The 288,358-nt window shown below is 38.8% G+C and overlaps 6 protein-coding genes across 23 annotated transcripts; 3 read left to right on the top strand and 3 right to left on the bottom strand.

Annotated features, from left to right (window-relative positions):
- Positions 1–31,681: 31,681 nt before the first annotated feature.
- On the bottom strand, positions 31,682–42,425 carry MSANTD3 (Myb/SANT DNA binding domain containing 3). 2 transcript variants are annotated; one of them, XM_021528701.3, is made up of 4 exons: positions 42,238–42,425; positions 41,003–41,121; positions 36,261–36,706; positions 31,682–34,949 (listed from the first exon to the last, which is right to left on the bottom strand). In XM_021528701.3, exons 3-4 carry the CDS (start codon positions 36,673–36,675, stop codon positions 34,540–34,542), a joined length of 825 nt encoding a protein of 274 aa, XP_021384376.1. In that variant the 5' UTR covers positions 36,676–36,706; positions 41,003–41,121; positions 42,238–42,425; the 3' UTR covers positions 31,682–34,539. The 2 variants fall into 2 exon arrangements, with proteins under 2 accessions (XP_021384376.1, XP_021384375.1); XM_021528700.3 differs by lacking the exon at positions 41,003–41,121.
- Positions 42,426–42,666: 241 nt separating this feature from the next.
- On the top strand, positions 42,667–62,334 carry LOC110469695 (uncharacterized). Of its 3 annotated transcripts, none has more exons than XM_021528698.3 (18): positions 42,667–42,755; positions 43,970–44,046; positions 44,900–44,968; positions 45,418–45,448; positions 46,551–46,610; positions 47,146–47,205; positions 47,507–47,587; positions 48,416–48,552; positions 51,303–51,425; positions 52,733–52,775; positions 53,671–53,784; positions 54,133–54,247; positions 56,268–56,313; positions 56,593–56,652; positions 58,701–58,808; positions 59,868–59,964; positions 60,977–61,165; positions 61,971–62,334. In XM_021528698.3, exons 2-18 carry the CDS (start codon positions 43,996–43,998, stop codon positions 62,048–62,050), a joined length of 1,464 nt encoding a protein of 487 aa, XP_021384373.2. In that variant the 5' UTR covers positions 42,667–42,755; positions 43,970–43,995; the 3' UTR covers positions 62,051–62,334. The 3 variants fall into 3 exon arrangements, with proteins under 3 accessions (XP_021384373.2, XP_021384372.2, XP_021384374.2); XM_021528697.3 differs by lacking the exon at positions 42,667–42,755 and adding an exon at positions 43,251–43,367; XM_021528699.3 differs by lacking the exons at positions 42,667–42,755; positions 51,303–51,425 and adding an exon at positions 43,251–43,367.
- A 3,632-nt stretch (positions 62,335–65,966) lies between these two features.
- On the top strand, positions 65,967–120,534 carry TEX10 (testis expressed 10). Of its 5 annotated transcripts, none has more exons than XM_077784717.1 (16): positions 65,967–66,047; positions 66,458–66,580; positions 69,327–69,515; positions 70,029–70,729; positions 76,136–76,379; positions 78,247–78,359; positions 79,120–79,358; positions 83,736–83,871; positions 86,857–87,032; positions 87,781–87,958; positions 103,172–103,260; positions 104,427–104,560; positions 115,742–115,822; positions 118,246–118,427; positions 119,410–119,620; positions 120,306–120,534. In XM_077784717.1, the coding sequence occupies exons 3-16, from the start codon at positions 69,336–69,338 to the stop codon at positions 120,417–120,419; spliced, it is 2,778 nt and encodes a 925-aa protein (XP_077640843.1). In that variant the 5' UTR covers positions 65,967–66,047; positions 66,458–66,580; positions 69,327–69,335; the 3' UTR covers positions 120,420–120,534. The 5 variants fall into 5 exon arrangements, with proteins under 5 accessions (XP_077640843.1, XP_077640849.1, XP_077640846.1 ...); XM_077784723.1 differs by having other exon boundaries at positions 66,458–66,668; positions 83,739–83,871; XM_077784720.1 differs by having other exon boundaries at positions 66,458–66,668; positions 86,860–87,032.
- A 228-nt stretch (positions 120,535–120,762) lies between these two features.
- Positions 120,763–211,369, bottom strand: INVS (inversin). Of its 3 annotated transcripts, XM_021528681.3 has the most exons (17): positions 211,178–211,369; positions 207,478–207,647; positions 201,590–201,756; positions 175,004–175,177; positions 172,697–172,864; positions 163,438–163,618; positions 159,737–159,846; positions 155,125–155,296; positions 150,881–151,036; positions 149,185–149,414; positions 148,073–148,179; positions 144,678–144,890; positions 137,677–137,978; positions 135,553–136,360; positions 124,660–124,892; positions 123,786–123,866; positions 120,763–121,670 (listed from the first exon to the last, which is right to left on the bottom strand). In XM_021528681.3, exons 2-17 carry the CDS (start codon positions 207,581–207,583, stop codon positions 121,555–121,557), a joined length of 3,324 nt encoding a protein of 1,107 aa, XP_021384356.2. In that variant the 5' UTR covers positions 207,584–207,647; positions 211,178–211,369; the 3' UTR covers positions 120,763–121,554. The 3 variants fall into 3 exon arrangements, with proteins under 3 accessions (XP_021384356.2, XP_021384357.2, XP_021384358.2); XM_021528682.2 differs by lacking the exon at positions 211,178–211,369 and having other exon boundaries at positions 201,590–201,683; positions 207,478–207,516; XM_021528683.2 differs by lacking the exons at positions 172,697–172,864; positions 175,004–175,177; positions 201,590–201,756; positions 207,478–207,647; positions 211,178–211,369 and adding an exon at positions 166,522–166,580.
- ERP44 (endoplasmic reticulum protein 44) lies at positions 211,303–258,579 on the top strand. Its single transcript, XM_021528688.3, has 12 exons — positions 211,303–211,527; positions 230,543–230,615; positions 232,407–232,446; positions 233,864–233,979; positions 242,751–242,935; positions 243,336–243,451; positions 247,148–247,205; positions 248,513–248,629; positions 252,199–252,310; positions 252,765–252,906; positions 255,821–255,923; positions 257,996–258,579. Exons 1-12 carry the CDS (start codon positions 211,471–211,473, stop codon positions 258,095–258,097), a joined length of 1,221 nt encoding a protein of 406 aa, XP_021384363.1. The 5' UTR covers positions 211,303–211,470; the 3' UTR covers positions 258,098–258,579.
- A 2,094-nt stretch (positions 258,580–260,673) lies between these two features.
- Positions 260,674–287,500, bottom strand: STX17 (syntaxin 17). 9 transcript variants are annotated; one of them, XM_077784736.1, is made up of 9 exons: positions 286,973–286,981; positions 286,881–286,924; positions 281,314–281,495; positions 277,286–277,351; positions 271,068–271,287; positions 265,887–266,005; positions 265,747–265,797; positions 264,134–264,220; positions 260,674–263,454 (listed from the first exon to the last, which is right to left on the bottom strand). In XM_077784736.1, exons 3-9 carry the CDS (start codon positions 281,434–281,436, stop codon positions 263,215–263,217), a joined length of 906 nt encoding a protein of 301 aa, XP_077640862.1. In that variant the 5' UTR covers positions 281,437–281,495; positions 286,881–286,924; positions 286,973–286,981; the 3' UTR covers positions 260,674–263,214. The 9 variants fall into 9 exon arrangements, with proteins under 9 accessions (XP_077640862.1, XP_021384369.1, XP_021384368.1 ...); XM_021528694.2 differs by lacking the exon at positions 286,973–286,981 and adding an exon at positions 284,246–284,331 and having other exon boundaries at positions 286,881–286,921; XM_021528693.2 differs by lacking the exons at positions 286,881–286,924; positions 286,973–286,981 and adding exons at positions 286,379–286,422; positions 286,744–286,799.
- Positions 287,501–288,358: the final 858 nt, after the last annotated feature.

Raw genomic sequence — 288,358 nt, 5'->3', positions numbered from 1 at the left:
TTGGTAAGGCTGCTGTTTGCTTGAGGGCTTCTGAATGCTGCAGAGAGAAAAAGAGAACTTTGGTTTCTGTGCAGCTGCTGCCTTAATGCAAGGACCACTTCTTGCTTGCTTGCTAAGCGACAAACCTGTCTGGGATCCTTGGGGGAAAAAAGGCTGAAACTGCTGCTCTCTGGTGCCTGGAGCAGCACTAGAGCTGAGGTCTCAGCATCACTCTGGAAGTGACCTTGGAATTGAAACTTTTGTCTTCACTTCTCCACCAGGGAGAATGTTGACTTTAGTGGGGGTAAGACTGGGTGTCTAGCACAGAAAGTGTTAAGTGGGAGCACAAAAGCACCTTTACAAGCCAAAAGAAAAAAAGGAGATGAAAAGCAAAGTGTCTTAAAAGCAGAGAGCTCAAAAGAAGAATGAGTGCTTATAACAAGATACTTCTTGCATCCTTCTCTGGCTTTTGTCTGCTCCAGTTCTGTTCCACCAATTCCCCTGACCTATCTTGTATAGAAGTCCAAATGAAGCTGTGAATTGCAGTAAAATGCAAGGAGAAACATTTAATTCAATCATGTAGAGACTGGAGAAAAATTTTAAAAATTTATAGAAATCTAAACTCTATTTTCCTAATGGAAATAAGCAGAAAGGAAATTATTAGAAAATATTTATAACAACAAATTATGATATATCCAGTATGCTTTGTCATATTATTCATTTATTGTAAGAAATCATACAGCCAGCTAAACAAACTTGATTTCCTGAAGTATTAAAAGAGAATGCTAAAACAACAGGCAGAGCAAAGCCCTTACAAGTCATTATTGCTTATAAAATATCAATAAATGACTGCATCATGTCAGTGGATTTTTAAGTCAGTTCATTCCACATGGTCCATCTTCCCTCAGACAAGTCAACTGCTAAAAACAAGCAGTAAGTCATCCCCATCCTTTTATTTTAATACTGTTAAAAGTATTTGTTTTTATAACCAAATTGATTTAAGACTCAGCCTGGCCACAAAACATTCTAAACAGATGTCTAACTTGAAAGACACTAATATGCTTTCATTCCACACTGTTACAGAAATTTGGGGTGCATGCAATCTGAAACCTAGACTTTAAAGCTCAAAGGAAAACATATTTATAAAATATATATATTATTATAAATAAGTGTTTTAATAACGTATTCCAGTGAATATAAAACATGCTACACAGTTCCGTGACTGAATTAAAATCCATGCTGTCAGAAAAGTTGTTTTGAAACATTGGATTTAGGTACAGAGGAAATATCACTGTATTAGTACAGTGGATTTTGTTTATAGCTATAGAGGGCTCAGAGTTGAGAACATTTTTATTCACACATATATGAAGAATATGATGTGTTGCACAGCCCATGAGCTTTCATGACTGTGTGTAGCACTTCCTCTGGTATGCATCCAAAATGTTTCATCCTGAGAGATGCAATAACAGAGGAGCACCAAATGCTTCTTCCTTTGACCTTGGGCTCTGAGTTATGACAGTATGGTAACCATATTCTCTTCAGAAAATTGCCTGCTGCCTTGCTCTGTCTGGTGCATTGACTGATAAAGTGGGAATTGCACATTCATCAGACTCTTCTGGAGCTTTTCCAGTAGAGGATTAGGACTGCTAAAGAGGCTAAGCTCAAATCAAAGGGAGCAAAACCAACCACATTGAAGAGGGGAATCATCTTGATATTTTTCTGAGTCCTGCATAAGATAGAGGGTATTTTTTCTATGAGGTAAAAGCTCATGGATCTGATATGAAGCTACACCAGTGTGCTTCATCCCTGCACACAATTCACTTGGACAGTGCAGGCATAAGGAGCGAGTGTGGCTGACAAGAACCGACCCCACAGTGCTCCACCACTGTGTCTCCTAGCCTGCTCCTTCTCTACAGCCCTCTACAAGAGGCTACCTGAGCAGGGCAAATGAAGCTGTTTCCTAAAGGAGCCTCCGTCATATGAAGCCGAGTGATATGGGAACAAGTGCCAGGCTGTGATGTGGATGAGCAAAAAGGTGGTGCTGGTAAGGGATGTCCTTAGCTCAGTTCTCAGTTCTTCTGTGGAGAGCTTCCTGACAAACTTGGAGCAGCCTTAAACTGCCCCCTCCCAAAGGGGAGCAGCAGCCTGGAAACTGAGGATAGGGCACAGCTGACATGCTGAGGAAGACAGAGATGTAGATGAATTGTTTGCTCATGCTCTGAATGTCCTTATGAATTTCAAACTGTCAGAGCAGCACATATAAATTTTGTATGCTTGTGTACATGCATATAGTGATGAAGGGGAAGGTAGATGTGGGGACATTTTTGTGTTTTCATTGAATTTGAAATATTGACTACTGTAAACTGTAATTTGATGCCCAGTTTGAGCACCTGGACCTATGAGGTTCCTCATGGAGGATTTAGAGAAATAGAGGGATTGTACAACTGAATGAGAGCTCTGTATAAGCAACAGCTTCTTGCCTATCCTACCATAAATCTTGGTGGGGAATACCATACAGTCTCATTTTCCCCCAGATGATAGTTTGGCTGTTTCATGGGCATGACTTTGTTCCTAAAATATAAGTGTTACCAAAAGTGCAGATATAATGCACTGTGCTAAAAGTTCAAGTTAGGGAAAAGGCAGGGAAAAAAGGCAGTTGAGATAATTTTACAAACAAAATGAAGTTACTGGAGTAGACTGCATTCCTCAGGATCATTGTAAGAGGACAGCAACCGAATTTTTAGATCTAAAAGCACTTTGCTCCCTCAAAAAGGGGAGAATTGAGACAGGTGCTTGTCAATTCTTGTAATTCTTGTCTTTCTTGTTGTTTTTGTTTTTTTTTTCTCTCTCCCATTATTTGTATTATTACTATAATCATCAGTAGTATTATTATTTTTTCTGGGTTTTTGTTTCCATTATCAAACTGTTCTTAACACAAAAGTTTTATGCTTTTTTCTCATTGTCTTCCCATCCTCCTGGGGACAGGGCGTGAGTGAGAAGCTGTGTGGGATTCAGCTGCCAGCTGGGGTTAAACCACAACAACCTGGCAGTGGTGTAAACACGTATATGCTGATAGAAATTGGCTTTGGGAATAGTGTAGCTTAGAAGATAGGAAGTGAATAGGAAGGCCAATGGGTATTTAAGGCTGAACATGAGGTAATCAGACATCTTGACCCTACCTCCTCTTGGAATTTCTATCTGAACACTGCTGGAATCCAGGAGCTGGTAGCTGTAGGTGTGCTTTTCTGTATCTTTTTTGTCTTTCTTTCTCTTTCTCACTCTTCTAATTCCCTCTCCTTTGGAACTTTTGAGCAACTTAAAATTAAATGGGCTCAGAGTTCTTTAATTTGCATGGACCAAATTAAGTCTTTGAGAGGTGTTGTATGTTAATTGAATGTTGCACTAAACCTTTTGCCAAGGCTTCTCAATTTTCTAAAGTTGTCAATGAAGTCTTTTAGGTTGCTTTGATCTCTTGAGGATATCTTGTTGGTATTTCTCCCGTGTGTCTAAGACTATGTGAACAACCATAAGCCCTGTCAAGGACTCACCAAGCGAGTTCTTTGGGGCCTTACACCTGTTCTCATGGGGTTTGCCTGCTCAGTTTTGCTATATGCCATGTTACCTCTGTATCAACTGGCATTTTTAACTGCTAAACACCATTCAATCATCTCAAGTCCCTCTTCTGCCAGGTCATCTGGCAAGATAAATGCTTTCATCTTCCTCTGCTGTCATCCTTGGCCTTTCATTCTGTCTCCTCCTTTACCTTTTCCTTACTTCAGAGACACCTTTGAAATTCCTACAGGTTGTCCCAAAGGCCTCCCTTTCCTAATTCGAACCAGAAGTTTGGTCTTTCACTATCTCAGCAGGTCAGTACATTTCAGGAACAGGTGAAAAGCTTGTGTTTGGCAGTACAAGGTTCCATGGAAAAAATACAGCCAAAACTTGGTTTCAGTGTCTCTTTTCCATCTTCTTCACTGTGATTTATAGGAGACTTGAGAGAGTGGTTGATAACTGTACTATCAAAGAATGATACATATTGAAAACTCTGAAACTTTTTGTGAGGTGATTTCCTTTGTGATCCAAAATGTATTTTGGAGAAAACAAATCCTTACCCTGTGCAGTGCTCTGGTCTTGAGTATTTCTGTGATGGGGTTCATGGTGTGTTGGGATGGCTCATGAAATCCAGGTATGCAGCCCTGCAGGAGAACCAATGGCTAGGTTAGAAAGCTAATGCAGGGGAGATGTTGGGACTGGTTTGACTTCAGAGAGTGAAGGGGGAATAAGGTAAGGTTTCCCCTTTGATATTAAATACTTCTAGATTTTATGGTTAATTATAAAACACACTTAATACAATTAATTATGGAATTGCCTTAGCTCCTTGGTGGATACTTTAGATATTGGGGACAATTTTGGCATTCTTTGTAAATACAGGATGCACAGTACTAACAGGTCTCATGTTGAGTATCCTGAAATTATCTCAAAGGCATTGAAGTGTTAGAGTTTTGGTGTGGCAGGTCAGCTGAACTGGATGGCACTAGACCTTTACACTTACTTCTCCAGCTCTGGCTGTGCTAGCTTTGTCCCTTGCTTTCCCAGATTCTCACCACTAGAGCTGGGGGAGGATTGCTATCTTTTTTCTAAGCTTGCAAGAAGCAGACTTTTACTCTCTAGAAATAAAGGAGACAAACCAGAAGTAAACCAGACTGCAATGGCACACATAGAAGAATGTGCAAGTGCTCACATTCAGTCATTTTCACTTGGCTGCTAATTGTGATATTCTAGTAATAAAACAGAATTAAATAAGGAGCATATAGCCTTTTCCTCAGGGAATCCTAAGGAAATTCTGGCACATTTGAGTTTTGAAATCATCATACAAACCCCAGGCAGAGAGCAGTTTTTACTATCTTCCTGAAATGTTGCCGACAGGACAAGTGTTCTCAGGGGAAAGAAGCTGGCTGATATTGGGGCAGGAGGATAGTGTGCCATCTCCCATTTCTGCAAAGTCTTGTCAGGCGTCAGCTATCTGGTGCACTCTTTCAGGAGAAATCATCAATCTTGTTTCTTGGCACTTGTTGTCTGTCATCAACATCTCTTCTGTTGGCCATGCCTAAAAATGTGGATCTGAATGAGTGTACCATGCCAGCAATCCAATTTGAGAGCTGGGAGACATGACAGGAGTCTTGCCAAGAGTGCTGTTTGCCTCAAGTGGTATTGTTGGCCACTTTCAAATCCTTGATCATCATTCTATGCTGTAACATCACATCTGCAGCCTTAAACAAGCATTACAGTGTCAATACCACCAGGGTGCCAGTTTATCTGTCCATACAGGATTGTCTGCAACATCACTTTATCCCAGGGGCAGGCATCTGTTTTGTGTGATGACCAGGACCAGCTGATAAACTCCAGAAGGATTTTCCAGTGTGTGGCTTTTGACTTCTAGATTTTGCAACTTAGCCATACCACAACGCTATGGTGGAACTATACCATTGGTTCACTCTGACCCCAAGAGTGGTAACATGCTTCACATTTCTCCCTCCACCCCTCTCATTCTTCCCGTGAAGCAGCAGGTGATGTCATGCCTAGAAGCAAGAGGCAGCTGCAGAACAGCAGGTCTTTACAAATGGCTAGCCAGTCCTTGACTCCCCTCCTGTGATTGCCCCTGTGGATGGAGCAGGTTTACATACCCTTCTGAGACAAGAGATCACCTTGGGCAGCAGTGGGATTTAGTGCTGGATTCTTAGACAGGGGCATAATAGGACAAGAGGTTGTATCTGGTTCCCTCTGTCTTTTATAGGAGTTGGACTACAGTCCCACATCAGGACTATTGCCAGAGTCACTGTGGTGTGGGAAGCTCATCTACCATTGTCCTGGGTTGTAAGATAAACTTGTATTCTATTTGCCATCTGTTGGAGGTTGGGCAGGTTTGTTATCTTTTCCAAGAACAATGGTTTGCTATGAAGAGGTAATGGTTTGTTAATGGGCCATTGACTGACTCACTGCAGGCCTGGTAACGTAACATCATCCCATTGTGAGATGCTCCACCCAGAGGGGGAAGCCAAGCACTCTTTTATTGTATAAAGTGGTACCTTTTGGGGGACAGAGCAGCTCTCTCTTTGCGGGATTTCCTAGAGAAGCGGCTCCTTCGGCGGGATTCCCAGAGAAGCGGCTGGAGCGCGGTGAGGCGGCGGCGGCGGAGCTCAGAGGCAGCCCCGGCACAGAGGAAGACCAGCCCCACTGCCACCAGATCTTCAGAGGAAACTATACCCTTCTAAAGATCACCACTGCAGCTGCAATTCATCAGCCACTGCAAGAGGAGCAGCTGTCATTTCAACCGGACTGCTACCAACACCCCGAATCCTCAGGTTGTGGACTTTATCACTAGTTTTGTTTGTACCGATTGCATTTGCCTTTTTTTAAAATTGTTATCTAGTTTTCTCCTAGTAAAGAATTGTTACTCCCATTCCCATATCTTTGCCTGAGAGCCTTTTAATTTAAAAATCCTAGTAATTTGGAGGGAGGGGGTTTACCTTCTCCATTGCACAGGAAGCTTTTGCCCTCCTTCACAGACTCCTGTCTTGTCAAACCAAGACAACCATTCACCAGGATTCTGATAGTGTTCTTGCACTGTCTTTCCTCAAGAACGCTCTTTAAATCTCCTCAATATGCCACTTTTTGTAAATGGAAAGCCTTTGCTTGCTTTTGAGTGTCCAGATGTGCAGATTAGTTTTCCTAGTTTGGGAGTAAGAGGTTCAAGACGTCTTAAGCATTTTGGTATGTAGGTCTGGAAGCTGAATTGACTTTCTTTTACAGTTAACTATCGCTTGGAAAAAAGGCATACAAATATAAATTTGTTGGTGAACATAATACTATGGTCACAGATTTATACTAGTGGTGAGAAGCACATAATAATGCTCTTTTTGCAAATACGTTGATAGTTTTGAACTTTCAGAAATTTTGCTTATTTTGTTCGTCACCTCTGCCCTTGAGAGGCTCATCCTGTATATTTAAGGACAGAAAGTCACATGCAAACTCTGGTTTTGTTTTAGGTTCTTAGTGAAAGAAGCTAATACTAGAAAAAAATCGTGGTGAGTTATAGTATTGTCACAGCAATTTGTGCTTTTCATGTGTTCTAAGTAACTGAATTAAGAGAAATAGATTTCTGACCAATAGGTAAAATGTCAGGGTGCATCCCATTTCCCTCTTCCTCTCCTGCTCAGCAGGATCTGCTAATGTTATTCACATTCTTGTAACTTTTAAGGACAGATGTAGTTAGTGAGGGACAGTGAACAATGTTGGCTTAAATCTTTGTTCTAGTTGTAATGCTATTCTGTGGAACCTTCGGAGGAAACCTTCTAGGAAATTCCTAGAAATTTCAGTACAGTAATTAGTGCAATTCCATGTGAGATTTCTATTTTTTGATTGATAATTATTTATAATTATTTTACATTGTGTCATGTCACCAGTTATTTGAACAGGAAATATGCCATCTGATAGTTTGTTGTGATTCCAAGATTTGGCTGAATTGAACTAGAAAGTGGAATACTACTTATGCTGTTGTGTCTGAATTGCAGTTTCTTGCTTTCTTTCCTCTTTTCATTTGATCATTGGTATCTGGGAATGCTTAAACCTTTTTCTGCCTACTCTTTTACAAAAAGGGTGTTGTGGTACAAGCAAGTCAACTTAAAAGCCAGGAGGTTTCAGAAAGAATAATCCTTCTTAACTGTGCATTCTTGAATCTTACCTTTGTCCTTATGTACAGTATGGATTTCATAACTTGCCTTGAAAGTTTTAAATTTTGAAAGCAGCTCTTGAGAGAAAGGTGGTAGAAAATCAATGGTTTTCCCCCTCACCCCCATATTTGAGAGTATTACTTCCCTTTAGGATTGAGGGAAATAGTTTTAGGTAGGAGTTTATCTAATAGTTGGGTTTGTTCAGTCATTAGATGATTGAAGTTTTCAACCAAATGTAATTAAAGCACAGTTTTTGTATGGTCAAGTGCAGCTCTTTATGCTCTGCCAGAGCATCAGTTGTGATGACTGCTGTGGAGTGTATGTCTTCTTTTGGTGCAAATTCAAGTGACCAGAGATGTGCATTAAAATGGGGTGTTCTCTAAAATGCTGTTGCAGCTGTAGTCTTGTAGCCAGCTGGTGTCTACTAACAAGCTCTAACCTGAGGTTTTTAGTGTGCTGTTCCCAATAGAAATGCTTTAGTATTCTTGAAAAGAACTGAAATGAAATCTAGCAGGGTATTTGTAGGACTTAGATTTGTATTCCAGTTTTGAAGGTGGTATCACAGAGGATGCTGATGCAAAACCTGTCCCTCCTCAAATGTGATAAAATGCTAAGCATGGTTTAAAATGGTAACCTCCTTTTTAGCTTGCTTTGATTTGAAGCAGAAGACCCCAAAGGGATGTTGAATAGTTCTAAGTTTGGCTAAGAAAAATAGAGAAGGCACAAGTGGTTTAGGTTAGTAGTTTAGGTAAGTCTCCCTCTTGAGGTTTTACTGCAGGCAAATTGCTGGTACCAAGGGTGGCAGTGCTGTACCACAGCGCAGTACTTGATGTCAAGTGTGCTCAAATGACTAAGCTAGACATGCTAAAATGTCTCCTATTTCCAGAGTATATGCCCTATTTTGAGATGAGTGGCTACTGGTGAATATGAAGAAGGAAAAACAGTCAGTTATGTTAGCTTTTGTGATGTTTTTTTGTTTTGTTTTGGAGTTTGGGGGTTTTTGCTTTGTTTGTTTGTTTGGGGTTTTTTGGGGTTTTTTAGCTTCCTGCAATTCTGTGAAAACAGGATGAGAGGAAAAATGTTGAATTTTTTATTGGGTATGCTGCAAGTTAAGCGAGTTGTTTTGCCTTTTTTCTCACACTTGTTCTTAAAGCTTTCATTTGAAAAACAGGACACATAGATTTTTCAAGATAAACTGGATACACTGTGTGACCTCGCTGATGACAGAATAGAGGGGAGAAATTGAAGAGCTCTCTAGACAAAATGTATAGGTGTGTCTTTTATGGAGTAACTCTAGCTTTTGTTGTCTAGCCTTAGGCTGACTCTAGGTACTCTAAACTGAGGGAGGTTGAAGTAGTCTGTGTGATGGGGTAGCAGATGGCTTAGCAGGTACAGAAAGCTCATCCATTTGGCCAAAGTTACTGGGCTGGCTCTTGCCTGCAGGGAACTAACTGTCTGGGGAGGTCTTGGAAATAAGAACACCACATTTCTTGAGGAAACCATTGTTGCATGGCTCCAGGGGTTATAGAGGTGCCATAAGTGTCTTTGTGGATCCTGTTTGCTTCTTGATGCTGTTTTTCAAAAGATTGATTTCTTCTTTCTCCTCCTTGGCTGGTTTTTTGTAAGTAAATTTCCCTATTCATCATGATGTTGTCCAGACCATGCAAAATGAAACTTAGTAAACTTCAGCTTAGTTTACCTGGCCTACTGCAAATGTCCTATTTGATGTGGACTTAACTTGTATTGGAGGAAAAAGTAGGTGTTGATTAGTCATTGAACTTACCTTGTTTTAGAGAAATACCATGTTATGTTCTGTTAAGAAGAGTCATCATGGTGATCAAAGTTCCATGGACATCATGTAGAGTCAGAAGGGGAAAATGAGTAGAGAAGAAGGTAAGGAGGCCTCTATTCAGCACAGACAACCAGTCTGAGTAATTTAAAATTGATTGGATAACAAGGGTGGTTATACTGTGTTACTGAACTTCCATTCTTTTATTTGGGGAAATAATTTCAGGTAGGAGTTCATCTAATAGTTGGGTTTGTAATGGAAAGTAATGGAATTACATTGGAAGGAACTCCAGCTTCCTCAGCAACTTTTTACCTGCTATTGACTGTAGAATCTGGTCCACCTTCTACCCATCTACCACCAGTTGTTCCTCTACAGGTACTCCAGCTAGGAGGGGGAGGTAGTCCTTTTCTCCTTTTCTTTCAGTATTAACTGACCAAGGAAAGAAAACTAGCCATGTCCTCTTTCCTGTGCATTCCTTTTGCTGGAAAATCATAATCTGTGGTGGGAGACAGATATAGTTGGCACATAACTACCAAGGCCTCAAACAGAGAAGCAGGAATATCCTACAGAGCTGAGAAGAGCAATCAGTGATTGTGTCGTTTCATGTGTCGTGGTGCTTTGCTCAGCTGTGAACGTCGGCGAGGAGACAGCTTCATTTCACACTCGAACCTCCTCTGCTGCAGACGAAAGTGTGCAGCTGCCTCCTAAAGTACTGTCCTTAGCATGCATTACTTCTGCCTGCAGAGATACCTGCCATTTTTACAATTCATCATCCATCTTCTTCTCTGGGTGGGCAGGGAAGAGAAGGATTAAAGCAGTGAAAGCCTGGAGAAGAGTAGGGGAGAATGGTTTGGGAAGAAAGTGATCAAAGCTGTTTGGGGGACAAGTGAGTACTGCTATTTTCTGTAAGGCCATCCTTAATCACTGCATCTGCTGTGGAAGGGCCCATCACCTCTATACAGGTGAGGTGCACAGTTTTAATGAGATTGCCCTCTCTAGGTGAAATCCCTGCACCGAGACACTGCCAGTTGTATGCAGACCATGGGCAGGTGACAGAGTGACTGCGAGGTTTCAGAAATTCCTTTTTCATCCTGTTTAAGTGCTTCAATAACCTATTAAAAGCTTTCCTATTATTGTTTTCTGCAAAGCAAGTCCATTTATTCTAGTCCTTTTCTCAGTAAAGAGAAGTAATAAGTAATCACCATTCTATTCTAAATCCTAATGTAGGACTTAATTTCTTCTAGAAAACAGAAAAAAATAAGTCTCCTATCATAGGTCAAAATAACCTATGGTTTTTGGTTTTTTTTGTTGTTTTTTTTTTTTTTTTTTCATAAAAAGACTCTTCAAGGTAAGATACAACTTCTTTAGAATTAAACAGCCCCAAGCTGTTCATTGCTTTCTGTTAATTCCTGTTTATTCCTTATATGAGGAGCTAATACACCAAAGAGTGACAAGATTAATTAAAACAGTCTGCCAAAGCTGTTTAGGATAGGGGACCTACATTAGAATACCCTTAGCCATATTTGAATTAAGAGCTTTTCAGATTGTGTCACTGGTGGCAGTCATGATGGGGAAGTTTTCTAGGATTAGCAGTGCCAGCCTTGTGCAATGGCATTCCCCATAGCTTTAAGGATGACAAGTCTCAGCAGGAAAAAAATTAAGCAATGGTGATTTTTGGTGGTGTTCTGCAGCAATTTGGAAGCTTTCCACCTTCAAGGCTCCATTTCCCAGTATGGAGAAACTGTGCCTAGAACTGGTACTTCTCAATGCTGCCACTTGTAATCTTAGCTTCACTAATGATGTTGGGAGGGGGAAGCAGGAGTGGGAGATATTCGCTGGGTGTTGCAGAAGGCAGACCTGTAAGACTTCTACTACATTCTTACCACCTGTTTTCAAAATGTAGCTACAGCATGAGATCTGTCCTGAGCAGATATTGTAGAGACACATGTTAACCATTGAAACCTGCAGGCTGCTACCAGCATCTCTAAGTTGTCTCACTCTTCAACTGACCTCTGTGTTCTGGTGTTTTTTCTCTATGACACATGCCATCTTTCCTAAACTCTTCACAAAAACCTGTGCCATGTAGAAACTGAAATCATTGATAGAAAAGAGCTCTTCCAGTAGCTGACTTGTTTCTTGTGATCATCTGTGGAGAAAGGACAGATGGCTCAGATCTTTGCATAGGAAAATAAGTGGACTCTTCCTTTGCTAGTCCCAAGGTCTCCTCCTACTGCAGTGAGACAAAGAAAAGAGCAAGCATCCTGAGCAGTCCCTCTTGCATGCCAACTGGAATGCTGTCCTTTCTGAGTCACCCACCACTAAGGCTTTGAGTGCTCTCTTCACATCCCTCTTATCTTCTAGTCCAGCCCTGACAGACAGTGTGGAAAGAATGTAAGTGGTGTCTTTCCAGAAGTCATCCCCCACTGTCCTCATAGCCAGCAGAGAGGGTTTGAGGCACAGACTGTGCTGCTTTTCATCTCTACTGGACCTCCTTCATCCTGGGCTTCAGGCTTGTCTCATAGGGATTAGAGTATTCCTGCTATGCACGAAGAACAAGGCAACTGCTACAAGCCACTTGCCAGCAGAATTTCTATGCACTGAAGATTCATTTTCTGAATCTGTTCTTTACTCTTTTCCAGACTACCATTTGGGTTAAAACCAAGTGTTTTTAAAGCACCCATGGGTCATCATCACACCATTTTTATCATCACTAATGACCATTCATATATGCTATTAGTGGACTTAGTGCTGAAGTTAGTTTTGCCAACTTTTTAATTTGGTTTATTTGGTTATATTTGGATAATAAAGAGTTTATTACAAAGGAAACAAATGAAGATACATATGAAAAAGGGAGAATCTTATCAATGTAATTACCTGAAGGGAGGCTGCAAAGAATAACCAGGCTCCCTTTATTGGTATCCAGTGGCAGGACCAGAGGCAACGGGCACCACCTGAAACACAAGAGGTTCCCTTCGGACACTTTTTAACTGTAAAGGTGACTGAGCATTGTCACAGGTTGCTCAGAGAAGCTGTGGCATGTACCTCCTTAGAGATATTCAGGAGCCATCTGAAAATAGTCCTAGGTAAAAGTGTCAGGGTGACCCTGGTTGAGCAGGGGACTTGGTTCAGATAATCTCCAGAGGTCATTTTCCCTCCTCAACCTCTCTGTGAGCTGCTGTGATTTATGATTATGTGAAAAAGACACAATAAAACTTGTTCAAAATTTAGAATACTCAGTCAAAGTCAATTTTTTCATTCTGTCAGTGCAATAAATTATTGGCAGAATCATAGTTTAAAAGTGCCTTTTTATTTTGGTTAAGTATACATTGTATATTGGCAGAATCATGGTTTAAAAGTGTCTTTTTATTTCAGTTAAGTATAACTTGTATATTCTCTAAGGAATACTTGGCTAAGGAGGAAGTAGATAGTAATCAACATCATGTCAGAATGCAGCATTTCTACCTATTTTCTACCCATTTTGTCTGGATCACCTTTGGTCCCACAGAACTACTACACAAGAAAGGACAAACCAATTTTTTGATGAGTCATGCTGCTTATTTTTCTATCCAAGTTCAAAGTCAATGAATCCTGGCTTTCTTACTACTCAGAAGGAATGGAAATACAGGGACAGAGATATGTGGAGTATTTCTAACAAGTGCGTCAGTCTTTCCCTTAGTACATTTCTCCTGTGGTTTTTGTGGTATCCAATATGATACACACCATTCTCACTTTTGAGTGCATTCAGTTCATCTGGTGCCTGATCTCTGTCTCTTGTTTATTAGTTGCACTGTTGACACACTCTGTAAACCTTAAGGCAAGGAATTTATCATGAAAACATAGGTATTATCAACACCACAACAGTAATTCTGTTTACAGTGGTAGAAGAATCAGATATCCTTGGTGGTTTTGTTTGCAATAGCTTTGCTGATGTATCAATGTCGAAAAGAGGGTGAAGCCTGGTGCTACTCTGGACATGAGTCCCCCACAATCCTTCCCCCAGGAATCACTCCAAGTCCCCAGGACAGAGAAGGAACCCTTTAACTGTGTCTGTAGATTTGACACCTCTGTGTATCTGACAGACCTCTCAGGTGCAGACATTGCTATCAGGCTTCCAGGACAGACAAAAATAGTGCTCGGAAAGAAAGTACAGAGTCAATAATTTCAGAACCATGCATTGGAGATGCCAATGGGGCAGTGAAGCTACAGTGATATCTGATGGAAAGGAGGAGAACTGGGGTAATTCTGTGAGGTATATAGTCTATGTAGATTTTGGAAAACCTGACCACAGTTTTCTTGGTGGCATGGGAGGTGTCCTCATACTTCCTGCTTAGACAAGTGGTGTGTTGGCGTTTTGGATATGCACAAAGCCAAAAACCAGCAGTGGTGCAGTCTTTGGGTAAGGGTACTGATACATGCCAAGAGAAGGAAGAAAGAGCAGAGCTCATTTGGACCCTCTTCTAGTGCTTATGACTACAACACTTTTAGGAAAGAGCTATTATTAGCATTAGCACTTTAATAAAGCACAGAGCTCAGACTCACAGATCCTGCAGGATCTGACTCTTTGCATCAACTGTGTTTCCAACAGCTGTGGGTCTCAGGAAGCCTTATCAGCTTGGGCACAATTTCAGAATCCAAACACCTCTAAGTACTTATGAGGACACATTGACAAGCAAACTTCGAGGACAGTGAGCGACTTCAGAGCAGGAGGGAGAACCTAAGGAGTTCTCTTTGTGCCAGCATGGGTCTGGTGGACTGGCACAGATCCAGAGCTAATGGGCCCCTGCTGAACTGACCTAGCTCTGCCACTGGGCATCTGCGTCCCATATACTCACCACTGAGGAATGTTCCAGTGGTAGAACACTTCCTGAAGCTACTAAATATTGTGGCACAAAAGCTGACACAGGTTCTCTCCCCATGTCTTACCTTCTTTATCTCCTCCGCTGATCACTGTGCTGCCCACAGTTCCTTTATCCTGCCATGAACACTAACCCTGAAGGTTCACATCCAGGAGATGCTGCTACCTGGTTGAGCAGTGAGCTAATAAGCTTTCCTGGATTTAGATAAGCACTAGGTAATGACATAAGATGCTCAGGAAATATTGGGATTTTTGCCAAAGGTAACGAGCCCAATGGATTCAAACTAATAGATGTTCATGTAACAATGTAGCCCAGAAACCACTTGGCTATTCTGCTGACAAGGAGAGTATAAATTTGTGGACAGCAGTAAACTGGCTAACAGGACCACTCCAGACTTACCCAGACAGACAGGGGTCTTGAGTTACTTGTTTACATTCTCTTTCTTCAGTAATACAATAAATATCAAGTTTCCACTCTTCTGGAACTTGAGATAGAGATCTGTCACATTTTTTCAGTCTTGGCACAAATACTCTTTATTAAAAACAAAAATTGGGGGAGGAGGGGGATTTGAAACCAGAAAACTTGTCATAGTTCTGCTGAAAAGAAGGAAACCGATAATATCTGTAGATTTGACTTCACATAGTTTGTGTAAGTGCCTGGACAGCAGGAGTCCACAGGTTCCTCTTTACTGTCCATTGCAGTCTTACGTTTTTCCTTGAAGAGGCTGGAAGCAGAGAACAGTTTGTTATTCATTCAGTTTACTCTGCTTACATAGCTGACTATTTACTCCTTGAAGTCTCACTCATTTATAGAAAACACTTTGATATTTTTGTATATTATAAATATATTGGAACATAAAATATATTTCTGTGTTTAATAAAATAAAATAAAATAAAATAAAATAAAATAAATAAAATAAATAAAATAAATAAAATAAATAAAATAAAATAATTAAATCAAGTAGTATGTCTTTCTTTTGCTTATGGGCATTAGATGTGGACCCTGTTTGTCATTCATTTACCTTCTAAAAAATAAACTTGTGGCACCCTTGGATGCAGAACCTAGATGAGATCGACTTCTCGGTGCTGCAGGATCCTGCAGGAATCTTTGAATTAGTGGAGCTTGTTGACAATGGTACCTATAGGCAGCAGTTTTTCTTCTAGTCAGAGGAAAGGAGGAAGTGAGGACATGTGAGGGATAACAACGTGGCGGCACCAAGGTCAGTGAGAAAAAGAGGGAGAGGAGGTGCTCCAAGTGTCAGAGCCAAGATTCCTCTGCATGCCACAGTGAGGACTATGGTAAACCAAGTCCCCTTGTAAAGCATGAAATCTATGGGGATGCAGAGATCCACTCACAGCCCATGGGAAAAGTGCTCATATCGGAGTGGGTGGATGCCAGAGAAAGTTGGGATCCAGTGGCAGACCCAAATAGAGAGAAAGGGTCCCCTGCTTCCAGAGATAAAGAGAGAGGGCCCTTGCTTCCAAACTAGAGCAGCCTATCCCTAGTGGACTGCATCCTGTGGACAAATGACCCACGTCACGGCAGTTTTGGGAAGACTGTTGGCCCATGTGAGGGACACACAGCACAGCAGAGAGAAGACTCCTCTTCCTGAGTGAACAGAAGAAGATGTCAAGTGACAAACTGACCAAAACCCCTAAGCCTTGTCTCCCTGCACTGTTCGTGGGAAGGAGGGAGGGACTGGAAGGAAAAAAGGTGTTTTAAAGGCTTATTTTACTTCTCATTATCCTCCTCTGACTCTGTTGATAATAAATTTACTTTATGCCTTTAAATTTTTACCTGTTTTGCCCTTAGACAGTTTTCTCCCAGTCCTCCACTCATGAGACCTTCATTAATTTTTCTTTCTATCCTCTGCCCAGCTGAGAGCAAGAGAGGGGTGAGCAAATGACTTTCATGGGTGCCTGGTGCTGGCCAGTGTCAAACCACGACAGCTGCCAGGACTTCAGTGGCTGGCGTGGGCAGTGGAGCCATGACATGCAGGTAGCAGTGGCAGTGGCTGCTCTGGTGGCCAGTGCTGAGGCTGCTGCCTAGAGAAAGAACACTACTGGTGCCTGAAATACTAACCCCCAGGTCACCAGGACACATCCAAGCCAAAATGATAAGCTGGGAGCAGGGTGCAGCTACTAGCTGGGGCAGCTGCTAGTAGCTGTCTTACCAACCATGCAGTGCTGAAAGTTAGGTTGGGTCAGGATGATTGTTGGGATGTCTTTTTTTTCCTATTAGTCAAGCAGATTTTCCAAGTGTATATGTTGTTGCAATTTTTATTTTTCCGGGGCCTCTTTTCTTGAGTCAAAAAATGTGTAGTCTAGAGACCTTTTGTTTAGCTCTCAGCTTGAGAATGGGAAAAAGTTACTCATGGCTGAGTTCTCTGTATATAATTTAATTTCCTAGGTCTGTGAACAGTGATTGAAACTAGTTCTATTTAGGACATTTGTAGCAAGAGCACCTAGGAGTTGAGCTGGCAGGTACAGGTATGCTTTCTCTGAAAACCCAACCCAAATAGGAATGCTACCAAGAACTGGGGAGTAATTATTTTGTGTGTACTTTAGTGTTATCTGTGCTGATCAGCCTCCTCAGTGTTTGGTTGTCTTTGTTTTCATTTTCACATGAGCACAATGATGGTGCTTTTAGACTGAGGTATTTCAGGCACAGTCTTACGCAATTTGCTCTTATACAGCTGAGACATGGGAGCCTATCTGTCTATGACAAGGATTAGTTTATTGCTTATTTAAAAGAGATCTTGAAAACTTGTTTATAACTGTTTACATACAATTTTTTCAACAATTCAGATTGCCTAAGGCTACGACATGTTCCCTATGCTTATGTGCAGTGTGTAACCCCCATATGGCCTCAGGCAAATGGAGTGGTTAAAAGATTTATGCACTATGTGGATAAACAAAATCTGGGAGAATTTCCCTGAGGCTTTGCCTGGATTGGCAAAATGGTGTGATTTTAAAATATGATAGCTAATACCTGGTATTTCTCATATACGCTGGCCTGACGAGGAAAAACCTGTATGAAAGAACCAGAGTTTTTTAATAAGCCTGCTTTGGCATAGCAGATGCTCACAACTTGTCCTAACTAATGTTTTATAGGACAGCAACTACCATCACTGAAATAAAACATTTTTTCTTAGAGTAGACATAACCTGGTTCAAAACAAATACTTTGAAGACTTTCAAGAATTTCCCTGACTGGGCCATGCAAAGAACACACCAGACAGATGGGAAATTAGGGAATTTCTCTTTCTGAGTAGGAAAAAGAGTATGCTTCCAAAATCTCCTGTGGGTTAGGATCTTTCCCTGACCCTTGTGGAGGATTTCCTGGAGTCCAGTATCAATGGGAATAATTCCACAGACTGAAAAATTGGAGGATTTCACCTGCCATATGTTTCCCTTGTTCTGGTTTTGTATTAAACCCACAAAAGCCTAGAATTTAGTGGAGTGGAAGTAGCCAAAGGATGTGGAAATCCTTGCTCGTTCTTACTCGGCTTGCAAACTAAGTACAGCGGGCTATATATAGGCAGCGTGCAATACTGATTTCTCTAGGGAAGTGATTGATCTTCTCTCAGTGTAAACCACTCCCTCACCGGCTTAGGCCGAAACGAGATAGAGATGCTGCCTTGGCTTCCAACACCGACGAGGAAATAAGTTTTAAAACAGCCCCGTCCGCGTCAGCGGCACCGCCGACCCTTGCGCAGCATCCTTGCGCCGTTTTGGAGCCTCTCTCCGGGAAGAGCTCGGTGGGTGCCGGGGTGCCGGGGGTGCCGCCGCTCCTCGGGGAGCAGCCGCCTTCCCGGTGGGAGCAGCCGCCTTCCCGGTGGGAACAGCCGCCTTCCCGCTGGGAGCAGCCGCCTTCCCGCTGGGAGCTCCGCGGCCCCGGTGGGAGCTCCGCGGCCCCGGTGGGAGCTCCGCGGCCCCGGTGGGAGCTCCGCGGCCCCGGCCCGCGGCTGCCGCCCGCCGGAGGGAGCGGGCAGGGCCGGCAGTCCGGACTCTGCGCGGCCCCGGGCCTCTGGCGTTTCGTCCTCTGCCCCCCGCTGCCTCTGGATCGAGTCCATCCCCGAGGATGGAAATCCCGCATCCCCTGGAAAGGCAGCTGATCTCAGCGGGACGGCATCGGGACGAGGAGCAGCCCCAGTTACCTGCGAGGTGCATCTCACAGCGGGTTGGCTGCCCATCACTTTTCACTCTCAGGATTACTCTCCCAGAGTGCCTCTTATTTTTTTCTAATTAAAAAGTCGTTCAGCAATCTTTTTTATTCCGGAGGGGATTCATTATGTGTTCAGCTCATACTGCTTCACCAAATTCCAATTTACAACCCCAAACGAAGTCTCCCATTAAGATGGCTGGTACAAGACATCCTCTCTCACCTATCGCTTTGAGACCTCCCATCAGCACCCTCACCTGTTCTGTTTCAACATCACTGTGAAGTGTAGATGTGAGGTCCAGCAATATTTTGTTGTTGCACTCACCGGGGCTATGTGAGAAGGTAACACTTTTATTTCTTACCACCATCCTGCCTTTATGTCTCCTTTTAATCCTTTTTGCTGCTGCAAGCCCTCAGAAGCCCCTGTCAGATGCCTGCCCCAGTGATCCAGTAACACTACTGGCTATGCGTAGGTTTTTCCCTCTAGCCTCTGCTTGCCAGTTCCAAATTCATAGTTTTGTCTTTGCTTTGAGATGCCTTTGTAAACCAGCCCACATCACAGAACAAGCCAGGCTGTATCATGTGTCTGCCCTGCCCTGTCAAAGTTGGTGCCAGCTGCAAATGACAGGGATGACTTGCACATTTCCTCCAATATTATTCCTGCTACTAATGCCTGTGGAACATCTCTAGAGAAATCTTTGACCAACAACTGCTTTTCAAGTGTTTTTATGCCTGTCAGCTAAGTAGATTAAAGGCCATTTAATTTGGACTGTTTCTTTTTCATAAGTCATGTCAGACTGAAGCAAGGAGTTTATCGATGCTCATGTGATTTTTATCAGTGCAGTTACCTTTTTTTTATCATAATTCTGATTTTGCCTAAGAACAAAACCAGACTTATCTGATAAGGTTGTGGAGGCTTTTCTGTAGAAGGGACACTAATTACACACAGCTTTCCCTCATGACCCTTTTCTCAACTAACAGCCACCAATGGGCCTCAGGGTTTCAGAATTTTCCCAGTCTTCCAAGGTAAGTCTAAGTTGAGCACTAATGGTCAGCCATTATTCCTTGGACTTTTGGTACAAGTGTCCTGCACATTTTAATGAAAAACCCCAACCGTCCAAATTTGTTCTTTCCCTCTAGAAGATACCCAGTGTTCTCTTTTTTGTAGAAAGGACTATGGGATTCTTAGCCATTCTCATACAACAAGTAAGCCATCACCCATAAAACAGTATCTCACTGCTTTCTAAATACATAAGGTACTAACAATTTCAATATTTTCCTTTATTGTATCAATAAAAATTTACCACTGGCATATACTAATAGGAACATATAGTTTAAAATTTTAAGTGGTTTTGGTCTCTTCTTGTACACCTCAGAAACTCTCTTTTTGTATTTAGGTCTGCTAGTCAAGACTTCTTTTCCTACCATTTATTTATTACTGATGAACCTCATTAGCTTCTTCCTATATTTATTACTATCGATTTCCATTTCTTTCTGTTTGATAAACGATGCTCTTTGCAAACAGGTTTATTTATTTCCACTTTGAAGTGGACTCTGCTTGTGTTGTTCTCTTCACTTTGTCACCAAGCATATGAAGTGTGAAACCTCCCAACTCAGCTGGTTTAGAAATTAAAGGCATATGGTGGCAGTGTGGTAGTGAGCCACTTCAGGGAACCAGCTAGGCTTATAACTATTTGTCATATGAGGTCCTTCAGTTCATGGTTTTACCTTTGTCATGGAACATTCAAATTATCTGGAAATAAAAAAAAAAAAATCCTGATTATGGCCTACTGTACTGAATCTTGTAGATTTGGTTACAAGGAAAAACTGCTGAGTTTGATGGTTTCACCAGCCACAAACCTGGGGGGTACTTCTGTTCAGGAATCCAGAGTGGTAAGATAAAGGTTGTAGACAGAAACCTTAAAACCTGTCTTTTGCTGTCCTGTGGTCACATTCTGGAAATCCTCAGTAAGATTAAATGTTTTGAGGAGCACTCTGCTGGCCAAAAGCAATCATCTAGCATGAAGGCTTTTTTAATTCAGTGGAACTACTCCTCCTCGTACTGCAAATGAGTTAGCAAAGAAAAAGAGCAAACAGTTTCAAGTGAAGGCTGTCTGCTTGAAAACTGTCAAAATGAAGTTCTGTCCTTACTTCTCTGTATAACTATTCTACTCTTGCTCTTTTCTTTCATATCTCATTAATATATTTGTGGTCTTCTGATCAAATGCACTGGAAGAGAATTGCTGTTTTTTTTTTGGTGTCAATTAAAAACCAACCTTGTGTTTCTGTAAGAGAAAAAGACTAAATGAGGTATTCATATTATTAGCCCTTATCTTATTTTAACCATATTTAAGATCTATGAGTTCCTAACTCAAGGTTATATATGGAGAGAGAGGGCAGCAAGATAAACTGGCAGCAATTGGCTTTAGAGCTGATCAAGAAAGGTATTTCTTGACTCTGCTTATATTTGGAACACATTGCTACTTAGAGTTTACACAGGTTCAGAAATATCTTGCACAGATTTCTGCAAAAAAAATCCAGTGAAGATCATTATATACAAAGATTCCACTAAGGACTCACAGACACTGTGCCTCACGGAGGCATGCTGTAAAATACTGTACACACATTTATTTTGACTATCTACAGGGCAGAAGCTACAGACTCCTTTTGTAGGTAGGACACTGGATTAGATGGAGCTGTGGCCTGATCCAGAACATCTTTTACAAGGTCTTATGTACATGAATCCAGTTGTCCCTGCAGCTGCATCCCAGCTCCTCTGGGATGGACATTGGAATACTCAGTATCAGGTTCTACATGTGGCATAGACAAGACACCATTGGAAAACTGTCCCAAACCCACATATAACCTGTGCAGAAAATCTAGAGAATCAGGGAGAAAGGTTAGGTTATCCTTACCACTTACTACTCTTGTTCTCCTCTCCTTTCTTCTAAGCACTCAGCTTTGTGTGCTTTTAAACCCCACTGCTCATCTTGCTGCTCATGAGTGGCAGAGATTTTGGCTTTCTTGGAGGTGTCACAGCATGGTTTAGTTTCCTGGATTTCTACATAGTCTTTGAACTGAGATTATGAAAGTGCTTTTAGTAGGAACCAATTATTTTTATTGCCAAGCTACTCTGTCCAGAAGCAAACTGCTGCGGGATGTGTAATTTTCTCTTCTTCCTCCCCCATTCCTCTCCCCCATTCCTGCGTGTTCCCCCTTTGTCTTGTGACCCAGCCTGCCCCTACCCCGCGGTCCTTTGTCCTGATCCTGCATTCCCTTATCACTCCCCATCGCCATGCGGTCTGTCCCTGCCCCCCCCTCCTCCCCGCCTTTCCCATTGCGGTCCCCGGGGTCTCCAGGGTTTCCCTGCCCCTGCCTCCCATCCTATCCCCATTGTCCGTGGCTCAGGTTCCCCCCGCTCCCGGCACGGGATATAACCGACCCGTGGGTCGGTGCCCCGGTGGTCCCGGGAACACGCTCCCACAATAAACACGTGTCTGCACCCGAACCCCGTGTCGCCATTTCGTCTGTTCCTGTGTTAGAACTGAGCCTCGCAGAGCTGAAGGGGAAAAGCAACCGCTGGCTCTCCCCTCGTCCCACCGTGCTCCTGCAGGCTCTTCCCTGGGGCCGGTCTCGCATGGCAACAAATGGTAGCAGAAGATGGCTATTTCCATCGATTTGTGAAAGGGAGAGAGAAAGGAATTCTGCCGCCGTAAGAGCTCTGCAGATGCTAAGGGGTGTGGATTCGCTGGGCGGAAAACAAACCCAAAACTCCGGGGACCCTCTTCCATCCTCACCGGTGTGCTCTCTACCCCACCTGGGAGCAGCCGCGCTGCGGGGGCAGCTGGACTGCAGGGGCCGGGAGCCGGGTGGACTTACCCGACGAACAAAGAGGAGAGTTTGGCAGTGGCTCACTGGACTGAGCTAGAAGAGTGGCCCATCAGGGGATGGCATCTGAATGGAGACCAGAGGCTGACAGTGGCCGAACCCAGGGTTTCAGGGGCGAGCCCTGGTTAACGGGAACACCCAGGCTTCTGGGAGAGCCAAACCATGAAAGAATACGTCCTCAGTTCAGCACAATTTTTCACCACCGAGGAGAGAGATAGAAATTTCATCACCCGAGCCCGGAGGGTAAGTTGGGTCAGAGCAGGGTGTGGGACCCTGGTGGGCGGCTGGGCTACCTTTTTTTCTTTTCTGAGTTTTAACCACCGTCCGCACCCAGACGGGGGTTGTAGCCTTGCATGTCCCTGGTGGCCAGGAGGCTTTTTCTTTTCTGAGGAGGATGCAACCTCACTCGGTCTTTTTGGGGTAACTCATACTGGAAAGCTCCTTCTCTTTCTCAGAAAGCTGCCTTTTCTACCCTCTCCTCCCTGTTTTGGGCTATGGGGGCAGGGGGGGTCAAAAGGACACCAATGGGACAGAATTGTAAATGGCAACACATCAGCTATGGGAGAATTGTTAAAATCCTAAGAGAGGCCCTTCACATCCATGCATTTCATTGGCTTCCAGCTGTATCAGGCTCCTCTCCTATAGATTTCCCCCTCGGCTTCTGTGAAGCTTCCCCTTCCCTTTTCCCCACGGACTTCCCCAGACCTCCTCCCTTGGGGATGGCAGCAGCCGAGCCGCCCCAAGCACCCTGCCGGACACTGTTATCCTCCCTTAGGGGTGGCATTGGCCGTGCCTCCCCGGGCAAGATGCAGTGCACCTGGCACCCCCTCCCAGGATGGCGCTGGCCATGCTACAGGGATCCGATTTTCCTGCCTTAACCCTTCTCTTCCACCCATGTTTTCCCGCCAGCCCCACCCCTTCCCCAATGGCCCTTCACCATCCCGCAGCGAGGCCAGCCCCTATTAGGGGGGAGGTGAGGTTGGATTAATCCCTCAGGCCTTCTTCTGGCCCCCCCTCTGATGGGAGGGGTCGCCGGAGGGGCCCCTCCATTAAAGGACCTTCCTTTGTAAGAGAGCTTTCCCCTTTGCTGTGGGGGGGCCCCCTTTGAAGGCAGTGGAGCTGGAAACCCGGACCAGGGCTCCACTGTTTTTTTTCCCATGAAACAGTGACACCCAGGTTCACCCTCTATCCCATCTCCTAAATGTACCTTGCCCAAAGTTCCCTTACTATTTCAATACAACTCTTCCCAATTGCTTGTGATAATTTGGAAATAACTTCTTGGATTGAGTTATATCTTATAGAAGGAAAGATCATCCTCTCTAATTACTGCCCACAATGCTATGCCAACTTCGCAATCAAATAATCGAACCACGTTGCCGTTCGCTGCCTGCTTCTGCTCTGCTAGAATTAGAAAAACCACAAGCATCGTGTCATGAATCCTGCTTTCATCCTCGATACAGAATGTGTTTATGATAATTTTGTACCCTTTATCTTAAATTGTAATGTGGAAAAGATTTTTGCCCCATTCATTGTAACTATGATTAGTGTATCACTTTCTGATGTCTCTTGACTTACGCTTTCTCAGTAATTTGTAACGTTGCTAATTTGTTTTTACCTCAGAACTCCCTTTCCTTTATGTAAATTCAAAAGACTGAGTTGCGGGATTTGTAATTTTCTCTTCTTCCCCCCCATTCCTCTCCCCCCTTCCCATGCATTCCCCCTTTGTCCTGCGACCCAGCCCGCCCCTTCCCCCTCCCCCTGTGGTCCTTTGTCCTGATCCTGTGTTCCCTTATCACTCCCCCTTGCCATGCGGTTGGTTCCTGCCCCCACCCCGCCTTTCTTATTGCGGTCCCCGGGGTCTCCCGGGGCTTAACCTGCCTCCCGTCCTATCCCCATTGGCCATGGCTTATGTTTCCCCCCCGTCCCCAGCACAGGGTATAATCGGCCCCGGGTTGGTGCCCCGGTATCTCGGGAACACGCACCCACAATAAACACGTGTCTGCACCCAAGCCCCGTGTCGCTATTTTGTCTGTTCCCGCGCTAGAACGGAGCCTCGCAGAGCCGAAGGGGAAAAGTGGCCCTGCCTCTCCCCTCATCCCACCGTGCTCCTGCAGGCGCTCGCCTAGAGCCGGTCTCGCACGGCAACAAACTGCTGCTGCTTAAGTCAAATTGAAACCTGGTCTGCCAATAGGTCTGCAGTGAGAACATCTGACAGGAACCTATGACTGTATCAGCACTTAAACCAAATATAAAGTTCTGTGGTGAATATGTACAACAGGCCTCACAAGCAGCACTTTCTCCCACAAAATCTGGCAGGGCAACTAAAAAAGTTGCTCTTTTCCATTCTGTATAGTAAAGTTTAGTTTAAGAGACAGAAATAGCACAGTTGTGTGTAAATTAAATGACATTATTTGAAAACAACTCTGAAGGAATGGAGACTAAAAATCATCTAATTAATGTGTAACAATAGATGATGATTTATTGACTCCTCTGTGAATATACAGTTTCTATTGGCAGTATTTAGATATGTTTTCTCAGAAATCCATAATTATTTATGTTTAGTAATTTATGATTAAACATTTTACAAGAAACAAGGCACTAAAATGTACAGTAAGTCATCCTTATTACATATGCTGTGAGTGTCAAACATATTGTACATTCCCCTGGCTTAAACAATTATTAAATTTCTTCCCCCAATGGTACTTCTTGTTGAAGCCATAAGAATATATATATTTTAGGGTCTTACTTTTTCTCCTTTTACTCACTGTTTCTGTAGAAAAAACAAAGAATTTGCTATAATATTAGCTACACAATAAAGATAATGAAAATTACATTCATCACATTTCTAAGGACTCAGACATATTATGAGATCCTTAGAGATTCAAACTATAATATGGTTAATTTTTTATTAATTAAAAAAAAAAAACAAAAAACAACAGTAAAACCAATTTTGTTTAAAGGTACAATTCCAGAAGCCACTTCCATGCACACCAGAACCAGCTCTGGTGGTGTCTGAGGCACTAAAATACTAAAACAACACTTTACAACAGGTGAAATGACTGGGCTGACACCATGATAGGAAATTCAGATCAACCTAGTGGCTACCACTTGGCTAAAAAGAAGATCTTAATAGTGTATAGTTTTTAGTACAATTTAAAAAGCAAGCCCCAGAAAAAACTGTTGCTATTAAAAGGCAAAGACCACAAGAGATACCATCTAATACTCCATTAAAATACTTAGAAGGAGAGATACAAGTTCAAGTATCTTGTGACAAACAGCCCAGTACTTAAGTCCTCATTCTGTTTCTGGTTCTTGCTGACCATAAGCACAAACATGACAAAATGTAATTCTACATATTGCTAAAATACAACAGAATCTAATGTCACATACAATGCCATGTAAAGAAACAGTGGTTTCCTAATTATTTGCCTATTTATACAAAAAGACAATGAGGAGTGCCTAGATTCAGATTTCTCCTTGATATTCTCAAGCTCCTGTGATGACAGTATTTTAGAGATCCAATTTTTAATGCCTCTGCATTTGGACTGCAGTGATCCTGAGCCTCCTGAATGCACATGGAAAGATTGCCACTTTCAGAGGTTTTCAGAGAATCCTTGCAGTCTCCTTAATCAAACAAATTCAGGTGCAAATTCAGCACTGGTGGAATATACATGCAAAATAGGGGAAGATTCTGCTGGATAAGAAAAAGTGATGGTGGAGAAAGAACCACATGGGACGACGTCAAATAATACCCTTGGTCACTGCCAAATTAAAGAGAAAGTTTCTTTTTCACCTTGGAGAGATAAAACTTCTCAAAATATGGCCACTATTAATGTATCATCACAAGATGGTAGTACTAGCAGAGACGGCCATAACACATATGTAAACATATTTTCTCTTAAAGCATTTCCACTTCTTGGGTAAAAATAATGCTGTTAAACTGTATGATTTTTTGGAAGCAAGAGGTTCTTCCTCAGCAATGCAAATCAGTCAAAAACCTAGCAGGTCAGCACCTCTGAAGAACAAGCCCTGTAACTATATGAGTGCTGCTGGATGGTAGCTGGTGGTAGAACAGCTTGTGCATCTTGTGACTGGAGGTTCAGAAGCGCAACCACAAAAAGAAGGGCACGTTAGAGCTATGCCTTTAGGTCTGTGGGAAGCAGGACAGACTGGAATATTACTGTATTTGCATTTGCTAATTACCAGAACTTTTTCTTTGGCTACTGTTGTAAAATGTCATAGCTTCTGCATCTCAAGAAGGTGAAGATCAGATCTCTCATTATTTAACCTTAAACTTTTGAGAAAAAGAAAAAGTGCAAAGTATAAACACACACAAAAGTCCACATGTAGCTGAGAATACAAAATATTACAAAAAATATAATTGGTGTATATGTAATATGTTTATTTTGTTGAATTTATGTATATATTTAAGTGGGCATTGATTAACACAATTGGCTTAAATTTTTTTGTAGTATTTAAGAATGCTGACAGAAAACTGCACCTGTCAGACTGAAGCTGTGTTAAATTATTGCTCTTGGTAATTGAACACTGACAAGGCATAATTTTAAGTTGCCCCATGATTTGGAACATGTTAATGTACAACAATTTAAAAATCCAATTGTTTACCACCCAAAGCCAGTTTTATGCATCACTAAAGTTGCCCACGGCTGTCACTATATCCTTACTTGTGTTTGAAGCTGTGGCAGGATTTGGGATTAAATTTGCTGTGCTGTGGAGCTTCAGCCACTTGTGTCTATGCTGCATATAAGAGAGGGGCCTAAATTTAAGCCAATCTTGTCCCACATCAGGTGTTCTCAGCCTGGCTCCCTCACAGCACAGAATTACCCTGGATTTCCAGAAGCAGAGTTGATGGCATTTGGGCCAGATTGAGATTAGAGATCAACACTTATCTACTGAGGCCATGGGACGGTGTGGAGAAATTTGCTGTCTTCAGTGGGATTGTAGAAATGTAAACTGGAAGTATGCAACTTATTTATCAGTCTACTAGAGGAGTAAAAGCAAGATTTACCCCATAAGACAGTGTTTTAACTGGCTGAGACAAAGCACCACTGTGATTATTTATTTTTTATACCTCTAAACTTGCTGCCTTATCAATTTTAGAAGGCACCTCAGCAATACAGTTAGCAATGACGGTTGTCTTTGCTGGCTAAAACCTCTTATTTTTTTATTCAGATACATCCACCACCGCTGATTTGATAACTGGAGAAGATGCCAGACGAGTTGAGAATGTGAGCACCTTACCATGGTTGAACTGGCACCATCGTGTGGCTAAGTATATCCCAGCAGGAGTATTGCCTTTGAGGTAAACAGGATCAAATCAGCAGGGGAAGACTTCTCATGCTCTCAGCCACCAACAGAGTGCAACTTAACGCCCATTCCAGCCTCAGAGCCCTCCTGCAGGCCAGCAATTGAAAGCAAATTAAGTGCATTTTGGAAACCAGTGTTGCTTTATTTGGCAAGGACTTCACATTATGCTTCATTTGAGACAGAAAGTTGGAGGTAAGGCAATATTTGTATTGGATATTATTGTTCCCAAAGCAGAGGCTGAACCTCTCTATTAGGTCAGCAGTGATAACTCCCAGCCTGCCAAAATTTCTGCCCTGGTTTAAATACCAAATTCATCACATCACTGCTCTGATCTGCACTTTTCAGAATCTCAGTATTTATAAAATATTTTTCAAATAAATGGAATTTATGTTGTGTGTGCCAATTCAGACAGTCCATGGGATTAGAATTCAAATAGTTACAAAGCCAAGCAACTCACTGGGCTGAAGGAGTGAACAGTGGGACTATGTAGGTGTCTAACAGAACAAAACAATTTTTTGGTAAAAGCTTTGGTGAGAGTAAAAGATCAAATTGCAAAACTCCACAATTTAACAGAAACAGCATTCCTCCCTGTTCCCACGTTATAGTGTGACACAGAATGAGTGGCAGGAGCTATATGGGCAATTCAGCTGGTCCATTTGTGGCCTAGTACATAATTTCAGGGCATAATTTAAAGAAAATAAAAGGGATCTGTACATGACCAAATAATGGGCAGAGCTTGAGCAGCTCATATGGCTTATATGGCAACCTCTAAGTGCCATATAAAAAATAAATTACCACTAAATAGGCATATAATTTCAGATTCAGGTTCATGTCTCTCCAAGAACAGCCTCTTACAGCTGAGAAGGAATATCTGAAGATTTGTGGAATACAATTAATCTCAAGTTGTGCTGAATACAAACCCATTTCAACTCTCTTGCCAAAAAAATTTGATTAATGAGGTGCTCTAACAGTTGGTTAGAGACTGAAGCACACAACTGTTCTAAAGCTGGACTGCACAGCAGAAGAAAAACAAACAATCAAAAATTTAAAAACTCACCTAAATAAAATAAGGACAATCTACAAATCTATCTTGCCTAATTTCTGTTAAAACAGAGAGTTGTTTCCCTAAATACATATATGTCTAGTGTAGATTTTGTATCTAGCCAGCCCCTCATCAAGAAGGGAACAGATTGCTTCTGGCAAATTGAGTGCTTAATTTTTAATTTTTTTATTCCTTTTATATTTTTTGTGTGGCTGTTTTGACAGACTACAATATTTGGCAAAAATACTTCTTGATTCTTAGAGCAGTTGGCCATCTGGTAAGATTAACCCACACTCTCCTGAATATAACAGTGTTACAACTCACAGCCATGGAGTGGACAACCTTTTCCTTTTCCTTGCTGTATAACCCATGCCATTTGGGAGACTTACGTGCTGGACAGATTTCACATGGCTTTCCACAGTGTGTGTGCACATGTGTATGGATAATGTAGTGCTGGAAAACTGTCCAACTTCAATTTTACAAAAGTGAGGTCTAATAACTCTGGTGGGATTCCTACTTGAAAGTACCTACTTTGCTTATTGTCAGGCACTTGTGAATGCTATGATAGAGGTGTCCAGAGCCTTAAAGGAAAGAGAAGTGAAGACCATGAGGGGAAATTGTTTGACATGTGTGATAATCTTACCTCTTGGGACAGCTAAAAGCTGTCTTCACTTTGACTCATTCTGAAAACCAGCCTTTTTTTTTTTTTTTCTTTTTGACTTTGCAAGTTTTTAATTTGTTTTTAACATGACTGATGGTGTTGTCAGATGCCTAATCCCTTCAACATCAGAACAGCAAAATTTTCAGAGCCTCAGATAGTACATTTTAGGTCCAGCAATCTGCTCACATTTTTATGTGTACCTTATTTAGATATCAGAGAAACAAGCTAATCATCAGCACAGAAGTCAGTCTGTGATACCAGAAACAGAAGCCACTGCTTGCTTTCACTGGAAAACATATTATCCTATTCTTATAGATGGCAACGAATGGTCATCTTTCTTTTTATCAAATGTACAAAATTCAGGGAGAATGATGATGTGTGAATATACACTCAGGAGTCTTGAGAAGAAACAGAAAAATAATGTGTATAGATAGGTAATTATCTTATGAAAAAACTAAGGTACATCAGACTTTCAAAAAAAGAAAGCTAACTCAAAATATGAAATCACAGGACTACCTTTGAGGTGCTTGTCTGAAAAAAAAAATTCAATTAGATGTTATTTTAAGATTTACATGTAATTCCTCTACCCACAGAGTAGCAAAATACAAATGTGTAGCAGTTTATTATTTCAATGTCATAAGGAGAAAAATACCTGAAAACATGATGCTACATGATACTACATGAATGTGTGGTTGTACAGACTGTAACCACAGAGATTCAGAACAAAACTGGAACATTGTAATGCAAGTGGGGAAGAAGGAAAAGGACACATAAAAGCCACTGTAATTAAAACCAGGAAAAAAAAAAAAGTCTGCAAAAATAATAGAAAATGCCTATGCAATCATATAAACACTTGGGACACTGCTAAAATTTGGTATTGGAAGCACGCAGAGATGAATGCTCATTAAACACAATTCAGCACAACATCCTCAGCTGCACTATATGCTCAGGAAAAGGCAGCCCTGAGCCATCCCTCTTTCTCTGGGACAGGGCTGCAATGGGAATATTGTAACCCTGAGTAGCAATAGTTCAAATTCTGAGGGCTGAACCCAAAATCTGAGGGCTGAGCTCAGCCACACGAGGTGCACCTGCTCTGTAAGGATCACTTCTCTGAGCAGTGCCTGAGGAGGGCTGTGTTTCAGCCCTGCCTAAACACATCTCTGCAGCATAGGAAGGAACTTCAGAGAGAGGATTATGGCAAGCAGCAAACTCCCTTGCTCTGGTGATAAAGCAGCCTGGGCATTGAAAGAAGTAGAATAGATGTCAGGCTAGGTTGTTTGTCAGTGTAAGAAATTTCTTTTGAGGAAGCTGTGAAAGGATTCCACTGAGACTCCTCAACTACCATAATAGAAGGAAGTTTTTTACCCCAAGGATTTAGGAAGAATCAAAATCAATTACATAGCTTCAACCCCCCTGCATTAGGGGGTTTGTCCCCCTGACAAAGGACATTGTGGTCACAGACTGTCCTCCCAAATTACATGGAGCTGGAATGGAGGAAGGTCTCTTTTCCATTTCTCAATACTAACCTCTCCTCAAAATCCTCTAATATGTTTCTCAGCCTGAGAGCAGAATCCAGAATGTACTGGCAGTGTAGCAAAGGTAACTAGCCATGCCTTCTGTGGAAAGGAAAGGTGGTGGTAGAGGAGCACCCATTACATGTTCAAATCCTGTGATATGGGCAGTCTGGGCAAGGGGAAGGAAAAGGAAAAACACATGTCTCAGGGTGAAACCCTCTGCTCATACTGCTGATTAAAAAACTACGGGTGAACAGAGACTTAAGGAAAAAATGCAGAATAAAAAAAAAATCAAGACATGAAAAAATTTATACTAGGCAAGAAATTAGATTACCTCCAAGGAAAGACAGCACCTGGAGCTAGGTTCATGTTAATTTGGGCAGTATAAAGGAATTCATCACACCTTGTCTAGAAGGCCATTGTTTTCTTTCATCAGAATACAGAGGCTAAGAACAATGGCCACTATGTATCTGGTACACATGCTCTTGTATAGAGTTAAGTAGGGATCATTTTGCCCTGTGTATCTTTTAAGTTCATTCCTGACAAAAATTTTATAGCAAATCCAAAAAAGAACAGGCATGTTCTTCTTTAAATACTGCTGTATTCTATCTGTGGAAAAACCTGGAGAATATGCATATATTCCTTGGCCAAATAGTTAACAGGAAAACACAACATGTGAAAGTATTTGAATTATGTAAATTGGAAAAAAAAGGGAGATAAACAAATGGACATATTGTCTGAGATAGATATATTACATATATAAGAAAAGTCAAACACAAGAAAAGGTAAACTCTACTACCAGAAGGAGTAATTGCAAAACAACAAAGGCAAAAGTAATTTCTCAAGTAATTTCAATTCCATCACATTGATCACTTTAAAAAGCCAAAGCATGGCAAGGAGATACATCATTTTCTCCTGTTGATCTTTTACATTTTTCTGTGTTTATCACCCAGTTTTACATCAACCAACACTCAACTACAAATGGGAAAGCAAGAGTCTGTGTCACCTGTGAATGATCTATTCTCTTTACCACAAAACCTACTTGTATAATTTATGTTAGGTGTAAAATTCCCACTCTTCCCCTATGCATCTAATGATCATTCTTTGTTTCATACCTTCATCTTGGCTATTTTTCTTTCTCTTATGGTCTTCTTTCTTTTAAATAGAACTTGAATTAAAAGGGCCTATTGTTCAGCATAAGAACTGTAAATTTTGGTCTCAGAATAAGAAAATACACCAAGAAGCAAGGTATTGTCCACTTGAAAACATGCTTATTTTAAAGGATTTTTAAATATAAAAATACAATGATCTTTCATGAGCAATCATATAACTTCCAGAAGTTCAAGCTACCCTTACTCACATTTTGCGAATGTCTATTTCATCATTTTCACAGGGCTATCTATTCTTGCCCCCTTCACAGTGCTGAAATTGTCTCCATTCATTACCTTCTAACACCTAGTTTTCATTTATTTTCACTTAGAAGTCAAATAACTGACTCATCTTTCAGACCACAGAATGCAATCTCAGAACAAGGTCCTAATTTCTGTTTACTTTTCTTTTGCCTCTATTATACCTTCCAAAAGTGTTTTCATTCAGCAGAAAAATAAAAGTGCCCATAACATCCTTCTTTGGAATCCCTGTACTTTCTTCACACAGCCAATTTATAAGAATATTGAGTTTGTGGTCAAAAAGATCTGTCTTCAGATTTTACACAGGCCCTCTTTTTTTTTTTATCTTGCACCAGCCCAGCATATTTTTTTTCCTCTGTCATATAAAATGAGCTGTAATAAATAGCTCCCATTGTGATTGCTGGTTTTAGCACATTTAAGGAAGTAGCACAGGTACCACACTGTTAACCACAGCTAGTCCTGTGGTTGATAATGGCAGTGCTCACAAAGATGAATCACCAGCAGTGAAACCAGGTCAAAAAAACCACATACACACACACACACACACACACACACACACACACAGAGTGAACCCTACTCAATCAAAAACAAAACCAAAAGGAAGTCACTCCACCAGAAAGGATATCCAGGGAAAGAGATAGGAGTGTAGCTGGGAATGTATGCCTTGTAACATACTCTGCTTTGAATACATTGTTCACAGTATGGACTCACCCTCAGGAGTAATGATCTGAAAATACTTTATTGAATTATGTGATACTCTGATTTTTCAATGAAAATTTATGGTTTTGTTCATTTTTCTCACTGCTTCAAATGACAGTTGTACACCTTCCTGTAAAACAGGTTTTCACACACCAGAAGTTCTTATGAATCCTTGCAGGGTTCTGCATTTCACATTTTCTTAACTCTTGCCCCACTAGAATAAATGATTGCCAGGGTAAAGATTATCTATCTTTATTTGTGCTTTCCTACTATCTACCATTCTGGACATCCAAAATCTGTGGGGACTTTCATGTGAATGCCTTCATATAAATCATGTCCATCACCCCTCACTGACAGCAAAGGCAAGAAACACACCACCATAATGCACAGGACAGAACAAAACAAAACAAAACAGAACAATGCTTCAAGACAGGAATGATTCCTTTGAACCGCTTCCCACCCTATGAGAAGGAAAAGAGGGTGAGTCTTAGTCTTTTCTTCTAGCTAAGGAGAAATAATCAAGTTAGTTGCTACACCATCAAGTATTGCATAGCAAAATAGAGGGAGACTTTGCCAATGGACTGGCTGGCTCACTGCATTTTAAGAGCTTTATGAATTCTTAAAAAGCTCTTCCCCTCAGAATGACTTCAGGTGAACAGCGCACAGTGCTGGCAGCAGCATTTGACCCTCCTGTTTGGGTACTCTATTTCAATACAAGATGGGCCTGAAAATTAAAGAATAAGCACAGTGGCTTTTGAGGAAGAAGTTGCCTTCTTTTTAATTTCTCAAGTGTCAAGGCTCAAACAACTGGAGGGCCATTCCACAACCATCCTCTCAGTCAGCCAGACAGCTGGAAAATAAACATTACTGTTCTTCAGAAGGAGAGGGCTGTCACTACAGTGTCCTTCTTGCTACATCCTTCATTTTCACATCTTTTATGAAGAATAAGTTATGGACTGTATTAACTAGTTTATTTTCCCTAAGCTTCAGCATAATGATCCAGCTAATAGCTGTATATCACCTTTTGTCTCAATAGCAGAGAGCAACTCCAACCCTTGCCTTCATTTGGGAAATGGTAGATAGGAAGAGATAGAAATCAAAACAAACACTACAGCCCAATATTTAAAGATGTTAAGTTTTCTTAAGAACTCCCAATGTAAGAATACCTTACTCTTACCAATGTAAGGGTACCTTAAACTTCACAAGGATCAAGGGTGTTCTGCAAGGAGAAAATATGTTCACATTGTAGAACACTGTGCATGTCTGCGAGTTAAACAAATCAGAACTACCTACAAACAAACAATAGAGTTTTCCTCTTGGTGAACTATACCACTGTTTCCCTAAACATTAAGAGTCATAGTGTGTTCACTATCAGCCAGGCACCTATCCTGTCACTGTACATTCACAGTAGAAAACCCTCTTTCCAGTGCGTGTTACTCATAAATGTGCTAAACCAGACTGACTCTCTGCCCTTCTATGTTCTAAGGTGAATTAGGAAAGGGTCTGTTATAGGAGGATACAGGCCATTCTTTTGTAATGGTCTGCAGTTTTCTCTCCCAATACATTTTCTTTTTATTTAGAACTTCCATTTTTATCCTGTGTTCTTCTTCAGCCATCTCACACTCTCTTTCTATTTGCTGTATCTTTGCCACATGAACTTCATTCATTTGGATTAACTGCAGTTGCAAAATCGACATTTGCTGATGATGTTCTTCCTCATGCATCTTTTTCAGAGCACTTTCCTGAGATGCTTTACTTCTGTAGTTCTTATCTGCTGCTATTCTGACATCAGAACATGAAGGCTCAGGCTGGGAGGTACCTTCGCATACTGGAAAATGTACCAGCTCTTTGTCTTCATCACAAAGTTCTCTGTTTGACACAACAAATGACTCTGCAAACAAAAGAAGAAAAAGTGTTACATTATTCTCTTCCCTTCCTTCAAGAAACAGAAATGTGATATATAAGTGACTTACATGTGCATATGAAACTTGTGCTCCAGTAGCAAAGCACAGGAGCCACTACATAATGCAGTTCTGCTGCAGAATACTAAGGGCATAATGGGCTGAACAAAACCACTTGGGGCTCTGTTGAAAGACCTGCAAGGCTATAGTGGGAATTCAGAAGACTAAACTGAATGCAGACACTTGTAAGTGGACACCTAAATTTAGGTGGCTGAGCCTGGAGCTAAACCTTAATGCAGCCACTTAAGCTAAATCCTATGTGACTTGCAATATTTTATGAAAGATCTGAGTGTCAGGTGAAGCTGTGTCAACATGAATATCAAATCACTGAGGGAATAGTAGGAAGAACACTTCTTATTCTTTCCTTATTTCTGCTGCAGATGTTGTAAATACAGTAGTGACAATTTTTAGGTAAAAATCACATTATTCTAACATTATTCTAACTGAGAAGGCTCTACCAATTTTTCTGAAAGAGACCACGCAGGGAACAGAACAGTTACCACTGCAAATGAGGGTCTCAAAATACATTTCTATCCAAAACAAAATAACTAATTATGGTAAATAGAATTATGAAAGAGGCATTCTAAGAATGTTATCTAACAATGTAGCTGCTGTTGTCTTTTGAACAAGGACAATCTTCTGTGTGAGATCCCGCCATAATAAAATTTGCAATAAACTGTTGCAGCCACGCTCCCTCCTGGTATTGAATTATTCCTTCTGGGTATGCTTGCCAAACAAAGAAGAATGTAGTGGTGAACTTTTTCAGAAAGGCGATTCTCCAGTGTGGACTGCAGTGTGAAACATGGCTCCACATACTCTTTTTAGTCCTTGAAAACAAAGGAGGAAAGACCACAGGGAACTCTTGCAGCAGGCAATTGTGTATCAATTTGCTGCTTGTAGCTTTCTTTTTTTTTTTTTTTAAACCAGCAAAATGATACTTTAAAAATGATAAAGATATCCTTGGGACTATTCTTTGGAAAGCCAGCATGATAGCAACAGTGATGCTTGCCACAAAGCAGCAGATATGTCTGTTGATGAAAACAGATGAAAAAAATCTGCAAAAACCTCACACCTGTTTAACTCCTGAAGGCCTCAGGAAATACACACAGCCTTGTAATATCATAGCTCTGAAATTACTGTTCTATATCCAGCAGTCACAGCTAAGTGGAGAGATTTGAAAAAGAATCACTGGCAAAATCACATACAAAACACTACTTGCATCATTACAGCAACATTTATACCTTGACTAGAAGCATCAGGCTGATATTCAGAGTCTTCTTCTGGTGGGCTCTGCAAAAAGTACATTTGCTCAGGCATTATGCTTCCAATCTTCTCTTTCCCTACGATGTGAGTATTTATAAGTGGACTAATACTTCTTTTTACCTTCTCCCGCCTTTCATGTGCCATTATCTTTTTTGTCCGTGCCTTGATATTTTCCCAGCATTTCTTTAACTGTTTGAAGTCTCGCAGTGATACACTGGGCTGTGAATTATATTCATGAGCTAGTGCTTGCCAGGTGCGCTGTTTCAGAGCAATAGTTCTTGCATCACTTTTTTTACATTCAAGCACGTATTTGTATTTTTCAACTAATGCAAGCAGCACACTCTTCTCCACTTCTGAGAAGTATTTAGCAGGCTTTATTATTTCGTTTTGCATTTTCTCCCGTTTCTCCAAGAAGCCAAAATTCCTATGAAAACAGTGATGGAAGAAAAAAAGAAAAAAGAAAACCAAACACAAATTAGAACTGGTTGCAATATGGGGTAACTGTCTTTCAGAAAAAAAAACAAAACCCACCAGAAAAAAACAAAAAAAACCCACCCTACTTCATTTTCTAGAATACCTTGTGAATAGTTCTAGACCACATAATGAAATGATCAGGTAAGATAAAACAGAATTACATGCTGGTTTGTGTTGCCTCATTAGTGGATACAGTGACAGAAGTCGACAACAATGAATAGTTGTCTTTGTTACAATTTATCTGGATACAAAATACTCAGTATTTACTTAGTATCTTGCTTTTAATATCATGTTTTCCTGTTCATTGCACTTTTTCACTTCCATAAAGTTTTCCAAGCACTGAAGTCAGGAACAAATTCCAAAACCCAGCCTTCACTAGCTTCACATTTATGTCTAAAGCCACCTTCAGCATGGTTTGGTTTCTTTTGATTTAAAAAATACCCTCCTCTGTCCTTGCTAATTGTGTATAATTAATTTCCCCCATCTCTCTCCAACATTTGAAAGCTCATTTGTATGAGCAATGATAGTAAGAAGTTGTTTTTTCAAAGACCTGTCAGCTTTGTACTCCCCCATGCTCCATCCTCCCCCTGAATGATACCCAGTAGGCAGCAGGATCCTGACCTGTATTACAATATTGAGAAGCAGCAAGAGTTGCAAGAAGACAAGAAATACAACAGAAGCAAACCACGTGGAAGGTACAGGTCCTTTGCCCTTGACTGCTGGCCCTGCATGTGTGGCACTTCCTTGCACTTGTGCTGTTGGTCACTCAGGAGCCAACAACCAGGCTAAAAAGAGTTCTGGCTTTAACACAGCCACTGCTATACACTTACACCATGTCAGCAACACCTCTCTTCTCAAGTCCACCACTTATGTAGTCAATAGGAAAAAGGTAGCTGATAACAGGGAATTAGTGGCCATTTGAAAAACAAAAGCAGTGTTGCCTTCAGTTAACAATATATGACTGTGAAACAAAATATCCCTTTGCTTCTTCTATCTTTTCTTACTTTTCTCCCCCTTCCTTTCTGCTGTAACTATACAGTCCAAATTACTTTCAGATTTTGGGCAAAAATGCAGCTCTCATTTCTTTTATTTTTAGTCATTAAACCCAGTGATACATTTATAAGATAACTGGTTCATATTCCTAGCAGTCTAGGACTCTCCCAAAATGAATTTTCTAGTCTTTTGCCTATTGTTTCTACTTTTCTTATAACATTCCTTGACGATGCATTAGATAGCACTATCAGGTTTCCTCTTCTCAATATATTTTTCATTAACTCCACTGCACTAGGACTTTCTTTGTGCCATCTTTGTAGTTCCTTTCCTCCAAACATCTTAGTACTTACAGTTATTCCCATCTCTTTCAGTAAAGGTAACTACTTCTGTTTATAAAGAAAGCTAACAGACAAGCTAATAAAGAAATGAAAGCCCAAGCTTGATATTAAAACAGTGGCTCTCTTGAGGAGCCCATAAAATATGACAAAGCCCAGCTGTCCTGGTTTCAGCGGGGACAGAGTTCATTTTCTCCCTGGAGGCTGGTACAGTGCTGTATTTTGGGTTTAGAGAGAATAATGCTGATAACACATGGATGTTTTAGTTGATGCTCAGTGGTGCTTATTCCAAGTCAAGGATTTTCAGTTCCCCATGCTCTGCCAGAAAGCAGGTGCACAAGCAGCTATGAAGGAGCACAGCCAAGACAGCTGATACAAACTGGCCAAAGGGATGTTCCATACCATGAAATATCACGTTCAGTGTATAAATGAAGAGGGATCTGGCCGAGACCTGCAGGTGATGAGCAATCATATTGTGCATCATTTGTTTATCTTGAGTTTTCTTCCTCTCTCTCTCCCCCACTACTTTCTCTTTTTCACTACAACTATTATTAGTGCTACTAAATTTTGTTTCAGTTATTAAGCTGTTCTTATCACAATCCACAGGTTTTACTTTTTTTTTTGATTCTCCTCCCCACCCCACTGGGGGCAAGGGGCGAACAAGCAGCTGCACAGTACTTGGTTGCTGGCTGGGGTTAAACCATGATGCTAGCAAAATAAAGAAGTCAAAGAACAGGGGACATAGTGGAAAAAAGCCTGGAATAGCAAAACTGAAGCAAAGTTAGTAAGTAGAAATAAGTAACAGTCTAGGTCAAGTTAGTAGCTAAGTTGTACCCCTACTGAAAAAAGAGCAAACACTTGGTTTGCACATTCTGTCATTGCTTAACTGGGTTATTTCCAGTCACCTGTGTGGGTCCTACATAGTCACAGTTCTGCTCTCTCTTACCAAATCCTGGTGTCACAAGGACATGGGAGAGCTGAAGTTTTTGCAGCAGACAGGATCAAGGGGACTAAGGGAAAGGTCCATAGCAAAACAAAATGTAATAGTGCTACTGGTAATAGAAGAACTAGTTTATTTTACATTGAAGCAAAAGGAGGAAGAAGGAAGAGAGTTGGGTGGCTGAGTTTAAGGAAAACAGTTTCTTGGTTCAATATTTCCTCTGTCACACTGTATCAAGTTTGGTTTCTTTTTTTTTTTTTTTTGGTCTGTGAAAACTTAAGTCACCCCCCCATATTGGTGACAGGAATTCTTAAACAGCTATAAACTGACAGCACAAACTAGGTGTAAGCAAAGAAACTGCTTTAATGCATACCAGTTATTACAATGTCTAGGCCTAATAGAAGTGTACAGCTGCTTCAGGAGTTCCTTAAATAAAACAAACTAGGAAAAAAAAAAAAAAGGCAGTAACAAAATTGACATCCTAGCAAAGATACTTAAAACTGGCAAATTTGCTCCATGAAGCCGCTCTATAAACACACAAAATAAAAGAGATCTGGAATGGAATAGAATGTATCTACTAATCTATTTTACTTACATACTTGTTGCACTATTCCAAACCATTAAGTTGCTTTAGAGAGATGCTGAAATAAAATTCTTGGGACTAAATATTGGTTCTATATCTTAATCTCAATTCCACCAAGAAATGGGATGAAATGCAGTCTCACCGGAAGTTGTGAAGCCCAGTAGCTTTTGACCCTGAAAAACCAGGATTACTCCATGCGATCAGAAAGGACTGATTCTACCTTCTACTGATACATGTAAATCTTACTTCTAGTTTTGAAAAGGTGAGAGAATCTCAGACAAAAAAAATCATTACATGTTTATTTTTAGAAAATCCCTTTATTTAGAAAAACTGGATTTTCAGAAGTTTGGAGACTATATTCAAAAAGTTAAACATTACTAGGACTTCTGGATTCTAGATGCTAAATATCTAGCTCCACAGACTGGCCAAGAGCAGCTGATGTCAGTAAATATCTAAAACATTTTTAAATATGACATCTCATATATTAAGAAATTATGAACTAGAATAAAAAGCTCATCTTTCATAGATGGAGCAAATTTAAGTATCACTTTCATACCACACTATCATTTACTTCTATTATTTTTACTGTTGTAGTTTCTGAGATCCCCAGTTGTAAGTTAAGTTCAAATACTAAACATTAAAGAACGGAAATATAAGTCCTACTCTGAGAAGAATATATTGGTCTTTTCTTGCACTAATAACATTCCTAGTATTTGTTTCCTAAACATACACATTATATTTGTGCCCTTCCTGTGAAGAAGCAAGGATTATGATCTAGGATGCATAAAGGAACTCAAGAACTTGTGTGGGCAGTTTAATACATAGAAGAAAAGAGTTTTGGAAGACTCTCCTCAAGCTCTTACATGCTTAACCTACTTTCTTCAATGTATTAAAGCCCAAGGTGTCAAGAAAGCACTCTGAGATGGCAGGAGAAGTTAGAATACAGAGAAGTTGAATCAGAACACCATGATGTATTTATATTCACCTCTTTTTTCTTTATGCATATTATTCACCTTCTTGCAGCCCACTGGCTCCTCTGCAGAATATGAGAAAGGATTCACAAGCCCAGAATTTCCATTTTGAGGCTAAACAGTCCTGCCAGGACATATGCCTGGGATATAATTTAGCAGGAATCTGTGCTGAAATCAAAGCAGTTTACTGTGCATAGCTCATTCTGTAAACTGGATTGATTTGTGTGGGCACATGAGGACAGTTGCAGAGTAAATTCTAAGAAACAAAGACTGGAAAGCTTCTCCCACTCTTACAGGTGCCTATGCTCCAAGACACAAGCAGTAAGAAAGCATTTTATCCTAAATATTTTCTCCTGGCATGACTCAATTCACAAAGTGCCTTAAAACAAAGCAGTGTCCTAAGTATTTGTCCTCTCACACAAACCTCTATAGCTTCAAGATAACAGAGGTATCTCTCAGCTCCTCATCTTTACTGTGAAATGTTGTGCAGAGTTCTTCTTTTAAAGACTATAAGGCATGTGATGTGATCTGCTGGGAGAATAGCTTGAAAAAAGAATTACACAAGTTAGGAAATGCACATATGACCATAAATATTTCACACACATGCATTATTTTGCTTGCACACATCTAAACAGACACCCAAGCTCCACTCAGTTGCATAGAAACCCAGTAAAAGGTAAAAAATTAGGTTTAAGTTGGCAAGTATGAGCATTTTTAGTCCATGAAATGTTTTTTTAGGCAGAAGAAAATACAGAGAGAAAGTTATGGTCAAAGACTTATCCCAAATGTTAAACCAAATGTTAACCAAACCCAAAGAAAAGAGTTTATTAGCGAACTGTGGTCACTTATGGGGTGAAAATGAAGTTCACTGACCAGTGCCAACAGAATTACTACCAGAAATATTCAAAGATTGATAAAAATAAAATTTATGTCTCTAACTTAAATTCCAGGTGAAGCTCTAAACATAGCCAGTAATTAACAACATTGGAAATCAATCATAATTCTGTCCTTTTTATCCAGTGCTCGAGGAGGGAAGAAAGACATGGAAATGCAATGACCCAAACTAGTCACAACAGGTTTATATTTTGTTTGAATGACAGAAGCAGCAGTAAACAGTGTTCTTGTTCCTCAGATGTTTCCCTGGTTTTCCTCACCAAGCTTCCATCAGTGTGCCAGGCCTGACCCTGCCTACCTTGAAACTTGAAATCACTAGGTAATCAAGAGCACATTGCAAATATGAATGAGCTCTATACAGGAAATGTGCTTTAATCAGATTTTTTTAAAATCCCACCTCCTTGGGTGCTTTCCCCCCATGCTTTAATACAAATTAACAGTTATCGTGGATCATCCAGCAAAAATACAAGCTCATCTACTAGTAAAATTCACAGTACTTTACCGAAATTTCTCCTGTCAGATTTTATATAGCTATACCTGGAAATGTATTTATATGTGTGTGTGTGTGTGTGTGTGTGTGTGTGTATATATATATATATAATCATATCACACTATAGATATACACAGATGGATTTTAAGCGGGTCATCCCGCTGCCTATGGAGGACATCCAAAGCACTTCCCGCAAGCAAGGTAATGGACGCAGGTTGTTATTCCGAACGACTGCCTGAAATCCACCAAAAATAGGCATAATATAGGAATCCTACCAGACTCTCCCGCACCCGAACTTCTCAAACATTAACTCGAGCTTGGTGGGGTTTTTGTAATCTCCTCGCTAGCTCCTCTTCTGCTTGAAGGAGAAAGCAGGACAGGTCCCGGCTCCACAAAGGCGGCCGCTCCCCGTCGGGCGGGCGCGGAGGCTGCGGCGCGGTGCGGGCGCATCCGCGGCGGCGGCGGGCGGGCTCGGCGGGCGGGCGGCCGCTGTCACCCGGCGCCCGCGGGGACCAGCGCCGGCGGCGGGGACAACCCCACCCTGCGGCCCCGCCGGCTCCCCGTAACAAAGCGCCTCTCGGCTCCCTCCCTCCCTCGTTCCCCGCCTCCCTCACCTCCCCGCCCGCAGGCCGCCGCCACCGCTCCCTCCAGCTCCCCGCAAACCCCGCGCTGGATTCCCGCCCGCCGCAGCACGGGCGGCGCGGCGCCGGCCTCTCCCGCGGGGACACCGCCGTGCCGCGGGGACACCGCCGTGCCGCGGGGACACCGCCGTGCCGCCCGCCCGGGCCTGCAGGTGCGGCGGCGCTGCGGGGAGGCGGCGCGGGGAGACGCGCGCGTGTCTCTGTGCGTGTTTATATGTGCGCGTGTGTTGTGGGGAGCGGCGTGCGAACACCCAGCGCCCGCCAGGAAGGGGGTGGGCAGCCCCGCCTGCACCGGGCGCGGGCGGAGTTCCCGGGACGCACGACCCTAGCGCGGCGTGCCCATCCGCATCCCGGTCCCGGGGCCCTGGGGCGGAGCGGGATGGGGAATTCCCGCCCCGGTGCGGCGGCCGCGGACCCAGCTCGGGCTTTACCTCCGACAGCGCCCGGCGGCCCCGCGCGCCTGCGCGCCAGCGCCCCCAGCGGCGGCTGCGGGAAGGGCCGGGGCTGCTGCGGCCGCCCCGTTCCCGTTCCGTTCCCGTTCCGTTCCGCGCCCGTCCCTGTCCCCGCCCGCCGGCGCCGAGCTCCCGGCCCGCGGCGCCGCCGGTGCCGTGCCCGGCCCGGCCGGGCTCCCGCCGCCCCGCCGTGCCTCCCCGCGCCCGCCGTGGCGCGGCTCCGTCCCGCCGGCGGGCCGGTGGCAGGTGCCGGAGCGGCAGCGGGGAGCGCCCTCGGCTCCTCCGGGCTCTGGACGCTGCCCGCCCGCCGGGGTGAGTGCGTGCGGCGGCGGCCCGGCGGGAGCGGGGCTGGGGTGCCGGGAAGGAAGGGCGCTCTGCCGCCTGGCGCCGCTCTTGGCGGGCGGTTTGGAGCTTCGGGGCCTCCCTGCTTCCCTTCCTCCGCTCCTTTCCCTCCCTCCTTTACTTCCTCCCCCGGCCCTTGGCCGCCGCGGGCCGGGTGGGACGTGTCCTTCTTCGCGAAGCCCGCCGTGTGCCTCCTGTTCCCAGGCGCTGCGTGCTGGCTGTGCCCATGTGTGTGTCAGCTGTCCCAGCCCCTGCGCGCAGTTCTGTCCCAGGAAAGAAGGGGGGAGCTTGAAATGGTCCGGATTAGTTTTCGTTTCGTTAGTTTTTGTTCTGCGTAGTCTTCTAGTGACGTTAATGTTTCCCGAGGGAAGCTCGCGGAGAACAATTGTTTCTTTCCATGCTGTAGTTTTGCTCGCGAGTTGAAAATAGGATCATTAGGCTGGACATTCAAAGGTTGAATGTAACTCAAAATAAAGCTGGAATGTGCCCAAACCTCATATAGGCGGAACAAAAATGTAAATAATTTTGTGGAACCTAAACAACAGCTTGCAATCTTTCTGTAATTTTCCTAGAATTTTTTATCATCTAAAGACTGAATATGGACCCTGAAAGTGAGATAAAGAAGCAAATAAACCCCTTTTACTGCAATGTAAGTATTCACTTACAAAGTTGTACTAAACCAAGTGTGAACATTCATTTTTTCTCTTGAGCAAGCTTGATAAACAGCACTGGAGCTGAACTTATTTTGGTTTCTTTGTCATGTTTGACTTGGATGTGTGTTAAGATTATTATTATAGTAAATAATAATATGTTTCTAAATAAAGGCATTCTTTTTAAAAGTGGATGATTAAGCGTAACTCCTGTTCAGACAAAAAATCCTGATTTCCCTGGTTGTCAGGTTTACTGCTGTTTTTTTAAAGCATCCTGGGATTTTTAGAAGAGAAGAAAATTTGGGCTGCTGCTGTTCATTCACGTGAATTTAAACCTAATCTGCTCCCGTTCCAAACTGGCCCAGGCGTAAACCAGCTGTGATAGGGAAGTTTTCCAAAGGGAGCGAGGCAGGCCCTGAACTGATCAGAGTAAGCGTGTTAGTGTGGATGCAGCACTTAAGGCTCACCTCATGCAGGTGTCATAGCTTGTCACAATTATGCCGTGGCTGTGGCTTAGCCTTCCTGTAGAGTGTGTGAGGAAGGTCTTGGATCTGTCTTCACGTATCCACACATGCCCACACAGAAAGTGTTATGAGATAGCTGCAGAGTTCTGCAGCATCTGAAATTCTTACATGGTGTGGAAACTCTGGTTCATTCCACTGTGTTTTTGGTGGTCTTGGAGCCTTATAAAATTCAGTTTTAGGAGGCTGCTCTAGTTTGTCTTTGAAGTAGTAGTACTTTTGTAGAACTTAAGCTATCCCAACAATTTGGTAGTAGATATGTTTTAATATCAGTGATATTTTATTTCTCTTGGTGTGTGTGTAATGCTAGAAACACTTCTCTTTAACCTAGATTTGCAAAATCTGGTGTTCTTCTGCATTAAACTTGCAGACTCATTTCCTTGGAGCAAAACACAGGATGGTAAGATCAGTTTTTGAATGCACCTTTTGTCAAATTTTACCAATTTATTTAGCAACAGATTATGGGATTTGAAGTATAGTTTTGGTGTGGTGGTGAAACATACAATTTCAGACATTTAACTACTTTTGCTAATTTACTGTCTTCTCTACAATGATAAAATAGAATGTGGTTTTGTGCAATCGTCCTATCAGAACATGTTACATCTTTCTGTCTAATAAATACAGTACATGAAACTACATGGCTGTTAATAAAGGGAGAATGGAATTACATAAATCATAGACAATCTCCAGAAGAAAAAGGGATGTTTTTATTTTTAAATTTTCATGTAATTATTCACTTGAGATAGTCTATGCTGTTGGTATTAATCTAACACATATAAGAAAAGCTTTTAATTATTATGTTTTGACTCTTAAGTGTCTTCTTTTTTGGTTGATAACTTGGTAATTTAGGTTGAAGAAGCATTGAAAACTCATGGCATGCGTAAGTACAAGATTTTTTTGCTTCCTGCTGTGTTCTGTACCCACATTTTTCTCCCTGCCCCAGTGTAGGTTTTTATGAAGCAATGAGAAAAATACTTTCTCAAGACTTGTGTTTTAAGACCTGTCCTGTGTTTTTTAATAATATAACTACCTAATCAATCAGTAATGTGAGCAAGAGGTACGCAAAGTTGATTAACAAGCACTAGCTAGAATACTAAAAATCAACTACATTAAATTTTTGAGAAACCCTAAAGAATTCAAGACATGAGAGACCTTCAAAGTTTAAAATATAATCTAAAAACCTATGCTTTTTAAAGCATGTAGAAATATTGTATATACTTTATATTTGTTTTTGAAAAGGGGTAGATTTGCTTCAGCTAATTAAGATATTTTTAATACTTTTAATAGGTTTAATAAATTGTTAAACCTCCTCTGGGTCTTGATGAACTGGTCTAGTTCCAGAAGGAGTGAAGGCCTAACTACACTCACGATTGTTTTCCTAATTTGGTTTCATGATACACCAAAATGTCTTTTCAGTTTTTTACAGTTCATTGCTCCTAGAATTTGGTTTGATTGTTGTTCAAGTCAGACATAGTCATTGGACCTACCTGATCTGAGAATTTTTGTTTGGAATGTAGTGGAAATGTAAGTGATGAAATATTTAGCAGCCGTATGCTGCTGAAATAAATGTACTGAAATTCCTGATGCCCTCAAATATTTAGAGACATTGAACTTGATTGATCTTCCTCTCTGTCTGCTTCATTGAATTCCCTGACATGCAATAACTTTGTTGTTGTTTGGTGTGAATTTTTTTTGTCCATCCTTTGGAGCGTGGTGCTGATGACACCAGGGTCATGAGTTCATGGGTTCAGTCCTTGTACGGGACTCAATGATCCTTGTGGGTCCTTCCAATGCAGAACAGTCTGTGAATCTGTGAAAAAAATCTCTTAGCATGTTCAAAACTTAACTTAAACATTGCTTTGTTTTCTTTGTCAACAGAAGCTCAAAGAGTTTTTTTCAAGTAGTTAGTCAATTATTTTACCAAATTATTTTTTATACTAACAATTTTTTTTTTTTTTTTTTTTTTTTTTTTTTTTTTTTAGTTAAAACAGAAAGTTGCTTGGGGAAGAAACTGAAAACATCTGTGAAACTTCCTGATTTTGGTAAGAATGTTTAATGTTTCCCCCACACCTCCCCCCCCCAAAAAAAAAAAAAAACCAAAATGGAAGAAATAAAAATTTTTGAGGTATAATATTACAAGTAATATCTGGATCTTAGCAGGTCATTGGGAATTCATTTTTGTTCATTGTATTTTCAGTCTGCAGTAATATTTTCTGATAATACTTAATTTGTACAACTTAAATGCTTTAAAAAGAGAGGAAATAAGATTGGGGGGGCATAATGTTTTATAATGACTGATTTAATTTGTGATATGGGACCATGTATGAGCAAGGATTTGTACAGGAGTCAATGATCCTTGTGGGTCTCTTCCAACTCAAAATCATCTGTGAAAAAAAAATCTCTTAGCACATTTAAAACTAAATACAGTTTCATTTTCTCGTATCAGCAAAAGCTCAAACAGTTTTCTCCTAAAGTAGTCAGTTATTTTGCTAAATTGTTCTTTCAATTGTACTAACAATTTTATTTCCACTTCTTTCAGGTTCTTACTTTTGGTTTCTTCTTTGTTTTTTTTTTTAGTTAAAACAGAAAGTTGCGTAGGGAAGAAAGTGAAAACACCTGGGAAACTTCCTGACTTTGGTAAGAATGTTTAATGTCTTTCCCCACGCCTTCCTGGAAAAAAATTTTAAAATGGAAGAAATAGAAAATTTTGAGGTACAACATTACAAGTGGTGTCTAGATTTTAGCAGGTCATTGGGAATTCATTTCTGATCACTGTACTTTCAATCTGCAATAATATTTTGTGATAATACTTAATTTTTGCAACCCAAATGCTTTAAAAAGAGTGGAAATAAGATTGGGGGGCATAATGTTTTATAATAACTGACTTAATTTGTGATGCGTATGAGCAGGGATTCACTTGTATGTGAATTTCTTACAGTGCCACTTGAGCCAGAGAAGTTTAATGGACAGACATTGGAAGACCAGCTTAATACATGTAAAGATACAGAACCTGCACTTGGTGAGAGCTTTTAATACTGTAATTGTTTGGTTTTGGGATATTTACCTTTAAAGAGTACAGGTCTGTTTTTTAAAATGTAAAATTAGGTAATGTCTAACAAAGTCTTTTTATGGTTGCACTGAGTACCCAATAGAATGCTATGGAAGTGACAGTTCATAGTGATAAAATCATTGGCTTTGGCCTGGAACATAATTGGTTAGATACCTCATGTTGACAGTAGTCTCTAGAAACAAACTAAAGTGCTAGAACAGAAATGAATGTTAACTTTGAAGGTTAGTGTGGCTCTTTGCAATTTAACTACCCAATTTAAATTAATTTAATTTAATTTTTGTATAATGTAAAAGACCAATAGCAATGAAGAAACTATTCCGTATTTCAGAAGCTTTAAAAGGAATGTATTTATAAGTAATACATATTAGATAATGTAATACATATTAGATTATTAAATACTATGGGGAGGGGAGATAGGAGTTGACAGAAAAAACAACTAAGGACACATATTAAAATACATTCCCTTCTAATTAGTCAAAAAATAATTGTTGCTATTAATTTTTAGGATTTAGGATTAAAAAATCGTTGAGTCCTATATGGTAAGCATAAGACATCCTAAAAACATCAGTTTTATACCTTTGGTGTTCAAAAAGTCTACAGACCCAAAAGATAAAAATCTGATGGTTCTAAAAGTCTTCACTGATGTATTTGACATGCAGTAGTAATCTTTTCTTTATATGTCAGTGCTTTAAGATCAGTTCTTTTGCAACCAGCACTGATGATTTGTTCCAGCAAACATAAAATTTCCTAAGTTGTTTGGTTTTTTTTTCAATACAGGACTTAATTACATAATAGAATACCGAACAAAAGACAATGTTCCTTTCGTCTATGAATGTCAACTATGCTACTGTAAAACAGGACTGAGTAACATGTTCATGCATGTTTGTGGTTCCAAGCACAGACTGGCATACTTGGTAAGTTGTTTTTTTTTGATTTTTGTTTGTTTTAATGTAATGATTAAAGGCAAGAATTTTTTAGTCATATTTTGATTTAAAAAAAGATCAAATTTAAGGTTTTACATAAGCTTCTGTGAAAATCTTGGTATTGCAATTGTGCAACTGTTATGAATAGACTTAAAATTCTTATCAGTAATGTGTATGTCTGTCCATTGCTTGACACTGAGTTTAGTTTATTCTGTTTTGGTCAACCAATAATGAAATCTATAGTTAAAATGGACTAGAAATAGATATTTGACTGATTTTTGTATAATTTAAAAGAGCAGTAGCAATGAAGAAACTATTCCATCTTTCAGATGCTTTAAAAGGAATGAGTTTATAAATGATATATATTAGATAATGTGATACATATTAGATTATAAATACTGTGACTTGGAATCAGTGGGGGGGAAAACCCAACTCCTATTCTGTTTTGAGGCTGGACAAGACATGTCTGTTCTGTTGCTTGTTTTATGACAAAGCTCTTGAGGTTCATGTCAGCTCACAAACATTCAAACACATTATCATTTTCAATATGTTTAGACAAATGAGGCTCTCCAGTCTCTGAAAGTTTACTTGAGTATATTGACTTAGGATGGGCTTTAACAAAACTGAGAAAGCAATATTCTGAAAAGTATTTTGATATTTTCTGTAAAAGTCTCTGAAAATTGGTATTAGGTTCAACACATCTTAAAGTTACAGACAGCTGAGTTCACACAGTATTTTGGGGCAGCTTAAGGCCTAATGTTGGGTGTGCTGCTATGAATCTGCAGCGATGTCCTTCATAAACACCATACTGTTTCTAGTCATTAATTCAGATGTACATGCTGAGTTTTGATGTTCTCAGCTATTGCATTTCTGCTTACTTGGAACTGTTTCCTGCAATTCTGGATCTTACACTTGTTAACTGCATCTCTGCTAAATTCTTAAGTGCTATAAAAATATAATAAGTCATGAAGGATAACTTTTAAGTTGTGCACCTGAGCTGGATTACCCTTAGTAGTGGAAAAGTCGGGAGAGTAAATGACTGGAATTAGCTCTGCTGAAAAAGGAGCCTCGGGGTCCTGGTGGATAACAAACTCAAGATAAGTAGTGTAGCTTGGTGTCAATGGAGGCTAGCAGCAAGCTGAGCTCTACTAACAAGGGAGATCAAAGGAAGTGATTATTCCCCTGTTCTTGATCCTTGCTAGGCTGTATTCAGGGTATTGTATTCAGTTTTGTACTATTGCAGAAAGGAGGTTATTTATGAAATTGAACTAGTCCAGAGGAGAGCTGCCAAGATAGTCAGGCAGCTGAAGCACACTTGTACTATGAAGAGAAATTAAGGTAGTTGGGTTTTTTTTCTGGCTGGAGAAGAAAAAGTGTCAGAGGGATCTAACAGTAACCCTCCAGTACCTCAGAGAAGGTTATTAAGGCAGAACCAGACCCTTTTTGGTGCTTCTTGGCAGGAACATAAATTCAAGCAGGGGATTTTTATACATGACATATAGAAGATGTCCCTCAGGGTTCTATGCTGGGACCAGTTCTGTTTAATATCTTTATTGATGACATGGATGAGGGGATTGAGTCTTTCATTAGTAAATTTGCAGATGACACTAAGCTGGGAGTGTGTGTCGATCTGTTTGAAGTTAGGAGGGCTTTGCAGAGACACCTGGAGCAGTTGGATGGATGGGTGGAATCCAATAAGATGGAGTTTAAGAAGTCCAAGTGCTGAGTCCTGCGTTTTGGTCACAATAACCCCCTGCAGCGTTATAGGCTGGGGACGGTGTGGCTGGACAGTGCCCAGGCAGAAATGACCTGGGGGTGCTGGTGACAGCAGCTGAACATGAGCCAGCAGTGTGCCCTGGTGGCCAAGAAGGCCAGTGGCATCCTGGCCTGGATCAGGAATGGTGTGGCCAGCAGGAGCAGGGAGGTCATCCTTCCCCTGTACTCAGCACTGGTGAGGCCCCACCTTGAGTGCTGTGTCCAGTTCTGGCCCCTCAGTTTGGGAAGGATGCTTGAGCACATCCAGAGGGGGCAACAAGGCTGGTGAGGGGCTTGGAGCACAAACCCTGTGAGGAACAGCTGAGGGAGCTGGGGGTGTTTAGCCTGGAGAAAGGAGACTCAGAGGCGACCTCATCACTCTCTACAACTCCCTGAAGGGTGGTTGTGGTCAGGTGGGGATTGGTCTCCTTCACCAGGCAGCAACCGACAGAATGAGAGGGCAGTCTCAAGCTGTGTAAAGAGTTGAGATAGGTTGGATATTAGGAAAAAGTTTTTCACACAAAGGATGACAAAGTTCTGGAATGGCCAGTGGAGTCACCATCCCTGGATGTGTTTAAAAAAAGACTGGATGTGGCACTCGGTGCCATGGTTTAGTTGAGGTGTTAGGGCATGTGTTGGACTTGATGATCTTTAAGGTCTCTTACCTAGTCATTCTGTGAATTCTGTCAATTTTTTGCTGTGAGGGCAGTCAAGCATTGGAGCAGGTTGTCTGGAGAAAAGGGGATATCTCTCTCTCCAGAGGTTTTAGATCCAAGCAGGCAAAGCCCAGTGCAACCAGTACAGCATTCATTGTCAACCCTGTTTTGAGGTGAAGATTTGGCTTCAATTCCCTAAATTACTCTGTGCATAACCATTTTAATAATTTCTGCCATGTATCTGTAGAAGTTGATTTATCTCCCATGATTATTAACTGTGTTAGATCTGAAAGGAATTGTGTGACTTAAGGACATGCATTTATTTTCTAGAGACAACATTATCCAGAGATAGCACAATCTGATGAAGTTAAGGGTAAAGGCTCTGAACTAAACAAAAGAGTTAGGCAAATTGGATTAACAATTGAGAAGAAAGAAGGAAGAAAACAAATACAGGTACATTTCTCTTAAGAATTCTAGAAGCTTTATATTTAATAAAATAAAAAAATGTAATTTCCATTATGGTGGGCAGATATGCTTTGGAAGGTAAGAAAAATCTTGCTTTTTAAACCCTTTTTACAGGTTCTTTTTGTCATTTTAGTAATTCTTCCAGGGTTATTCTGGACTAAATTTCTCTATATGCAAAATATATATACTGATATTTAATGAATTCTCAGCTCTATGTGTGTGTAAAATAAGTTGTTCTTTGTTACTAGGAAACTGCCTTTATAACTTTTCTGAATAGGTTCTGCTTTATAAACACTTGTGGCAATTCTCAGGGAAGCCAGGTAAAATTTCTGATAGTACAGGTGGAAGTGTGAGAATTTGCAGGTTGACATGAGATAATCAGCAGTGCTGTGGGATCACAGAGGCACTATAATCTTAAATTCTTAGAGAGCTGCACCCTTAGAAACATATTCATGTGGAGATAACGTCATATTGCTCTTGGTTGATACTTGCACTGCAGTAAGACAGGATAGGATATTTATTTTATTTTATTTATTTTATGTGGACAGGATATTAGTGACGTTTCTTCTTGAGGCGCACCTCACCACCAGCTGGTTCATGACAAGCTTATTGAGGTGCTCACAGTTCTTTGTGGTACATGTAAAATTTGTTTTCTTCATCAACTTCAATTTCTGTCAGCATCCTGCTCGTTAAGCCGTGTTTCTTGACAGGATCCCTAGCTAATGCTACATAATGTGCATTTGGAAGGATGTCTCCTTCCAAGGTGGAGCTCCCAAGGTTCCTATTTTAAAGCTGGTGGTGTCCTGCCCATCTGAAGAGAGACTTGTTTTTCTTTCTGTGTGATACTATCACACTTAAGTTCAAGGATTAGAACCTGCTCTGATCCTACCCATTTCTGATAAAAAACAAATACTGGAAGATCAAGTCAAGAATGATTGCTGTAGAAGGGAGAGATTTCAGATTATCAAATCCATTCTGTCTGTCCTTCATTTTTAACCTCTACTTAAAAAGAAAAGCAGCTGACTGTTGGCAGCAACGTTTTCATTTGACTTGAGACTGTTTATTTTACTGTTTAATTTTATTTTTTTCTAAGTTCTAGAAGAAATTTATTTATGGTAAATAAATGTCCAGGTAAACTAACTTATTGACTTTTTGAATATCCATTGAGGGATTTACACACACTTGTTTTACATTACTAGTCATATATTCTTAAAAAATAAAAATTAATGCTGATGAAATATCTATGAAATAATTTTATCCACAAAATAACTAACATAAATGGGTTTTATTTTTAGGTTGTTACAGGTGTTCGAACAATGAGAAGGAAATGGCAAGAATGTAAGTGTGCTCAGAGGGGTGCAAATTGTCCATTATGTATTTGGTCCTCCTTTGATATAAATCAGACCAGGGTAGTCTGCAGTGCCAGCTACTCACCAGCATTTTGGTGAACTGGACAAAAGGAGCAGACTGGGACTCTATGCTAGTAGTTAATTTGCAGTACAGAAATCCAGAGAGAATTCTTAAAGGTCTTATCTCTGAAAGAAAAATTTTCTGTTTTACTAGCCATTGATACTCACAAAATTGTAGGAATGTAGTGTGAGATCTCCCCACTCAGTTTAATGTTTTAAAACTCATTGTAGTACACTGTTGTCCAGGTGGACAGACAATATGACTGAATGCCACTTGAGGAAATGGCTAAACTTTTCTATGATTCACATTGCCTGAAAAATAAAGATTTGAATTAAAACTCATGTACTTAATTTTGATGTATATTAGCATGCAAATAGTACCTTAAAATAGCTCAATAGAAATAATGAGATAATCTAGATTAGCAGTGTTGTACTCTGAAAAGAAAAAATAGCCATTTTGAATCTAAAAATTGTCTGAAATAAATTGAGTCCTATTCAAATTGGATTTCATGACTGTAACCTGTTGGTTAATGTGTCTTATTTCGCATGTGTCTTTGTAGCATTTTGCTACATTTAAAGTATTTGCATATTTTAGGAAATGCAAGCATGTCATTATAACCAGGCTATAAAATACTTTAAACTTTGTTGCTAATTTGTAGTTCGTATTTAATATGGTGTCACATAATAATGCTTATAAAATTGTTCTTGGTGTTTGTAAATACTGTTGCATGGAAACAGAGCTAGGTGAAATTGAAGTGCAGTAGGAGAACCACCCTCTATCAAGATAATGTCCATTGTGCTACATTTCATACATGTTTGTTTAGCTCTCAGTGCAGAGGACAGCCCTTCAAAAGCCAAAGTTCAGCATGTCGATGCGCCCCTTAGTAATGCAGAAAAAACAGATAATCAAGAGGAGAAACTGACAGACCCTATGCAAGGTAAGAGGAAAAATTATTTATTTATTTATTTATTTTACTTTCACTGGTGTATGAGTTATTTACTACTATATGTGCCTGTTCATGGCTTCCACAGCTGAGTTATAAAGGTGAATTTGCAAAGTTGTGTGGATGGCCTTAGGGTCTGTGGCAAAGGAAGGAATAATCCCAGTGTTTGTGAAGAAAACATTCTACTTCTACTGTTTTTTTATGTTCGATTTTTACTTCTTCATAAGATACCTTACTGCAACCTTTAGTTTATATTGATGTTGTCTTTATTCTTTGTTTGGAATATTTTTAAATTTAAAACACTAGGAAAACATTACTTAATATACTTTCTTATTGTTTTAGATGAAAATAATGTTCAGGATGAGAATGAAGAAAGCCAGAAAGAACAGACAAAACCAGATGAAAAAGTTGAACCTAGTAATGCTATTGAAAGCAGCAAAGGCAACAGCTCAGAATGGTAAAAGAAAAAAATCACCACCTTCAAACCCATTTAAATTAACTTAAAGGAAAATGTTTTGCGTGACCATTGTCTATTGGATTTGCATAATAAAATCCATGTCTTCTGAAATTGTGCTCAGCTGTAAACTTCTGTAATTGACAGAAAACCTGGTGTATGTAAAGTGGCCTCAGACGTTGCTCTGGATGCAGCTGGCTTTTGTATTTAACTATTATCCTTAAGGCATACTTGTCATGTGCTGTTCAAATGTTCCAAAAGAATGTTTCCTCATGGTTTAAAACTGTCTCTGTTACAGGTTCATGTCAGATAGTTAAAGTGGTGTATGAACTGATTTTGGAAGGGAAAAACAATCAGTAATAGTTAAAACAGTTGAGGTTTCTGCTTTACAAATGATTTTGTGGAGGAACAACAAGTGTTTCAAAGGAGCAGCCGTGTTCTAAAATGGTGAAGCTGCGCTTGCTGATTGTGAGCATCTTATTAGTAACAGAGTTGTGAGTTGAGTAACTGTCAGCCTTTGTGTGAGGAGGACATCTCCAGCATTGGTCATCTTTGTGCACCAGGAGCCAAAGGAGGGCATTCAGTAAGGGATATACAGGCATCAACCCAAACACCCAAACACAAGACTTTTGTTCCAATGATTTAGTTGTTTTTTTCGTAATAACGTTCCTTTGGAATGTGTTCTGACTTTAAACCAGTAATATGTCTCCCAGACATGGAGGGCTAACACCTTTTGCTTGTTTACTGGTAAAGAAGAAATTTTCATGTTCCTGAAGTACATTTTTTCAGACTTGCCTCTCTGTGGAACAACTATTATGGAAAACAATGAATTGAAACCAGATTCAAGTCCAGGTTTATGAATCTTTGTGTTTACTTACTGGCTTTCAGATAACTAACAGTTCTGAATTGGAACCAGTTTGTGAAAACATGAAGAATAGGAAATGGATAAAAGCTCAGCTATCCACATGTGGAGATGCTGAGGTTTATTTCTGCCTGGTACTGATCTTCATTGTACAGTCTTGTACTTTTAAATTTTAAGAACAGCTTCCTTTGGAGTATCACTTAATGGTTTTCTTTTAATCTGGCTCAGATAGATTCTGGGTGACTATTAGCAGCCGGGTGTTTCAGTAAGAGACTGACTTGGAAGTTAGTTACTAAATTAGGGCTTCAGCTTGTTCCTTTAATATTTATTTATTTATGCGAGACTAGTGAGAAGATATGAACTCAATATATAGTATCTTAAAAGAATTAAGATCAGATCCTCATTGACAACTTGTTTCCACTTAAAGTTTCTGCAATGCCTGTCTGAGAATTTCTGACTCCTCATTTCTTTGTAGTTGTTTCTGAACAAACTGTCATCTGAAGATGTAAATCTTTTTATCATCATCTGCTTTTACTAAACTTTTGATTCCTAAGAAACAGTTCAAGGCAGGAGAGAGCCTAGGCTTGGCAGTCATATGGATTTGGTTAATTTAGGAAACACACAGCTACTCTCAGCCCTGGTTCCTGGGCTTGCAAAAGGATGGAATGCATCTGTAGTAGCTTTAATGGCAGAACAGCACAAATATGGCACAGGAATGTTTATCCATATGGGCATTTTATGCCCATTATTTGCGTGACTGCATTGTAAAACACTAATTTTTAATAGCTGAATTTTTTAGAGGCAAGTTTGTGAAGTGCTGATAAAAATCCAGCTGTAATTAGGAGCCTTGTCTTGCTGCAATGTCTACAAAAATCTTACAGCAATTACCACCAATGTCAAGCTTTTTTATTAACTCTGGGTTTTAGAGCTTATGTGCTAGATAATCACACTAAAACAAACCCAAACCACATAAATAATTTTTATGATGATCTGGGATGACTGGGATTTCTCTGAGGAAATAATATGTGACCTTTCTTTCAGAGTGTGTCAGAACTAATGTAGTAGTAGTGTATCAGGAATTTAAACTGATTATCAGTTATTGGATGGCTGCACATTTTTGCTGGATCAGCCAACTGAATGTATTATTTATTCTATTTTAAGGTGTGAGACTCATAAACAATCAGAGGAAGAAAACCAGGAAGCTCAGGTGAATATTTTTCTGTTAATGAGTTACTCCATTTTCCAAATAGTTGGGGGAATTAATTAATATATGATTGGCAATGGTGTTTGCTTACTCAATATTATTCCAAATAAATTAGATACAAAGTTACTATTAACAGGGTTTTCTCCTACTTTGTTATGGAAACCTATGTACACATTTCATAACAGCACAAACAATTTGAATTGTAGAGTAACCATAATTATGATTGTTTATAGGTGCTGCATATAATAGATCTAAGGATCTCTTTCTTTTTATGTTAAACAGAAAGAATTTACAGCAGATCCTCAAGAATTCACTAGTCAAGAAGAACTGTTGGGTTATTTGGTGAGTGTTAAATCTTACCTTACAATATAATTTTTGGGAAAAAAAATTAAAAACTTAAAAAAGAAATCACTGGTTTGCTGAGTCTAAAATGTAGCAAGTAATGAAAGGCAGAATGTAGGCAATCTGGTAATCTAACAGATTACCATTTTGCCAGAAGGCAGGATTCAGAATAAAATAAATGTCACTGAATTTATAATGTGTCTATTAATTTTCAAGCTTCTGGAAATTGTTTTTGCCAAAATAATGGTTTACTGTCAGAGAAATTACTTGCATTGAAAATTCTTTTTTTAAAACTATATCTTAGCTTCACTCCTTAACTACATGTTGAGGTAATATGACCTTTTCAAACTTTATTTATTCTTTGTTTCTATAACTGGTGTATACTTTTCAAATGAGGAAATTGGAAAGATGTAATTCAGTAACAGACAAAGCAGAATGAAGACAACTATCTGAGACATGTAGAAAGGAAAGAAGGATTTTTAAGAAATAAAATGCAAGTTGTGTATTTAAAATGCGGCGGTCCCACCACCCTGGCCCAGAGTGCCATAACTGCAAAATCTGCCTCTCTAAAAAAGTGTCAGAACACTAGAATACTGTTCAGTTGTTGAAAATGTATATTATGTACACATGCACAGCAGTAATACAATCAATAAAAGTGGAAAACTGTCATTTTCCAGTTTTTAGATGTATCAACGACAGTCATGATCTTGCATATAGAAATGGTTATTTCCATAAAATCACTGACAGACTCTATGGAAATCTTTACTGATAATTGCTTAAATTACTGCATGTAATTTAAGCACTATTGCCTATCATAAAATGGTTTTGTCCTCTTTTTTTATAGGGAATTATTAGGTATAGAGCTTACACCTTGCTAATAAAACTTGAATTTGTTTTGAGGAATCATCTTTCTTAGTATGATTGTCCTCTGAGAAGAAAAGAGGACTGTTGGGAATGTGATTGGAACAATGTCCTGTTTTTGAAAGTGTGAAAATTGTTTATTTTTGCATCTACAGTAATTTTTTCAAAAGCTGCATTGTGTTTGTATTGTTGGATTCAAAGGTTTGTTATGTGGTGAAAAGTAATTTTACAGGTATCTTTTTTGCACTTGCTGTTCATATTTTGTAAAGCTGTCCAATAATTATCCATACTATATTTTTTTTATTACCTCATAGCAAAAATATCCTTGCCATAATTTACTCTTCTTACTCCAGTTAGCTTTTGACAAGATCTTCATTAAATGTAACTTGTGCAAACCAGGAGACAGAAATACTGTTAGTGTTAAAAATGTAATACAGTCCCTGTTACACTGTCTCTGATGAACTTAATGTTAAGTTTCAATTACTTATTTTCCATCGTCTAGTGTTGTTTAAAGGTGTTTGTTGAGCTGTTAGGACACACCTAGAGTTCTGTTGCTTTGTCCCCAGGAAAGAGTTTTCAGCAGAGCTTTCTTGGTGTAGACAAGAGGATGACACATGTTGACCTCTCTGTGAGTGATGTTGGTACTAGAACTTACTTCCCTAGTACAGCTTCAAGCTTCACAACTTCAAAACTGCTTTTTCCTCAGACTTTTAGGGGAAAAGAAGGTTAATGAAAGGAAAGGCAGCATGTACTTTTAAATTCAGTAGCATTCTGGCTTTTTGCTACAATCTAGAGAAATGGGTTATGACTATATTGCCTCAGGGAAGGTGTACACATTCATTTGTATGCAGGCATCTTGGCAAGAGATCAAAATACTTCAAGGAAAAGCATTATCTTCTATATATTTCCAGGCATATTTTTTTGTTATTCCTTTTCAAATTATTGTGTTGGGTAGCTGCATCTTCCTTCTCTTAGGTTTCTCTTTCATTCTACCTTCCTCCTCCCAGTTTATGGGATTAAAAATAAAAACTGTATTTGCTTTGTAATTTCATCCAAGTCTGACAGAAGGGTAGAGACAGAGAAAATGAGGTGCCTGCAGGTTTGTTTATAAATTTTGATACTTCAGTTTTTCTGAGGAAAAATGTTTTATGGTGCGTTCTTTTGTTTCTTTTTTTTTTTTTCCCTAGCAATGTTTTGAGATACTGAATGAAGATGATGCTTCATTTATCCTGAAAGTTACACAGACTCTCACAAATGCACTGGTGGAATATCGGCAGCAGGCTGCAGCAAACAAAGTAATGCGGATTTTGTTTTGGTTTTATTCTACAAATCTGTATATTCCTGTGATTGTGCATTTTTGTTATTATAGATAATACAATAAAACAAAAAATGCGGTGGAGACTGTATTGTAAGTTTTGCTCGTTAAATACATAAATTTTGGTAGTGATGATAGGGTAAAATTTTATCTTTTCTGTTGATGAGTCTTAATTTCTGTTCAACAGTGCTTGCTTTTTTTTATTGTTGATAGAAACTAAAAAGTCATCTTGTCACTTATTTCCCATACTTTTCCTTACATCTACGTTTTTCTGCTACTTTTGCCCATTTTTAATTCTGACTGAAGCTTTTCTCACCTCTACTGACTTGCATAACGCTCCTGTTTTGTATTCCTTTTCTGTTCTCAGGCTTCACTTTATTCACCATGTTATCACACATCAGTGACATTAATGTTTTTTCTTATACAACTTCTGGTCGTAGTCTTTGGACTGTTCTTTCTGAGGTCTCTCAGAAAGAGATTCTTCTTCCATTATTAGAAACCCAGTTTTTCCCCTCTCTGCTATTACTTGTGACTGACTTATCTTTACATAGGCAGTACATATGGAGATGTTTTGAGCACTTTTCTGAGGCTGCTGACATGTTACAAAACAATGAAGTTCTAATTGAAATAATTTATAACCTACAAGGTGTGAATGACCAAATTGTTTTCCTACATTAGGCCTTGTTAGTATTCTAAACTGTGATCTTTCAGCTGGTAATTTTTTAGATAAATCTTCTCTTTTGAGTGTAAAATGCTTCCTTTTTAGATCTGACAAGTTGAGAATTAGCCTCAATGAGTATGACTTCATTGCCTAATATAGAGTTTTTTTGGACATAGAGGTACGATGGGCAGTGTATACATAGAAATTATTAGCCATTTGATTTGCAAACAAATACCTGCTTTTTCAGATTTTGTAGCAGAAATACTGGTCTTTTATTGGTTTGTGATCATTAAACATGTAGTAGTTCATTGTTCCAAGAGGTTGTCCTGATGAGATTTTAAACTTTTTTTTTTTTTTTTTTTTTTTTTTTTAACTCAGGACCACTTAGGTGCTGGATATAATAGGGAAGCAGCACTGGAATATTCCACAGAACAGCCTATCCCAACTTCAGTAGATATTAATGACTCTGACACTGGTAATGTTGGCTTTGAAGTCTTTAATGTGGTTTAATCTTAACACCTAACCTTGCATAAATGATAGTAAGCCTTTCTTCCTGCTTTTCTAAAAGCAGTGCTTAAGAACAGACTAAAGCCAGAGTCAAGTAGCTTAAATGAATAGTTTTGGGTTTTTTTCCCCATCCTCTACTAATATTAGAAAGAGGAGACTATTAAAACACATTGATCCTACTTAACTGTAGGATCTGGGGAAAAATTGAGTTAGTACCAACTCTGACTTTTCTGTGTTCAAAGGCATCTGTTTCTAAGGAGACTTTCAAAGTTTCTTTGGCTTCTTTTTTTTTTCCCCAATATTTTTTCCCCTTCTTGATGGAGGAGATGTTTCCTGCAGGCCTAGTCAAAACAAGATGTTAGTAGAAAGTTATGTGGAATAAGGTGGATAATTCTCTTTAATACCTGAATAATCCAGCTACTTGGCCTCAGTATTTCTGATCAATTTTTTCAAAGAATCCCGTATTTCTTGGAGGTATTTTTCTTCTGATAGAAACAAATGGCTGCTTTTCTTAAACATAGGAAGTACATTCCTATGCTTGGAAAGGCAAGATACTCAGAATACTAGTGGCACTATTTGTGGGATCTTTTTTTTTTTTTTTTTCCTGTACTGTGTCAATTTTCTAGTTTTTTCTAGGAAGGTTAGCTTTTGAAAACCTTAATTTTTACAATAGTAGTAGCAAAAATTGCAATGACTTTGAATATATGATATTTGAGACTTTTATTCTGTTTTTGTAAGTGTAATGGAAATACCTTTCACCTACCTTCCCACCCTTGTTTCTCCAGGATTTTCTGTAAGTGGACAGCATTCCTGACTCCTGGTGGTTTGAAAATGTAGTAAAGTCAGATGTGAGCTATACTAGCAATACTGTTGTGCGAGACTGGAAATGCTTGCTTTGAAAAGCCCTATTTAGAGAAATAAGTAGTGAAGGCTCTTCAGAATCCTCTCTTACTGAAAAAAAAAATATTTCCCTTCTTTAGACTACTCATCAGCTAAGCTGTTCTTACCAGCTAATGAAGATGAACCCCAGAACTTTTCAAGTGGCTCTTTGGAAACAGCATACGAGAACAACATCACGACTGAATTCTTGAAAAGTGTAAGAAACATGAATGCTGAGGAAGTTACTGACACCTTACACAAAATAGTAGCATCAAATCCAGCTTTCAGAGGTAACTGGCGCACACATGTACACACACATATATAAAAAAATATACATAACATAATTTATTAGCTCTGTGAAATATTAAGGACTTACATGGGTTGAAGAACTTTGAGGTAGTAAGGAGAGTTGAAAGAATTCTTTTTTCCCACCCTCTAACTTTTGCAGGATACAGTTTAGGAATGGTAATTCAGAATAGCTGCCTTCCCATAAAGGCATTAAGAATTGCTGATTTTTTCTTAAATTCTCTCATTTTTGCATAGTAATATTTTTTGCATGGTGAGAGACAGCAAAATAAAATCAAACATACTGCTATTAGAAAATTAGAATCTTCTCTGTGCTATAAGTGGAGAAATGCTAGTTTTGTGAATACCAATAGTGAAGATTGTTTTATTTACCAGCTCCTGAAAGAAGTGTATTTGAACAGTAACATAGGAATAATAATGAATCAGAGACAAGTAGTCTCCGTTTTGCTTACAACTTTCTAATAAATGTCAGCTATTAAACCTTCCCACGTGTTCAGTCAACTACTCCTCTCTCTTCAGTAGCTTCCCGTGTATGTTTCTAACCTTCTCTGAGTGTGTAACCTCATAAAGGTTAAAAAAAGAACACTAAAGATGAGTACATTGTAGGAAAGCTTACAGTTTGCAGGCGCATACTGATTGCTCTCCGTTAGGATATTTTTCTTTTAATAAGGAAAGATCCAAAACTCATCTCAGCATCTGAATGTTTCAGTATAACATGTATTTTTAAATGAATTTTGTCATAAAATTGCTTGGTTTTTGATTTTGTGTGCTTCTTTGCCTTTAACTAAGGAATCGATATCCCAAATGTTATAAGGATCCTGACGGAAAGTGGAACTCTGAGGGGACCAAGCAATGGCAGCACACAGTGACATGGTACTTAATAGAGATAATATAGCAACATTTATTTTCTGTAAGTTTGTTGTTTTATTTCATTTGACTTCACTGGAGTTATTTTATAACATTTAAGTTTTGTAAAGTGTTTTTTAAATTAAATTAATAACTTGGTTTTTATATTCTTGTTGTTTATTTTTCCGTTTAGCTGAAGGTTCTGTATTGTGGTAAGGTTGTAAAGCTCATTCTTTTCTGTGTTAAAACAGCTTTTTAAAACAGGTAACTTGCTTTCTTCAGTATTATTAAATACTCTACATTGACAGTCTGAAGTTTTCTTATTGTTGGTTCTTTTACAAAGAATTATCAGCAGAATGAACTATTGGACTCAGCAGTACAAACTCATCCTACAATAAACGCTTGGAAGTTATTCCCTATGGCTGCTGGGACTGACTAAAAAGCCTTTCTAATCAAAAACCCTTTCCCATAAGTGTTATGAACAGGTCTCCACATTTTTTCTTAATAAGATTAAAAATAATAACAAAAGGTCAGTGCTGTCAGTTTCATGCTGAGATGAGAAGTGCCTGGATTATAGCTGATTTAGGGAGCATAGAAGCTCAGCAAAGTTAGTAGAAGTTAGGTATTTTTGCAAATTTAGAGATAGATCCCAACAGGTGTACCCAGGCACTGGCCAAGAGGCACTGATGTGGTGGCAAAAGTATCTTTTGTCCTTTATCCTGCCAGTATGAGAATGAAATGAAAGGTGGCTTACACTGTCATTCGGGCTCTTTTAACATGAACTTTTTTCCAGCTAAAGTAGTACTGGGTCTGAATGAATGTACATGTCTATATATTAATGACTTCTACTTTTGTGGGAAGGTGAAAAAACATTCTAAATGGTTATAAATTAGTTTGCTTGGGAAAAAATATATTTTTAAAGTGATTAAAATTCACTTCAGTTGTGATGCTGGGTAGCATTCAGTAGTTCTAGTTAAAGCTCTTCAGCTTTGCAGCCAAATACTGCTGTAATTTAGACATGCTGGGGCCAGATGGTAAATGAACTTTTTAGTGTTAACTTACTCTTTTTTTGAGATCTGGATGGAATTTGAGAATCTTCATCCTGTTGGTTTCACATCTTCATACCATGGAATGAAAGATGCAGTAAAACTAAGGTAACAAAGAAAGCAGGAACAAAATTTATGAGTTTTATTACATGAACAGACCCAGGAAGGAAAACAGTTCACAGAAAAATTAAACCACTGTGTTTTAAAGAAACTGAGGAATTTCTGGAATGCATCTAAATCTGTTCTTATCAGAGGCAGAGATGGAACCAGAGTTCTTACAGTTCATTTACTCGGTATAGGAACAATTTTAATGCCTGCTTAATGGAGGTGAAATTAATCAGTAAAAATTCTGAATTCTGAAAATAAAAACAGAAACATCTTTTTCCTGTTTGTTTCAAGATGGAGAACAATCTTAGTATTAAAATAACAAAACTAGAATATTTAGCTGTTATAAATGGCCATCTCTGAGACAGCTTCTTTTTCCTCTTACTGTGGAATCATTCCAAGTGAAAATAAAGTTACAATAAAGTTGAAATAACTTGGATTTGAGGTGGATTTTTTGCTTGGGTACAGGAGGAATATGCTGAAAAAGGAGAGACCCCTAAATCTGTAGTACATTGACATAAAATGGTTGAATGGTGTGCTGCAGAGTGCTGCTGTACCTCTCAAAGACAGCTGAGAAACCTGAACTGGGTAACAGTTAGCAAGTGTATGCTTCTGGAAATGTTTTCAAAGACCACAGTCAGTCTAACTTAGTCCATTCAGCTGCACAATTAGTTTTATTTTTATTTTTTCCTTTCTTACCTGGCGCAAATAGAGGCTGAAAAAGCATTGTATTATTTTATTTTTGTATCTGCCTCTGTTTTGTGATGGCTTGGTGTATTCCTATAGTAATGGAAAATGTATATTTGTGTTATATGTATATTTGTTCCAAAACACATTTCAATGTTTTACTTGTGCCAGTATTACACAGTAAGGGAAGAAAAGACATTATCTTTATTGATAATACTTAAACAATGCTGTTGGCTATATTTAATAGTATACATTTTTGGTTTCTCACAATAATAGCAAGGCAGACTTCTGAGGTAACTAGAGAATTAATAACATTAAAAGCTAAGCACTAACAAGAATTAAACCAAGAGAAAATTAATTTGCTGTAAAGCTTCATCTAGGTTTTACATATTTTACTGAGACCAGAGAGCTTTGAGGAAATGATTTTTAACAAAAAGCAGCAGGGAGAAGGTGTTCACATGTTAATTGGCAAGAAATGAAAAGTTTAGAACTTGCAACTGCAGAGTTGGTCTTGTGTGACTTGAGACGTTGTAGACAGGTGTGGAAACATCTTATTTGTTGTTTCCTGGATCTCCCAGGGTTTTGCACTCTCTTTCTGATATGGGAATTCATTACCCCTTTGGAGCAGCAAGCTTTATCTGGGTATGGCGTAAGCTTTATCTGGTGAAGCATGCCACATGGTTTATATGGGAAATAATAACCTTGTGTATGTGAAATAATAACAATAACCTCAAATGCCAATGCAGTGCCTTCACTGGAAGAATCACAGAATCAAATAGGTTGGAAAAGGCCTCAGATCAAGCCTAACCTATGACCCAACACCATCATGTGTACTAAACAGTGGCACTTCTGTCTTTCTTTAAATGCCTGCAGGGATGGTGACTCCATCACCTTCCTGAGCAGTCCATTCCAATGTCCTACCCTTTTCAGTAGAGAAATTCGTCCCAATGTCCTACCTCAACTACACCTGATACATATTAAGAGTCTGGCCTCTCACCCTGTTGCTGATTGCCTGGGAGAAGAGGCCAACCCACACCTGGCTACACTCTCAGGTGGTTGTAGAGAGTGATAAGGTTCCCCTTCAGCCTCTTCTTCTGCAGATTAAATAACCCCAGCTCCCTCAGCTGCTCCTCACAGGACTTGTGCTTATTTGGGTATTGGTTATTATTAATGTGTTCTTCTTTCCGCTGTGGTGCCAGAGCAGCCATGCTTCAGGGGCAGGGTGTACATCTTCACAGCACCACAGAGTAAGCCAAGGTGTGGAAGGGACCCGCAGCAATCATCCAGTTCAGCTCCTGGCCAGGGGTGTCTCCCGCACAGGATACCCCAAGATCACACCATGTGCTTGAGAGCCTTGCACAGTCACACCTTGAACTCAGGTTTGGCGCTGTGATCACTCCCGTGGGGAGCCTGTTGCAGTGCCCAGGTGTTGTGGACAGGCTTACAAAGGAACTTTAAAATAACAAAAAAAGAGGCCAGTTAAGTAAAAACAAGTAAGCCTGTTTATTACAAACCGAACAACTGGAAGCAAAAGCCTCTAAGTGTAACCTAGAGGTATTTCCAAAGAAACCGGCTCCAAGGACAGACCCGGTGTCAGACACCCCAGGCCTTTTAAAGTCTCTCTCTTGTCTTCTGGTTGGGATGCTCAGGATCCGTGCTGTGACAGGTTGTTAACTACATTTCTAATCACAATTTGTTACTTGTACCAACAACATTTAACCTTGTATATACATTGCAAACTACATTCCCCAAAAGTTTAAATTGTATGTTTTTGTTCGTAACACAAGCACCCTCCGGGTGAGGAACCTTTCCCTGATACCCAGCCTGAACCTCCCGTGACACAACTTCAGGCCATTCCCTCGGGTCCTGTCACTGGTCATCTCGGAGAAGGGATCAGTGCCTGCCCGCCCCTTTCCCTCTGGAGGCAGATGTGCGCAAGCGCGGCCCTATCCCAGACGGAGCCGGAGCCTCGGCGCCGCATTCCCGCCGGGCAGGGGACGCCGGCGAGACCCCTGGGTCCGCCCGGCCGGCAGGGGGCGCCGGCGCGTGCGGCCGCGGCGGAAGCGCGCGTGGCGCTGGCGGGCGGGGCGGGCGCTGGCGGCGCCGCTCACGTGGGCGGCCGCTTCCGGGCAGGCGCTCGGCGGGGGCGGAAGCGGGGCCGGCGCTGCCGCGCGCGTGGTTGGTGAGTGAGCGGGCGGCCGCGCGCGGGCGGCGCGGGAGGAGGCGGGCGGAGGCGGGTCGGGGTCCCGGGCCCGGCGCGGCCCCTCTCCGTCCGTCCCTGCTCGCGGGGCCGCCGCGCTCGCCCGGCCCCTGCGCCAAGGGCCGCCCGCCTTTTGTGCGACCCGCCCTCCCCTCGCGTCCCTGCGCCGGGGAGGCGGCGGGAAAAGCGGGAGCCGCCGCGCCGCGGGCCGGGTGCCGCTCCCGGGGAAACCGGAGGCATCGGCTCCGCCGCGCGCCGCCGCCCCTGCTGCACGTCCCCCGGCGGCTTCTCCCCGCCGCCGCTCCCGCCTCGCCCGGCGCTCCCGGGGCCGAACTTGCGGCCTCCCCGGCGCCGGGCCGGCACTGACGCGCCTTTATTTGAACGCCTCGTAGAGCGACTGGAGCGGGGCGGAGGGACGCGGCGCTCGGGCAGCGAGCCGAAGGATGTCCCGGGACGGCGAGGGAGGCAGCGTGACGGCCTAGACCCGCGGGAGGAGCGGCCGCTCCGGCGCTCGGGTACGGCGTGCGCGGCGCGGCGGGCGGTGCAGGTGGCGGCGGCGGGGGATGCGCTGCCGGCGCGGGAGCCGCGCGGAGGTGATCGCCTGTAAGTATCGCTGTGCTGTGCCGGGAGAGAGCTCGCCCGGGGGGAAATCCTTATCAGATCGGAGGAGTCAGGGCGTGTGCCTTGCCTTCGGGTTTCTCAGGATTTTCCTGACTGAGCAAGGTAATGAGGTTCTCTAAGGATGCCACTTGGGAGCTGCGAGGGAGTGAAGGCAGAATCATTTAGTTGGAAAAGAGCTCCAAGAGTTCCGAGGTCCCACCTGTAACCGAATATTTTCTGCGAGCCTGAGTGACGTCTGAAATGGTGTCTGAAAAGCACTGCATTCGGCTTTATGTTTAACGATTGGACGTTGCTTTAATGTTTCCGATTGTAAAACCGTGTTAGCGCTTAACTGTTAGGTGTTCAGTCTTGTTGGAGGAGGGCCTGGTGAAAGTACACAGAATCACAGGTTAGTTAGGGTTGGAAGGGACCTCTGGAGATCATTTAGTCCTGTCTGCCTGCCAAGGCACTATAACCTAGAGCAGGTGACATAGGAATGCATCCAGGTGGGTTGGATTTTCTCCAGAGACCTTATTGGGCAGCATGTTCCTCTGCTCTTATACCCTTAAAGTAAAGAATTTCTTCTTCATGTTGAGGTGGAATTTCATGTGTTTCAGTGTACAGCCATTGCTCCTCATCCTGTTGCTGGGCTCCCCTGAAAACACTCTGGCACCATCTTCTTGGCACCCATCTTGGAGAAATTTAAATGCAATAATGGAATTCCCTTTCCGTCTTCTGCAGACTAAACAGGCCCAGCTCCCACAGTCTCTCCTTGTAAAATGCAATTTGTGTCAGAGGCAGTTGTTTCTGCAAGAAGTTTCATTGAAATGGTTACATACTTTCATCAGCTGTATACAGTTTTACCTGATGTCTTATTATGTAGCCATTGTGGTGTTTGACCATGGTTTTGGTTTTATAAGGATTTTATCTTCTGGTGTAGCATGGTACGTATGAATTGGAAATGGGTAGGCCTAGATTACCAATTATTCCCAGAATATTTTTGTGAGGTATTTTTTGTGCTGCTTTCAGTAGGAGAAAGGATATTTTACAAGCCTCCTCCTTTAAAAGAACTTAATTGACCTTGTTCATTTTTGTGCACACCTGTATTGTGAAGTTTTTATGCTGATTGGAAGCCAGATATCTACTCTTGTAAAAGCAAGCCTTGTAAATGGAAATAACTTCTACATCAAAAGCTTCTAGCTATTTCTATATATCATGTAGTGAAATTCTTGTAGTTCTTTCCTAAAACAATGCATATGGTAAAAATCAAACATTTATAAAACCATGGTTGTTATAGTTGGACACTAAAGGACCTTTTTCTTTCAGCACCAGGTTCCAAGTTTTTTGAAAGCTTTTGGAGTTGATAGATTACTTACGCCAAATTTGTACTTCAGTTAAAGTGGTCTTGCATATAATTTTTTAACATAGTATGGTATGTGAAAAAGAGAAATTAAATTGTAGTCAAATGTTGGTGTAATCAGTTGTTTATATTGTTTTAAAATAATAGAAAATGACAGCTTGTTTTAAAACATTCTTTAATGATTATTCTGTTGATGTGTATATGAAATACTCTAGTACAGCACAAATTTCAGCTTGAAATCCATTGGGAAAATCAGCTCTAGGAATGATGATCACATCCACCAGAAGAGAATCATTGTTTGAATATATTATTTAGAAATTTCTGGGTTTAGTCAGTTGTATTGTTGGGAGTTTTGGCTTGGGTTTTTCTTGATTCAGTTTTTTGTTGTTTAGGGTTTTTTTGTGGGGAAAGTGGAGGGTGGTTTGTTTGGGGTTTTTTTGAGAGGATTAAATAAAACAATCTGTGGTGTAGTGTGTGTTGGGGCTTTGTCAGTGTGGTTTTTTTTTTTTAACCTGATAGAAGTAAGAGTGCCTCAGTATCAAAACAGCTAGAACAAAGCCAAAAAGCTATTTAGAAGCTTATGGCAGTTTTAATTTGGTTATTGTGCCTCTATTCCAGTATGTTTGTACAGCTTACAAGTATAATGGCTCAGATACCTCATTTCTTAGGCCTTATTAAAAATGTATTTTTCTTCTTTTTTTTTTTTTAGTCTGTAGTTACTCATTTGACCTCTTCTTTTCCCCTACTTCTGGTTATATTAAAATGCTCAGACTGGTATTTTCAGTGTAAGTTTTCCTAGATTTTTTTGTGTCCTTTTGTGGTGAAGGCCTATTTAAACCTACGATTGCACATGTGCAGGCTGTGTGCTGTTAGCAATGGACTTGGTAATCAGCGTACAATTGAAAGGGAATGGTTCGCTGAGCTCCTTGGCTTGACTAGAATTGGGTATGTAAAAAGTTACTCTGTTGGCAGGAACTTTTTAAAACAAAACCAAATCATCAACTTAACTCTCGATAAAGCAGTGGCAGATGCAGATATCTGGATGCTTTTTAATAAAGTAGTTCTCAGAGCAGAGACGGCCAAAGGAGCAGCAGCAGAATGTTTTCTGGACACTGGAAGAACGAACAGCTGCATGGAATCAGTCTGCATGTCTGTTTAGTCTAGCATCTTGTCTCAGGAGTGGACACTCATTTATGCATAGACAAAATAATGAAAACAGTAGCTATTGTTAGGAGGCTGCTGCTCTTTGGTGGAAAAACTACTTTTGTTGTGGTTTTAATCAAATTAAATTCTCTTTGCAGAGAATCAGAATGACTAAAAAAAGAAAACGTCAGGAGGATTTCCAGAAAGTGAAATTAAAAGTTGGGAAAAAAAAGCCTAAACTAGAGAATGCAACTGATACTACCTTCAAAACAAAGGCCATACAAATTCCTGAGCAGCTTAAAGAAGATGGAGTGCTTCCTACACAAAATAGAAAACTTAACATAAAGGTATACTGTGATATTACATTCTGAAATGACTGAAAATTGCTTGCGTTTTATCTAGGTTGACTATGTTTACTGCAATATCTTGTATTTCTCTGCAGGGTGGATTTGTTTTCCTTTGTGTCTTCTGTCTCTTGCAGCTTTCTGCTTAAATGGAGGAAAGCTATTCAGGCTGAGGTTTTGTAGTTCTGCTTTTGAGAACAAGAGTGAGAGGACTTTCCTTTGGTCATCCCTCTGTTGAGTCAGTAGGATTGTGCATAAACTTAAGGATGAGGCCTAAGGACAAGCCATTATATCTTGTTTTCCATGTCACTGAATTCTAATTATTTGTTTATTGTTGTGCTATAAAATGGATACCATGTTCATTCTAAACACATTTTGCTATTGTGAACAGCAGTACATCGCAAGAATATTCTGTATTTTTAAGTGCTTAGGAAAAATATGCAGAAAATACATGGGGGAAGTTTGAACAGCTTAAAATAGTAATGATGACAAGTGTATATGTTTGTTTCCTTCTAGGATCTGCTCTCACAGATGCATCACTATAGTCCTGGGGTTAAGCATAATGCACTTCTTGGACTCAAAGAACTCCTGTCTCAGTATCCCTTTGTAATTGATGCACACTTTTCCAGTATAATAAGTGAGGTGGCAGCTGTGTTTACAGACAAAGATTCCAGTGTCAGAGGAGCAGCTGTTCACCTGCTGCAGTTCTTGGCTTCAAAAATAAGAGCAGAACAGATTGCTCCATTTTTTCCTTTGGTAAGTGCCCATCTCTCTAGTGCCATGACTCATATCAGTGAGGGAATTCAGGAAGATTCATTGAAAGTCTTGGACGTTTTATTGGAAGCATACCCAACTCTTCTTACAGACCGCAGCGTTATATTGTTGAAGAATTTTGTTGAGCTTATTTCTCACCAGCAACTCTCAAAAAGACTGAAAAGCAGGGACAAACTTTTCTGGATGCTCTCTGTTAACCCAAATCGCAGAGTAACTTCTCAGCAGTGGAGGTTAAATGTACTTACCAGGCTCAAGAAGTTTCTGCAAGCAGTGGTAGATGGATCCAGTGATACAGAGGATGAAGGGCTTCAAGAGCAGAAGGACAGCTCTCATTCTGTGAGGCACCCAATATGTGTTAGTTGGAAGCTCCATGCAAATAATCAGCAACATATACAACTGGCTGGTGGCTTACGACCAAAGATCAACTCAACATTTAGACTGAGGTGAGAAAATGTTGACTCGTTTGGGAATTAATTTCAGCTGTGTGATTGCAATTTATTTTTTTTAGTGGGATTGTCCCTTAGCCATATTTTAGGACACTTTGCGTAATTTGTAGTCTTACTGCAGGGGCTTAAAAATACAGCAGATAACTGTATTATGTGTATATCATGAACCTTTCCATTATCAAGTCTTTATTTTATGCTATTAATGATAATTTTGGATTACCAGCTCTATTGGGATATTTTTGGAATGTAAACTGACAGCTTCTTGCAGGATGTCTAAAAGACCTAGGGGCAAGTAGGCAAATTGCTTTATGTGAAACCTAAGCTCATTTGTGATAATGAATTTTACTGAAATTTTGTGCTTTTACCTTCAAGAGTCTATCATAAGCTTAGGAGTCTGTTATCTTTGACTGTAGCTCCTTTTAAAAAAGACAGCAGATCCTTTTTAAAGTGGCAGTGTCTGGTGGTATGAAGTTCTGCTGAGTTTCCAATTCTAGATATTTTGATAACTTCACTGGTTTATATACTCACTGTGGATGAAAGATGTCTTGGCTGAGACATGCTGATGAATATGAAAGTGCAGTGTGCTTAGTCACAGAAAGGTTTGTGTGGGTTTTCAGTAGTACTCTAAACAGATGTGAGCTGAAGTTAAGGGAAAAATAAACAACTGTTTTGATTTCTCTTCCTCCTCTCTGATTCACCCACTAGAGGTGAACCTCCCACCTCACTTTATGGTTCTTTTTGAACATTGCCATCCTCACACACGTTACTATGGATGCTACATACCTGCTGGCAGGAGACCTGGAATGGTGATTTAAAAAATGGAAGCAGTTTAGCTGTTACACAGCTCTGTTCCTGGTAGATACCAAGGTGGTTTGAAGAAAAACCACAATACTTGTTTTACTGCTGAGAAGACAAAGTAAGAGGTATGAAGCAGTTATGCCAAATTCATCTAGGAAGTCAGTGGCAAAAAGGGGTTTAAAACCCACTGCCTACTCCATTACTATGTCTGTCTTACATCTTTGAAGGAATGAAGGACAGAAGAAGAGGTGTTCTTGCTGAAAACCACAGGTTGACCTGAATTGGCAGGTGTTTTCCATCTCTGTCAGGGAGAGACAGATATTCCTACTCTTCTAGAGAGGCAGCATATTACTTTTGGTAGGTATAGGAAACATATTAGGCTAAGTAAGAAGGTCAGCTTATTCTCCTAAAAGTGGTTTTCAGCATAAGTATTCAGTCATGACCAGAAGTATCTGCTGTAAAATTTTAGCTGGCAGCTAGGCTGGTGATGCCCCCTTGAGGCAGGGGAAGGGTTCAGTGCTGAGCACAGAACAGTTCTACTGAGTTCATTTTTGCAGTCAGAAGCACACAGTTGTGGACCACTGTGTATCAGAGGATGCTTGTATTGTGCCCTGGGTGATATGCAGTGTATGATGTACCAGGCCGTGTAATAGCTGAAGATGCATTGTATCCAAGGTCTAGGAAAATAAACTTTACATCTGGTGTCACCTGAATTGGATTCCGCTTTTCTGAGGAGCTAGATTTTGGTGGAACGTCGTGATGTGCTTCTGGTTATAAATACTTACAAAAAGATGTTTGCAAGCATAAGGAGGAGCCAGAAGAATAGAAGGAAACATGGCTAGAATCCAAGGCGAGATTGGCAAAGCAAGCTGATGGCAGCAGAAGAGAAGAATAGAAAGGGAAGGATCATCTGCTGAAGGTACTAAAATGTTCTCATTTTATTGCATTTGTGCATATTTTTGGTGTATTTGTTTTTCACAAGGGTAAAGCTTGTTTTAGTGACTATGTGTGAAGTTTCCAATAGCAAAGAATTGTGGTGGTGGTTTTTGTATTGGCCACTGAAAGAATTTCTAATAATCTAAAGGTGTTTAATTCTGTCACTTGCAACCCCAATTGTTGCCTTTTATGGGCATTCCCAGGCCTGTGCCAGTACTGCAAGGACAGAAATTACTTGTAATAAGAGGTACAATACTCAGTGTGTGAGTGTTTAAAGTCAAATAGTCAAGTCTGTGACTAGCTAAGGATAATGAGTTGACCAAACCATAACTAATTATTTGCAGTGTGTGTGTATTGATGGTCTTCTCACTGATACTGCAAGTAAGTTTCAATTTTGTTGAAAATAGTTCCTTTATCTATTTAATCTTGCGAGCTCATTGGACAGGGCTGACATGTCACTGATAACCTAGTGATTATGGAATGAGATTTTCTGAATCAGTTTGCAGTATTACTGTTTAATAAAAAGGATAGATTCTGTGCTTGGAATGCTGGATGATTCGATGATGTAACTCTTAAGACTTCATTATCTTCTGTTGTATGCTAGATCTTTCTACGGTGTATAAATTAAAAATTGTGGTGTATTAGGAAATTGTTCAAATATGTTCTCTGCATTATGTGCTGACTGTGCTGCTTTTTGCATCAAACTCATTTCAGGTGTGGAAAAACAGCCTTCACAACTCAAATGTGGTGGTACCAAGGCGTGTGTTTTTGGTTTTTTTTTGTTGTGACTGGAAGAGAAACAGTTGAGCTTCAGATTCTGCTGAGAGAGGACAATATGAAGCTGCAGAGAAAAGAAAAAATTACTTGAGAAACTGAAATGGAAGATGAAGCATAGCCAATAAATATGTACATGTACATCAAAGAGAAAAGGAAAATGCAGTTCACTCGGTGTGCTGTGTGTTTGCTGCATTTGGCAGTGCACACAGAAAAGGAGGACAAGTAACCTGGCTTAAACTGCAAGTCATAAAAACTTAACTTCCAAGACATTCCCTGTTTTAAAGAACAGCAAGTTGTTTTTATTTTCTATTTCTTTTATGCTTCCTTGACTTCCCTTTGCTGAATTTCTATTGTCTTCTCACTATCAAAAGGCAGATATTTACACAATTTTTGTTTCGTCCTGCTGTATAAAAATGCTGGCATTTTAAAGAAAAATGGCAGCTTAGGGGGTACACAAATATCTTGCAGCTCCCTTCAACAGGCTTTTATTCTGGTATAAAGGTAATAAGCTTTGCTGTGTTTCCAAGAGTCCCCTACCACTCAAGAGTAGTGATAACAGATATGTGACAGTGCAATTGGCATCAAACCTGCCCAGGTCGAGTGAACCTGTATTGTTAAGTATGCTGTACTAATCAAATAAATGCTGGACAGATTGCTTTAATATTTTGTCATCATCTGTTACTAGCACTTCAATTTTATTTTACACTTTCATTGTTAACCTTGAATATCTTGAATATCTTGAGAAACAGGGGCTTCTTCTGCAGGGGTACATGAAAGCTATGCTAAGTATTCTTACCCCAATGCTTTCAGCAGCTGGAAGGAGTATCCCTTTTGGCATGAATTCTTTCTTTTTCCATTCCTTGTTTCAGAAAAGTACTGAAATAGTTGTGTGTGTGTGTTATACTTCCAGTATGGATTACCAGTTTCTCAGGTTTCATGCACTATTCACTTTTTAACTGGGAGGTTTCTGGGTTCATTAAATAAATTTCTAGAATTCCAGAGTTCTGCTGTAATATCAGGTATTTTTTAGAAAATAAATTACTAAAGACTACTATTTCAGAACTATTCCACCAATTACTGAAATTTCAGACTCTCATCTGAGAGCATAATCCTGTCACAGCATAGCATTTACAGGCCAATCTCACTTTCAATGAGATTATAGTGTTGGTATCAACAGGCTTTAGAATTCATTGTGATTGAAAGTGAAATATGGGATTTGTCTGCTGTATTTGAGATGACTGAGAGTTAAAAAGTCTGAGATAGAACCATTCATCTTAAACTTTCTAGTCTGAAAGAAGGCAGTGTCTACTGCATTACCTGCACTACAGAAATGAAATAAGGCAAAAAAACCTGACAAATAAACCAAATTATATTTATTGGATATGTTAGTTAAAGCTAAGCTTTATAAAGTTTAACATGTTTGATAATTGTAGCAAGTAAAAGTAAAGCAATTTTTTTTTTTTTCTTATGATCAGTTATGTTTCTATTAATCCTTTTTATTTTGGTCTGGAGATCTAAGTTCTCTCCCCCATCTTGCCTTCATTGAAAAATAGCTTGTGTTCATCTCACACTTTGTTTTTATTTTTTTTCCTCCCTGTTCCTTTTATACTTTTTAATACCTGGGTTTGTTTTGATTTAGTAATTTTCTTGATACACTGATATTAAGTAGAAAGAAACTGCAGAATAAAATTTTCTTTTGTTATTTGTATTATAGATGATGGCAACAACATGTAGCTTCATAGAAGGTTATATAGCTAATTGGATAATTTAGAAGTGACTAGGAAAACTGCTTTATATCTTCAATATGAAATTAAAATATTAGTAAACAAAACTTCGGCAGGTCTGTGGAAAGTTTTTCAGTTCCTGTTTTGAGTGAATATGTAAAGAAAAATGACTTGGAGATCATCACTGAAATAGAAGGGAGTTTAGCAGGAGGTTCAGTGTGCTAATCTTATGTGTGTTAGGAAATTAGAATTATAATACGAATTCCCTGCTATTAGGAAACAAAATTATAATGGAAAACAATTTTACAAATTTTACAAACTGTTGCCTTTTTTTTTTAGGAATCTGTACTCCTTAAAATTAACAGGATTCATTCAGGGTTTTAGTTCTTTTGAAGAATCTTCTTTTTAAATTGGATACAAATTGATTGAATTTATCAAGTAGCAGGGTTGGGTCATATATGTTGATTATCCTTTCAGAGACACAAAGTGATTTTTGAGTGGGAAGAGAAAAAGAATTGGTTTTCTTGATTTCTGGCAGATATTATATTAATTTAAACTGTGTCTTAGTTTCTAAAATTTTAAAATTTCATTGTCAGATAGTTTTATGTTTAGTTGCTTTTCTGAATATAATAGCTAGACATTGGGTGAGAACCACAGGTATATTTTTACAGGAACATTTTTTCAACATTTTATATGTAAAACATTGTGTTTGTTATAGTTGGAGATGGTTATTAACTGTAATAAACCTCATGCATTTGATAACACCTTGTAGTCAGCTTCGTTATTTTGCTTTAATGAGCTTAGAAGAGGCTTTTTACTATTTTGTTGTGCTGAACATATTTAATTCTTTCCTGTTGGTTGAAGGTGATAGGATAATGCATATTGCATTTCTACATTTCATGTAACAATGGGGAAAGAAATACTGAAATCTAGGAAGTTATTAAAAGAAGCACACAAACTTGCAGGGAGACCTGGGGAGCAGGTTTGTTGTAGATGGTTTGAGCTCCTTTTTTTTTTCCTTACTGAAATATCTAGCAAGAAAGCTAGCAAATATTTAATGCGTTAAAAAAGTAACTTTTCCAATTATTCAGAAAACAGGAATTACTGTAATCTTCTTTTGAAAGGTGTGATCTTTATATTTTTATGCTTTTTTGCTTTTGTTGTTTAGGTCTCTGACAAGTGTAATGGACAGTGCAGAAAAAGGCCTGTCCTCGGCTGAAAACTTAAAAAGTTTTATTGAGATAATAATTCCATTACTGATTGAGTGCTGGATTGAAGCATCTCCTGCACAATCAGCTCCTATTCTTGGAAACCTTTTGGAATCAGAATCTCAGCAGCTTATGCAGCAAGTTCTTAGCATAATACATTTATTGTGGAAACTCACAAAGCGACATGATGAAACATACAAAATGGTAAGGGAGAAATGATCCTGGCATAATGATGACAGTTCATTTTGTTTTGATAAAAAAATAGTGGTTTGGTGATTTGAAGTACTGAAGATACTTCGTTAAGAGAGAAAAAGCCTAGGTGTTGAGTAGATTTTGAATCTGGATTTTGTTGCCTCTTACTGTAGAAAAAAAATCGTTGAACTGAGCCATGAGTTCAGTAAATAGTCTTCAGGAATCCTCCTTGATTGCAGCGCAAAGGTTTTGAAACTGGAAGTGGTAATGGAGAAGAGCATTTTGTCTCTCAGATAACCTTGAGAATATAAATTGGAACAAATTTATATTTGTGCAATCTGTGTTGCTGTGTTGTGATTGGTAGGGTTGTGAGACATTGAAACAAAAAGGATTTTAGTCAGTATCCTCAGTATCCTTTTTGTCCCAGTTATTTTCTCTGTATTTTACTTATATAACTGAATTGCTTTTTTTGGTAACTTTTGCTGCTTTTCCAAAAATTTTACAAATTGGAGAATTTGGCTATTGACTAGTTGGAAGGAATGTTTTGACAGCTCTTGGTTTTTAACCTGTGTATAGGACTGTGTAGGGCCCTTTGCTAAAGGAAAAGCTACACATGGGATAATGACTGGAAAACATCTGTGGAATCATTGCGTTAGACCAAAGTTACCAAACATACCTAGCTGTGAGGGATGGATTCAGTGTGTCTGAGCAAAGCACACTGTTCCTGTTTTTTCTTCTTCATCTTTTCTAGCGGCCCTCTTGGAAGTGGGGAAAAAACAGGCGCTTGACCTGGTAAATTCCTGTGGCAGCCTAGTGTCCCTGGCCTTTTTCTGTAGGATCCTGGAGAGCTGCCGCCCTTAGCCATAGGGTGCCTGTCTTTTGGTCACATGAATGGCATGCTCCTCTGTCAAGATATGAACTGCTTTGAGTACACACAGTTGGATTATGACCTTAAGTTGTTTGTGCAAAGAAAAAAAAAATCTGCGGTTCATAGAACTTGTCTTTTTGTTTTTGGAGCAAATTTTGGTTTTTGGGACAAATCTTATTTTAGATTAATGGTTTGTTTTGTCTTTATGGTTACCTTTATATACAAAATGCATTCAAATGGCTCAGTTTGAAAATTAAAGGTTTGCTTATTTAATAGCCCTTGGGCTTATAGGCCAAAGTGGTTATTACAGTCACTGTGGAAAACCACTCTGAATATGCTTGTCAGAAAGATATTGATTTTTGAAATAGTTTAATGGCCATTCTCTGCTCTTAATAGTTGAATATCAAAAGATTATTCTGCCTGATCAATTTGATAGCAATGCAGGCTTTTTTAGTAGTGAGTTCTGCTGTTCACTTTGGAATGGTGACTATCTGCTAGCATGCCAAGCAAAATTATTTTAAAATACTGAATCATTTTTCTGTAAGAGTAGCCTCTGCTGGAAAATGTTTTGTCAGTGGGTTTTCAGTCACAAGGATATTAATGACAGGGAATGGTGAAAGAAGTATCAGAATGTTTAACTTGCAACAACTGTCCTGAGTTTTCCATTAAAACACAGAGTCCCCTCTGATTTTAAGAACCCTGATAAATTGATATAAAAGTACTTTCATTCCGATCTGTAGTTCAGATTAGTATTGCATGTATCCACATCAATATGTGCTAAAAATAAAGTGGTTCAGTTAGCAACATGTTGCTCAGCCTTAACTTACAACCTCTTGTTACACTCCCTTGTTTTGTGGATCTTCATGCACATCACTTGAAAGTAAAGATGTATAAACCACTAGGAATGAGAAGCTAAGGTTCCTAGTTTCATTGATTCCAGTAATGAATTTTGGAACATAATTGTCTGGATTGCTACCATGTTTTCTGTCTATCATCTGCTTTCCTTAACAGGAACTATGGCTTCGAATGAATTACCTTGTTGATTTCAAGCACCACTTCATGCGTCATTTTCCTTATTCTTTACAAGATTCAGTAAAGCACAAAAAAAAAGATCCATGCAAAAGGTAAGAGTTAAATTAATGTCACGTAGCAGCTTTTAATTCCATAAGAGAAGTAGGACAAATGTGATTCACATGCTTTACCAAATATTAAATTTTTAATGGTGGAAAATAAAACTTTTTATTGCATATTTCTGTGGAGATGCAGTTGTAGGAAGGTTTAAATTGAGAAGTTTTAGTTGTTCTTTGTAAAATATTGTATAGGAAGCTGTCTGAATAGCATCTAGTAGAAAATGAAGTGCTGCCTTAGGGAAATTAAAGTATTTTATTCAACTGTTGATCTGGAATTTGCATATTGCTAAATGCTAATTTTTTTAGGCTGACTGGTTTCATATTTCTGCAGGTTTTCTTCAGATGACTGCTGAATTACATTAAACTTAATTCAAACATTCTTTTCACTTCCATTTCTCTAGTTGTATTATGAGGTTGGGTGAGGACAGCTAGTAGGGAAGATGGGCAGGGACACTGTGACTGTCCTGTAGGGCAAAGCAGTACTGGTGCAGAAGCTAAACACACATTTCTTCACTATTGAGCTATCAGAACAGATGCGCTAATTCTGTTTTGCTGCAGGCCAGTAGTAACTTGTCTCCTGTCTCAGCACCCAGATGTGAGACTAAATTCATGCTAACGTTGTTCTGAAATTGTTCTGCCCCTTTGCAGTCTATGTAGAACACTGGTGTATGTACTAGGGGTATCAGCTGGTGTCCATTTTTATTTCAAAAATAATTTTTTTAAATCTTTCTGTTCTCCCCCCTCCTCCCCTTAGCAACAGGAACTGTATGAAATCCTCAAACAACATAGACCATCTTTTACTGAATTTAACCTTGTGTGACATAATGGTTTCGTTAGCAAGTGCTTCAACGCTTCAGACGGACTCTGGTTGGCTGGACATGATAAGGAAATTTGTGACAGACACTCTTCAGGATGGCAGCAAGTTGAGTAGCAAGCAAGTGAACAGATTGCTTGGGGTGACTTGGAGACTAATGCAAATACAGCAAAACAAGGGTAAGATGAGTAGTTTCTGGGAAGCAAAATTATGCAGTGACAAATCTTTGAGTTGTTTTAGCATTTTAATGCTGCACTTCACATTCTCAGTTGTTACATCAAAATGTATTTTGTCATAGAGGTAAAATGAATTTCATGGTAATATCCCTGCATGTAGCATTGGAGACTTTATTTTTGGAATGCTGTTAGATTCATACTGTTGATATGCAAAGTATGAATATATTTCTACCTGTTTACTGGTTTTGCTTCTTAAGATACTCTTATAAATGGAAGATTATCTTTATATTGAAGAAGGAACTACTAGGCTGTAGAGAGGCTGTAGAGACTGGTATATTAAGGACTTAATATACCAGTTCTTATTTAAAGTCATTAACGTATAGCTGATAGACTCACTCGAGTACTGTCAGGTGACCATTTTAGTTCTGTGATGATGTGAAATGCCAAGATACTTTTGTTGGAAGCTACTGTTGAGTATTTTCCAAGGTGTTTGATTGGAATCCTTTTTCAAGAGAAAACATTTCCAGTTATGACTTGCAGGACCGGTCCAATTTTCTTTCGTTTCAAGTACTACTTGGTTGTATTCCAAATGAGACCTTGGATATAGAACTTCAAGAAATAACTTTATCAGTAACCAGACAAGTGACAGCAGTCTTTTATGTTTTACCAGTGTGATAGAAATGAATTCCACATCCAAGTAGTTAATAGAAGAGTCCCTAGCAACAGATACAATTGTTAGAGTTGTAAAATGAAAATATGTCAAATGTCCCTCAAATACATTTTGGCAGTTATATTTCCTGCCAAATCCATTTTAATTGGAAATCTGTCTATTCCCATGTCCCCGGTGACAAAGGTAATAGCTACTCTTTCCTGTCAGAACTTCAAATTTAGCTTTGTGTTGAAAATAATAATCCAGAGTCAGAGCCTGTTGCACTACCTGAGCTAAAGCAGAGGAGTTGCTACTCAGGAAAGTAGCTTCCAAGCATTTGTTAGACTGTTAGATCAGATATTTCAGGCCTTTCTTTGTAATTAAATATTGATTTTTTTTTTAACTTTGCAAAATTTCTACCAAGTAGTGGATAATTTAATAATTTTCTGCTGATCCTGTGGAAGTTCAGTGTGAAAGTAGTTATCTCACAAAACTGTGTCTGTTTGTGTGGATGGTTTACCTCACCCCTTCAAGATAATCCTTGTGCAGAACTAAAAACCTGACTAGATGTCAGATTGTAATTAATCTACCATCTGTAGAGGAGATGCAGCCTTTACATACTGGAGCAACAGGAGGCTGGTTCAACTAGGAGAATTGCAAACTCCTGCAGCTGGAGAGGAGCAAGCCCATGCAGCTATACATGCTGGGGGACAACCAGGTGGAAGCAGCTTGGCAGTGAAGGACCAGGGTCCAGGTGGAGCCAGCAATGGGCTCTTGTAACAAAGAAGTTCAGTGGGCTCCTGGGCTGCATTAGGAGCGTTGACAGCAGGTTGAGGGAGGAAATCCTGCCCCTCTACTCTGCACTGGTATGGCCATTCCTGGAGTAGTGTGTCCACTTTGGAGGTCCCTAGTACAAGAGTGGCATGGACATACAGGCGAGAGTCCAGCAAAGGCTGTGAAGATGGTGAAGACACTGGAGCGTCTCACCTGTGAAGAAAGGCTGACTCAACTGGAGATGAGATTTGGGAAGAATCTCATCAATGTATGTAAATACTTACAGGAGGGGTGCAAAGAAGAGGGAGCTAGGCTCTTTTCAGTGGTGCCCAGTGACAGGACAAGCAGCAGGCACAAACTGAAGCAGAGGAGATGCTGTCTGAACATGGGGAACACCCTTTTCACTGGAAGGATGACCAAGGCACAGGTTGCCCATAGTGATAGTGGAGTCTCCATCCTTGGAAATACTCAGAAGCCATCTGGACGTAGTTGCCAGCAGCCAGATCTAGCTGATCCTGTTTCAAATGCGCTCAGAGTAATTCGTTCCCACTTCAATCTTTATGTGATTCTATGGAAGAAAAACATTCTGTCCTTGACTGGTTTTTTGATAATGCTCTAGAAATTTTGAACTGTGTTTTGTTAGATAGGACTGCAAAAATGGTACATACAAAAAAATTTAACTCTTGATGTGTTGAAAGCAATTTGACATTGAGATTAAAGACTGGAAGGGAATGTGTTATTAGAAGACAATGCAAAGTGGAAAATGAGCCATTACAGAAAAAAAAAAAGTTTAGAGCACAATGGAAATCAAAAGAAGGGAAGTTTACATAGAAAAACCAAAAGAGCTAGTGAAAAAGAGATTAAATAAAACCATAGTGAACCTCCTGCGTATTGTCCCCCACAGACATGCTTCCGTTTTTCGGGATTGCCTGTTTTGAGTAGAGATTTATGCTGGGGTGAAATGCACATACCCCGCTGTTTCTGTGAACATGTAAAAGAGCTTGTAGCTCTGTTATCTGAAGATATATGTCCATCGCCTAAGATCAGACTTGAGACCTCTCTGTAGTTAGGAGATCTGCTCCTTTTATAATAGTTTATAATTGTTATAATAGTTTCTTGCATTTCTCAGGTAGGACTTTAACAGCAGCTTGCCTGCTGGTTGTATTTTTGATAAATTTTCTTCGTGCAACAAAAGAGAGCACACTCAGTCACTTGAGAAGGAGGCTTGACATGGGCCAGGTAAAACCAAAGTATTTTAAAACCTCATGAGTTCTTCAGCTGTGTTTTGGGCATCTGTATGATGTGGACCTTTTAAAGTATTACTTTTTAAGAGTACCTTTTAAAATTGCTTCTATTTTTAAATGTGTCCAGTTCACACAAAACAATTCAAATAGTAGGACCTGTTTTACTTAACATGCCACAGAGTTTTAAGGAAGTGAGAATTCTACTCACTTAGAATATTTATTTATTTTTATATTTTTTCAGTTAGCAGTTCATCAATTAGGTATAAATTACACAAAGATGTAATTGTTATTCATTTAAGAATAAGCCAGTGTCCAGTGTTCTGTTTAAAAAATGCTGTCCGAGGTGAATCTTCACCTGAAGAATATATGAATTGAGTAAGCTGATACTCCTGATGCATTGAAAATAATAATATATGTCTTAGTTACATGAAATATTAAAATGTATTTTATTTTTCTGTTGGAAAATGTTAGATTTTAACTTCCAAATGGCTTCTGCTTCATGCTGGCATGTGGCCATGTCATTTAAGTTGATTTTTGTAGTGTGCTTTCTAGTGAGACTCCTTCTATGGTTACTTGAAGTTGAGTATGAGGTTTACAGACCAAGACTGGCTCCTGTCTGGATCCAGAATCATTTTTAGAAAGGAACATTCTTGTCCATCTCAGCAGGCAGAAGTTGCTTTGTTCAGTGTGGAACACAATATTTTATCTGGTTTTGGACTCATAACTTACTAAGACTGATCTGTGTACTTGAATGAAAAGACAGATGTTTCTCAGCTTTGGTTTATGAAGATAATGAAGTGATTGCTGCTACTTAAGTATGGACCACAAGCTCTTCTGTAACAAACCGAGTCAGGTCTCATACCTTTCATGTATTTAAGTTTTCACATACTTCCCTATTCTTTCCAGGCTTGTCTTTTCTGAATTCAGGTATTTTTCTATTATTTGTTTTTTTTTCCATTCGGTGGTTTAGTCTGGTTTCCAAAGAAAATGTTTGGTCTCTTTCTCAGTCTATTACAGTAAGTACTGTGTTTGCTGGCTAATTTTAGCCAATTTGGTTACAGTGGTAAAGCTTTCAAATGTTGTTTTAAGTCTGGTGATAACACATGGAGGATGAGAGCTTCAGAGCAGGAAAGGTTGCAGAGGAGTTAGCAGTTCTTGCTGTGTCTTGCCAGCAGCTTCTTGAGGTATTTATTTTCTGGTTAATTAGCAAGTGTACTTGGAGCCAGCTGGTACAGAGAAAAGGAGAGCTGGTGAGTGTGTGGCAGGGAGAAAGGAATAGTACAGAGAAAACTGAAGGCACTGTGACAGTGAGGTTTTTGGGAGCAGAAGTAAATGAGAACATCAGTCTGAAGTTACTGCAATAGGGGGAAAGGATTGGAAGATAGCTGTGAAAAGCAGGAATTTATTGCTTTTCAGCTACCTTGCAACCTGCCTTCAGGAAGTTCTGAAGTTTTCACTTGCATGTTGTCTCTCTTCTTTTTTGTTTCTTTCCATTTCATTTTTCTTTGTTTCTTTTCTGTTTTCTTTCACAAGCTGCTCAAGAAGTGTTGTTTCAATGGTTTAGAAGTCAGTCCAGATGTTACTTCAAAACATTTTGGTACTTCCCTCTGGAGTACAGTGTAAGCAGTTGTAGATAAAGATCACAGCTCTGTGTGTGTGTGCATGTATAAAATCAGAAGAATAAAAAGTATTACTTCCGATTTTTTTTTCCAGTAGCAACGGAACCCTTGATAAAAGCAGTATATACACTATACCAGCAACGGAATCTGCTCTTTCCAGTTCGTACATTGCTTTTGAAATTTTTTAGCAGAGTTTACCAAAAAGAAGATTTGAGGACACAAAGAATCAGGTAAAAAAAAAAATCATATTGTTTTTTATTTCAAAATAGTGTATTTATCTGGGGAGTGAGAATACTGAATTTATGTGTAGATGTCATAAAACTTCATTCTGTTTTGACACTGTGTCACTGGAATTTGAAAGTTTGTGTGCTCTGTGAAATAGAGATGTCTATCTTAGCATAAGTAGTAGATAGATTTTAATTACATGAATTTTAGCTTGAAGTGCACTGGTACAAGCTTATTGTTACTGAATGTGTGGCAGTCAGTGGAAGTGTCAAGGTCATGAAGCTGTAGCTATGGAGCATATCCATCACTTCAGCCAGAGGTCATGAGCTTATCACTTAGTGCCTTTGTCGGTGTTCTGATAGTGGCTGTATAGCCTTTCTGACTTACCTTCTTCAAGAAAAATACTCTGTTGTTTTGGGGGTGTGGTTCCAAAGAGACTGGGTTTAAGAAGGTGTTCTTGTCCTTCTGGGCTCCTGGTTCATCATGGCATCTATTAGATCGTGGGCAGCTTTTAGATACTTCACTTGCTTCAAATGTAGTCAGGAAGAGATTATACTCTCTATGTAATGTTGTTGCAACAGTTTTTCATTAATCAGGTGTGTCCAGATTGTCTCCAAATCTTAATTTTTCTAGAATGTATTTTTTCAGCAAAGTCATCTAGTTCTAGGGCATAAAAACCTTAAACCACTTGTGGATGTGTATGCATCAGTCCTGGCTGCTTTGGGAACTGCAGCTCCCCTTCAGGTACTGTAAAGCAGCTGTAAGGCTATGGGAAGACCTTCTCTTCTCCAGGCTGTGCAACAGCAGCTCTCTCAGCCTGTCTTCACAGGAGAGGTGCTGTAGACCTCTGATGATCTTCTAGGTCTCCATGGACTTGCTCCAATAGCTCCATGTCCTTATTTCTGGAGACCCAGAGCTGGATGCAGGACTCTAGGTGGGATCTCACCAGAGCAGACTAGAGGAACAGAATCTCCTCCCTCGACCTTCTGCCCACACTTCTTTTGATACAGGCTGGGACACAGTTGACTTTCTGAGGGATGTGATCTGTTTCTGCCACTAAAAAAATCAAACCTCAGGTCTCTCAGAAGTTATGGCATCTGCTAGCACAGTCATGTTTTGGGAAAATTGTTCTCTTCTACAACTTCTTTGCTTTGTTACATCTTCTGTTGTGATAATGTCTGAGTACATGTAATTAGATCTACAACCAGAAATAATCTAGTGCTATACTCCGAACATTATAAAAAGTGTAGGGAATTTGAAAGACTGAGAAAAACACTTGGGAATATTCCATTTTTCTCTTCTGTTCACACAGAGTGAAAAAGAGATATTTTTCATACTAATTAATTTCCCTGAGGTTACATAACCACCATTTTTTGTACCTGAAAGTCTTGAGCATCTCATTCAATTTCATGTATCATATAATCATCTGGAAAGCTTTAAGTTTCTATCTTTAGACATCACAAAGAGCAGTAGTTTTGCTGCTGTTCCTCTTAATCTTCTACATAGATCTGTGATGATTTTTAGTAACAGATGAACAAAATCTCAAAACTTTGCAAAAAAGTATGACTACACTTACATCTGAAAAGACATTTGAAGCCAACATAATATTTGTGTACTGCACTATTCAATTTTTTTCCTTTAGGAGCAAGAGGGGTGTTTTAATTTCTTCAAAATGTGGACTGTTCAGTAGCTCCTGGACATCATTCATATTGTACCATTCAGTTTGACATCGTAGCTCCTTCAGCCCTCCTCTGACTGTTCTCATTCTTCTAATTTATTTTTTTCTCAGAAACTTGTCAAGAATAGTCTAAGAGGAGCAGAATTCACATTGAAGCATTTTTAAGAATTTTTTGTGAATGTGTGTATTTTTTAGGTGTGTTTGATTCAAAGGATAAAGTAGGAGCTTTTGGCCTATTGCTGCCTTGTGGAAAAAAGCCAAATTGACTTATTACATGGTTCAGAATTAAGTTTACTCTTGATGTTTTAGTATATCTTAGCCCCTAATCACGGCATACGTACCATGCACTGTGTGTGTATATTCATATATAGTGTGTGTCTGTGTGTGTGTGTGTGCACATATGCATTTATATACTGGTAAGAGCCTGAAAAGGCTATTCAGCCTCACAATCTGCCTTCAGCGCTGACCTATGTGAGATGCTATAGGAGAAAGACAAGAATTACTTTTACATAATATTCTTAAGCTTCCAACATTTGAAGTCTGTACTTCCTCACTCTGCAGAGCTTCTGTGAGTTTATCACTCAGTGAGTGTCTGTATCATTAGCTTTTCTCATCATGCTTTGGACCAGTCTAAACCAAGAGCAACTGCAGCGTCCTCTGGCAGGGAGTGACAAAGCTCAGCTGTGTCAAGACCCAACTGACTTTTGCTTGTTTAATCCTGGCTCCTTCTAATTTCATTTGATACTAGCATCTGCTTCTTTCTGTGGAAGCCTTATCGAATGTTTTGTTCCTATCCACTGTTTCCATGTCAAGTGATTTGAGACCTCTGACCCCATCTCCAACTCACCCACTTCTAGAGTTTGTTCTTCATGCTTTTCCTGCTGTTGTGTAATTCATCTCTATGCAAGGCCCTCCTCTTGTGTCATGGGTACTTAATTACCTTGGAAAGTTTTTGGTTGACAGGTCTTTGAGAGTGAAATAATCTGTATCATCATTATGCTACTCTTGTTGACATCTTCAAAGACCTACTTTGAACTTCTTGATTTGCAATTGGCAGGTTTTTTTCTTGTGATCATCACTTTAGTAATAAGCTGATGAAATGCTTTTGGTTTCTAATTAATACTTGATTTGATAAGCCAGGCTGACATAGAAATTATAGCCTATGAAAGATAGGATTTAGTCTATACAGTTGTGTCAGTTTGAGCCAGTAAGGAGAAAAACAACTTAGTCAAGAATAGGAAGAGAAGTTTGTGTGGGTTTCTGTTGTTTTATCTTTTTTTTTTCTGCAACTGATTTTTCCGTCTTTCTTTAGAAGTCGAAGTAAAGTTTTATCTCGTTGGTTGGCTGGCTTACCTCAGCAACTGGCTCTGCTTGGCTTGAGGAATCCTGAGCTTTCCAATCAGCTCATTGATATCATTCATTCTGCTGCTTCTCGTTCAAACAAGGAATTGTTGCAAAGTTTACAAGCCACTGCTGCTCGAATATACGGTAAGATTTTGACACTACAGCACGAGGAAGTTTGTCCCTCACCTGGCAGGCAGGTTGCAGTAGGTGGAAAATCCTGTTGTTTTCTTGGTGAACCTAAAGACTGGATGGGGGGCTGGATTGCAGATTGGTTCAGTCCCCTAAAAGTTAAAATGAACCGTGTGTGTCATTTACTAGAGAGTAAAAAGATTGACATCTTCAGTTCAAATTAGTAGAACTTAAATCTAATAGACTGGAAACTTTAGATTTTGTGTGTCTGAGAGTCATAGAACCATTTGAGTTGAAAAATACCTCTCAGGTCCAAGTGGTAACCCAGCACTGCAAAGTGCAACACTAAACTGTGTCCCCAAATGCCATGTGTGTTTTGAACACTTCAGGGGATGGTGATACCACCACTTCCCTGGACAGCTTGAACCAATGCCTGACTACCCTTTCAGTGAAGAAATTTTTCGTACTATCAAATCCAAAAGTCCTCTGATACAACTTAAGGCAATTTCCTCTCATCCTGTCACTTGTTACTTGGAAGAAGAGGCTGACTTACGTGGCAGCAACCTCTTTCAAGGAAATTGTAGAGAGCAAGTCCTGCTTTTCCAAGCCTCCTATTTTCTAGGCTAGTATTGCCTTATTTTTTCCTCCTTTTTTTTCCTCTTTAGTGTTGGTTATAGCATCCTCATGTCAGTGGGTAGCTGAGGTGGTTGGTCAGCGCAGCCGGGGTGTGTGGGGGCGCGTGCTGACCGTGTGTTTGCCGCAGATCCGCTCGAGGGCACGCTGGTGGTGCTGCCGCCCGAGGCGCAGCGGCGCCTGGTGCAGCTGGTGTACTTCCTGCCCTGCCTGCCCGCCAGCCTGCTCGCCTGCCTCAGCCGCTGCTGCATCATGGGCAGGATGTCCTCCGACCTCGCCGCCACCCTCGTCGGCATCCTGCACATGAGGTACCGCGCTCCGTGCTTGGCTCTAGCCAAAAACAACCCCGGGTGGGAATATTTAGTCATGAAGCGTGAACTTGGTGCTCAGTTTGCTCACACAGAATCAATATAACGTGCAGGAACTGATTGTGTGGTTGGCCTGTGTCTTTACACTGATTTTCTACAGTACATGTTGAGAAAATCATTCTACTGTTTAGGTTGGAAAAGACCTTTAAGTCTGAGTCCAGCTGTTAATCCAGCACTGCTAAGTCCACCACTAAACCATGTTTTTAAGTGCCATATTCATCTATTCATCCATATTATCTTACTGTCTTTGTATATATTAATGAAGTCTGCCAAGAATTTTCATCTTGAAATACAAACATTAGTGCCTTTAACACCTGGGTCCTTTCAGTAAGGATGCAAAGCAGCATTAGTCTGCCTCCTACAAGATCTATAAGGCTGCACAATATTGAGCACCTTCTACCCAGAACATTGTCACCAGTGGTCTCTGTTCTGCCACTAATTGCAGCTTTTCCTTGTGAATGCGTCAACCTGACACAGCTGAAAGTGAAAAACAACCAACCAGTTTTTCTCATGTTCTGCTTTCTTTCAGCTCACTTTTTCTCCAGTTACCATACCTAAATAGCCAAATTACAGTTTCTAGGCAAGTGCCTTGTTTGAAATTATTCATGCTCATGTTTTTTTTGTCCTGACTTGAAAGAGGGTAGGTTTGCCTGTGAAGTCAGGGAGCAAAGCTGCTCTGCTGCTCCATTGAAGTGAGTGGAGGGCCTGCTGAGATAAGGGTGTTTTGCTTTGCTCCTTCTGTGAAAAATACATTTTTCTCCATTAGTCAATATTATGGAACCTTGGATAAGCAAGCAGGAATTAAGCTTATATGAATTATGCTTAAAGTGATTCTTGATGCTATTTGGATCTGAAACATTTTTAATTAAAATAGGACACAAGACAATGTGCTGTCAAATATAGAACTGTTTGTATTAGCTGTGTAACATGTGGGTAAGGTGGCTAACATAAGAAGCAATAGTGGTGAAATGTGTATCCTAGATATGTAATGCATTGCTGCTGTAAAAGTCAAATTCTGTCTAGTTTTGGGAATCTGGACATCAGATTTTGTTTTTAAAAACAGAAAATTGCCATATAATGGAAGCTCAGTGACAAAGTGTAACCAGATCAAAGACAGTCATTGTAAGAACTAAAGTCAGTAATAAGCACGCAGGTGTTTAATTTGTTGTTAGATCTTAATGGATCTTCATTGTGGGAGATTTTTGTAGTAATGGGGTGCCGGTTTTCTAAAAATTACCGTAAAGGTGCAGGTGGGATATGGGCATTTGATCCTTTTGGCAGAAGATGCAAGTGGCAGACAGAAGGCAGTGTCCTCACCGAAAGTAGGTTATGTTCTGAGAACAGAGGAGGAGTAAATTCTTTATTTTCAGAGGTGCAAAGGAAATATTTTAATTTATGGCATTCAAAACACATTTTAAACTTACTTTGGATTCAAAGACTCTATATGATCAACCCAAGAAGTCTATTTGAAATCACTAAATGAAAGAAAAATGTAATGATGTGCTTACAATGGTGCAGTTTTTTGTATTGATAATCCCTGACAGCCCTTCTTTCTGGAGGCCTGCAAGTTTTGATGAAACTTGAAAAAGAGAGATTGCTCTTGACCAAGCATTGTTTTTATTTGATAAAGCTCTTCTCACTTTATTGAGAGGAATTAATATGAAGAACAGGAAGTTTTGTATAGAAGCACATCTGAAAATAATACAAGTCCTTGGAAAGATTAAAATTACTCTTTCATAGACAAAGTGAATGGAAGGGATTGAAAATAAATTCTTACCTTTATATCCAAGTTAAAAAATTGTACAGGTTACAAAGTGCTTGTGGATGATAGCTTTTTAAACTTTGGCTTAGGTGACATGTATTTTGTGGAAGACACCTTTTACTCTCTTTTTTTTTTCTTTTTTTTCAATGATGATGACAGTAAACATTTTATCCTAGGAGATTCATCTTGGGTGCCTTAAGGACTTAGGGAAAGAAGATGATAGAAATGTTTTTGGATGAGGGGGGTGTCCAAAAAAAGTTTCTTTGTCTACTTAAACATGCAAAGATAGGGAGATAAGTAATAGTAAATACTAGCTTTTCAAGAACAGAAGAGCCTGATACTTTTTTTTCATTGGAAAATAAGTTATACAGTCTAGGAAACAATAGTAGGTTTTCTAGATATGAACATTAGCTGAGCTTCATGAGCTTCATAGCCTGTTATTGCACACAGGGTAAATGAACCAATTTTCTGTCTTTTATCAGAAAGACCAAGCTGAACTATTGTATCCAGTTTCGTGGCTTGTTTTAGATAATGACATGGACAGACTGGATTGAGTTTCAAGAGCAAATAATAGTAGTCTGTGATAATGGGGAACGACTGACAAGTGGTCATTTTAGGTAGATAAGGCTGGGAAAAAGAGTCAGCTGTGTACAAGACTGTTGAAAAGGAATAGGATTAAAAATGCCTTAAATGTCAAGAGAATGTTTGGTTGGAGAGCTAGCAAAATTTTATGAAAGCAGAGATACATAGTGGAATGGGTTGTGTAGCAAGAGGATACAAATATACTTCACTGAAAATACTTAATATCAGGCAGTCGGGTTGGACGTGGATGGCAGAGGGTAAAGCCTAGAAGGAAGTAGAGAGACTGGGTAACCTGGTGATCATTTACAAGCTCTTGTGATACTCAAGAGTTACACTTTCAAGTTTGTCAAATGAATGGTACCATAAAAAAAACTTCTGTAATTCCACATTTCTGTGCCACAGCTTGGTTCGTGGGACATTTTCTGTAGTTTTTGATTGTGACTTGGACGGAGAAACTGTCCCAAATCCAGCGGGAGCCGTCATTTACGAGTACCTCGCTGCTGGCAGTAGATGGCGCTGTTTCTCTTCCGGTACATTCCCGTTCCCTGTGCTGAGGGGGCTCTCCCTAAATTTCTCCTATGGAATCTACTTATCAGTCAGGCTTTAAATAGATTGCATTTAGGAGCGTCAGAGGGTTTGGTACTTGTTCTTAATTTCTTCAACAGCCTCTATTCCCACGCTATTTTGACTGGCAGAGAACGGCTGTTTTTACATGCATCCGAGAGTGCTCGTATGGAGCTGTGCGTATTTGTCAGGGACTAGCTACGTTAAGGTGGATTCACTGAAGGTACCTATGGATCATAATAAAACCTGCAGTAATTCCCTGAACAATCATTAGAAACTGAAGGGACTCGTAGGTTTTTTTATGTGTAAACTATAGAACTAATAGTAAGTGTATCCAGATGGTTCAAAGCCTGTGATTATATCAGGTGGTAACATTAAGTTATAATTATTGCCTGTTACCTTTCAGACCTTTTTTTTGTTTGTTTGTTTATTAGAAGTGAATTTTGAAAATATTTAATAGTTTCACTTTTTATTTTTGCAATGGTGAAGTGAATACCCAAGTGGTGTGTAGGAGCCCATTAAGTGACTTGTATGTGCTCAGAATCAAAATGATGTTGGCAGTATTTCCATATAGAATGGGAAGGTTTCTAAGCCCCTGGGAGGCTAGTTATCTATACTGTTAAATTACTAGAATGGTTTCTGTAGTGCTTTTGGTCTACATTTCGCTGAAGCTGGCACAGACTAAGGACTGTTCTGAAAAGAGAGCTGAAATGCAGTCACCTCATTTTGGATGCTGCTATGGTCATGATCTCTGTGCCAGTGAACAGACATTGCTGGTGTTGAGATCACTGGGATGGCTACAGCTGGTGAGTTTCAGGTGAAACTGAGGATCAGAAGGTCTTGTAGTGGCTTAATTTCCCTCCTGTTCTTCTCAAATGCCTGCATTGTGCTTACTGTATGGGATCTGAGATGTAAGTAGCTTCAATAAGTGCAGGCAGGTGGAGTTCTGAGAGATGGAAGTGTGCCAGGATTTTGGGATATAAATCATACAGGTGAGGAAGGGTGTGGAGAGACATGAGTGAACAGTCTGTCACTTCTGCGTGAGAAATGAGAGAGAGCAGCTGCTTGACAGGAGATGAGTTTTCTGATTTGGTCGCTGATTTAAGACTTTGATAAGCTTATATTTATGGAGAAAAATGGGAGGGTCTCAGTAGTATTTTAGACAGTGTTCTGCATCAAAGCTACTGGATGGATTTCTTTTGTGATCTTTTAGGTGGTACTATTTTGGTATATTGAGATAGGCAATTCATCTAGATGCAGTGTGCCACATTTCTAGAAGAGTTAACGTCAATATTTATTTTTCATTTATTATTTATTGGAACAACTATTAAATAAGCAAATAGTAGTTCACTGCTAGTTCAAGGTGAATGGTTTAAGTGTTGGTTTGGAATATACAATATATGGCATGAGTGGATCTTTGGCTTGAAATTCCAGTCTTAGCTTTGCCTTGACAGTGGAGTTCTGGTAAATCCTTGAGGCCATGGATATGGACAGATAGACAGTTCTCTTCAGGAAGTGAGGAAATATGTACATCATTGATGGTCTGATAGGGACTAAGGTAATAAACTTTAGCAGTATCAGAAGTAGAGCTTAAAAAAATTTTGGTGTAATCTCCCTATGCCTGCTTTCTGCATTAATAGGGCAGAAGGGCTACTTCAAAATGGTTTTAAAGAACCAGTGAGGAATGTGCTTATGTTTTGAGCAGTTTTTGTAAGACTGACTTTGAGGCAAGTATTTTTGTCAAATGTGGAAATGTATTAAATATTGTAAATACCTTCTTGTATAAAGTACATTACTTTGCCTGAAAAAGGGTCTGCTGTACCAAACTCTGTACTGCTGCAATTGCAGAGAAACCCATTTGTCAGGCTCAGTGTTTTTTGTTGCCACTCAGTGATTTTGTGATGATTGAGTGTTAGATACTCTTGCAAACAGAATTATCTTTTTTTCTTCCCTTTTGTATATGGTGCTATATTTAAGATGATTAATATATAATCTGCATACTTACTGTTGTGTTCTATTTTGTGAATTGTGGATTAAGAAATGCAGATTATGGTATTTCGATCAAATATATAAATCAGTAAGTTAGATTGCTGACTTTATGGGAAAACTTTGCTGCCTTCTCTCATTCCTTGAAGTACAAATAAAGAAAATGAAATGCGACTTATTTATGTGCCCTATTTATGCATAATAGTTATGGTTGTTTTACAACTTTTTAATCCATTGGAACAGTGTGTCTGGAAATTATTTCACTGTAATAGAGAGTTGGACAGATAATATTTCACTGTCTAGATAAAAAACAATGGGAGTTAATTTATGGCATTTCTCTCTTGAAGTTGAGTGTCCATAAATGAGATCTCCAATGGCTTCAAACAGCCATTTCTTATTCTTTTGGGACTCTTTCCCTGCTGGGGTCTTGCCAAGTGTTGTTTCTGTTGCTGCAGAAAAGGAGCAGGGTTAGTACTATATAAATGAAATCTGAGTGCTCTCTGGTATAAATTGTTTGGGAGTTCCAAGTTTTCACAGGTTTGAGATAACCCTGGGGGTAACTTGCATTCTGCTTGATGTAACTGTAAATGAACTCTACTCTTAAGAAGTAGTGCCTTTAAAATATTCTGCTGCTTTCCAGACAATAATGAGGGAGCTCAGCTGGCGTCTCATCAAACATCCAGGCACGCCTGTTGATTCCCGCTATCCTCTGGAATCTGGTGCTTAGAATGAACTGAGATGGACATTTTAACATTTGTTTGCTGTAAGGTGTAAAATTCTTTGTTTTCAGATACATTACTCAAAGATGTTTTAGGGTTATAATAGACTTCTTTATGGGTATTTCCTTTATAATTAAATCCTACTTTTTCTTTATTTAGCCATCCTAGTTATTTTATCTTCAGCCTTTACTAGTGCACCATGAGGAGGCACAGTGAGAATGCAAAATGTTGCTCATGAAGACCTTCTACACTACTTGATTAAAGAATTATTGAATGCATAATTGTAGTCAAGAAAAAGAAAAATAGCACATTCCCCCAAAGTGTTTGCAACCAGGAGAGAACTTGGAGAGGATATTGTAGCCCGTTATTGTGGTTAGCAATTTATTGTGGTTAGCAACACTGATAGAACAACTGAATTCAGTAATTCTCATGTAAGTAAAGTGTAGAAAATATTCCAGAATGGTATATTTATTTTAAAAAGACATCAATAAAATGAAAGTCTTCCCAAAAATAAGCTACCTTCATATTAAATAAATAATACAAAACAAAGAAGAGGAAACTCTCAATTTTTATATACAAATGGTATATAATGGAAAGTCAGCTAAGTACATCTTGGAGAATAAATCAAAAATCATACATGTATAGAGAGGTATAGTAGTAGTTATGAATGGGTTGCTAGGAAAAATGCAACAATAGTACGGTCTGTATTCACTGAAGTGCCTTTTCTGGCTGTATGTTTACACCCCTCAATTTGGAAACAAAAGTAAAGGAGGAAAATACTAAAATGGTAACGAAAGTGCTTAAGGCACTATTGAATAAACTAAACATTACAGTGTGCTTTCGAAATGCTGGCTTTTCCCTGTTGGGGTACCACTGAGGATGAAGGGTAAAAAAATGGTCTGTTTTCCTTGCTGAAAGATGAGAAAAGGTCTGTAGTTCTTGAGAATCAGACTCCAGGGTGGGTTACAGTGCATTCCTTCATCCACATCTGGTCAGCAAATTTCCTTTTTCTTGCTCACTGCTTTGTAAATGTCTAGGACTTAAAAGAAGGAAAAGTCCAAGCTTGTATTTAAAGACACAGCCCCATAATTTTTCCCCAGGTTGGTTGTAGTGTGAGGTTCCTAATCAAAAAGGGAAAAGAATTTTGTTTCTGCACTACAATTGCTGCCGTAAATAAATGCCGTTTGCTCATTAGTGAATGTTTCTTCTGATTTGTACTCTCATTTATAATCTGAAAGCAGTGCTTTGCTTCAAACAACCTCTGCAGCTCTGGAGCAAATGAGCAGCTGACAGGCTTACTTTTAACAATGCATAGCTTAAATTGTTGTTTTCTTAAAATAGCCTTCATATTTTTCCTCAAATCCCTGGTAATTCCTTTCAGATGTTTCTTGTATTTTACTGCATTTTCAAATGGAAAGACTTGATCCTTCAAAAGAGATAATGAAAGTTAAAACAAAAAACTCACACTACAGTGGCTAGACATGGTGACCTGTTGGAGGAAAAGGAAGATAAAAACCCCTCACTTGCTCTTGGAGCTTGCATTCAGGCCCTGTACTACCTGGAGCTAAGTTGGTCTGAATGATGAGATGGGTATACAGTTAGAGAAGTATTCAAAGATTCAATTCTTTGGTTTGTTGTTTTGGTTTTTTTGTTTTTGTTTTTTTTTAGTAATTTCAGCATAATTTTGTGACAGCATGGTTTCCTGTTTTTTTTCAGAACTGATATGAAAACTGAGAGTGCTGATCCTCATTAGCAGTAGAACTCAAAACTGATTTGATTAAGTTGATGCAGGGACATGAGTTTATACTTTATTGCAGTTGCATTTCAATCTGACAGAAATTATTTTTCATTAAAGCTGAACAGGAATAAACTGTGCCAAAGCTGAGATAAATATTGGCACAGGCCTTTTTAATGTTTGAAAATAACTTGTTTTACAGAAGTGCAAGTACATGCTTACACTGGGAGAAAATGTTGTATATTTTTCTTCCATAAAGGTGCAACAGTCTTGGTTTGGTACTTGTATGTGATTTTGCTCCTTTCAGTGTGTTTTGTTGTTTATACAGATGGTTCCTGGCGATGATAATATGAACGTGTTTGGGAGGTATTGTAACATACTTTCCATGCTCATAGGTAATGCCATAAGTGATCCATTACCTCATATTTGACAGGTGTTTTCACATGTAAGCACTATTTTAAATGGCAGTCAGACAATGCAGCTGTTATTACACAGCTGGCTGGCTGTAAGACATGCAGAGTTCCTAACAGTCCTGTGAGAAGGCTTGTTGGGAGACACATGTACAGTGTTGTCCCAATGTGGTTTTATCAGCAGAGAGTGTTTCTGGGCTCAGACAGTGACCCCTGGACACTGTGCTGAAGGATTTGAAATGGGTCTTCTAGAGCTGAGGGAAAGATGCTGCAGTATCTGTGTGGAAATCTCCCACTTCTGATGCATACTGATCAGTAGCTGAGCAGTTCTGTGTTGATAGATAAACTCTGGGCTGATGTTAAACTTGTGTTGAGAGGTCATCGGGTAGCACAGGTCATCAAAGATAGGAAACCTTTTCTCTACACTGTATCAGTAAAGATTTTTTTTCTCAATTTCTGTTTGATCACAATGGATGTTTTATAAATTATAAAGGAGTGCTGATCTACATATCTGTGGCCCTGGGTTGTGAAGAAAAACTCAGGCCTGTTTCATGCAGTGGAAACAATTCTTAATGATCTTTGGTTGCAGTGTGATTGTTTTGGCTACTGGGGAAGAAGCACTTCACTTCTCATATTTCCAAGGCCTTAACTGAACTTCTGGGTATGCCAAAAGAGCTGCTCTGCTGTATCCTGAGGAGCTGCAGAACAACAGAATGTGGGAGGTGCTGGTGTGTCATTTCCACTGTTAGGCAGATAAAGTGACCAAATTGCTTTGTCAAGAGACAAAAAAGTCATGGTAGCCTTGACTAACTTATACTTCTGAGTACTTTTGTATACAAATAATGCGAATGCTTGTGGACTTTTGTCATCTCTCTTTCTGGATTGTACCTTAGTAGTCACTAGTGATGTCCAGTCATGTCTGTCTTCTGCTGTATGAGCTGATCAGTTCTACCCACCATCTCCTGCCTTTAAACCAATTATCTCTTGATATAAGGACCTGTGTTCCTACCCTGAGGCTGCTTAGATTTCTGAATTTTTTTTTTTTTTCCTGAAGTGTTACAGGGTCTTTCATATTCATGTGCAGCTACCATTAACAAGATTTATAAATCTTGCAAAAATTTTTTTCAGAAACCATTCTGTCTAGTCAGGTGTGACACAGGTGTTCCTGTGTCAGCTCATTTCATCCATTGTTACAGTGTTAATTTGCCTGGTGCAGGCACTGATGTCACAGACCGTAGTTATGTGGAACCTGTTTTTAAAAATAAAGCATACTAACCAGCTCAAAAAAACCAACCAACCAAACAAACAAAAAAAAACCCACAAAAACACCCAAAAACCCCTGAAAGCATCCCAGCATTTGGCACTCCATACTCTTGCAGTTGTCAAGGAAGTTCTCAGGTATCAGATTGCTCACAACTACTAGTTCAGTTCATTCTTGCCTTCCCTTGGAGTTCTATTGCAAGGTGAATGTCATCTCATCCTGGTAACTCCCTTCTGTTTTGTTGGGTTCTGTAATATTTTGTGCAGCTGCTTGCAGTTACAACAGGATATCTTGAGGAGTTGTCCTGGATGGGAACCAGAACAGTTTATTCTCTGGTGATCAGAGACGGCCAGAGTCCCAGCTGAGAGCTGCTGTCCTAGAGCCTTTTCCTGCTTCATTGCTATCCTCATGCAATGGCTGTCTGCTGGGTGTACAGAATCTCAGGAAGTTTTCTGCTCCTGATGTGTTTGAAGGGCAATTTAATAATAAATTATTAATAGTATCTTGGTTAAAGCACTTGCTGAAGTTGTGCAAAGTCTGTGTTCACTGTCTTTATCTGAAGGGGAGATTGATTTCCTATTTCCTAACACAGTGACTTAGTCATTGAACTACTTTGAGGATTTGTGCTTTCATTTTATTAAATTTTATTAAATTTTCAAAGAGTTGAGGCCTAGAATGCAGTTAGGTTTTTCAAGAAATGAGTGCATCAGCTACTGACTGTGTCTGACTGTTTAAGTGTTCCGTGCGGAACAAAAGTATCAGTGAAAGAAATAGAGGGGAAACTCTTTTTACAGTGATTTTATAACCTAAAGTTAATAAAAACAGTTGCGGGAGGGCTTGGTTTAGATCTTTGATCAGTGGTTGATAAATCAATTTAAAGTAGGCTCACTTAGTAACAGTTCAAGTTGTATATCTCAGGCTGTTGTCTTGCCAATGTTCAAATAATTGTGTAAAGCTTTGGGAATGCTCTGCACTAGGTATTCCCAATGATGGTGCTAGGAGCATTTTCTTGGAAGGTGAGGGAGTGGTATTTTATTTTCCTTGAACAGAAAACACAAACCCTTGACCTTGCACTTCTTGATTGTTATAACCCTCACATTTATGAACAAAAGAGCAATAGTATTAATGCCTTAGAACTGTGAATCTTGCATTTACTTTTTTGTTTTACTTTAAAAATACTTGGAGACTGAACTCGGGATTAAAACTAGTCACAGGTTTTTTTCAATTTTATTGCTAAAAACATAAAATCAAAACCCACCCCCCCAGTCCAAATTCTAAGGAAAACTTGCTTAGCAGGTGCTAGACAGGTGAATTGCTGTCAGTACTGGAGTTTGAGCAGTGTGTTTTATATGAAGACAAGTGGTATGATAATTTCTAAAATGAGTGCAGAAAGGTTCATCAGAGTTCTTCTACTACAGACCTCTAAAATTACCCAAAGACTCCTTGTGCCCATATAAGCCAAAATCAACACCTAAACCTGAACCATAAATCAGTTAGTAGCTAGTTTAGGTCAGGAAGCATAGAGAGATAATAGTCTGCAGTTGAGGAATAACTTCTTGTGCATAAACTGCAGTTGTTTTATTTTGCAGCTGAGTGATATAGCCAACATGAAAATAAGAGCCCATGAACAGAAGTAGTGAAGTCCATCTGGAGTTAAAAGTTTGCAGCAAGTGATAAAAGGAATGCACTGCACACTTGCTTTGACTGAGAAATATTTGCTCTGCTAATGACAAGAGAAGCAGTAATTTTTAAGTTAATTAGATTCAGGGGTTTTTTTTAGTATCATTTGGTGTACAGAGCAGGTTACCTAAAGGTGCAATTCTAAACCTCAAAAGAGAGGTTCCCACAGAGAGCAGGTGACCTTATGGAAATTACAAGATATAATTCATCATAGTTAATGTGGGTTTGGACTACATGACTGGAGAGGTCTCACTCATATGCAGTTTGATAACAGGTTCCCATTGTGAGTAATAATTTATACAAAAAAGAGAAGTTATAATAATATGCTTATTACCTCTCTTCCATATATAAAGCAGATAATTTTTTTAGTTTGATGTCTGACATGTAATTTACAAGCATCATGAAAATGCATTTTCAAAGTGCATACGGTCCCCAGTTATTCATGCTAGTCTTAATATATTAAACTAAGATTTAAAAAGTAATTTTAATGTATTTGTAATACATCAACATATGTTCTAGAATGGAATCTCTTGTTCTGTGTTCTTTACCTTATTTTTTATTTTCTTTAATGTGAACTTCAAAATTGAGCAGCTTTAATAAGTGTCTACATTATGGGCACTTCAGTTCTAAGGTAATTGAGGTGTTGACAGCTATTTCAGCAAACTTCTATGCTGTAATGCTGCTCTGTTTGTGTTTGTATTAGAAAGACACTGGTTTTGGTCTTAATGTGTTGTGAGAGTCTCTTGTGGTGTTTCAATTACATGATTTCATGTTTTTCCTCCATCCTGCTTTCTGTACGGAGTACATGATGAACGCTGAAGGAGCATTTACTTCATGGTACAGTTTGGCCCTGTTTCAGTAGGAGGCTCCATGTTTTTCTCTGTTGTATTACGTCTCACTTGGAAAACAAAGAGATTCCCTCCCCCTGCCCCCACCCAGGGAAGATTTTTTGTTGGGCTCAAGTAATTTTCACAGCTGCAGGAGATGGGAAGGTGATGTTTTTCCCAGCTTAAAGATGAGGAACTGAGGCACGGAAAAGGTGTAGGCAGAAGTACATAAATGTAAGTACCTGACAGCTTCAGGAATCCAGTATGAAACATTTGGGCTCTGATTTTTCAGACCATCATTTGTCTTGAAAACAAAAAACAAAAAACAAAAAACTGAGTTCATATTCACTGTAAGTTCAAGTGGAGAAGTAGAGATAGATGAGTGCTGCTCTTAGAAATAATTGAAATTGTATCTTTCCACAGCTGTTAGTGACATTTTAATCTTTTAATCACTGTTGAGCTGTTGCAGGACTATGGATAACTAGCCGAAAAAAAGGGATGAGAGAAGCTTCCAGTATGAATAATGTGAGCTTATTCTGGCCTGTAGTAAAAAAAAAAAAAAAAAAAGAAAAAAAATCTGATACTTGAAGAAATGTATTACCACTGACTTCTCCAGTTTTAAGAAGTATTTATCTCTCATCTCATATAACCTACGTGAATTTGCGAGCTAATACTTTCTTCTACATTTTTAATTATGCCTCATACACTGTGCACAATATAGACGATGCAATAAATAAGGCAGGAACAGGTCAGACTATGTTATCCTTCATGGTGTAATCCTGATTGATCCATTCATCCATGGTTTGAATGAGACATAGATTTTTTTAAAGAGAAAATATGACACATAATATTATCATACTCTAAGGTGTATGCACAGAGGGGCCAAACTGAAGATCAGAGGCAACCTTCTCTGTCACTTTCTAAATTTAATACTAGATTATTTTAAACCTTATTGCTCTTTTAACATTGAGGCTGCTTCTTTGCATGTAATAGCTTTCACTTACTGAGAAAGTAAACTGCAGCTGAATTTGGGGATCTTGATTTCGTGCATGTGTGACTCAGTGTAGCTCTGCTTATAGAGATGAATATTAAACCATTTAATAGCTCTGTCAAGGGTTTGTTCCTTATGCTGCCTCCATGTTCCCAGGGCTGAACTACAGGGATTCTCTCTGCTTCCTCTTATGTCTGTATCAGTGCCCTTAGCCTTTCTATTAGGATGCTTAACATGCTTGTCCTATTTGTGAGTTTGTAGATGCGTGGGAAAACAAAACTGATTAAGTGTTTGATTTCCAGATGTTTAGCAATAAGCTTTGGAATTACTTTTCCTGTCCAGGCTTCTCTTTAACCTATTGCAGTTTTTGCTTGCTAACCTGCAGTGAATCTTGAGTTTTTGTTCAGTCTCTTCTGGAGGTTATGTAAAATTCTTGCTTGCACTAGTCCTATTGTAAGGAATTCAAAGCATCTGCTAACTGTTGCATATGGAAATTGATTTTTTCCAATATGGTAAAATATTTTTTATTTGATTATTTTAAACCAGATTCTAACAAGATTTGTCAGGCAAGTCCCTACTTCCTGAATTGGGGCTTATCACATGTTCTTTCTTTCTCTTTTCCTACCCAAGATTTATTTATTTTCACATTTGTCTGATTGCCGTCTCAGCTTCTTATCTGTCGTTATCTCTCCCAGCCTCTTGCATTCCCACCTTTTTGCTCAGTGGTCGCATCACAGTTTGAATTTCTGTGTCTAGTCTAGCAAGTGCTGAGCTCTCTTGAATCTCTCTCCATGCTCCTCAATGCTTATTTTGGTAAAAATAATGACCTCAAGTCAGAATCATGGTCTCTGCATCAGATTTAGGGAGATTCTTCTGCTGTGCTGAATAGGACATGGATTTCTCTCTCTCTTCTGGTGTATGGATCTGACTGCTGTGTGAATATCCCACCTTATGGAGGGAAGTAGTGGCAAGAGCTCTTGATGATTTAGTTGAATATATGTGAAGTCTGTTCTATGCTGTAATGAATGGGACTGGGACCTCCTTGGTAGGACAGAAAAAATTCGCTGTTCTCCTGGGAGACCATTGGCCATATGTCCTGAGAGAACTTGGCAGCCAAGTAGCAGCCTTAGGTCTGAGGAGAGATTGAGGAACAGCAGGTTAAGAAAAGGAAGTAGTGAGCCAGGCCTCAGGGCAGGACCAAAGGCCTGCTAGGAACCAGAGGGGAGCACACAGAGATGCCTGCAGAGTCACTGCATCACCTGAAAAAGTCAGATCCCTGCTGCAGGCATTAAGAATTCAGTGTGATGCGGGAGCTTTATTTAATAAAGCCTTACTTTGTGCTCTCACCTATGACTTTTTGCCTCCCTAGAATTAACTATATTCTACATGGTAGTCTGGTGGAATCCTGAAATTTTTCTTTAATTTAAAGAAATTCTAAAATCCTAGGGTTTTTATCCTTTCTTTTCTAATAACTCCAGACACGTGCATATTCTAGCTGTCATTTTTGTGGATGCTGAAATATGGATGGATTTTTGTGGGTGGCAAAATGTATATGCCTGGCACAAAGTATTCCAAATTTGATATTTTTGCTCCCAAAGCATGGAGCTGTAAAAAAATTCCTGCATAACAAGCTTTCCAGAATTTTGTTACCCATGAGCTAAGCCATTTTGGCTGTTGGCACAGAGAAATTAGGAAAAAAAAATGATCTGAGGCAGATAGTTGGCTTGAAAAATTGCATTCAGAAGCTCTGAAATTTCACAAGATTGTAAGAGTGGAAAGCAGCAATCTCTTACAGCAAAGATCCATAGTCTGCAGTGCCAAAAGCAGCATACAAGGCAATTTGCATAATATCCATTTTTGTATAATGTGATGTGGGTCTGGGCTGCAGCCTTGTGAGGAAAACATGTGTGAGATGTCCTTGTTCCCAGCTCCTGGCTTCCTCTGGTCCAGCACTGGCACCTGGGCCAGACTCTGCCATTAGGTGGTCACTGGTGTCTCTTTGCTGAGTTTCCACAAGCACAAGCACTGAACCACCTAAGCAGTCTGGTGCTCCACTTGTTCTGGATTGCCCTTGAGATGGAAAGTGTCAGACAGCTTTGATAACAGGTTTGCTCCTGTCTTTGCGTATTGCTCCTTTTTGTGTTCTAAATCTCCAACCAACTTTTTGACTTAGCTGTGTTTAATAATTTCAGCAGCTCTGAAAGAAATGTTGAGATTGCTTTCAGATGGGGTTTGTTGCTTGTGTATGAAAAGTAGTGGATATGATTAAAAATACAGCACGGCATTTGTAATATAAAGACTTTTACCAAGTTAGGGAAATAAAATTAGCTTAATTTGCAGTGTCATCACTGTACTGGAGATTATACCAGTATTAATGAAAAATTGGTATAGTTAATGTAAGCATCTCATTTTAGCAACCTAAGGCCATGCAGGGGTACAAAGTTCAGTGTGTCTTGTCTTTAAGAGAGCCGGTTCTGGTTTTGGAGTTATTTAAAGTGTGATTCTAACAACAATTAGAAACAGGAATGCTAAAACTGTAACAATTTAGGCATGCTAATTGATTGTATTGTGCAGGTCGGTTGTGAATTCTTAATTGTATGATTTTTAATAAAATGTCTGCTATTGGTTTTGTGTAGATCATCCTTTGCAGGCTGGAAGTGCCAAGTGCAGGATAATTCAGTGAGTGATGTGGACTATTTCAGCTTCTTGTTTTCAACCCTTATAGGTAATCCACATGAATGTAATAATTCAGAATTAACAAAATGAAATTTGTTTTGATAGTCAATTACTGAATTTAATTTAGAGTAAATGGTTTAGTAAGTACTTCCTGAAAGTAATTCTAATCTTGTTATATATTTTTGACATGAGATTTTTTTTTTTTTTAATCTGATTTTTGACACTCGACTTTTATACTTTTCCATTTGGGCTGAATATTTGCATACTTTTTTTTCATTCTAGCAACTTTTTCAGGAAAATATGAGAAAAACCTAAATTTAGCATATGACCTAAACAAGATTTTTTTTCCTAGCTTGAAGTAAATGCCTTTTATTGGCTCATAACAATATAAATGAGTGCCTCTGGGATTTCCTGTGAATGTGCTTACGCTCTTAAAAGCATTCCATCAGAATAAAGTAATCAAAGTACGTTAAAGCAGGCTGGCCAAGGTCAGTGTGTGAGCAGAGCTACTTCTGCTACTCTATTCTTACTCAGCTATAAAAATAGTTGCATTCTGTGGTGATGCAACCTTGGTAAGTTAAGTGCTTAAAATGGTGTAATATTGCTGAGAAGTAACTCCCACTGACTTGTGCTGTGGTAAAAAATAGTGTTTTCTTTATCGCCTTGGTTATTTATAATGTTCAGCTACTTTGTTTTTGAAAATTACCTTTTTGTTCCTAAAATGGTAAAAAGAGTGCTGAACTGATAGCAGAGAAAAGGAAAGCAAAGCCCAAGTAACTCCTGCGGAGTGGTCATCCTGTTTTACTAAAACATCTAATACCTGTCTAGAAATAATAAGCCAAATTTTATTTTTGTTTAACCCTGAGGTTATATTACTTATTACTGAGTTATTGTGAGCACATGAAGTAGTTTGCATTATACCCATTTTTATTATTTTTTTTAAGATACATATATTGAAAATGGCATAACACTGGCCTCTTAAAGTTTTTTTATATCACATTGTAGTACTATTGGATTTTAAAAATATTTTTATTTTCTGTCAAAAGTCAAAATTTGTACTTTGATATACTCAGTTTATTAAACCAAGCAAGAGCTTTTAAGAAAAAATTGTTATGTTGACATAGTGTAAAAGACAGTGTTTGTCAATGATGCTGTTGAAGTAGAACACTGTTTGACTTGTTTTGTGATACTGTTGTACTGCTTCTTCTTCCCCAGGGTTTTCAAGAGAGGAGCTGACTAGTCTCCAGGGCATTAGAGGAAAACCACACATTAGCCAGACACAGCTTTCACCTATCCGTCTTTACCTAACTGATCTGGACCAGTTTTTACACCACTGGGCTGTGACAGAGGTAATACATCAACCCTAATTCTAAATGACAGCATACAAACTCTGAGTGCTCTCCATCCCTTTTCCACAGATGGCTAAATCCTGTTGTGATTTGAGTTGAAAAAATAATGAAAAATACAAAAGCTGATGAACAGCCAACATTTTTCTACAGCCATCAGATAATATTTTGAAGGAAGATGTTTTAAAAGTTAAATGTTTAGACATGTAGTATGCAAAGTAATACTCAAGGAAAAAATTGTTAGAAAACTTGGTGGAAATTCTTAAGCACTAATATTAGGACCAGCAATATATTTTGGCTTTCAAAACCAAATTAATTGTAAAAATACTAATTCTAAAGAGTTTTCCTGGAGAATAAGTGTCATTATTAATGAAGATGCACTTGCATTAAATAAAATTTAAACTTTGAAGCAGTATTAAGTTGACATTAGTTAGTATTTTGAATAATTCCTCATTAGTTAACCAAAATATGTTGGGCTTAGAAACTTCACTCTAAATTCAGTACCTAACATCATAAGATCTGATTGTTGGTTCTAAAAGAAAGGGATTTGAGCCACCAGATTTTATTCAAAACAAGTGCATCATCTGTCTTTCTGCATCAACTCTTTTTATTGTTTAGCTCACCAGAAACCACTTTAAGATGTAAAATCATGTTGCAGTGACGTGCCAATTTGACAGTATTTATGAAGTTGTAGTCCTGAATTCAGAAAGAAGAGTGAAACAGAAGGTTTTTGTTGTATGTTTTTTCATTCAAGAAAGCAATATAGGAGATGTTTTCTACTTCATAGTGTTTAAATGATAATGTTCTTAAATTGATGATAGTCTGAAATACAGATTGAATGTGTGCTGCTAGGTATTAGAAAGTATTTTAAGCAGGCTGTTGTTTGCTACTGTGACTCGCACATATTTTTACGTGTCCTGCATTCAGTCATTCAACCTGTAGAGCAGTTGAACTTTCTAATTACTTTTGATTTTTCTCTTCTGGACACTAATGAAGTGTTTTCTCACCAAAATACCTTGCTCTATGGAGGGATCAGAAAGCTCTCTTTCCTGTTGCTCTGTGAATGCACAGAGCGACTTATTTGTTTCTCAGAGTTAGCATAATCCTATACAGCATTTGAAGGATTTATGTACACCTTACCTGGGAGACTTTTATCAAAGAGAATAGGAGCAAAAATTCCATGCATCAAAAATCTGTAAAGGATGAGACCTTCTAGACCCACCTGATTTTGTAGGCTCTTAACCAAAGAGGGTTCTGAACTTGCATTTTCCCAGTGAGGGTGGTCAAATACTGGAATTAGTAGTATAGAGACATTCTGGTTCCCATCTATGGATGTACTCAAAAGCAGGCTGGATGCAGTGTGGGGTGACTTGCTGCACAGGAGTCCACTTGAGCAGGAGCCTTGGATTAGAGGAATGTGAGGGTATTCCTTCCAGCTCTAAGGATTCTGTGATTATTTGAATACTTCTATAAAGAACCAGGTCTTTTTGTTTTACCATCAACAAATCCCTTTGCTTTTTAGACAAAATCTCTTTTTTTGCTTTTTAGACAAAATGGAATTCACTGTATGAGTAAGGGTTTGCTGTTTTATTTTTAGTAGGTTTGTTACACTTATATTTAATCTAAAAGCCAAACTGCTCTCATTAAAGGCTTACCAAGTGCTGCCATGCTGTTTGGGGTGTTCCCCCTAGGTTTGCTAGGTTTTTTTTTCACCATGGAATTCTGGGAACAAAAAAGTAGGGGCGCCTCTTCAGTAGCTTGTTTTCACACTGGAGAAAAATCAAGATAATCTTGCCTCTGATCTGATAATAATGGTGGCATATCTGGTTGTGTTACAGTGAGAAGCGATCATTGGTATTGAGACAACCACTTCCTTTTATGAGTTGCAGAATTCCATTCATTTTTCACTTGTCTGTTTTTTTCACTTGTTAGCTTTTAGATTACTTTTTTCTCTGTGTTTAAATATCTAATACAACACCGTGTTCTTTAAGTTTTGGGGGGTTTTATCTTTTCGTTGTATGAGTATTGTTCTTCAGCCTCAGACATATTGACCAATATGCTATATAATGCTCAGTTTCTGAAAAAAATATTCTGGGGAATGTAGTCCATTAAAATCTTAGTATCTGGAGTCTGGACAATTTTTTTAAACCAAGGAGGTAAAGAAATGAAAAAAAAGAAAAAGGCAGGCTTGTTAAAAACATTTGCAGTCAAGATTTGCCACAAGCTGCACAGGAATACTTTTTGTAGATCAAGTAGTTTTCACTAGGTACTGAACAAGCTAATCTGCTCTCAAAAAGATTTTAAAAAAGCTCTAAACAGCAACAACAGAAAAATCCCAGCCAAAAAAGCAAACCCCAGAGTTGCAGGCTCTGGGGAGAAGAAAACTGCCAGCAAATCATGAGACTCTCCTAGAGTGTCTGGAAAGACAGTGTGATATGAGGGTTCTGTGAGCATTAATTGTGAGGGAGGTAGGTTCAGAGGCTGCCTTCTTCCAAGTGGAGATAGTTAAAGGTGAGAGAGAATTTTGAAGTCAAAATATTTTTAGCTGTGGCAGAAAATGGCTTTATTTAGATAGAGAAGTGCTACAGGAAATAATAAGCCAGGGTGAATTAGTCATGCTTTTGGTGGAATTTGGTATAGTGCAGAGCTTCTGAATGCTAACCTTTCATCTGTTCCCTTGCTAGATAAGGAAGTTTATAGTGGTGCTGTAGTGTTAAGAAAAACGTTTGTAGTAATTTTAAATACCTGCTAAATGAGAACAGTGCTCGTTGGCTGCAGACCAAGCTTCCACTCTGTGTTGAGAATTGTTTGTTTAAGAGTTCTCATTATGTAGTTGTAATTCAGGATTTCCTCTCAATGGAAAAGTATTTTGATGTGGGTGAAAATAAATAAGGAACTCTGATCAGAATCAGAATTTGATGGCCTGGTTTCTGGTCAATAAATGAGACCAGTGATCAGATTCCTATTAGTCCTTCCACCAATCTTCTTTCATTTCCTTTGCCTCTAGTTTTGTCTAAACCATTGTTAGTTTTTAGCTAATTGCTGAAAAGAATAAAGTCGCAAATACTAATTCCCTATAAGTTCTATGAAAATAAGCAGGTAGAAGAGAAAAATCTCTACATTAGTGCAGGATGTTCCAGCATTCTGCTTGGCAGCACCCAGCCTGCAGGGGCTGTCGCTTGGCCGGTGGGGTGTCGGGGCTGTGAGGAAGCCGCAGCCGGGGTGGTGGGACTGAAGAAGGGTCCCAGGTGTGAATCTGGAGGCCACAGCTTGTTTGCCTTACTGCTCAACTTTCTTCCCCAGTGCAGGGGAAGGCAGTCCCACCTTCCTGTCCATAGATGTGCAATGGGTGATGTGTGTTTCTAAGGGCAAAGATCTGGAAGAGGGAATTTCATCTATAATGTATGCCTGCCAGAGATTCAGGAGAAAAAGCAGTGTGCCTCTGGAGAAAGGGCAACTTCTGGAAAGGAAAATAATAACTTGAGGCATTTTCAAACAGCAGCTTGGACTTCTGGATTGTTATTATAACCAGGGCACTTGGTAGCACTTGAATAACAGTAACAAATGCACTTGTGATAGTAAGTAATGCTTTTAGGTAATTTTTAACAAAACCTGTTTTCAGATGGTTATTGTTTGTAAAATACTTTTCTTTTGTCTAGAGAGTGGTTTGGAATTGGAATTGTGGTGATCTGAAACCATGGGTGGGTTTTTTTTTTTTTTGGAAGCTTTTAAATAGTGTTGATTTTCAGTTAAGAAGCAATGCTTCAGAAAAGTGTCTCTTTAAATGCTGCTTTGCATAGCTCTAAAGGTTAGTCTTCATGATTTGTTTAAAAGAGATGTTAAAAGTGGGAACTTTGGTTCCTTTTCTGGAGGAACTTCTGCTTAAAATTACTTCTGTCTTGTTGAAGCCAATTATTTAAAATCACCCCCTGTAGCTGAAATAAATGGGACTCCAGAATAAATGGTTGCAGCCTGAGGGAAGAGCTTCAGCCTTGGCTCATTTTAACTGTGCCCATAGTGTTTGTCAGTGATATTGTTCACTCTCCTGTAATTGAATTGCTCTGCCAAGATCGAATGAAAAAGTGCCCACAGAAATGAAGAGTTTAACAAGGTAACAGTGTATACATGGTAATTTCTGTTGTAATATTTGATTTTTTGATGGTTGAACATTTCAGAGGGGGAAGGCAAATGATAATTTGAGGGTTTGCTTGAAGTCAAGATTCCAGAGCTATATTGAGCCCACAGCTGACTCGAAGAAATAAAATATTCAACCAATTGTTTAAAATCTTTAATAGCAAACACTAGGGAAGGTCAGCTGCTTTTAAAAGCAGACTTGAATTTAAAAACTTAGAGATACATGTAGTGTAATACACTAATCCGTGTCCAAACTTGTTCAGTCTTATAAGTGAAATACAGTTGGGAAGGCTGGATCTGCACAGATGTGCTATGAAAAAATTACAGCAAATCAAAAAAGATGGCAAGTCAGTGCATATAAATTAAAAGCCCTGCCAAGGATGTTTGTCTTGAGAAGTAAATGGTAGTATTGTAGTGCTGTAGCTTAATTTGAAGCAGAGATTAATGCTTTAAAAAAACTCAAAAGATTTTTACAGTTTAGGTTTTTTGTATTGAAGTTTCTGAAAGATTTCAGCTTGTTGTCTTTATTGATATTTACAGGTTAAAGTTACATGAGGGAAAAAAGGCAGCTGAGGCAAATAAACTTCCTTCTAAATAAAGTTCCTTCTAAACTAGGAATATGGTACAATTTTAGTCTTCTTTAAGGAAGACAAAAAATTCATTATAAGCCCGTTAGTGTTTAGTAAAGCTACATCCTATCCCAGTGTTAATGTTTAGAGGTGAAAATAATTATTTCCTTGGAAAGTAGTGCAAAGTCCAGAGAAACAAAAGGAAAAGAATTTAAGTAAAAGGAATGCCTCCTAAAATTGATAAAGCTCTTTTTTAAAGGTCTCTTTCATAAGATGCAAAACTTAAACCCAAAGCAAACAAAAAAGCACCAAAACTAGCCCCCACCAGTAAAACACAAACAGCAAAACACAAGCTTCCAGAAAACCTAGGTGGATCTTCAGCCCAGTGCTCCACTGTACCTGCATCATATACTTCCAGCATATTTTGTAACACCTGGGAGCTCACTGCAGTGTTACTGCACATAACTAGCATAAATTTACAACTCCACCGGTACTGTGTATTGTGGTTTATATTCAAATTCTGGCTTGTGATACCTAACCTAAGTTTGCTTAGAAAGAGAGGTTTTGTGGGACAAGAGCTAAGTGTCAGGTTTTCTGTTTTCAAGTCCTTTGGTTTGTAGAAGAGGCAGGCAGGTGAATTTGGAGACTTCAGCATCAGATGTTCCTTTGACTGTCCTGCATTTAGTCTGTTGAGGAGGCATCCAGAAGAGGAGCACTTGGCTGTGGTTACATTTTATAGCTGTGAGGGAGCTGCAGAGCAATGAAAGAAAGGCATATTATGACTGCAAGAGGATGAAACAAAAAGCTGTTTTGTGGTGTCCTTTCTTTGAATTTTGCTAGTAAGATGGCTCTGAGAAGAGAACCCCACCTGTGATGTTCTTCAGGTATGGCTTTGTCTACTCTTGGATAGCACAGTGGTTGTTCAGCTTAAGCCCTGGGTTTTCTAATAACAGTGTTTTCATAAATGCCCCTCACTTAGAGAACCAGGGTGATAGTCTCTAGCCCTCTCTGCCTTGTAGCACCAAAACTTGCTGGTACCCAGACTTGAACACATGATCAAGTTGTTGCACAGGAGGTGAGCTGTGGTTCTTGCTATTCAGGTATTTGTGTCCAGTGGCAAATAAAGATAACTCCACTTAGTTTAACTGATTCTCAAATACAGATTTTTTTATCGGACCCCATGTCACAGCCAAGGAGCCTGCTGCCAAGCAAGCGTCACAGTTAGCAAATGCAAGATGAGTTTGTGTGCTGCAGTTATACTGACTAGGACATCAACTGTGTGTCATAATTCTTCTAAGTCTTGGGAAATACCAAGTCTCTGTCAATATGTGGGACACCATATATGTTCTTAAGCATTTGTAATTCTTAAATAAGTTATTGCATTACCGTTTTGCTACCCCAAATGTAAAATTAGCCCAATAGTATGGTTTTTTCACCTGTTGCTCACCTGGTAATGTTCTCCTGAAGACTCTGTTCCTCTTTTTGGATATTTATTTTTTTAACTTAAGTTTTGTTTTGTTTTATTGTGAGTGTGTAGGGGTTTCATGTGGAGGTTTTTATGGGGTTTTGTGAGGTATTTTTTCTGGAGTCAGTGAATCAGGAATATCTTTCATATCCGCCCCTGTGAGCTTACCCAAGGCAGATGAACAAAGATCTCTTGTTGTACGCAGCTTTCTCAACAACTCAGGGCACTGTTAATATTGCCCTGTCAAATCAATTTATTTCAGAAAGAGAAGCAGCACCTGTCAGGGGAGTACAGTGTCTGATAAGTGAGAGTGCTTCGGGGGAGCTGGCCAAGCTTCAGAAGCCAAGCTTCATTGCCTGCCCCATCACCTGAAAACTTCTCGTTTTCTACGCTCCACACTAACATGTTACACTGGATACAGTCCTGCTCCAAACAGGCATTTCACAAGGGCTGGGGAATTCACTGCAGAACAGCCTGTTACATTTTAGTTATCCATGTCTGAGGTCCATGTCAATGGGAGTTGAAAAATATATTTTAAAGTTCACCTTAGGTTATAGTATCTGGTGTGTGCCAACTTTCTTTTTTTAATAAAATCATTTCTCAGTGAGTCTAGACATGCCACACAGTGGCATGCTAAAATACTCGATCCATTATAATTCCTTCTTGCTTGGGCTCCTCTCTGTGCTCCTGCTTGTGTGTGTCTTCAGAGGAAGGTGAGTATTTTTCTTTGAAAAAAAAGTGCTTTGCAGCATGACTAAACTTGAAATAATACAAAAATTTTCTCTGGACAGTTGGTGATTAGTAGTTTCCTTGAGACTTTGAATCAGGATTCTGTTGTGTTACAGGAAGCTTCAAGGGAGTGGGAACAGTTCAATAATGAACAAAACATTAGTCTCGGTTCATCAGGTGTGCTTGTTCCTGTTGCCATGAGGGCTCCTACTGAGACTGGGCTTCCTTGGGTCATCCCAACTCTGTCTTCTGTTGGCAAGAACATCTTAGAGATGAACAGCACTAAACTGATGAATTCCTCTGATTCTGCATTAGACCTGTGAAAAGCCTGTGTGGGATTGCATTGTCAGTCAGGGGGACTGTCAGCGGTAAAAATGCTTTTAACTCATTCATTTGAAGTAAAATACTCTATGGTGTCAGGATCTCAAAAAAATCTGGGTCAGGCTGTGCTTCTGAGGGGCCTTTCCAGTTTGTTTTTTTAAAAATTTGTTGCTTGGGGTTGTTTATTTTGTTTTGTGGTGGTTTTTTGTTGTTGTTTTTTTCCTTCCCTGTTGTGTTTGGCTGCTGTTGGAATTTGTCTTCAGTGTGGCCAGCAAGGAGGCCCCTGTAGCAATGGCTTCCCAAAGCACCAGTAGGGAACCTGCTGTTGCAGTTGTGTGGCTCTTGATACTTAGGCTTGTCTGATCAATAGGGTTTGGTTTGAAAATCTGCCAGTGGATTACAGGGCCTGTAGCATTTGCTGCATAATGCTGACAGATAATCCCTGTATTTAAGAGACTGCTTTTCTTTCAGTTAATTTATTCAAGTGAACATTCAAACAAAATTAAAAAGAAAAGAAAGAATAAAAATACCCCAACAAAATGTCTAAGTCTAAGCCAAACCTGTTATAAAATACTTGCCTCAAAAAGAAAAAACTCAACCCTTTCTGATCAAAATTGCCTGTTCTCAGTCCATTCACTTCAGGATTGCTCTGAAACAAAACTACTCTGGCTTTGGTCCAAAATCAATCTGTGAATGTGCCAAAAATGTGATAAATGTTAATCAAATGTAATGTAATGAATCAGCTGTGACATTTTATTATGGAAATTAAAAATCATGCAAAACCTTGCCTAAGGAAAATAAATTGTCAGGGAAAATACTAATTTTCATGTGATAATTAAATTTTCTTTTCCTTTCATTTCCATGTCTAAAAATGTTTCAGTTACACTTTTTATAACAGGCATTTGGTATGAAAGCCATTTCAAGCAGGATTTAATTTATAGAATTGAAAAGAATTACCTCTCCCACTTAATTGCAGGAAAACAGAAGTGATGTGGGGAATGGTGATGCTGTTTTGAGGGTCAGAAATATCTAAAAGATTGAAAAATCAACTTACTCTTTTCCACAACTCTTTTAAGGAATTATGCTGCTGTCCAGTGGTGCCTGTTTTCCTTGCCATTCAGGAAGAATTTTGAGTGTGGGCATATCATACCTGTAATGAAATGCTGCTAGAATTTGTCACCTCAGGGAGAGCCCCAGCGCATGGTGGGCTTGCTCCAGGGACATAGTCCTAAGAGTGAAATATTAATAATGAAATTGTATTTTTGTTGGGTGGGCCTGGTGGATTTGCCTTCAAGGTCTTGAATTTGTGGGTCTGTACTGAATCAAAAGGGGAGTCTGTCTGGCAGACTGTGTCTGGTGTGATGTGTTCACAATCATATGGGAAACCCCTCTGTAAAGTGCCCAAGCTCTGCCCTATGAGCAACAAACATCTCTTGCATTTCCCCCCTTGATAATCATCCTTCCCAATTTCCATCTCATCTGCATTTCCAGCCAGCCATGATCACTGTTATGTTTAGTTGTTGTTTGGTTACATTTGTTTTGGTGCAGCGTTTTCTGCCACTTTGTAAGTGACAATAAGATCCCTTCTTGGGTGTCACTTTGCCAGCCCAGGCAGGTTCAGGCCTTGGCATTGACACCAGGATTTCTCTTTGTGCAATTTTTCTGTTTCTGGTTGGTTTGAATTTGCCTTTCCTGAAAATGAATGGCTCCTACTTTGCACAGCATGTCAGAAATGGTCTAATTCTAAGAAATATCTTACAGAATAGTATTGAAGAGATGATCCGTATTCTGTCTGAGCACATCTGTTGGAATTATCTTTATTTTTACATCCTGAAGTAACATTTGCCCGTTTTGTGGTGGTATCACAACCACTTGTGGTCAGCTGTTACGGAATTTCCTCCTCATTTCTAACTGTTAAAACTTATAGCTGCATGCAGAAGTTTTTATTAGTCTCCAGGTATATGACCCACCACTTTTTTTCACTGATTTTTTTTCTGTAGCTGTTACTCATCAAACCTGTGTGATCTTTTCCATAGGTTAGTCCAGTCCTCCTGCCTTGGCAGGGTTTCTCAGCTTGGAGCTGTCATCCAACAAATTTCATCAGTGCAGCTTTACCTTTTGTGTAAGTGCTGCTCATTAAAATACCAGGTCAGATTGGTGTCACAGTTTGTCCTTGACATGACAGTCCCCAATAATAACCTCTGTTGCAGCTTGACTTTATTCCTTGATACTACTAATAACACAGATGTTTTGAGGCCATTTCTTGGGAATATTCCAGGATATTTAATATTTTATCACTTTCAAATTGCAGTGGACAAAAGCCCTAATATATTTAGGATGGTGTACTCAGTTTTAATAATATTGTTTCATTATAAATAAATGTATAGTAAAAGTATAAAAAGTAGTGCAAGAGTATCTATGAAATTGTCTTTTAAATAGTCCTGCTAGTCAAACAAAACACTTGCAATACACTTGTGATACTGATTAACATGAACAATGTCCTGACTGCCCAACAATGTTATGTGCCACTAGGCACATAACATTGTGCCTAGTCTGAACATGTGTTCAAATCTCCTGAATTTGGCTGGCATAAACAGGGCTAAAAATAGGTGTGGCATGTTATTTTGGATAAAGCTGAGTGTACTTCTGTATCACCACAAATGGTGCCTCTTTCTGATCAAACTAGCACTGGCATCCACATTAGTTAAGGCTGAGTTTTCATACCACAGGACCTTGAGCTAATGGTTCTTTCTCTAACCTTTCCGATCCTCCAGCTGCAAATCTTGTTGACTATTATTTTTCACACAACACATTTTGTATGTTCTGTTTTGTCATTATCTTGTTTGGGTGTCTTGACCTGCCTGATTTTACTAAAGTCTCAAAACCAAAACACTACCACAGAATTTAATCCCTCAGGTCAGATCCTCCTGTGCAAGTTCTCTTTAGATTTTGAATCATGAGGCATCTTAGAGAATTGTGTTTTGCTTAGTTGAGGTATTTGTAAAACTCATGGACTTGAATTCTTTCATCCTTCAAACATCTGATCTTGCTATTTTCTGATTCCCTTAAGCACAAAGGGAAGATTCAGTTCCTCATGTAATGGTTCTTCCATCTTCCTTGTCCTTAGCAGGACATCACAATTGCCCGTGGTCTGATAACATGCTTGGGCTGTACACATTGGCTTCTCCAGAGGCTTTAGTTGCCACTCTGGTGAGATAAGTAGTGAATGTGAACAGAGAGAGGGCATCCAAGCTATTTAACTAGTTTGTGAATCATTGGAATAGAGAGGAAGGAAAAGAGGAACAGAGAAAGCCATCTCCAGAGGATTGCAGTACAGCTTACCAGCAGTTCTACTGGACCTCTGGTTTCTTTACCTATCCAGGAGACATAGAACATTTCATGGTAGTTTGCTAGTGTCTGATTATATAAGCACCAGAAAGTATTATGCAGTTTATAAAACAAGTTTTCCCATTGTAGTATTACATTTTGTATCATTTTTGAACATGAAATTTTTGGCACTGAAGAGGAAAATATGTTGAAAACAGATCTTTGCTACATTTTTCTTTGTTGTGTTACTTTTCTGTTTCACTGTGACCCCTCTGTTTCATGCTTGATATTTGGGAGGTTGTTTTCTGAAATTCTTCAACTCTGAGGAAAGGCATTTGGAGACTTGGTGTGGTGGTCTAGTTTGATAGAGTATTTTTGTCCTTCTATCACACAGATAGAATGCAGAGAGCCTTTCCCAGAAAACCTAATGGTGTAGAACATCATCTCTTTAAGCATGGAACAATTTATGTTAACAATGGTACTCTTCTACACTGGAAAGAATCAGTACTTTGTGACAAAGCTGCTGCATGTCCCAGTAGGTTCTTTGGATTTAGGTCTGTCAGTGAAGTATGACTGCACAGTGAATGATTGCTGGTTGCATTTGGAGTGCTTAAATATAACTTTGTTTTATTAAAACAGGTGATCTGTCACAGCTTGTCCACTATACCTTCACAAACTCAGTGTTTTGACATTCTCCAGACTGGCATCTGTAAATATCTGGTAAGTACCATTTTGTCTTCTACGTTAAAATTTCCTTGTGATCAATTTGCTAGCAGTCTCATTAATCCTCAAATCCACTTATCCTCTGTATTTAATATATAATTTCAGCATTTAAAAAAGCTTTAAACAAGATTTGGGGGAGTTTAAAAAATACATAATAACTGTTGGTATCTAAACTTATATGGGCCATTTTGCTCAGATTTGTGAATATTTGAGTGTGTCTTTGAGGCAGTTTGTCCATAAATTAAACACTTCCTGGTTTGGTTTGCTTTGCAAAAGAGCAACCAGCAGCTTTAGATGAGGTTTTTTACTTCAACTATGTATATAATTATATAAAGAATGCCAAGCTGATGGAGGCCAGGTTCTTTGTGGTGCTGAGCAATATGACAAGAGGCAACAGGCAGAAACTGATGCTGAGGAAGCTCTCCTTGAACATGAAGAACATCTTTACTGTGTGGTTGACTGTGCCCTGAACAGATTGCCCACAGATCATGTGGAGTCTCCCTCACTAGAGAGACTCAAGAACTGTCTGGACACAATCCTGTGCTATGTGCTTTGGGATGACCCTGCTTGAGCAGAGCAGGGAGGTTGGACCAGATGACCATTGTGGTCCCAACCTGACCCATTCTTGGGTTTTACAGCCTGACTTCTAATCCTGAACATGCCTGAGCTGAAGATGGGGATGGCAAACCAGAGCTGGGTAACAGAATGGTCAGGGACAGAATCTGCAATTCCCTATGATGCTGCCTGACGAGAGGGAGGACCACAAGTTCTGCCCCTGTGATCCTGTCAGGGTGGTTCTTTGATTTAACCAGTGTCTGCCATTCTTTGCTTGGAGCCATACTGAGAAGTTACTAGACCAAAGCTTCTGTAGGGAGTAGCTTGCCTATAACTGTAGTCTGGATTTTTAGGGGTGGATGTTGATTTAAATCAACTTTTAAAAAGGTTTATATGTTCTACTGCCTTGTCCCTTTGAGAGCAAACCATTAAGTAGGTTTTTATGGTTGGCAAGGCTGCTGTCCAAGGTCTCCAACTGGCTGCTGACACCTCTCAGGGAGCAAAGTCACCATGGAGGCAACATCCTATATGGGAACTTATATGAGCAGCCTCATCTACTAGACTTGTATAAATATAAATATCTCTGTTCCTGTCATCTTTCAGACTGGCTGACCAGCACATTCCATCAGTAGTGTTGGCCCAGCTGGTCTTCAGGATGGTTCTTTATATCCATCTAGATTACTGCCACTCAGGAAAAATGTTACTAATTTTAATTGTTTGGTGCCTCAGTGTCCTGTAGTATTCAGCAGGGTCATGGTGACAACTGCAGTCCCACCTTTTGTCAGGCAAGACCATCATCCTCCTTCTGCCCCTGATTGGCACAGGGTCAGCCTGGGCTAGCAATCTGTGCTTGTGGCCTTGAAATGCACCCTGTGCCTTAGGCTGGAAAGATTTAGAAGTTTTTAACTCATAGTTGTTCTGTACCTCTTACCTTCACAATTAATGGTATGAATGAAATACATTTCATGTTTCTGTAGATTGTACTTTATTGATCTTTTTTCCTAAACATTTCTAAAAGAAACAGCTAACCTTGTTAAGTGAACCAACTCCCTCTGTCAGCTTAAAACAGTGTACATGCAGGTGAGCAAATTAGACTGCTCTCAAACTCCTTGAATAGGTCTTTAAAGGTAAATGGTGCCACACTAGCAGTGCATGATTTTTTTATGGCTTTACGAGACAAAAATCTAGGGTACTTACTCCATAGTACTTCAAAATTTAAACTGCTTTCTAATTCACTGCCTCTACAAAATCAAAGAATTTTCTCTAAATTATTTATCATGCCTATAAAATCCTTACTCAAGATGATGTTCTCTCTTTAACAATAGCAGAGCACTTTGGGCTCACCATATATTTCATTAGCTTTGATTTACCTTAATTCATAAAGCTCCTGTTGAGCTTCAAAGCAGACTCACCCTGCTGACAATCCAGTAGCTTTCCTTTCTGTAGCATAAATCAGAGTTTCCTTCTACCTCACTGACTGCTCACTGCCATTTCAAGACTCAGAAGGCCTTCCCAGTCCCATGATATATGCTTAAAAGGAAAGACCTGTTCTGCCCAGAAGATTGTTTGTGCCTGCACTGTCATTCAGAGCAAAGCAGTGCTCTATTCTGCAGATATGTTTGAGATGAGTGTTTGTTTAGAAGGCATAGAATGAAGATGTCAATTTAACCTTCTGTTGGTATGGGTGGCAATTTATTGGGAAAGCTGGGATTTGAAAAAATGCAATGGTCTGTAGAGTTTGAACAGAAACAAAGAAATACATGTCACCATAGGAAAGCTCTAGGATTGTTTGTATCCCAGCAAAAAATCTTTTGTATAAAGGGATGAACTTGGGTTGTTGGTTTCTTTGTCTCATTTTAATACAGGTTGGATTGGTTGTAATACCCGACAGCACAGCTGGATCTGTTCTATGTGCCATAAATAAGCTCTTGGATCAAGCCTGCATCATAAGTGAAAACCTGCACAGGTTCTTGGCCTCTTGTTGTTACAGTCTTCTGTACTTTCTCCTAACTATAGACAGAGAGGATGCAGAACATTTACAGAAAAGGTAAAGCTGTTCTTCTTACCATCTTGCCTCTATCTTTGCAGACACAAGTATTTAGAGATGTGAAATGAAAGGATACCCCCTCCCCCCAGAGGTTTTTTTCCTGTCTCTTTTTTGCTTACTTCAAATTAGTACTTAGATTTAAGAAAAACATCTGCAGAGTTACCAGGAATTACTTGAAACAGTAACTGAAAAATGTTTCATCTCAAATTGTTCTACTTGGATGTCAAAACGATCCTGATTTTGTAAAGTTGGATATTTATACCTTAATCTTTAACCTTGGCTTCATTAGATACATTGAAATGCACAGCGCAAAGGATTTGGCTTTGTACTCTTTGTACTCCATGCAAAGGATTTGGTATGTACTCTTAACTGATCTGATGTTTCAGTTTTAAAACTTCTCAGGCATCATTACATAGACTGCAAAGCCATTTGATTTAAAAAACCCAAAAGCTACAGATAACGACTTCAAACAAATTCACCTGAAATGAAGGCATGTCTTGAAACAGGCCAAACTTTTCCATATACAGAAAAGTTGTTAAAAACTTCCTGAAAATTCAGAGCCCAAGTCCTCCTTCTCTTACTGTATTTAATGACTTGTGTATCACAAATAGTTAAGTCCATTATTTAATTTCTTATGAATCTTAAACAAAGATTTGGGTGTACCTGAAAAGTGACTGAAACTAAAACCTCTCGGCAGCTGTTTGAAGGAGAAATTGCACTGTGAGAGAGATTAAGCAACATTTATAGCTTCCAGGGCAGGGCCTAATTTATTTTCCAGCACTGTACAAAATTTTGGAATATTTTCAAGTTTGGCATTTTCTGGTACAGAATTTTCTGCTTTGCACTAATTCTGGTGAATGCAGCTGGTGTGATTCAATCCACAGAAACAGGTTTCCTCGTACAGCCATGCAGCCAGTTCACAGAAGCATCCTTGAAATGTGTGTCCTCAATCATTTCAATTTTGATTATCTTTTCCTCTCAGGGACATGCTATGGAGATCATGCATTTCTGCATTAGCACTCCTGCCACGGTTACTGAGGCTGATGCTGCAAAGCCTGCAAGTGAGCAGGATCTGTCGGGAAGAGCTGCCCGTTGTTGCTCAGCTGCTTCGCTTACTAATGCAGCACGGGCAGCTCAGGAGCCATATGATCACAAATGAGTTTCTGGTGCAACAGATCATCAAGGACATCATGGTATGAAACAGCTTCTTGTTCTTGTTTCCCAGAGACCATGTGTACGTCATGTTTATTTTTAAAAGTCGTTGCAAACAGTCAGGAAGAGCAATTTTCAAACAGTGATGGTGAAAGCTGCTCTCAATGCAATGTTATGGTGAGGTTCTCTAACCTGCAGGTTAGGAGGGGGTTGTTTCTCTTTAGTGTTGAAAATGCCCAACCAATTCTTGTGCTGTTGCACTGTGGGTGGGTTGTATTTGTGCTTGTTGAGTTTTTTTAAGCCACCTACATAATCCTGAGAAGAAGGAATTCCTGGGCTGGGGTAGTCTGTTGGTAGCAGTTCTCCTTAGACTGGGCTGGGGAGCTCTCCTGCACTGGTAGCACCATGCTCATTTGCATTTTAATTGCCTATAAATTGCAGAATTGCAAAGTAAGTGAGCCATTCTAATTAAGAGTAAGGAAAGCACATCTGGTGTTAACTCACACACTTGGTAATGTAATGACTGAGTGTACCCAGTTGTAACACTTTATTATTTGGGCTTTAACAGACACACCGTGTTGAAATGTATAAAAGAGAAGAACAATGTTACTGTGTGCAGGGCAACAGGGCTGTCTTGTACTTTTAACAGTGCACCTGATTACCTGTAAAAACAAAACCAAGTTTTGCAAATGCTTGAGTTTTATTTACCTTTTTTCTTCTTTCTAGACACTGAAGAGCGGTGAAGTTCAGGAGCAGTGGCTCACAGACCTCCATTACTGTTTCAACATCTACCTTGCCTCTCATCCCCAGACACCTGGCCCTATAAACACGGTATATTGAAGAGGTCAAACCATTTATTGTAAAGCATTTACTTCTATTTAGTTTTGAATGGAAGATGTTGGAACAAAGCTTGTCAATTTTTTTGTAAGTGAAACAATAAAAATTTTACAGAGAACTGCTATACCTCTGTTGCCTTTTTTTCAAGCAAGTAGATCTTACTGGAAAGTGTTTTAGTAAAATGTGGTGACCACAGTGAAACCCAAGTCCTTGATGCTGAAGAGCTTGCAGAGAAACAGACTCAAACTGACTCTGCTCATCTATTATTTTGAAGCATCACGTTATTTAAAAAAACAGTACAATTGTGTAGTATCAAGGAGAAGAAAAAATTAGAAAACCATACGCCTTAGAGTAACATTTTTTATTTTCGCTGAGTTCATATTTTTAAATACTTTGCGCAAGGTAAATACTGTACAGTGTGGCAGCTCCAAAGCTATTATGAGAACTAATTTTTTCCTAGAATAGGGCCCATTTTGTCTTGCTTCTCTATTTAATGCACATAGAAAAAGAGTTATTTAAAAAATTTGTGATAATTTCCAAGGGTAGAAAACACAGCCCTAGTAGTTTCCATAGGTTGTGAAAGTAATTTCTTTAGTGTTTTATGTCAACATGTCTACATTTCCTTCCAAATCCATAGTTAGCTAAGGAAAAATTGTTTCTTTAGTAGAGGAGTGGCACATGAAGACTGTTCTTCCATTCCTGCTTTGATTTTGAATTAATTTAATTAACTTGAGGTAAAATTAAACATTGGTTTCTCAGAACTGTAATAGCTTTAGTGCAGTTTCCCCTCTTTTTTTGAAATGCTTTTTGATAAACACATTCAAAATTCCTATGTTTTGCAATGGAAAGCTTTGATTGCCTCTACTCTGTTATTGCAATACTGGGCTTAGTGCTTCGTCTTCTGTCTTCAAATGCAATTTGGATTTCATCCTGTGTATTGGTAAAGAAATTAGCAGTTGCATTTAAAAACCAGTTTGTACACAAAACGAGTCCAGCTCCTTAGGAGTTTGCTTGGTATGTAATGCTGTGGTAATATAAAACTGAAAATGTTCAAGTTTAATACACCATAGATGGCTTATACATTATGAAAGATAACAGCTGTACTGGAATGGATTTTGAATTCCAAACATTGTTTTGCTTAATGCTTCAGTCTTGTATTTTTTGGTTTTGCAGCAGTGGTTGGTCTCATGTTGTATGAAAATTGCCTTGATTTTCCCATGTTCTCCAACAAATTAACACACTGTAGGTTGCTCACTGTAAAAGAACAAAATAGTTTCGATGAGTAACCTTAGTGGGTGAAAAGCAGCTTCAGCTTCATCTACACTGTGTTCTAGATTTCATAAGCAGCGAATCTACTAGGATCAGAAAATGCCTTTTTCCTGTCATCTCACTGCTGATTGTCTCTCAGCAGTTTGGTTTCTGCAGCACTGGGTAGAGCTTCTGTGGAACATTGATGATGTTGCTGCTGTGTGTGGGACTTGAGCAGCCTCTCATGGGTGCAGTGAGGTTCACCCCCATAAAATAATGTTGGGCTCCAGACCAACACTATACTCTTGGCTGAATTTGCTGAAGAGCAGAAAAAGATTGTGTTGAGCAATTTTAGCAACATGAGGTAGGCAGTGGGCTCTTTCTAGAAGGTCAGGGAAAGTAGTCCAGGGGATAAAGTGAGTGCTCTGAATTGCTTATGCAATGTTTTTTTTTATTTCATGTAATGTGCTACAAATAATATGACTGTTTTCCTTTCCCAGGTTTGTAAATATTAGCTGCTGTAAAGATTTCAGTGCTTTATCCCAAGCCAGAATGGGATAAAGGGTGATCCCAAGTGCAAATCCAAATGTTTCATTGAGGGTGTGAACTCAGCAGATCTTAAGGACATCTTTCTAATGCCAAGAGTTGCAAAACCTGCTCCTTTGCAGCTCTGAACACACTTTAATGTCCACAGTGAAACAAAGAACCAGGCTGTCTGGTTCTGCTGCAGAGCACGTCTTTAGCTGCCACTTGCTGAATTGACAAAAGGAATCTTACTTAATTTTTAAAAGCCAAACAAAGTAGAAAAAGAACAAATTTCAAGTTCTGAAATGTTTTAATGGTAACAATCTTAAAGGGCCTATTTGCAGAATATTCCAAAGCACTTAACCCATGCCTGTATCTCCCATCCCTTTTCTACCTATCACCTGCCTTACTGAACAGTTCCTTTGAACACCCTCTACATATCCCCCCATCCAAAGTGTTTGAGTTGAGTGTCAATCCCCATGAAAGATTTGTCATCGCACACTTCTTCCACAAGCTCTATGAACATTAAAACTTGGGCTGACAGTCAGCCTTCACCTTCCCAGATGCTCCTGCAAAGGAAGAATGAAACTGAACAGTCCATTCTGACCTACTCCAGGCACCTACGTCAGAAACTGAGTATCTGGCATTAGCCACTGACAGCTCTGAACTTTTCCAACAAACGTAATGTTGTCATGCACAAAGGCAGGCAGATGAAAAACATGTTATTGTCTTTTAAGTAAGGGCTAAAGTTCCCTGAGCTCCTATTAGATGAATAAAAGTAGGTAGTGTTCTAAAGGAACTGGGCAGAGTTCCTATCACTAACCTATTCGTCACCAAGTTATGAAAGCAAAGGCCACTCCAGCCTCAAGAGAAAGCCTTTTTATTTCAGAAGACAGGGAGATCTGTTGTCCTGAAAAGTTAAACGAGAAGAGCTAAAAGCTCTTTTAAAATTTAGATTCCTATCTGCATGAAGAGGTGGCAATCAAACACCTGTCTGGTCATGCCTCTTAATTAAAACAGTTCCCAGGCAGTGAAAGAAAAAGGCCCCTGTCTCTTAGTGAGGCAGAAATTCACCTACAGTTCCAACAAACTCAAGGATAGGTCCACTGTTAGATTTCCTTCTGACTTCAGAGTTGTATTAAACTACTTGGAAAATGTATTTTACTTTCCTTTGCAAATTACCTAAACTGACTCTTTGAAGCAGTTGCTGTGTTCCCATCTAGCTGTGGCCTGTCTGCCTGAGGTGTAGCACAGCCAGGAACTCCAAATGCCCAGTGGGGCACTAAACCTTCACGTGGTGAAGCATCAGCGTTCCCACAGCTCCCAACCCCAAGTAAGTCCATAATACACTTTAAAAAGACTGACAAATGGCATTTAGTAAAGAAGCTTTTAATCCAAATCACTCAAGGATAGAAGTGCAGCTCAGTTAAGCCCAAAAAATGTTGAAAGAAGAAGTGTGCAATCACAAATAGTTTACCAGTAGTTACGCATTTTGATAAGACAGCCCAGTCCTTAAGCAGGTTGTTTTCATATCTAAGAGGAAACCATTCTCAGGTATATAAACAGAAAAATACTCTTAAAATGGATGTGTCCTACCTGAGACCAACTGCACATCAGAAAGTTTCAGCTTAGAAGGAGGTCTTGTTGACTGACACACTTTGCCTTCCTGAGAACGCCCTTTAACAAACAATGTGAACATCTCTGTGTTTATCATACAGACATGTAGTTGTGCATAGCTGCAAACTATTTCAGTAAGCTACAGCATTATTTTATCCTAAAAATTACTCTCATTTTTTATGGGGAAACTCATGAGACATTTCATATGACAGAAAATCACGACAACCACAAGTGAAATTTAACTAATGTTAAAATAGATCTTGCAATACTTTTCCTGTACCTTTTCTTGAAGATGCATTTCTTTGCATGTGCACGTTCAGGCACAGTGCAAAGCAGTGCAAAATTATAAAAGACAACCTTGCTCTTGCTATAAAGACCACATCTTCATACAGGAAAGTTATCAACATGGAACACAGTCTTCATATGAAAATATTTTTTAAACAGTACAAAACAAACAAACAAAAAAAGTTTAAAACAATGCTTTAAAAAACCAAACCATCCAAACAGCCAGTCTGCATGGATACAGCCAGCTATCCCCAGCTTACTGCTCTGTTCTCTTTCCACACATACATATGAGCAGCTCTGGCAATGGAATTATTTGATTCCTTAAGACCTGTGCTGAAACAATGCTGAGTAGGGATTCAAACAGCTTTAGCAGCAGCCATTTTAAATCACTGAGTTGTTTGGTTTATTTAACCTGAAATAGAAATACAATTGCCCAGAACACCTGAGACTCATTTTTATAAATAGTTGAAATTCTTAACAATTAGGTAAGAAGTGCATAGATGAATAGATTCTGTTATAAAATTGAAAGCATAGTTATACAAATAAATTATAGTGAAAAGAAAATTACCATATATCTGCTTTAGGATGGACTGCTTGCTGGTTTTTATGGCTGAGCTGGTTTTGTTTACAGATTTCAGATTTTTACATGAAGGAACTGGTTTCAGAGGGCCATGGTTCAGCTGCTTCTTCCAAGCAACCTGAATGAAGAAGGCAGCTGCCTCTTGTCTCCATTTGTCTTCATCTTCCTTGCAGTGCCGCTTAGCACTAAGGAGCTGAAACAACTCCTGTCTTAGCTGGTAACTAGAGAGCAGAAAAGAGAAGAGCACTTGTTTTAGGTGACCTGTTTTAACTTCCGTGCTTTCCACGCATCAATTCACATGGTGGATTACATGAGTAACTGGGAAAACAGAACTCCCACTGATGTGCTAAGTCACTTGGATGACAAATGTTTGTTCAGAAGAAAAAGTAGGAGTTGGGTTCAATTTTGGATACATCCATTATTTCACATAGTTAGGAAAGATCTGGCATTACAGGTATCAAAAGTTACAGTGCTTCCACATCAGCTGATCAGCTGTTTTATAAATAGAAAATCAGCAGAAGACAAAACTATAAATATTTATGGTAACAGTATAATCAGTACTGTTTCCTCATTTTCACTGTATTCACAACTTAATAACACCAAACTTTCTCGTGTGCCTTAGCACTTCATGTCCGCAGTCAATCAGTGCAAGAGACAAACCAAATCTGCCTCCTGTGGGTTCCACTGCACATTTCCCCTGCAGAAAGCTGAGCTGCTCTCCACCCCTCCTCTGAAGATGCTCCCCTCACTTTGTTTTCAGCAAACTCTGTTTTTTCCCTTCTCTTCAAAGGTTCCATCTTCTGACCCACCCTTGCCTCAGCTGCTTTGATCTTACACACAGTCGCATCCCTCTGCGAGTGGCAGCGGCAGATTATCTGTCCCTCGCACTCCGGTGGCAAATGGCACCGGCAGCGAGGAGCTGTTTGGGGCTTTTTTTCCGCTTGAATCGGATGTAAGCATTCAATCGGATATCGGCGTTTCACACTCACAAGTCAATTAACTGGCTTAGCAATTAACTGAATCCTCCCAGTACAAACCTGTCACAAATGAGCACTGAGTAACACTTGTAAAATATTAATTATAAGTGTTTGGTAACAGGCCAAAACACATTGATCATCCTCTCCTCTGGCGTTCGAAAAGGCTTCTACTGGATGCCCAGTAAAGCAAAGGAGGAAGGAGATCGAGAAAGAGGTGATTTTTTTCTGTTGCTCCCTCTGCAACAAGTTCTAAATTAAAACAAAAGACAACAAGCCAAATACAAATTGTCTAAATATACGTTCTAAGCCAATGAACTACATAATTCAAACAAAGCAGCAGCTCATATACAAGAAATGAGTACATAAAAGCACAATAGAATGCCAAAGGGAAATGATATGCTCCATTACAGCCCAAATAATTTTAAACTTCCAATAAGCTTAGTAAATTACCTCTGTGGAATTTGCTGGGTGAGACAAATGTATTTAATCTTAATTTAGTGAAGCTTCAGAATTCAGGCATGTACTGTTATGCAGCTCATTGAAGTACATAAATGCAGGCAGCAACTGCATCTTGTCAGGGCCTGCAAGTTGTGAAGCATGGTATGAATTCAGAACAGGAGCATTATTAAGACAGAGGGAAAAAATTATCCCGTCTTCTTAAATAATATGCCACTTTTAACTTTTCAGCAGGGTAAGAGAGGAAAAGAAAGTGAAGAGAGAGCACAGTTGCAGTGACTTGCTAACATAAGGAACTAAGGATGGGTTAAGTGAATACTTAACTGCAGAAAAAACAATTGGGGAACTGTTTTATACTGGAGCAGGAAAGAATACTAACCTACTCTCTTGGAATTTGGTAATTACTCCCAGATGCCTTTGCTGATATGTGAAATGACCCATTCACAGTCACTGCACCTTTGCACCCAGCTGTAATTTCAAGTTTGCAGAGAACTCCTGGTAGTTTTTAGCAACAAAAAAACAACTGCAAGGTTCTGACACTGAGAAGATGCAGGCAGTTATCTGTAGAGCAAGTGCATACTGTTTTAATTTAGCTCTCTTGTAACAGATCGTTCTGATCCTAGTGAGAAAAAAGGAGAATGGGACCAAGTTTGATACAACATGAATCTGACGTGGTGCCTTAAAATATACCTGCTGCTTAGTCAATAAAACTACTGCACATAAAAGAAAAGTGGAATATCCATGTGCAGAACAACAAAGCTGGCAAGTGGTATTCTCACGCCTTGTTACAGAAGCTCTAATCTTAAAAAACACTGCTGGCCAAAGTATGGACACAGCAATAATATATTTTAAAAATGCAGCTTTGACTCCAGTGGGAGAACAACATAGACAACAACCAACTTATTCCAGCTTCTGTCAGCTTCCTGTGGGCCCTGGAGCATAGTACAGGTCCCGATGCCCCCCAGGAGAGAGAACACAGAAACAGAATCTGTAAGCCTCACTGAGCAGGATAAGCAATTAACCTTTGGCAAGCCACACACCTTAGACTATACACTTTTGAGAAGTACATTTATAAAGTTTGCAGATTTGGGAATTGAAACATTCTCCTGAGAACAGCAAGTATAATACACTTAAGTAGACCAGTACCACTCTGCTGTTGTGTTTGCCTTCAATAAGGAAATCAAGACTATAAAATTTGCAGAGTGAGACAAATGCATTTAGTTCTAATTTAGAGAAATTCCAGAACTCAAGCATGTACTTCTACATGTTTCTAAATGTAGAATTACACAATAACTTCGTATAATTTTACTGCTGTCTACAAGTACATGCTATTTATCATGTGCAAGTTTGGAACAAAAGCAAACACAGGACTATGGAAGAACTGCCCAACTAATGTCTAATTCCTGCAACTAATCCCTGCAGCCCTGCACAACTGAAGATCTTTGTTACTGTTCTATGAGTTCTTGCAAACAGAACAAAGATGTTTACTTTTCACTATTAAGTATTTAAATAACAAATGTAACGTAAACAATCTTTAATCCCTACAATTTCCAAAATGCAAAGTGTTAGTAAGCGTGTGCACTTCTTGGAGAATGCACTCTGTCCCTGCTTCAGCAGGTACAGTTTCGAAAGCCCTATCCAAAATCTGTAGTGTGAAAGGAATGCAGATTTCTGTGCAGGTAAGGAAGCTTAATGCATGGCTTTGGATCCCAGTTCTTGTGGGGAAATTTGCACAAGCACTCACTACACATGGTTCTGCTTTGCCTTAAAGCCAGAGCACATGCACATACACTCTCCTAATCTGCTCCTGGATTCCTTTAGCTTTTGGTATCTAAGTGATTTGAACCCCTAAGACAAGAACTTGGCATCTACATCAGAAAAGAAGTCCAAGGAGCAGGCAGCAGAGAGAGCAGAAGTGGTGGAACCCTGGGAAAAAAAGTGGCTGTTTTGCTTCACAGTTCAGAGGAATATGGCATGGAATCACGGAACCACAGAGTGGTTCGGGTTGGAAGGGATTTTTAAAGACCTTCTCATCCACCCTCCTTGCCGTAGCCAGGGACATCTTCAACTCAGAGTCCCTCAGAGAAACTGTTAAACTAGTGAGAGACCTGGAAAAAATATTAGCAGACATATGCAATTTATAGTTTTCTACATCCAGTAAAAAAAAAAAAAAAAAAAATAAAAAAAAGAAATAAGAATAATTTGCATATTATAGATTTCCCTTATATACTCTTCCTGCCCATTTTGATAAGAAATTAAATATTAAGGAGCAGGTATTTTTAGAATTACTACATTTCTGAGGCTGAAACACACATATTCCTGAAAGCAGGACAATGCTGTGGAAAGCATTCTTCTGTACAGCAGTAGTTCCTGCTTAATCAAGGTATTCAAGCCACCTTCAAATTTTGTCAATGAACACTCAAAGCTCCCAAACATTCCGTGGTTTGATTATCTGGCTAAATGTTAGGTCAGAGCACAATTTCAAGTATGTCACTGAACTCCAAGTTTAGGCAAATCCTGATTTGTACTTGTCTTGGTTCGACAAGACAGGAGTCTGTGAAAGAGGGCAAAGCCTCCTGTGCAATGGAGAACGGCAAACCCCCCTCCCTCTGAATTACGAGGATCTTTAAATTAAAAGGCTCTCAGGCAAAGATATGGGAGTGGGAGTAACAATTCTTTACTAGGAGAAAACTAGACAACAATTTAAAAAGGCAAATGCAATCGGTACAAACAAAACCAGTGAAAGGAAAAAAAAAAAGTCCAGAACCTGCGGGGTGCCAGTATCAGTTCTACTGGGACAATTTGCTTCCCTTGCAGTGGCTGGTGAATTGTAGCTGCAGTGGTGATCTCTAGAAGGGTATAGTTTCCCTCTGAAGATCTGGTGGCAGTGGGGGCCGGTCTTCCTCTGCGCCGGGGTTGCCTCTGAGCTCCGCTGCCGTCGCCTCTGCGCGCCGGCTGCTTCGCTGCGAGTGCCGCCGAAGAGAGAGTGAGAGAGAGCTGCTTCTCCAGGAATCCCGCGAAGAGAGAGAGAGAGCTGCTTTCCCCGGGAATCCCGCGCAGAGAGAGAGAGAGCTGCTTCTCTCGGAGTCCCGCGAAGAAGAGGGAGAGAGCTGTTTCTCTCGGAGTCCCGCGAAGAAGAGGGAGAGAGCTGCTTCTCCCCTCTGGGTGGGACCCCCTTCATTGAATCAGTCGAAGGTGTATACACAAACCATTGTCTCTGAGAGAGATAACAAAAAACCTGTCCAACCGGTTCGCCTTCGACAGATGGCAAATGGAATACAAGCTTATCTTACAACCCAGGACATTATCCACCCCTTATTCTATTTCCATCTGCACACCATGAAATCTTACACCCAGTTCTCTCTTAAGACCAAGTTTCCCTGTGGTACACAGCGGGTCTCCCCATCTTCCTGCATTACCCACCAAGTGTAACCAGGTCCTTGAGCAAAGACAATCCCACGAATGGGTTGGTCTTTGCCTGAGGTGGGATTAATTCAAACAGTTTTCCCTAAAATACCTTTCATATGTACTACAGGGACCTTATCTCCATCTACTGCGTGTAAGGGTTCTGACTGAGCAGGGCCAGCTCGACTGACAGACCCTCGGGTGTTGACCATCCAGGTTGCTTTTGCCAGGTTAATTTCCCAGTTTCTAAATGTTCCCCCACCAAGTGCCTTCAGGGTAGTCTTAAGGAGTCCGTTGCACCGTTCAACTTTGCCGGCAGCTGGAGCATGATAGGGAATATGATATATCCATTTGATACCATGTTCTCTGGCCCAGGTGTTGATAAGGCTGTTCTTGAAATGGGTGCCGTTGTCAGACTCAATTCTCTCAGGGGTGCCGTGTCTCCACAGGACTTGCTTTTCCAAGCCTAAGATGGTGTTCCGGGCAGTGGCATGAGGTACAGGGAAAGTCTCCAGCCATCCAGTGGTGGCTTCCACCATGGTCAGCACGTAGCGCTTGCCTTGGCGTGTCTGGGGCAGTGTGATATAGTCAATCTGCCAGGCCTCCCCATACTTGTACTTGGACCACTGCCCACCATACCATAGGGGCTTCACTCTCTTGGCCTGTTTGATGGCAGCACACGTCTCACAGTCATGGATAACCTGGGAAACACTGTCCATGGTTAGATCTACCCCTCGGTCTCGTGCCCACTTGTAGGTGGCATCTTTGCCCTGATGACCTGAGGCATCATGAGCCCATCGAGCCAGGAACAACTCCCCCTTATGGTGCCAATTTAAGTCTATCTTTGACACCTCTATTTTTGCTGCCTGATCTACTTGCTCGTTGTTTCGGTGCTCCTCATTAGCCCGACTTTTGGGGACATGGGCATCTACATGACGGACTTTCACCGTCAGCTTTTCCACCCGAGAGGCAATGTCTTTCTATATATCAGCAGCCCAGATTGGCTTTCTTTTACGTTGCCAGTTGGCCTTCCTCCACCTTCCCAGCCAGCCCCACAGAGCATTGGCTACCATCCATGAATCAGTATAAAGGTAGAGCTTTGGCCACTTCTCCCTTTCAGCAATGTCCAGAGCCAGCTGAACGGCCTTGAGTTCGGCGAGTTGGCTCGATCCACCTTTTCCTTCGGTAGCTTGTGCAACTTGGCGTGTGGGGCTCCATACGGCTGCTTTCCACTTCCGGTTCATCCCTACAATGCGACAGGAACCATCAGTGAAAAGAGCGTAGCAGGTCTCTTCTGCTGGTAGTTGGTTGTATGGTGGAGCCTTTTCAGCCCTTGTCACTTGTACCTGCTCCTCATCATCAGTGAGACCAAAGTTTTCACCTTCTGGCCAGTTCGTAATTATCTCCAAAATCCCAGGGCGATTCAGGTTTCTAATACGGGCGCGTTGAGTGATGAGGGCAATCCATTTGCTCCATGTTGCGTCAGTGGCATGGTGGGTAGTAGGAACCTTTCTTTTAAACATCCACCCCAGCACCGGTAGTCGGGGTGCCAGGAGGAGTTGTGTTTCTGTGCCAATTACTTCCGAGGCGGCTTGAACTCCTTCAAAGGCAGCCAAGATTTCCTTCTCTGTGGGAGTGTAGTTGGCTTCAGACCCTCTGTAACTTCGGCTCCAGAATCCCAGTGGTCGGCCTCGAGTCTCCCCAGGCACTTTCTGCCAAAGGCTCCAGGACAACCCATGGTTCCCGGCTGCAGAGTAGAGCACATTCTTGACCTCTGGTCCCGTTCTGACTGGGCCAAGGGCTACAGCATGAGCGATCTCCTGCTTGATCTGGGTGAAGGCTTGTTGCTGCTCAGGGCCCCAGTGGAAATCATTCTTCTTTCGGGTAACCAGATAAAGAGGGCTCACAATCTGGCTATACTCAGGAATGTGCATTCTCCAGAAACCTATGGCACCCAGGAAAGCTTGTGTTTCCTTTTTGCTGGTTGGTGGGGACATAGCTGTGATCTTGTTGATGACCTCAGTGGGAATCTGGCGCCGTCCATCTTGCCATTTCATTCCCAGGAACTGGATCTCTCGGGCAGGTCTCTTGACTTTGCTCTTCTTGATGGCAAAGCCAGCTTCTAGTAGTATCTGGATGATCCTCTCACCTTTCTCAAACACTTCTGCCGCTGTGCTTCCTCACACAATGATGTCATCAATGTATTGCAGGTGTTCTGGAGCCTCACCCTTTTCCAGTGCAGCCTGGATCAGTCCATGGCAGATGGTGGGGCTGTGTTTCCACCCCTGGGGCAGTCGGTTCCAGGTGTACTGCACGCCCCTCCAGGTGAAAGCAAACTGAGGCCTGCATTCTGCTGCCAGAGGAATGGAGAAAAACGCATTAGCAATATCAATGGTGGCATACCACTTTGCTGCCTTGGTCTCCAGCTCGTACTGGAGTTCTAGCATGTCCGGCACAGCAGCGCTCAGCGGTGGAGTCACTTCATTTAAGCCACGATAGTCCACAGTCAATTTCCATTCTTTGTCAGATTTGCGCACAGGCCAGATGGGGCTGTTGAAGGGTGAGTGGGTTTTGCTGACTACCCCTTGGCTCTCCAGCTCCCGAATCATTTTGTGGATGGGGATCACGGCATCTCGATCCGTCCGATACTGCCGGCGGTGCACTGTCGAGGTCGCAATTGGCACGCGTTGTTCTTCCACCCTTAGGAGTCCTACTGCAGAGGGGTTTTCTGACAGTCCAGGCAAGGTGTTCAATTGCTTAATGTCTTCTGCCTCTACAGCGGCTATTCTAAAAGCCCACTTGAGTCTCTTTGGGTCTTTGTAATATCCGTTCCGGAGGAAGTCTATGCCTAGGATACACGGAGCATCTGGGCCAGTCACTATAGGGTGTTTCTTCCACTCCTTCCCAGTCAGGCTCACCTCAGCTTCCACCAGAGTCAATTGTTGTGATCCCCCTGTCACACCAGCAATGGAAACAGGCTCTGCCCCCACATGTCCCGATGGTATCAGAGTACACTGTGCACCAGTATCAACTAAAGCATCATATTTTTGTGGCTCTGATGTGCCAGGCCATCGGATCCACACTGTCCAGAAGATCCGGTTTTCCCGTGCTTCTCTCTGGCTAGAGACAGGGTCCCTCTAACACTGGTTATCATTCCTTCCCTGGGCATACATACTAGAGGTCCCTTCAAGGGGGTCTGACAGATCGTACCCACAAGCTTGGTCACGGGAGGTTGAGGCTACCTTCACTTTGGTGGAACTCCCCCGGTTAGAGTTTCCCTCCTTGAGTTGACGGACCCGTGCTGCCAGGACAGAAGTGGGTTTCCCATCCCACCTCCCCATGTCTTCCCCATGGTCACGCAGGAAGAACCACAGATTAGCCCTTGGGGTGTACCCTCTCTCTCTAGCTGGGGATTGTTGGGTGCTGATTCTGGGGCCTGTGACTCTCACGGGTGCTGTATTAACCTTCCTTATCTCTTCCTTCATCTCCTCTTTAAACTCCTTAATCACAGCTGAGATATGAGCCTGCATTGGGCCATTAATCATACTCTCATAATTCCTAAGTTTGTTGGCAACAGAACCTATTGTCTCCCGGTGGGTGTCAGCATTGATCGTTGCAATGAAGGTGGCGTATTGAGATGGCCCAAGATTTGCCAGACTCCACAGCATTTGTCCCGTACACCTGACTTTGTCAGGATCATTATTGTGTCGTCTATCCCTCCCAAAGAGTACCTCCAATACTGCCACTTCTCTCAGCTGTTGGATCCCTTCTTCGAGGGTCTTCCAGCGCATTCTATGATGGTGCTCTTGCATTCTCTCTCTGTGGATAAACCTCTTCTTGACACTCATTAAGAGCCGCTCCCAGAGAGAAAGGGACCCTGGTTCCCTTACAAAAACCTGATTTATACCTGAGTCCTGGGTCAAGGGTCCCAAGTTCCTTGCCTCACCACCGTCCAGCTGCACGCCTGTACCCATAAGATCCCAAACCCGGAGTAGCCAGGTAGCATAAGCCTCACGCCCTCGTCGCACAATGTTTTTATGCAGATTGCGAAGACTTTTGTACGTCAGGGACTCGGTGATGATAGCAATCTCTGGCTCTCCTGTGGGTTGTGAGGTTCCTCCATTCCTGTCCCTATCTGCAGGGTGCTCTGCTTTCACCTTAGACTTCCTTGTTTCTACCGGGGCCACTGCTGCTGACCGTGACTGCCTTTGTGGTTCAGCTGGAACCTGGACAGTTGTAACATCTGTGGGTTCCACAGCTGTACTATTAGACTGTCCCTCCTCAAGGCAAAGGGCCGGTTTCTCACCAGCTGGGGAAATGCACTCCTTCAGCATCTCTCGTATCTCCTTAACCAGAACCCTCACCCAATCTGGGCGGTTCATTTCTGAGGTGGGCTGTGGGGCAGGGTCAGGCTCTGGAGCAGCAGCATCTCGAGTCTGTGGTGTAGGTGTGAGGGTAGTTATCCAGGTTAATCTTCCCTTATCTCTGAATGCTAAATATAACAGGACTATCAGCAACACCACCCATTGTATGGTATCATTAGCACTTATAAAGGATCTTAACCCTTTGAGAACTGGTGGAGCAGACCCAAAAAGATGGTTAAAAGGTTGAGAGAAAGTTTGCCCAGGTGCTATTTCCTCGCAGTAGGTACCGTTATTAAAGTAACCCCAAAAACATACAGTTAACGTGTGATAGCTATGAATCCATGTACCTGCCTTCCAGAGGAAATTAAAGATCCATGAATTCTTCACCCAATTAACCCAGAAGCCAAACTTGATAACAGACACCGTAGCCTTAGTTATAGGACCCATTTTTAGATAAGGGTCTGCAAATGGGAAAAGTATAGCTACGATCACATGCCACCCAAACCAAGGTAAACTAGACCACATGGTGATGCTGAAGATGTTTTTACACACAACAAAACCAAATTACTTAAGAACTGTTAATCCTTTTTCCCTCTCAATGCCCTCAGGCCCCACGTTGGGCGCCAAATTCTGTCTTGGTTCGACAAGACAGGAGTCTGTGAAAGAGGGCAAAGCCTCCTGTGCAATGGAGAACGGCAAACCCCCCTCCCTCTGAATTACGAGGATCTTTAAATTAAAAGGCTCTCAGGCAAAGATATGGGAGTGGGAGTAACAATTCTTTACTAGGAGAAAACTAGACAACAATTTAAAAAGGCAAATGCAATCGGTACAAACAAAACCAGTGAAAGGAAAAAAAAAAAGTCCAGAACCTGCGGGGTGCCAGTATCAGTTCTACTGGGACAATTTGCTTCCCTTGCAGTGGCTGGTGAATTGTAGCTGCAGTGGTGATCTCTAGAAGGGTATAGTTTCCCTCTGAAGATCTGGTGGCAGTGGGGGCCGGTCTTCCTCTGCGCCGGGGTTGCCTCTGAGCTCCGCTGCCGTCGCCTCTGCGCGCCGGCTGCTTCGCTGCGAGTGCCGCCGAAGAGAGAGTGAGAGAGAGCTGCTTCTCCAGGAATCCCGCGAAGAGAGAGAGAGAGCTGCTTTCCCCGGGAATCCCGCGCAGAGAGAGAGAGAGCTGCTTCTCTCGGAGTCCCGCGAAGAAGAGGGAGAGAGCTGTTTCTCTCGGAGTCCCGCGAAGAAGAGGGAGAGAGCTGCTTCTCCCCTCTGGGTGGGACCCCCTTCATTGAATCAGTCGAAGGTGTATACACAAACCATTGTCTCTGAGAGAGATAACAAAAAACCTGTCCAACCGGTTCGCCTTCGACAGATGGCAAATGGAATACAAGCTTATCTTACAACCCAGGACAGTACTCTCTAAAGAAATATCAGAGCTTGAAACAGAAGTTTAACAATTTCTCCAATTATTAAAAGTCATCATTTACCTTACACTTTTTATGAAGTTACTAATGTAATTCTATGCAACTGGAACCTACTTCCCCTTGTGTGGAGAAAGATTATTAACAGCCTCTTTTGGCACTGGCAACATTCTAAGCAAAATAAAGCACACTGCCAACAAGCCTAGATTAATTCACATCTACTTCTACATCATTCTTTTCTAGCCACTGAAGCAGTAATCTTACCTTCTCCATGTCCTCTGTATGACTGTGGCAGCGTAGTTCTTCTTCCGAAAAAGCTCTTTCCTTTTTCTTTCTTTTTCTATGATCTGCATTCGAATCTCTAAAGGGATTAGTTCAATATTTGTACTTTGCCATGGAACTGAACATAATTGATCATCTGCATTCCTGGGTCCAATTATGCCTGTTTTTTCCAAGTTCAAACTGTCATCAGAAGCAGAACATGCTACTGGGTTCCTTGGCACAGTCCTGGTAGGTTCTGCCTGAGCAGACAATAATGAAGAGGCCTTTTTTGCCATTTCGTTGTTTCCCACTTTGACAGTTTGTTCTGCAGCATGCAGGCTGTCATTTCTGGTGCTTACAAACACTGTTTTGGCACTTCCTGGTCTACTAGAACCAGCTGGTGAACATCTCTTATCATTTACCTCTTTATTTCTTGGTTTTTGCTGGTGCCTTTTGCCTTTGGAAGAAGCTTCGCCCAGCTCTGAGTTTTGCACCGCTCCACCGGTACAACCCACATCGCAGAAGCACACAGCCCTTCCTTCACCGTGGTCCCTCCTGCTAGAGGGAGGCTGACTCGGATCCTTCAGCTTCTCCCCAGCACTGGCAGTCCTACATGCAGAAGCAGAAAGCCTCCTGCTCCTCTGAGCACAGGCATCCGTTGTGTCGACAGCGTGTTCCTTGTGCTTTTCTCCGGCCGGCTCCGAAGCAGCTGCAACCTGATGTTTCACTTCAGCTTTTATTACCCCGTTTGCTTTGCCACAGTGGAAATGGACACAACTTGACTTGCTTTTGGTGTGTTTCCTCAGTGAATCTTTAGACAGAAAAATTGAAAACAAATTCAGTCTCTTACACAGCAAAACATAATTTATGTCTCTGATTTTTTTGCTCAGTTATCTTTGGGGCACACTAGGATTCACTTAAATGAACCAAAAAATGCAAACACAAAGAATCAGAAGAGGACATGATTGGCTGTCTCAGTAGAGTCCCAAACACCTTCATTTGCTTAATGTTTTACAAATGGTTTTCTTTCTAACATTACTTTTGAGTTAGATGCCTGAAAAATTCCTGCTCTATCCATGCTGTATCCTGGCACAGGATAATCCACTGACCCAGGAAACCCAAAGTACTTGGCTTCTCAGTACTTTGCTTGACATCCTGAATGAAATTATAAAGTCTTTCCTATTTCTCCCTTGCTGCTGTGTGATCACTGTTCTAAACACTCTGATGAGAGTGACTTGGAAGCCAGACTGGAGTGCAAAACTGAAAATTCCCCATCTTCCAGTCACCTTCCAGTCTGCTTGGAGATTAACAGGAGAATGAAAAAATAGACCAGAGAGGATGAAATGTAACAGACAGGATGTTACAGAGTAGATAGGAAGGGAAAAGGAAACGAAAGAGGTCTTTGATATACTGTCATTCCAGAAAATCATCTGGATCATCCAAAACCTGATGAAACCATGCTACATTTGTAAAGTCTTTACAGGATACCCTTTTGACTGGATAACTAGATCAGAAAACACTCAACAACTGAATCACAGTTTTCACAGCCCAAAGGGTCTAAATTTTTATTTAATTCCAATAAAATGACCAATGAAGTCCATTAAAGTTTTGGTCACAAGAGCATTGATTAAAACACCTAATGAGAACTGACTATACAACTTCATGGTTTGATCCTTGTTGCATCCATTTTCCTGGCATCACTTCAACAAAAAGGATGCATACCTAAAAAAGGCACAGCATTCTTTCAAACACCGTTTGAATTGAGTGAGAGGATAAATCTACTTTAAAAGCCAGTTACCATTTCTCCATTTACATTTTTATGTACACCACAGGTATGTCAAATATCTTTAATCTTATTTTCTCTGAATGGTGCGACTAATAGAACAATTGCCCACAGCCTGTTTTCACATATTCTAGGTATTTTTATATGCACTGTAAGACACTGTACTGGTGTTTTCCACTACTTCACCCAGAGTAAAAGAATCTGTATCTAGCTCTACCCTGCTGCACAAATTGCTCAAGTGATAAAAGAATATGAAATCACAGAAAGACAAAATGGATTCTATGTATAAAATACCCCCAAGTGGACAAAGCAGATAAACAGCACAATTAAAAAAGATCACAAACCTTGCCTGATCTTATGGCCTCCGCTCTGAGGCTCTGCTGACAGGCAGCTCTCCTTTGGGGTCCCTTTGTCAGGACCAGCTTTAGGTGAACCTCTGCTGCTTCTCCCTGGCTGGATCTGTGAAGCATTGAGGGACAGAAGCCTCTTGCTCGGTGTGTCAGCTGCTTTGTTGGGTAACCGTGGGACACTGGTGGCCTTCTCCCGATTTGCAGGATTCTGTTGTACCTGAAACTTGTTTTGTTCCACATTCTGCATCCCTTTCTGCAGCTTGGCTTCTTTCCTCTTACTTTCCTCTTCACGTTTCCTGCAATTACAGTCCATACCATAAGAATTTTGAAGATTAAATCTTGGGAGCATATATCTAACTTGAACACACTCCTCTCTAAAAATCTGACATTGTCACAACAAACCTTGACTTGACATCTTTTTTTGTGAGAAAAGGACACATATTGCACTGAAATGTCTTAGCATGATCCAAAACAACAACTGACTTGCAGTTACAGCCTGATGAAGGTTAAGTCCCTGTCAGCCAGCTGCCCATTCAATTTGCAGTTGTTTTGACTGATCTTAAAACACTCATTTATTGAAAACAACTAAATTTAGGGAGGTTTATAAATAAACAAAAATTAAAAGCAGTATTTAAAAAAGAATCACTACACTAGTAACTGTGTTTGTAATTACTAATGAGCAATATTTTCATGTGAGTAGTAATGCACTGCAGTGTATTTGAAAAGCAAAAAAATTTTAATGGAAGACACAATATCTTTGAAAATTATTTTTTCATACTTGTGTCAGTACAGACAATTATAAACCAATTTTGAACTAGCTACTGGTACTAACTAGCTGCTATTATTTGTCATTGGTGGATAATTAATTCTACATAAACATTATATATCATTTAAATGACAAATACTGATAACATGAGATGTGAATTAAAAACTTGTGTGCACATAGTATGCCATTACAATGGTAACATTTGGATTTCCAAAATTAAATAAGTCATGCATCTTTTAATGATGTAGTCGTAAAAGAGAATTTTGGACAAACTTAGGAAAGGTGCATCCATTGAATAAAATTTTGCAGCCCATTTTGAAATGTAGTGGGCTATCATTGCACTTTATCTTTTAAATTCTTGTTCCTACCAAGCAGAATAAACCCACCAGCACACGGCAAACGTTACATACCTACCTCCCACTGAATTCGTTTTTATAAATTAAGCCCTGGTTGTTGGATGAAGTGACACTTTTCCTGTTGGAACGGACAGGCGGTAAATGCCGTATCATGTAGCTGCCTGGTATTTTAACTTGCTTCCAGTGCTCCAACACAGTGTGCAGACTGTTGCCACATCACCTCCCAGCATGGCGTGTGACAGGTGAGTTATGCAGCACGCCAGCCCCAGTTCCTGTGAGTGGTGTCACTGCCAGCGCGTGTCACTGCAGCACGAGCTGCCAGCGAGAAGCCCTAACTTTATCTGTCAGTGCTATCTTATCAACTATGCTCTGCAGAAGAAGCTGATTGAACTTTGCACCTGAAAAGCTGCTAATTGATCTAAAAAAATACACTCCTAGCAGCCTGGGATTCAGTATTCCCTCTGGCATGAAAAAAAACGTGTCTGCTTTCAATTAATATTGGCATTCCACAACCGGACTGTGTGGGGATGTTGGGACTCTGTACACTATGGATCTCACTGCCATTACTGTGCCGTTTGAGCTGATAAATCAGATCTTGCTATTCACAGAATAGTAATTTTCTATTCTTCACATGAATAGGTAGCCTATTACCAATGTCCTCTATTCAGGGTATTAGAAAACGAAGTGTGAGATGGGCTGTGTGATATGCAATCAAGCTGGAGTGACCTGCACTCCTCTGATGAGCAGATCAACCCAAAACAATAACTTCAGGAAAGTTATTGAAATGACACAGGACCAGAAACCAAGAAGTAAAAAGTGTTTTTTTTCTTTAAAGGTTTTATCTGTGTGCTAAATTTTCAGATTAAACTGAAGACAGAATAAAGGGAAGGGATTTCAAAGCTCCCTATTCATAAAGCATCATCAGAATTGTCACAGTACAGCTTAGTTGAATAATAGACTCCTGAATACATAAGACCCTCCCTTTGTGTTTTGCTTTATTTAATCAGAAATTCAGTTTGTATTACAGTGAAGAATCTCATTGAAATTAAAATTTCCAAGTTTTACTATTGTCCAATTTGAGAGGCTAGGTTTCAGGAACAAGTGAAGGAAGCAGACAAGATTCTAACTTCAGGTTCTAACTTCTAACTCTCAGTCATTCTCGGGAGGTTCTGGCGAACCCAACAGGCTCCAAATTTGGGCTCTTTAGTTAGACAGCTACAGCTCAACAGTGGTAACAGAGCTGGCAGGCCAACATTTTCAATTGCAAATGCAACACAATTTTGTCCTGAATGGTCATAAGCTCATATTTTGTTGCAAAAGTGAAAGAATGAAAATTGAGACTTTAGCAGATGGAAAGGAACAGTTTCAGCCTTACATGCACATTTGTGAAGACACAGAGATGTTTTGCATTTTTGATTCTGCTAAAATGAATTCAACCTTTTCTATTCTGTTAAGAATAGAAACTTAACTTTTTTATCTACACGCTGAAGGATATTTTAAAGGAGAGTGTTTTTAAAGTTATCCTTGCAAAAAAACCCCAAAAACTTACTTAAAAAATCTCAACTGAAAATAGATCTCCAGGTATGACCCTATTACTGGTAGAGCTTTCTCTGGACTAAGAGCAGTTATATTTCATGTTGTAGAAACAGCATCTCCTGCTACACAATCCAGCATGATGATTACTTTCAAAAGAATGATACCACTGACTCATGATGTGTTCAGCCTCTGATCTATAACTATCTTTTAAACTGATAGTCCTTAATAAAAGTGTTAAGACAACAGTTAAAATCTGTCCAGTATTCCTGTGTTGACAGGAACGTTTAGAGCAGTCTGTTAGTTCTTACCTAACTACCTATTTTTTCCCTCATATTTCTTGTATGTATTTTACTACCATTCTGATTTCTAATTTAGTGTTCAAGGTGCTTAGAATCTTCTGCATCTCTGTGCTATTTTCAAATTCAAATTTACTTTTTAAATGAAAATACAAATTCATGATGGATTTATGTGAAATTCTTGTCAATATACACTTCCAGTTTAAAGGTGACAAATGAGAAGTTTCCCATGAGGAAGTATGAAGACTTCAGGCAAGTCTGGATGACAGCTACTGTTTCTCTATGGCCACAAAACTTGTTATTCAGACACAAAAGAAAATGGAGTTAGTTTGATGTAATTTCTTCTGACGTGTAAAAAAACCCCCACAGAACAGTTCAGTTTACTTAGCATCTCTCATGGACCAACTGGTTTTTTACTCTTCCTTTTCCAATGAGTATGTTTACAATGGTTTTTTGTGATACCTACCTCACATCCTTTGTCAGTTCTTATTTGCCACCTCAGCTTGTTATGCTTTATCATTGTATGTTCTTATTACTGTCAATTTTAGTAATTACATCAAATTTCCAACATGTGCTTTCCCTTTTCAGGTTGCTGAAGAGCTCATTATTTTCCCTGTTGCCACACTCCCCTATCTTTTCTCAGCATGCAGGGCTAACTACCAGAATTCCGAAAAACCTCATAATCTACTTGTACTCTCTTGGCATAAGAACATTTTTCTAAATCTACTGAGGGCTGTTTAATTGAACTGCTTATTTTCTTCCTGTTCTTCTCTTCTTAAATATCATGAGCTACTTACTCACTTTCATCCATTTCCCTTTTACATCCACATTCTTAATCAGTTTACTTCAACAAGTCAGAATGAAAAACAGAAGTATGGATTCAGGAATTTATCCTGAGAAATTGAAAGGGGAGGTGAACAAATGAGGAATGAGTTCTGCAGGCTTTCAAAATTCAATAAATTGGAAATTAGTTTTCTCTGAATATGTTTTAAACATATAAATATTATTTTCTTAAATACTTGGTTTTGCAATAAGTAAACCAAAATCCTCTTTTTAATGTCTGGAAGGGATCTCAGGAAGTCAGCAAGGTTAACAGGGTCAAATTGGGTGGCTCAGGTTTTCATCCAATTATGTCTTGAAAACCTTTATGGACAGAGACCATACAACCTCTTTGGGCTGTTCTTGTCCCAAGGGTGAAAGAATTTCTCTTTATTTCCAGTTGGGACAAAATCTCTTGTCCCAACTTTTGTCTGTTAAAATTTTCCCAGAGACCAGAAACACCAACCAGACTACAGTTCCCTAGAGTTTTTTTTTGGCCCTTCTTGAAGCTGGGTGCAACATTTTCTTTCCTCTCATCATAGGGAACCTTCCCTGGTCTCTGTGATCTTTCAAAGGTATTGGAAAATGACCTTTTAAGGGCATCAGTTAATTCCTTCTGTACCCCTGGATGCAGCCAACCTGGTCCCATGGACTTGTGTGGACTGAGTTCTCTCAAGCCTGACTTAATCTTTATCCACAGCTGGCAGTTCTGCTCCTCCTTGAACCAATTCTCTCAGCAAAGAGGGCTGGGAGACCTTCTTCTGGCAGATTGAGGAACAGAAGGCATTGAGCACTTCTGCCACACCTGTGTCTGTTGTCACTAAATGCACCATTCAGCAACAGGCTCACACATTCCTTGCTCAACATTTTACTAATGTATTACTACTTTTATTAATGTAGAAGCACAATCTCACTTTGTAACCTGTAACATTTCTTTGAAGTCTCAACTCCATTTGAGTTTTGGTGTTTCTGACACCATCTACATGCCCCAGCAATGCTTTTAAACTCTGCCTTTGCAGTTTATCCCAGCTTCTGCCTTCTGTAAACTGCACCTTTACATTTGAGCTCTGTAATTTGGATTGTAAACTGGATTCCCAGCTTATCCAAATTGGTCTCCTGGTGTGTCTCTTTGCTCAGTGACATAATAGTGTGCATCTTGTTTTGGCCTTCATCAAACTTCATTTTATAAATTACGATTTCTTTGATATAGGAGAAAACATGGGAAGAAATGTTTGTATAGAAATATTTCTATAGGATTTAAAGACAGTGATAGTAATTTCAACAGAAAATAATACAGGTATGAGATGCTGGCTGACTTCTTGTTATGGTAAAAAGGAAAAAAAAAAACCAAAAAGAAAAAAACCAGACTATCTAAACCCAAGTAGATTCAGTAGTGATTTATCTTAGAAAGACTCTCTAAAGTAACATATCACAAAGCAAGTTTAAATATCTACACTGAAATAGTTGGGGAGAGGTTGTGTGTGCTCAATCTAGAAGTTCACCATCATTCTGGGTCCCCACATAATGGCTACTTTTATCTGGAGACCAGATTTTTAAACACCAATGGGGATAATAGTTTTCTGTATGCAGGAACACCCTGTCCAATTTTAGCTGTGGAATGCACAGATGGGGATGCAGAATGATGACAACATAATGTCCCCTTCAGTTTATTACAGATCATAAAATTGCAATTAAATAAAATTTGTTATGTGACAACCTGATTTGCTTGTACACTCCAATTGTACTGTAATTCTCTTTTTATGGTATTTGGTACACAGACTTTATTTCTATTGTTTTCAAACAAATCAACAACAGCTAAGTAAGTTTCAGAAACTACATCAAAAACTCACAAAGGAAAACTATTATAAAAATATGCCCAAATTTCCATGAGACAATTATTTTCCATTTAAACTTCTACATGGTGGATCAGAGATTTTTCTAAAAATGACTGTCATCATGAAGTATAAAATTATCTAATTTGGTAAAATCGGTTGTGACCACACAGCAATAAGAAGAGCTCTCCACATTAAAAAGAAATATTTCCAGGGCAGCTTCTCCATGCCTAGTTTTGACCTACACTGATTTCAGCAGAAAAGGCAAACAGTAGGAGAGCTACAGGTTACAACTTCAGGATGTAGAGATGTGAGTAAGAGATGAGTTACCCTGTATTTCTAGCTTTGGCTCTTTCTGGGGAATAATAATTGTTTTATAGTAGCAGCAACCAAACACAATGAAGGTCTGGCTGGCCAATTATGCAGAACATCAAACTACCAAATTTGATACAGACTGGAGTGTGGCTGAATTGTCTGTGGTACACAGATGCAGTAAAAATACCTCTAGGTACAATAATTATACTGTGTAGTTTATTCATATGATCTCTCTTTATCAAAATAATACTCCCAAATCATGCAGAAATCTTTTCAGACTTATGTTTTTTTCATTTCAGATCAGATTTCTTCAGGAGAAACCAGCTGCTAATTTAATACTAAGAATCTTAAGGATAAACTTCAAGCAAGCAACATATTGTGATAATCATTTATGTACCTTCTGATTTTAGAATTTCACCACTGTGCTACCATAACACATTCAAATTGGGCTGAAACTCAGCCAGAACCTATACATCTTGCTGATAACAATTTGAATTGCATATGTTAGTTACCTGTAATCCAATATAACCAATTCACAGAAACTCTCTAAATCAAGACCACAAAATATAAGTGCAGAGAATAATAAGGCCCAAAATGAAGTTGCAAATAGAAACCAGGAGTCCAGGTTGCTAGAGAAACATTAAGTTAAGCCTTACTAAATCAGGCTTTCCCTGGTTTGTTTTCCATTTTTTTTTTCCTCAGCTACTGATTAATTTCTGTTCAACACTGATATCAAGACTTGATAAGCAAATAATTATTTTTACTACCTTAAAGTGAGAAATGTTTTTTATCATACAGAATATCAGGCAAAGTTCATGGACTCTAACATGTTATTTCCTCAGCTTTTGGTATTTTGCCTTGCTATAGTATATTATACAAAGTTTGTTATTTAAACTGGGACTATATGGAAAATAACTTCCATCTGTCTATAGTTATATGGAAGTGATACGCTTCCTTCAGTTTCATGAATTTTACCAAGAGGGACAAAAGCTGATGAGGAACAGTCATACACTGATAAATACAAACTTACAACAAATGTCTATATGCTGGAGTAAATTTCAAGTCTCAGACTTACTTGGCAGCAGCATCTTTCCTCAGCTGTTCATGTTTCATTAAAAGATTCTTCCTCTCTTGAAAAGCCTTTCTAACTTTGTATCCTTTGTAGACAGCCTGAATTTTGAAAGCAGCAATATCCTGAATGGCAGCTATAGACAGAGCCCCATGTTCTAACATGAACTGAATCACTTCATGGTGTTCACCAAGCAAGGCATAATCAAGTGGAGTATATCTAAAAAAAAAAAAAAAAAAGAAAGAAACAAACCAAAAACCACAACAATTACTATTGATCTAGAATTCCAGCTATAATGTGTGTTTATTCACCCTCATTTCATAATAAAGCAACTTCTAGTATTTCACTAGGCTGTTTTTCTCATCTTTTTAGGCATTATCTTGCTACCTTATTCATTCTAAGCACTGTGATTATGTTTAAAGCTTTTTTTAGCCTCCTAATATAGAAGGGGGGAGAAGGCAATCTGAAGTGTTTGGACTAAATCTCCCAAAGCCCCATTCACAGTGTTAAATGCTTTAGAAAAGCATTCTTTAAAATGTGTTATTGAATATTTCATATAGAAATATAAAGAAAAAGTAAGTTAAAACATTTTTGTGTTATTTCCATATGCATTTAAGTTCTAGAAATCTTCTGTCAAATCTGGCTTAGCATCTATAACATCAACTGAAGACACTATGGCAGACAGAGCAGCAGGATTAGATCCATATCAAAGGATGTCTTTTTTAAGATATTAGGAAAACTTAAGTCTGTTTTCAAATGGACACAGGTGTTCAAAGTATTAAATTGCTTTGGGTTTTAATGGTAGCAAAGACACCTAGGCCTTTTTCAAAATAATTTCCAAATTTCCCACTGTCACCATAGGAGCAAAATCTACCTATCTCCCTCATTAAGACTGAAACTTCAGGGAAAGACATTTAGTGACTGAAAATCATCACTCACAAACCATAATCAAGACCATCTAACATAAGACTATCCAATAACAAATGTCAATGCATTTGATTGTGAAAATTAGGGCTCTTGCTGATGGTAACTTGCTGGGACGCAGAGCTGGTAAGCAAAGAAAAACAGACAGAAAGCACAATTGGACCTGCCACAAAGCAGTGGTTTGATGGAAGGATAAACAGTATCTGAACTGAAGTGTCTGCAGGAATAAAGACAATGACATAACACGAAAATTTGGATGTCAAGGTGTGCTGCTGACAGCATTTAAAGAGATACAGATTTTTGATAACCTAGAAATGGGAACTTCAGAAGGAACGTTATTTCAGAATAATACATTTTTGAAGTACTCCTACTTTTGAATACTTTATAGACAAAAAAGATACTAAAATAAACTTTATGAAGTTTACTTTAGCAGTCATGAAGATCCATATTTTTAAACATGGATTCTCTAACTCCATCCGAGCTACCTTTGAAAGTAAAAAGATCATTAAAGCAAATCTGCAGAGGGGCTTTTATGACTGGACACTTACATACACTCCTCTGTTGTTTCAGTTCAAAGCCTGATGTAAATTTCCTTTTCTCTTGGTTCTCTCTAAAGCAGATAGCTTTTAAATCAAGCTGGCTTCACAGGGAAACACATGAAGACATCAGCCATCAGCTATTATAGGCAATTTAGCATGAAGGTGGTCAAGCAGCAGCTTGATGCACCCAGGACATTAAGCTGGAATACAAAATAAATTTAAAAGAACAACAAACCCAAGACCCTCCAGATTAGCACTTGATCATATATCTTGTGATATAGTGCAAGCAAGAGTGCACTTTAAAATTATCGATGCAATCTCAGCTCTATCTCTTCTCTAATCTCTTAGATATAACAACTGTGTTAGCATTTTAACTGGTATCTCATACTACACTCTAAGAAAGTAAAGAAGGGAAGCTTTTTTTCCTATAGGAATATTTGGGGGGAAAAAAAGCCACTATGTAGTGAAATTGTTACTGATTAAAAACCAGTTTCATCCAACTACAGGTGAATCATATCCATAAGGTTATTTTTCCTCTCTCTTACAACACTCAACTTGATTTTCCACTTTCCAAACTTCCAATCTCTTAACAATAACACAAAGTTTTTCGATATTTATTAAGATACAAGTATGCAATTTTTATATGTATTTTTAGGAGAATTATATTAAAAGATTGATCCATCTAGAAATACTGGGGATCTCTTTTGTCCTGCACATGCACTAGTGTTTGTCAGCAGACATTTGGAATACTGCTAGCTGTATCTTGCGTAATCTAGATTTAAACATTAAATATATATTAATTCCAGAAGGGAAACAAAAATATATACTATTTGAATGACTGTAATCAACCACAGCTAAGGTCTTTTCTTGATATTTGAGCATCATGAGTACATTTCTACAAAGTAAGGATAACAGCAGTCTCCAATCTGGCGAAATTGTGGCTTTTAATCTCACTTATTAAAAGTAATTTAATTAAAACTGTTTATTCAATTTTCTATCAAAAATTACTAAAGACAGCCTTGACACTACTTAATTAGAAACTAGTTATACTTTCATTTGTGTTTCTCAAGAAGAAATAAGAACATGAAGAGAGATTTGAGTGGTTTAGAGTGGAGAACTAAAGAAAAATGATAGAGGAAGAAAGCAATTAAAACCTGGGGTTAAGTACAGAAGTCTCAAATTGAAATATGAGGTTGCAAACACCTTAAGTTATTTAAAATGCTGAAATATTCAAATTTATATGGCATGCTGTTCATAATCTTATAATTATGAGGAGGTCATCTACTCTAAAAAAAGGCATTAGAAATTTCTGCTAATAGTAATTATCTTCATAGTCAGGTGACTAATTCGAACTCCACAACCCAAATCACTTTTAAAAATCTATTATTTATATGTCAATGAAAGACAAAGAAAAGAGATGCAAATGTGCTGTCTCTTTATGATTACAGGAAACTTTGTTTTTTTTTTTTTAAACCAGGCCATTAGAATAGAGGTAACTACTAGGTACTTTGTAGTCACCATTTTAAAACATAACATTATATTTCTCCCATTCGCTTTCTTCTTGCTGTACTTGTATAAAATATAAAAGTAAAATTTCAGGCTATTCCAACAGCAGCAGAACTGCCTTTTCATCCTTTGTCCATACATATCTGCCATCAACTACATATAAACGAGAAAGATCTTCAATATTTCCAACAAGACTAGAGTGAGTAAATACTTCCAGAAGATGGTGGAGAAGTATAAAAGTTGAAGTTGCAATGTCTTAGTTAAAGAAGGGAACTTTCACATCAGAAAAGCTGCTTACACTGAAGCAGCAAGGTTGCAGCACTCCTGTGAGATACAAGATGACAATTCTCTTGCAGCATCTGAACATTTAACATTTAAATAGAGGCAGTGCTTTGGCACAATTACAAAATAACACCTTGAGACAAGCAGTACCTCTCCTCGCTATTCTCCATGTGATTGGGGAAAGCATCAAAGCCGAGCAGTAACTTTATAGCATCAAGGTAGCCATTGTTGCAGAGCCAGTGCAGGGCAGTTCTGCCCTGTAAAACAATAGAACAGAACAAAAATAAACATTACCCCCAAACTCTACCACACCACAATAAAAGTCATAAATCATAGTGTAATTCAATGCTTTTCTGGACATGAAGAACAAACAGTTCTAAATAAACTTCGTTGTTAAAATAAAAAGAACACAGCACTTAAAAAATGAATTTTTTTAAACAATATTTCAACACCAGTACTTTTTCACCTAAAACAGCTGAAAAATAACATTAGAAGATTAGCCTTAGAGTTGCTTTCTTTGCAAAAGATGTACAGCATGCTCTGTAGAACTCATAATGAAAACCACATTTCCATTACCTGGAATTATCTATGCTCTAAGACAAATAGCTACAGAAAATTTCAATAAATTGGGTGAAGCTCTTTTGACTGATGAGGTTCTACTGACTTCTGAGAAATTACGTCATATAACAAAGAAATCTGTTATAGGTTGCACAATTATTCTGGCTCCTAATTTCAATTACTGCCTGAATAATGGCACAAAAGTACATATAAACCAAACGGTGGGTTTTTTTTTTCACCTGGAAGAGAGATACATATGTGAATACTTAATGTGGACAAGCAATTGAAGCAGTTATTGTGCAATCTCACTTGCAGTACCTTACTTTCTTACTTGCACCCTCTCTCTCTATTCTGGAGAACAGACTAATATCACATTCCCATGTCAGCTGTTAATAAGGAATTATAGAAGAAATCAGATCATTAATATGACTCCTCATATGATCACAATTCGATAGGGAAAAACCAAAAATTATCTGGAAATCACTTCAATTCATGCTACATCTTAAAATACAACTTTTCTTTTGAGATTTTAGAAGTGAAGGCATAGGGAAAATAACATTAGGATGCATTTCCTTTTGTGATAAACAGCAGCACAGATGTTTCTATGTCCTGGAAAAGAGAATGACCTTGAAGAAAAGGAAAATGTTTTGATTTGTGGTTATTCTAAAGTTAATGATATACCTCAGTGAAGAAGAACAGCGTACCTCTTTATCCTGAATATTTGGATCTGCATTGTTCTCCAGCAACACTACCATGCAGTTAATGTAACCTCCATAAGCAGCACACTGCAGAGGTGTTCTACCTGCATAATCCTGCACATTAGGGTTGATTTTATTTTCTATCAGGATTTGGCACACGTCAGCATTTCCTCCCAGGGCTGCCCAATGAAGGGGTGAATGCCCATCTTGGTCAACCAAATCTACTCTTGCTCCTCCTGTAAAAACAAATGCATTTTAAAGCACGAAAAGAAAATACAATATAATTCTAAGAAAAGAGTGAGTTTATGTCCAACTAGAACTTATTTCATAAACTGACAATTCACACAAGTATTTCAGAAAGCAACTTCAATTTTGTTACTCAAATACTTAAACTTAAATCAAAATTAATTGGGAATGAAATAGTTTCAAAGAAGATCAATCATGTAATTTTTTTACAGTCTTCTGACTATCCTCTAATATGCTTTAGAATATCCAGACCTATAAATTGCCTATGAAAAACCAATTTTATTTGTTTCAGGCCTATGAATTTGCAGTAGAACCGTACCTTCTTAAAAACAAAATAACTTCTAAAATTAGATTTCAGATTATATATCTTTTTAGATCTCTAAAGCAGATAAAAAAATTCCCAATGTAATAATAGTTTTCAAAATAAACTTTTTTTAAAATTCAAGCACACTAGGACTCTTTTATGCAGATAATTAATTTCTCTATATGATCTTGCAAGACATAAAAAATCTGTACAAAAGTAAAACTCCACAGATACAAGAACTTGAATGAACCAGCAACAATGACTCTCTAGATCACAAAATATTTAATTAAACACAAGTCAGATTCTGATAGCCAAGATTCTTGCATCTACAAAAGGTGAATGGCATAGGGAGTGGGGGGAAGAGCTTAACAGAAGGTTAAAATATGCCCAGCAGACCATGGAAGGAAGAACAGTTTTAAGTAAGACAGGCTGGTTGATGTAAAACTTGCAAACTTTACCCTGGATACTTCCTCTATCCATAAGTAGGATAATGTCTGAAGTAGGAAGGAGATGTTTCTGGGAAGCTAAAATTAAAGAATTTTGCATGTAAGACACCACTGTTCTTTCACTGTACTTCCTATTCTTCAGCAGATATTCTACAATTATCTAAAACTGTGTACTTTGTTAAATCCTATTTCTGTCTACAAACAAAATACTGCTTTAATAAAACAACCAGAAAAAATGTTAATGATGTAAGATTTTTGATATCTATCTATATTAAGAAAATACAGACTCACATAAAAGTCTTCAAAGAACCCTAAAAATGGTTTTTCACAAAAGTGAAGAAAGCTCACTTTGGTCTTATTTACTGGGGAAACAAACAAACAAATAAAAACAAAAGAAAGAAAGGATTTTCTGGGGGAAGAGTTAGTTTGAGAGACTAGAACGTAATTGCAAAGGCTTGAGCAGAAATGAGCTTTGAAAAGAACAATCCCTAATTTGAAAGTTTTGTATTTAACACTTCTAGCCATTTTGCACAGCACTGATAATCTTTTAGATTCACTAAGGCTTTTTCACAAGGGGAATTTACAAACAAAACTTGCTTTAGGGAAGCAATTTCCTACCCCACCTCTGCTCAGCTGTTTATTTCCCATTCCCACAGGAAGCAGCAGCAGAACCCTTGAACAGGTTTGTAAAGCCCTGAGAGCTGACCTTTAATGAGTGTTTGAATCACTTCCTTGTGACCCATCTCACAGGCTCGGAAGAGCGGGGTGTGTTTCATCACATCCAGAGCATCCACCTGTGCTTTGTGCTCCAGCAGCAGTTTCACTGTGCTGACGTGGCCAGAAAGGGCAGCAGCGTGTAATGCTGGAGAATGAAGTAGTAGGGAAAAAGAAACCATTATACCATCAGCTTTAGAGGTTCACAATTAGAACAGTCAAAATAAAAATTAATTACAACTATTTTGGTGGAAAAAGTACTTTTCAACTTCAAGAAACTGAAGAAGCAATGCTGTAACAACACTTTCTTGCCATACAAGCAACAAGAGGAAAAACTATTAGTCCTGAAAAATGTTTCTAACTTGCACAAACAAATAGAAATTTTACATTTAACACCACCCAGATTAGCTTATAGTGAGGATTTGTGGAAGAACAGCAGCTTTTGATTAAGAGAACATAACATTATTTACTTCTGCCTCTGTTTTGTGGCATTTTTGAGATTGCTCATCATCAGTAAAAGTAAGCTTTCATTATTTCTTCAATGCTTTCCTGAAAATGACTTTTTCCTTTCAAGTAAGCAAAGTCGTTCTCAATTAAAACTAACTTCAGAAAACTACCCAGCTGTTCCTACTCCTTCTTGCCCCCCTTTCTTGTTTCAGAATTACTTGGAGAAAATTTTATATGAAATTATGTCGCAAGACCATCATATCTTTCACAGTACCCCCAGCTCCCTGTTTTCTTCAAGAGAAAGTAAAAGATTACAGAAAAACCAGATGCTGCTACTTCAGATACTTCAGAACTCAGGTAAAGGTGTGGAGTTGCTGTTGTCTAATACAGTATCCTGCAGGCACTGTTAGCCAGAGTTGTGGGTGACCAGTTCATAGCTCTTTTTGAAGGAAAGAAGAACTGCACACAACAATGAAATTTCAAATCAATGGAACAAATGTATTGGTGGTTTCACTTACAGTTTGACTTCAAAATGCTTTGGGTTATTTCTTATAGTCAGCAGTCAAATCAGACAATCTACATTCTCATGCTGCCATAAATGTTGAATATGTTATAGATAATAAAATCAAAATAATATAGAATAAAAACACAAAACAATGTGGCTTGTAAGTGTGCATTTAATAAAATGAATTCATATTTCCCCATGAAATTTCAGAAATATTCATGCTTAGTGAGAACTGAATCTGCTCATGCAAACGAATGTGGGGCTGTAAAAACCACCTACATGTCCACATTTGTTTAATGTTAAAACAGACAGGGTCAGGATCCAGCAGAGGCATTTTACAGAATTTACACACCACAAAGACCAGCATTAGAAGGAGTAGCTTCTTGAACCATAGGCAGAACCTAAAACCAGCATTTTTGTGTTTGCCAGCGACTGTTTACAACCAGTACCAGCTTATGAGACAGTAACCCAGCACAACCTGTTACACAGGCCCTACTAAAATGCTCAGGTTGTTCATGTTGTCATTGACCCACCTGGTGTGCGCTGCCTTAAAGCAGAGACACAAAGTAAGTGATAAGAACATTGTGACACGGACTCAGCACTGGGGTCAGAGCCAGAGACACTCTGAGTGAAAATTGAGATCATGCCTTTGAGAAGACGCTGATTTAAGTTTAAGTGCAGCAGCCTAAAAGCACAGCAGAGCTCATTGCACTCCTGAAAAGTGAATGCCTGTGCAGCAGCCACTGCGAGTGGGTGGCTATCAGTAGGAACTGGACAAGAATGAGATCCCTGCTGAGTCGTACATTTGGATGGGCCTGGTTTTCATGGTCTGACCTCACAATAAACTCTAGGTTCTGGTTTTTGTCCTGAATCCCTTATGAAACCAAAGGCAGTAAACCACTCCATCAGATGACACATGGGGTGTGTGTAACAATACAATAGAAAAAGAGCTGCTGTGTCAGCTTGGCCAGTTCTTCCCCCCTATCACTCATTCTGACGCAGGCATCTTGTTTCGCACTTTGTGCTCAATATTTTCTTGTAAGCCAAATTTTCTGTGATGGAGTCACGGTGACTGAAGAGATTCTTCAGCCAGCTGGTGACAATGGGCCCTTTGTTCAGCCGACAGACAGAGCCCTCTCCATTGTGCGCAGTGACGGCAGAACTATAAAGCTGCCCCTGTAATGCTCCTGCAGCGCTGATCTCTGAGAGGAGGGAAATTCCTTTCCCTTGGTGTCATTCTCCTACACAATGCCCAGAGTCTCGATGTTCTAGCAGAGCTCAATGGAGAGCTTGCTCTTTTTGAGTAAATGCAAAAGGCTGCCTTAACGCAACATTACAACCGAGCTGAACTGAGTCTGCACACAAAAGTCAGAAAAACACAGCCTTGAACTCTGCTCAGCAACTGTATCCCAGGCACGGAGGCATGTGCGCTATTTTCTATTAGTGCATAGCTTCCTGGCCGAATGCAACACTGCTTTTCCCTGACGAAAACTTGGGAATGATTAAAGCCCTTTGGAAAGAAAAAAAAATGTAAAAAATCAGAGAGTGATTTACTGGTGGGCTTCCTTTTATGCTATAATAAAGCCCATGCTATACACTCGCTGGCACAATGGTGCAGCTCGGGCTGCTCGGTAGCACAGCTCCCCACTTCCAGACTGTTCCCGAGTTCTGCACAACGGCAATCTCAAGCAAATGGAAAATCCATTCATTTCCTTGGATTAAAAGCCTTACAAGGAAACCGAGATTAAAAGGTGATTACATATCACCGCTAGGAAAGGTTTAAGACTGAAAGATAATAAACCCAACCACCTGAATTATTCAAGCATGAAATCCACACCTGAGTAATTTCAGAAACACAGTATGTGATTACCGATTACTGCCTGCAAAGAAAAAAACCCTTTGTAAGGTTTGCACAGTAACAACAACATTGTTGTACCTTGAGGTCTGAAACAAATACTGAGAGGCATTTGAAGGGAACTGTCACGAAATAGCAAGTGTAGGTGAGACTGATAAACGATTAAGTAAGACTAAAATTGTAGAATATTTAGCCTGTAACATCATCAAACATGAAGACTGAGATTTTATTGGTTGCACTATTTCTTACACTCAAAAATTTCAAGCTATTACAACTTGGAAAGACTGATGTATTTAGTGTGCGTTACATTGTAAGAAAAAACAAGAATTTAGATATTTAAACAGAATTTTATGCTAACTGTAAATTGCTTTTTGTTAAGTTCCAGCATATTATCAAAGGAAACTTTAAAAATTCAAAATTGATGCATACTAAGTTTCAAATCCTGAACCACACAACCCTGACATAAATATTTTGTGCTTCTAACTGTGTGACTGTAACTGGCATTGGGTAGTTCCTCATCTCCCTACACACAGCTTACCCTGCATCCCTGCTATCAACCCCCCCACCCCCAAATTTATACCAGATATATCCACATTGTCCTGATTTTTCATTCAGATGCCAGCAGCATACTATACAACTCAACTACTTTTCCTAAATTTCCAATGCTGCTGAATACACAAACATTTCAACACCTGTCTCTCTCACCAGTCACAACTGTTATTCTGTTTTTGCTGAAAGCACTACATAGGTACAGTATTTCTACCTTTTTTTTTTTTCCTTAAAGGAGATAAATTCATAGTTACTACAGGAAATTCTGTATTTCATTACTTGCACACTTGAATGCTGAAACACTGTGTTGTCTACTTATCTTTTTTTTCAGGCAGATAATGGGATGATAAATTTGGGAGCTATTAAGTTCGATCTCTTGTTTGGACAACAGAAGTGCAATAGCTCTAATCTTTATTTCACTATCTTTAAAAATAACTATGGAATTATTTTAAAGATAATTTAGCTACTTCAGTGGTTAGTTTGCTCCATATTGTTTCAAAGGATTTGTGTACTGTCAAATACATTTTTGAACAGGCATTTTCAGGAAGAACTTTTTATGCAACTGTTTCATGTTATTCTTCAAATTACAGAACAGCTCTTCCTTTCACAGTATTACAGAACTAACTAAACAGCATTCCAGTACATTTCTTCTTTCTACATTTCAAATGAACTGTTCCAATCTGTGCAGAAAAGGTTTGTTTCTTTCCTACAGTAAGGCAAAGAACTGAATGACACATACAATTACAATAACACAGAAATGTTTTTAAGATTGAAGTACACATTCAAAAAAACATTAATATAGATTCTATCAATGTTTCCACTTGGTGGAAATCGCACAGATTGGAAACATGCAGTGGCTCTTTATGGTAAAGCTTCTTACCTGTGCCGGCGTATTTGTCTGTCATATTGATATCAATATCCAATTTTAAAGTCAGCATAGTCCTAATGACATCATCACTGCCTTTGCCAGCTGCCCACATGAAGGATGTTCTTCCCTCAAGATCTGAGTCATCTTTTACAGAAGGATGTTTCAAAAATACTTCAACTGTTTCCTGAAAAGACATACTGTTGAAATTAACATTAAAAGGAATCTGCAACAACAAGATACCATTGTCTCATGTAGCTGTTTATGAAGCAAATCAAAGCTTCGTTTTTTCCTTTCATACTTATAAAGAATAACTGCTCAAGAGGATCACTGTATCTTCTGCTATGCCTTTTCCCTCACCAATGATCATAGTGCACCCTTAATTATGAGTTCAACATATCATTTAACACTTTTTTCTTGTGTTCGTCACAAGGAAGCAGAAGACACTCTGTGAAGGAAGCAAATGGAAAAAATATTGTGGTTTTATCCAAACATGACTGTAATACTGTGATGAAAAAATTAGAGAATCCTTTAGGCTGGAAAAGACCCCCGAGATCATTGAGTCCAACTATGACCCAACTCCACGATGTCAACTAGACCATGGAACTGAGTGCCATATCCAGTCTTTCCTTAAAAACCTACAGGGACAGTGACTCCACCATTTCCCTGGGCAGCCCATTGCAACATTCCACCAGCCTTTCTGTTAAAAAACTCCTTCTGATGCCCAATCTAAACCTACCCTGGAAACAATGTTCTTTCAAAGTATTTTCCCAATATATTTTTTCTCTCCAATGATAAATGCAACTGCAAATGCAAATATTTTACTTCACCTATCTCTAATATTTTGACTGCTAAAAAAGGGGTCAATATAGACATATTTCCTAATATTTAATAACATCATCAGATTACTAATTACTGAAATACTATGTTTCAGAAATATTAAGGAAATTTTTACACCTGAGTCCAGTCTTTCCACTGTAACTGTTAAACTAAAATCTCAAATTAAGGCAAAAAATAATTATTTCTTTAAATGCTGTGTTTGTATTAAGCTGTCAGCAAATAAGTCCACTTCTTTAACCTGCTGCTACATTCTTAATGAGTCACCCAGGAAAGGAAGAAAAAGAATAAAAGGAAGATTTTCTCTTTTCTATCTAATGCCTTAAAAGGCCATGTATGTAACAGCTGGGAAACATCTAATATGAGTCACTGGTAGGCCACCCAATAAAAACCTGAAAAAAAAAAACAGGTTTCATTATTTTACTTTATATTTACATTTTATTATTAATACTATCTTAGCCTTTCCTCTGTGTGACCCCACAATAGCTCTATCACTGCTCTTGGCAGAACAAGTATCTCCTGGCTATACTGAACAAAATTCTTTTAGTCATGAAGGTGTTTGAATGCCTAAGTACCACTGATCAATTTGGATTTGTTTTTTCACTACTACTTACTATTTCATCCCTCTAAACAAATAGGAAGTGTCTCATTTATCTTATGTTACTGATCTAGGATCCTTATAGCTTTGTGAATTTAGGTCTGAACTAACAGTTTATTGTGAAAAGGTCCAGCCAGCAGCAAGGAGAGATGGAAGCATAAAGCATAAAGCTACCACACAAACCCAGCATGAGTTTCTATCTCTGTGTACTCACACTGACCACTGCTACACCTCAGACACAAACAGCCTCTCATTAGGCCAGAAACTCAGCACCCTCCCAGGGCTCTGCTCTGCAGGAAATCCTGTAGAGTGAAAAGCACTGCAAAGGCTGCAATTTTTCAATTCTGAGGTGCACATTCTAAAAAATGCAAGTATTTTATTTTTCCATTAAGTTTTGGCAAAACAATGCTTCTTTCAATGACTCTTTCTTTCCTACAGCTTTTAATTGGAAAAAGTAGAAAAAAAAATCCCACAGTACTATAAGCATTATTTTTCAAAATGAAGTTACCACAACTTGAAAACAAAACAAAATTAAATTACACCAGGATAACTAACAAATCAGGAAACAGAAGTATCAATCAATTTAATTCTACATGTATTTTGTTATGGAAGATCACATGTATACTAGCACTACTAAAAATAGTGGAGGAAAAAAAAAGAAAAACAAAGTTGAAAAATAACAGTAAAGGATAGAGCTAAACATGAAACATTTAATTCTGTGGTATCAGGAAACTGAAAAATACTACATATTCTTTTTGAATATTTAAAAATAAGACAGGGATATCCACATTTCATTTACTAGATCAATCTATTTAAATACATGAAAGGAAATCACATTGTTTTGAACACCTCTAGGAAAATCCAGGAAATAAATTTAGTCCTGCATACTAAAATCAACATGAAGGGAGTATCTTAGCTCAGTTGGTTAGAGCATGGTGTTAATAACACCTGGGTTCAATTCCTCTTTAGGCCATTCACTTAACAGCTGGACTTGATCCTTGTGGGTCCCTTCCCACTCAGAACGTTCTGTGATCTGGAAATAAAGACTCTCTGATCTTCCTTCACACATGCAGTTCAAAAATTTAAATAGCAGTGTTTCTTGGGACCTCCTTGGGATACCCAGGACATCTAAATTTGGGTGGCTATACTGGGTAATGTCTTTTCTTCTAGAACTTTTTCTCTTTATAGTAAGTGGGGATAAGTTAGTCTTAGGGAACAAATTCCTCATGTACATTAAGCGCTGGCTAATCCTCTTAACCTTTAAAAAACCCAAAAATGTCATATTATAGTAAGTAACTCACAGAGAAATAGAGCAAAGAACAAGATAGCAAAGCAAATGAAACTGAAAGCCATGCAAATATTTACCATGAATACAAAAGAACAAACTTTCTTCTTGTTAGAGACTAAGAAACATCACATTTTAACTGAGAAAACCACACCTAGCCAAAGTTGGGCAGACTGAATAGAACAACAATGTGTCTCTCAAACCATGAGTATAGAGATGCTACTGCCAGAACTAACATGGATATATCTCCACTCAGTTGTTTGACCATGTATATGGAGTGCAGTGGTGGGAACTACTCAATGATATGTATCTAAAGGAGGCTTGCAGATCTGAATGAAATTCTCCAGTGTGATTTTTCATGTAAGATGGGAAACAGTACATTCATTGTAAGTACAGAAGATTACAAAAGAATGTCTGATTCCACCATGTATTTTACTTCCCCTTAAAAAACAGATGATATCACAGTTTGGCTGGCTGATGGGATCAAAAGGCAGCAACATAATGAAGATGTTTCATTCAACTGAATCAAGCCCAGGGAAAGAAAGCCAGTATGAAAAAATTTTTTAGGAATACATCAATATAGAAAAGGAAAAAAAAAAAAAAAGATAAAAGAATGTGAAGATAATCACCAGATGGTAAATAAACCAGGGTTTGTTTTTCTATGAGTCTAACTCAAATATGAAAGAAAGGCTTTTATAACACAGATATTTTAAATGTATGAGTTAGGCCCAAATTGTAAACAGCCCTAAACTGGCAAAAATCAGCATCAACAAAAAATTCTCTAAAGTGAAGATTACATAGAGAGATATGCTTCAATAAAAGTCTGAATTTAAAAAAAATATCTGGATGGTCTTAGTAAGACCACCTCCAAGAAAACTCCACCAAAGCCCCAAAACTAATTCTCACTAGGGAGCAAAGATACTGGTCTATTCCCTATTTCAATGCTACTTCTAGATTTGTTAACTTGAATTGTTCTCAAAGGCTTTTAAATTCTCCTTTTTTATTTTTCTTGTTAACATGTAGGCATGCAAGAAAGACCCAAATTACTGTCCTTGCTAAGAAAATGTTGCAATGTGGACTATATAACTATTACATTAATTAGGCACTAAATAACCCTTTCTGTAAAAGGAGGGTATGAAAACTGTGAGAGGTAAAGGAGCTTAAGAAAAGCTTTCTTAATTTTCAGTGCTTGAAAACTACTTCTGCAACATCTGTGACCAGCAATCATTCAAAGTGTTGAGTTTTATGCTTGGCTCTATTGTATCTGAACTTACTCTGGAAAAAAAATACCTATTATACCAAAGTATAAGAATTAAGCTGTCTGAGAAACCAACATTCTTTGTTGTCCAAGTTTAAAAAATATTTCTAAAAATTTTAAAAATATAGTGTTCCTGAAGAATTATGACAAAAGGCACTCAGCTCTTTAGCTGTGCTTCACGAAACAACAGTTCATTCATAATGCCAAATATTCATAAATTAATTGCTTTCTTGAATGCAAAGACTGGTTTGACTGGTCCTGCAGCAGCTGTGCAAATACTCCTACAGGTCATCTTACTCTAGATACCTTATAACTGCTTAGACTTCATTATAATGAGCCCTGAAACCTGAAAGCACTGTGAAATAGTAGGTGTCGTTCTGCTTTCTGTTGAAGTAACTGAATGACTATTGTGTTTTGTGATGCAAACATATAGCTCAAAGGACTTTTTTGGTACAGAAAGTTAGTTTTTGTACATCTATCTTTTAATAGTTTGAAATTAACCACATTTGTATCAGATTACATAGAACTCTGAATTAACTCATGCCAATAACACTGTGTTTATATTTCAAAAACAATCCAATCATTCTGCTAAACTATAAAGATTTCAGCAAAATATGTTTACTTCACATTTAGGGTATGTTCTACTTACAGCAAAGTTGCTCTGTGCTGCATAATGTAGGGGTGTTGCACCTTGACTGTCAGATGGGATAGTTCCAAACTTATTTCTTTCCAGTAGGAGATGGACAATCTGTGCATGCCCTGAGAAAAATAATATAACCAAACCAATTTTGTATCAAATCCTAAAGTCAATAATAAGCTTAGTTAAAAAAAAAGTTAAAAAATCCTGCTAACAAACAAAAAACCTAAACTCAAACAAAACAGAAGAAAATGAACAGACTTTCATAAATAGTCACATATTTGTGTTGCAGACATTATAGTTTAAATGTAAGAGAAAAATATAAGACTTGCTATTTGAACTAATAAGTGTGGCATGTACTTTCTTCCCAATAATGCTCCAATGCCATACTCTGTATTGCCATTTTTAGGGGGCATCTATAAATCAGAATGACTTATAAATACAAAATTTGTTTTAACAGAAATCACAAGAGCTTTTCCCTAAATAGAGCAACCAGAAATAACATGCCAGATAGTTATGATATTAACTTTGTAATGAATTAGTTGGATATTTCCAGAAAAAGCTTATAATAACTCAATTGAGATGCTGCATTTGAGTGACAGGTCAGTCAGAAAGAGTAAAGTGAGCATAGGCTGATGATGATGAGCATTTGTCCATCTGCATTAAAAGACAAGCTAACCAATGTTGACAATTTCATTTCACATCATATTATTTTACAGAAATCAAGTGTAAATTCTTCACTTAGGTTTTATTTAACCAAAATTTAATCTGAGACTGAATAGCAGAATCAGAGGCTAGTCTACTACCAGCTGCTATAAGCAAGCTCACACACAACTCCTTCCATAAAAACAGATTAAAATATTTTGAGATTAAAATCACAACACTTTTGGAGGATGAGTAAACCTCATATTCACTTCACAGACAGGAAAACAAAGACAAATGCAGTATATTGCCACTAAAGTCAACCAGTCTGTTCATACACTTGTGTCTGTCGGCATATGCAGCTCACAGAGTATCTTAATGATTTGGTATTTCAAGCAAGACTATAAAACCACTCTGATTTTACAGGTGAAAACCTCCAGTACCTCATATGTCAGAAAGCAATCAATTCTGCAGCTTGTTACTTTTGCACAGTTGTCTTGAATCACTTTAGAATAAATAAAACGGTAGGTGAACCTTTCTGCTAGGAGTAGATTATTTTTAATGAAAACACCAAGAGTTACAGAATGAAGCCATGATATAGTTGTAGTCTGTAGATCTTAAAAACCTAAGACATGGAGAACTAGGCAAGCCCTCTTTTGTGAAATGGCACTGTGAGACCTTGTATGTACAGAAATATCGGAAATGAGAGAAAATGGTAACTTGGGTCAAAAAGGATGGTTATGTGTGCATTTTTCTTTCTAAGGTCCTTAGAGTGTACAGGAAGGTTCCTCTTTCTTTTTTGCCATTAAGAGAACCCTGGATACAGAACATCACATTGCTCTGTCCCTTCCTACAAGAAAAAAACCACAAAAAAAAAACAAAAAAAAAAAAGAAAAAAAAAAAAGAAAAAAAAAAGAAGAGTTATAATGTTGCTATCCTATTCCCACCTGAAGAGTATAGGAATTAAATTGAGATTCACTTGAAGAAGTTGCTTTGGAATGGAATCCTAGCAGAAAAACCACAGGAGCCCTGAGCCTGAAAAAAAAGATTTCTGAACTTTCAGGACAGACAACAAGCAAAAGGGAATCTAACTTCATAATCAAGACAAAGGTTTAACTAAATTATCTATAAGAAAAAGGCTTGAGAGAGTTGAAAAAAAAAATTTATTGGGTGCAACAGTAAAGAAATAGGTGCAAAGGTGGACCTTGCTTTAATTAATGTAGACATTAAAACTCATTTATTGAGGTCAAAAACTGTTGCTTCTGTTGTACTTTTATTTAGCAGAGATGTAACTTGGGTAAGACTTTTATCTACGCAAAAACAAAAGGTAAGAGGAGCAACAACTCCCTTAAAATGCAGTCACATGAAATCCATCACATTGAAGAAAAGTCATGGCAACATCCCTGCACTGCTTTAAATCTCCTGTTGTTAACCTATATAGTAATATCTTATTGTTTTTAAAACTTGCATAGAACATTACCTTCAACTTAAAACCATAACCCTGAAAATAATAATGATTTACTAACCAGAAATTCCCAAAGAGCATATGCCACCTAGAGACCTCATCAGGTTTACAAAGTAGTCTGAAGGTCTTGGCACATCTTCCCCCTTTATTCTACATTGATTAGACAATCCATTTTTACAACAGACAAAACTTCTCTCTTAAATACAATCTTAAATACAATCAATTTCAAAACAGAATAAATTTTGCTTCTTGGACAGAACCAAGTGATAATGACTATTTGTTTGGAAAGCTCATCCTATGACACTTAAAATGCTTCACAATTTCTCTGCTAAAATTCAATATTTCTACATATATACAAACTTGAGAACACCCTTCCCTCTTTTTTGTTTTTAATAAACACAATCAAACTACATGTATATTGCCACTGGAGTTGCTGTAACTCGCTCCAGTGAACATCTGATTCTTATATTGTCATTCTTTGTCTGCAGTGTCCCAAAGGATCATCGGGATGAAGCCAGTTAAAAGGAGGGAGAGACTATTTGAAGATTCTTTTATCCAGTGGTTATTTTTATCTCCTGAATGGAAATAGGAGGCAAATTTTCTAAATCATATTATTTTTGTCTGTCATTTTACGTGTTGTGTTTCCCTGCATTTAGACTATTTACATTTAATCATGTTTTAACTTGTTTTGCAAGGATCTAGTTTTTTTAAATACAAATCAAATTTCACATATGCAAGGTTACAATTTACAGAGCATGAGTCTCAGAGTAAAAATCTAAACAGAGAAAAACTCTATACAAATAAAAGTCATTGTCAGATCTGATTAGATTGTCATAGCGTGTCTGATGAAGAGCTTACACTAAAAGTGTCAACTCTGCTATTTTTTGTTGTTTACTTGTGCTGGCATTATCAGAGTATCTGCATTTTCATTGTGGAAATCTTCTTAAGCCCCTTATTTAGATTGTGAGGGGTATTTTAATAAAAATTAGATAATATAATCATAAATCCACTCAACCAGAGAGACACAAACTGCAGTACATCACAATAGGTTGAAAGTGAGCATGTGACTCATGATGCCACCATCAACCACTGAACTGTGGAGCAGCTCAGCTCCCTCAGGCACCCTGCAAACCCCATCTTACATATGGACCAAACAAGGGTACTAGCTTAAATCTGTACATTAAATATTAGTCAAGTTATCTTTTCAGATAAAAAATAAACTCTGATATTTTCTTCATGCACTCCCATAGACTGTGTTGCTTTCATGCTGGGCTGTGCATACCCCACTTCAGATCCACTGTTCCAGAGTATCTGGTTTTTTTAACCTATGATCAAACCTGCATATGCAAGAACAATCTCATTATACCCTAATTGTTCTTAAATCATCAGCATATATAACCTGTTGAAGTAACGCACTGTACAATGCTTTGGAGAATCTGAAGCTAAAATAAGCAGTCTACACACAAACTTCTAACCCTGGTTAAGCAGAAGCTCTTATTGGTCTAAGAGATTAGTAATACTGCCAGACTGGAATTAAATAAAAATCAGACACAAAGATTAAACAGTACAGTTGATTACTAAGTGACTTCAGCAGTGTCAAGTTTACCAAGTAAGGCTGCCCAGTGGAGGGGAGTTCGAAACAAGTTGTCATAAGATGTCACATTGCAGCCTTCATAGGAGGTCAGGACATCCACAACTGCAACATTCCCATCTGCAACTGCAAAATGAAGAGGAGTTCGTCCTTCATAGTCTTGCCAGTTCAGCAGAGATTCTGTAGGTGCAGCCTCCTTTAAAAAAGAAAAAAAAGAAACAACAAAATTTTAAGAAAGTTTAAATTGAAGAGAAAACCTATATAATATTTACAGATGCTTTTTCAGAGAGATATACTGTCCTTGTTCAGTAGAATGTAGGTCTACAACCAAATGCTTTTGTTACAGTATAGGTTACTTTCAAGTATTTCTTATGGAATGCTTTTTTATACTTAGTTACTGTACAAGACCAGATTTCTGGTACATACCCCATAGTTTTACTAGTCTGCTGTGCATTTGGCACCTTAAACAGATCTTTAAAATATTAACTCTGGCTCTTATGAAAATAACTAGAAATTCTTTCATGATTTACAAGTTGAAAATTACATATATATCTTCAGACCTTCTCCAACCACACTTCCCTTTTTGCACAAGTTAATTATATGATTCTCATTATAATATTCTTCTAGTGTTTTATAACCCTGAAGTAGTCCAAAGGATATGTCTACATCTCTAGCTGCCAGGATAGAAGTGAGAGAATACTTCTAATAATGCATCTACTTCTAATGGGCTTAATTTTGACTTTAAAAAGTCTCTTAAAGTTCCATGATTAGCCAAATGATCAAGTGATCATGTAACACAGGCATTAATAGATATAACTTGACTTTTCATCACCTTTTCTTAAAAAATATGATAAATTACTTTCATACAAAGTCCCCAGCTATATAGTTTTGTATTGTGATAATTTCATCTCTCAAATGTTTTTCTATACAGATTTCTGTTTGTGACTTTCTTTTTCAGGCAAAAGAGCAGATCAGGTACAAATGAACATCATCTTAGCATCTGAGAGATCTTCAAATGGCAAATATCATAAAGGTCCATGAAATGCAAACTTTAAACATCACTTTTCTGAAAAAAGATGTATCACTAAAAATGTGGTAACCAATAATACAGTAGAAACTCAGGATGCAGGACACTAAACATCTAGAGTAGAAGCAGATTGTCAAAACTAGAGTTTAAGTAAACCAGAGTGAGTGAGTCTGCTTTTCTATCTCCAAGAATTCAAAACAACTCGGTAAAGTCATGGGAGCCCTGTGCAGAATTAAAAGGGAATGTAGTCCTGAGATTTTTAACTTCCAACACTAGAGGGGATTTTAAACCATGATAAGTGAGAAAAGCAATCCTCCTGAAAATACAGTCACACTATATTTCACAATACATTTATGAAAGTAAAGCAAGGGATTATGTTAAATGCAGCTTGTTAACTGTTAAAGCAAGTTCCTGACCCCCTTCTCACTAAACTAACTGCAATATTTCCTTTTGACTCCACCAGGTACACAAACTGGCTGCAGAATCACTTGCATTTGCATTATTTGATGTGCAGTAACTATTACACAGAAAACAAATATCTAACACTGAGAACAATAAATCAAGAAGAAGAAGAAGAAATGAAATTCCAGAATTATGGTTTTCTATGCAAATATTAATTGACCAAAGTTGTACAATCTGTATTTTCTATGTAATGGATAAATAAACCCTCAAAACCCCCCAAAGATTTAGAGTTATATTTGACTATATTTTCTAAGTGCAATCTGGCTAAATTAATACAGCAGTAGTAACTTCAACTCTGCAATGCCCTGATTCTTTGTTTCTTACTGTTTACTTTCTTGCAGTGCCAAGTTAAATATCTTAGTATTTGGTTAATGTCAGTTTTCTAGATCTAAGGAGCTACATACTTTGCGCACTGTATATAAATGACAGAATCACAGAATGGTTGGCATTGGAAAGGATCTCTGGAGATAATCTAATCCAACCCCCTACTACAGCAGGTTGCCCAGAATTAAGTCTAGGTGGGTTTTAAATATCTCCTGAGAAGAAGACTCCACAATCTCTCTAGGCAGTTTCTTCCAATGCTCAGTCACCTTTCATCTCAGTAAAGATGCTTTCCTTCATATCCAAATGGGAACTCCATGTTTCAGTTTGTACCCATTGCCCCTTTATCCTGTTGCTGAGCACCACTGGAAAGTGTCTGGCTCCATCCTCTTGACATCCACACTTAAGGTATTTCTCATTTATAAGATTCCCTCTCAGTTTTCTCCAGGCTGACTCCAGCTCTCTCAGCCTTTCCTGATAAAAGTGATGATCTGGAGCCATCCTCATCTTCATAGCATTTAGCTGGACCCTCCCCGCTAACTCTTGGTCTTTCTTGAACTGGGGATCCCAGAACTGGACACAGCATTTCAGATGGGCCCTCACTAGGGCTGATCCTCTAGGGAAGATCAGCTCTCCTCAGCCTGTTGGGAATGCTCTTCCTAATGCATCCCAGGGTACCAATGGCCTTCTTGGCAGGGCACACTGCTGCCTCATGGACAGCCTGTTGTGCACCAGGTCCTTCTACTGGTGTACAGCATGATTCCTCCCCCTGTGCAGGACTCTCTATTTGCCCCTGTTGAGCTCAGATGAGATTCCTGTCTGCCCAACTCTCTGGCCAGCCCAGGTCACACTGACTGGCAGCTCACCAGGACGGTGTATCAGCCACTCCTCCCAGTTTTATATCATCAGCAAACCTGCTGAGGGTACTTTCCCTTCATCGAGGTTAGTAACAAATAAATGGAAAAAGACTGGGCCCAGTACTGACCTCTGGGGAACACCTGTAGATAGATACAGGCCTGGAACCAGACTGCGTGCCACTGGTCACAGCCCTCTGAGCTCTGACATTCAGCCAGTCCTCAACACACCCACTGCCCACTCACAGAACCCACCCTCCTGAGCTCACCTATGTCAATGGAATGGGAGACAGTGTCAAAAGCCCCGCTGAAGTCAAGGTAGACAACACGCCCTGATCTTCCCTCATCTACCCTGCCAGTCCTGCCATTACAGAAGGCTCTCTTACTGGTCAAGCACAATTTCCCCTTGGTGAATCCATGTTGACTACTAATAACCTTATTTTCCTTCACATGCTTAGAGATGATATCCAGGAGGAGCTGTCCCATCATCTTCACGGGGACTGAGGTGATATCTGCAGTTTCCTGGGCTGTCCTTCCGGTCCCTTTCTCAAGACACTGGAGTGACACTGGCTTTCCTCCAGTTCTCAGGCACCTTTCCTGTTCTGCATGACTTTTCAAAGATGATGGACAGTAACTGAGTAATAATATCTGCCAATGATATTTAAATGCTAATTAAGTTGCCCATCTCAGACAAAAAACTGTTATCAATTTTAGATTAGGTATCTGTACTGCCAGTCATGTTTTGTTAGAGTCAAACATTAACATACTTAAAACACACTGGAGTTCACTAATATATGTAGCCACCAGTACAATAACAAATAATCTATTAAAAACATAAAAAATTGATAAATATGACTCTCAGCTAAAAATGCAGTCAAACTTAACATTGTTACATGCACAAACTACAATAATCAAAGCATGTGTAACACTTCTTTTGATAAGCATTCAAAAGCATTTACCTGAACCGCTACAGTAAAAACTTGTATGTTGTTCCCTAACTTCAATAATTCTTGAGAGAAATATGCTTACTTTTTGTCTATTCATAGAGCTCAGCAGGGGGAGCATAGAGCCTACTGCAAAAATTCATTTTATGATAATCACTTTTAAGAATGGCTAAACATGAATTATGATAGGCACAGAAGTTAATACTGAAATTCTAAGTCCACCAGAGGAAAATGTGTTTGAACAAAATGGACAAACAAGAAAACAAATGCTTCTTCACTTATAATTTCCTGTTGTAATCCTGACAGCTAATTTCCAAGCCTTCTAGAAGCACAACAACATCCTAAATAAATAATTGTAAAACTCCTGGCTTAAAGTCACTGATGTTGCCAAGAAATACCCCCATACTCAAAAGGGTTATTTTCGTAAAATAGTACAGATTCTCCAATGACAAATCCACTATTTATACTCTAGTCTTAAGGTATTCATGTGTTTTGAATTTTTTGGCCACCTAAATTAAAATTTTCTGTTTCTGCCTACATTCATGAGTAAAATTTCTTTAGATTTTAAGTGGGTTTGGTTAGCTATAATTAAACTGTCATACTGTATTAATATTTTAAACACAATACAGAGAAGAAACAGAAGCTAAGGATTTTTCTGTGGCAATTAGAACAATGGAATTGTAGGCAATATTGAAAAGTGTGGCATAAACAAATGTCATGTCTCTTACCATGAAGAATAAATAAAGAGAAGAGATACAAAATAGGCAGAAAGTACTAAGCAGTTGTTTCCATCATAATAATGGAACCTTATTCTGTTATTTTCTCCTTCAATCTTCCCAATGTTTTTCACATAACCAAGCACAATCTGGAAAGGTGGAAAAGGAAGTTGACCATGAGAGGATCTCCAGGTTAGAGTTTCTCTCTACTTCACATGTCTACTTTCTACCTATGTCGAGTTCCATTTTGGCAGTATTTCATGGATTTCCATATCAGATATAACAATTTCTGCCTGTCACCCCTGCACACCCAACCTACTTTCTCAGTATTCAGCTGAGCTCTTCTCATAATTATTTTGACAATACCAATGGACTATGTACTATACAAATATCAAAAAGAAATATGACCCTTAATTTTAAGAATTTATAAACAGAAGGCAATATCTGGCCACACCCAAAGGGCAGAGTACAGAAAAACAAGACAGCATTTTTCAGTACCATAGACTGTGGTCTCAATAAAACCAGCAGCTAACTTTTGTCAAGCACTGGAGAATTCCAAGTAGGATACTAGAGAAAAAAAAATAGTTTTCTGGGGAATTCTTCCACAGTGTTAAAGATAACAAGAGAGAAACAACAGCAGTGTTGTTTTTCATAACTTGGCCAGCAGGCACCAAAGGTAGTCTGGAAGTAGATCTTGATACCTCACTGCTGTCTGGGCAATGGCACAGTGCTTAGAGAAAGCAAAGGCAAATGGTTTGGTTGGATGTGATTAAAAATGGGGAAGCAACAGTGACACAGACACTTGCCTTTTATACTGCTATCACCACAAGACAGTGTTTTCACAAACTTAAAAATGCAATTATAGGTTAAGACACAAGATGACAGAAATTCTCACTTTACGGGTACATCCATTAGCAATACAATACTCAATGTGAAAATCTGTAAAGTTAGAAGACCTAGAAAGGAATGAGAATCAAACGTGATGCTTAGACAATAGACTTGGAATTGGGTAAATGGCAAAAAGCAGCTAAGAAAGGAGGGGAAGACTGTGAGCTCTGCTGTGTCTGCAGTGTGCTGTGAAGCTCTGTCACTTCAAGACAAGTAAGAAAAACACTTCAATTTGGAGAGGAGTTCTTACTACAGGATTAAACTCAGGGCACCACCACCATCACCACAAAAAGGTATTTATACTCAACAAAAAAGTCAGTCAACAGATTGATTACCTAATAACAACATTCCTCTAGCATCAACTTTAATTTAGCATAGCTAAATTACTTTTTCATTTAAACTTGTTATTAACTTACTCCGTTATTAAGTACCTATAGATGTAACTAATTGCAATATAAACAATTAAGCTGATGCATAAAAAAGCCTAGATGAAATCAAGAATACACTCTTTTCAGCCCAGCCAAAGTGCCTCTATACCACTGCACCCAGCATGAGCAACAGGAGGAGTTGAAAGCTTCCAGAAGAAAGCTACGACCCAGTTGCCCCTACTGAAACTTCATGGGACAAACCCATGACTGGTGTGTGGCTACAGGCTGCTCAGAAGGGACAGGACAGGAAGGAGGGTCAAAGGGGTTGCTCTTCACAATAGATGGATAGAGTGCAACGTGCTGTCCTTGAAGAACAGCCGTGAGCATGTAAAAAGCCTGTAGGCAGGAATCAGAAACTAAGGCAACAAAAGGAACCCTGTGGTCAGTGTCTACTACAGGCTGCCTGACCAAGGGGAGCCTCCTGACAAAGCCTTCTTGCTCCAGCTGCAGGAGGCATTGTGCTGGAGGTTCTTGTTCTGCTGGGGAACTTCAGCCACCTTGACATTTGTCAGAGAAGCAGCACGGTGAGCTATAGGGAATCCAGGAGACTCCTGGGATGAATGGAGGATAACTTCTCAAGACAAGTGACAGACAGCCCTAACAGAGAGAATGCGACACTGGACTTGGTCACCAAGCCATACCTGATTAACCCAGTGGCCTTCTATGATGGAGTGACTACATCAGTAGAATGGCTATGGATGTTATTTTTTCTGAACTGCTGCAAAGCCTTTGATGCAGCCTCCCATACTGTCCTTGTCTACAAATTGGAGAGATTTGATGGTTAGACTGTTTGATGGATAAAGAATTGGTTGGACAGTTATATGCAGAGCAATGGATATGTCTCAATGTCCCAATGGATAATGATGATGTTCCTCAGGAGGCTGTGCTGGGACCAGTGAGATTTAATGTATTTGTTAATGACACAGGTGAAGGGATTGAGTGCACTCCCAGCAAGTCTGCAGATGACACCAAGCAGCTGACAAGCCTGAGGGATGGGATACCACCCAGAGGGACCTGGACAAGCTCAAGAAGTAGACCCATGGGAAACTCATGAAGTTCAATAAAGCTGAGTGCAAGGTGCTGCACCCAGGTCAGGGAAAACCCAGTATTAACACAGGCTGGGGGATGAACAGATCAAGAGCAGCCCTGCCAGGAAGGGCTTAGGGGTGCTGGGTAAAGGATGAGAGGCTGGACTTGAGCTTGCAAAGATTTATCTGCTTGTGACCCAGAAAGCCAAGTGTGTTCTGGGCAGCATCAAATGCAGAGTGGTCAGGAGGTTGAGGGTGAGGATTCTGCTCCTCTGTTCTATTCTCCTGAGATTCCACTTGGAGTATTTAATCCAGTTCTGGGGTCCTCAGCACAGGGAAGATATCAGCCTGTTGGAGTGAGTCCAGAAGAGGCCACCAAGATCATTAGAGGATGGAGCACCTCTCCTATGCAGAAAGGCTGAAAAAGTTCTCACATGCAGAAGAGAAGGCTCCAGGAATACCTTACAGCAGCCTTCCAGTACCTAAAGAGGGCCTACAAGAAAGATGGAGAAGGACTATTTACAAGGGCATGTAGTGACAGGACAAGGGGGAATGATTTCAAACTGAGAGTAGGTTTAGACTGGATATTAGGAAGAAATTCTGCTGTGAGGGTGGTGAGGCACTGGAACAGGTCGCCCAGAGAAGTTGTAGATTCCCCATTCCTGGAAGAGTTCAAAGGGCTGGACAGGGCCCTAAGCAAGCTGATGTAGCCGAAGATGTCCCTGCCCATGGCAGGGCGATTGGACTAGATGATCTTCAAAAGTTTCCTACCAATTCAAACCATTCCCTGATTATTTTAATTGTCAGAGTTTAAAAGAACTATAAATACAAACAAACAAAAAAAGTTCTCCAAAAATCCTGGACATGATCATGATTCTGGATTACCTAAAGGGAATCTTTGAGAACACTTTCAGTATGGGAACAAGTATTTTTGATCTTTTGTAGTACATCTGTCTGAGATGGAGTTAATTTTCATTGCAGCAGCTAGGCTTTGTATTTGTGATTAAAACTGTTGATAACACACCCATGTTTTGGCTATTGTAGAATAGCATGGATTGATTCCTCTTTTTCATGTCCTGCTCCCTTGCTTACCCTGGTGAATGGGCTGAGGGTGGGCAAGAAACTGGGACAGGACACAGCTGGGATATTTGCCACAAACTGACCCAAGCAATACTTCATACCATGTAATATCATGCTCAGCAATTAAACTCAGGGACAGGGGGAGGGTAGGAAGGATGCCTCATGGATACACCATTTGTTTTCCAAGCTTTTTTTCCACTTTCCTGGAAGTGGCTGACATCTGCCTGATGATGGGAATTTCCTTTTCTACATGTAGCTCTTACTTTCTATACTGCGCTGGCATTATCTTCATCCACAAGTCTTATTGCTTGCCCTTCTATTTTCTCTGCCTTGAAAGAGGGCAGGTGAGTGAGTGGCTGTGAGGCTGTTGTCTGAGCCCAACACACCACAACTTAAAAAAATATTTATCTTTTGACTACCTAATGTTTTAAAAAATCTGTAGTTGAATACAAAAATCTGTATGTATTCTGCAGCAAGTTTACTTCTCCAGTGTGGCAGAAAAGTAGATACAAATACAAAGTTTGGGGCAAAATTTTGTTTGTAACAAATTATTTCACAGCTGATTACAAATTACAAACATATTGAATAAACAGTGGTAATACAGACATACAATCTCTTTGATGCTGGAAACTTCTCTAAAACTATTTTTATAGTAAAAAACATATCAGTATATGTAAGACTGTCAGTGTGATTTGAAAAAAAGCAAAGAAAGTTTTCATTTTCATATTTAAGGTCTCAGCTTGCCAGCTAATCAGGCAGACAGACATACAAGTCTTTGCAGTTAAAGTACAATCACTAAGGGTCTACTTCTGAAAGATACAGGAAGATTGTTCTAATATGACAGAAAAATTAAACTGAGGCTTCTGTACCTTTCCATGTTAGTGAAGCTCAGAAATTTCCACAAAATAAAAATCAAGGTAAAAATCAAGCTGAGCACATTATTTCATTGTACCCATTATAGCTGTCATTGTAGAAGATAAACTCAAATATTGGAGAAAGAGAAAATATGCTATCAAGGAAACAGTATTAAATTCATACACAAAATTATGTAGAAAGTCTCTCAGCAAACTGATTGTGGGCTGGCTGACAATTGATCAAATATTTCCCAGAATTCTAACTTGAAAAAACAAATTAAAATTTTCAGTACAGATAACTAGACATAAACTTTCAAAAAATGAAGGAAAGACACATAACAAAGAAATCAGTGTGCAAAATGTAACTGAAATGAGCAATATGACTGGCCATTTTATCCATGAAAACTTTTAAGTCTTTCCCGTTCTCCTCTCCTTACAAGACTTAGAGCAAAGACATTCACCTATATAACTCAAAACAGAGTCTTTTTGAGAGAGCAAACATATTTAGAATTATTTCTTACAAAGTTCAGGATATTAGGAAAAGGAAATTATTTCATTTTCAAAGGGTCAGTGGACCAATATGAGAAATCTTAAGAGAATAAAAAATATTTCTATCAGAAGAAAGTAGTAAGGACAGAAAATGTTATATACATATATAGCAGACTTTCTTACCAGAATACATTTTACTGTGTGGATTGCACTAGGGTCCTTGTTGTTAGCTGCCCAGTGAAGTGGGATTTTTCCTTCAATATCAGGAATTCCAATATTTGAATCATGTTTTATGAGAAGTTTCACGTGCTCTGGGTTATTGTAGTAGGCACTCCAATGCAATGCAGTTTGCTGCAATACAATTTTCACAAGCTTTTTCAACACATTGAAAAGTCATTGAAACATTAAAGTTGGCTAAAACCAGCTTTAAACAACAGGTAAATAAGTGAGCATTTGTTACACTTCAAAAAAAAGCACTGACAAAAAACCAAGCACATGTACCTGGAGTGGCTGACAACAGAATATCTGTGAAAATGGGGTTGAACACAGCTGAACAAGTGGTCCATTTACCTTAGTAAGAGCAGATCACCACATACCTACTGTGGTCTGAGTTAGGTCTAAACTGCACTACCTTATATGAAATCCAAACTGAGAACTTGGAACGTAAGTATCTCTGGCAGGAGACTAACAGCTTTTTATGAAGATTTGTTGGACTATGGCAAGAGAAAATGTGCATGCCACTTAGCACTGCCCTTATGGCTATTTGGTGCAGCAGTTCAGACCCAGAGAAAATATCTGTGCTTGGTATTAAGCAATGACATTCAAACTAGAATGATGATCTGAACAGGCCTTAGCACCAGAACTGCACTACAGAACAACTGCAGTGATTAGTGCAGTCCCTCTTAAACTTCAAACTCTTTTGGGATAACACAAATTGACAGAGATTACTCTCCACTAGGGGAAGGTGACACAATGCTGACACTGGACTTGGATCCATCTTGAACAAAGGTTTTAACTTCAACTTCAGAATTCTGAAGTTGAATATTAGTGAATCTAATGTCCAATGGCAGTCCAATGAAACATCAAAAGGCAATCCATGCTCCTATTGCCAATTCCTGACTGCCAACAGCATTTCTACAGGCCTTATCAATGTTCATAACTACATAAGCAAATCAATGTGTGGGGGTTTCTTAACCAGCAAAACATTGGCATATTAACAAGTATTTGATTTACCAGACACACCTCTCCCAATTGCCAAGTAACAGAGAGTTATAAGATAAAGAATGATATTTGTTTTCCCAGCTCTCTTACCTTCTCACCCCTACTAAACATTACCTGAACTTTGATTGGAAAGAGAGAAGTAACTCCTGCAGGACATTTGTGTAGAGAAGTACAATACCCTGGATTAGCATCCTATTCATTATCATATCCTTCTCTGTGAAGGAAGAAGGCAAAAAGGAGCCTATTTGTGTTTGCTGCTGCCAGCTGTTAGCTTAGTACCATGGCAACAATAATAAGAGGCCCAGCCTTTTCTTCTACCTGACACTCACTGAAGAAAGGCTCCACAAAGTGCCACCACAGTCTTGTACCAGTAAAAATTTGTACTAAATGAATGAGTGTTATTTATTAAACGGAGCTTATCAGTTTTCCTGGAAACTGACAGTTGCCATGAAAGCAGAAAGTTTTGGTTACCAGAAGGCCAAGGTAACTTTGGTTCACTGACTTCTCTCACTTACAACCACTTTCAGTCAGTTACTGACATGGAAGCAGATGTAAAGGACATTTGTTCTCCGTCATGTTCAGGAATTATATTTGACAATTTTGATGTGCATACCTGCAGCAAGGAAACTGAAAAAGCAATGTGCCTAACAGGGTCAAACAGGTCGGACTCTGTGCCTGAGATCATCTCTCTCCAACCTGAATTCCATTTTTGCTACTGCGACTACTCACAATACGAACTGGGAGAAAAGTGCTCCATGTTTTGTGGGGAATCTGGCAATGCTTTAAATACTGGCTTGGGAATCTGCTGAACAGGCAAGGTTGCGAAATGGTTTTGGCTGGTTTATGCGTAGCTTTGTTAATTAATTAGCATAGTCATGAAGTCAGCATGACCTCTCCAGAATGACTGCTGTAATTATGGGCAGTTTTCTAGTGACTCTTATTAAAAGATCCTAAATGTGAGGTTTTTCAAAGGCAGAAAACCTAAGCACATGCTATCCAGACTCTAACAAGGATCAATGTTACAGAAAGACTTGAATGGTTTTTGAATCCTCTGTTGTTGTAACAACTCTCAAGAAGAATGTCAGTGAAGCCAGTGCAATGATCTTTGACATCATTAACATCATCATTATTAATATTTCCACTTTGAAGACCCATAAAACATTTATGACAAATAATGTTTTGCACACAATCATTTGATGTAAAACCAATTTCTAAAGCTGCTACAAATCTTAAAATAAGCAGTTGTCTTAAAATGAGCAGTACTTTTACCTTGTTTCTGTCCTGGGTGTCCACTTCTCCAGGTGCCATATGTTTTAACAACAAAGCTAAACATTTTGGACTTTTGTGACGTGTAGTTAAATGTAACGGTGTCATATCCTCTAAGTCCTTCTGCATCCAGTTCCCTCTACGAGCCAGTAAAAGTTTCATAAAGCGGTAATTTCCCTGGGTAAAGAAAAATATCAGAAATTTATGTCAGTTTATCAAACCAAGTTATGATAATTAGATAATTTTTTTCTGTATTACAGTGCCTAAAAACTTGAAGTAAAACAGCTCAAAGCTTTGGAAACATCTAATGAACACTTTTTTTGTTAACATGAACTCTTAATTTTCAGGTCTCTCATACTAGATATTTATATCTAACTTTAGATATTTATATTCCATTGGCAGAATATCAGGGTTCATTATTACCAAAAATTCTGTAATATTATCAGAGTTTTTTAATCTGTTTAACCTCAGTAAAAATCATGTAAAAACCAAAATAAGATCATTACATGCTGGTTTCAGCAAGGTAAACAGTTATCAGATGAGGAATAAAAGCAAACATGAAGAAAGAATATAATTTCCAAAATGAAAGTAAGAAAAAATAACCGGGAATGATTCAGAAAGATCAAATGTACTCATTTGAATACACAGCAAATATATGCAAAAGTGATTGTTTCTTACATTTTTAAATTTAGAACTGTATGAGCTTTGGTCTACAATATATATAATAAATGGATGGGACAGCTAGCTTTATAACACATTGAAAATACTTCACACTAGGACTTTCATTAGGTATTCACTATGTTTTCAAAAGAAATATCATAGAAATGCTTCTTTGATATAAATATACTGATACAATAAATGAGGGTGGATCCCAAAAAAACCAATCTGGTTTTATTTCTCAAATCACTGAAGAAGCTAGTGAAAAATTAAAGACGTGAACATGCAATCATGAAGAAGCTCTACTGATTTAGTAGTACAGCCAGCCTTGACTTGCTACTACCCCTTGCTTGAAAGTTATTTTCCATATAAGAGAGATGCTACATACAACATTTTGATGCTTCCACTTCCCAAAGTCTAAGGGTTTGTCATATCACCTTCAGCAGTTAAGTTGAAATCAAGGACAAGCAACTGCTGGAGCAATAACTCATTAAAGCAAAACATCTGTACCTGCCTTCAGTCATCATGATTTAAACACCTCAGTTCTTTTCCCAATCTAACTTTTAACCTTTCCTAAAATGAAGAGTGGGTTGTCCCTTACTTTTGCTCATTGTCTTCCAATTTTTCCCCAAGATACTAGTTTTTGCCAATTTCCCATATAGATCATTACCTATAACTATAATGAAAATAGAAAGCACAGAAGAGAAGATAAATTGTACTAATTCTCCCCCACTCAGGGAAAAGCTGGAGCATTTGATGTAGCTTTATTAGACAATGTATACAGGAAAGGTGACACTCAAATCAATAGAAGTCATGTCTTTGGATTCTTCTGCTTGTGAAACTACCTGCAAATTAACATACTTCAGTCTACTATGATTCCTTTATAAATTCTGCATGTTAACTTAGTCCCCTTAGGCTGTCTTTGGAAAAACAATTTAAAAAGGCAAATAAGTAGACAAGGGCAAGCAGTGCTAATGAACGGGGGCACTTTGGTATCTCATAAGGCTCAGAATTTCAAATTGCTTTTGTCAGCAGAATGGTAGGATGGAGACAAGTCAGAGGATTCTGGAGGCCTCCACAGTATCCAGTACTAGGGCATAAAAAATATTCAAATTTCATTTTTCAATGCAGCCATAAACATTGGAAGGGCATACTTTATAAAAATTCCTGTACTGTTTTTTGTCTAATAGTAATGGAAGACTTGACTTTTATGGATGCAGAATAGATTTCACCAGGTATAGCCAAAATAAAGGAAAGTCAGTCTTTTTTCCCCTGTTACACTATTTTATTTTAAAATACAAATCAGGGAAATAAAATCATAAATGAATTCAGACAAAATTATCTTGTTCTGCCTATACCTTTTTTTTGTTACTAATCCTTGCTCATCAGTGAAAGCTTACAAGAAAAGTCTGCCACAGAACCTACCACAAACCTTCCTGAACATGAAAAACTTCTCTTGCCACAGACAGCATGGCTACTACAGCATTCCCAGTGAGAAGTGACCAAATACATCTTTTTCTTCTGCTGGGTGTCAGGGAAAGCATAACCTCAGGATTTTGTCCCTTTAGTACACAGACACATACCAAGGCATACTCTGAAGTACAGGGGCAGAATAGCATGATGTCTGCAGAGCTCCTGAACTACAGAGAAAACACTCAGAATTAATTCATGATAAATTTAAGGTGGAGTTAGGGATGAGAATACTCCTCATTATTACCATTACACTCTAGAGACAAATATGAGAAAAATTTACAAAACTCATTAAAAAAGAAAAATTAAAACTTGCAAAAAAAAAAAAAATCTCAGTGTATCACGATGTGGTTGGCAATTAGACTGGAGGAAGACAATATTAAATAACTTGAGAGAATATTAGTCTTGGAAGAAACATAGCTGCTTTTCTCCATCACAGCAGATAATATATTTTTGGGTTATTTTCAATATTTCCAGCACACAGTGCATGCATACTCACGAGAGAAAAAAAAGGTTTTGTCTTGTTGATAGATACTTATTGGAAGATTTACAAGTATATTCTGCTTTTTGAATGAATTCCACTGTAAAAAAGACTGAAAGTTAAAATAATGCATAAAACTAACTTTTATTATTAGAATTTCTCTCCCTATACTGTATTTTATATTTGCTATTACACATTTTTCCATCAGTTACTACTACATTATTCTCTTGCATGCTTAGCCAATAAATCCTTCTCCTTAGCAAATGAATTTGTAATAAATCCCTTCATTCTGAAACACAAAAGATTCTGTTTCTTCTGAGTGATTTAAGAGTTTTTAACACTACCACAGAAAACACCTGTACTTACATTACTTATTCGAATTATCTTATTCATGCTTTTGTTTCTGACTGCTGTTCTGTTCTTTAGTAATACCATGAATTTTGCTGTCTTCCTTTCACTTGTTAGAAAACAATACTGTGCTTTTTAATGACAATGGGAAACTTCCCCACCTTCAATTGATTACTGCTTAAGTTTGTAAGTATGGAATGTATCAACATGCCTTGAAGGCAGATGCAATTTAGGTCTTATTAGGTGGAGGGAGGGAATGCTTAATTTGAAAAACCAATTCTTTATTTATATAAAATTTTTGTGTATAGAAAGTCTTCAAGCTGGTTAGGTTTTTACTCATAAATAATGCACTTGACTGGCCTAAACACTCCTGGGTAGCATGAAAGCTCTCCGAGTCAGTCTGTGGTCTCTTAGCCATTGATAGTGACTCAAAATTTATTCTATTATAAGCAGAAAACATTATGACCAAACAGGATTAAATACTTACACAGAAAACTTGGTTCCTGGCAGCTAAAATTTACCATTCAATTGCCAATTCTTAAAATTCCTTTAGATTCTATTAAAACTTTTTGAAAATCAAAATCCTTGACTCTGCAAACTACAGCAGTTTCAGAAAACAGCTGACTTCAACATAATCAGAAGAAATACTTCTGCTATTTCAAAAATTCAGCCACAGGTACTAACTGCAATGATGTAGAACACATTTTTTGGTAGACAGTTCAATAAGCAACCATGGCTCTGCCATCAAGTAATGACTTCAAAGAAAGCTCTGGACTCCAAGCTAAACTACTAAGCAATCAGAAAAACTCTCCTTTCCTGAACGTTTTAATTGAGAAGACAGTTATCAAAGAAATATTTTAGTCAGAATCAATGAATTTGCCAGAATTTAGATTATCTCTGAAATTGAAAAAAATTATCCCCAAAATTGCAAGTTTGGTCATTAAAAAAAGCTGTCTAGTATGTCTATTCAATATGATTCTACTGCCAGGGAAAGGTTTCAGTGGAAAATTACTGGTAAATTTTTCTACCTAGTTTTTTGGCTCTACAAGAAAATGTGTTTATTTCTTTATTAATCTAAAGCAACTTTTTTCAACCTATTTTCTCTCCCTGGCTTTTTGAGGAAGTGTAGTGAGAGAGCAGCTGGGTGGGCATCTGTCAAACAGCCACAGTCAGGCTCTCCCATATGGTCACCTAAGTGAAAGGCTAAAGAAAAAATGAGCTCTGTTCAGTGGTGGTATAATTCTAATCACAGGTTGATGCTGAAACTCCTGGTTGCATTACCAGTGCACTACAAACATCAGTCTCACACTTCACATCTTTCCCCTCTGTTACAGTCCATGGAGTCCTGCTCTGAGTCACTCAGTGCCATGTGCCTCTGTTTCAAACACTTCCTCAGAAGTTAAGTATTTTTCACAGCAATTTGTAAGTATTTCACAAGCATGCAAACTTGCTTTAAAGAGTACACCTCGGTTCTAGAAATGTTCTGCTGACATGCAACAGAGGTCTATGAAAATTTATTTCCATTTTCATCCCACTATTTCTTGATGAGTTAACTTGGTCATTATATTAAGCTGTGTGATTCTACACTAAGCACTTCTCCTGTCCTGGAGCGTGGGTACATCACTGACACTAAACTTTTCATATTCAGATTTAAAAGCACACTGCATAGATAAATACAACACAACATAAATAAACACAACACCTTTATAAGGGGAGAAACTGAGTTGTATAAGGTAAGGCTAAGAGTCAGAGAATTATGTGCATCTCTCCAAGCACATCAAAGGCACACCCATAGTTAGGCTACCATCACATCATCATCAGTGGGTTAAAAGGGGACAATGAAAATAGAAAAATTGCTTATTTCACTATTAATTGCTGAGACCACATTTTCAAAACCCATAACAATTCTCTTCCACATGAAGAACTTTACACAACTTGAAAGACTGGTCTGTAATAATTTACAATGTAGAGCACATGCGCTGACAACTGTTACTGTACAGCTAGGCTTGATTTTCAGAATACCTACAATGGGCTGTAAAGATTTAGGGCACTGTGAGGGTTGCTAGAGGAACTGGGGAAAAAGCAGCCCAACATCTCTATACAACCTCCTGGTAAAAACAGCAGGGGTCATTAAAAAGAATGCCAAGTTGTTAAACCGTGAAGATGCTACTTTGGCTCCACTCCAAAATTACATACCTGCTTTCCCAGGACTGGGAACAGACAGACCAAAAGAACACAAAACCTTACAAAGGAGGTGGTTTTAAAGGGCTTTTCATTGCTGACAGTCAGAAGCACTGAAGATGCAGTCAGGGCATACACTTGCAGCAGAACAGAAAGCCTTAGAAATATTTACAGATAAACCACAAATTACAACTGACGGTTAAAATTGACCCTCTGGATTAGTAAATCCATCCTCTAGCACTATAGGGAGTAAGAACATCTAATCCTTTTCAAAAAATTCCTTGTGATTTCTTTTAAGTGGAATTACAGTGTTCAGGATTTTTTTTTTTTTTTTTCCTCCCAGTTCTCTGTTTCAGGCTCGGGCTTTTCGGTTTTGTTTCCTTTTTTTTTTTTTTTTTTTTTTTTTTTAAAGCCAACACACACACAAGGACATTTCATTCTTCTACCCATGAAAATACAGTGTGGCTTTTAAAATCTAAACAAGCATTGGAGTATTTAACTCAGTAACAAAGGATAAACCCTACATTGCCCTCAAAAAATAATTTGCTTTCTGCACTCATTCTAGTTGGAACTCTTCTATTTTGAACACAAGTAAGCAGAGATTACAGGGCTACCAGAGGGGGTCCCACAAAGTACCCTAATGAATCCCAGTGACACTGTCTACTGCTAGAGCATATATTTTGTCAGATACACCTAAAACTGCATTTCTCCCATAAATGGAGATTTTATGAAGATTTTTTCCCAATCTCCCATAAATGGAGATTTTTTTAGACATTCTCTAATCAGTTAGCACATTACATACTTCTCAGTCATGTTTCAAATAATAAATTCATAATACAAAGAATAAATCATTATGTGTGTTGTCCATCATCCCCCCCTACCCACCCCTGGGACTTGCATTTTGGACTATAATGTTTCTAATAATTTCAATTACTTTCAGTATTCCTATTCTTCTGATATCCTAGCCACTGCCATCTTCTCTTTGACTGACAATCATGCCTAACAGCGTGCCACTCTTAAGTATCCTTTAAAAACATACTAGTCATGATTCTAAGTTTGCTCATGAAAAATACTAATATTAGATTCAAGTGCAACAGTCAAGGACTTGTAACACATGCCTTCTGATCTTACAGTTCATATTTCAACTGTATCTGTTTTCAGTTCATTACCAAATAATAATTTACCCTTCTCTTACATTTTGTGTGCTAATTTCTAATTAGGCTTGCAATTTTCCATCTAGCATCACAGTTAATAATTTTGTACAGGCCACAAAAGGCAACCTATTGAATTTATTTCTATTAAATGAGCTCACTAAATATCCAGTTACTCTTAAAGAACCTACTGCTAACAGAAGGTGTTCATTTTACCCAATTTTCTATTTCTGCATATATCCCCATATAGTTTCAAATTCTTATATGCTTCTGAGGTCAAATAAGCTGCCTCTCTCAGCTACTTCCTTCTTAAAACATTACTTACCACTATTTTATAGTGTTATTGAATACCATAAATTCTGTAATGTCACAATTCCTAAAGAATGATTCACTGATTAAAATTCTTTTGCACCTTATCCCTTGCTGTTTCTGTACTTGTGAGATGAGATTTACCAAAAATCAGGCATTAACCAGTGACCACAGCCCCAAAGAGAGAGACCTGCAGTAACTAAGGCTGGTCAGCAAGTGTGCAGCAGAACACAAGTGGTAAAACAGAGGCTCCACAAAATCAGGAGCACAAAGGTCAGCCTATTGAAAGGGGTGTGTTTGAAGACAGCAGCGCAGCAAGTCCACCAGCCACGACAGAAAGGATTTCAGAGATCTGATAATTATACATCTCTGCCATAGATTAATAATTTATTATCTTATTAAATTTTGATTGTTGAAATATATTCATTATTAATTAAGCAGCACTTATGTAAGACATTTTAGCAAATTTTTCTTAGCAATCTTTTGAGAAAAAAAGAATATTTAACAATCAATAAATCCTCTTCAGAGGAATATAATATATAATTCTGCAACTTTCACTCTTTCACAAACAGAACAGCACAAAATTATTACAGTTAAATTAATTGCGAAGATAAAACATCTCCTCTTCTAATACTACACCAATTGTAACACGGGCAGTGATTATACAATGATTAGATAATTTTTATTGTATTTAAATATTAATAATGTTTTAATTTTTCTTTTAAACTCTTAAATAACATTTAAGAAAGTAGAGCTGGAATATATACGTAACAGCACCTTGAGAACAGAAAAACTAATTATATCATGGGTTATAGCATACATATTCACTCACACACTCTTTTCATTTGCTTCAAACCCAGATTAAGAACTGGTAATGTACATTGAAATTCAGCATATCAGGCCACTGATCTCCTTCTCCAGAGAAGCACATTCTGTCCCAAATATACAAATAAATAAATAAATGTAAAAAACCCAAAACAGAATGCTATGATCTTTTAATAGTCATATTAGATTACTTAAACCTTTTTAAACCAGGACTTCTTAGTAGTTGGAGTCAAGACTTAATTGTTGCTTGTGCCCAAAACACAAAAATGTCTATACTTTTAATAGTCATCTGTTTCTAAAGCCAGTAGAAACCTATACCTTGACAAATACTAAATCATACTCAGACACTCAAGGAAGTAAAATATGTATAACGTAAAAGTATTTCAGATTTTGCCTTAAAAACCCAAGCAGAACGTATCAGCCACTTGGCATTGCATTAAGACACTTTGCCAACAGATTAGCACAGATGCTAAAGCCAAAGTTGAGAAGAGTTCTTTCCTGTCAGATGCTTTCAAGAAGCAGTGTAAGTAAAAAACTTGAACTCCTTAATTGTTAGCTAAGCCTTTGAAAGACAAATACATCCATGAGGTTTCTCTTTAAAACAAAAATTAATTACTTTACAACTGAATTTAACCTGCTTATCTTCAGAGTAGAAACCAGTTCTTGATCTACTGCATCTTACAGAAGATAATCTTACTGTATAGACAACATGCTCACTCTCCAATGAGGAGGTGCTGAAGAGAGGATGCTTTACCCTACAAATAAACTTTGTACAAAATAAACAAATTTTCAAACCTCAAATATTTTAATAATGGAAAGGGCCTGTGCATGTGGTTCAGAGGTTGTTTCATCTTTTAGCGTCTCTTTGAGAAGAGGCATATTCTAAGAATGTCAAAAACCACTTGGAATGATGTGGACTTCTGTCACCAACACCTACCAGTCTCAGTAGCTTTTTAGGAAACAAACTAAGCACTTTGAAAAACAGAATCTGTTCTATCATATTTCTAATTTGATACTATAGGAACAGACTACTGTTCCAAAAGTAACTGAAACCCATACATCAAAAGGAGTATTTTGATATGCTTATGTTATCAGCTACTTGACAGAAATCTCACAAGTCTTCAGAAGAAAAACTACTAATAAAGGCTAGCAAGTAGATATATGAATTTAAATGCAAATAACAATTATTTTGATTTATAAATTAGCACTTGTGTTTTGAAATCTTACTCATGCATGAAATACTAGAGCTTCTTATCTTCTAGTACACTGAAACTGAACTCATATTGCCTGGTTATATCAGCTATAAGCCCTGTAAAATCTACCCTTTACTGTGTATGTCTGCACCATTCTTACACTTCTTGAATATCAGTAAATCTGTTTTAAACAGCTCCTGAAAAAAAAACCAAAGTCAACATAGCTACTTAGACCCCCAGTTTATAGCTAAAATTAGTAAAATTACCATCAAAATATCAGGCTGCCTCTCTGGTTATCACTATCTAGGGGTTAACACCTTGATTAACAATGTAACAGAAAAATAAGAGAAAGTCTTCAGGATTCTTTTTTTAGACATAACCCTTAGCAGTCATCAATTGGACCATAGTTTTGAAAAAACAACAAACTGTAAACTCTTAATTACCTCTGTGTGGACAAGGATGATGCCATGCCTTTTATCTAACAAATCACTGGTGGATTTAAATATGTAATGCTCTCCTAACCCCTTCAAATCAACCATGACAAAAGCATCACTGATTTTTGACATTGGGTTTAATCTCACAAAGCACCCTTTTAGCAACTTTGTTAGCAGCATTCTAGACTCAAAAGTAAAACACTCAACTGGAGAAAATCTCTCAGACAGCTGAACAGAAACCTTATTTACCAGATTTCAAGCTGAACGTGTTCATCTGTCTGGCAAAGCATCTTAGGCAATACATCAGCAGAGAACATCAGCACGACTTGAGGCCAGTTCTATCAGACATTTCGACTGAAAGCAAGACAGTGTCTTAACTACGAGCAGTTCTCCCTAAAGCCTCTTGCAAGAGTTGCTTTACTTTCTTGGTTTCCATAGGAATAGACAGAACAATCAGCTAGCACACAGTTAAAGAACACAATAGAGAAGACAACGGACCAGTGCTGTAAAAACCAAGGTAAAACAGTTTCTCAGTGTACACTGAAAGAAAATAGGTGTTTGTATCTTACAGCCTTTGACCTCATTTATTCATGGCCTGTACATGTTGTTTCTATGTAGTGTTCTCAGCTCTTCAGCAATAAATGTTATGGTCAACCTATAGAAATTAGTGGCTTTCATGTAAAAAACACTTCAAGGATGAAAACGCAATTAGCATTCTCATTTCCAGTTGATCTCTTCCACTGTTACTGAACTTGTTGTCCTGTAGTGTTCTTTTGAAGTCACTCGGGCAGAAGCACCCACAACACACAATCTCTGGGGATTTACGACAAAGCCTTAGAAAAGTCATCCGTATTTACAGGATCACATCTCCATAAAGAATCAAACACTAAGCTTTTGAAAAACACTTTATTTCAAAAAATAGTGATTTGAAAACTTTGTCAGAAAGTACTGACTCTCTTCTCCCCAAAAATAAAAGTACTAAAAATAGTTACTACATTCATTTTCTTCATCTTAATAGCTTTGAGTTGAACTGTCCTGAAGTAAGAGCACTTTAAAAAAACTATGAAAATATATCCCTGAAACAGATGTATGCCTTTAAAAAAAAATCTAATAAAAATGTTACAAATCACAGTATAATCCATGACAGAATTCTACCTGAAAACAAGTCTAAGTAACAGCCATTAGTCCAGTCCAAGTCTTTTTATCCTAACTTTGTGAGTACTATTTCATTCTGGAAGCAAACTAATTGCCATTACTACTAAGCATCACTCTGACTAGTACTGTGTCACTACTGCCTTGTACTTCTTAATTGCACCCCTCTCTGTGCATGTCATGTCCTTACAGACTGCTGGAAGCAACAACGCTTGCAAAGTGAAAGCGTCACATATATGCTCATTTTTGAGCACAGCATCATGGAATTTTTTGTTATTATTTTAGCTGCCGTTTTATCTGCAAATAAATGCATGCCTTTTATGTGATTTAAATATATTTAAAACATATTAAGTCCCATAACAAACTGCTGTGTGAAATAATTGCAAATCTACCTATCAAATTCTATTGAATGAGAAAAGGTCTCTAGCCACAGTGAAATCTCCAGAACTATTACAGAAGTAGACAGACAATCTATATTGAAAACAATCAACAATAAAGGTAGCTTTACTCCTAATTTAAATAATTATTCAGACACTTCAGGCTACTTTTACATACGGCATAATTTTATAGTTTCTATAGACACTGCAGTGATGTTTGATATTTAAATTGAAGCCATAATCTATTTACAGTACTGGTAAATAAATCAAAGCCTTCATAATCTACTCAAACTGTATCCCAGCAGTAATAAAAGTACTAGATTTATTTTTCTTTGTTCAGACTAGAGGCAGATAAAATAACAGCTCAAGGTTGGTGTTGCAAAGCCTTCCCATATCCATACCACATTAACAATGTCGAAAAAACACATTCTTTGTGTATATCTCTATCTATGTTTAAATGTTTCCACCATAAGGCTGAACACACAGAGGTTATATTCATAAAATAAATCAGTTAATATGTCAGCAAAAATTATTCCTCATTAATAAAAACTGGTAGCATTCTTCCTTAATCCTTCATTAATAAAAAAAAAGTATAACAAAAGACTGCTCCAAACTGCTCTACAAAGAGACAAAAAAAAATTTAGAATCTTAATAGGCAAGTTAAATTAATTTTGTATTTTATGAAATGCTGACATTAGCTGTTTCTTTTCAGGCAGCAACAGAATTTGCTTATGCAGTTCATACATATCAATTTTGACTTAAGTGTGATTCACTTAATTCTCTTTAATCAACAATTTAACCAACTGTTTACAGACAAAGAGAAAGACAAATGAAAGATTAGTGCTCCTGGAGTTTGTGGCTGGCCATAACATCTGAATTTATTTTTCAAATACCTCCTATAGCAGTAGGCTTGCATGCTGAAGACATCCTATCTAGTATCCTATTGATTCAAATGACAAGCCTGAGCATCAGATTAAGGATGTGTCAGACACCTGATAGAAGATTCCTGGAGATTTCAGCAGAAAGGTGTCCTGTTTCAAAATGATCTATTGCTGGTACTTCATATGTTGAAGCGTATGTGGGTCCATTTCACACAAAACTGATTTGTCTGAACTTAGAATAACATTCATAATCAGTGAAAGCAAATATCTTCCCTTTTGACTGGTGAATAGCTGGGAAAAGACACCTTATTCCAACAGAAATCACTCTACAGTTCACAAAATGGGACTAAACCAAACTGATGAGCTAATAATAGTGGAAATTCTGTTTTAATTTGTCAGTGCCAAATCTGGACACAAACAAGTAAGTGGTTTCTCAGTCCCAACAACAATATTTATTCTCATAACCATTAAAGATCACTCATGGGGTCAGCTGCAGAGGGGCAATTAATGCAAGAATGATGTTTTAGAAAGGACACTCAGACAGGGAAATGTCTTTGTCTGCAAAGGCACTTTTTAAGGTACAGACTTGGCAGCAGACATCAATGTCCTGGGAGAAGAGCTGGACAAGTCTCTTGAGCACCGAGGGACGCCACAAAGCTAAACATGCTCAAGGAACAACAATAAATGAAACAAAATGAATTCTATTCAGCTCTTAAGTGTAACTCTCCAAGTACTGCAAGCACCTTGTTTAAAAAGAAAATACCATTTTTAAGATGTAACCATTATCTTCAAGATCAAATTATAGAGAAAATTTCACCTTTCCTTTGAACAAAGCAAAATGAGGGAGAGGAGGCAGCTGTTTGACAACCGTACATAGGAGACAACCAGCAGCTGAAACAAGGTTAATTAAGTCAACTTAAAAGAGCCAAACATCAAGCAATATGGAACAATGTTCTTACAGAAAAAGCACTGCTCATGCCTGAACAAATTACTTGTCTTTGCTGGGCATATCTATATCATGTTCAGTTCTAGCTGGTCTTTGCAACAAAATCTCCGAGTTGAAGTTATGCACCAATACTTTTTCAGATTTAAGTAATCATTTAAGATGTTTTTTTAAGACAGGAATGCTTTACCTACTTACCCTTGGTAACTGAGAATCTTCAACAATTAATATAAATTATTTTATTCATTGATAGTAACCTGAAAAATTATTGTTATGTAAGAGAACTTAGCAAAGATCAGGTGAGTCCAGAAGCTCTTCTAAATTTTACTCACAAAAATATGCACTGAACTCAATAGATGAAAATACAGTAATTCTACCAGCTGGCTGCACAGATATTTAAGATATCATTCCATATGCTATACAGAATTAGTTCCTTTTCACTGGGAAACACAACACAAGCAGAGCGCCTCAATGTTCTGCCACCATGGTTTGCACTTAAACCATATTTGCAAAATCTTTTAGAAAATCACTACAGTTGGAGGCATTCCTTTTCTTACTATTTTAATGAAATTTCATATACAAATTTTAAGTAATTGAGAGCAAGACTGCTCAACAGAAGCACAAGGATGATAATACAGGGGGCCTGACAATATTGTCCTTGGATTATTTCACGCACAGAAAGCATGGTAGCAAAGGATATAAACTCAAGTGGAGGAAAGGAGGAGAGTTACCAGAGCAAGAAGTGAAACAGAGATGCAGAGAAGTAAAATTAAATCAAGTTTGAGAATTAGAGACAGTGGCTTGTACAATGAAAATAAATCAATTAGGTTAATGAAAATAGCTGTGATATTGCTGGAGAAAAAGAGAAAGAAAACATCACCAATAAAGATGTCTGACCTGGAGAAAAAAAATGGGAAAAACTGGGGAAACCACAGATCACTGCCATGGCAAAGAAGTGTTCTGGGAAAAAATACTGGGTAAGAATTTTCTTACCAAGTGTTTGGTAAAACTCTAGAAATAAAGATACTGAATTATGACACTCTATCACAATGGATAAAACAAAAGATGGAATTTTGCAAAAAAAATCAGAGAAGTGGATAGATTTTCAATAAGGTAAATATATAATTAAAAAGAAATAGGCTCGGGCTTGCTCATTTTGCCCCAGTGTGTCTACACTGCAGACAACACACAGTGCAGAAATGCTGGGTCAACTTCACGGATATTATGGATACTGATGCCAGTCAGGCCACAGCAGCAAAATACTTCTGTAGCTCAACAACCTTCAGCACACTTCAAGCTGTGAGAGTAGGCTATGATGTCACTTCTTCATCTGTCCATCCTGTAGCTCACACCAGAAGGTTAAATGTGTTTAAATCAGGTTAGTCAGACTCAAAAATAAATATCAAGATCAAAAAGTCCAAGTTGGGGAAGCAATAAAACCAAGCAGAGAAAGATAAATCAAGAGAACTGGATTATCAGAAAAAAATGACAGAGGTATAGTACCTGCCAGATAGTAATTGCAAACCCAAAAATTATTAATCACACATGAATTCAGACTCTCACACAAAGATGGGTGTTTGAGAGCATGGCAGTTAATCTCAAAGGGATAAAACCTCCATGATTCCTGACACATAATGCCACTGAAATGTAATAACAGACAATGCATCCAAGATTTCTGTCTCTGGAATACTTACACTATTGTACTCATCTATGAAGATAAACCTGAGATTAAGGATGGGTTTGCCACTGTTTACAGCAGACCACCAGTAAAAATGATGTTGCAAGTCCAGATGACCATCAGTAAGTGCTGCAGAAGAGAGGGGAGTGGCAGGGGAATCAATCCAAATTGAAATACCAATAGTAAAACCACCACTTCTAAATAAATGACCTAACACGTAAGAAAAAAAATCTGAGAGTTTTGAAGTACCTAGAAGTCCATAAGAAATAAAAAAAGAAGAAAAATATAAAATTGTCTTTTGTTAAATTAATTGATGTAAAATAAAGAGCTTTATTCCACTGTCTAAAAATATTGCTATTTCCAGATCCGTTTTACAGATAACTATGGCCAAGTACTACAGATCTCAAGGCAAATGTGTTACTTAGAGAAGGGGAATACTGGCATGGTTACAGTTAAGGTTTGCTTTGAAAAAAGTGGCAAAATAAGATAACAAATTAAAAAAAAACACTATTTCAATAATTTTTTAAGCAAATCCTTCATTAAAATGTAGTCCTATTATTTATTCTGGTAAGGTAAATATTAGCACATCTGAGACATTAAATTACTTGTTCTACCAGCGTAATGGGTGTTTAGTTGGATTTATCTTATTTAGAACAACAGAAATCTTTCTCCAAGAAACAGGCAGAAAGCAAAGATCAAAAACAACAGTAAGAAAATGCAGACAAAATTCAACTGATGATTTTTAAGTCCAGTGCAGGACTAGATTATAATAACTCTACTTACAGCAACTTTGAAACAACTGCTTAGATCTGAGAAAATATACTGGTATTATCAGACTGACATATCTTTACAACAAAATATTAAAATATTTTATTTCCTTACAGCTTCTATTAAGTGATTCCTTCCATGATGGATATTTTCTTCCCCCATGGCATAATGTTTTTCATATATATTCCCTATCTGAGTAGTTAACTGGCTTTTTCTCAAGACATAAAACCAGTCTGATCTGGTATAACACTGCCAAATCTGTTTCACACAAATTCTGCTTGTCTCCGAGAGAGAGCGAGAGAGTGCACACCACGCATCCTCATTAACGAGAAAGATATGTAATTAAACAAGAAAGGGTTAAAGCGTATGTTAGTCTATTCTACTTTTCTATCTGTTACTTTTTAAAAAGCTTTCATATGTCTTCTTCCTTGTTTCTGAAAGCTAACCATTCCTTCTTCCTTTCAGGAAAGCTGACATTTGACAGCTTAACATAGCTGACAGGGTTACCCAACAGCTCACCCTCCCTATTCTCAATCCAATTAGACCTCTAATCCTCCAGATGAAAGGCCCAACTACTCACGTTCCTCATGACAACGACAGCTATTGATTATTTGTCACTACAGCTAACACCTTCTCTGTCGAGGCCACTCTGACAGAAGCAAACCTACCAAATTAGACAGCACTTTATCTGCCCTGGAGGCCAAATGGCACAACAAGTAAAGGCTAATAAATGGTATAAAAATGAACAAATCATAACATTATGACAGGTTGATCGTTGCCAGCAGCTTCACAGCTCAAGCTTGATGCTCTGTTAGACCTGTTCCTTCTCTTTTCTCTTCCACTCCTGCACCAACTTTGACTGAATTAAAGGCCAGAACAATTAAGGCATTTGACCAGCAAAGATAAGCTAGGATAGAAGTATCATCAAGGGACACGAATGTCAATAGCAGACTACCTTTTGTCAATAAAAACATTCCAGAGATGCAAATGCTCATGACTCTGCTCTCCACTAGGCTGTACTGACTCCCTTTGTACAGGGCTCTTGGAAAGCCAGGCAGACACTCCGGGAAAATTAACCCCAGAAAGATTTGAGCTGGGAAACAGTGAGGCAAGGATCTGCACCACTGCAAAAGGAATCCCAATACCGTGCTGGGTGACAGGGAGGTGCTACAGTTGTTATTCCATTTAATATCTACACTTTTTTTTCTTTGTAGCAGAGTGATAGAAACCAGGACTAGATAAATTCAAATTATCATTATAAATTTTCTTCAATTGCTTTTTCTAGGACAATATGCAGTATCTAGTAACACAGGACCTCACAAGTCACATCACTCTGAGGCAAATTGAAACCATTTATTATTCTCAGGGTGGTACTATCCAAAACCAGTGAGATCAGAGGCACAGTCCCTAAACTGAGGCTGTTTACTACAGCAAACAATAGAAGAGAACATGAAAAAGAAACCCCCAAATAAAACACCACAACCACAGGAACATTGTTAAAATCAGGCAGCCAAAAGAATAATGCAAGTAAAAATACACAAGTTATTTAAACAGTTAAAAAGCAATTGCCAAAATTAATTAACTGATTCCTCAACTATGCTAAAAGGAGTATGTTTTTTAACAACGGATTCCTATGCTTCTGAAAGTACTTAATAACAGAAAAACATTATTAAATCAAATTACATGAAAACTTAATTTAAACTATAAGTTTTATTTAAAGATATAAAACATGAATATCTGCTATTCTACTTTAAGGGAAATGTTCTTGCTCAAAATACAGGTTGAAAAGATAAAGGACACTACTATTCAAGTGCAACACAGTGTTAATTTAAGAAATCTAAACACTGTGACGAGATTTATTTAGTCAAAAAAATCAAAATATATAGTATTTTATTGTTTTAACTTCTCAGGCTTACAATATATTCCCGGGGATAAGTACGTAATTATTAATAGTTTCAACCAGACACAGATGATTTAACACTTTAATTATGGGCAGTACAGAACAAAATACAGATATTTAAATAAGTAGTTTGGCAAACAGATCCTTTATGACTACTATTGCCTGAAGAAAATTTGAACCTACAGGACATTTGGGTAAGTTGGCTCTCACAAAATTCAAGCAAACCTATAAATAAAATTTGAAACAATATGTAACATTTCTATGAATAAATTTTAATGATTACTATTCCACTCTAAAATGTACTCCAAATATAATAAATACTGCAAAGAAGAGACAAATATTGTCTCAAATATTTTCAAATCCTATAAAGTAACATTCAGTAGATACATTTTTATTTACATTTTACACATTTTTAATAGCCTTCTATCCTTTCCAAAAGGAGAGCAGTTCAGAATTCCTAATGCTGAGCCCCACAGAAGCACCTGTGTGAAGGAGACCTACAGAGGTGCAACTGACCTGACCCAGGGAAGACTGAGCAAACTCTTTCCAAAGTCTCACTCATGTACAGCCATTTATGCCTTTGCTGGTGAGAGTGAGCTCACAGTGTTCTTGGAAGTTGTTCAAGTTTTGCTTTAAAACTCCTTTATTGTTTATTTTATGTTGTTTATGCTACAAACCTACTTATCCCAGGTTATAGTCACTGCTATGGTTTGTTCTTACTTAGCAGACTATCATTCTTTTTAACATACACCTTGATTAAAGATAAATGGAACATGTATCATTCCCCCAGTTTGCTTTTATTAAAAAAAAAAAAGGCAACACAACAATGCTATGCTAGAGGACTAGGTGGTGCCAAATAGTGAAGAAAAACTACTGTTCTTAACACCTAATCTTATCAGCAAAATCTGTAGATGTCTTTAAGATTGAGACTTACTAGCCCAATGAGTTGTCTACCTATTATTACTTGTGGATTTCCTGCTGCAAGCCTTATTTATATTTGGTTTATGATCACGATTCTTGATAAGTGAGAATCTTTTCCACTATTACAAGTCAGAATCAGAAATGGTACACCACTGTATTTTTCAAGCTGTGTTCCAGATGTGCCTCCTTGTGAATCATACTGACATGCCTTACACAGAACAAGAACTAATCCACATATCTTCCCAAAAACCTTAGATGTATTTATTCTTTCTTCTGTTTAGAAAAATCATGCTTATTCTTTTCTTTCTGTGTTTAGATTATGTTTACAACCTCACAATTAAAACAAAATCCTTCAAAATATGGATGCCACAGTGATGGTTGCTAGTCAACAACTGCCCCAGGCAAGTGGAGACCAACACTTCAAATGCATGTCAAAGGGAACTCAGTCCATCCCTTTCCATGCTAATATACTCTGCTACTGGGTAGACTATTGGGGTAAATACTCCACACATGCAAACCCTCTCCTTAAACATCCTCCATGCTCCTTCAGCTTTACTTCTACTATTCTAAATGGGGGGAAATACTATTTTGCTAATCCAACTGGAAATAGATAGAACCATTCTGTCTACAGCAGGCTATAGAGCAAATCTGTCATATTTATAGAATAATTCATTTTAGCATGTAGGACAGCTTTATTTGTTTTCTTTCACCAGCCAATCCTAAACACAGACAGTAACAGACACTGTGTTTTTTGGCTAGCCATGCTGTAACTCCTTTGATGTGCAAAATGTCTGCTGGAAAGTAGCTATAGTCAGGGAGGTAGCCACAAATTGCAAGCAATACTTTCAAATATGTCTTACCAGAGTAAGTTAGTTTAGTAACCAACTGCTTCTAAAATAATTTAAAAAACAACTCAACAAGTGCCATTGATTATAGACATTCATACCATATTTATCAGTGAAGGTTTTACAGAAACCAAGTTTGATCTTACAGCTAGTCTGAAATTCTGATCTTGAACTTCAAGTCAAAAGAACACTTTGGCATGAAAATTTTTGCATAACCTTGTCTTAAAATATGGTTTCACGCTAACATAAAACCAGTGAGAAATCAGATTCAGATGTCTTAGTATCTGCTGTGCAACTGAAATCTAACATGTAGAACAGTATTTCCACAGTTTTATCTTTTGCAGAAAAAAGAACTGGCTAGATTTTAACCCACATTTTGACAGTACAGGCAGACAATTGTTGGATACCATATGACTATAGCAACTTAATACTTAATGAGGAAACAATAATGTGCATGTTCTTGCCTTGTTACAAGACATGACAAAGTGTGCAAGCTGAAAACGCACTGCCTGAATATGAGAATAGCATATCAGTATTGCAAAGTAGCGCCCAAATTTCACTCTGAATCAAGACTTAACAGAGGCAAATGGAAGTGTTAATGAAATCTAAAGCACAATCAAAAGCAGAATTAGGAGATACATACAAGATCCTGAAAGAGAGTCACAGCAGCAATTTATCACACACAGAAAAATACCAATTTCAAAAGGGTTCCCATCCTTCCTGAACTCAAATAGGATGCTAAAATTCTTACCTATGGCTTTGAGAATATTTTTTATTATGCCAGTATTCATTTAGGAAATTCCAGCCTTGCAAGGTCTCTGTTTTATTGTTCATTCTCAGCAGTGACAGAATAACTTTCTTGGGGAATGTAGTGGGAATCAGATCTCTGTAACAATGCAAGTTTTCTCTTCTTAAATTTTTCCTGTAGCTATTTTTAACCATTTCAATGGGGTTTGCAGCACAGATCAATGGTAGTATCAACCAATAGCAAAAATAATTTGGGAACATGGGGCCTTGTGTTAAATAGGCAGAAAATTAATTGTTCTTTTGTAGAGTTCATTTTATGTCAAGTCACTGCCCAGTGAGCAATTCCAAAGCTGTGAAAAGGGCTCAGGGGAAAGACGTGGATGGTAGCAACCCCTTGGTAGCAAGGACAGCTTATCTGTAGTATAACAGACACACAAATCACACACAAGGAACTATTCTGCCTTCCACCCTTAAACAACTTCAGGTCACATTCACTAGAGAGAACTCATTGTTAAGGAAAGTAAAGAAAACATTTGTATTATGGTTGTTGTCTGTGGCTTAATTAATCACAAAGAAAACTACAGTCCCACATACTAAAAACATCACCTCTTCTAGCAGGTCAGCAAAGAGTCCTGTTTCACATCCTGGTGTGTTCATATTTCTCACATTTAATCAAATTGTATATTCAGATGAAAATACCACAGAATGAATGTAAAGCTCATTTACATTTCAGGAACCTACATGCATAGAATTAATATTACTCATTATGAGCTCTCACTTCAGGGGGAACATCATAAAAGGTTATTGGCCTGAGAAAAACAAGAACATGAACTGGCCACCATTGTCTCTGACAATCACTTATTTTCATTACATAGATTGGAAAAGAAAGTTAGAAGCACATGTGCTCTTTTATGCAGATCAAATAAAGTCTGATGAAAGATCTCAGAGACTACAGCTCCAGGAAATACATTTTGGAAAAGGTAATGAGGGGAAAATGTACAAACTGGCTCCCAGGCAAGTTAATTTGAGAATTTTTAATACAAACACCTTTTATTTGCTCGGGAAAAGGAAAAAAAAAAAAAAATCTCTTTTTGCAGCTCTTGGACTAACTCATTAGATAAAGCTTGGGAATAAACTTTCATAGAATAAGTGAACTAAAGATTACCTTGTGTTTCCAGTTTTCTACCATGTCTAATGCTTGCCACAGGCTTTTTTTACTGTTACTGTTGAGTATACAGGAACAACCATTTTTTTCTAGTTTAAGAAAAATCAAAGACCATTAAAATATATCCTCCTACTTTACACAGAACTCCTAACTGCATCCCGGATGTATTGTTATTTATCAACAACCATGTCAGTAAATAAATAATATAAGCTACAGAATATTTAACACTACTAAAGTCACATTTTCCCCCTGGGGTTATATCAATCTTCCTGAAGCCAAAATTAAAATCCTCCTAACATTTAAGCATCCTGATAGATTATTTGGAGTGCATATTACTAGAAACCAACAAAAGAAAAATTGAATTTTTTCTTTTATCCCTAAGAACACAAAAGGCTGTGCCTAAAGTATTCAGAAAGATTCAGGTAGATTACTCGCCAAAGTAAACAGATTGCTAATAAGTGAGCATCCCCTGTGAGAAATTTTGAAAGAGGCAAGTCTGCTTTTCCCCCGTCCCCTAAATTAAACTGGAATTACTTAATGAAAGTGAAATGACAAAACATATACAGGTATTTTGGGTATGCATAAATATTTCCATTCATAAGTATCACATGTCAGTGTTTCAAAAAGCTGTAATTTAACACTAGAAGCAAATTGCTACAAATACAAATGCCTGCAACTGGAAATGAATGACTGTTGTTAAACTGTAATCCCAGTACACATATCTTCATAGCATGTTTATTTCATAATAATATAAGTTCTACAAGCTTAAATAGTCTGTACCCACACAGTACTACAATTCCTCAGTGCAAAATCACTGACAAGTTATGCTAATGATTCTAATTCTGTTGCAATCAGTCACAGTTTCAGTTCCCAGTAAATTACATCCGTGTTCAGGAAGTTACAACCACCCTCTGAAACTCCCATGGTAATCTTTGCAGGTGCACTCCTGCAATAATTTGTATCATTTTTCTGGTGGGTTTGGATTTTTGCGGGTTTTTTTGCGTTTGACTGCTTTTAATTCAAGTTTTGTGAAGTTAATTACTTGACCTGCCCCTTTTTCTTATTTTTTAAGGGGTGTGCACCCTTTTAAAATTGCTTGTGAGACCTGCGCATTTGAAAAGAGAGACCAAAGGAGTGGAACAGAAGAAAATCCAAAAGGAAAGACACCAAATAATTTGATTTACATGGCCTTCTGCCTACAAAGACTGAATCACCTGCATCATAAGGCTGATGAAAGAAAGACAGATACTATGAAAGATCATGTCAAGGACAATCAGAAAACGAGTTGCTAAAGAAGTGTGTGCCTTGAGTGAGACTAATTTGTCACAATTACAATATTGACAATACAAAAACTTACATCAGATGCCTAAAAGAAAGAATGAGCTAGTCAGTGTGCCCTAGAATAGTCATCTCACTTTAGGGTGAATGACTACACCCTCAAGTGAATTACTTTTAAGTTATCTACATGATTAGCTTATACGTAGATGTCTGCAATGCAGATGTTTGCAATGCAAATTTTTAGTTATAGGAGATTATTCTCAGCCCATCATCTCACATTGCATTGTACTATATTATTTTCCATTGAAAGAAAGATATACTTGTTACATTTAAGCATAAAGAAAGTTAAACTATCTCTTTATTCAAGCTAGCAATCTTTCTCAGACCAACAATGTATAAAACTTAAAAGCTGTAATACAAAGGATGCCCATCACTAAACAGAGGACTAACCATTAAGAACATAATTATCAGCATGAAACACCCACTCATCAAAGGTTATCGTATCAATATATAAGCCCAGGTGTTTTTCAAAAAGCATTAGTGTTTCTAACAGTATGGCTGAAATTTCTGACTTTACCTTATTAATTTCAGGAACTTTCTGCAAAGAAAGGTGTCAAAATGCTTACCCTTAGAAAGGTGACAAGGGTAATAAGTGAATATCCAAACCCTTACTTCTTGCAAATAGTCCAGAATGTCACTAGTGAAGTCTGAGACAGAGATTATAAGAATCTTTTGTTCAGATGAGAACAGATGTTGAGATGAGAAGCTGACAGCTTTTCACCTAACTATTGCTTTGTAGACATGATCCAGTGACAAAAACCATTTGAATGAAGCATGGCAAGACCAGGATGACACAGCAGCCCTGAGTTGTGAGACATGAGTTTCCTCATTAACTGGTAAATACAGCCTGGTTATTAAAACAACACTAGACAGAGATGCTGAAACCATCAGATCACCTTCACTTCTTACCTGTGTTGAAACCCTTGGAACAGAAAGAATTTGTAAGAGCACTGGCCAGTCTGCCTAGGTATGAGATCAGAAATGGTTTTGGTAGAGACTGAACTGCTTTTATAGCAAGTGCAAAAATTCTGGTACTACTTATTGACACCCAAATCAAAATATAGCTATTTTGGCAAACCATGGCTCTGAAAGATGTCTTCTAAGATGCTTGTGAAACAAAGTAAAGGCACTTGGAGTGCACCAGAATACTGGGGGGAGATCAACTACACAACTGCAAGTAACAAAGGAACTACCTCAGAAGGACATAGAGGTGCCACTAGGAACAGAAAAAGGATTAAGGAACTATTTTGAAACTATCAGATCAGATAATGTTTTATATAACCACATGGATAATGCCAAAATCTTTACCTATAATTTCAGAAGAACTCTGCACTAGCAACAAATAAGAATCTGAATTTTCAACTCTAGATATGATTCTTGGCATTTTGAAGGACTGGAAGAAATGCTTTTACAGAATGAACTCCTTATGTAACAGTAATGACAACCATGATGGAAGCATAGGCTGCCTTCTATTCTGAAAACAATAGCTGGAAACATAAAACTTGCAGAGAGGTGGATGTTAAGACTAACATAATGTAAAGCTGATATGTACATATGTGTATGCATACACACACACACCCAGTACAGCCATGCTTCCAACTCACACAGGTTGAGTCAGAAGCTAATTTTGCAAGTGTTTAATGGCATGATGTGTTACAGTTGTTAAGTCCTATCCAACCAGAAATCCATCCTAAAGAACAAAAGCAACTGAAGTCCTAATTAATTTTACTTAATACTGATGATTTATGACTGAACTCAGGTCAATGCCACATTTCTGAATATTTGTTCTATTATAGAGATTAAGAAACCCACAAGCAATTTTATTAGGACTGAAAGACATGAACATCTTACAGTGAAATATCCAGACAGAAAAGTGGAAACGGTTTAATCTCATCCTGCAGAGAACAAAACCAATTGTTTTTATGATAACCAGGATTACTAATGGGAGAGACACCATCTTGAATCCAAACACATTAATGAAAATACTCAGCTCTCTTCAGTCCAAGACAACTAAATCATTGCTTCTGTTTGGCATTAGAAGAGCATTTTCTCACAAACTCTTTGCCTCTGAAACAGTTCTAAGGTTCCCAAAGAAAGGCAGCAGAGACCATTTTTTGTGAAATCAGCTGCAAGACTATTTCAGAGGAACAAGTCCAAAGGGACACATAAAGGCAGCATGTAAAATGATGACCTAAGGAGTCTCAAATATTCTGTCAACAAACTCGAGCCCTCAGAATGTCTGTCTGCTGTGATCTGATGAGCAAGGTGCCCCAAAAGCCCTTCAAAGAAACAGCAAAGAACAGTAAAAGTAATCCTGGTACTTAGATGAGCCTCCATCTGCTTTAGTTAGCATCAGTGTAGAAAGAAGAGTCTTTTCTTTCTCATCTCTTCACTGGTTGCATGCAAAGGTCTGTAACATAGCTTCTCTCTCCAAAGAAAAGGAAAATTAGGACATAACACAACTACAATTTAGGAATCTGAATCTCCAAACACTGCCCTTCTAAACAGCTTGTACCTGTGACTACCAATTAATGGGGATTTATAAAGTCATGTGAATCTGTTTTTGCTGAAGCACAGGACGGCTACTGACTCTCAAGCTTGAACACAACAAAAACCATACAGTGGCCTGGTAAATATGTATATTAATGATTTACCAACAAGGACAAATGACACCATGTTTCTTTTTCTATCTGAAAGTCAGCTGCAGTGAGAGATTTTATTTTTGGAGAAAAAGAAAATGGAACATAAACCAAAAGTATCAGCAAGAAATAAGCAGAATGCGAAACATTATTTAAACAGCCAAAACTGCATGAAACATCAAGTTGTTTTGAATTTTAATATTACATATTTTTCAGAAGACACTCATGACAGAAATGTAGATCTAAAAATGTTAATATGGAAAGACTACAGACAAAATTTTACACACATGAAATGTTAATTTCATAAGCTGACATCAATAGCAAGTAACTGTTCAAAAGACACAGACGGAAATTTTACAGGACAGCTAAGTGAGGCAAATAAAAAGCATATGCAAGGGCTTTTTCCTGATCCTTTTTGCTATGGGGTGCATCACATCTATCTAGTACCTTACACAGTAAGTGTGTGACTACATAAAATCTACTGCTACAATCTTTATCTCATGCTGTTTTACCTTCCTTTTCCTTTGCACTGTCAACTGAAAATCCATCTAAGATGGTCCAAGTATCCCATGTTACAATCTCACTTTCAGCATTGAAGCAAGGTGTAAAGAGAATGGAGAGGACATGCAGTTAGAGGATATTACATTAAGGCAAAATCTCTCTTGCCTTAAATTGCTATAATACAAATATCCACAACATGAACTTTCAGGCAAAGATTTAGACAGGAATTTATATTGTTTTAATATGCTAAAATGTATTTTTAAAATCTGGGGAAAACATAATTTTGAAAATTGAGTTTTTAATACGGTTAAAATGTTCACATGTCTATTACATCATAAAATCTGAATGCCTGTATGAATACCAAGCAAGTAAAGTATATTACAGCAATTTTTTAACTCTCTGACATTGCTGCTTTTATGAAATACCTATCTTTGAAACAACAATATTCAAGTAAGCTGGTCGATCCCTTAGAAATACAGAATTAATCCTGGAAAAAAGGTTATGATGATGACTGAATTATTTTCATCAGAGTGTAATGGTATGTAACCAAGCAAATGAATTAGCCTATTTCAAGTCAACTACATCCTACAATACTTTATTTTCCTGTAAGGGATGCAGTAACACAGACCACACAGTTGCTATGGACTCCCATGCAAATGTACCTGGAAAATATCACCTTATTATAATCTTCCTAAGATGGTTTTCTATTTAACTGCTCCTTACTGAAGATCATGACTATACTGCAGCTGCCTTTACATAAACCTAATTAAAATAAAATCATAAAAAAATGCAGATTGTAGTAAAATATCTGAAAATGTAAACTATTACAAACAGGTGACAAGGTTTATACAGAAATGGTTTGCTATGAAAATCACGGCAGGCATTGTAACTGGTACCGAAAGACAGCTCACACAGACAAAAAACTGCTACTTTTTGAGCAGTTACAGTTTTAACATACTTCAAAAACTAAAATAGCAAATAAAAGATTGTTTCTTTCAGTTTGAATTTCTAATCTTCGCTGTGGAGTCTTTTGCACAGTTTATGAACTGAAATGTCTTGGTTAGCCAAAGCCACTCCCCTTTTTTTTTTCGCCTCCCCATCAGCAGCCTGCTTAGTCTCCTGTGGAGAGACTGTGGATACTTCCTCCAGGCCTAACCACACTCAAAATTTCTTCCATCTCTGAAGTTATACTTTCAATTGCCTTTTATTTTATTGTTGCATACTTCCTTTAGCACTTCTTCGGGGAGGCAATGTAACTGGACAGTACAATAGACTGAGACTGTAGAAGGAAAAATGATGCAGTCAGTAATGAACTGATAGCATCATCCCCCTGCACCACTGGCTGCAGGGTAAGGTAGAGAATTCAGGAGCTAAGTTAAGCCCAGGAAGAAGGGTGTGGGGAAGATGATTTTAAAGTTTGTGTTTATTTCTCATTATGTTATTTTGATTTGACTGGTAATAAATTAAACCAATTTTCCCAAGTTGAGTCTGTTTTATCTGTGACAGGAACTGGTGAGGGATGTCTCCCTGCCCTCATCTCAGCCCATGAGCCTTTTGTTGTGTTTTCTCTTCCCTGTGAAGCTGAGGAGAGGAGTGATAGAGCAGCTTTGATATCCAGCCAGGGTCAGCCCACCTCACAGCTGTGGTGAAAGCCCTGACTTTATAAGCACTTATACAGTAAATACCTTTTGTGCAGCAAGATGGAGAGCAGTTCTTCGGCTGCGATCAGCTCTGTTAACATCAGCTCCAGCCTTCAGCAATGCCTCTGCACAGTCCAGCCTGTCAGCCAACACACAGTACATAAGTGGAGTTCTTCCAAACTGGTCCTCTTTATCCTTCAGCTCAGAGTTTCCTGAAAAAACCAAAACAAAGCGCCCACTTAAACCAGCAAAGTATATCAGTATCTAGCTAAAAGTAGTATTTTTTTAATTAAAAAGTCATCTTACTATAATATGAACAGCATGTATCTCATTGTAATATGACTGGGCTGAACAAAAAATGAACTATGAGATAAACTCAAAGTCATTACATTTTGTCCTACTTTTACTGACAGTTACAGAATAGTTCAAAATATATTTGCAGAAAAAAGTAAATTCAGAAAACATTAGTTCCATGAATACACCTACCACCAGTAACATTCTGCAGTGGCATAACTATAAATAATTTTCAAATAGTTACACGGATCTCAGCTGCACAGATTAATTTAAAAAATAACAGCACAGAAGCCAAATAGGCCTCCTGAAACTTATAAACTCTGTAACTAAAACAAACTTTGAAACCTACTCACAGCAATATTTATTTTAAAAGCATAAACATCAAAATTGCATCAATACCATCATTTACTTCAGGGTGTCTTACAATATGGAAACTACTAAAATACTTCTCAAGTTTTATTGAACTGATAAGGTTAGTAAGGCAGTAATCTCAGATCCTATCCAAAAAAATTGAAAACTCTATTCTTATTCACAGTCCAAAAAACCCTCCAAACAAAGCAGTTTCACTATAAAGTTTTGTATTTCCATGTCACCATATAAAGGCAAGCACATTGAACTTCATGGGTATCAACTACCCCATGCATCCAGATTCTCCAAATCTCCAGTGGAGAAGCATTGTCTACAATTACCCAAGGAACACTGAATTTTACAGGCAAGTTAGTTTTGCTTTTTAATTATTCCTTTTTCTGCATGACTGTTGATGCTTCAAAAACACTCCAGCAGAGGCATGCTGCTTCTTTACACAGTCTTTGCTCTCACCCAACATATTATACTTATCTACATATCCAGTAAATTTATTCTTAATTATAATTTCTATTGATTCACCCAGAAGAAGAATCAAGGAGATTAAATATGAATTAAGGGGAATATCAAGAATTAAAATTCATTCCCTACCAATCAAGCCACTTACAAAAAACACTGTCAAGTAGGATCCTGCCAGTTAGAGAAATCATTTACTCACTCAAATACATCTTTTAGTTCCTTTAAAACTACAGAGTGAATACCATGTCAATAACATTATTCACTCTGTGAAACACTTTTTTTTGCCTCAAAAGTGTGATTTGCATTGAGAGAAGTCTTTTTGTTCTGCAAAAGAAAGCTTAAGAATATTTCCAAACTCCTCTGTGATGCAGATATAGAAAAATTCTTTTTATTCTTCACCTGTGGCCTTGTCTTCTCTGACTGCCATTTCACCTTGACAACCCACTGATTTTACAACTAATCTCGATGCCACTAGCAGTTTACTAAAAACCAAAACAACAAACGAACAACCTCCAAAATATCCCACAAGAAGTCTTCTACTGGCCTACATCAAGCTTGCTCAGGAACAGGCTGGTTTCTGAACACCTTTTTGCATTATAATACTCACCTTCACACTGCTGTTTAGCCTGCTTCTCTGCATACACTGTAGTCCCAAGCATGATTTAACATGTCACTGTTCCCAACCAATAAGCCAGATTTTCTAATTAACTATTTACAATCAGGTGCTCTTCCAGTACAAGTTCAACATGGTCACTTAGACACATTTCACTGCTAAGTTTTAGCATAACTTCAACAGTGTCTTAAATTGCTTGAAGCTGATGGAACTTGAACAAATATATTAAGAGAATTACATAAATATTTATTTCTCCTAATAAGACACAAGCACATGGGCTTATGCTCAGATAACATTGGTTCTTACATCAGCAGTGTCCAAAACCAGCACCTTTCTCTTAAATCCCAGTTCCCCTTCTGTTACAGAATGTTAGAGGATGTATAAAAAAGATTTAGAGACTTAACAAAAAGCAAAAACGGCCTACAGCTCAAGTGCAACATAACTAAGTAGAGCAACAGATATCTATCAATGTTCATTTTCAGTTCCCAAAAAGTGATGTAGCTGACGACAAGGAGTTTCCATGACTGCATACGATCTGAGGGAAAAATGAGCAAGAGCTTCAAAACTTGATGTCAGTAATTTGCCTGAAGCTCCTGCACTATTTCTGAAGGTAAAGAAACTATCTTCAGCAGCAGGTTTTCTCCTGTTGTTTACCAGGGCTCTGTAGGGACCTTAGAATGGTTAAAATCCTGTGAGCATTTCCCTAAAATGGTGTCTTTGTGCTCAGGCTAAGAGACAAGACAAGGGCTGGGAGCTACTGTATCACCATTAAGTGCTAAAGAGACATTAAGCTGATGAAAGTCACCAGCAACAATGCCTTGTGAACTTCACAGCTGCAGCAAATTACCACTTTCTCAGATCAAGAAAGCACCTCCAAAACATTCACATTTAGGTACGTAGCATACCTAAAATGTGCTTTGGCAAAAACAATTTCTCTTCACATACCTGCCTAATAAAGAAAATTTTTGATCCCTTCCCTTTTGGAATAAAAGTCCCACCAGAATATGCATTCCATAAGCTTATTGCCAATAGAGGTCATGATCACACCAGAATCCAGGGCCCAAGTCCAAAATTTAGCTCTCATAGCTGTACTTCATCACTTCCGGATACTCTATGCAAGCAGTCATATCAGACTCTTAACAATGCTATGCATTTTTAAAACCAGAAAAGGAGAAAGGGCAGCAGGAGGACATGAATTCTGCCTAATTATTAAAAGACAGACCATTTCTTGTCACTTCTAAGAATCTTGCCTGCTGCAATACTTGAGATTTATTCTACCTCCCACAATGTAGAACAGGCAAGAGAGAAGTAGAGAGGAAGATCAAACAATAGCACACAACTGCATATTTGAAACCCATAGTTTAGTCAAAATTTACAATGAAACATCACATCAGAGATTTGGAAGCATTTGGATGCAAGCAATGCATGATAAGGGTTTTACAACGAGGAGCTGAACTGAACAGACACTTCAGTATAATGACTATTGTAATCATTGTTATGTTATTTTAAATAATTAAAACAGTAGATGCCTCTTCTAAGCATAAAATGGAAAATGATTCTCCAAATACAAGACTAACTTTTGCTCCCTTTTCCCTTGGATCAAAATCATACAGATGGATAACACTATAGAACTGTTAATTAAAGACATGTTCAGCATTGTGTAAAACACAGGAAAGAAAATACTGTGAGCATTCTCCAGAGCCCAAGAATATACAATTCTAAAACAACATGATACAGTACAGGACAATTCACACAATGCAAACAATTAGGACATTTATGTTAGAACACTGGTTATACAATTAACACTTGGCACATAGGCTTTTTAGAAAGTCCTGTGATTAAGCATTAGCAGCAGTTAACATACAGAGATACTTTGTTCCAAAGCACCCTTTCTCTAAATAGATTTTCTACCTACCTTTGATTCTGCCTGTGCTTCTTTCTGGCACAGGGCATCAAAAGGAACACACTATCCAGAATACACTATTATTTCAAATACCTGTCCCTTTAAAATTCATCCATACTCTAGTTATATGCAAATAAAGCATCTATGTTTGTATCCAGCCACACACACTCTCAACCAAGCTACAGATGGCAGAAGGAAAAATCACCAAAGAGGTTTGAGGACTGCTTGGCCAGCCTCTAGGCCTCTCCTATGTTAATAACGGAACAGGGAAAGCGGGAAGAGGAAAGTAATAATGAACTTTGGGGCTACAAGGTCCTCCCTCAAAGGAGGAGAAAGTCAGGACTTTCCACAGCTGCATCCACTGCTAGCTACGTATCCAAGATGCAGAACTTGGCTGTATTAGAAAAGTGTTGTTAAGCAATCCAGCACATATAATGCTGGAGTACAGTCCTGAATTAGCTGCTGCATGCAGTCATGAAATTCAGTGAAAAGCACCAATTACTCAATTTGCTCCTGGCATCAAGTTATACTTTCAACAGGGACTGGTAAACAGCTAAAAATATTACTCTAATGCATTCTTCTTCTTCTAGGCAATACGTGAAGTTTTGGGTTGGGTTTCTTTTTGCCTTTTTGGTCCAGTTCTGGAAAAAGTAAGGCCTATGTCATATCCTGTCAAAACACAGCAAAGCAGAAAAGCCAAATTTTGCTAGTACGGTAAATGCTACAAGCATTGTGCAGTTTTCTCTCCCATGCAATAGTAAAACAGCATTTTTATCTTGTTGCTGCTTGATTATTGTTAAAAGAAGAGCAATTTTCTTATCTGGTTCTAACGGCTGTTTTGCAGTATATTTGACAAGATGTACCAGCAACAAGAAATATTTTCTTCATGTTTCCAAAAATATGCTTTTTGGCTCTGAGATTAACAAAACCACACTGAAGTTAGCAAAAACTCTTTGTTGCTTCTTCAGAATTTGAAAGCCCACACTTTTTTCACCTCCACATGTAGGCAGAAGGGTTTTTTAGAAACTTGGGTATTTAAAGCTAGACTGTAGCTGAATCTCACAGATTTCTAGAATGGTATCTCCATATCATCTGCTGTTTATAAAATGTTTTTAAAAAGAGCAAACAGATAGCATTAAATGCAAACAGTATATGTTTGAATCATCATATGACAAAATGAAGTTGAAGGCCCAACAAAAAAATGTTTCAACAAGTGCAGCTTCTATAAAGTCAGTTCCCTCAAATGTGTTCCTGTTGGAGTCAAATCAGTTCTAGCTATGCTTTGAGAAAATTAGATAAGCCTTGTAAAGAAGAGCCCCTTACTGCTGTCTGTACAGCTTAGACAACGCATCCATACAGGTCTTCACCTTGCCTTCAACACAGGTCAGTAGAAGACACATAAAGAAACCTGATTGCTGGTTTCATGCTATTAACATTGAATCCCTCACGCACATTAAAACTGACAGTAAGTGGCATAAATACAGACTGTGCTTCTTACTATTTCACAATCCTTCAACCTTTGCTGAGCTCTGGGACTAGGATTTTCCAAAAAACACTGAGCAAATAGAGCTTCTTCAGTATCACGTGGAATTGCATTTAATCAGAATCTCTGAAAAATCCAAGCCTTTGCCTACCATATGGAAACCTTCCAAATATATGCAAGACTCTTTTTGGAGCATAGAATATATACTGCTTTTAAAAACTGTTAACCGTTAAACAGGAATGCCGTACCATTCCTGGAGGGCAAGGGAAGGCAAAATACTGAGCTTTTTAATGGATTTTTTTTTTACTTCAGATCTTCAGATTGAATAGGACTAGACTCTCTCATTACCTTTAATTTCTCTTGAGAAAGATTGCCAGTCTATCAGAACCAAAGTAATAAATAAGGCTGACTTATTTTCTTCACAAATATTACATAGTGACAAGACTTCAGAAACAATAATGAATAATCTCTAAAAACACATTTATCAAATTTCCCAAAAAGCAATTTAAAAAATTAAGCATTTGCAGCTAAAGTATTTTGGCACAAAGCACTTCTCCAGAACTTCAAATTCCCTGAAAGGAGATCTATCACTTACTGATTTTCTTACCACTTACTATTTTACTTCACAAAGAAGTACCAATCAAAGTCAACAGGTAATAAAAAGTAAGAAAAATCAGTCATATTTTCAGGGCAACATTTACTCTAGAAGCACATATAATCAAGACATCAAAAGTATCTTAAAGATCAGAGCTGTAAGTCAAAACCAAAAAGCTTCAGTCCTGAAATAATTCAAATGCATCTACAATGCAAACATTTACCTGCTATTAGCTTTTGGAGGGTACTCTTATCTCCATTAACAGCAGCAGCATGCACTTCAGACGCTAACGAGGAACCACTGAAGAGGCAGTTTGCTGAAATATTCATACTCTTTCAAGGTATGACTGTAGGTCAGATCTGTGCCACCAACATTTTTCGTAGAAATTCAGTTCTAGAAAAAAACCCAAAATCACATTAATAACACAGAATTATTTTCATAATGAGTCATTAACATTATTCAAACAATGCTAAAGAGAAATGTTAAAAACGGAAAAGAAAAAAACATGGGTTTTATCTGTGAATTAAATCTACCTCTAGCCAAAATTCACCAGAGAAAAAGCCTGCATGAAGAAATATATACCTATATATTGTAGTTTCATTACTTAAACTCAAATTTTAGTCCATAAGCTTTGCAAAAATCTGTAAAATGTTTCTGTGCAAATCAGACTGTTCTTCAGAGCGCTGCCATGCCATATTCAGTAACCAATAAAGTTAGTTATCAAGTATCAACTTATTATAGTCCTGCATATAGAATCCTGAACTGGAATGGACACACTGGGACCACTGAAGTCCAGCTTCTGGCACTACACTGAACATGCCCAAGAGTCACCTCATGTGCCCAAGAGCACGCTCCAAACACTTCCTGAACCCTGTCAGGCTGGTGCTGTGACCATTCCCTGGGGAGCCTGTTCCAGTGCCCAAACACCCTCTGGGTGAGGAACCTTTTCCTAATATCCAACCTAAACCTCCCCTGACACGGCTTCAGGTCATTCCCTCGGGTTCTGTCACTCGTGACCACAGAGAAGAGATCAGTGCCTGCCTTCCCTCTTCCCCTCACAAGGAAGTTGTACCTGCAGCGAGGTCTCCCCTCAGCCCCCACTTCTCCAGGCCGAACAGACCAAGTGACCTCAGCTGCTCCTCATATGGCTTCCCCTCAAGGCCCTTCACTGTCTTTCAAGTGACGGAGAGCCTTCCTCTGAATGCCCTTGAATGGCTTAATATCCCTCTTAGTTTGTGGCACCCAAAACTGCCCCCAGCACTCAAGGTGAGGCTGTCCCAGCTCAGAGCAGAGCAGGACAATCCCCTCCTTTGCCCGGCTGGTGATGCTGTGCCTGATGCACCCCAGGACAGGGTTGGCCCTCCTGGCTGCCAGGGCACTGCTGACTCAGGTTCAACTTGCCATCAACCAGCTCCCTTTTCTACAGCATTGCTTTCCAGCATCTCATTCCCCAGTCTGTCCATGCACCCAGGTGCAGAATTCAGCTTTTGCCTGGTTAAAATTCACACAGTTGGTGATTGCCCAGTCCCATGACTCATTGAACTCTCTCTACAGAGCCCCTTTGCCCTTGATGGAGATAACAGCTCCTCCCAATCTTGCATCATTTGCAAATTTGTTTAGTATCTCTTCCAGTTGCACATCCAAGTCAATAATTAAGATATTGAAAATCACAGGGCCGAGGATGAAGCTCTGCAGAGCCCCACTAGTGACAGATCCCCAGTCTGATGTCACCCCATTCACTGTAACCCTTTGTGCCCAACCTGTGATCCAGTTTCTCACCCAACAAGTTTATCCAGTTGTGTATTGCACATTTTGTCCAGGAGGATACTCTGAGAGACAGTGTTGAAAGCGTTACTGAAATAAAAAAAGATTCCACCACCTGATGTGTCACCTGACCTTACTTCCATTGGGCATACACCTTTTTTTTTTCCATTAGCTCCAAAAAAAGATCTCTGGTCAGCCATGCCAGCCTTCCACTTTGTGTGTTTGACTTATGATGCTTTGGAATTGTCAGCTCCTGTGCCCTTAGAAGGTGACGCTTGATCAGCACTGACGGACCCCAGCACCTTCAAAAGAATTTTCTCAGGGGATCTTACTATCTAGTTCCTTTGTTTTATTCACATTTTACCTCTCAACAAATAAACTAAAACATAAGAAATCTCGGGGCAGCAGCACAAAATTCAGCAAATATCAAAGAACTCAGTGAAGCACCAGAAACATCCCAATAACATCAGCAATAATTTTTCCATAAAACTGACTGCATAGAGAAGAGAATTAATAATGAAAGATGTTAATACTTTCCAGATGAAAGCAACAGTTATTTCTGCATAAAGTGTTAGTAATTATACAGGTGAGAGAAGCAACCCATTACCTCTACAGCAATTCCTAGTAAAGTGTTGATTCCATTGAATGGGTTAGTTCTGCATCAGAGAAGTTTTGAAATATTAAGAGGGACTAGAAAGGAAAATTTGCAACATTCTTCAAGTATTTTTCTCATTTATGTAAAACCAGATTAACTGCTGTCTGGAAGATTTGTTGGATAAAAATACCCATTACCAACAAAAAAAAAAAAAAAAAAAAAGAAAAAAGAAACATTTAGTCAATAAAAATCAAGAAACAACTAAAGATCTGCTTATAAAATGCTACATAATTGGCAATATCTGTAATATGCATAGCATTAATGGAATCAAGTAAATAATTCACTTTTTTTCTTTAAGCTAACATGTGGAAAAGTATTAGCCTTCTCAAGTCACTTAAAATGAAGGCACTCTCACATGGGCATCAAGGCCTCTTCAAGGTGTGTGAAATTTCATAGCAAACTACAATATGTCTACTTTGCATTATGCAGATAGCAAGAATTATGTCATTTTTTTATTCAGCAAAACACGAGGTTGTTAAAATTCAAACATGATAGCACAATCATGCTATGAAATTTTATTGATAGTTTCGAAGTGAAGACTGAGCTTTGAAAAAAAATATCAAAGATTTTTCAAATGTGAGTTAGTGCACAAGATGTTCATTCTGCAGATCAAGAGCACACGTTCTGTAGTCATAGCAGAACTGATAAAAGCCAAGTTTCAATTTCAGAGTATAAAAAAATACATTACTTGTATGTATATCGATGTGTGTGAGTGTTTGCAGCTCATGAAACTGACAGGCCACAAGATCTTTGCAGGGCCACACAAAGTCTGAGACTGTCAGGCTTTCTTTGAAACCAAGCGAGTCCTAACTTGAAATGGGCTGATGTAAAGGATTTTCTTCTAAATGGTGTTACACCCGGTCTCCCTCCTTACACTCGTGTGCATACTGGAAATGTGACAAACGCAGAGAGCAGCCTTCTGTGATCTTTTTGAGACCGCTCTGCGAGGTTTCAGAACATGTACGTATTCTGCTAGGTCCAAAGTTTTACTGGAAGAGGGCGAAGTTCTGAATTTTAGCTGTTCTGCATTTTCAGCATTTACAACTGAGGAAGCCACAGAAAGAGCAAATCTGTTGAAGCGCCAAGGAATACACATCAACGATGACGTTCTGCCCGAGCTGAAGTTTCCCAGCCCTCCCCGCAGCCGCTCTGCCCCGTCACACATAGCCTTCCAAGCAGAAAGTTTCCTCTCAAACTCCGAGGACACGGAGACCACAAGGTGCACAGTGCGGAAATACCACTTCTCCTATTCCCAACGCCAAACCCGCGTGCCCAATCCCGGATGAAGGCACGAGGCGGGATCCAAGGGAAAGGCGGACAGCCGCCGGGCACCGGCAGGGAGCGACCCAGAGCGGAAGAGGGTGCGGCGCCACGGGACAGCCGCGCCACCACGGCGGGAAGGGTTAACCCTGCCTCGCCCAGACCACGCGAGCCGCCTCCCTCTCTCCTTCCTTCCCTCCCTCCTTCTCCCCTGCCCGCGCTGCAGCTGCGCCCCGTAACTCACCTCCGCCCCGCCCTTCTCATCGCGCCGCCGCCCCGCGGGCAGCCCCGGTGCGCTCTGGGTTCCACGCCTCCTCTCTCTCTCGCTCCCTCTCCTTTCCTTCCTCCTCCTCCTCGCCCTCCCCTTCCCGGAACTACGCTTCCCGGCGTGCCCCGGGAGCGCGCGGCGGAGCGCGGGCCCCGCGGTGGAACTTGCCCGGGTGTTTCCTGGCGACGGGGGAAGTGGAGGAGCCGCCGCCGCCGCGGAGAGTGGGAGCCGCGCTTCTCCCCTCCCCGCTCCCGGGCGCCCGATCTACCATGAGACCCGCCATCTTCCCGCTCCAGCCTGACCCTGGCTGCCTCCTGCTCCTCCTGGTAAAACCCGCCGGCTCCCCGCTGCCCTTCCCTCGCGCCGCGCCGGGGCGGCCGGCGGGCCCGCTCGGGGCTCCGGTGTGGCTGCCCTCCCCCGCCCAGCAGGTGCCGGCGGCCGGGCAGGAGGAGGCCGGCGGCAGGGAGCGGCCCGGCGCTGTGGCGAGGCCCATAGGCTGCGCGCACGGGGCGGGGCCGCGCCCGGGCCCGGGGCAGCGGCCGGGCGGGCGCTGCGGCCTCGGCGCGGCGCCCCGGGTGCCGGAGCGGCCGGAGCGGGGCACCCTGCAGCCCCGGAAAGGAGGCGGCGGCCGGGTGGGGGGCGGCCTCTTCTGCCAGGCGGCCAGCGCCTGGACGTGGTCCGAAGCTGCGCAGGGGGAGGTGTAGGTGCAGGAGGAGGAATCTCTCCACAGCGAGGGTGATTAGACGCTGCAATCAATCGGCTGCCCACGGAGGTGGTGGAGTCACCGTCCCTGGAGATGTTCGGGAAATGACTGGATGTGGCACTTAGTGCCGTGGTCTAGTTGACACGGTGGTGTTGGGTCATAGGTTGAACTCGATTATCTCAGATGCCCTTTCCAGCCTCATTGATTCTGTGATCTTTAGTTGACAGACTACTGCTTTTTTTTTCTCGTTTTTTTTTTAAGCTGGCATTACACGCATGACCTAAGCCACCTTCCAGCTTTGCCAGTACACAAATGCAATCACTGATGTGTGTGTTTTGTGGAGATAACTTGCTTGCACTATAGTTCTTTTTTTTATTTTATTTTTTTTTAACCAGGCTGGTGTGGTGATTCTTACTTTTCCAGAGATGTATTGAGCCAGATTTTGGACCTTTCATAACATAAGTGACTTGTAGAACTAAGGGGGTCTTATGTGAATAAATTTCAGTAGGATTTTTGTCTTAAGATACTAAGGATTTTAGTCAATCTATTTTAAACATTTGGGAGAATAAAATGGGCCAGAAAATTAAATTGGAGGCAATGGTAGATAGAACTCTAGAAGTCCAAGGAGGAGTACAGAGTAATATAGCTGCTAATGAATGGATGAATGAGTTAGGAATGTGAGGCCACTTCATAATGACCAGTAGAAGTATTCATTATCTCTTTGAAGTGTGCACTTCTACCTGGGTAAGCTCTGGTTAAAGTATTGTGAACTTGATGTAATTTCAGGGTTAGAAAACACATGTGATTGGTGGGGTTTGAAAAAGCACATTTGAAATGTTTATATAGATAGATAGATGGCAATAGCATGCTAAAACACTATATGAGAGACTGAAGTTAGGAACCTCATACTTTTCTGTCATCTTTGTATTAAAACAGTATTGCTTATGTGCTAGATTGGTTTTCACTATTATTTTAAATACAGGCTAATGAGCAAAACCAAGGAGCATGTACTGTTTAAGGACATCATGGAATCTGTCTATTAAATAGACAACTACAGATTTGAAAAAGTGGGCACAAGTTAGTGAATTTTTCTTCATGACACAGTTGATCAATGCAACTTAAGTATGCAGTAATAAGAATTATATTTGCCAACAAAAAAGGAAACTAGCAGGAAATAGCTATGAGCTGCAACTTATCTGTATTTTGTGTGCTATTTCCTTGTGTGCAGGTATTTAAACCTGTTTCTAATGTGGTTTAAAAGAATTCTACACATAGAACTTCAAGAAGAAAACAGTTCAGAGTTGTTGGGGTTTTTTTTAAATACAATTAAGTGTAATGTTATCTGTGTAATTATTCAGTGTCATTATATCAGCCATGGCCCTGTCTTGTAAGATACCTAGTTACATGAATCAAACCAATGAATCATTCCTTTTGGTAATTTGTTAAGGGTTTTGGAAAAGTTGTTCTGAACAGTTTGGGAGTGTGAGGGATCCTCTTTCTTTAGAAGGGCTGAAAAAACTTCATAAAAGTGTCTTGTTTGTTTTCTTATGATATTCAGTGTCTCTGATAAGATGTATCAGATTAGCTTTAAAGTTCTGGTAACTTTGTTTTTCTTGTTATCAACTGCCATGAATACTTGAGACCAGCCGTGCAACTTGGTCTTCTGCGCCAGATCTAAAGGATGTGCACCTAACAGAGGCTCTTGGAGCATGGCATATTTTGTGGATAAGTGAATTTGTTAGTGTTACATCAGTGATTCGTAGGACAGAATACACAGTGATACGTAGTTGCAAAAACAGCTTACTAAGCTGGTCTTGTTTAGTAGTAGCAATGAAGTTACCAGGAATTCTTTTCTGAACTTTTGGATAAGCATATTTCTTTTCTAGTTGGGAATTTAATATGCTGCAAAAAGAAGAGAATATACAATGTCAAATCAAAATAAATTCTCTTGTCTAAAGTTTGACAGTAGGAGATCACTGCAGTTATAGAGGGCTTTGTGTCTCATGCTAATATCCTTTTCTGGTCTCACTGAAGTTTGGGTTGACATGAAGGAGATGGCCGTGCAAAGGGATACCTGCATTCCCAGCACAACTCTTTGCCCTTCCAGCTTTTCAGCATTGTACTGGGTTGCTGGGAGTTGATAGGAAACTGGAGAGAGGACAGGGGAGGTACAGGCTGGCATGACCCCTGCCTCAAGAGCTGAGTGGAGGGGTGAGCATTGCACAGCACAGACTGCAAAGGAGATGCATAGTAATGTCATGGGGCCCTTGGAGAGTGAGATGTTTCTGCCTTTTTGGTATGTTGCTTAATACTGGGCAGGACAGATCTTTAAGATGAATCCATGACAGAGGAATAAATGCTGATAGGAGAGTGGCTCATCACATTCTCCCCTAAGGCAAGGTGTGGCTCTTTGGCTTTGCTCCATCCAATCATTCGGTATGTTTGCCTGTAGTTGCAGTCGTCTATAATTTGCCTTTAAAGAAAATTCTAGAACAAGACACTTGTACATGCTTCTTCTGCATGTGTGTGAGAGGCACTTGTATTGCTCACTGCTTCCCTGGGAGGCTCCTGCACAGTGCCCCTGAGCACAAGCTGTGACTGGAGGAAACCACCAACGGATAGTGAGGGAAATGAAGAGGGAAGTTCCTAACTGGAAAAAATACTGTAAAGTAATATTTTTGTTTCTTGTTTTACTGCCACTGCCTTTCATATCTTGATAATATGACACCAAGTACCCAAATAATGAAAGTAAAATGAAATAAAAATTGTCTTTTAACGTAGTGTAAAACATGTAGTAAGTTGCCCAAGAAGTTGAACTCTGTAAATTTTATGTCTAGAGAAGATATCTGTGCATTTGCCTCTCTCTGCATTTATATTAGAAAACTAAATTTGTGATTGAGACTGCTGCTCAAAATACTATATTCTGAATATGAGCATGAGTCAGAAATTGTAAGTACAGGCAAAATTTAGACCACTGATCCTTATACAATGAAATGGTTCCCTTCAAGAGTAGCACTGGACTTCTGAATTGTCCATCATCTGTCATGATTTCTAAATGAAATGGCAGGCAACTGAGGAACATTCCCCTTTGGAGAGGGGAAGTAGAGGAGTCTTGAATTTCTGTGAAGACAACTTGTATTCTTCATGCTATGCCAGGCAGATTTCCTGTTTGGAGTGCTGTGGAGAGAAGAGAGAAGAAACTGAACTGTTTCTTGGAACAGAAGACTCAAACAATACTGGAAAATGTATAAATGAGTTATTGACACTAAGATCTCAGATTCTGTTGCTGGTGGCTGTGACACTCCTTGCTTTTTCTTTTGATATCCTTACTGTTCATCTCCATAATCTGCTTTGGTTTTTGTTTGGTTGGGGTTTTTTTGTGCTTTTTTTGGCAGGACAGTTTTCTTAAGCAAGAGACTGGCCCTTATATTGCTTTCTCAAGAAAGCAGAATTACCACGTTCTTTATGTTTTAATCAAGCCTGTTTCATTTGAAAGACTTTAGGATTATATGCCGCTGTTCGGGAGAACCAAGTTTTCACCTTGCAGACTCTTTGTAAGCCTCACTTGTATAACTTCCAGATACTTTGTTTGCTTAAGGGAGGAATTGTCTCATGCATAAGGCAGGTGTACAAATATGCTGTGACTTTTATACCAGACCTTCTTCAAAACCTCTTCAAGAGAGTCTAGAGATAATTCAGAAACAAGTGCTTTAATAATGCTTTAAGTAGATTTGGATGCATTAGCAATAACTCTTTTGTTATTCCCCCTGTCCCATTTGAGAGTGAGTTCTCTGGTGATCTAGAGGGGGAAACACAGGAACATTTGGGGATGTAAGCAGAAGCAATACAGAGTGTAGAGATCAGAGCCTAAGGAATATTCTTCTGCAACTCCAAACTGGAGAAAGCTCCTGAAGAAATAGAGGAGGAGATGTGTGTTATAGAGAATTAGAAGTGAAATCAAATTTCCTTTTGAGAGTTCTGCCTTTACCCTTCTTTCTCCCTGACATGTCTTTCTTCATCAGGAGCATCCTAACCATCAGTAGAAATACATGCAATTTTCTTTTCCAAAAATGTTAGTAATATCAAGTGCTCATATAGTCTAATTAAAAAGGTTCATAGATAAGATTTTAGAAGTTTGAATAGCTTTAATTTTATTTTCAAATTCACTGTCTCTCAGGTATTTCTTTTTACATTGTTAAGAGTTATTCTGTGAAGTTATTGCTATACTATAACATTACCACAGAATGTTATTTTCACTGCTAGTTGAGGATGCTGTGTTTTTCCAAACCAGCTGTAGCACTGTTTCCACATTTAATTATGCTTTGGTAAAAGTGCCTTACAAAAAGCAACAAGGCATATTGAAAAAGAATTCTATAATTTTTCCTACTTTTATATATGCTACTACTGAGAAACAGACTACCCTGATAATACACCCTTTATAGCTAAGAGCCATTCATGCTGTTAAAACACGTGCAAAGTTCCGGTACTGTGTCTTCCAGATAAGCACCTGTGACTTGGAGTTTCTTCTAGTGAAGAAAGTAAGTGAACTAAAACCTGGAAACTCCTTCCTATGCACATAGACTTTTAATGGTAGTGATCCACAAGATCTACTCTGTGGGTGCTGATAGGACATAAAAATGTCCTCTAGAGTGGCACTAAGCAAAATGCAAAGCGCAGTGATCTGTACCTTAAACCATATAGTGGTTGGAACGGTGAAAGCATCGAGGACAGAACATTCCACATTGTTACCTAAAGGCAGATGCTCTGGGCATACTTTCAGCAAATAAGTGGTAATCATATATGCAGCACAACGTTTCTTCTGAACACAGTAAATCTCCTTTTCATCTGTTGTTATTATGGTAAATGTTCTAGGTTTCTTCCCTCTCCTGTTTCTTGACCTACATCTGGCTTTAGCAAGAAAGCTTTGATGGAGAGGAATATTAAGAGTCTCGCTCTGTTTACCTTGATAGGATCAAGTTGTAGAGTTCTGGTTTTTTTGATTGCCACTGGAAGTTGGATAATTTAAATTTTAAAGGACTTCTTAAAGCCATCTAGTATTACTCTCTGCTCAGTGCAAGACTAACTTGGATGGCATTGCTCAGGTTTTTTCCCAGTTGTCTTATAGAACTCCAAGGATGGAGGTTCTGCAACTTCTCTGGTCACCTGTTTTGGTGTTGAATCAAAACTTTGTTACAAGTTTTATTTGAAAAGTCTGTCTGAAGGTGTGGATTGTACATATTGTCTCTTGTCCTATCGCTGCATCTTTGGGAAGAGTCTGGTTCTGCTATCTCTATAACCTCTGATTCGGTTGCTGATAGCAGCAGTGATAACTTTTCCTTAAGGGTGAACAAATACAGCTGTCTCACCCTCTCCTTGTATACCCTGATCTCCAGTCACTACTCACCTTCATAGCCATCTGCTGGACTTCACTTCCATATGTTAATGTCTTGTACAGATGGTCCCAAAGCTGGGCAGAATCCTCCAGATGTGCTCATGCAAGTGCCAGATGAAAGGAAAGACTCACTTCCTGTGGTCTTCTGGCTACACTTTTGCTAACACAGCCCAGTGTGTGGTTGTCTCTGCTGCAAGGTCATGCTTCTGACTCCTGTTCATCTTGCTCCCCAAGACCTTGTCTGCAAAGCTGTGTTCCATCTGGTTGGCTCCCAGCCTGTTATTCCAACAGAGATACAGGACTTTGCCTTTGTGGAACTTTGCAAGGTTTCTGTCAGGCCACTTCTCCAGCCATTTGAGAAGAATAGCAGATATTCCCTCTATTTTATAAAGCATTTCACCCAGTTCCTGTATCCTCAGGGAGCTGCTGAGAAGACTCTCTGTTCCATCTTTCTGATCATTACTTCAGACAAATCTTAAACCCAGTATTGGTCTGGAGAAACTTCCTTAGAGGCCACTTGGACATGATATCTTTGGTTACAACCCTTTGAGCTCAGCAGTTCAGCTGCTGTGTCACTCACCTCATAGTTCACTTACGCAGTGCATGCATCAACAATTTAGGTCTAAAGATCCTTTGAGGTGCTGTGTTAGAAGCTTGCTAAAGTCAAGGCAAACAACGTCCAATACTCTTTCCTTGTTTACAGAGCTAAATGTCTTGCCACAGAAAACAGATTGATTTACTTATTCCAAATATATGCTGGATGGATGTGGCTTCTGGAAAGAAAATTTGTTTCCATAATTCTCCTAGTGACCCAGTTTAAAAAAACATTTGGTCTTATTCTGTGTCTCTGAATATGTCCCAGTTGCTGAAGAGCTTTCTAACTTTGTCTTCTACTCATGTGAATAATGCTTCTTTTCCCTGGAACTCTGCTATGGGCTCAGACCCCATCAGTATAAAATCAGACAAAGACAACATTGAGTGTCTAAGGCTTTTCTGTGTATTTTGTGTCTATGTTCCCTGCTAGCTGAGCAGCAGCCTACAATTTTCTTTCTCTTCCTTTTGTTGCCAGCTTACCTTAACATCCCTCTCTCAACTCCAGCTGAGTTTGGACTGCTGCCACCTAAAGCAGTGTTTCTCTGTTCCTACCTACCGAGTCTTTTTCATAACTCTACCTTCTGTCTGCTCCTTTTTTTTTTTTTTTTTTTTTTTTTTTAAAACTCATCCACAAAATCTGTGTTAACCCATGCAAGTCTTCTGCCTTACCAGCTTTCTGCCCCATGGAGTGGATTGGTTTTGAGCTCTGAAGAAGTTCTCCTTAAAGGTCAGCAGGCTCTTGTGGGCCCTTTTGGCTTTCTGAGCTGTGTTTCATGAGTGAATTGAATTAAGACTCAAGTGCCTTCAGGTCTTGTCACTTGATTCAATAGTCCTGTGAGGTGCGTATTTTTAGGAAAAAAATAAATAGCATATTAGATTATAGATGGGGTTTCGTGTGAGCCCCAGTTATATATGTAAAAGTTGCATTAGCAGTGACAGTGAAGTAAAACACAGGAGGTCCAGAGTCTTGTTTCCTGGAAGACGCAAGTTTTATATGTCGGAATCTCCCAGCTGCTTCACTTTGGGACCAAAATGCAGGATATGTTAATTCACAGAGAGATGTCAGGTGTGTTGTTTGCTACATATTTTCAAAGTGACATACTTCTCTGTGGCTTGGATTTCCTTTATGACTGAAACTTTGTGTCCTAAATGATGTTCAGGAAACAGAAACCTGAGTAGAATATAGAACTCTAGAAATGGAGTATAATAAATGACCTGGTTCCTTGGCATACTTTTTTGCAGCCAGCCTGTCTTCTGTCTTGTTTGGCATCAGTGATTCTTGCCTGTTTCTTGTGTGTTTAATTGAGGTGCATCCAAAAAAAATATGAACGTCTGCAAGGGTTTTTTGGGTTTTATTTTCATAGATTTGTGAAAATGAGAGAAGAAGAGCAGTCTAATCTCTGTTGTAAAATAACTGGCAGTAAAGCTTATATTTTGTCTCCAACTGGATCCGTGTGGCAATTGGGCATAAACACAGAGAGAACTTGTTCATTAGGAACTCTGCAAGGAAGTATTTTGAAAGGCAAGGAATAGGTGCCTGTTCCAATGGTCTGGAAAAAGCAAACAACATCTGTGATAGTGTTTTGCTGTTTCCCATAGCTGTCGTGATTATGAAGTGATGATATAATTAACTTTCTCAAAATCTGCACAAAGGGAAAGCTTTTCAGTGATGTATCCATATCTGTAATCCCAAGAAAAGCTTTTTGTTCCTTTAGTCAGTCTATCACTTCTGACTCTCGTAATTTACTGAAATCCCCTTTCTTAACTCTTGCTAGAAATACTTAGCTCCTAGATTCTTTGCCAGTCATGCAAATTATGAATTTTCATAAACGTGTGTATGAAACAACTTTTTTCTTTTTTTTTTCCTTCTCCCTGTTGAGTCAATTCACTTGGGATTTTGCACACAATAACTGAAAGACAAATTGGTTGCTTCACAAAGGTAATTAATACAGTATGTGGTGCAGGGGGTGAACAGTTAGGGGTTCCTTCCTACTAATGATCCGTTAATTAGTGAAGGGAGCTCAGCGAGTGTTCGAGTGTTCGGGCCTCTCAGGAATTACCATTGAATGGCATTTAAATCTGTTTTGGTTAAAAAGGTATAATTGAAGAGGGAGAGGCCTTTTTAGAATTTTTTTCTGTCAGCATAGGCCAGGAGAATTTGCTAAACTGATGCAAATGTCTAAATATAATTGGTATTATATAGATAATAAATATTTTTAAATAAGCCAATAAATAGCTGTGATACCTCGCTGAGGATTTCGGTAGCAGTTTTGGTTGCAGCAGACTTCCCTGTTGAGAGCAGTAAGATTGCTACATGAAGCTGGTTGATTGCAGAGCCAGGGTGTCCGAAACTTGCTCCCAGTTCAAACACTGCACCATGTTAGTGTATTCATACTATTTTTAGGACCAGTCAGGAATACTTGCTTGGATGTTTTCCTGGGAGTCAGCTTGAAGCTGGCAGGTCTAATGTTCCTTCAAGAGAAATAGACCAATTTCTGTCTGATTTTCTTTTGTGCATTTCAAAATATGTGTGGTATGTGTCCAGTCATCTGCATTATTTATTCTTCTGCTGTCCAGGATAAATTGACTGCATATGTGCAGGGCCTTAGCAGCTGTTTGGGGCGGAAGGAAAATAGGTCTTACACAGTCTGAAATTAGCCTCTCATTCTTCAAGGTACATGCAGCTGTGGTCCCAAGGGTGAATTTTTCTCTTCAGGTTCAGGTGGCATTGCTTTAATCAGTGCTCTTTCCTAGAAGACAAGCCAATGGATTAATTTGTAAAAAGATATCTTTTTTTTTCCCTCCTCATTTGAATTGGGATATTTTTCCAATGCCAACTTGTCAATTAGAATGCAGCTGTGGAGTAGTATTTCTATTACACAGAATCACCGCTTATTTGGAAAGATCTTTTCCATTATCCACTCATATGTCATTTTAAGGTAGCAAAAAATAAATGCTAGCCTAAAAATTGTTTGCTAGAGACAAGCTGATGGATGTCCCAAGAGCTTTAATATGCTATGATTGGCAATTTGCATGTGTAGAGTGGAAGTTTGTGGAGTGTGCATCACAATTATGCCTGGAATGAAGAAAATAAAATTACCAAAATAATGTAAGTTCAGATTATGTTTTAAGTGGATTTATTCTGAAGTTCAGAGTTCTGATGTTAAGGGAATGGAAAACAGAGATCATCATAATGCCACTGTATTTTAGAAAGCTTGTAAATTTGACATTCTGAGGTGTTCCTCATTTTGATTTTTCAGAAAAAGGGGGAGGAGCAACAACACTGGACTGAATCTCAGCGGTTTTAATGTGTGGGCAAACATTTCATACATTACGAATGGCTGCATCACAAATTGACTGTAGCTGCCTTTTGATAGTAGTGCAAACAAAGTCTTAGCCTCTTGCTGCAGTATTAGCAGGTAATTTGAGGAAAAGTGGCATCTCAGTCATGCTGAAGGAAAAACAAAATCTACAGCACAAGGAGATAGGGACAGTAGAAGTACTAGTGCTGAAAGCTTGAGATCTGAGGTTGGGAAATGGGGTGGTTACATGTGGGTTTGTTGTGGTGGAGATTGCAGAGAATAACATGACTGTGTAATAGTAAAAGTGGAAGAGGGTCAGAATTTAACTTGAGCTGCTAATTGACAGAATCATCCCTACATTTGCTGCTGCTTTGCTGCTCTGCTCTGTTCTAACCATCATCACCTTCAACATCAAGTAAGTTTGAGCTGAATCACAATGGTTGTGATGCTGTGCTTTCAAAAGGATTTTGTTATTCAGGAGTACAAACAAGCGGCTGCACTAAGGTAAAGGGTACAATTTAAAATTTAAACAGTGTTATTGGAAACTGACTTGTCCATTTATATTCCCTTTAGTCTTCCCTTATATTCCCTTTAGAGTCCAAGTTGAAACCAGTATGTTTTGCATCCCTTTGCATGAACTAGATGAGGAGAATGACCCAGCTATATTTTTCTTTTAAGTGTTTTGTTTGTCTATTTGTTGATCTATACTATCTTTTTTCCTCTTAACCTAGCTGCATGGTTTAGAGCAATGTCGGTCCTGTGTGGGTATTTTTCTTATGGAGGGCTAGTTGCTGTGTGTTTATTGGCATTTGAGCAGTCGGTTTCAGTAATTCATACGCACTCTTAAAACAAGTTCCAGCTGAAAGGTAAAACTGAACAGGTTTGTCTTTGCTTAAAGTTCCCACCTTTCTTGATAAGGCAAAGATAAGGAGAATGTGATGTTTTGGAGAAGAAGGGTAAAGATGTGTTCAGTATTGCAACCAGAAGTGCATAGGTGCTGAAGTTGATCATTTCACTTTAAAAAAAGTTGGTTTTGTCTTATTGAAGAATAAACTCAATAGGTAGTAAAATTTGTCAAAATAGAAATTGTGTTTACTTTTAAAGCAGTAGAATGTGGGCAGGCAGAAGGATGGAAAATTCAGTTATCCACTAATATGTTTAATCTTTCAAATTATTCCAAGGTAGCAAACATTCATGTGACATAAGAAATACGGTTTCTTATGGAAACACTTACCTACTTTTGCTTTCTTCCTCTAAGATGATGCTTTAAAGGAGAGATTCTGAATTTCATGGCCACTCCTCCAACAGAAGGATGTAAATGTTTTAGTTTTATTTTAATATGCATTTTCATCACCAATCCAAGAATGAGCAAAACATAAATACTTTTGTATTATTAAAAAAAAGACCCAAAACCTAATTTCCTAGCCATGTGTAAAAACTACAATAAAGAGCACAGGAAAGCCTGTAGATTATAGTGAATAACAGGGCAGTGTGTTGCTTTCTGTAATGAGGAATGGAGTTAAAGGTACACAGTCTCCAAGATATTAAATTTAAAGATTTAAATTTTTTTGGTAGTGGGTTTTACATTTAATTGCAGTGGCCAAAATAGAACAGGGCTTTTTCCCTTGACTTAGTGAAAAGGGACAGCAAACTATTCTGCTCTGCCAGCCTTACCAAAGTCTTGACAAGGCCAATCTGCCCTTAATTTCATATTGTTGGATCATACTTTAACAAGTTGAGGACGTTAAGGGTGCTGGCTTTCATACACAGCAACAGCTGCTTAATTTGTGTAATCATTTTGGAGATTGCATTTGTATTTTATGTGTGTTACTCCTGCTTGAAAGTGTATCCTTGTGTTGTTGCCAAATAATCAGAGCAGTTGGCAAAATGGAAAAGAAAGAGTTATCAGAACATGAGGTGTTTTTTTCCTAAAAGGCTGCACAAATGTGAACTTTCTTTTCCAGGGAAATTCTAGCTACTTGTTTAAGAGAAGCAGCTTGGTAAATAAAATATTTAAAAATTCAGAGTTTTCAGTAGTTTCCTGGGGAGCTAAATTCATAGCTTTAAATCTGTGAAATAGGCTTTAAGGTAGATTCCTAGGTGTGGAGATGTGGAGCACTCTGAACATTATTCACGAATTAATACAGATGTTTAGACATCTGTTTACATCTTTTGAAGGTGTGTGGACCAGTTTTTCTCTATGTGGTTGTATAAGGCAAGGAAACCAGTGGATCACAACCGTGACGGGAGGTTACTCTTTTCCTTAAAGGCCAAGAGAAATAACAAAGTTACAAATAATTCAACTGGAAATAAATTACAGGTCTTATCTCTGTGACATTTATTTAGACACGCCTCATGTCATTTTTTTGAGTCCTTGATTAAATATTTCTGTAGAAGACCACGATCCATAGGTTTCCACCCAGAGACCTAAGCTTTAGAATTGTGTTTGGGTGCATGGTTGTGCTACTAATAGCTTTGTGGAAAAAAAAGCAATGCATTGGACTGTGTGTTGTGATTATGATGTTTAATTAATATCTCTGCAATGGACTTTTTGAATGAACATCTTGTGTCTTCTAATGATAGTTCACAAACTGTTGAGACATTAACTTAGCAATTTTTCTGGAAATCATTGGTGCTGTGGTATCAGGACATTGAGAGATCTCTGCAGCTGTGAACCATTCCCAGTCAAACAGGACAATCCTTCAACTTGTGTGTTAAGTTCAGTTTTAGGAGTCATTAGCTGCAAGTTCTTTTTCCTAATGTGACATTTCAAATGTATATAATTTGGATTTTCAAAGATAGCATTGTGAATTTCCCTGTTTCCAGTATTTTCATTTGAAAATAAGTTTTTCAGTATTACTAAGATATGCAGCTACTCCAAATATTCCTTCAACACACTTAAAATCAGAGCAGATAACAAGATGTGTGGAAGACAAAAAATTGTGTGACTCCTTTTTCATATGGTGGTCTCTACTCTGCTGATAGCTTAGTGCAGTTACAGCACTGTTTGGCTAAAAGAGTGTAAAAGTGAACAGTCTATCAAGGCTGAAGAAAGAAGTTTACTTTTCTAATTATATATTATCCATATTTCTGTTTAGTAAGATTTTTTCCTCTGTTTTCCTGAACATTAGTAACTGCAATATTTAAATCTGTTTTAAGTAGCTTATTTTGGGTAATATAAATTTTCCTGACTAAATATAAGATATTACTCTTAAATGAAAAATTACAAGAAAATTATTTCTTGTTGCCCATTTAAAAATTGCTCTGAAAACTTGAATGTAATTGAGAAAGAATCATTAGTTAATGTTTTGAACTAATAGGTCTTTGTCTTATAGTCTTATAATGAAAGCATCTTACATTACCAATAAAACCCCTGCATATTCACCAGGGATGGCAGCAGTCAGTCTAAGTAATGAAAATATTTGGGCACAGTCTGAAATCAAGTGGTGACAAGAAAGAGTTGAACTGTTCTCACTGAGAGGGTGAATAATATTATTTTTTATTTTCCTGCAGCTTTCTCTATTTACTGTTACCTCTCTCAGCACTGAACTTTGTGGTTCATTATGGGGCTTCTGGGAATGCTGCCAGCAAGATGTTCCTGATTGATGGTTCCGAAGCCAAAATTCAGGGGCTCTTACAATGTCTAGCCAGCTTTGGCACTGCTGTCTTCTGGGATTGCTTTCAATTTATATCATCCTACAGCAGGCTGTAAACCCATCTGCTTCCTGTTGTCCAGGAGTTTAATGGAGATTTCAGAGCAGCAGCAGATCAGCAGCATGCATAAAAAAAGAGGTACTCAGGGACTGACAGTCAGCAGCAGGGTCATGAGGGGCTTGGACTTCAGGTAATAACTTCAACAAACCAATCTGGATTAGGTGTGGGCTAGAACTGGATGCCAACTGTAAAATGATTTTGTGTTAGGGGAGAAAGATGCTTTAGTTGTCTGCCTTTAGGATTTCCCAGCAGGAGGAAAAGGTAAATGAAAAGTTTAGCAAGTGAAAATAAAGGTTGTTCTTGTTGATTTCTTTGCAGGTGTAATACTAATTAGAAATCATAATGCTTCATGAGTACATTTTCTATATTCTACAGATAGCTTGCTTTGGAAATGAGGAGCTCTGCTTCATTATGTGCATTAAAAAATAAAGGTGCAAAGAACTAGAATGCAACACACCTAGGTTCTTTTTTCCTTTTCTTCAATTTTAAGGTTATGCACATTTAAACTGTTAAAACCTTCTGCAAGAAAGTGGCATGTAAAGTATAATACACTTGAAAAAGAAGTACCATTGAACTGTAGGGTCTGTCTGTCCTTTCCAGTTAGCAATTAAAGAACTAACAACACTAACTGGTGCTGGTAAAATGTTGATAAAAGGTTGATCTAAATCTCTTGAGTAATCAGCAGGCTTTATTAATTGGATGTGTGGAATGGCAATTGAACAGCAATACTGTCAGCAGAAGGTGAGTTGAAACTGGATGTGCTTTTATTTCCTCGTTGGGGAAGTGGTGTAAAACTTGGCAGAAGCTGAGTGTTGGGTATGAGTTGATTAGGCTCTGTCCAGGCGTTTTGTTTTGCTTAAGGATACTTGTGTGGCATTGCATGGTGTGTTTGGGAGGATCATAGTGACTTTCCAGCAGTGCTTTGCAGTCTTTCATTGGAAACAATCAGAATGAATCTCAGCTAATTCACAGTTACTCCTCAGAAGCAACTGGTACTGGCTTCCTAAGCCGTTGGCTAACTTCAAGTGAGGAACAAATCTTGATCAGAAACACTAAGACTTCTGTAATAATTAAACTTCCCAGTAAAAGCATGACCGCCGTTATCATCAGAAACTCCCAGGAATCTAAGCCATGATGTTCCTGCTTTATTTGACAGTATTTCTGAGGACCAGAAGAGTAAAAGTGTATGTCATTGCCTCTTCTTCCCTCCCCCCATATGAGCTAAATTTTATCTTTCTGAACACATTGTTCAGTTCCTGATTTTTTTCCCCCAGCAATGTATTCTGTAAGTGCATAAAGCTTTCTGCATTTGTTTGTTTCAGTCTACATTTGTTTTGTCATTTTTCTGTAGTGTCATATGGTTGTGAGTAGATTAGAAACATAATCTAACTTGAGCAGCTTCACTCAAGTATTTAATGTATTATGTTCTACTATTTTAAAAATCTTTTTATTTGTAGCTACTTAGTTTTACCTTCAGATTTTCAGTTTGAATATTTAAAAAATAGAAATATAAAAAATACTTAATTTTATCCAATGTAAGTGCAGAAAGTTGAGTTCTTTTCAGGTTAGCTTAAGTAACAGATTTTCCTTTTGAATTATTTTTTCAAGATGCTTTCTTCAATGAGTTTGTAGCTATCTTGTAATGCCAGTTTGAATTTTTTTTTTTTCTTCAGTTACAAATATGAACCATCATCCATATGTCCTGCTATGAGCAGTGAAATGTAAAGTTCGCATGTAAAAGTGAAAAATTCTTCATACTTTTCTTAGCCAGTATGTTTTCCAGAACTTATATTCCTTACCTGTTATAAAGTGTGTAGCTGATATTCAGAAATTATTTCCTCAAAAATATCTTGTTTTCTGCTCATGGGTATGAAGCACAGACCTCAAAAAAGGTCAGAAAATATTCCCAAAACATTGTAGCTTCTTAGAAATTTAAATTCAAATTTGTATTCCTTTATGATAAATATTAATACTAGTAATATCATAAACCCTCTTGCATCCCATGGGACAGCAAGATTACTGGGTCAAAAGGAGATGTTTTCTTCCTTACAGGCATTATACTTTAATGAAAGCTTCAGCTGGAGTGTATTGTGCATATTTATTGACATTTCTTCAAGTAATGCATTTTTTTCCATGAGTCTGTCTACTTATTATTAAAAGTTTGGCACCCACAATTATTTAGTCAGTATAAAATGTTTGAGAACATGATTATGAATATATTTGACAAAACAGAAATTTTCATACTTCTAGTGGGAAAACTATTTCAATTATCCAAGATTTTGTGCAACGTTTGGGGGTAGGTGTTCTTAGTCTCGGTGTTTTTCCACTACTGTAATACAAAGGGACAATAGGGTATATGGTTAATTTGTTTTTCACCTTCAATACATGAAGATATTTGGAATATTTGTTTTGGTATTTAATGTCTTAGTACATGCAGCTTGCACCACATTTCCACAGTAAGTTAAGAAAGCAATCACAAAATTTAGTTGTGCTATAAAGAAGTATTAGTTTTAATTCCTCTTTTCTGCCCATAGCACAGTCTAAAAGAGGATCTCACTGGTTAGTAAGTCCTGTGCCTTCATGGTGTGCTTAAATATTTGCATTGCAAGTTAAATGTGTTTTAAGTGTATTGTGGCAATCTACAAATATGACTGCAGTTCCTGATCCATCGAAGTATATCTGCTTAAGTAACAGAGCCTATTTCTTGACTGCAAATAATATGCTTATCTATGTTATGTTTAATTTATGTGCAGCTTATCCTATTAGATAAGATTTGTCTTGCTGCTGGAAAGTTATACTAGAAAAAGTCAGGAGGGTTTAAGAAATTGTTATCTTACCCATTCGGTTTGTTTAGACAATATAAAGTGCTACTGCTGAGCTCCTGTGAAAATAGTTGCACCAAGACCTACAGTGGATACTCTTTTCAAGTGTGAATGAATGGTGATGCAGAGCTTGTGTGCAGCAACTGAAAAGTTCCTGCTTTCTAGAGGCTTGTGTGCATTTTCTCTGTGAACAAACCTTGTCCAAGATTACAAGCAGGTTAAGTAACTCTCTGATCACAGAGAGATCACACTGATCACTTCAGGGTGATCAGAGGTTCTTGAGGCCTTGCAAGGCAGCTAAAGCCTTAGAACACTGAATTTGCAGAGTCACCTTCAGTAGGATCAGATGATGGCCAAGAAAATTATTTTGAAATACCCTATCCATTATTGTCTAGAGCAATATTTCAGCTGTTATTGTTAATTGTAGCTACAGCTTCAATTGTACTCAAGTTAGGTCAAACCTAACATTTGCAACAAAGCAGCACATGCATACAAATGAAACCTGTGCAAGCACATGCTGACCTGACTCATTACTCACTACAAACATAACTTCTACTACCACAAGCATGGAAGCAACACCATGGAAGCTGTCATCCCATGCACCACCCAAGGGATGTTGGGGAGGTGTCTGCACTAATGGTTGCCATCAGTTGTTACTTCTCTGGGTATAATACAGCTGGTGTGGATCTGGGTCCACACCAGCTGTAGCTGGCAGCTTCTCACTCCAAAGGCAGCTTCTCACTCCAAAGGCAGCTTCTCACTCCAAAGGCAGAGTCCTACCTTCTTGCTGCTCCCTAGTCAGCAATGCCAGCATCTTCAGAGGAACTCCCTGAACACTGGCCTTCTGGAACTTGTGCATTGCATAGCTTACTTAATAAGATAAGTTTTTGTGTTGTTACGCTGCCTGTTTATTCTCTGGACCTTGCAGCTCAGTTTGTTTCTCTACAGTCGTGTTAGAGCCATAGTTTAGACACTTGTCTCAAGCAATTGAAGTGCCACAGGAGTGTACAAACTCCACCACAAATCTTAGATTTGCATTTAAGAATGGTATCTTATTCAACTACCAAGAGAGGAGCACTGATACGTATTTTGTATTCCAACAGCTGGTGTGTTTTCAGCCTGTAGTGCAAGATACACTTACATGCTACCCAAGGGCTTCCATATGGGAAATGTGGAAGGATCACTGTCTTCACTGGGAAGTGATCAGTGATCCACATTAGTAATCTTTCTGATTAGTGATCCATGAATCGGAAAGAATTGAAAATGATTGATTGCTGCAAATCTCAACTGTGTGCAATTTACAGTGATAGTTTTAGAGCTGTTAACAGTCTCTCACTGCAGAAGTTTCCTACCATTTTTGAAGCTGATCTTAAGGAAAGCAGGGATCCAGTTTGGTGATTTTTTTCAATCAAATATTTCATATACACTTGTTATAAATGTTAGGAAATTTGGTGTGTGACATTTTTGATGAATTGTAAATAGTGTCAAAGGCAGGTATATTCTGGAGGCTTGTTCTTTGTAGTCATGGTCCTACTATAGGTTCAGGATAGGTCTCAAGCTCTTCCATAAATACAGAGAACCTTATATCACAGGTTCCTGCTATACAGCTGCTCTGTGTTGTTTTATTTGGATGGTCTTTATGCTTTTAGCTGTGATTTTCCTTGGTGCCTCTTGAGCCATAGGCAGATATTCTTTGCACCTCAAGGGGCAAATAAGTCTCTGGGGACATCAATAGTATGTTGTGTGATGCCACATCTCAGTGCAGGGTGTCTCTATGAATCTCTGGTCTCTGCCCAACTCCTTGACCTGTGCACTCCTATCAGTTCTCTTCCAAAAACCTTCCTTTGCTGCTACCTCTGTCAGCTGAGGAACCACACATCAGTTGAAACCATGAAGGCACCACAGCAGAGCATCTGGTCCAAGCCCTGACTGTGCTTAGAGAAGTGGTGACTTTCTGACTAGTTTACTCAGGATGGGAACATTCATGTCCCAGACAAGAAGCTATATTATCCTGCTCAAACATTTGTTTGCTTTTCTCCTCAAAGCAAAAATAAATTGTAATTCATTGATGCCTCTCTCACCTGGGATAGAACTCTACCTGCTATTTCTTCAACTGCATTTCAGAAAAAAAAGATCTGGGCCAGTTGCACTGAAAATGAGAGTGTCCATCCATGAAATTGTGTATTGCTATAAGAGTAATATAAATATTGTTTTGTAATTGAATGATTTGGCTGATGTGGTGTCTTGGTTTTTGTAGCCTGATAAGCCTATTGCATGCTGGGACTGAAGTAGTGTCAAGTGGAAATACAGAAGGAGATAAAAGACTGTAGCTAGTTGAGTTAGATGTATTAAAATTGTTTCCTAAAACAGCAATAAAAATGCAGGTAGTTGAGGCTTTACTTAATGAGAAACTTTTTTGTCAGACAAGTCCTGTAAGTGACAGAAGGAATTACTTGTCTCTGGGTAAAATCTACATGCTCACCTGTGTGAGGTTGCTGAAATTGGGTTTCATTTCTTTCTTCAGAGTGAAGTTATGAATATAAGTTGCTCTTAAAGGTGCAAACTTACCTGTAACATTTCTGGCTACATAATAGAGAATTGTATTAAAAAAACCTAATTTTTCTTTAAATGTGAAAGTATGTTATATCGGTAGTTTACTTGTATATTTGTAGTACTGCAGTCATCTGAAATGCATTGACTGAATTACAGTTCTTTTACTGTTCTTCAGCTTTTGAACTGCAACACTTAAAAATCACACATCAGTTACTACTTTACTGCTGAAATATACCTTACTGATTTGCTTTCTCTTTTTAGGTGTCTTGGCTTTTTAATCCGGCAAGAAGTGAAATAACAAGTCTAGATAGTGGAAATATAGATGACATTTTAAGTGAGTACTTTGAATAATTTTTTTCCTTGTGTGTCTGCAGTTACTTATTGGTGTGAATATTGCAGTGGTATTAAATGAATATTCATACCCTAGCTTTGAATATATGAATTGCAGTCAGCTTAGAAATATTAAATGCCTGTGGTCTAAATTAGCTGTCTGAACTAATGTATTGCACTGAGAATTTGAAGTGTCTTAAGAAAATAACTGTTATCTTGTTTGCAGAAGGGAATGCTTGATTGCATAACCAAAACTAGTCTAGAGGACATTTTAAAAGCTTCACCCCAAAAAATAGCAGCAAGTGAAACCCATGGTTATGGGCCTTAAGTATCTTGCTTGTTCAGCTCTGCCTTTTCTCAGGTTAAGCACTGTTCTGATTCTGGTGGCTCATAGAATGGAAATCTTTAAATTAAACAAATACGTGTTTCTTGTCTGAAACCTTTCCCTCTGAGAAGTATGCAACTTGCCTGTATTTGGTTGTCTTTGCAGGAAAAAGTTATTACATTGTTTCAAATATATCCAGGGTGAAAATCTTTAATAAGGTCTGGACTAAAATCTGCTTTATGATGAGATTGCTTTGTGATATGAGAGCTGTTTGTAAATACCTTTTCTGCAATGGAAAATATAAAATTATTTTATACAATGTAATTCACAAAAGGGAATATATGCTAAGTGTAAATGCTTCTGAAATTCATCCCATTACTCTCAAGAAATACTTTGTACGTTGGAAGTAACCCTAAACTTTTCAGTGCTTGTTATTTACCTATTCACTACTGGCATCCCTTGTTGATAATGAAAATCTTAACACCATAATTGTAAACAAACTGTGGTGTTCTCCAGCCTACTCAAGAGTTGTCTTTATCAGCATGTTGTCTTTTCCAGGCTTTCAGCATCCTTATCTTCACATGTAACTGCTCTACAGCTTTGTCAAGTTTCTGCTTTGTCAGTATTTCTGCTTTATAAAGCTGTGGCTGATACTCTGCAGCTTGAGTTTGTATTTCATTTTTTTTCAGTGTCTACGTCAGTACTACTACTAAAAATTAATTTAAAGCATGGCTACTTATTATGTTCTATAATGATAATACTTAATTTTTGAGCCGGAAATCTATCCTTTTTTGATTATTTTTCATATGTGAAAAACAAAGCATAAGAACCTTATTTAATTACTTCATTATATGTATCCCTGTACTACTGCATTTTTTTAGTGTTCCTTAGCGTTTTTCTGTTTTGGGGGACTGAAAATTTCTTTGCTACCTTTTTCCATAGTATCCAGATGAAATAAGACAAGTAAGGACAAACCAGAGCAAGTTGCACAGACAGGTTGCCTGTTCATCAGTCTTCTACCCCAAATAGTTGGGATTTCAGCTTTCAACTAATTTTTAACACTTACAAATAATAGAGCTAGTGCTTAAGAGCTACTAGAGTTCAATTTCTGGATGTGAGTGCCTTAATTTTAAATCCAGAAATAATTTTTGCTGCATATGTCACTTAATTACTTTGTGTGTCTTAATGTTTTAATTATTTACATATTTTTTTTTGTCTTATATGTCAATAAAGTCAATAGACCACTTGACTGAAGGCCTCTTTCATCTTTTTCCCATTTGTTATAGATTATATTTCAGATGAGATTTAGCCCAGCAGTTTTCTAGCAATCAGACTAAGCTTTATACTGAATCATCTAGAAATACTTGCTTTTGTAGTTTTTTTGCACATACTTTTATAATCTCGAATAAAAGAACTGAGAAGTTTGCCTCACAATGTGACATTGGGCTTTTTCTTTTTCTTTCTTCTCAGACAATGCAGATGTTGCTTTAGTTAATTTTTATGCTGATTGGTAAGTTACTCAAGTTGGATTATTTTTTATATTTAAGCTTCTGTCTTGAAAACTGTCATGTTTGGCTATAGTTTTCTCATTGAAAATACAGTAGTCTCTTGCTTTCAAACCCAATTCTTTCCTGGGTTTATGTCCCAATTTTTCTCCTTCTGTCTATGCTTGCTTGGTTCACATTATAATAGGCTATAGTTTTAAAACATTGTTGCTTTAATTATGATGATTAATTTTAGGCATACAATAATAATTCCTCAACATAGCACATTGCCAGTCTGTAATGTAACCTGACTTACAAGTGAGAACAGATCAGTTTTGGTCATGGAAGTTGTCTGTTTTTAGGGTGGAGAAGAATGGGGGACAAGAAGCTACAATGGCTTCTTGTAACATGGTAACACATACATGCTGCATACATGTGTAGCATGCAGCTGGGATGCCCAGAGTCAGGTTTTTTCAGAAGGTGGACTTCAGCTCTCTTGGCATTTTGAGAGCAAGACTTGCTCTTCACTTACATGTTTGATGTTGCAGACATAACTGCATTCCCAGGCTGTCACTGTTATGTTTAAGGTGGGTTTCAGTGCAGGCTGGTTTATTGAAAGTCTACTCTTTGAAGTCTCATTCTCACAATTTCTACAGTGCCATTTTGCATCTCCAATTTAAAAATCTGCCATATGCCTGGAAGGACAGAGTATAAAATTATTTTATTGACATATTGGTAATGGGCTTATTCATGACTGTTACCCTAAACTCCCTAAAGCCACTGAAGCATCTTTACAATCCTACCGTGTTTTCTGTGGGCAAAAAAGAAAAAATTTGCATCGAAATCTGACATTATTGGAAGAAGGGACCCTTAGGGTTCTCTTTGTTCTTCTTCTGTAAAGGTAGTCTACTCAAATTCTGCCAAACCTGAGCAATAATATAATATGTAATACTTACAATACTTGTATTGTTGACCCATAGAAAATTACCTGTGATATTTCTTGAAGGTGTTGGTGAATATTTCAATCTCAACAATCTAAGGAATAACTTTTACTACATTTTTAAAATTACTTTCCACGGGGTAATTCAGGTAGAAAAAAATTAACAACACACTTTCTGAATAGAATATATTTCCTAAAGGCTTATAATTGATTAATGGTGTTTCCTAGGGAGATAAAGGAGGAGAGCATGTGTTGAACTATATATTCTTTCAGAATTACTTTTTTTTTCTGCACCTGATCCATTCAAGTTAGTTTTGAACTGATTTTTATCCAGTCAGTTGCTGGGAAGATTGTAGGTATATGTGTTTTTTTTCCAATACCTTTTCTTTGTTTGTTTTTTTTTTTTTTTCCTTTTCCTTCAAAGATTGAAATGTTCCAGTAGTTGCCAACAGAAATATTTCAAAGTGATATTTTGAAGTCACGATTTTGCGTTCCATTTACAGGTGCCGCTTCAGCCAAATGCTGCATCCTATTTTTGAGGAAGCTTCTAATGTAATCAAAGAAGAATATCCAGATAAGAATCAAGTGGTGTTTGCTAGAGTAGACTGTGATCAGCATTGTAAGTAAATCTTGATTTAGGTTTTTCCGTGCTGTCCTGCTACCAAGTTAGTAATTGTATTGAAAAATACACTAAATATCCATGCAAAGTGTAGTTGTAGCTGGCCCATCATTTAGCTCAGGGTTGCTTTTATTACATCAGCAAAACTCTTCTTCCAAATCTGTAAGAATATTGGTCATTTCCAATATTTCTTTCTCATTGCATTCCTCAACAACCTTTAGTTAAATCAGTTCAGCCTATCTCATTTAATGAGGAATAAAAGGCTGTGATTATAAATTGAATTGTCTCATTGAGGTGTCAGTGAAGCACTAGTGCAACAAATGATGCAGGTCTTCATGACCAAGAAGAGGAAGGGGTAACCTACCACTGTTAGCATGAAGAATATGTTCTGATCAGATCTTCCTTCCACCTTGGAGTCATGGTGGGGGCTGTAAGTTTCCTTTTACACGACCAGGCAGGGATCAGAGCTTTGCTTTGTTACACATGCCATCAGTTGCCTATTTGGGCTGGGCCAGAAGTACATGAAAATTATATGCAAAATCTTACTTTATGCTGGTACTAATTCCTAAAGTTCCTTTTAAATCCTTTAATAAGTAAAATGTGAGAAACATCTGCTGCACATTGAAAGGCAAATGAATAGTAGCAGGATTTTTATTACGCTGTTGGATCAGCTGTGTTATTTTATGCTTCTTGGAGAACAGCATTTCTAGGAATAATTTCTTTACAGTGGCTTGTGATTCCCAAAGAGTATTAACAGAGAAGTTCAGTTTAATCAATACTGATTATACTATTTGGGCTTTACAAAACTGTTAATTTGTAAGGACAAGCATCACTGGAAATTGGCTTATCTTTTAATGTCAATATAACAGCAAAATTTCCTATAAAGTTCCCACTAAAGGCCATAGTAAAATCAGCCTGTGTTGTTGAGTTTTATTGTTGAGGTTTAAATTAACTGCTGCAGACCGTGCTTTGGTTGCAGTAGCTTCAGTTGCTTGAATAACTCAGAGAGTCTGGGCTGCTGGATGTCTAGCTATGAGATGTTCTTGTCTTAGCAATTATAGTTAAGAAAACTTTTTTTTTGTCCCCCACCAAGTGTCTGAAACGCTTTAAAAGTTTCATATGCTCATCAAGTCTCATATGCTCTTTGAATTAAGGTAATTGGCGCTTGTTGCAGAGAGCTAAGAGGAGGAGATGCTACAGGAGAGATTGTCATCCCTCCTGTACTTACAGTGGGCTAAGTAGTAGGAGGCAGCCAGGAGTTTTGGTTTTCTTTATATTTCTGGAATACCATTAGTTCTCTGTATTTACTATTTTCGTCCTTAATTTAAGTTGATGAGCATGACTGCTGTTGCAGAAGATGTAAAATGTGAGAATTAAAAATGAAATCCTTTAATGACAGGCAATTTACATTGCCTTCTTGAATTGAAATAACAGAGCTGTGCATGTCATTCCTAGTTTCTAGTATTTATTTGCTGGGTTTTAAACAATGGTATATTTTATGGCACACAATTATTGGGCATGTCCTGAAGTTTTAGGTATTTTAACTTGGATTTTAACATGTGCAATAGCAGCTTTTTAGTAAGAAAGCAGATATTGCTGTATTATCAAGGTTGGGCATGTGTAGTATTTTGCTGAATGCTGGTGTCAAGATTGTTAGTGGTTTAGGATTTTTTTACTCAAGCTTTATATTTTTGGATGTGTTTAGCAACACTAGAGGTTTTATGTCAATATTTTGGTGGTTTGTTATGCCTGTAGATTTCATACCACTAGTAATTTGCTATTAGAATGGTGTTCTAGAGATGGTGGATTATTTGCATTACAAATGATTTGGTTCTTTTTGAGGCCAAGACTCTGTAGGGAACCCAAATAGCTGATTTCTGGCCACTCAAAATCAGCTTTCAGAGTGGTTACTCAGGCATAGATTCTTTCTGTTTAATGCACTATTATTGAAGCACACTGCAGGGCCTAACAGCTCACACCAGCTTCTGAGGGTAAAGCAAATTAGAGAGAATTATTGATGTGCTGCCAAATGTTTGATGCCTAATGACAAAACCATCATTCTCTCTGCTCTTATAGCAAATATAAAGATGTTTTTTCTGGAAAGTGATAGTCCCTTATGTGATAAAATACAAAAATATACATATTAACACTATATTAAGCCTCTGCATGTGTTATATTTTACATTAGTTTGTAATGTTGTGGAAGATAATTATACCTGAAATGTGTAGGCAAAGTCACCAGGCTGTGTTTAAGCTGGCGTGTAACATACACTAAAGGTAAATCTAGAGCAGGTAGTTAAAGCAGGTACTCTTTGCTTTTGCAAGACCACATCCTTTTATAATTTAAAAATGTCTGAGTTGTGCTACATTGTGTCTTGTTAATATTTGATGATTTTTATATGTTCAGTTTAGTAATTCAGCTATCTTAAATATTAGACACCTCTCATTCAAGTATAATACCTAGTAATAGTGATCTTCTATATAAAATTACAGATGATCTTACTGCACGGACATTATTAGGAATGTTTTGTTTCATGATTTGTGGTATTTTGTTTGTCTGAGTTTTTTGGGGTGATTTTTTTTCTTGCTTGTATTTCAGGATGTTTTTAATCATTTGTGTTAAGCAGCAGTGTTGGAAACTCACTTGGTACAATAGATTTCCTGTATTTCTCTTCTCTGTGATTGGATGTTGCAATCTAGAACTCATATTTCTCTTGGGAAGAGTTTATGTTTTGGACAGTTTCTCTGAATTCAACATTAGGAGCTGTGGTACAAAATTCTTGTCAATTGGAGTATATATTTTGGGGGTTTGATTCTACTGCACCATGTTTTTCTTTGGTTTCTGATAAAAAATAGTAGCTAGTTTGAATAGATCTTTCTGCCTCCAAACATAAATCAATTTCTCACTGAGGGTATGTAAGGAGATGCTTTGCTGGACAGACTGTTTAGGGAACTGTTCTTCATTCTAAATGTGTCTGGAAGGGGTATTTTCCCTCAGTTTTGTGAGCTGCTGCTCTCTGTGACTGGCTGTTTCTGCATTGTGTGCTCAGTGTCTGCAGAGATGAAATTGTGTTGCTACTGTGCCTTTGGTAACCAAAAGAATTCAATGATAACAATTTTAGACCTGCATAAAGAAACTCCAAATGAAACTCTAAACAAGCATGAGGATTTCATTGCATTCTTGTCATTTTGCTTGGGAAAAAAAATCAGTCTGAGAGAGTTATCTTGGGGTAAAGTAAAAAGTGTGATAGATTTGGAGAGGTTGTTGATGGCACTCCTTAGTGTATAAAAGTGATTTTATTAGTCTGTCAAAGAAGATTATGGGATGCCTACTGATGAGGCCTTGCTTAGAGCAGGCATGGCTGTTGCGAATGCTCCTTTGCAGCAGAAGGTGGTTTAAATTTGCTGTTACCTGAGTTTGATACAGAATATTGATTGCTGTCCTTTTACCTGTTTTGGTCCATCATATAAGCCACCAGTATCACAATCATTGGAGTAGGATGCCTAGTTTAGATGCTTTCCCAAGTTCTTTTCTAATTCTGCTTCTTCTGAGTATTCCGCCAGGGCTTACAATTTCTTGCAAGTGTCACAAGAGCAGTAGTTTAACTGGGGAGAATTTATGATGTATTATGAAAGTAAAAGGTACCTATCAAAGTCAGATTTCATTTTTCATCTGTAGTGTGCCCTGGTGGATAGCCTGAGGGACTTGAAAAGATGTTGACTGATCTCAAGTGAGCTAGCAGAATACTCATTTGGTCATTCCAGCTTCAAATATACAGCTGAAAGAATTTGTTATTTTTGAGATGGAAGATACTGCAGAAGGGTAGGAAGTCTTAAGATGATTTGACACACAAAATAAAGATTAATATTAGACCCAGAAAATTCAAGGTCTCTCTCTATGTAGCTGTGCAACTCCTACAACCATCATGTAACACCAAAGTTAGGAAGTGCAGTAGTTTCGGTTTCTGCTAGCTCTTCCTCAGACAATATGAAGAGACCACCCTCCTCTCTTCTAGAAAAAGGGACACTGAGTATTTTCAGAAGTTATTTTTACAGGGTTTGAGTTTTGAAACTTTGATTTTCTTTCAGATAACTTTTCAGACTGTTATAGTCCTCTCTTCAGCATGTGAATTCTTCAGGTGCTGCATTATATGATGAGGTAGGCATTTAGGATAATTAGCAATATTGCTCGAATCCGAATCCTACCGGACATGTTTTTTGAGAACCAGTCCTGTAGACTTAAAATCTAAATATTTCTTTAGTCAGAGTGTGAATTATGGCACTGAAAAATTAGAACAGTGTACTGAGTTAATGGTGACCCTTATAAATATTGCTGGTCCTTCACTGGGAAGGACCTTCTTACCTACATTGTGGGTGGGAGCCTTCTTCAATATAGTGGGTCTTGGTGCAGTTTTTCAGCACTTTATTCATTGTACATTTAATTGCAACTCGGTGGCAGTAGAATTGAGATTCTTGGTGATGTAATCTGATATTTGGATAATCTGAACTTTGGATAGTGTATTGTGGTGTTAACCTAGAATGGTGGAGTCTGAAGCATCCTGGGAAACAAGTCACTGCTGTTTCCCAGGCTGTGTGCTTGCCTGAAGCTGTAGCTTGGGTAATGTGTGTACACACCATGAGAAAAGCCTGACACCCCACAAAATGGGCTTTGGCATTCTTTTGAATAGAGGAACACATAATGCTCTGGAGAAATGGGTGACAGTACAGGAGATAACGATGAAGATATGGATCACAAATGATAGCTCACAAATCCTGCTTTCTTAGAGGATCTTGCTCAGAAGATGATGTGGGAGACTGTCTTAGAAAACATGAGTGTAAATGTCAGGTTCCACATCAAAGTTTGTTTCAAAATAAGAGCTGCTGTCTCTTCCCTGTTGTAAGACAGAGCTTTGCTCAGGAGAAGTTATTGATCAATGCAGTGCATCTGAAGAGACCTGGGCGACTGTGAGATATTCATGTTGGAGTTGGCAGAATGAATAGTGGAAAAAAGTCTAGGCAGTTTGGAAATGGTTGCATATGAACAGGTAAACGTCCTAAATGGGGAGAAGAATCATCTGAATCCAACAGTCATTGCTGTGCTCAAAGCTTCTGATTTGTACAAGAATGTGATCAAATATGTTGGTAACTTTCTATCATAACTAATGTGAAACTATTCTGGTAGCACAAAGACTAAATTTGTGATTTAATGATTAATTCAGCAAAATACAGACACAAGGTTTATTCCTTTCAATGCCTTCGTATCTGAAGAAAATAAAAAGTCAGAGCTGTAGTTGGGAGACTTTTTATTTTAGGTAGGTTGCCCTTGTCTGTTTCAAATACCTCTTTTCATTAGAAAATGGGCAGTGGGAATGTCAGGAAATATTTTTAAATTTAATTTAGGATTTACTATAACTAATGCAATCTGTGAATGAGCTCAAACAATATTCCATATATTTGCATTGTGTATTTCCAATTTTAAAAGGAATATATTTTGTAGTTGCACTGCTTATGCTAACTCTACCTGTGTCAAATGCCAGGGCTTAATGAAGCATTTAAGGTTTACTTTGTTTGACTTTTGAATGAATTCAAACAATTTTTCATGTACTTGCATTTTATTTTTTGTAAAAAGATGGTTTTCAAATACTTACTTGTGTAGGAGTGTCATTTCTCTGTGTTAGTTCAAATACCAGCATTCATGGAATCTCAATGTAATTTGTAAAGATCATGCAGGTACTGACTTATGAAATAATGTTTGAATTCAGCTTTGACAGTGGGCATTTATTACCATTAATTTTTTTACACAACTTCAGTCCTTAATGAAGATCCACATCCTTAGGTACTGCAATCTCCATCTTGGAGAACCTTCATGACCCCCTGAATGTCCATTCTTCAACCCTTGCATCCTCCTATAGCTGTGGAAATAACACAAGGGAAAAAGGTCCATATGAGACAAAAAAGTGTGGGGATAGGTGTTCTCTCACTGTGCAGGTCTGTGACAAGGGGAGTTGTTAATCTCAGTGTGCTTCAGTGAAATCTTGGCACATTGTGCTCCTTGTCCCTTATCAGACCTTGGTCAAGGTTGCATCAGCTCATGTACTGTCAGACCAAAGGTCCTTCTATCAGCAGGGGAGAAGGGCAGCAAATGCCTGGCTTGCAGATGTTATTTTTCTTCTACCAAGCAAATATAAGGTGATTCCTCTCCTGCTGTACTTGTTACCTTCTTGCAGGCAGCTCTTAGGTACTTTAACTAAAACGTGATAGAGTTTAAGGGAAGAAAACATTATTAATCTAATGTTCATTATTGTTAAATATATTGACATCCTCCATGGAGAAATTTGTATTAATTTGAAATAAAAGTACTCTTCACTGACGGCATAAAATGTTTTACCTTAATTTTTTCTGTAATTAGTGCATTAAGAAATGCACACTTCTGGGATATTTAGGAAAGAAGTCAAGGCCTCTTAGTCGAAATTGATAAGCTGAATTCTGTGCTGTTTTATAGTGATGCAAAGCTTTTTAGTAACTGGACTAAGCTGGTGAAGCTTTGAAATTTACTTGGGAGATGTTGGAGAACATTTTTGTGGAGTAGACCTGGTTCTTATTCTTTTGCTATGCACATTTTGTTTTCGGTTCTTGGAGTCACCTAAGCTGTGCAACTGGTACAGAGACTGTTTTCAGTAACTAAAGCTGCAAATAGGATTAGTATTGTTCTAGCAGCAGTTGATTTCACTGGGAGTTCTCCAGTCAGCATGGAATTCAGACTTCTCCATTCTCTTTAAAAAAGAGTAAGTGTAAGATAGAAAGCAAATCTCCTTTGTGGTAAATATATAACTGAGAAGGGACATTTTTGTCAGAGTGGATTTGTTCTCACATCATTCAGTACTGTGCCACATGTACTCATGGACCCCATTTGGTTGCCTTCCTACTGTGGGCTAATCCAGGTTACCTGAAAGGTACCCTGTGACTTGTAAGGAGTCCATGAAAAGTAAGGATGTATACTTCCTCTCTCTGTCAACTGAATGAAACTTCTGTCTCCAAAGGATAGATCAGTCTGCTGAAGTGACTACCTCTGTCTTTCCTTGAGACAGAAAAGAAGGGGAAGTGTGGTGGGTGTGGTTGACTGGAACGAGTTTCCTCAAATGGTTTAGTAGCTCAGGGAAGATGGGCATATTTGGGGGGCATTTAGTTGAGTTTAGGTCCAGAGGTATAGGTAAACTGCATCCCACTCTGTAAAAGAAGATAAACAGTTTTCACAGGGTCTGTGAGGTTTTTTTTTCCCCTATATTTATTTCAAGAGGAGGAGTGAACAGGTGGGAATAATTAAGCAAAGCAAAACCCAAAGGAAAGTGCTTGTGGAAATCTATCTAACATTACACATTTTGTCTTTATTGTTTGTTTTCATTCTTGCTTTCCTAAGAACCAAAAGTATATCTGGTTAACTCATTTCTTCAGTTCCTCCTCATAAAATTGTCAAGTTCTTTGCTGGACTTCAGCCACATGTGAAAAGGGGAAGAGCATTCAAAGCTATTAAGTATTTAAAAAACTTTGATTAAAGCAGTTGCTGAATATTGGAGATGCACAAACCCAGTTTCTACACCGTAACAAAGGTTGTTTTAAAAACTCAAGGCAGCTGGATCCTGCTCAGTGTGCCATGAATCACTTGGTGGTTGGTTATGTGTAAGCTTCCCCATCAATGTGTGGCTGGGAACTACCTGCAATTCCTATTGCAATTTGCTAATTTAGCCAAGTAGAAGAGGGACAAAGGGGCATGTTAAGAACTCTGGTGGGATCTAATGCAGAACACCATGAATGCCTGAGTAGTGGCTGCAGTTCAGGGGCACAGGATGTACATGTGTAGGAAACCGGTCTGTATTGTTCTGCTTAGCTTTCTTCTTTGCTGCTCTTCTGATTTTCCTATAAAGTCTTTTTTGTTATTATTCTTTTATATTTCTATGCAAATACAAATACATGCCAGTACATGTTACTTTTTTTGTGTGAAGCTCTGTGTGGTCCAAGTCTGGAAAAAGACTGGACTGCATGCATAGATGTGAATGAAGACTTGTCTTGGAGTGAATGATGTTACTGGTTGACCGAAGAGGTGTTTGCCTTAATCTAGAAACCTCAAATTTAGTGTTTGTTCAAAACCTGAACAGCTCAGAACTGTGACAGCAGTTTTCTGGCCTTCACAGCCTTCAAAAAATACTTTGCACAGGGTTTGCATTCTCAAACATTTTAGACATGAAAGTTATATTTCCAGCATTGTGATTGAGATGAAAATCCTAAGTTTGAAGAAAATTAGAAGATGATTAATTTTATTAATATTTTCTCAAGTGGGTTAATTAACTGAGATTGGCAAGCTTTGAAGATTCTCATGTTCTTGTTAGGCTCTTAAATTTGCCTTCCTAGTTGTTTGTAGGAAGTGTACTAAATGAATATACATGACCAAGTTGAGTCTTTGCTTAACGCAGATTTTGGTAATTTTTTTCTTTATGAAGAAGATCGGTACATGGAAGAATTTAGGTATGAAGAGTTTTGGTGGGTTTTGGTGGGGGGGGGGGGTTGTTTTTGTTGGTATTTTGTTTGTTTGGCTTTGGTTTGCTGTTGTTGGTGCTGTTTTGTTTGTCTTTTTGTTACTTAAAGATGTAGAACTGCTGGTTCAGAGATTCCACATACAGGAATAAGAAACCATGTTCAGTGCATGCATAAGAAACCATGTTCATGATATTTCTGTATTTGTAGGGCTTTGCTTTAATTTTCTTAATTTCTTTTTAGCTGACATAGCTCAGAGGTACAGGATAAGCAAATACCCAACTCTGAAACTCTTCCGGAATGGCATGATGATGAAGAGGGAATACAGGGGCCAGAGATCTGTGACAGCAATAGCAGATTACATCAGGCAGCAGAAAAGTAACCCTATTCGGGAGGTCCAGGATTTGGAAGAAATTAGTTCTCTTGATGTAAGTGTTTCAAATTTATTCGTTGTCTGGATTTTTTTTTCAGTGTTAAACTATGGAATGTTCAGTACCTTGTAGTATTTTTAAAACTGAATAGTTTTCAATATTACAAATTAGTTCAGTGTTGTCACTTTGAGCTGCATTCACTCCACTACTGAGTTATTTATCTTGCTTCTAAAAATTTGAAAATAATCATGTGTTTTATTTAACAAGATACTTTTAATATTCCTCACCAAAGAAATACTCACAAGGATTATTCTCAATAGTGAAAAGGCAAAAAAGAAATAATTTCTGCATTTACTGGCTGTTGAATGAATGGCATGTCTATATTTAATATCTGTAGGGAGTAATGACAGTTTTTGATAATTTGATGCAAGTTATAATTCAACCTTTGTTTTTACAGCGCAGCAGAAGAAATATTATTGGGTACTTTGAGCAAAAGGACTCTGATAATTACAGAACCTTTGAAAGAGTAGCGAATATTTTGCATGATGATTGTGTGTTCCTCTCTGCCTTTGGGTAAGTTGAAATTTCTTGTTTTTGTGACTTCATTATTGAAATTCTGTTAATGGCATCTATATAATTTTATTAAATAGACCTTATTATTTTCAGTATGGCATAACTGAAAAGATTAAACCTTAGTAGATAAATACAACGAGGGGATAAAAGGACAAAACTCTTCTTCTTCTTAGCCTTAATTTTTGCTGTGAAATTCAACTTTTATTTTTTGCTTCCTTTTTCGTTTTTTTTACCATTCTTTGTCAGTACAGTTTACATGTACCCGAGGAGGTTTGGGTGGGGGAATGGTAGACATTTGTGTCCCAAAATCCTGCATTATTAGAGGGAAAGGGTTTTTTTCATTTTTCCCTTTTTCTTTTTTTTTTTTTTTCCTTTTGTCTCTAAGGAATGTAGCTGATTACTCATTTCCTCTTTTTATTAGGGGAGCAGACCTTGTTCCAAAATATCTAATTTCTGTGCCTGGGCTTTTTTCATGCGGGTTTTATGTCACTGCACAGTGTAATAGCTTAGAAAGAAAATTACATTGGTGAGCTACACAGTACAAGTGTAGAAGAAAAATCTACAGGAATTCAGATTTCTCCTTGTACAGATTTACAGCAATATTTTAAAATATTCAGTGAAATAAGACTGGATTGGGAGTGATTTACTTTTAAGATGCATATTAAAATCTAGATTCATTCTGCAGTGTTTAATGTGCCAGCACTGCCCAATTTGAAGTGATTGAGCATTAATGTGATTGTAGTGGTTTCCAGTCTACTCACAGTTGCAAAATCAGGAATTTTCATGGTTTATGCCAGATTTTATGCTGCACAAAATTGCCTCAGGAGTTTTTTTAAAACTGGATGTAGTGGAGAACAGCAGAGAAACTGAGAGGTATCAAGGTAGAAAATGTTTCATCTGTTAGATCAAAACCTGTTGCCAGTCCCTGATGCCTCTTGCAATATATCTATAGAAATAGTTTTTGGGTGGGGATGAGTGTTTGCAAAGTGCAGGGTTGCACGTGGCTTTCCCTTCCTTCAGTCCCCAGTCACGTAGTGCTATGACTGTGGAAGCATCCCCGGCCATGACTTGTAAATCTCTGGTCTGTAGGTCTGTCAGTCTTATCCCCGTGGAGCGCCATTATCTCAAGTGTTTTCTGATGGCTGCATCCATCCTTGTCCTCAGCACAGCCACTCTGAGTTGCTATCAGAATTTTAAATTATTTTTTGCCCCCCATTCAACTTCTCAGTCTTTTCAGAAATAACTTTAAAAAATTATTACTAAGATAGCACTGCTTTCAACATTCACTCTACAGTTTTTTTAACCTGTTCATCTTTGGTTTGCTGTTTGTGTCAATTGCCTATAATGAGAAGAACCACTTGGTTGTTGGACACTGTTCTTGAAGTAGGTACTATGGGGGGGGTTATTTTTTTTTGGTTCAGATATAAGCAGACATAGTGGAATGGATCACAGTTTGATTATTGATAACCTGCCTGTGGAAATACAGATTGCACAGCTGGTTTATCATTATTCTTACCTCCAGACACCCATTCCCTTTCTAGCCTGGAGCTGTTAGTGTTTCAAAGTGCAGCCTTCCCAACAGCAACCTTGGGAGCTAAATGTTTTCATGTCGCAGTAGCTGAGGTTGTTAAGCTTCCTAAAAAATTGTATGTGAAAAAACTTCCAAGGGAGATGCTGGCTACAGATCAGTGTTTTTTATTCAGATTATATATAGCAAAATATCTTCATGGGGAGCTGGCACTGATCAGCTGAACTCTTCTGACTGAGTAACAGCCCCTGGAAAGGACTTTTGGTTTTGCTATGGACAGAGTTCAACAGCTACATGATTTGGGGAGGTTACGTGAGTGGTCATGTTCAAATTTCTCCTAAGCTAAAATAAAACAATCAATTTCACAGGAGAAACATAGTTGCTTGACTAACTTCTGTCAAGGCAGAGCTGTCCCATTATGCCAAAATTATTCTGGCTTTTGGTAGTTGTAATAGCTTATTTAAAAACTCTGTTAATAGTACTTAGTTGTAGATTATTTTGATACTTAAAACTGTTCTTAAATTAACTGGTCCTTATAGTTCTGTTAAGATCTGAAATGACCACAGAACAAGATTGTTGAAAGAAGACTTGTAGGCAGGAGGAGATAGATGAAGAGATTGTTAGAGGTAGATTTTAGAAATGGAGAGGAATGAATCTGTAATGTTTGTGAACATGGAAGAGAATGTTGAACAGGGGAAAAAAAGCCAAAAATACTCTTATATTAAAAGGCTATGATGAACTATAAGTAATTCATGGTAGAAAGGGATAAATCTAGGAACTGTTTTAATTTACATTGGCAAGTAAATATAGCAGGGGAGGGTGGGGGGGTTGTGTGCTTTTCCAGAGATTCACCTTGTACATTACTGCTTCAAAAAAAGACAAAATGCAAACTGAAGTGTTTCCATTTTAGTAGTTGTTCTAAAAAGGTATATCTTCAGGCATGTGGGATTTTCACATCATGTCCCCACTTCATTTGAGTTATCTGAAAAAAAAAATCAGTCATAGCTGCAGCTACTGGAGTGGAAGAACACAGAAGAGGACATTTTGGGTTCTACCACAGGGTTACCCTAGAGCATATATTTCATTATAGATTATCATCAGCTTAGCAAGCAATGATTGGGCAGGTGGCTTCACTTTCTTGTTCCATGAAGGCTTGTTTGGGATGCAAGTGGTTTACCTCAGTGATGATTATCACTAGGAAGCCTCATTTCACGTTATGGGGAGAGTCATGTTCGGAATACAAAAATGCATTTTAAAATACGCATCTCTAAACTGATGCAAATACTGGGGTGTAACATAACTCTGCAAGGCAGCTTTTGTATGTGGTAAGAAAAGAATAATTGGATCAAAAGAAATCAATAAAACATAGGTACTTTGAGTTAAGCCTTATGATGTATTTTTCTCAGCACTCGAAATTGTTCAGACTTCTGGAAGACATAGTGCATCTTGCAGTGAGATAAATTCACATAATTTGATTTTTCTTTCTTTTCTATCTCCTCCATTGGATGCACAGCTGTTGCAGCTTGCTTGAATAAGAGATGATAATTTTGGGGTACAAAATAGCAGCTTTCAGGGCACTTTGCTGTGATTTGGGGTAAAATATTCTAAAGGCAAGAGAGGAACTTACCAAGGTGAGGTAGAAGCTGAATACCAAGGAGGAACAGTGTGTCTTAGAGGTACACACCTGAGGGTAAAATGGACAGTGGGGGCTTACTTGCCATCCGTTTTCTCATTGCTCGTGCCTGTAGAACGCCTCAAAGCCCTTCTCTGTCAGGGTAGAGGAGATGTAAATTCTTAGTGTGAACAGTGGAACAGGAAGAGTAAATGCAAACAAGAATCCACTTTCCTTTTTGCTTCCTCAATATTTTTTTTTTTTAATTCTTTGATGGTCTTTACCCAAAATTGTCCTGGCATTTATCACTTGTCACTTTGATGCCTTTAGTCCAGACTTCTGCATCTTGCTGACTCCCTTAATGCCCTCTTACCTAGGCAGGCTAAGTTTCTATGGAGTCATTTTACAGTTTACTTTAAAAATTAAGGATTTTAATTCTCAAATTGTAAAGGGGAGAAAAAATAAGAAGAGGATATAAAATTAAAATATGAAATTTGGTATCTCAATTATTTTATTTGTCTGTACCAAGACATGCTTGCTGGTTGGTTTGTTGTAGGGCTATTTCAAAAGCAGAGAGATTTAGCGGAGACAATGTAATCTACAAGCCACCAGGGGTAAGTGTAACTGTGTATTTTATTTTGATTGTTGTGATTATATGTGTATACAAACAAATGGAGACTGTATTCAGATCATTCAGTTAGTTACTGCATTTCAGATCTTAGTTTTACTTCACTAAATAGTGTGAGGAAGAGTATCATAGAAATTAGTGTTTCTGAGTCAGTGAAAAAGATCTCATGTGTTAACAGTTAATGCACAGAAACTAAACATACAGTTTGAAATATCCTGTCAAAAAAATTAACTATTTTTTTTCTTTCAACACAGTCTACACATCATGTGTGTTCTGTAGAACTCTTTAAAATCTGTGAAGCTGGTACACTTCGTGATTTTCAAAGCAAGTGACAATTACTGTGTATTTTTGACTATTACTTAACCATGTAGTATGCTTTAGTCCACAAGGGTTAAGAGCTTATCTGTTAATTAAAAAAAATATATTAACTGCAGGTTAACGAACTCTCATAAACATAGTTTTACTGGAAGAAAAATCCAGTACAGAAGAAAATCTGCAATAATTGCTTTATAAAGGCCTACCATTGAAAACTCTGCTCATTTCTCAAATTTACTGTATGAAAAGAGCTACTTACAAAAGAGGAAATAGATGCAAATAGACCTGAGGCGGAAGGGAGTTTCAAAGCATTTTTATTTTTTTCCAACAACAGAATTTATGAAGTTACCTAATTTATATGGCATTTCTGAATTAAGTTGTGCTTAATCATGGCTGCAGCTTGCAAAGTCATGCTTCACTTCATATTAAACAAAATTGTAATTAAATTAAAGGATGATAGCACTGAATTACACGTTAAAACTACTAGCAAATAAAGGAAAATTATTATTTATTCATATCTCTTTGACACAGCAAATGTAAAATACCAGTTTCAAGTCCTGTAGGACATTAGGAGGGCATTTTGATGAGTCTGTAACTATCAGCATTCACTGAAGCAGCTCACTATCTGCATTTAGTTTAGGTCTGGAGATACTACTTCTCAGCCTAGCAGAAAGCAGAAATCTAAATAGCCCTTACTTGAAGCAGCCCTAATTTGGAAACAAAGTATCTCCCATTATTTGTAAAATGTCTTATAAAATGGAGTTGACTGCTTAAATTATAATATGTAATATTTATTTTCCATTTGTACTTTTATCACATATTTAATAGAAATCTTGCATGCACAAGGTTGAATATTGGTATAAGATTTGTTGTAAATATTTATATGAATATTGTTATTTCATGTTGAGTAGGTAATCTTTGTAGGCAGCAATGTCATTTTTACTGTTTCTCATCCTACTGTATTTTTCTTTTCAACAGGAAAATGCTCCTGATATGGTGTATTTAGGCTCACTAACCAATTTTGATTTGATTTATGCGTGGACACAAGATAAATGTGTACCACTAGTTCGAGAAATCACATTTGAAAATGGGGAGGTAGGACTTTTTCTACTATTCTACATTTGGGGTTTCTTTCTTGAAACCAAAATGTCTCTTTCAAGGTCCCTAATCCACATCAAAGAACTTTATTTATTTTGGTTTAGATAGAAAATGGCTGTCAGATAATGTCTTTTCATTCTTTAAGAGATTTTTGGTTACTCTTGAAATTCACTGGAGGCAGATCTGTAGTGGTTTCATACACTACCAAAGTAAGAAGTTATAATTACGGAACTATTATGACTGGGAAAGACCTCTAAGATCATTGAGTCAGGCAGTTACCAGCACCCCTGTGCTCAACATTAACCTTGTCCCAGGTGCCACATCCACATGTTTTTTGAGCACTTCCAGGATGGTGATTCTGCAACTTTCCTGAGCAGTCTGTTCCAGTGCTTCACAACCCTTTCAGTGACGAAGTTTTTCCCAATATCCAATCTAAACCTATCCTGGTGCCACCTGAGGTCATTTTCTCTTCTCCTGTCACTTGTTACCTGGGAGAAGAGGCCAGCCCTCACCTGGCTATGCTCTCCTTTCAGCAGTTGTAGAGAGCAATAGGGTGTCTCCCCTGAACCTCCAGGCTAAACATCCTTAGCTCCCTCCCATTGATGGTAATGTGAGTGGTAGAAAAATACTACTGTATTAACCACTTCCAAAGCATTATCTTATAAATAAGCACATTAAAAGGTGGCTGACCATGGAATCTTCTGGAAATGGTAATGAAAACTATGTGGGGTTTTTACTTTCAGTCTGTGTTAAAGCACTGGTACCTTAATCTTTTTCGTTTCATGTGTTGTTTTCTATGCTTTTCTTCTTTTGGCTGCAATTTGTCAGGTGGAATTTGGGAGTTTGTTTTTAAAGATCTCTTCTCTTTATTATTTCTTTCAAGGCTTTTTTGTTTTCTTGTGTAACTTTTTCTTCTTTTGTCCATATCCAACTCCATATTTTGTTTTGTTCTTTGTAAAATAAATAACGTGAAAAAAAGTCCTTAGAAAATTGTCAAGTTTGTAGCATCTCAAAAGGAGTATTTGAACATTTGTCTGTTAGATTTTTCCCAAGGTTTATCACAAATTCTAGTATGTTATCCACACTGGACGAGAAACCAGAGAATCAGTCGTGATTCATTCATGGCTTGCACACTTAATTCTTTTTATCCTGAATCTGCTGCTCTGGGCACATGCCCAGGTTTTATGGCAGTGGGAGGGACAGGGCGGTTTTGCTTAAGCCATGTTTATTGACTGTTTTCTAGTCAATCCTGCCAGCTTTTATTGGAAAGTTCTGATGGTTAACAAATCTTAATTCTTCATTTGCAACTCAATATGTAAAAGATGCTGCATGTTAACATGTTTAGAAGTGTGTGGTAGATAGTCAGTGTACTTTTTCCATGGTGAAACAGGATTCTGAGCCTTGGAAGCCAAGGTTCATCACTGTTAGCTTGTACCACATTCTGTTGTGGTTTCTCTGGTTGTTCCCTTAACACTTGATTCCTCTTTGCTTAGGCAGATAGTTACAATTGCAATGTGGCATTTTGCCTGGCAAAGTTTGTTTAAAAATTTCAGTGTTGCTGATACCCAAACAATTTTAAACATGCCAAAACTGAGATATTTGTGCACCCTGAGACTGTACTCTTATTTAATGGGCTCTTATTGCACATACTGCACAATATTACAAGATAAAAATATGAAGTGCTGTGACTGTTACACTTTATTGATGGCACTAGAACACTCTTTAAACACATATTAATTGCTCTGAAACAGTTCTGCTTGAGGACTGCCCATTCAAGACAGTTCCTGTACTAGACTGGCAAAGGCTGTTGGGATGAGGATATAATTCAGAAGAATCCCTGTTTAACCTGTAATCAGGCTGTGTAGTTCTGTGTTAAATGGATACAGTGAACCTGTGTTGTCCCAGCGGTGGTGTTGAACTGTGAGGTTTGGAACCAGTAAGAAGCTTCTCAAAGGCACACAGAAGTGATGTGGGAAGCTGAGATCTAATAGAAAGTCTTCTGATTTTCTTAGTGCCAAACAACACTTTTGAGGGAGCTTCCACTTGTTCTGCCTGGTCATTGAGACACTGGAATAGCACAGGAAATAAAGTGAGGTATCGTATAGAAGGGCTAAAATTAGCAAGGTTCACAGCAGCTGTTCTTACAGCCTGTGTGGAGATGAATTGATCTTATGTGTGTAACTTGCTGAAATTGTCATTTTAGCTGCCTGCAAGCAAGAGAAGACCTCAGAGCCAGAATACCAAGCTGTTAGGAGTTCTCCCTCTGGAAATGTACTTGCTGAATGAATAGGGAAATGGAGGCATAATTGTAGTGGTACAAAACAGGCTTTTTCCCATCCTATATAGGAGAGGAGGGTGAGACCCAGCTGAACGTGTGTGTGTAAAAATGAGAATGAGCAAATATGATTAGTTGTTTTAGGGATGGATTGGGAAGCTTGGCTTTCAAGAGCACTGAAGTAAGAGGATCTCTGCAGTCTTCTGTTTAAAAAAACACACTTCAACTTACCTGATGGACTTGGTTGAAGATGGAACAAGAAGGGAGAACAAGAGCCATTTCATGTACCCTGTGTAACTGGCTGCCTAGTGATTGGGGAAGACTTTCCTTCAATTTAATGCAAATTGAAGGTATCTGAAGAAACCCTTCTATTTGGTAGCAGAATAAGCCACTACTATCTTTCCCCAAAAGCACAGTTTTTATGCTGATGTAGGCTAGAATCAAAGCAATAGCAGCACTTGCTTGTTATACCAGTTGTGCAAATGAATGATAGACAACTGTAGGTATTTCTTAGATGATAAATGATAATTTCTTCAATTGGGCTGTAGTGAGTTGAGCTGACAAAAATCATGTTTGGAGAAAGCGTTTGTGTTTTGTTTGAGTAAAAGAAAAATCTTGAATAAATTATTCAAGGCAATCCTGTATTCTTCATCTGTCTGTGGGCAGAGGTCTTTAAAAGGCATTGGGCTACAAGAACAGATTCATATGAGGAAAAGTTTCCCTGTCCAAAAAAGAATGACCAAAGGATAGCTGTCAGGACACAGTTGCTTGATCATAACTCCTCTGGCTGTGTCATTAGCTTCTGCTTTTCTCTTTTTTAGTGAGGAGGGAATAGAGTTATTCAAAGACACTTCTTGTGTTATGCTAAGAAAGCACCAATTTATTATGTGAATAAGCTAGAACTGGGTTCTAGAGTACACCCTCAGCCTTTTGTAGCATCTAACAACCAAGGTGCTCAGGCTTTATTGTGGTTTCTCTGGAGTTGCCATGTTTCCTCAGAATTGGCTTATTTCTTTTGCACAAGTATTCCAGTGAAATTGTATCCCTTCCCAAAATGCTGATAATGACTTGCTCTCATCCTTTATCTGTTGTATATGATAAAAAGGAGGAAACATGGTTGACTGTATCACTCTGCTATCTTGGAGGAAGGGTCAGCAGTTAACATCTTTAGTCTTGCTTTTTGTCTATTCTTAAAGTAGAGATCTCACTGAATTTGAAAATTGTTGGAATCACTTGATTGGGTGCCTGTAAGAAGTGGAAGAAATGTGTTTGTCCTTTGTTTTCTGTGCAGGAACTGACAGAAGAAGGCCTTCCTTTTCTCATACTTTTCCACATGAAAGATGACTTGGAGAGTTTAGAGAAATTCCAACAGGAGGTTGCACGGCAGTTAATAGGTGAAAAAGGTTTGTAATAATTCCCACTACTTCTTGGTTTTACTGGTATAATTTTTTTCAGACAACTCAGTGGAGTGGAAGCAAAGGCCAAACAGAATTGTAGCTTTCAAGCTCTTGAGACTGAAGGGCTTGATGCATTTTTGACAGTGAGAACCAACTCCTCTGGAAATTATTAAAATAGAGGCACAATTTATTAGTAAGTAACTTTCAGAAATCCTTCTTGTCTGAGTGATCTAATGTGTTTTGAGAGGGCATTAAACAAAGCTGCAGTTTGTAATATGGGAAAAAAAAACACTTTAAGAAAATGTATTATTTTGGTGGTATTGTTTATTAAGACTTATTTTCAGGTTTTGCATGTTGTATCTATCTCATATCTTCACTTTATAATACTTAGGAAAGTGGTTTCAAGACAATAATAATAAAAAAATCCTAACATGGGTTTTTGTCTGCTCACAATGTTAAGGTACAATAAACTTCCTCCATGCTGACTGTGACAAATTCAGGCATCCACTCCTTCACATTCAGAAGACTCCAGCAGACTGCCCTGTCATTGCCATTGATAGCTTCAGGCACATGTATGTCTTTCCAGACTTCAGTGACTTGTCGTAAGTATCTTTTTTGGTGCATTTTAATTTGAGAAGAACAAGTTTAAAGGCTTGTACTTTAATCACTACTGTGGTAGGAAGATGAGTAAACCTGGGGTCACTAAGGCTGCCTCTGTGTGATTTAGTGTCAGAGCCTTATAGCAGGATGAGCTGGCATGAAGTCATTGTTTAAATAGAATCGTATTACTTTATACGAGAAAAGAATCTCACGTGAAATTCTTAGATGCTGGTCTTCTTTTCTGTCATGGTGTTGCTGTTTTCCATCATGGTTAGGCATTTGGAGCTTGGCATGACATTTTTGGTAGTGATATAGATATCTCAACTTTAATAGAAGTACTGTGTTATTCAGGGATTATTGTAAAAAGCAGCATGTAATAATTACCAGCCTGCTGGTTTAGGTTTTCCTGTGGTGCAATTCTAGCCTCCCTGCATTACTCTATACCTGGAAAGCTGGCAAAGAAATACCTGTGTGGGTTTGTGAAATTTTCCAAGTGCAACTTGGAAAATGGCCAATCATTGGCATGTTTATCTGGATAAAATACAGTTATAGCAAAGTACCAGGGTGCTTAGGTGAAAGACTGCTGTGATAACCCTCATTACCTCAGCCTGACTGTGGTGTGTGGCCTTGGAAGCTGATGTTCTGTCTGGCATGGGCCAGTCAAGGAATGAAGATGTGTAAATGTTCTCTTCAGGGGTTTTCAGCCTGAGACAAGTGCTCTGTCTTTGTCTTCTGGTTGGGTGTTAAAAAAATCTCCAGTTTCTGTCTCAAAGGAGGCAGCTGCACATTCACTGCCTGCTAACTCCTGGTTAGATATCTAGACTGGGTATTCCATTTTTGTCAAAACCAAGGATTCAAAGCTCAGACTTAGCATGCAAGGTGAATGTAATATCATGCCTAGTTCTGCTATTCCAGGAGACATTCTTTTACCTGAGATACTGACATCTGGGAGGAGAGTTCAAACTTAACTTCTTTGTTAATTCTCCACAGGCTTATCTATAAAATATTGTCTCTGATGTATCTTGAATAGTGCTTTTCAAATATCTGAAGCTATGTATGTTCAAATTCTTGATAAGTGACTATTTTTCTGTGTCTCTGTTTCTTTGGAATATTGTGTTCACTGCACACCCTAGCAAAAAAAATAGAATATTTGCATTTTAAAAGCACTCTTTTTATTGTCACTTTAGCCCTAAAACAAATTAACAATCTCGCAGAGAGGTAGAAGAGATGTTTAGTTTAGACTTTGATGTTATGTTTCTTAAATGTTCCGTTTCTGTGAAAAACTGTCAGAATAATGAGAGCTACTTGCTTGATATGTAACAGTTGTCACTTACAAATGAAGCTGAAAGAGAGATGTCAGGATTGTTGACAGTTGCCTAATGATAAATAATTACTCAACCTTACTCTAGGAGATAGAGCTGATACATAGAAATAGGAAAACACAGTTTAGGAACAAGAAGAGCTTGGAGCTCCTGGGAAGATACTCTTTTGTGTATATGTGGTTTTGATGTTTTTGTTGTTTCTTGGGTGGTTTTATATTGTGGTTTTATTTTTTAATAATAAGTAAAATCTTAATTCTGAGACTTTCATCTACCACTTCAGTAACCTTCTCGACTCTCATGAACTGGCTCCAGGCTGTCTCTGGTAACCTTAGTGCTGCCACCAGCCAGTAGGGGTATGGCACTTTCAGAGCTGGTCCACTAAAAGGTTTCCTCTCTCTTTAGGGAGCTCATTGCCTTTTTGGAGACTAGGCACTTGGCAGGCAAATGAGACCATCACTATTTTCTCCTCATCTGTTGGCCACCTGGCCCCATTCATCCTGCTGTTCCAGGCTGGAAATGATAGCAGGGAGTGTCATGCAGATGGGTTGTAGGTTCTCAGCAAGAACAGGCTGAGCTACAGGAGTGCCCTTGCTGCATTAGGAGAGAAGAAGGTCTCCAGCAATGGGCCTGACCTAGAACAGGGCAGGAGCCCAAGGAAAAGCAGGAAGCAGTAAGTCTACTGTCCCTATAGTCAGGCAGGAATAAACCCTTTTTTCTCCATTGGTACTAATTCATGATCTCATCTGGGTTGGGAAGAGGTCCTGTAAAGTACCAGTGTAATACTGATTGGTTACAGACACTGCTGTAAGGATACCCTCTGAATCAATATTTGCTGCATTTTATCCATAGGGTTTTCTGATGATCTTATGTATTGCTGATAGTCTGTCTGAGCACACTTTCTTCTTCTTTCCTAAATGTAATAATTAGTTTAATGGAAGACTCCCTACAAAACCTGTGTCCATTCACACGTTACTTTAGAATTTTTACATAGTGCTCACACTATAGTTTTATCTCATCTTTAATACTTACTAGATTAACTCTTCACTTTGAGATTTTTAGTCAATTTGACATTTCACAAATAAAACTGGATGCTGTAGTTTAGCACATTTGCTGTGGGTGACAGTAGATGATCTCAGATTAGATTTACATTGATATCCTCTTAGTGTTTATCTGTGGTGTATGTGCAGTTGCTGAGGCAGTAGAGAGCCTTTCAAAGATGTTTTGTCAATAGTGCTCCCCAAGTGTCATTTGTATCTGTAAACTGTGCATTTGGAACCTGCTGTTCTCTCTTACATTACGGTTAGTGGGGAGCTGAAGGGACTTCACAATGAAGTTATTGGCTGGTACAGCTCTGTGGGAGTTATTGAAAAGATGAAATACTTGCTGTGTTCTCTAGAGACAGTGGAAAGAAAAAGAAGCTGGTGGGATACCTTAGCAAATCATGTGGCTCCCTGTCCTCTATTAATCACCTAAAAGTAGGCATAGTGTGCTAGATAAACAGAAGTTAGCTACTCTAAGCAGTACAATTTAAATCTCCTGTGTTTGGACTTAACTTGTAATAAACATGTGGATGTTTCTGTTGAATGTGTTCCAGGGTTCCAGGTAAACTGAAGCAATTTGTACTAGACTTGCATTCTGGAAAATTGCATAGAGAGTTTCATCACGGCCCTGATCCAACTGATGTAGCACCTGGTCAGGTAAGGTTACAACAAATACATTTCATCTGGCCGTTTAGTAAAGACCTTTTTACTACTCTTTGTCAGAGCTATACCTTCTACTATATTTGTACTTTTAAATTCTGTCTTTTGAAAGAGAATATCTGTTAATAGAAGCATAACATTACCATTTTTGTTTGGCTCCTCAGCCTTCTTTGGGTAAAGGCAGGGAGTATTAGGGATAGTAGGCAATATGGTACCCATTTGCTTTGAATAAGGGAAGAGTATAAGAATATCTATTTTCTCCACTGAAACAGGACATCTTGGGCTGTATGACTGTTCTCACTTCACAGAACTGCTCTAAGGTTCTCCTGTGACTTCAGTACAAAAGCTGATAATCCATCATAGCTGCATTATTTCCCACACAACACACTACTAGAGGGTGGTTCTAAGGGGAGATGGCAAGGAAGATTGAAGGTTTTATATATTACCAATGCAAACAGGAGGCAAATTATTAGAGCATCAAGAAAGGATGAGTGAGCAATAATAGGCCTTACTGCTTTTGTTAATGCTGTTGACAAACAGCATTAGCAGTGCTCACAGGCTGCACTTGTCAGTTTGATTTCCTCATGGTTCTGCTCAAAGCTTGTCATGTTGTGTAATTACATGCCTGGAAGTCACTTCTGGGATCTCTTCAGGAACACAACTACTAGATCCTTCTCCAGAGAAAAGTCAGTGTCAGAAAAGAAAGGACATGACCAATCCCAATTCCCTCTGCTTATCGCAGTCTTACAATGGTGTCCGCATCAGCCTTGTATCTTCGTGATACTCCACTCAGCTTACGTGCTTGGGGTCCTGCTGAAAAGTGCAAATTTAACTGTCAGGGAACATTTTCTCTACCTTGGGCACCCTCCAAAGAAAGAACCACTTTTAAACACTTATTTCAAGGTTGTGTTGTCCAGGGCTCAAAGGGCCACTTTGGTCCCAGAGGAGCCCTGGTGCCTTTGTGTTGGGGAGCCTTGAGCCATTCCATGGCTGAGGGACAGAAACTATTTATAGCTACAGGCTCCTTTTCCTCCGTGGAATGTGGTAAGGATGGCACTGCTCTAAGTCGATTGAGTGCAGCCTCCTGTTTCCCTGCTCAAAAGATTTAGAAGTGTGAAAGCCCCGGAGGGCTTGCCTTGGCTAGGAAAATGACTGCTTTTGAATGTTGTCGTGACTGACTGTGAAAACATGTGGGCTGAATGGTCTCAGCAGTAATTCATTTCACTCTGTAGTTCCCTGTGTTTCTCAAAAATTCATTGAGCCACCAGAATTCAGGCCATCAGGAGCAGGGGCAGAAATAAGGGCTGGAGACTGAGGCACAGGCCAGGCACTTGCTCTGAGGAAGAGGCTTGGCCAGGGAAGGAGGAAGCCTGTGGAGTCCCTGGATCCTGCTGCCTGCTTGTGCGGGCACAGGCACAGAACCCAGAGCTGCAGGCTTGCTCTTGCCTCATTTCTGCCTTGAAAAATGCACACAAAACACGAGAGGTTTACATTCCTATGTCTGTATGGCATCCTGCCATCTTGTGGAAGGTATGGATGCAATGGAAATAAATACTGGCCTTCACTAGACTGGAGGCTGCTGTTGTGGGTTACCTATGCCCCTTGAATTGCATGTGTTTTTTATGGGGTATTTTCTTTCAGTTTCCATGGAAAAGTAATTCTAAAATACTTTTGCAGTGATGTCACTTTTGCCCTGGTATATCTCATAAAACACATGCAGATAAATCGAGAATACCCCCAAAGCAAGTGGTAGATTCAAGCAAATACACAGCGGGGTACACTTGAAATACTTCTGTGTGACTTGTACAGAAACTCATGTGATGGCCATTGGCCTTGAGATGTTACAACAAAAGGAATATCCTTAACTGGAATTGCTTGATTAATGTGTGTGTGTGTCGGTGGCCGTGTTCCACCTACTTGGCTCTTGGAACACGCCTTCCAAAAAACCCCCAAACTCAATTTGTGAGAATGCAGGACATTTGTGCACTCCCATAATGCTAGAAATTCATTTAATTGAGATGAATGATTATTAGTCTAACAAACAATTTTACTGTTTGTTTTTATTTCAGCCACTTCAGGATTTAGCAAGCAGCCCACCAGAGAGCTCATTCCAGAAACTGGCACCCAGTGAACATAGGTACACCTTATTGAGGGAAAAAGATGAACTTTAAAAAACTTGAAATAATCTTACAAGCCTTTCAGACAGCAGCATTGACTTCTATGTGGTGGAAATAGTAAACCTATATTTTCATAATTCTATGTGTATTTTTATTTTGAATAAACTGAAAAATAATTTTTTTCTCCCCAGGCTTGTAAATACATTTGTTTGGTGGGTCATTCTGTACAGCATCTTTCAAACAGTACATTCTTAATGCTATAGTAAAATATCAGAGACCCATCCAGACTCTTAATCTAACTCTGTAAAACTTTTATAATCCAAATGAAGGTATCCTTGCCAGAGACATGCTGTTAACTTGCACTATCCCATTAAATAGGACTTTTGGGTTGTTTTCTGTGTAACCTTGGTAGTATGTGCTTTTTCTTCTGTGAACAGCTATCCTGGTAATCTATTTCTTTGTCACATTTTTCTCCAATTTAAAAGGGTCTTCTATTCTGGATACTTGGGAGGGGAATAAATTAAAGTTTTACAGAATCTTGTGTGGTGCTTTACTGGCTGTAAATGTCTAAGCAATTAAACAAACTGGAATATTAAAATAGCAAGTGAGGAGAGGAAAAATTCTGATGATAATGGCTGTATTCTAAATGAAGGGGCTGTATTGACCTGCTCCGATTTCCTGGAAGAAAATTGTTACACTGCCCACATGGTCGTGGTAAAAGGAGAGGAATGTTAAAAACCTTTCAAAATCAGAGAGGACTAGGACTCGGCTGGCATCTGAGTTTGTCAATCCTAAATTTCTATTTGTATCTATATTACCATTAGTCTCTGGGTTATTTTTTTCCTTCTGGGTCCCTGCCTTCCTGGCAGACACTGTTCAACAACCATTGCAAATTTTTTGTTACTCTCTTTGCCTGGCTTGTGCCTTACTTATTGTCTAGTCTTTGAATTCTGCTCTGAAGAAGGAATTACCATTTTCCTTGTGCCATTCTCTTATGGGCTTTTCTCAATGAACGTTCAGGCTGCTAGGTGAGGTGAACATACAGAAACTCTGAGATGGCAGAGTTTCTGTTGATTAGTGCTGCATTGCTGGAGATTACTGGATTTGTACCCTTAATGCACAGACTGTAGGTCTGTGACTTCAGCCCCAGAGTTCAGTGTCCTTGGAAGCAAGTTTGTTCTCTGGACAGGTGGAACACTGGGTTCAGGTTTTACTTAAGGAAGTGCCCCAACCTGTGCAGTCACTGCTCAAGACCATTTTGCCTCTCAGCTCGATGCTACTGGCTCAGTTACTGCAACAGCGTACATGGTCCTGTGCAGCTGTGGCAAAAGTTGATCCCACCATAGGCTCCTGACTCAAGCCCCTGCAGCACCAGGCACAGCACATTTCTAGGGAGCATTTCTGAGGACAGAGTTTCTGGTACTACGCTAAGCTACAGCTGACTAAACAGTTGCAGAGTTGGGAGCTAAAACAGTATGGAAAAGCTTTATTTACAGCTATACTTTTTTGTTGGTTTTGTAAATCTGCATTTTTGGAGTGCACATAAAATGCTTGAAGGCCAGGTCTTCTCCTGCCCCATTCTCCATCTCATCACAAATCAAGCATTTTTGGCATCTGAGTCATACTGCCTTCCAGCTGGAATCAAAAGATGTGAGCAGGGTGTGGTTTTAAGGCTGACACTTATTATCTGCAGGTTGTGTTACGCAACTTCTGGAGGAGTTCTGGCACCTGAAATTTTAGTCAATTCTTACATGCAAGTACTTACCTTACTCCTCTGAGGTTCCTATTTTTCCTTAAGGTGTTGGAGGAATGGGATTTATAATTGCTGTTTGGTGGGAGATGTCTAAACTTCTCTTTCTGAAGAGAGATGGTCATGATCCACCCAGCTGTCCACTGGCTGGTGCTTTCAGCTAGGAAGTGAAAGAGATGAACCCCCTCTGCCCTTCCTTAATCCAAGTTTGCTTTTGAAGGTAAGGACTTGCTCCCAGAGCTTTGGCATCCCCAGCACTAGGCTGAGAGTTAGATGTAACAGCTTTATGACAGTTACATGCTCAAGTAATTTCGGTGTGCATTCATTGGAGTTGGACCTGATTCTCCTGGGTTCTTGATGACCGCTGACCCAGCTGCACCAGTGCTCCAGTGCCTTTTCTCTTTGCAGGCAGGAGGTTGAACAGCTGAAGTTGAGCTGTGCTTGTCAAAACCCAAGTTGTGTTTCAAATTCAGCCCTTCCACTCTGATCATCTGCATCTGTGGTTTTAACCACTTGGTGCCCAACTTCCCACTCCCTTTAGCACTTCTCACAGCTTTTCCAGGAAAAGTTGTCAAAAATATTAACATTATCCTCTCAGGGAACAAAGCCATTCCGAACTGCTTTCCATTGAACTTGAATCCATTTCTGAGCCACCGTGTGTGTGTATGAGTTACTGGATGCCTGTGACATTTTAGGAACTTGTATTCATTTCAGACTATGTAAATATTTTGATAGCTGAAGTATGTATTTGGGAACTCATTAAAGGATTCTTGTATCTTGGTAGTGCAATAATTTTAATAGTATAAAATTTGGGAGGGATTAATCTTTTAGATGCTGATAGGAAATAAACCCTGATGTTCTCAGTAAATGCTCCAACCAGTCTTGTAAGCAAAAACTTTTATTTCATCTGAAAGAATTATTTATATCTTACAATTCTTCTGAGTAACATGCCTAGCAATTTAATTGCTAGTTTAGTTACTCATATGCTGATGTTTCTTTACATACGTAAATAACCCACCTATTTTAAAATATCATAGCTTAAATAATAGTGTGTACACAATGATTTCAAATTACTTCCACAGAAATGCAAGGGGGAAGAATAGTTTTTGTAGTAGACATTTCATAAAATGACTGCACACCAAGCTGAATTTGTATAAGCTGAGGCAGGAATTCACTCTTCTGAGTTTAGATTGTCCTGGCATTATTCCAGCTTAGGGGGAGAGGATGGAGTCCACAACATCATTGATGTGGCTGCTGTCATTTTTAAATGCACGAGGTTTCACAGCATACAGCAGGAAAGCAGAGACCGCATTTGAAGATCATACAAAGGATCAACCAGTTTCTGATTAAGAACACTTTTTTTTTTAGTGTCTTCCCTTAAATGCAGAAAATAAGTATCAAACGAATGAACAGCCTTACTAAGAAGTTGTTACAAGCTCATTAACTGTGTTTACATCCAAAATGCATTGAAAGGAAAGGGCTTTTTGCCTTTCAGAAGCAAATGAGCTGAATTACTCAGGTCATGTTTTGCACTCCGGCTGATTTTACCAGTGCAGGCACCAAGGCTTCAACACATGCAGTTCTGACAATGTCTGCAATTACTTGTGAAAACTATTCTTGCACACATTGTTTCCCTGAATCTCAGACCTACTTAAAATAGACATAATGCTCTGGCTGATAGCAATTTCAGTATTTTGAAAGTAATAAGGAAGAACTGCTTAGAAGAAGTTATTTGTGCTGTAACTAACAGTTGTTTACAATGTCTCTAGGCACAAAACCCCATCATCTGTCATTAGCAGACAGTGATTTCCAGTGATGATATCAAAGTACTGGTTATTGAAAGGGAGCTCTTTCTATAGTACACTTCCCTGGACCATGCTCCCTGCTAGGGAGACTTACCTCAATACTTACTTCACTGTGTACCTAAGAAAACAATTTAAGCAGAGCTCAGAATGAATTGACTAATCTAAGAACTTCAAAAAGCGGCTTCCCAACCTCAATTTCTGTTCCCCCAGACAGTAGCAGCAGCAGTGTGGGAAGTGTCCTGAAAGGGTGGAGGTAGGACCATGTTTGAACAGTAAGTTATGTGACAACTGTACAATTAAATGACAATAACAATACATTAATACTTTTGCATTTAAGAATTGAAGCTGCAGAAGCAAAAGGCTTCTTAAGGAGGGCAAGATAATGTGGTCCATTATAAAAAGCAAGTAAAAGCACTGCCAGCATCTCACCCCATACAGGCTCCACAGCATGTCCCAAAATCTTGAAAAGGCTGAGCAGCTACACTGCAGTGTGGGTGGAAGCAGAAATTTTGGCACTGGAGAGTAATGCAAGAGTGCAGCTGTCCAAACAAGGGTGGTTTACACCATAAGCTCCATCAGGTTGACATTTCCAACCCCACTGCCACCTCTGGGGCTGGCAGTGAAGGGACCTTGCTGCTTCTCTGCTGGCCTGGGGCCTCACACCCCCCCCAAGGGACAAAAAGCCCGTGGGGAGAGTGGGCCTGGCTGCAGCACGGCCTTCCAGAGAAGCTGTTCGGCTCTCCCACCAGGGCGCTCTGGGCTCCAGAAGCAAAGGCAACATCTTGCAGTAAGTGCTGCTTCAACAATGTGAGGCTTCAGGTTCAGAATGCCAGAGCTTGGCTCTTCATCCTGTCCAGTGTTCTCAGGACAAGCCAAGGAGCTGAACAGCTAAGGGAAATTATTACCCTCCAGTAGCAGTGCTGCATGGTTGCTGCTTAGACTGTTCAATTCACAACTACGCTTTGGGCAAGGTGGGGAGTTTACAAATTAACTGTCTTGCCTGGAAAAGGGAGAAGCTGCTTCCAATACTGATGTGATATATACATAACTTTTTCCTACTATGCTAATTCAACATTCTCACCTTTTTTAATGAAAGCACATGCTTCCCTGTGTATTATTGAACAGGCATAGTCAGTTATAGCCTAGGGAATATAAGAGGAAGAGTTTGGGAATCCAGATAAATTAAGGTAAATTTAAAATACCATGAGCCTGAAAGAATGATGGCATTTATTTCCTTTTCTTTGCAGCACTACAATAAAAGCTCCGGCTTCTCATGACATTCATGGGAAAGCACTAGGATTTTCCAAGTATCTCTTTGCATTGTCTGCAAGACAACTTGTGCAAATTTGGCATGAAGCACCTGTCACCCATTATTACAGCTGTGAATATAGCTTACTTAAGAGTTATATAATTTAAAGTTATCCATATAATTTTCAGAGGACTGATGTCACCATGTCTGAAAAGAGAAATTCTGACACAACTCTTTCAGCCCTTCTAAGGAACAGAACTGTCATCAAAATTTACACAATTCAGCCTTGTATATAAAGCATAAGGCTGCAAGTCTGTCATTAGCTCAGCTACTACACCGTTATTCCTGGCCATAATGAATCTATACTTCAGCTGGATTTTTTGGCACTTTGGTGAGAAAGCTCTGGACAGCTGGAAGAGACCTGCTCTATCATTTTTTGTTTTTTTCTTTGTATCAATTTTCCACCTGTGAAGCCCAAAATCCCACCACCAAGTGCAGCTGCAATTCCTGCTACTTTGAAGCCTGCAAGGAGACCAATAGGACCCCCCACCACTCCACCAATGACTGCACCTGCCACAGGCAGAGCTGCCAGCTTGTATTTTGCAGCCTGTAAAGGAAAAAAAAAAATAGTTAGAATACTTGCCTGTGGCGATGTGCATTTTCCCCTCACTGCTCTTGGCACTGACTTGAATGCTCAGTGATAAATAAACTTTACAAATTAGTATTTTAAAAAAGTATGACAGAACATGCTAATACCAATTCAAAATCCTGTCTTGTGTATGCAGTTGTGTATGCACGTGGTTCTAGCTGCTGTGTACATTGGGTGTTACCTGGTCTCCATCCTTAAATCAAATCAGAAACTGAGAAAATGCTCAGACTTTTCAGTGATGGGCCTGACTGCAGCTTTGGGGTTTATTTAGCAACTGACGCGGAACAGGATGGAAATGACAGGTTATCATCAGCCTCTTGTTTAATGTTTATGTGATTCTTGTGAGCCAGTCACTGACTGCACTTGTCTTTACATATATAGCAAAGTAACCATCAGAATAGTGTTTAAAAAAGCCCCCCCAAAATTAAATAACTGTATTTTCTAGCAGCCTGGATGCAATAGAAAATTACAAGAGAGATTGATTTTTTTTTTTCCCCTGCTACCTGTGGGTCATTTCTTCTTTATTTCCTTAATTGCTGGTTCCCTCAGCATTAAAGACGGCAGATCAATGGGGTTAATACAGAGGGTGGCTGGGAGGCAGAGCACCATTGATTCACCAGCAGGAGCAGATCCCTACCTTCCCCAAGTTTTTGGTTCCCTCTTCAACATTCGCAGCAGCACTGTTGACATGGTCTTCAATCCTGTCAATCTTCTCCTGCTGGGACTAGATGCAAAGGAATTAAGAGTGAGGGAACCTGCTGGGAAGCAGCAGTGAGCCAATACACACCATTTTAATGCCTGTAATCAGGGCCCCACAGCAGCTTTCATCTGCTCCCAGCAGCCTTAGTGGTGCACCATGATTAGCATCTGATAAACTCTGCTGAAGCTACAGACTAACTTCAAAAAAATCTAAACTATTAAGTAATAATATGGGGTGGATATTAGACAATGTTTTACTGCAGTTAGAGAAAACAACTCAAAATTACTTCTAAATCTTTTCTATAGATAGACAAATTCACAGTCCAAAAGGAAAAATAATCCAAAGTAGCCTGTTTTCTTTCCAGCTGAGTCTCACATTAATAAAATTCTATAAAGGGCATTTATAAGATCAGTACTAACTCCAATATACAAAGCTGCATCAAGAAATCTTAGAAGAAGTATTTAATTATGACATTAAAAACAACGACTTCAGAAATAGTGACAGCAAGGAAAATATACTTGATGTTGCTCTGTATTTTACTGTTTGATTTTACAAAAATATTCCATCCTTTCTCCAAATGCAGTCAGTCAGGTTCCCCTGAAGTCTCTCCCAGGGAACACTGGAGCAGAAGATAAAGGGGTCTGTGGGTTTGTTTGTTCTTATTCTAATCTGAGCAGCACGCAGACTGTTTTATGTCACAAAATAATGAGATGGCTGATGTTAAGCTTAAAATAAAAGGCATTCTGAACTTTTTGCCTCTTCCTAAGTCAGAAACTGCTAGGTCAGTACACCAGCTCTGGTATTCATCTACAATGCAGTGCACCCACCTTAGATGCTTGCTATTACATCTAATGATGGTTAAGTGCAAAATCCAGTAAGACCTCTTCCTTTAACCTTAGAATACTGAATTAACATTTTTTCACTCTCTCTCTAGTCTAATGGTTCCTACTTGGATTTTTTTGTATAGATTAAGCAGCACATAGCAGAAAAGATAAAAGCTAGGTTATTTATCCCTACTAACCCAATAGCAAGGAGATTAAAGAACTCTCCTAGAAGATGAGAAATGTGCATTTAAATTCCCTATGGCACAAGAAGAACTAAACATTTTGGCAAAGTGGTGAGAGCAGAGAAAGGGCATGATAACGGTGAGGATTTTTCTAGCACTCCTGATTAAGTGAGAAAAGATACCTGACACACACCCTGTGCAGTAAAAGCTGTCACCACCATTACAATTAGAAATTGTAAAAACTAATAGGACCGGGTAGAAGGCTGCAGTCAACACAGCAGAGCTTCCGCTAAGGTTCAGCTCATGGCCATGTGCACTGGCAGGAACATCCTAGGCTCTAGTGACAAGAACTTGGGAGCAACTCCCAGCACTAGTGCTGAAAGAAGAGACTGCTGCCTCCTCGAAGTATCACCTTCGCAGAGCCTGAATCACAGGAGAGATACATCCTCAGCTTTTTTTGTCCCCACTCAACCCCACCTAGGAGTTACCCATGCACCCTCTTTTTGTAGGAGACTGTAGGACAGAATGCAGAATTAATACTTACACAGACTAAGAGAGAAAACTCAGTCACCAACTGGCTGAGCTCAACCAAGTCCTGCAAATTAAAAAAAAAATGTTATTCTGTGCTAAATTTGTTGCTAAAACCAAGAGCACCAATGTGGCAGGGAGGGAGTTCCAACATACCCCTTCTAAACTTTCCCAGGACTCAGCTGCATTTTCTTCCTGAGGTATTTCCGGAAGGCGGGAGTAGATTTGGATCAAACTTTGGGAGCCATCCTTCACTTCTGTGTTATATAAAGTTTCTGAATGAGAAACGTGATGTTTATATATAAATGCACTGAATCAGGATGCAGGTGGTGTACAGAATTTCCCACTCCTGAAGTTTCTCAAGGGTAACCTGGTACTTAACCTAATTCAAGCCAAGCAACAGCCCCAAAAATGATCATACAGGGAGATGCCTTACAGCACTACACAGTTTCTTAAAAGGACGTTATTGACAAAGAAATAGATTCATTTCTATCATCGCATTTTCACAACTAGTCCTGAAATTATACTAAATTATACTCCTGAATTCAAGGTCATTTAATTCACTTTGTATGGACCAGGCTGAGAAAACTGGGCTCAGGACAAAAACTTTTCATTTACATACGACACATAAAAATGCTCTGCTCCCAAAACAGAACAGACAGTTACTCCTTTTATGATTGATTATCATGCTACTGGTTTGATTTTCAGCCACTGAGAACTAAAAGATGCTGGAGGAAAAAGCTTTCAAAGCAAAAGCAGTGAAGCCCAAGTAATGTGGTACCAAGCATTCCATGCTGGATCATTTGGGTAAATGGTACTTGTGAGCATGGCAGACATTTGCAGCTCAGTGCTGTACATGAGATACTCTCAAGTATGTTCCTCCCTAAATCACCTGCACTGAATGCAGCAGACAGGACAAAGCATGGTGTTAAAAACAGGAAATGACACACACGGAGTGGCACAGGGAGAGCAGATAAAATTAACAGGGACACACACCCCTCCTCCAGTCAGAGCCCACTCCAGAGCCACTGCAGATGTCATGGACATGCCTGTAATTGTGGACAACAAATTGAGTGGCAATAAAGAAAAATAACAAACAAGTTTGGCTTGTCAATACAGGGACTGAGGAAGAGCTTGGGAGTCTAAAAAGCAGACTGGAGAACACAGTGCAAAGATCATCTCAATTCAAACAGCTTCAGTTTATGAAGGGTGATCGCTCCTTCAGTGGTGTTTCCTTCCTTGGGAAGGCAGTCCCAAGAGAAAGCTTATTATGAGGAGGGCTGGTCAGACAGGTCTAACAATATTAAAGTGTAAATATTGTATGAAAATCTTTAGATACAATGATTGTGCCAAGGTTTGATAATAATATAACTGTTACAACAACAGATATGTCCAATGGAAAACAAATAAATATAATCATATTCATTAAAAAAATCAGTGCATGCTTATTCATGGAATTAATTTAAGATAAAATAAAAATTATACATTTTCATAACCTTTGTCCATTTCTCAACATTTTTATCCCAGTAACTCAAAATAGATGAAGGGTGCAATCTTCCTATTCTCAGTTCAGTAGAAATCTGAGTGAAATTGATATTTAGACATAATTACTAAGTAAGCAGGGTAACAAGAATGCACTAAGCAATTTGGGGGCTTAACTTGGGCTTATTTTTAAGTATTTCTACCCCTTTTCCTTTAAGAATCCAGACACAGAAGGCACTTCATGTTCTACAATCATCACCTGTTCTTCCAAAACGTATTTTTGATTAATAACCACAGATTAATTAAGGTTGCATATTCAGTTCCAAAATATTCCTTTCCCCTTTTCAATGTAATTAATTACATATCCAAATGTGTGCATTTTTTGAGAAAACTGTTCTGCCACCTACTCTTACATTTATCACACGTTTTGAGGATTTTATTTCATTTCAATCCTACACAACCCTATTTCAATATCAAGTTTCTTCTGTCCAGAAAGGTGTACTCTTCCCTAATCAACCACATGCATGCTAAGTTGGTTAAAATTAAAGTATTCATAATTAAAAAGCAAAATAAAAATCTCACTAAACAAAGCTGCCTCCTCCCAAGACCTTGCTCTGGTCTGTTTCTAACAATCTATGCTGACCTACTGCAGAAAAGCATATCCTTGAAATTGTTGCAAAACCAAGGTTTTGCATGACACACGTTCCAGAGAAATTAAAACTGTAAGTAGGTTTACATGTTACCATTTTGTAGTAACTAAAAATCAGTGAGAAAAAATTCCTCATGAAAATTCTTGATTCACTTAAAAAACTAAGGTAAAGAACAGGAAGGGTAAGAGGTTGTAACATTTGGGCTGAAAGTATGAGAAAGAAATTTATATTCACTACTTCACTTTTTATCAAGTCTAACCAATTTTAATAGAATTGAGAATGGAAGTGACTCTACCAGTTCATTTATACAGCATCTCCACAAAGTACAATAATACAAAACACCTCTGCAGATTTCACAGAGGAGCTTTACACCTCATTACACTCGAGATAAAAATTTAATGCTCTGGAAGATCCAATATGTTGCTTAAAATATTTTAGTAATTTTAAGAGTGGAGTCTCACCTTTTGTTAGTATTTGTTTAATATGCAATTAAATTCCATTTCTATTGGCCCTCAGTTGAGGATGGTGAATGGGGAAAGGGACTGTATCATATCACTGACATGCCTTCTAAATGGGAGATTTGAATTTGTAAACTCCTTCATTCTCTACCAGATGGGAAGCAACATGCTACAAAGAACAGGCACGTATTGAACTTCCTTTGATTAAGATCAACAGCCAAGATTTGCTTTCAGGACTGCAGCCTCTAAGCACAAAAGAATAGGCAATACACTGTGTCTGGGTTAGCAATTCAACAGGGCTGCTAGCACAGGCTGGCAAACTTGAAAAAACCTGTTTAATTGTATTTAGTTGTCTGCCTGTCTGTTTCACTTTAAATGGGGTGAATTATTTCCACATTCCTGAGCAGACTTGCAGATGCCTGTCATTCCAATATTTTTTTTTTCTGTTCTTTCCATCTCCATAATTCTAATAAATTTATTTCTCCTTCTGAAGTGCTATTATACTCAATGTCCTCTGTACTACAAAGGTATTTCAGATTTCAGAAATAATCCTGTTCTTTGAAATTAAACTCTAGTTCCCATTTGCTACCTATGTAATTGTGTAAAAAAGAGAAGCAGTAAGCCAGGACAAAGCCTTTCCAATGAAATATTGGAATGTACTGAGAACAACTGCAGAAAAGTCACCAACAGAAAAGGTATTTATATTTCTGATCATAATAGAGAAGAGCACACAAAGAGACTGAAAGTAGTGGCTAATATACATTAAGGGAATCACTGAATATTGAAGACAATGAGCTCTCCACAAAAGAGATATCAACAAATTGGGTAAAATTACAAAAAATGATGTGGAAGAAGTTCCTAAAGGATAAAGGACTGCAGAACTGCTGGCAGACACTAAAAAACAGCTGTGCTGAAGATGACATCGAATTGTCCTGGTGCAGAGGAAGAAGTTAATGGCTTCAGCAAGAGCTCTTCAATGTCCTGGATGTCAAGAATTTGACATACAAGTACAAATTAAAATACAAGCACAGAAAGTTAATATCAGGAAGACCAGGACTTTGAAGAGGCATAAATGGTAACAAGGATGTTTTTGAATGAAATTAGAGGAAGACCAAGGAAGTGGAAGTGCATTGCCAGATAAAAATGTAGCTTTAAGCAGGTATTTGATGTAATTAATTTAAAAAAGAGAGAAAGACAGAGGCTGAAACATAAAGAGAACAAGTTAAAAATACCTGGATGAGCTAGGCCTATTTAGGGTCTGAAGGTCTGATAAAATTCATTCTAGTGCATTTTTAAGAAACAGCTCTGAAATTTTGTTTTCATATAAGCAAATTTTTGAGAATTAGAATAAGGTGATTCCAGAGGACTGCAAGAGAAGGGATGTTGAAATCCACGAAGATATTAGAACAAACTACTAAACAGCCAACTACAACATGTTGAAGAAATCGAGATTTTTATGTCAGAAGCCAATTCAGTCTATTCTGCTGACCTTGTAAGAAGAGGGAAGTTCTTTACACTGAGGTTGGTGAGGCACTGGTACAGACTGCCCAGAGAAGCTGTGGATGCTCCCATCTGTGGAGGAGTTCAAGGCCAGGTTGGATCTGAGTAGTCTGGTCTGCTGGAGGTATCTCTGTCCATGGCAGGAAGCTTGGATATAGATGATCAAAGGGTCCTTTCTAACCCAAGGGTTCTGTGACTTTGTTTGACTGAACTTCATGTTCATAAGGTTTTCTGGTACTACTGCACATGACATTCTTGTAAGCAAGCCAGTTGTCAAATCTCCTTTTCTCCCTGCTCAACCACGAGGCTCACTGGCTTGAGCCAAGAAAGAGTTCTTGTAGTTCTGCATGCAGCAACAAGGATGGCCATAAAATCAAATCTGACAGCAGGTTCTTCTACAGGGCTACTGACTGAGAATGCTCTTTTGATTTTAGGACACATGAAATGCTCAAATCATTTTAAGTAATACTGCTACTGTAGCAATCAAACTAATTACAGATATAGGAAGAGTTTAATCCTGATGGAACCAACCTCACAGATCATCAGGAGGGGGCACTAACCAGCACCAGGGCATAACAGAGACTTCTACTGAAGACAGAATGGTAGAACAAAGATTGAAAAACATTTTATACAGAAAGGAGGGAAGACCAGCAAACATATCTGATTTCTAGCATGTCACAGTGTGTTTCCAAAATCTTTTATTTAAATGGATTTATACTCCTTTCTTGTCAGTTACCAAGTTAAAATGTTAAAGGAAAAGATGTTCTTTACCTAGGAACTTGCTTCTCTTTTTCCATATATTTAATCAATGCTGTATTACACTGTCATATAAAAATCTTCCTGGTATTTCTTCATTAATTCAATAAAAATGGCCAGAATTATTACTTGCACATGATCAAGTGATTTGCAGGGGGGGGCAAAAGAAGCCAAGCTACCTTGAAACGTGAATGTAAGTATTCTGCTCTCTGTGAACAGTCCACTATTTCAAGATCCAAGGCTACCAAGGACCTTTGTCACGGAAGGCCATAGATATTTAATTTTTTAAGAGATTTAAGCATTTTCTGCTTATCAAAATTCAGTCACAGGGCATGACAAAAGTGTGATGTAGGGCAAGAAATCTACTTCTTCATTAACAATACTCTTCAATGGAAATCTTATTGGTTTACTTCATTTATATCAGGTCAGAGAAATTGCATAGTGGATACAGTGACAGAGATACAATAAATACAGAAATTAAATTCTACTACCTTGTCCTAGAGTTGCAGATCTGGTTAAAGAGGCATCCTCCTGTCCTTTGAGTTGCCTTTGAAGTACTTCTGCAGATTCAGAATGCAGCTGCAGGAAGTCCTTAATAGCAATTGAAGCTTCCTCTTTAATGGGATTTATCATTCTCTGCAGAACTGGGATGTCTTCCTGCCGGACTCTCAAACAGAGCTTCTCCATCTCTCTCATATTGGCACGGAGCTGCTGCAAGAGCATTAAGAGTTATTTTGTAGCTTACTGTGTGAGAACACCAGACACCTCCGGTGCCTGGGAAGCACCTATCATCTTTATGATCAAGAGAGTAACATTTTTAAAGCCACCACCACCACTATTTTGTCAGTTTTGTACTCAATCCACTTCTCCAAGTCAGTTTGTTTTATTTTAGGTTTCAGTTAAAGTATTTAACTAAATCATTTATTGTGTAATGGCTGAAGTTATTTCTGTTTCTCTGGTCAATTTAGGTCTTTGCCAAAATATTTACACAAGTTACAAGTTGCAATAATATCTCAGTAAAGTGACTGCTTCTCAAAATTTGCTTTTTTTATAATAATAAGTGACTGTGGTGATCACAGAACTTCAGGATACAGTCATTCAGACTGTATCCAGAGGTCCAGGATACAGTCCCAACTACCCCAAAACTGTCATTTTGTGAAGCCAACTTCAGGGACAAAGGAGAAAGATTACTTTTTTATTTTAATTTTTTTTCAGATGAACAACAAATATATTTGTTTGATTGGAATATAAAATTTAATAAAACATATAAATACTTCTTTAATTACAAGACTTCTGAGGAGATACAAACTGTTCACAACTAGCAAGAGGAGGCATTTCACATGAGATAAATTTCTTTCTACATTAAAAATAAAGGGGCCTTTCATTGCCTGAGCTTTAAAAATGCACACAAATTTTCTTGTCCTACAAGTGAAAAGAAGAAATTTACAGTTTAAATTACACCACTTACTCTTTTAGGACAGAGTTTTTATCTAATTATTAAAAAAAAGGCTGTAATAAAAATATATTCTCTGCATTACTTTACAGCGATATAACAAATTCTACATTTTGTCACATTATTTACCAATTAATTTGAGTACTCTTCTCACAACAGAACAAGAGAATGGACTGACACCAATGAGTGGTTAGAAATAGAAAGGTTTTCTTCCAGAATACAAACCAGGTACAGGTAATGCCTTAGAAAGGTCAGACTGACTACATGGAAAAGCAAGCTCTAGATGGAACTATTTTTATTTATATACACTAGTGGAATTAATTGTTTTTAGTATGTATGAAAAAAATAGTAGATAATATAATTAGAGAAGGAGGAAGGAAATTATTCAACAACATGTTGAAGTAACACTGCACAAGCTTCCAAAGGAATCACTATTGATTCATTAAAATCATGTGTCAGATTACTAAGATTTGATTAGATTATACTGTATGCTTAAATTGAGAGTACTATTAGCCAAATTAGGCTGCATTATTCAAGTCTAACCTCAGGTAAAAACACTGATTGACAATTTTTAAAAAGAGAGATACAAAAAAACCCTACTGTGGAAGACACTGAGCTGAATTAAAAACATGCTAGCCAGTAACTTTCCTCATCCATTTCTCATCTCAGTCTACCTTGTGGTTCCTGGTTTCTTCCCCCCATGGTGTGCCCCTAAGTACTGAAAAAAAAGATTATGCCAGCACTTTCATACTGCATCACATGCCAAAATTCTTGGTTTACAAAATCTTGGAATTTCATTTAAGAAACAAACAAAAAAAAAAGAAACAAAAAAAAAAAAAAAAAGACATGTCAAACAAACAAAATCTACTGAAACAGTGACAAAAGTGAGTTTGGGGTGAGGTAACAATGGTTCCACAGCAGCTTCTTTGTCTTTTAAAGGAAAAGAATTTTGCAGTTGAAATTGAGTTAAGATGTAGTTCTACTTGGGATGTGTACCACTGCAGCTGCTGCTGGGGCAAAATACAAGTTTGTGCAGTGACCACCACAACACAACTGGCTGATGGGAGTTTGCACAGGTCCTGAACAGAAGCTTAAAGAGGCATGAAGTGCTCACCCTAAGGAATTGCTAAACCAGATCCTCACTTCCACTGCTCATTACTACCTTGCTAATCAAAGAGAAACATTTCCGAACAAGAAGATGGAGGAATCAGATGATGATATTAGACTATTTAATAAAATTTAATTTTAGTAGCTCGTCCCATGTCGTTTGGAGTGAGGGCTTGTGTTCCACTTACTGTCAATTAAACAGAAGGTGAATGGATTCAGCCTAGCAGGAAAAATTCAGCCCTGCTGTGAGGAGACACATCCCAGGAGCTCACCAGGGTGTAACATCACAAATGTTATGGATATGCAAATGACTGACTTCTTCTCATAATAATTTTAATGGCACTGAGTTTAATTTCTAGGTAGAGCATGGAAGTGTATCACTCTCATCCCAACTGTTTGCACTTTTAAAACCAAGACTATTTAGCAAGGAATGTAATACAAAATTCTCTTTTCATTTGTGGAGACTCCCGAGTTTTGCACTCTCCAAATTCAACCCAAAAGACACAGAATTTTTCTTTATAATAACTGCAATTTTGGTCCATTGATTTCCAAAATCAAATAACAATCTTTGTTTCAAATGGCTTTCTCACAAAAACTAGGAAAATAGAGGAAATAAGAAATAGAAATAAGGAAATAAGGAAAATAGAACTGAAAACCTTGGGAAGTTATCCCTTCAATGCATGATCCACTGTCCCTGTATTATTTCTGTCAGTTGTTTATCTCACTTGGTTTTAAAAGGACTTCTGCATGAAGAGCTACAATCTTCTTCATACCTCACTGCCAGAAAGAAAGCTATATTCTTTTATATATTCTATATAAAAGAATATAACTTTTCCTTATGTCTAACAGAAATCTCTCCGGCCTAGTTTAAACCAGGCATTTCTGATCCTCTCTGTTCAAAATAGGGAAAGAAAAGCCCTGTCCTCTTTGCAACCATCCTCTCCATGTTTGCAGACAGACAGCCCAATGCTGTTGGGCACTCTGGGCAAAATAACTTATCTGTTCATCTTTACAAGAAGTCCTCTTTTCTCAATTTCTGACTGCATTCACTGGGCTCTCCCTATTCACTTCATGCCTGCCTTAGAAGTGTGGTGCCCAAACAGGACAGACTATTCTACCTAGGATCCTACTACTGCTGACTGAAGAGATTTGTAGGAGAGACCACACTGACTGCTCTCTTAAGAGAGACAGATAACTAAATTATCTGTCTTTTTTGGACCACTAACACACAATCAGTCTACTTCTACTCTGTGTCACTCATGTCCTACAAAATTCTTGGCCTAGGCCAAAGGAACTCTGAGTTTAAGGATATCTTTACTCTGCAGATGGCCACAGGCTGCAATGAGTTGATTTTACATGATCCTTCAGTGATATCACAAAGAATCTCCTGCAGAAATAAAAGTTTTCTACACTCCTCCTCATGCTCTCACAGCATATCTACAAAGCATGCCAGAAAAGTACCAAATCTGAGGATCATTTTAGAAATGTTACAGAAGACCTGAGCCATACAGGGCCTTGAGCCAACAACCTGAGCTTTGAAGATTTAAGCAATAAAGAGCTGATGAGAAACCACTTTTAACTTGTAAACCATTTTCAGTGAACAAGAAAAAACAGATCAACATTTTTCAAGCAGCTTTCCAGATTAGAGTAATACAGTGGAGAGACTACACGAGCCTAAATATGCTTTGCAGAACTGCGTCTCTTTTTGTAGCCTGAATACAGACTAAAGCCAGACTGTTCATCTACTGCATTTTTCCTTTTTTTTGGTTTAGTATCTTAATTCCACTCTGGTAACTGCAGCATTTCCCTTCCTCTTGCCACAAAAATGATCAAGGCAGTCCTTAGATGTTACAACAAAATACTGTCATTTCACTGAAATTAGCTTAAACCTTGCAATTTTTAACTAATTGTGTGGTACAGTTGGCATCTATGTGGACAAAGCCTAGAGAACTGCAAATTCATTCAGGTTCTAACATCTTAAGAAGTCCATGGACTGTCCCTAAAAATGAAAATACACAAGAGCACATTCAGAAAAACTAATACATTATACACAAGAGCTATTTTCTCAATATTTTGAAAGGGTCTCTTGATGGCCTGTGCAAGATTTATCTCTTTTCTTCACTTTCCTTTATAGAAGTTTTTAACGTGTCACCCAGTCACTTGAAAGGAGAGCAACAGATTTACACTCATCTATACTTCTATTATAATTTTGACCATCATCAAAATTACAACAGAAGTAATTATTCTGGGTAAACTGAAAATTCAGAAAAATGGCTAATTATGTGCACATGGATTAAATGTAGAATGGCTGTGCATATATTTGTCTAAAACCTGTGGCGGATGCCTTGGGTCAATATTGACTTAGGGATTCCTAATGTATTTTACAACATCTAATTTTGAGAGCAAAGTGTGTGCTGCAGAGAACATTTGGTATCACAATAATTAATCTGATTTCTTTGCAAACAAACAGATCACAAGTCCATCAGTAAACATTTAAACAGCTTACAGCAAACACATTCTACATGTCATATAATTTATTATCAAGTACTCCAGACTTCTAACTATTTAATTAAAACAAAGAGCCAGTCTGGTCTTCTTGCATGGACCCAGATACTTATTCTGCTCTCTGGGTATCAGAATGTGAACCACTTTAATGCATCTAGATCTTTATCCAGGGCTAGAAGCAATAAGCATTAAATAAAACCTAAGAAAATTTGACTGAAAGTAAAACCAGCAAGCTTTAGATTCAAGACAAATATAAATGCTTCTAGAAATAAATAAGCAGTTTTCTTGTTAAAGCACTTAAAATATCTAACAAATAACATCTTCAACAGAATTAGTTTTTCTTTAATTATTAATAGATTTTTTTGTTTTGCTGAAAAATTATACTGGTAATTTGAAGTTACAAGAGAAGCCCTTCCCACAACTCAGATGTGAAAACAGATTAGAGAATAGACCTAAGCAAACACATGCTTACTATACCACACCTGTTAAAATGTTATTGTTTTAAGAGAACTTCCACCTTTGGAAGCCTCTTTGAATATGAAGAATAAACACATTAAAATTTCAAAAGTACTCAGTGAAAAATCAAGATACACACTCAAACCTCCAATAAGCAGGAGTATCAACTGGATTTCATGTATCACTTTGTATCATCTACACTAAACAAAAAGCTCACTATTCCTCAAAAAAGACATGTAACTCCAGCTCTGCCTACTATCCAATTCTGTTGTTCAATCAGGATTAAGTTCTTCTTTCTGAGGTGAGCTGGTTTTGGTGGTGGTTTTTTTTCAATTTTAGTCTGTTCTAATTTCCCACAAGAGTCAGTAAGACGCTGAAACAAGGGAATTCACACGATTAGAATTGTAAGCAATGGTTTAAGGCTACACCAGCTGTGCTGGCAAATCCTGTTTGTCTATGTGCAGTGTAGGCCATTTTCAGTAGCAAAGGCAGGTCCCTCCTCTGAACAACACCTATGAAACCAACACAAGATGCCTCTCCTACCCAATGCACGTCTGTCCCCAGAACACTGGCAGTGCAGCTGCTACAGCCACCAGATGCTACATCTGCCTCAGCAAACTTTGTGCTGCAGATGTGGTCCTTGTGTTCTTCTGTACTGATAATCTACTTAGCCTGTGTGCTATTTAGCTGATGTTTGGCTGATTTCTGCAGCATTTTCACCAAGACATAGGTATTTTTAGAAACAGTGCATGGTTCCCTGTTTGCCGAGTTACGGATGACTAAGGGTGAAGTCAGTGAGATGATGCCCATGCTGACAAATACCTAACAACAGATGTGCACACCAAACTAGTGTCCAGATGTTCTCTATGTCTGAAATCATGCTTTAAAATTCGCAGTATCCCTTATTGCAAGAGCTGTCTTCTAATTTAATTAAGAGGACAGTTTGCAAAAGACCACGGTCTCCAAACTTTATCTTTTTCAAGAACAGAGAAACATTTCTGACTGTATTTGCCTCATAGGACACAATTAGGAAATCCCTAACTTTTAAATGAAGTAAAGCAAAACTATGTGCTGGCTTGTCAAACCCACCTGTCAAGTCATGTCTCTCTGAAGGTCCATCCCTGAGGTAACCAGAACTATGTCTGTAATCCAACCCCATCAGCAGCACAGCCATTTTCATATCCTTACCTGAACCGTTCGTCCTGCGTTGATATGCTCTTCGTGCAATCTGTCCCAGAGCCTGCATCTCTGATACTAAAACAGAGGAAAAAGACTCCTTAGAATTGTTATTTTTACCAACTAGCTATGCAGAAATAAAAAGCCACCTTTGGCAAATGATCACTTTAATTTTCCAAAATTGAAAGTAAAGAAGTTGAGTCACAAACAGTTCCACTGCAAAATTAGAGATAAATAGCAATGTATTTTGTGAAAAATTTTGCACAATGTATTTTACTGAATTGCAGCCAGCCAGGGTTTCAGTATCAGTTTTTAACACCCAAGTGATATTGCATCCTGATACTGCTGTGGCATAAATCACTTAGTGGGCAGTAGAACAAATGGCAGAAGGAAAATGGAGTACTGGTCATATAGGACAACAAGGTATCTGATACTACTGATAAAGAAAATGGCATTCATTACACAATGCTGCTGTATACATTTACACCGAACATTTCTATGTAGTTACAAACAGCTACAAGAACCATCAGGCCAGATCTGGCACCTCCACGAGGTTCCACTAACTTCAGTGGGAAACTATCCAGTACTTCCCACAGGACAGAGACCAGACTATTACATTAGCAGAGAGCAAGTTTGGCAAAAAAACTGCATATTATCACACATCAACCTTTTCATCAATCAAATAAATCAGTGCCTGCTACAGGCAGTTGACACAAATAATAGCATGAAAAAGAGTAGTAAAGTAAGAGAAGTAGAAGCTGCGATTCCTGGAATGTGTGCTGAAAGTATCAAAGAATGTATTTACAACATTAGACGATATCAGAATATTTATTTAATTATTTAGATAACAAGGCAAAATATTTACCATTATTTTTAAGGTGTTTTTATGTTTAATTCCTCAATTTCTTAATAACCTTTGTTACCAATAAAAAACTTTATCTACAGCCTCTATTTTTCCGTAATTATTTTCATAATTTCAGATGCCACAGCATTAAGGATCATAAGTTACTCAGCTTCCTAAAATACAAGGAGAAATCTAAGTTACTACTTATTTTCAGAGCAAAAAGTTCTTTCATGTTAGGACTTTGTAGTGCTATGGAAGATAAAATGTTTAGTGTTCAACAAAGTCAGATTAACATTACTCTTCTAGGAAACTGAATAATAATAACCTCTGAATAAACTGCTATGTCATTAAAATTACTGCGTTCTTTAAAATAAAATGGACAGAAAGCCCTGTATCAACAGTAGATCTTCCAATTTAGTCACCCCTCAAAGAGTACTGAAACAGGAATTTCTGAGGTTTTAGGGAAAAATCACCTATTTGACTTCAGCTGATTGTAATACATTGTCCAAAAAACTAATAATAAAAAATCCTGTTATCCAGTTAAGAAAAATTCCTCAGGAAAACTTTACTGCTCTTCATAATTTCTCCTAGAGATGTTCAGCACATTCATCTGCTTAATATATTGTTTTACTACTTTGCTTCAAAATTCAGAATATGCTAGTGATGAGCCCAAAGAATCCAATGACTTAACACACTGACATTCGCATGGTCAGAGAATTCCTTCTTGTTGACTTCTGTCATGCAGCACAATGTAGGCCACACTCCTGGGCAGCGTTCACCCTGGGGGTCTCAAGGACAGTAAAGCTTGGGAAGAGATGGTGTTGACATTATTTATTGTGGAAGCTGGGGCTGTTCAGCCTGGAAAAGAGAAGGTTGCGTGAAGACCTCACTGCAACTTCCAGTATCTGAAGGGGGCCTACCAGAAAGCCAGAGAAGGGAATTTCATCAGGAGCTGTAGTGATAGGACAAGGAGCAATGGGTACAAATTGCAAGAGGGAAAATTTAGGTTAGAGATTAGGAAGGAATTTCTTACTGTGAGGGTGGCGAGACACTGGAATAGGTTTACCCAGGGAGGCAGTGGATGCCATCCCTGACAGTGTACAAAGCCAGTTTGGGTAAGGCCTTGAGCCTACTGGAAGGTGCTCCTGCCCATGGCAGGGGGGCTGGGACTAGATGACCTCTAAGGTCTATTCCAACCCCTTAACATTCTATGATTTTATCCCAAACAAAGGGAGGTCCAGGAAGTAAAGACATCTATGGAATCCTAACCTCTTATGTCAGGTCCAGAGGAGGGCCACAAAAATGGTCCAAGGGCTGGAACAGCTCTCCTGTGAAGAAAGGCTGAGAAAATTGGGATTGTTCAGCTTGGAGCAGAAAAGGCTCTTTAGAGACCCTAGAGCAGCCTTTCGATAAATAAAGAGGGCTTAGGAGAAAGGCAAAGACTTTTTACTAAGGCCTGTAGTGACTGCGTAAGGGGCAGTGCTTTAACACGTTTAGAGGGTAAGTTCAGAATAGGCGTAAGACATTTTTTTATAATGGAAGTGGTGAGAAACTAGAACAGGTTGCCCAGAGAACTTGTGGATGCCCCAACCCTGGAAGCCTAGGTTGGATGGGGCTTTGAGCAACCTGATGTAATGAAATGTGTTCCCACTCCGTGGCAGGGGGGGCTGAACTAGATGATCTTTAAAGCTTCTCTTCCAACCCAAATCACCCTGTAGTTTCATATTTCTGTGGTATTTAATCATAATTGTGCTATAGCCAAATAGTTTGTATTCCACAACAAAAATATAAAACCTTAGGTTACTCTTAGACACTCAATCTCTTTTGCTTTATGAACATTCTCTTGAGAGCCTATTTAGAAAGAAACTTTCATGCTTCTGCTTTGGATCCCTTCCATCTCTCCTTGAAGATATCCAGTGGACATGGAGAGAACTCAAAAGTTTGTCATAATATCTCCTGCTAAAAGCTCTTGAATAAATGTCTTACACAAACATCCACACTCAGATAAGACTGTAGGAAGATACCCTCATTTCTCATTTTGTGTCACCCTGACATATATTCCCAGAACAATAATGGTTCCCAGACAAAGGTAAAAAGTGTTTCACACAATATCCTTTAAAACAGACACAAGAAAAGAAATTGAAACTGAAAGCAAGAGAGAAAAACTGTCTTACAGCACTTTTTTTTTTTTTTGAAAATATTGTTGCATATCACCAACAAATAGAGCAGTAAGCCAAACAAAATCTCCACCTTCCTGTACTACCAAGTACGGGAAATGTAGTACCAATGTACTACCAAATCAATTGCTGCTATCTAACAGAGACTTACAGACATCTGTACCTCTTTTGGATATGCATGAATTTTACGCCCTCTTGGAGTGAAAATGAAAAGCCATCCAATCCATGGAAAATGCTTTAGAAAACAAGAGTTTTCATGGGGAAAACATGGAAAGAAAGAAAAAGTACAGACTACTTATTTCTTAAGGCTATAGCTTTTAAATCTTCCAAAATGGTCATACAGAAAGTTGGACTCTCATATAGTTGAGAAGCAATGATGATGAATTTATGGTAGCCACTTCCTCTGGAAAGGTGCATTCAAGGTCAAATTTCATTATATATTGATTTTATAGTTTCTTCAAACAATGATTTAGGAGATTAATTGTTTGGACTATCTCTGGAACCTAAGGTTTAAATCAATATTCATGAAATGAGGTTAGAGATATTGGCTTCATCATAAGTAAATAATGTTGCTGCTCTAAGCAATTGGACATAATTAGTGATTTTTGTTTAAAAGTAGCCTGTAAAATACACAGCATCAGATTCTATAAAATTATCCTTTTACCTCTAGGGATGTTTGATTTGCATGGCTGAAAGTTAATTTTACAAAAACTATTGAAGAGAAAATCATCATGACAGCTCACAAAAGTACTGTAACACACTCATTATGTCTAAAATGCATGTAAAAAGATATAAAATGTGAATTATCATACAAGTATTTCAAGCAAACTACTGGTAACATCAGTGTTTACTACAAAGGCCTTTGTGCACACAATTACAAATACAGAACTTTCATTTTTAGCCAAATTTTAATCAAAGCATTTTGTCATCAACTTCTCATCAAAAACTCTACATAATCTTTCAGTGTGACTGCTTCTATACTGCAAAAATAACTACATAAGTAAAAAGTGAGTACTAACCTTCTCAATATTTATTTGATGTTTTCTTAACCTTTCCAGATCTGTTGGAATTGCCACTTTAATGAATTTCTGAATTGCAGGTTCAATTCGGCGGAGTTTAACTTTTTCCTCATCTTCAGACATCCTAAAGGCAGCTTTCAAGCCAACAGTTGTCCAATATACCTTCACCAAGGTAAAAACCCCTAAAAACAAACAAACAAAAAAAAACAAACAAACAAAAAAAAACCCATGAAAGTTAAACCTGAATCACTTTTTAAAGAAATCAAAGTAAGATAAATCCATCTTTCTGATGATCACGTATCCCCCAAAGCCACAATTAAGCAGTATTAATATCTGGATGTTTGCATTTAAATGCATTATCTCTACTTATTTGCAGGCTTTGGGGGTAATTTTTCAAAACACTTAACACTAATAATAAGAAAAAAAAACATCTAAGTAATTAAAGCAGAGGCAAACATGCTTTACAACATAATGATACATAAAAAGGTTTGAAAAAACCTTCCAATTAGATGCTTTGAGTGATCAGACTTCACATACTGCCAATTCACATTCAGAATCATCCTAAAATTTGTAACGTATGTCCTGAGAAGATACCAGAATAAAATTAATTTTGGAATTCCATTTCCTGGAAATGTTAAGAGCTCCTGAATGAAGATTTGCACTCCAAATTGCGTATGTTCCCTACTGACAATAACTAAGGCATCACCTAGCAAGGAGTCTAAACAGGCTGCTGAAGTATTTGCAGGACCAGTAGGTACATAGGCAGCCTGAATTCTGTGCCCTGCATAGTATAAAACATAATTTTTGAGTTTCACTTCTCTGAAAGAGAGATGTGTAGTATTGTATGAAATAGCATTTATGTACAGAGCATAGGAGTAACATAAAGGAATTTCATTATGCTGAATGCACACAAGGGGAAAGAAGACACGTATGAGAAAGTTTTGTCCCAAGTGTCAGTAAAAAGACGTGCTAACTTGATTACATGGAAGTACCTGAAGTACATCAGCTATCGCATCAGAAAGCTTTCCTGACTTTCCTCTTTCAGTAATAAACTGATTTAAAATAATTAACCCAGCATATTCCTCCTGGTACAGGTGAGACATGGCAGAATTTAACAGGTTAAAAAACATTCCTGTTTTTCACACACCCAAACATATTATCAACAGTGAAATTAGGCATAGCTTTCCTCACATCCACCTCTGGTGTGAAAATGCAGAGGGAGGGTCTTGGTGTTTTTTTGAGACTTGTGATTCCTGCAGAGAGAACACGGGGGCAGACACCAGCTGGTGGCACTGGGTCTTTGACTGAACTGCTCAGGGTTCAGCCCCAGCCCCCTCATGCAGGCTGCAGGGAGCACAGGTACAAACCTGGTCCAACTCAAAGGAGACAAGTGGGAAGCATCTTCCAGCAAGAACAGGAAAGCACTTCTGGTATAGGGAGGAAGATGGTTCCAAATAAAACACTGCTGCATTTTTCAGAAGAACAGAATGCTAACAGCAGACTCACTTCTTTTGATCTATGCTACTCAGCAAAGAAATTGAAAACTGTGGAAAGCTGAATGTTTACAGAGAGTAGACCAAGTTAGGGGAAATCAATCTTTAGGGTTTCAATGACACATATTTTCTTTTTTCAGAACCTCAAAAAGAAATTATTTCATCAACTGACTTTACAGTCATTGCTAAATCATCCCCACTTCAAATTATAAAAACACACTACCAAGTGGCATTACAAACCCCCTTCTAAGCCAAGACATGTAATAATAACCTTCAAATAAACACACAATGGATAGGTGACCTCACACATTTCAGGCTGCAAAAGTAACTTTTTATCTTTTGTATTGATTCACTCTCTTCACCATTCCAAAACCAGCAGTTTAAATGCAAGATGATAAAAAATACATTCTATTATACCTTGGTCACTACAGTCCCTAAGTTTTGAAAGAGGCATTCATATATCACAGTTGAACTCTATTCTGAGTCTAGAACTCATTTTTTTTTTTATAATGTCCAAAAGATAAGAAGCATCACACTCCAAACTGCAGTACTTCCTCTATTCAAACAGACGTTTAATTTCCTGGCATCTTATACACTAATCCATGAGTTTATGAGCTAGTATTAAATAAAAACTGGTTCCCTAAAAATATTTAATAGCCATGTCACGCTTTTCCTTAATACAGAATCATCTTGAAGAAGTGTTGATGCAAATTCTTCAAACATGTAACACAACATGAACTCACAGAAACACACAGTCCGTTCTGTCTTAGAAGAAATACAGCAAAGGCTAAGTTAAATTCACCAACACTTTGTCCTTAACCTTTCATGACATCTGGAGATTGATGAGAGTCAAAACTGATAGTTTAGATGACTTAAAATCTGTAGCACTGTGAAAGCAGAGTAGATGATATAAATTCTGAATTTTGAAGACTTGGCTGCATGCAGAGCTCTGGCTAGTCATTTTCTTCTCATTAAGAATTTCCTGACAGTAAAGTAACTTCCATGACAGTGTCTACTCTTAAAGATACTGCTGCCTAAAATTCACTGTGCAGCATGTTTGAAAAACTAAGGAAGAAATATAAAAGCTCCTTACATTCTCATCAGGTCTCCTGATTAATTTTCTCTCAAATAGTATGGTAGCTTGTGCAACAAAAATTCTAAGCCATAAATTATCAATGCAACGTCTTACTTTTTTTTTTTACATTCATATAATATTAACTAAATAAAATTAACTTTATGCGTTTCTGCTTGTTGCTGATGCAATTTCAAGGAAACATTGCATACTTTACATGACGTTCTCTTAAGCATGACTTTAACAACTCATTTCTGAAGTAATAATGCCTGTTCTTTCAGCAATCACAGAGTAACAAGACAGTTAAGTTGGCAGGGATTGTCACATGCTATCCAGTACAAGCTGAGTCAGATGTTATTGCACAGACCCTTGTCCAGTAAAGTTCTAACACGTCCATGGATGGACACTCCACACTCACTAGAGCCCTCCTTCAGTGTTTGACTATGGTCCAGGCTAAAAACAAAACAAAACAAAAAACAAAATCACAACCATGAAGACATTCCTTGTAGCTAAACCCTGTTGTGTCCACTGCTCCTCATCCCACTGTCATGCACCTCCAAGAGCAGCCTGGCTCTACAGCTTCTACCCACAACAGCAGGATCTCCCCTTCCTTCACCTTCTCTTAAGGCTGAACAAACCCACCTGTTTCTCCTAGAATGCCATGTGCTCCAGCTCTCTAACCAGCATGTGGTCCGCCACTACACGAGGGTCCTTTCCTGGAAGGCTTGCTCTCCATCAAGTTTTCCCAACCTATTCTAGGTGCACAGCTTTCTTATTGCTTCTGCTGGAATTTTTGAGGTTTCTGTCTGCCCATCTCCATCCCGTCAAGATCCCTCTAAGTAGTAGCCCTGTCTGGCCTATAAACCACTCTCCTCAGGCAAGTGAAAACACTGTGCTCAACTTCAGCTCCTTAGGAAGGTGAATTGCCTCTGTGCTTGGATCCAAAAATCAGTGACTGAAATAACACTAATCCAGAAGTGATCAAGATTGAGATGCAGAATAACTTTTGGTCAACTACGTAAATAAAAAAGACATATCCAAAGCAGGCTGTCGCAGCATAAGTCACATAGTTGCAGTCAACCAGAAGTAAAATTCTTCCCAGGTATGGTAACATACTTTTTACTTGTTATGAATTTCAGAAAATGCTGCTAACATGCCTCAAATGTTAATACTAATGAACTTCTGTTTGTTAACACTCATGAACTTTGGTTAAACTGCTTAGTGTTCTCTGAAATCCAGTACAACAATACAGAACAAACCTCAGGATTTCTGCTTGCCCAGGGAAACACAATGTAATTCACTGATTTGATTTTAATTCATTCACAACACTTTAGACAACCACTGCCACTAGAGAAAGTTCCTGCAGTATAAATGCCTTATTGATAAGGATTGAAAGGCCAAAAAGCTATTCCCTGTAAATAAAATTAACTAGAATATAAGGATGCACAACAGCTCTCTACCTAGGGCGACCTGGAACATTTCCTAGAGTGGTACTGGCCCACAAGTATGCAGTGATGCTACTGCCCACCTGACTGAGGCCTGTAGTTAGTGAGGAACACACTCCTGTGGTAGGCTACAGCCAAACTGCATTTTGGGACTAAATTACATCTTTTACTTTTTGTTTGTAAAATGAGTCAAAAGGAAATAACTGTTTGGCTGAAATAAGGCACAGCCACCAGCCCCAGCATGTTCACAAAGTAACATGAAACTGCTTAGTGAGATAAACAGGCACACGTGTGGGATCTCCCACAGAACACTCAGAATCAGCAGCTATACATGTCAGGCTGTGGCTCCCAGCAGATCTGTGCTCTTGTGGATCACCTGACAACACACACTTGATCCAGGCAAGGCAAGGGCACATGACTGCATTTTGAGAAATCAGAGCAGACAACAGACATTTTGTCTTGGATTTGTACATTTAAGCCAGCTGCAGAAGGCAGAAAATACCTAATGACTAACACATGAACAGCTTTTGCACAAAGCAAACCGGTGGAACGAGTCTGCAGTAGGTTGATGCCTGCCATGAGAGGCCACAACAGCTCTATCTGCAATCAGAGCCCTCATACTGAATTCTCAGTATTAAAAGAGCTACACCTCTGGTCTCACCCTAGAACCACAGAATCAATTAGGTTGGAAAACACCTTTGGGATTATCAACTCCAACCTACCAACACCACCCTGTCAACCAGACCATGGCACTAAGTGCCACAGACAGCCTTTCCTCAAACACCTCCAGGGACAGTGACTCCACCACCTTCCAGGACAGCCCATTCCAATGTCTAATTAACCTCTGTGAAGAAATTCTCCTTGACGTCCAACCTAAACCTCCTCTGGTGCAGCTTAAGACCAACAGGCTCTGGAGGCCTACCCTGCCTCTACCATGCCCTGGAAAGGCAAGGCGAACATGAAAAAAACAGAAGCATAAGAAATAAAAGACAGGTTTTAAGTCTTATATAAAGGCTTCAAGCACACTAAACTACTTCTTTTTTTTCCCGACTTACAGTTTTAAAAGCCTGGGCAATGGCAGGCTTAAGAATTTGTCACGCTGTAAAGAATAAGTAAATAAGTAAGTAAACAAGACAATCCAAGCTGGTGCGACATGTTCTGTCCCGATCAGCGCCCCACAGCCCGCCCGCGGGGCAACCTGGGGCGCAGCCGCTGCTGGGCAGCTCCGGCTGGGCCCCGCCGGCCCCTCCGCGGGACGGGGCCGGCAGCAGGGCGAGCTCCCGCCGCTCTGCTCCGGCCTCGGGCCCGGCCGGGTCGGCGCAGGGCCTGGCCAAGGGCCCGCGCCCGGAGTCGCGGCGGGATCCCGGCCCCGCTCCGCCTGCGGCTCCCGCCGGCGGCAGCGGCGCGGCCCGGGGCTCACCGTGCGCCCGCCAGGCCCCGGCCCCGGCCCGGCCTTTCGCTCGCCTTCGCCTCGCTGGCACGGCGAGCGAAAGCGAAAGCGGAGCCGCCCCTCCCCGCCGGTCCCGCTCCCTCCGCCCCGCTCCGCGCCGCGCTCACCATGGGGCGGCCCGCGGCGGGCGCTAGCCGCGGCCGGCGGCGGCGCGGGGCGCTGGGCGGGCGGCGGCGCGGGGCGCTGGGCGGGCGGCGGCCCCGGGGCGCTGGGCGGGCGGCGGCGCGGGGCGCTGGGCGGGCGGCGGCGCGGGGCTCCCCCTCCGCCGGGCGCGGCACAGCGCCCGCCCGCCACGCGCACGGCCCCGCCGCCCCCGCGCCATGCCCCGCGCGGCCGCCCGCCTGCGGGAACCACCGCCGGGGCGGAAGGGCACGGAGAGGAGGAGGAGGAAGAGAAGGAGGCAGAGAGGCTGTCCCGGGCACGGAGAGGGTACCGGGAGCGTGGGATCAGGGCTTATGGGGAGGGAAAAGTTAAATCCGTTCTTCTAAAAGAGACCCAAAGATTCCCGACAAAATTTTATAAGCTTTTCATAGAATCATAAAGTATTCCTAGCTAGAAGGGACCCGCAAGGGTGATCGAGTCCAGGTCCCGGCCTGGACCACCCCTAAGAGCAATCCCACCTGCCCGAGAGCCATGTCCAGACGTTCTGGAATTCTGTCAGCCGTGGTGCCGTGACCGCTTCCCTAGGGAGCCTGATCCGGTGCCCAGCCACCTCTGGGTGAAGAACCTTTTCCTGATACTCTGCCAAAACCTCCCCTGACACAGCTTCAGGCCGTTCCACTAATACGTTTCGAAAACACGCGTGACCTGTTTGTGCCTGGCACACTGATTATTGGATCCCACCCCGACACCACATCCCCCGGCTGGCAGAGAATCTGCCCACACCGCTGGGACAGGTGGAGCAGAACCTCCGAGGGCAGCCTGGTACCACTCCTGATCAATTTATCACATCTGAATCGATGTGTAAAACTGTCTGGCTACCTGGTAATATCTGTAGAGCAACTGTGTTATGTCAATATTGGACCATTTTTTAGCTAAACATGAATAAAACAAAGTTAAGAAAGATCTCCAGTGTAACAAATATGAATGTATGTTGACTGTGATGTTCTAAACAAGATTTATGTTATCTGTTCATCTGTTGTTCCATGACTTTTTTGACCAGCTCCAATCTAATTTGGAGGAAGTTGTTATGGTCCTGTAAGTTTTGTGGCTATTGATGTGTCACTGAGGAAATAAAGCTAAATTTGTTTCCTCAATTAAGGAATAGTAAGCAAAAAGCTCAGCTCTTACACATTCTTGTAGCAACAAACAGCCAGTCAGTGTGCATATATTAGCCATCCATTTTATGTAGACATAGTTTCATACTGCTTGGTAGGAATTTCAGAGGGCTAAGGAAGAATAAATTTTAGTTATAATTAGACCTATTTAAGGGCTGAGAAATCAAAGTGAACAGAATCCAATGACTTCATTAGTTCTGTTGTTCACAGTACAGCTTCTGGAATGGCAATGGAATACTGGGGTATGCCAGGGTACTAAAAAAAAAGCTTATGTTTAACATATATTTAAAAAGATTAAGGAGGATGAC

The sequence above is a fragment of the Lonchura striata genome, chromosome 1 (assembly GCF_046129695.1).
Source record: "Lonchura striata isolate bLonStr1 chromosome 1, bLonStr1.mat, whole genome shotgun sequence".
Classification (NCBI taxonomy): domain Eukaryota; kingdom Metazoa; phylum Chordata; class Aves; order Passeriformes; family Estrildidae; genus Lonchura; species Lonchura striata.
The sequence above is the reverse complement of the archived record's forward strand: the minus strand, read 5'-3'. Positions and strand labels throughout refer to the sequence as shown.

Coding starts and splice junctions, on each gene's coding strand:
- MSANTD3 (XM_021528700.3), bottom strand. CDS start 42,269: ATGTTTGAGAAGTTCGGGTGCGGGAGAGTCTG. Junction 36,707..42,237: donor TTCGGGTGCGGGAGAGTCTG/GTAGGATTCCTA, acceptor CTGTTTTCATAG/GAATTTTGGCTTCTTGGAGA. Junction 34,950..36,260: donor GCCTGATGCTTCTAGTCAAG/GTATAAATGTTG, acceptor TTTTGTTTGCAG/AGTCATTTGTTGTGTCAAAC.
- LOC110469695 (XM_021528698.3), top strand. CDS start 43,996: ATGGACCCTGAAAGTGAGATAAAGAAGCAAATAAACCCCTTTTACTGC. Junction 48,553..51,302: donor AGCACAGACTGGCATACTTG/GTAAGTTGTTTT, acceptor TTTATTTTCTAG/AGACAACATTATCCAGAGAT. Junction 56,653..58,700: donor AAGAACTGTTGGGTTATTTG/GTGAGTGTTAAA, acceptor TTTTTTCCCTAG/CAATGTTTTGAGATACTGAA.
- TEX10 (XM_077784717.1), top strand. CDS start 69,336: ATGACTAAAAAAAGAAAACGTCAGGAGGATTTCCAGAAAGTGAAATTA. Junction 87,033..87,780: donor CACTGCTGCTCGAATATACG/GTAAGATTTTGA, acceptor TGTTTGCCGCAG/ATCCGCTCGAGGGCACGCTG. Junction 119,621..120,305: donor AGATCATCAAGGACATCATG/GTATGAAACAGC, acceptor TCTTCTTTCTAG/ACACTGAAGAGCGGTGAAGT.
- INVS (XM_021528681.3), bottom strand. CDS start 207,583: ATGAATATTTCAGCAAACTGCCTCTTCAGTGGTTCCTCGTTAGCGTCT. Junction 155,297..159,736: donor CAGCACAGAGCAACTTTGCT/GTAAGTAGAACA, acceptor ATGTCTTTTCAG/GAAACAGTTGAAGTATTTTT. Junction 123,867..124,659: donor CATCCTAAAGCAGATATATG/GTAATTTTCTTT, acceptor TGTTTGTTAAAG/GGCGTTCTCAGGAAGGCAAA.
- ERP44 (XM_021528688.3), top strand. CDS start 211,471: ATGAGACCCGCCATCTTCCCGCTCCAGCCTGACCCTGGCTGCCTCCTG. Junction 242,936..243,335: donor AAGAAATTAGTTCTCTTGAT/GTAAGTGTTTCA, acceptor TTGTTTTTACAG/CGCAGCAGAAGAAATATTAT. Junction 243,452..247,147: donor GTGTTCCTCTCTGCCTTTGG/GTAAGTTGAAAT, acceptor GGTTTGTTGTAG/GGCTATTTCAAAAGCAGAGA.
- STX17 (XM_021528691.3), bottom strand. CDS start 281,436: ATGTCTGAAGATGAGGAAAAAGTTAAACTCCGCCGAATTGAACCTGCA. Junction 277,352..281,313: donor ATCAAATAAATATTGAGAAG/GTTAGTACTCAC, acceptor CCTCTGTTTTAG/TATCAGAGATGCAGGCTCTG. Junction 263,455..264,133: donor GAACCAAAAACTTGGGGAAG/GTAGGGATCTGC, acceptor TTTCCTTTACAG/GCTGCAAAATACAAGCTGGC.